General features: G+C 36.1%; 2 protein-coding genes across 4 annotated transcripts; both read right to left on the bottom strand.

Moving 5' to 3' along the window:
- Positions 1–66,231: 66,231 nt before the first annotated feature.
- Positions 66,232–242,458, bottom strand: LOC149566645 (cyclase-like protein 3). Of its 2 annotated transcripts, XM_089819948.1 has the most exons (6): positions 241,950–242,458; positions 178,558–178,602; positions 165,038–165,110; positions 117,139–117,236; positions 66,984–67,054; positions 66,232–66,638 (listed from the first exon to the last, which is right to left on the bottom strand). In XM_089819948.1, exons 1-6 carry the CDS (start codon positions 242,245–242,247, stop codon positions 66,513–66,515), a joined length of 711 nt encoding a protein of 236 aa, XP_089676074.1. In that variant the 5' UTR covers positions 242,248–242,458; the 3' UTR covers positions 66,232–66,512. The 2 variants fall into 2 exon arrangements, with proteins under 2 accessions (XP_089676074.1, XP_089676075.1); XM_089819949.1 differs by lacking the exon at positions 178,558–178,602 and having other exon boundaries at positions 241,950–242,373.
- LOC149566646 (uncharacterized) lies at positions 229,778–232,296 on the bottom strand. Of its 2 annotated transcripts, none has more exons than XM_089819946.1 (2): positions 230,064–232,296; positions 229,778–229,874 (listed from the first exon to the last, which is right to left on the bottom strand). In XM_089819946.1, exon 1 carries the CDS (start codon positions 231,903–231,905, stop codon positions 230,943–230,945), a length of 963 nt encoding a protein of 320 aa, XP_089676072.1. In that variant the 5' UTR covers positions 231,906–232,296; the 3' UTR covers positions 229,778–229,874; positions 230,064–230,942. The 2 variants fall into 2 exon arrangements, with proteins under 2 accessions (XP_089676072.1, XP_089676073.1); XM_089819947.1 differs by having other exon boundaries at positions 229,789–229,871.
- Positions 242,459–288,358: the final 45,900 nt, after the last annotated feature.

Here is a 288,358-nt window from a genome sequence, read left to right as displayed (position 1 = left end):
TTTCTTATCTCGTATATAGAATAGCATGTAAGCTTTCTGGGAAAGCACACTTTCTCACTGACTGAATAGACCTAGAGTACAAAATGTCATAAGAATAACTTCAATCAGTCTAAGAAACTTCAGTATAATTAGTGTTACCATATAAAGAAAAGGTTCTACATAAAATTGTAGTTCTTTTATGTATTTTGTTATACACAAATTATAATGAGCTTTCTCCACAAAATTAAACATGTCTTCACAACTGTAGCAAATGTATACTCGATTATCATCTAAAGCATGCCAGATGCCTGTGGATGAATGAATAAAGCAGAAATAATGACCAGAATGTGTGCTCTAGCCATCATGAGCAAGAACACCATAAAGAGTGTTCTTAAAATTATCCTCCTGTGATTGATCAATAGACAGAGAAACTAGAATATCATTCAAATGTGCAAAATTTATTAAAAAACCAGTAGATATTACAAAAACTATATTATTAGATTCCACTAAAAATGTGATCCACTGGCAAATAATATTGTAAGGGCTACTTACATGTGAACTGCTAACAAATGGTTTGAGATCCAATGTACAACCAAATTCTACTTTTTTGTCAATTTTTCCTCCAGACCCAACTACACTGAAGTGCTTGAGATGAATTGCAAGAACATGTGGTGCTTTATCAATTTTGAGTTGTTCTAGAGCCTTCACTTTTACTTTGCATCATTCACATTGATCTCTTTTCACACCCCCATCTAACTGCTCCACTGTCGTGTAATGGGATAATGCTTTCAACAAGGAATCTGCTTGAATGATATCTAGGCTCAAATCTAAGAAAGGATCAAATTTATTTGAGCAATAAGAACATTGTGTGCACTTCACCTACAAGCCAGGTTGAAGCAATTGTTAATGAATAAAATACTTTTCTACAACTATAACCTAGAGTTGCCAGCATAAAAATAATTTTGAAAGGTTTAAGTGACTCAAAAAAGCAAAAATAATGACCAGAATGTGTGCTCCAGCCATCATGAACAAGAACACCATAAAGAGTGTACTTAAAATTGCCCTCATGTGATTGATCAATAGACAAAGAAACTAGAATATCATTCAAATGTGCAAAATTTATTATAAAACCAGTAGATATTACAAAAAATATATTATTAGATTCCACTAAAAATGTGATCTACTGGAAAATAATATTGTAAGGGCTACTTACATGTGAACTGCTAACAAATGGTTTGAGATCCAACATACAACCAAAGTCTACTTTTTTGTCAATTTTTCCTCCAGATCAAACTACACTTAAGCGCTTGAGATGAATTGCAAGAACATGTGGTGCTTTATCAATTTTGATTTGTTCTAGAGCCTTCACTTTTAATTTGCATCATTGACATTGATATCTTTTCACACCCCCATCTAACTGCTCCACTGCCGTGTAATGGGTTAATGCTTTCAACAAGGAACCTGCTCGAATGATCTCTAGGCTCAAATCTAAGAAAGGAACAAATTTATTTGAGCAATAAGAACATTGTGTGCACTTCACCTACAAGCCAGATTGAAGCAATTGTTAATGAATAAAATACTTTTCTAAGACTATAACCTAGAGTTCCCAGCATAAAAATAATTTTGAAAGGTTTAAGTGACTTAAAAAAGTAGAAATAATGACCAAAATGTGTGCTCTAGAAATCATGAACAAGAACACCATTATCAATCATTTTCTAACATCTTTTTATTTTGTTTATCATGTAGTGCGTCATTCTATTTGTGGATGATTCTGATTGGTGAAAACAAAGTGAATATTTTTACCAGTCACAAAAATTGTTTCCAGTGTTGAACTAGAATATACAACAAACTCTGTGACTTGACTTCTATTAGTATATAAAGCTTTCACAAAGCTTCCTCTTATCATATGTAATATGTTAAGATACAGAGCAATCTAAATTAATCATTTAAGAAACAAAATGGCTAAAGAGATGAAATTCATCTGCTTAAAAAATTTAGCTGGGCATATAACAAATGTAATGTTGTAATACAGAATTGAGCTGGTCTGGCATAATGAAAAAAGAATGGACAAATAATATAAGCCTGTAATTCTAAAAAAAAAGTGTGATTTCTGGGATATTTCAGTAGCCTTTTACTAATTTTAATAAGTACACGCATAAAACTGAAATTATAAAAACAAAAATAATTGTTTAGCAAATGTATAAAAATGTAATTCTACATCATGCATCTCATTCTATAGAAGATCAATATCTCATATTTTGGTGTTGATGGATAGACTTACATCATTCACTCAATCATGCCTGAATTTCATAAATAAATAATCAACAAAGTCTATTTCCCCTCCATGAATTTTTTTGACCTGGAACTTTTGATAAATCCGGGTAATGAAAATCTAGAGAAAATAAATGTTGTTTCACATGTAAAAATGAATTCTTAGTGTTCTTTTAATAAATTAATATCTTCCATGACCTATATTTACATATTTTGATATCTTAAAAATGTGGCTAACTTTTATGACTAAAAAACTATATTCTATTTCTTTTGAACATACCATTTTATATTAAAATAGAAAGCAATAACATGGTATTTAGAATTGGTTGATGGCCTGTACATATCATTAAATTCTAAATTCCTACTACACATTCTCATCTGTATTGCATGATGTCTACCCTATGAAGATATAGCTTATTTGACATTTGATAAAATGATGACGGAAAATGAAATACAATAAGAAAACATTAAGATTTCTTTAAAAATGAGAACATTCAATGAAAACCTATACCTAGTAAATTTAGATCAGTCAAAAGTCAGCTTCAAAAAGCATGATAGTTGGCCCAAATAAAACATATATAATAGATGATGAGCAGGCTTACCCTTCCAAAATTTTCTCCATTTCTTGGATTCACTTCTCAAAGGACAAGAGAGACTCCTGTGCACCAACTAAATTATCAATACTAGACCTTAGAACCTCAAAATCATGCCTAACTTTGCAAAGCTCTTGCTCATTTTCCATTGCACGTTGTCTTTGTCTTGATGTTTCTTGTTCCTTATCTTCAAGCTTCTGCTACATTTCCTTGAGGGCACCATTGGTACCCCTGGCAACCTTCTCCATTTCTTCTACTCGTACCCACATGCTCTCAATCTGCAGTGCCTTTTGCTTCACTTGATCCTGAGTAGCAGAAGCTTTTTGCTTCTCTAAAAGCTGAGATGTTCAGGGAGATAAAGTGGGAAAGATAGAGAGGAACAAATAAAGAGATATGGAGGAATAAGGAGAAGGGGCAATAAAGAGATATATAGATGGTGAATGAGAGAGACAGATATAAGGAGATATAGAAAGAGGGTGATAGGGATAGAGGGATAAATAGGTTATAAAATAAGTAGAGAGAGCTAAAGCAGAGATGGAGATAGGGAGAGGTAGCAAGAGGAAGATAGAAATCATGAGATATGCTCCTAAATTTTCCAATTAGAGTCCTTTCTCATTGGACAAATAAGGAAGATATTTGTAATGGTGCCTAGTAATCATGTATTACATAAATACATGCAAAACATAGAACAATGTATTTTTTCTATTTGGTTTTCTACCTCTTCAGTGTTCCCATTGCACATCAATGTAGTATTGCTAGTTTTTTATTCATGTTATGCATGGCAAAAACATACAATAACGGTCACATCAAAGTTTTCATTGGTAAGGAGAAACCCAAAAAATTACCCACCATATTACATGGGCCTAAGGAAAGCTTTATGCTTGACCAAAGGCAAGCCACCTACAGTTAAAAGTCAAGATGATCAAACTGGAGTGAACAATGACTTTATAGAAAACACTTTGAAAACTTGTTAAGAAAATCTATCAACCTGCAATAAGATTGTATTAAAACTAGAATTATATAGATCCATATTATTAAAACTTAAAATACTTGTCAATATTAAGTTTTTAAAAAAGCACACGTCAAACACCTCTTGGAATGTTCAGGGCCTCCATAACCTTTGCTACAATAAGAAAGAAATCCAAATAATACTAAATCTTTGCTGAAACTCCAATTCACAAGGATGTATAGTTATGTTCTAATAATCAAATACTAATAGTAAAAAATACAAAGCTGAAATGGATATGTTGCTAGTTTTTCTCCATTCATTCAGAAAAGAAGCTTGATACTAAAATGTAAGTGTTTTCTCTTTAAATTATATCATGCTGATCACAAATACTAATCACAGATTAGTCATCCAAAAGGGTGCAATAATAACAGAGGAGCCAAATACTAAAAGATGCAATGAAGAGTTGCAATTCTTCAAATGATATTAAAAAGGCATCAATAAACAGTCTAAGGACATTATTCAGACATAAGATTATTTTATATTCTATACAGACATAAGTGGTAGTAATCCACTAGACATCAAGAAAGCTAGATCCCATGAGTACAATGATTAAGATCAGGAATAGTGACATATATATCACATAAGTAACAAGAGTTACATCAGAAATTGCAACAGTACAGAGCACCCATCATTGGGTCATCACCATTACAAAGATATTATATCAGACAGAGATCAAATAAATATCCAACGTCTTTACAAACCAAACAAAATCAATCATATCACATTTCAATAAGGCAGATATCAGATACAGTGAATAACTTCAGACTAGTATGGTACATATCACTTCTACATTATGATAAATCTGTAACAGTGATTACTTGGTCTTGAAAATTTCTCTACAAAATTCTAATGATAATTATTTCAAATTAGTAATCAACATTAGATCGTCAGGATCTATGACATTAGGTCATTTAGTTGACTATCACTATACTTCCAACTTTAATATATATAATCCTTGTTTAGTCTTTGATATTGATTGGATTGGGAATTTTCACAAAGTCATTTCCATCATTATTGGAATGTTTTTGGTTATCAAAGTTTGATTGAAGATATGAGAACTACTTAAAAAGACATTTGCATATTGTTCGTCTATATTCTTTACCAAAGATCAGTTGCATCTCTCTAGCAGTGAATTAAAGAATATATCAGAAGCATGGGTTATATTACTTGTACATAACATCAAGATACATGCACAATTGCATTGATATATCTACCCCAAAAAAATATTGTTATTAATACCTAACATTTATTTGTGGCAAAATAAAGAATTGAGTATAAGTAATAATAGAAAGAAGTTTATTGTGATTTAAAATATAAGGATTTAGTCATAGACCCTTAGGAGTCATATAAGGAACATGAAACATTAGCTCTAACCTCAAATAAGGGATTATTAACAAGTTGAAAGTTATCCTTATTTCTGAAGTCAAATCTCTCTTCTTCCAAACTTTCCTTGTTTGATTTCTCTAGACAACGTTTCAGGTCATAGGTCTCAACTAGGTTGTCCACTTTATCATTTCTTCCTTTGTCTTTTGGTTCCTTGAAGTTTTTTGTTCCTACACCTTGATTTTCTATTTTTTATGTTTTCATGAACATCTATCAACTTATCATTTTTTCTCTTATATCAATCCAAGGTCCTACGATATATAGCTGTTGATCTATTCTTGCTTACTATCTTGTTACCTCATCCTTAAAGGACTTCAATGCTATATGTTGAGATTTTTGACAAGGTAAATGTGAGTGAAGTTCTTGAAGCAATATTTGAATTACAATACTTAGTCTGAAGAATCTCTCCTATTTAATTTTCTGCAACTTCTCTCTTTCTTGTGAAGCTATCGTCTTGGCATGCCTAGATATCATAGAGCTCTTTCAACATCTTCAGCATGATCCCTTAATATCCCTAGTTCTTCGCTTGCCATATTTTCATCAAAACATTTTCTCGCCTACTTGTTCCTATCCTTCACTATCACATCTCTTTGTCTATCTTCCTCGAGGTGATTAGATTTGAAACACAATGTATTTTTTGATGGATTGACATTAGAAATATTACTCTTCTCATGCACAAACACTAACATGCTAGTCAATGTCATGTACTTTTTAAAAGTTGAAGGATAATTTTGATCAACATCCTTATCTCCAAGCAACTTCACATAATCTGAATGATGACCCCAAGATTCAATCCCTACTATGTCATCCTCAATGTATGACGTTGAGATACAGTAAGGACAACCTCATAATCATCATCAATCCATGTACTCATTTCATTTGTGACAGAAGGAGGACTCAAAAAATTAACTGCTTCTATTCCTTCCAAGTGTCAAAAAATATTTTCTCTCCTTGTATCTTGTTACCACTATTTTTGGTGGTCTATTAAGGTTAGATTCTGAAAATCTTCCTCCCATTCACTTCCTAACTTGGTTTTTTCTCGTTCTTCCTTTTTCAAGTGAGGCTTCAATTTTTCCTCTTTCTCAGTTTAAATGTTGTGGTTGTTGTATGGATACAAGTAGCTTTAGGATTTAAATTCTCCACCTCTAGCTCATGGAAACCCTTTGCTTCTACATATGCACGAATCGGTCTTTTGTACATAGCACTATGCATTGGAGTGGCAGTTAGATTTGTACTTTTTACACCACTTACCAATATTTGGCATGAGTAAATTTGTCTTGTTTGCCCAAAAGTGTTGACTCCTCAATGATAATCTATAGCATAGCTTTAATTTTAATCGAATGAATGGGAACAAGCAGCTGGAACATTTGACAACTACCAACTGCTCTAACTCAAATGCGCCCAACTTCACACACAAGTCAGCTAGTAATGTTCTTATTGCAGTTGCACCATTGAATGTAGCAATCATCATAGACATCTTTAAGATATCATTCATCCTTGACAGCTTCCAAGAAGTTCTCCAAATTGGCACAGAAATTCCTTTTGTCTAGTCCTCTCACAAATCATGGGCTTGCCACCACTTCTTAACAAGTGAAGTGACATTCAGAGGAGCAATCATTTCATCAAAAAGGTCATTTGTAGATACATATGAATTGAACTAACTTGACTTATTATCTGCTATGTCTACATATATTTACCATCAAATAATAGGAATGTCTAAATTCACTTGGAATCTAGGAGAAACTCAATGACCAAAGGTTTTCCATGACAATGAAGCCAATAAAACCACCCATTTATCCTCATCGTTGCCTGCATCAGAATTCACCTCAATAAGGTATACCTTACCCTTACCAAGAGACCTATGTCTGGTTTCCAATTTTCTTTGCAATGAAAACAAAGATTTGTTCTTTTTAACTCATTACTTGATTCTTTTCCTAACTTAGGAGATGTGACTTTAGGTTGATTAGGAGCCTTCACATCTGATTCATCATCTAATTTTTGATTCCTGAAGTTCTTATTGTATTGCTCAGAAGGAGTTGTGACTTCAACATCAAGAGCATGGTAGAAAATCGTATTGCCTTCTCTTCTATAGGCTTGAGTGCCAAGAAAGATTCTTATTTATGAACCCATGACATGGTTGATATTTCTTTGGTTCCATTGAAAATTGGTATATTATTTGTTCAAGGCATCTTTATACTTAATTAGCTGTAAGCTTTGTCTAGCTTGTCAAAGCACGAAGCCTTAGATGCATAGGACAACAGTCTAAACATAGGACAAAATAGAGAAATATTTAGTATCTTATTGAGCTTCACTTTGTTTCGAGAATAGTTTAATATTATCTACTAAACAGGGCCAACCATGTGAAGGTGGAAGCTCATTTGGCCCCACCCCCCTCCCCCTAACATCACTCTACATTCCTCGTCAACATCTAACATTCATTCATTCTTTCAACCATTAATAAAATGTAACATTCAATCAATATCACATGATAACATTCATTAACACATTAGATTCGTTAACATGCAACATTCATCAATATTCTGCATTAACACATAATTCATGAACATTCATTAGCACATAATTAAATTCATTGAGACATAAAATTCAGTCATTATCAATTAAGGCATGTAGATGACAATCATTTCTTTTTTTTCTTTCTATTTCTTTTTTCTATGTAAGCTCTAAGAGGAGCATCAGTGTCATCATCAATTCCCCCCTCATCAGTTGTTCTGTTCTCTATTCTTGATGATCTCAAATTCCTATGCTATTGCAAAGGGGGGTCCTCTGTAATAACAAATAAAAGAGTTAAATTAAAAATAATTTATTATAATTGTTACAAGTATTTAATTATTTTAAATAACATAACTGTGGCGCTCTTTACCTGATCTGACCACATCATTTTGTCTGGAGTCAATGTCAACACGGTCATGTACATCGACCCCTTGATCCTCTACAACTGCTATACAAAATGTTACGTTAATCAAAACACCAATTGCAATTACATATAAAAAATTTAATAGTAAATGTATACCTCCACCACTGGGATGCACATTATGCGAACCTTCGGCATCCATAGATTGTGTAGAAGGATTGTCAGGCTGCATTCCAACATCCTACACATTGTTATCATTTCTTGCTTAAAACATATATACTCACTTTATATTGGAACTTAACATCAAATAGACTAATTGGTAAAGTATTCAATTTGAAATAAATTTCATTTATCTTATTTACCTATGGCTCAGATGCATCATTATTAGAACCTTCCACACTGATTTCAGCTCGTAGCCGTTTAGCCACGGCTCTATAGCCTTGTTGGAAGCCAATTCTCTTATCCTCTTCTGTGAGGCATCTCTTGAACTCTGAGCCCTGAATTTTTGCGTGGTATGGTGAATTTTACTTGCATTGTTTCATCAACCAATGGAGGATAGTTAAAATATCAAAAGGAAATGGTAAATAGTTAGCAGGGTTTCCAACCCTTGTTACACCTTATTTTGGTCATGTTGGAGTTGTTCTAAATTTTCTTTGGTCTTTGGGAGTCCTACAGGATCCAATTTCACTCTTGGTTGGGTGTGTAGAATAAAGGCCAAGTGCTGCAATCTGCCTTGTCACTGGTAACAACAAGTTTTCCTTAGAGCTGATTTGCTTTGGGTTGTGTTGATGTTTGTTTTGGTTTCCATTTATGTTAGAGGGTTGGAGTTGTCCAAAACACTTGGTGTCAAGGTTGGGTGTATGAGGCCTTGAGTGGTACAAGGGAGAAGTAACTAGTATGCAGCCTTATGTGATGAGTTGGGTCCATGAATTAAAGGAGCAAACGTTGTAACAACAGATTAGTTCTTAGGCCTAAGAATGGTTAATGGTTATTAAATTAATATGATGATCATGAATGATCTTGGATCCTCAAAATATATGAGGATAAGAAGCTATAATATAGGATTAAGGCATCTATCAAAGTTGCCAAGTGTTGTAAGAATGTTGTCATAACAACATTTTGCCCTTATTGCAAATATTCCATGCAACATGGATAGCCTTGGATTCATTTTATTGTGGGAGGTTATTTTTGACCAAATAGGCCCTAGAATGGTGGAGAAGACACCTAATGGAGTGATGTCTTGAATCTCCAAGCATTGGTTGCATATTGTAAAAAGTTTGAGTTAATGAAGTGGCTGGAAAACTCTATTTTTGAAGTGATATTTTGGTTTTTGAAGGAATAGTCATACTTGAAGCCTAAAACGTGTTGATACAGTGGTTGAGACGTGTTCTATAGTCATTTTGAAGACTTTTTCACGTTATGTGTTAAGGTTTTGGATGGAATCTTGAATATGATAAACCTAAGAGCCAAGAACCTTCCCAAATTAGTAAAATGGGATGGAATTTGAATGAATTCAATGTGAAGAAGGTCCCCACAATGAAGTTTGAAATTTATGATGTTTTAGTGGATTTGGCACTTAGATCCATCTAAGTGAAAGTGAGAAAGAGAACCAAAATTAAGGTGTGGATCATCCAAGGTGAAGTTTTCAAGGTGTGACTCTTGTAGTAAAGAGTGAATAAGATTTAGTTAATGATCTAATCCTATTAGGAGATCCTATAGAAGCATAGGATACTAGGAGATAAGAGAAATCTCTTGGTGGAAGTGGAAAACTAAGCCTAGGAGTTTTATCTTATACCAGTGCTTCCAAAGGGTGTTATTCTACATCATATATTGGTGTGGAGGAACACTGAGATCCAAGTTGAGGATCAAGAGCATAGAAAAGCTAGTCTATCCTAGCATTTCCCATCACATTATATAAAAAATTTGATACAATTTTTCATTTACTAATACTTACAACTCTTGCTTGAAGTTTCAAAAAACCGCCAGAGCCGAGCTTTTGTGTCCTGTGCTTTTCTAGTCTTGCCTTTGTTGCCTTTGATGTGTCAGGCAATCTATGAAAAGTTTGAAATATGTTAGACAGTATAAATATAGAGGTTAATTAGTACATAATTAGATTCTCAACAGTATCACATACCTTGCTGTACTCTCCACTAGTGTAATATTATTTTTCTTGTCAGCTTTATACTTTCCATCCAAAATCAGAGCTTGCCACTCAGCCTCAGGAACATAGGGTGGATGCTCGTACCTGAGGTTATCCCGTAATTTTTTTTTGTACTGGTCCCTAATATACTTCAAACATAAACCAGCTTTTTCAAGGAGCTTGTTTCTCTTGAATGCACGAGGTCCAAAGAGTTGGGTCATGCTCTCTATAAGATCATCCTTCAACGGTTTGCGTTGGTTATTCCACCTTTTAAGTAAAAAAAACATGTTAGACTCATAAATGAAGTGAAGCTACCTTTAATATAGTTCAAGAAATGGATGAAAAGGAATACTATTATAGCAATGATATGAAACCAAAATAGTGGTTTGGGGTTTTAGTTAGGATATGATGTTCCACTAGGTACGCAGGGTGGGCCCAAATATTCGCAAACACTCATCACCAAGTTTTCTCCAGAAAACATCATTCCCTACAAAAAAATCATGGGATCATTAATCAATGAAGAGTGATCAAAAACTAAATTACTATTATATCACTATAGAATAATAATAACTTTAAAGTACCTAGAACTTTGGCTACTTTTAATGGAATGCTTTCATCGTCACTGACGATCAATATGACATCCTTCACCGTTCCCGTATTAGGAACATAGGAACATCTAGGAAATGATGCTACAACTCCTATTGCAAAAATTTTCATAAGTCTTTGTCAGAAAGTATAAAAGAACAAATGATAATTGATGTTAAAAAATTGTAAAATTTTTTTTTTTTGTTGCTTCATAAGAGAGAAAAAGTGGGATTTGTGTACCAGTAGATGGTGCAATAGTCGATGCCTATAAGCTGCGTGTTATTGACTCAACAATCAAAAATAGATTTGTGGTTGTCCTAGATGGAGGCGACATCATCATAGGATTCAATTGATGTGAAGCTAAAGAATAAAATTGTTAGAGCATGCATAAATATAGAACGCGTGGACTAGCATGGACAAGATTGTTAAAGCATTAAAAAAAAAGATTGTTTGAGCATGTATTGTCAATGATTATGATCATTCCTATATATATTCAGTGGAAAACAGAAGTGGGGAATGGAACATGCGATCTACCTGAACCACCTGCAACACCCTCATCATGGGAATGGGGCTCGAAATTATGTAAAAAACTCTGTAAAGACAACGCATCCATATTTTAATTAATGCCATAAAAGAGCATAACATAAAAACCATTATTGAACTCTTTTTATAATTAAAAATTTCATTAATAGTTACTTTTAAGGTTTCAGAAGTGTGCATCAATTCAGATCCCCTTTCTCTTATTTCCTGAGTAGTAGGCTTTATGGTTGCCAAACGTAAAATTTCTCTGCCAATTTTCTTTAGCAACTTTTTAGTCGAATCGATCAGGTCATTGGTGTTTGCTAAATCAATATAAAAAGGGTCCTCCTCAGGGGGGGGGGGGGGGGTACTAATCAAGGACTGCAGGTTCCTTTCCCTCCCTCCGACCACTGGCCCTCTGTGACAACAATAATATTAGTATTATCAAAATTACTCCAAAACAATGAAGAAAACAACATTAAAAAAATAACATTTTGCTTCTATCTAGTTTGCACAATTACAATGAGTTTTACCTGCTCGTGTGTAGATGAGTCAGGAACATCGCCAGCATCCCCTCCGGGCGGTTGCTCCATATTGTGCCCCTGTGTCAAAGATCAAGTATAAAAATGTTAGCCAAAAATTTATTGACTAAATGGTATGTTGGAGTCATTGATTAGAACTTGGTTTAATAGTATGTACCACCCCCACGATAGTAGCCTCATTTGTATCTATGTGGTTCAAATTGTAATCAATAAGAAGCTCTTCCCCTACACGTATTGATTTTATTGCACAGATGAATACATGATTTCCCTTGCATCAAATATGCAATTGGGTTGCTTTATAGTTGACCCAGGTCGTGTACTATTTATAAAACTCACAATATTCCCTGTTGCTTTTGGCCTTCCATCAATGTATATAGCCACACTTTTAGTTTGATTATTTTCTTGTTGTTGTATATAATTTTCCGAGAGGGCATACCTATGCATACTTTTTTTATATTGAACAATATGCCTCCAACTTTTGTAATCGTAACATGGTCCAACATACTCCATTAATTCAGAAACTTTGTTGTAAGACACCTTTATGCTGTCCATAGAAAATAGGCCCAACCCATGTAGTGATGATAGTGCTATGCGATATATCCTCTTGTTAACACAAAAATCAGTGTTTATTGGAGGAAGTTCCTTGGGTACCCAATGTTTCTGTAGATGTTGGTACCTCAAGGGCACCTCGATGTCACCTTCCATCTCATCATCATAAGAACATGACCCCCCTTGAGCAAGGAAAAATTTCATGCATTTATTGAATTTCCTTGTAGTCCTTTGACCTCTAGTTAATCTCCCTGTTCTAGATAAACTGCATGTCTCACTTTCCTCTTCTATTCCTATATTTCTCTCACTCAAGGAAGACACTTCTAAAAAATACCTATTCGCTGGTACCTGCAAATGGGAGAGATCTTAGAAGACATCAATCTTACTATTGATAAGTGTATTAAATAGACTATCTATAAGGAGTATTGACTTATACCTGTCGATCCATGAGACTGTGCGGGATGCTCCTGAAAGGGGTTCAGTTTCCTGTAAATATAATTCAATTATCGTGAGCATAATCACATCATAATCATAATCAAATCCATCATTAGCATCACATAAAAATTAAAAACATTAAAAGGTACACAATAAAACACTTAAATCAGGCTCACATTATAAGCCTACTAGGGAAGTAGGCCTAGTAAAGGGCTAAAACTGGGTTTTTGTATCAGCTGATGAGTTGAGGGCTTAGTCACCTTGGGGAAATGCTATTTGAAGTTGTTTGATGTGTGTGGAGGTGGACGAAACACCTAGTTAAGGTGAAGTCAAGTTTGGCACCTATTGAGGCATTGTGAGCATTTGATAGTTTGTTGATTAGATTGCTTGGATGAATCCATTGGATGGATTGAGGGACATTCATGGGATTATTCCAAAGATGTAGAACCTAAGGTGGCATAAGGATTTGGTGTGCACTCTGATAGGTTATGGAGTTGGCTTGGATCAAGGAGAGGGATCTTATGAAGATGCTTGGTTGGTGTTGTGAGAACACTATGGAAGTCCCTCTTGTTATGAATGATTGCAAGTCCACCTAGGGTCTCTGCATCACCTACAGAGGCAAAATTATTAACCAAAAAATTGGGTAAGCACTTATATTATGTTTTCCCTATCAATTTTATTCTAGCTACAACTCCCTTTTATAGATATTTAATGAATTCCCTTTTCTAAACTAAACACTTGCAAATGCTTTTGACCTGAAAGAAAATAAGGCTCAATACATTCACGCATCAATATGTGTTTTAAATAGTTTTATTTAATTAATTTAGATTAGCAGTATTCTATTTGTAGTTGAAACTTGTAGCTTTTAAATAGATAATGAATAAACTATGTAACCATATATATAAGAAAAATATATTTCTATCAAGAAATGAATATTAAATAGATTAAGGATTGATGGCATACCTCTAAATTCCATCATCATCATCCTCGTCGTCATCATCATCATCATCACCCTCGTCATCATCATCATCGTCATCATCATCATCATCCTCGCCATCATTGTCGTCGTCGTCGTTGTCATATTCATCATCAACATCATCATCAACATCAACATCATCTTCATCATCATCATCAGTAGCAACATCATCGTCATCATCTTCTTCTTCTTCTTCATGAAAATTTGTGTCAGGAACATCATCCAATAACTGTCAATCGTGATCACCATCTACATCATCTTCTACTTCTTTGGTATCTTCTTCTTCCATCACATTATACTTTATTGGCCTTCCTCTCGGTTCATGTCTAACAAAAAATGACCAACCTAGTTTATGTGGAACCTCTAAGTAAAATACCTGCTCACATTGGCTTGGAAGAACATAAGGCTCATCCCCAACTGGCTCAAATGACCTTGTATTAACCATTGTAAATCCATTATCATGTTCAATAACAGTTCTATCGGGATCATTTGGATTAAGTCATAGCCTGTACCATTTGACAACAAAGAGTACTAATTTGAAGGAACTAAAGTCACACTCAATTATCTCATCCAAAATGCCATAGTATCAATTTTTAGACTCTTGAGGATGTAAGTCATTTCTAGATGAAATATTAGTCACTTGAAAGACTGCAGTTATTCTTGAATCAAAAGTTTTCTTCGTGTCATCCAACACTTTGATGCAAAATTTTTGACCATTACAGAACATAGCCTTGTGGTGTTTAACTTGCAATAATATGTGAAACATGTCAAAATTATTGTATCATGAATTGATAAACATACAGGTGATTAATAAATTTGTACGTACCTGGAAATCTCTTGAACCACGTGCTAAATCTATTTCCCTTTGCATAACATTGGAATCTCCATTATGATGAGCTTCTTTAACCAATAAAGATACACCTTCCCATGTTAATGTGCGACCATAATGTTGACATCGTTCAATCCATACCATCATCCAATCAAAGATTGTTTGCAATATACAAATATAGTGCATCCCACTCTCGAGCACCTGTACAAAAAAAAAATAGACAACTTACGACCAATTTATTTTGAAGATTAAGAAATAATTTATTACAATAACATCTTATAATTTATTACCTCTCACTTTCCTCAATGTACCTTTCCCCATCAAGTACTCCCCTTCTAATTTTTTAAAAGGCTCGAGATCCCAAATGCGATCTACATGGATATTTGATGAAAACTTAGGAAGATATTTAATAATGTACACCATAGTCTGGTATACCATATATCCCTCTACCATAGAACCCTCAGGATGTGCTCTTTTTTGAACCAAATCCTTCAAATATTTCAAATTCCTCTCAACCATCCACATTGACCTAGTGTGTATAGGTCCACACAATTCAATCTCCTCAACTAGGTGTATGAGGTAGTGTTCCTGTGCATTGAAAAAAGTTGGAGGTAGACACTTTTGCATTTCACACAGTAAATGAGGAATTCTTCTCTTCCAATAGTTTATATCTTCTTTATGGATTTCTTTAGATGACAACCACCTACATTAAGAGATTCAAGTCACAAAAAATATATAGATATGAGATTTTACAAAATAATATACAATAGATTACGCAGCAAGTAAAATAAATTGTGAATATAATAAATATATACAACAAATTGAACAGATATTACTGCTTACCTCATATATTTTCCAAGATCGTATATCACTTGTTTGATGTTATTGTTGAAGTGCTCTAGGAGAGATAGAGGAAGCACGTACTGCAGTAATTATAAACCAATCATTTCATTATTTTCTAACATAACATAACAAATAGTACACATAGTTTATGAATATATTTTAAATATAGAAGAGCATAACTTACCTTGACGAAAGTATGCCAATCATGCGTTTTGAGCCCTGGCCCAAATTCACTTTTTTTAAATATGAGATTGTTTATGTTCGCAGCAAATCCTATGGGAAATCAAATTTTTCGTATGACTTCTTTTATGGCATCACTTTTCTACTTCGTTGCATCACTTTGCTACTCCATTAATAACCATGGAAGGGCACTTATATTAATATGGTCTTTGTTGCTATTTGAGTGAATGAAATTCTTCAATGCATGATTGGATTCATGTATGTCATTACAAATGTTGACAATTTTTTCTTTGTCATGCCTTCCATCCAATATTTTCTACAATGTCTCTGTTATATTCTTTCCAATATGCATAGTATCAAACAAATACACAATTTGTAAGTGCTCGTAGTAGGGCAACCTACTAAATTGTCTGGGATAGCTTTTTAGTCCCTTTGGAAGGTTGTCAGTATTGCCTTGACGACCTTCACGATCATCAATTACACAATTAGTAAACAAAAATTACAATAGAAATATATAAATTACAAACATAAACCATTAGGTGGAACGACATTACCTCGACAATTAATTCTATTATATTCCAACTTCCATAGGCGAGGTGTCCTTCAATGTAGTCTCTTCTTTCCCATTGAAAAGATGTTTTTCCATACTTCGATACTTATGATTCCTGTGGAGGAAGTGTCTACACTCATCAAACACCTACTTTCCTAAACTTTTTGAATGATGAGATTTCATCTTTGGACCACAAACTGGACATGCAAATTTTCCCTTTGTTTGAAGACCTACAAGATAATGATATAATTGGATTATTAAATATGTTGAATTTTATAATTAGAATTATTGTGCGCAACTTGAATTCACTATAACATACCACAAAAATGTGTTAGCCCTGGGGCATCATGTATTGACCATGCAAGTATTGCATGGAATTGAAATTGTCTTTGTCCTATTGCTCTAGACACGTCATACATAGTGACACCATTCCATAACTCCACCAACTCGTCGATAAGAGGCTCAATATATACATTCATATCTTTTACTTGATATTTACCTACTTGAATGAACAGTAACATTACATAATTATTGTGACCGTTTTACTGCAAGATTTGTAAGTACATGTAAATTAATAACTATCAAATGATAAGATACCTAGAACAATCATTGCCAACATAATGTTCTCCCTCTTTATTGACATCCACGAAGGAATGTTATTGTTGATAACAAAAACAAGCCACACCGAGTAAACAGATCTCATCTCTCCAAATGGATTGACACCGTCCGCTGCCAATGAAAGCTTGAGATTATGAGGTTCTTCTTTGAAGTGTTGCCACTTTTCCTCTATGTGCTTAAATGTCGAACCATCTGCAGGGATTCGAATAATGTCATCTCAAATTCTATTGCGTGCATAATAATCCATAAATTGAGCCAAGCTACTACACTTGAATAATTTTTGCATCCGTGAAATAATGGGGATGTAACGAAGAACTTTTTGAGGCACCCTTTTTGTTAGTCGATCTGTTTGATATCTACTCATATAACATACATGGCATTGTGTTGCAAATTCATGTTCTTTATAATATATAATATGATCATTGGGACAAGCATGTATTGCTTCATACTCCATTCCAATATCTTTCATAACAACAGTTAATTCTCGATATGAGTGAGGTAGAATATTTGATAATGGTAGCATAAACTCGCCTATTAATCTATGGTAAAAAATATAATTTTTTAATATAAACAATATTAGTGGGACATTATTCACCCTTTGTTAACTATAAAGACATATATGACATACCTTAACATACGTGACATTGTTATGTTGGATAAACCATTCATAACCTTCAAGTTCAACAACAACAATACAACAGAGAGAAGATTTGTTTGGGAGTCTTTGTATAGGGGCTCATATGCCTTATGAAGTAGAGGTACATCGGGGCTATCATCATCATCATGATTAGATACGCTTGGACTAGATGTGTCATGGATCAATGTATTTATACCATCCTCTTCAATTGTGGTTTTTGGTGCATGATCGTCATCTTCCATGGGATCATTATCTTCACCTTGGATATTTGCACCTCCATGTTTCTCCACTTCAAAAACCATATTCTTTGAATTGTTGTGGTTCATATCATGTACTTCCCTCAAAAGATTAACCTATATAAAATTGATTAACATAAATAAACCATGATCATCAACTCATCATCAAGTGATTTCATATGTATATAAATTTTTAAAATGATATAATGAATGACTTACCAGTGGATGATAGTCATGCCCCCCTTCAATGTGACCATTCTCCCTACAATGTCTCTTAACTATTTTGATTAGCAGTCTTCTATGGTTTAAGCCCTTACAAATATTGTAAGGACAATAACATTTTCCATCACCTTTTCTTTTCAAGTTAGACCACAATCTAGCGATTGTCTCCCTGTTTTGTTCTTCACTTATATTATCTGACATGATCATTCTTTGCAGGAAGCAAAAATTGGGCTATGAAAACTTCGGTCTACAATTTTCATAAACTAAGAAAAACTATTGAAAGTACACAAATCTTCTTAGACCTAGCTAAATACTTTAATATTTTAAAAATACTTTCTTTGACTTTATTCCTAAGATTATTTGTAAAACTTTGACCAACCACTTGAAGGTCTTATTTCAAGAGACCTTACAACATTAAGCCACTAAAAGCAATTTCAAAACATATAAGCTAAAAGTCTAGTTAAAATATATATTAGAATAAAAAATATACAATTTTCATACCCGAGCGCACGGCTATAACTCGTGCAACAACCTTCTTGCTTAGCTGTAGAAGCTCTCCAACAATCAAATTATACAAACTACAAGGCCTAACAACAATTTCAAAACATATAAGCTACAAGTCTAGTTAAAATATACATTAGATTAGATTCAAAAATAGCAAGCAATGTTATTCAGAATTAGATTCAACAAACCTTAGCAGTGTAAATAGCCATCTCCTCTAAACTGGACTCCAGACACGAGGGGGCATTCACATACTCTTCCCCTAAAGGTATCCTTAAGAACAAAAGACACTATTCCTGAGTTTGTGAATTGCACCTCGAGATGAATGAAGCTTAAAAGGAATAAAAATTGTTTTCATACATTTAAATCAGGATGTTATATTTATTCATAAGTATATACCTTGCAAGCACTTAAAATTGCTGTTATATGTGTTGCAGGAAAAGAAGAAGTTTCAAGATAAGTTTACATTGATGTTATATGTGTTGCAGGAAAAGAAGAACTTTACATTGCTTTAACTTGCCATTGATGAGTATCATCTAAAATTTTTACACACTTTTATATGTATGTTCAGTGAGCACAGATCAAGAACAATGGTAAATGTTGAAAATAACAAAACAGATATGTCATCAAATGGAATCCATAACAATGACGACGAGACAGTGAGATGGACTGTTATAGAAACTCAGAGATGATAGGACATGACAAGATGTACATTTACCATTGTCTAGAGGAGAATCATCATCAGAGGTTACAAAAGAGCTATCAACAATGATATGAGTAGATTTAATGACATTAAAATAGAATGATTGCAATTAATTTCAGTGAAGAAGAAGATCAAAACTATGATAAATATTAGAGAGCATGACTCATATGATGAGGGGCAGAAAGAGAGATAATTTCACCTTTTTGTTAAAGGTATTTAGAGTGTTTGCAAGGCGATTCACTATCCTTGGATACATTTACAGCTTTTATTTGAAGGATATTCACCATATAATGATCATCAATTTACTGTCTTGTCTAAGGGGTCCAAGCACTAATGTCAAAGACCATTTTCTATTAATAATGGTATGCTTGTTGCACATTGCCTTTGCTTGTAAAAGGGGATCTATGCGATGTTGTGGATATTGTGATTTGGTATATTAATATATTGGGATATTTCTTGGTAATGTGAGATCTTATTGAGATCCACCCTCTTGGCATGTTAGCCAATGCAGTCATGTTATTATATTGTAGCCTTCCAATAGATTATTCCTCAAAGTTTATATATATTCATTATACACAATGACCTTCTATTATCAATATGAAGCGATGCATAGATTCATACGATATTTCTGAAGAGCAATATTCTAATAATTAGCACTGATCAATAACAACTATGTCCCTGTGCGTATTTAGTCAAATGCTTGGGTATTTTTGCTGTAGTAATTCAGGGGTTCTCAAAATAATCTTCAAATTTATCCCACTATGTTTGATAGTCACTATTCCTTCTCCAATCATTGCGTAAAGGTATGTACAGCTACACACGACATGTATATATTTTAATCTCTAAAAACTAGAGTGTTTAAAGTCTTTTTTGTCATACTCTCCAAGTGCAGTTATTTCCAATGATGATATGGGAAATACTTCCTTTGGCTCACCACTTCACATCCATCTGCATATTTGAGCAATCGTTATGGATATCTTATACTTGTTTTGGTCTTGTCAATATTTGTTGTAGGTAGAGATTCATATTTCTGTGTATTTGTGGAAAAGTCCACTTGAATTTTTAGAATTGATTGAATTAAAGTCAAATGACAAACTGAACTCCCATATTCGTTGACTGTAGTGTAAGAGATGTTGAGCATGTAATTTCATGCTGCTAGTTTTTCCATATCAAAATGGAAGTTCACAATCTTCTTCCTTAAGTTTCTCTCTTTCCAATATCTGACTGTGTGTTAATAGTTCCTTTGGTGAATTTGATCTGTATGAAGAATTGCATAATATGTTGCCATACTATGCTGGTACATATGTTTCAATAGACCACCCCTTGAAAAACTTAACATGAATCCTCCATCGTTAATTATGCTTAGTTGTAATATAGGAATTGCATCTCTTCTAGTCCTCATTTTGACATTGATGCTGACACTTGTGATCTGGCTCACACTTTTGACATTAATAGCAATATTTAATCATGAATCTCTAACATTCTCTTAATCAGTATATTGTTTGAACATAAGTAGTGGGTAAGATCTAAAAATTCATCATTGAGTGCATGCATCAAATTGGTTTTTAGGATTTAGAATGGCGAGAAAATGAGGATTTACATAGTCACACATGAAGATTCTCCCCTTGGCATGGAACTCAAAATACAAGAGACAAGAGACAGTAGAAGGGTCCATTATTAAATTTTTCTGCATGAGGCAAGGAATTAAGGTGTGATCTGTTATATTGTCCCCATACTTCCAATGTTCAACATTTATGCAAGTTTATAACTTTAGTAGCCTAAAATTATATTCAACATCTGACAACATTGGAGATACTATTATTTGGAGAAACATTTCAGTCACATTTTATCGAAGGTAGACTCTTGCATGATATATTTTTTAAAATGCATTGATGTGAATGGCCATTTGTGAAGAATCAAACCTTAAATGTTGAACACTATAGTGGTTGGCAATAAATTAGGTCCAACAATTATTAGGGCTATTTGGATGGTTTAGAACTTCATAATCTACATTATTCATCGATTGCATCTGAGTTTCATTTGATTATATTGATTGGTGTTGATGTCTGTATTATGTTCACCCACAAAAGTTTGAATGCAAACCAAAATCCCTCAAGTCTTCATTTCAGCATGCAGAAAGTTCCCAAATGCACCAATGTACCCAGAATTGTGACATTTTTCACCACAGGTCCCACCTATCCTCTTAAACAACTTAGAGCTTCATTGATAGTTTGATTTGACCCTACAACTACTAGATTCAATTTGAAGGCTCCAAGAAAATTGTCCTTTATGTGGTTGGCATGAAGTTGAAGAAAAACTGATGCTCATCCATGCCACATTTATTAGTGCATGACCCAAAGATTTACATATCATCTCTAGGCCACTATTTCAGCTTCTTTTTTCCAGTGATTTCATCATCATTGCACAAAATTGAACACATCATCAAGGGTATGGTGAATGTATAGGAGGCTCTTCTAACAGGCAATAAGTGAATCGCAGATTTTCACATGTAGACGTTGGTGTTTACAACTGTTTGTGCACAAGCACAAAGTGATAGTGATTTTTCATTCATTTTTGTTCATGTTGTTAGCATTGTTGTCCTAATTTAAGTGTGTAACGATGCAATTGCTTTAACAAAATCCCCTGCATATTTTACGCTTAGTTCCAAGGGTTCCTTGGTGGGGCACTGCATAGCCAGTACAACCAAAATACTTTCAAATAGAAACTATTTAGTAACCAGGACAGTAAATTCTTCTAATAGAGAACACTACATAGAACCAGATCTAAGACACTATCATGCATAGAACTGAATGTTATGGTTGTGATCTTCTTTTCAAATCTATGCAACACAGAACATTATACTTATGTGTATAGACGGACTTCCTATATGTGATCCAAAGCTCGTATGTTATCAAGTGTGTCCAATGATGGGGAGAGACCTCCGTGCAAGCAGAAGATTTGCAATGGAACAAAAGAAAAGAAAATTTTCTTATAGTAAGAACAAGTTTGTTGTGCTGCACAGGGTACCAACAAAATAGTGTATAATATCTTTTTCTTTACCTGGTTTATAATGAGGGCTATCAGTGGCAAGTAATCAAAGAGATTTGTAAAATACTTCCATACATTTGCATTTCCATATTATCTCAGACATTCATCGTAAAATCCATACCTGAAATTGCAAGAAAACAAAATAATTCTTGAACACAGTCAAAAAATTAAGATAAATTACAAATAGATTGAAAAATTTTGGTCAGCTCTCTAATCTCCCCATTTAGATACTAATATTTTGCCTCCCATAATTTAGATATAGCCTCAAATGGCAAACAATGTACATGTCTTCTTTAAGCATGATGATACGAAGAAATACTATAGTTAGTGCCCCTCATCAAACAAGCCAAGCAACAATTTTTTTTGGTAATTTGAAGTTCCTAAACTGAATTATGTTCCCCTACGCAATTTGAAATTTATGTAACAAATCCTCTTCTGCCTTTCAATGAAGTCAAGGATGGTGGAGGAGTTAATTTAATATTTACTAAATTGTAGGAGAATTTATCTTGGGAAATATAGGAGTTGTACGTGTGTTACGACAATGATTTTTGAACTCTAACCAGCTGCATTTCATAAATGTTGACTTGGGTGAGAAAATGGTTGTATTTAAATTGAGAAATGATGTTAATTCATTTGAATTTAAGAGATTATTTTTTATTGAGCTCACCATTTGTTACAATTCAGCATGAGAGCCTTTAATAGAAAAGTCAAGTTGATAACATATTTAAAAATAATGCATTTGATGCAATCATGCATTTTTCTGTTGTTGCTTAAGTTGGAGATAGTAGTCTTGACCCATTAAGCTATATTATGATTATGTGAATTTATATTCTATCCGTTTGCAAGTTATGGATTGGAATTATTTGCAAAAAGTTTTTTTAATATCAATTTCTTCTAGAGAGTGAATCAGGAGTGTGCAGTGGTACCAGTGGATTTTGAAGAGAGCGGTGGATGACCCATTTTTTTAAAGCTCTAGTATAGTCATTCATCACAAAGCTTACATGTCATGTGTGGGAGTAAGTCTAGAATGTCACAAATTAGTATATTATTATAGTTCAAATCTTGTTTATTTTAGTTTTAGTTTTATTTTGTAAAAGTCAATCTAGATTTAAATAATTATGCCTTTAGTTTCAAATTAAATGGGGGATTGAATTGAACTAACTATTTCCTCTTATTAACTAGCATACCAAATTACAACATTCATTTATTTATGAATAAAATAGAGATGCTTAGTAAAAGAAATTTTCTCAAAAATAGGTATGGAGGTTTGTGTTTATTGGAGGGTAGCATGACCAAGCTTAAAAATAATAAGAATGGAAATACATGTGATCAGTGGATTTGTACATGTGAACAATGTGGCAAGCTTAGTTTGTAGGGGTAAGCAATATGGATGCCTAATTTTCATGGAAGCACCTTCATGCCCGCCTTCAACTTGGGACCTCATTGCTCCATTTGACAACATAACAACTCAGTGTCCATTTTTGGCTACTCAAAGTCATGTCTATTTATCTCCAATATTTGGTGCATTGAGATTTTGGTGAAACTGTTGTTATTTATTTCCCTTATTTACCAGGTTGAATATGTTGAAACATATGAACTATAGTTGTTTGCATTAATATGGTTATGGTTTAAATGTAAAATGATTGTTTGATTTTCATTGTAGATATTATCATAATATTTGATTAGACACTTTGACTCTATCAAAGGCAATACTTTCCAATAAAGATTCATCTTAGACCACACCCAATATAGATACTTCCTCACTATTGTGATTTAATGATACCTTGAATTGTTCCTTCAATAAATCTAGATTATTACTGTAGATAAACTACAGATGCAATAATATCATGATGACTAAATATACTTTCCATCCACAGATAATATATATATTACCATGATAAGTCATGTCCATATATCATTCTCAAAATCATCACTTTATCCTAGATATTGATTGTATCAAATTAATACCAGCAATAGTTTTTGTCTTGGATTCTTTTGTGCCAGATAACGCCAACGGACCAATGCCCAAGCATCAGTTTTTAGTATTATCTAACAATCTCACAAGGATGGAGAAGTTTATAATAGCTCCTTGATTGACAATGTTAGAAGACAAAAGATCAATTTCCAAGAAAAAGGAAGAAAATTGGTTGGTAATCCAGTTTCTGACTCTTTGACTGCTTAGTTATATCTTTCCCACTTTACCAATTGCAAATAACCTATGGTGAATGTGAATTTGCCATGGGGTAAATGCATGTTAGCCACTTCTGCTGATCATTTAATATTGTTTTTTTGGTGGCCATCACTATTGCATATGGATTCATAATGAGGCACCTTTTGTATTCAAATGGAACTATTTTTTGAAAGCATATCTCAATATGCAATCAACTTTAACTTTTGATTCAATCTTCATATTCATCTTGCCCTTGATATAATCGTATTTGCTAGGTTTGGTTGAAAAAATACGCCTTCTTTATATATATGGATTAAATTAATTAATTTTGTTATGTGATGGTTATAAAGTAGCTTGGGCTCACTAAAGTCTCAGCTCCTTGAGGTTTCGTTAACCGTTATAAATTGCAAGTTTTCTAAGCAGCATCAACAGTAACTGTAACAGAGAACGATTTCTTATCGAAATATACTCTATTTGTTTATTCTCTGTTGTTCGGTTCTTTTATTGCTCGACTGTTTAGAATGTCAGGTACTGTTGAAAATCCCTACATTTTTCTGTTCTTTCTGTCTTATAATTCAATTATTGTGGCTAGTGCGAATGAGAAATTCGTTGAAACCCTCTGTGCAAAAATTCTTCAATTGATTTTTAATGAATAAAGCCTTAATTCAATAAGTGTCTTTTTTTGATGGGGATCATTTTAGACATGGATGAAACAGATTATGGATTCGAGTATTCTGATGAGGATCTTGATGAAGAAGATGTCGCCATTGAAAACCAATACTACAACTCTAAAGGTGCCAAATAAATTGAATCTTTTCTATTTTTGATTTTTTTAAATGACAATGATTTTTTATTTATTTCTAAATAAAAATTGGGTATTTGTAGAAGTAATCACATGCCCTAAAAGTCAGGGCGACGGTTACTACTGTTCGTCAAGCATTATGTTGTTCCTGTAATGCCAAATCATTTGTTATTGATGTTGAATTTTTCAAGTTTTGGGAATGTTTCAATTAATGGCTATTATGTTGATGACAGTGAGTGTCTTGCTTCACTATCTCTAGAAGGCTCCACTTACTTCATTACTGTTGAGAGTGCAATTGGTATGGAGAGACTATAAAGATGCATTGTGATGTGTAGGTTCTTATGAGAGGGGGCTTTAAACTTATTGATACTGTGTATTAGGGTACAATTTGTTGTAACAACTTGTGACTGACTGTTGTAATCCTTTTTGTGACGACTAGAATCCATTGTGTCTGTAAAAAGTATTTTAGATCCCTTCAAAACATATTTATTCTATAATAAAACTATATAATATTTGAGTAAACTCGTTGATCCACGTTTCACTAGAAGTGGTTCAGAAGAACCTCTCATGAAAATGAATGCTATACTTAGCATTCATTACACTACCTTTTCCATGCATTTAAGAAGCAGAAAATATATTAATTAGAAAAAAGCTCTAATTAAAATTTGGGGGGATCAATAGATTTATAAAATTAATATTTTAAACTACTAAATTAATATGCTACCAAAATATGTTTACGTAATTTTTGTTGTACTCAAATCATTTGCTTACATTTTTCTAAATAGTAAGCTGCATTGCAGTGTTTGTAAGCATAGCTTATTAACAAGATCTCTGTGTTTCCATTATGCTTGGTTATTGGACATTTTTTCATATAAAAAAATACTATATTTTAGCAAGCCAAAAATTTTTCTTATCAAGATCTTTTCTTTCATAAAGTATTAGTGATAGCCAAAATATAGTGTCAGCTATCCAAAGAGAAGTTGAAACAAAAAGATCTTTGCATGTCGCCAAATACCCAGTCGGACTTCACATGCTTGTGAAAGATTTTGAAAGGGTGTGCCTTGATCAGCTTGTGGAAGATTTTGAGAGGTTGTGCCAGATGAATGAAGGCAACAAAGAGAAGGTTTAGATCATCGACATTTTTGGAATGGGTGGGGTTGGCAAAACAACTCTAGCCAAGGAGTTGTTTAACCAAAAATGCTCCCAATATGAGCGAGCATGTTTTCTGTTTGATGTGAGGGAAGCCTATGGAAATATAAGGTTTTCTTCTTTACAAATGAAATTCATCAAATATCTATTCCAGATAGATCCATTCCATTTTCAATCTACAGAGGAAGGAAAAACTCATATAGTGAATTGCCTAGACAGGAGCAATAGTCTAAGTTTCCTAATTGTTCTAGATGATATTGATCACCTGCAGCAGTTAGATGCTCTACTTATAACAAAATTTTTAAAGAAGTTGGTTTATAGCCTTGTAATAGTTACAACTCGTGATGTGGGGGTGCTTATAAATGCAGAAATTAGTGTTGCTTATAATCTAAAAGGGGTGGATATAGACAATGCCAGAGAGCTGTTCTGTTTGCATTCCTTTGGACAATCCCTTCCAGCTGAGGGTAATGAGAATCTGGTTAACTCCTTCTTGAATGTATGCAGAGGATTACCTCTGTCACTTCAATTTCTTGGAAGTCATGTTCGTGGTAGAGATTAGAATTATTGGAGGTTAGAATTGAATAAAATTACCAAGACATTGCCTTGAGACATACGCCAAAGCCTTAAAATAAGCTTTGATGCATTGGACTATGAGGAACAACAAATTTTCATGGATTTTGCATGTTTTTTTGTTGACAAATCCAAGCACACTGCCATGGAAGTATGGGAGGCATCAGCATGGAGCTCTCGGCATGCAATGGAAACACTTAAAAAAAAGTGTCTTGTTCAATAAATGAAAGGGCATTCATGAGAAACATTTATAGTTATAATGAGAATGCATGACCATTTGTGGGACATGGGAAGATAAATTGCAAATAGCTTGAGCCCACCGCATTTTTGGCGGCCAGGAGATAATTTACATCTGGTATGGTTGTGTCTCCTCCCATTTTCTACTTCATATATATAATAATAATAATGATTGGAGAAAAAAGGATTCTAAGAGTAATGGGTTTGTTTGTTTTGCACCTTGCCATCATCCTCCTCTGAATGTTGCCCTTGGCCCTTTCGTCGCAGAGATCCCCATAGAATATAGTAGGTCAAGCAAGCAGTTAGCAGATGCGGGTCTCTGCCCCTCTCAATGCGTCGAGTTAGTCGATGCAGGTCTCTGCCCCTCTCAATGCCTCGAGTTAGCGCCAGATGCGAGTCTCTGCCCCTCTCAATGCTGCTGAAGTCTCTCGCCTTTCCTTTTCGAAGAACCCTGTGTCGATTTCTTTCAAATGAGCAACATTTTTTGGTTTTTTTTTCTCTTATATCCCGGTGGCATCGCAATTGCGATGTTTTCCATCACAATTGCGACGACATCGAGCTAAAATTGAAAAAAAAAGTCAAAAACACATTACATTTTCTTGCCGTCGCAAATTGACCCCTAATGTATTAGTGTTTGCATGTAAAATATGCAAATGCTCCTAGAGAATGCGTTTTTGAACTAAAGGCATGAAAATTCCTTTAAACTTAAAATATGCAATGAACCTTCTAGAGTGAGCAATGGATATTTAAGTTTTTAAAATGAGCAATCACACTTCTAGAGTGCATTTTACACTAAATGGCCTATCAATTTCATATTTTCAAAATATGCAATACTCCCCCAAGAGTGAATTTTGCAACTTGAGGGCATATGACATATTTTTAAAATCTATAATGACACTCTAAGAGTGTGTATTACATGGGAAAGTCATACAACATATTTTAAAAATGTGTAATAGCACTCCAAGGGTGAGTTTTTGACCAAATGCATATGTTAAAACATGCAAACACTTCTCAAGAGTGCGTTTGGCATGAAAAAGGAAAAAGATGCATATTTTAAATTATGAAATCTCTCCTAGAGAATGTGTTTTGCATATATTTCATGAATTTGCAAAAGGTGAACCCAAATTTGAAGATTCAAGGGAAGAACACTTCATGTTTTCTTCCTCCAAGAACACGATTTTCATAAAAAAATGCTTAGATCTACCCATATAATGGCTTGAAATCCATCACAAGGGGGGGATTTTTGAGTTTTAATACATACACATGCATTTGGGTTGCATATCCAAGACAAAAAAGACTCAATTTTTTGCATTTTTGAGCCACATTTGGTGGAAAATGCCCAAATTTGGGGCAATTTTGATCACATTTTGGCTCAAATAGAAGTCATTTTGAGGTTTTTATCCATATACTTTCTATTGAAGAATATTTTTTTTCCTTAGATGTTAAAAATGCTTCATTTCATGTCTTCTATGAATCACATTTTTGCTAAAAACACCCAAAAATTTGGGTTTTGATCCACTTTTTTATATTTTGGAGTCCTATTTTTGCATTTGGGTTCATGTATATGCATTTGGGGAAGACATATTTGCATTCCAAAATAAAAAAATCAGTCAAAAACATGCATTTTTTGGCCACATTTGTACAACAAAAAACCCAGATTTTTGCATGAAAATGGCACAATTTTGTTAAAAATACCCAAAAATGACATTTCTAGCCCATATGTTTGGATCAGTCAAGGTAGTTTTTTAGTTTTAATGCATGATATTTCCTTTGAAGACCACATTTTTGGAATTATCATGTCAAATTCAACCATTGAATGCTCATTGATCATTCATTATTTGCAAGTGTGGAGGAAGTCAAATAGTTGTTTGTAAATATGGATTTGAGGGGGAATTGGTCTTCAAATCTATAAAACTTGCTATTTTGGCTCTTTGATCTCCAAGTAAGTGGACATTGTCAATCTTGCTTAATAATCCATGCTTATCTTTCTATTTTGATGCATATTTTATCTTGATGTTGCACACTTGTTCATATATATGTCATGAAAAGTGCATTTTGCCATTAAATATGATGAAAACTTGCATTTTCACACTCTTGGATTTTCCCCAAACTTTGAATATGAATTTTCACATGAAAATTTTTTTCTTATTAACATGTTTGAGTCTAAAACCAAAGGTATGTGTTTGCTTTGTTCTTGTTTTCATTGTTTGTTTGCTTGTTTTCTTGTTTTTCTTTTTTTGGAAGAAGTTGCAAGTTCTTTTCCAAGAACTCAAGCACGTTTCACTTCACTCCACCTTCGATTATTTCATGAAAGTTCATCAATTCATTCCACATATATCATTACATTCCATAGAACATTGCATCTCATTCCTCACATGCAATTACATGTAATCTCATCTTCCATTTGCATTTACATGTAATTCCATCATTCATATACATTTACGTATAAACATATTTTCCAAACCCACTTACATGTAATCTCATCCTTTGAACCTAATTATATGATTTCATCAAGTAATTATTGTATGTAAATCACTTAACATGTGATTGCATCTAAAGAACATGATTTTGGTAAATGGTCACACTTTTAAACACCAAAGTCATCATTTGCACACATGCATATGCATCCCAACTTGCATTTTTGGCTGTACCCACAAAATCCCATCATTTCCCACATGCAATCCATCTTTCCAAATCTGAAATTGGCCCTTTCCATCCAAATACATATGTTTTTTGGTTCATTTCTAGCTATCATATGTGTTTCATGAGTATCTAATCAATACTTTGAATATACTGTTCCTTAGAGATCCATTTTGTGAATATTCTCATGGAGTCAAAATCCATATCTTCCAATGATGGATTCAATCCCATTGAAACTTTCATGTTGCAAAAAATCAAGATTTTCTAGAATTTCTATAAAAAATGAGGAAATCTTGTCGAGAAGATATGCTTTGATCCTTAGGAAGTAGTAATTCATTTGAAGTCCACTTTTTCAATGTTTGTTTGAGAACCCGAGTTTTTGTAGGAATGTGCCAAGCACTTTTCTTAGAAAAAAAGAGAGTTTTAGATGTTGGTGGAAATTTATTTCAAGTTTATGTCCGAACACCGTCAAGAAGGTGTTCAAAGTGTCAAAGACTCCAAAATGTGCCAATCTACAAAGGAGAATTCACGATAACTGTCGAACGAGGAAAATCTTGATCACATCAAGTTTTCAAAATAAAAAGTAGAAAATCATCAAAGAGAATTTGGTGGTGCAAAATACAAGAACTCTCTATCCCACAATCATCATGGAGTGCAAGGTTTTTGCTGATAGGGTTGATTCATTCAGAATCAACAGTTTCAACATTCTCTTCAAGTGTTTTCCAACATTGTAGATGTAGAAGATGGATTGCATGTAATCCCATCTAATGTAACTCAAATGCATGTAATCACATGTAATTCGATTGCATGTCCTCATGACATGTAATCCAATAATTTCTCTCACCTAGTTTTATCAGGTCAAAGTTGGTTGAGTTGCTCCCACTTTTTCCTCCATCTTTTTCTCAACTCCTTTTCCTATATAAAGGAGTGCCCCCTCATTGTAAAAATCATCTTTTTTTGTATGCAAGAAAACTCTACCAAACTTGTGCAAGCATATCTTTGATTGTGTAGTACCAATTTGGGAGAAAAGTGAATAAAAGAAGCAATTAGATTTGAAGCTTTGACTGGAAGCAATTGTGATAGAGAAAATTAGAAGATTTGACTATAATTTGTGTCTATTGTCTTTGATTCATGTTATCATTATGTGTTTATAATAGAGCATAGTGAGATAAGAAGCAATCAGAACTAGAGCTTTGACTAGGAGTGAATGTGGTGATACATAGACTAGAAGCTTTGACTGTATCTTGAATTGTTATCTCAAATTCATGAAAAATAGTTAGAATTTCCATACTTTTGGAAGTCTTTGTGCACCAATGTTAGAGGTTTTTCTTATAGAATAAAATAGAAATCAACTCCTTTTGGAACTCTTTATGCCTCAATGGTAGTGATTTTTCTTATAAATTAAACAACTAGGACTTAGACCAAAGTGATATACTTTCAATCGGCCTTTGAGTTGGTGTTGGTTTATTGGTATCAATGTTTCTAGCTACTAGATAAAAGTGTAGTTAGAGATTTCATCTTGCCCATTACTTGCTCTATAGGTAAGTGGATTCTTTTTTGAAAGATAAGAGGAAAGAATATTGGTAACACCCCTTACAAAATATCTCAACTTCTTTCTTACCTGAGTTGATCCAAGGAATAGTTAGAAGGGGGAGCCTTCCCTTTAATGTTGGAGAGACTTTGTCTCAGACATGGTTGGTCTACCTATTTTGTGATTGGATTTACCCAAAACTGCGAGTTGCAAAATATCCAACCAACAAGTATCACTTACAAATTTGTGATATGTAATTAGATTGCAAGTGCATTAGAACATGTAGATTGAATAAGTCAAAGTTAGTTAGGGAATAGGTAAAAGTTTGTTGGATTTCTCCCACCTTTCTCTCTTAGACCTTAATCTATAAACAAAGGAGTCCCATTGTATATTATCATCTTTTATTTTTGGAAAGAAGGACATGTTTGTATTTCTTGTAACTTGAAGACTTTGTATTTTGTTGCAATTTTATCAATTGAATAAAAGAAGTGAGATTTTCCAAACATTGTGTTGCAAATATTAAATTCAATTTTAGCTTATCTTGTGGGAATCAATTGAATGTTTAATTTGGTTTCTTGAAGATTATGTACTTCAAGAGGAAAAAATATCTATGATTTAAATAGTGGTTGTAAATACTAAAAGCTAAATACTTTGGGCTTCAATCTTGAGTATTTTATCTAAGTTTAAAGATAACTAGTAAGAGACTTTGTGCCTTAATTATAGGAGACTTTAGGTTCTTGTTATTGTTTCATAAAATGTAATAATAAATTTTTTGTCTTAGGACTTGTTCTTATGTCAACCACTAAACCATTGGTATTATTGTTAGTGTAGTTTTTTTATTTCCTAGTGGGTTATTTATTTTTCCCTATATTGCTAGGTTTTTCCTACACTTTTAATAATCTTGCTTAGGTTAATAAAGCATGTCTTATTTAGAAAGTGGTTGCGAGGTGTCACCTTCCTACATTTGAGCATCCATTAGCTATCTTAGGAAGATAATTTACTATCTTTAGTCCGATAGATGGTTGCTCCTCATTGGTCAGTGTTGCCACCTCCTCCCTCTTCCTAGTCTATGTAAGCATGCTACCTGGCTTGTATTTGGGATTGATTTCTTTTGCATCCTCTTAATGCTATTTTTATTCTAGCATTTACATTACTCTCATGGAGACTAACTCTATGTTGCTATTTTGATTTTGTGTCATTTGCATTCATAGTTTAGATATCTATTCTTTGCACTAGTTTTCTGGGTTATCAATCTTTTTAGATTCTAACATGGTATTAGAGCTAGGTTTCAATCCTGGGACTTGTGAATTCCCAAATGAATTTCATTCAACTTGTTCTTGCCATTGTTGTAGCTAATTATTGGGAAGTACATCAGATGGATGTGAAGAGTGCTTTTCTCAACGGTGACCTTCATGAGGAGATATACATGGAGCAACCACAGGGTTTCCTTTAGGATTCTTAGCTTGTGTGCTTTCTTTGAAAGTCTCTCTGTGGCCTCAAACAAGCTCCTCAGGCCTAGCATGCCAAGATGGACTCCTTTCTTCTATCAGGTTGGTTCATTCGATGCCATTATGATCCTAATGTCTACATTCTACAACATAGCAATTCACTCCTATTTTTGGTTTTGTATGTTGATGACTTGCTGATCACAAGAAGTTCTTCACCCACCATTAAGGCTGTCAAAGTTGCCCTTCAGGATAGTTTCTTGATGACTGAATTGGGCTTGTTACATTACTTTCTTGGGATTGAGATCTTTTAGTCTCCTTCCAGAATCACCATCACATAGTCCAAGTATGCTCTATATTTACTCTCAAGGTCTCATATGGCTGATTGTAAGCCTGCTCCAACTCCCTTCCCTTCTAGAGTCAAACTTGAGGCTCTGTGTTCTTCTCCACTTGTTGATGGCACCTTGTATCGCCAACTTGTTCAGAGTCTCATTTATTTGAATCATACAAGACCTGACATCTCATATGTTGTAGGCATGGTCTCTTGATTCATGTAGGAGCCTCATGAGCTGCACTAGAAAGTAGCCAAGCGAATCCTTCACTACATTTAGTGTTCTCATAGTTATGGGATTCACTATGTAAAAAGTATTGAGCTTGATTTGGTGGGCTACATAGATTCAGATTGGGCAGCTGATTCTTAGGATCATAAGTCTACTTTAGGTTACAACTGCTCACTTGGTTCTAGTCTTGTTTGTTGGTCGAGCAAGAAATAGTCTACTATTGCTCTATCTTCTATTGAGCCTGAGTATCAAGGGGCTGTGAATACCACCACTAAGGTCATTTGGCTTCAACATCTTCTAACTGAGTTTGGTATCTAGATCAAATAGCCATCAGTCATATTTTGTGACAAGCAGAGTGCCATTCAGATCTCACAGAATCTGGTCCATCATTAATGGACCAAACACATCAAGATCTACATGAACTACATTTGGGAACTCATCCATGGTCATGTCATCGAACTTTTCTATTATCTAACTTTTGAGCAGTTTACTGATATCTTCACCAAACCCTTCACTGAGAGTAGGTTTCTTCATTTATGAGCTTTGTTGGGGGTGCAGGATGCTTCATCTTTTGGGAGGGCCTCTTCCTCTCACTCAGAGTCTTGATTATTTTTTGGGGTCTCTTTTCTCTCTTTTGTGGGAATTTTATGTACATGGGTACCTCATCAGGCCTAACTTTCCAGGAACCATTTCTCCATCCACCTAAGCTTCGCTTATGGGGGGGTGTTAGTGTAGTTTTTTTATTTCCTAGTGGGTTATTTATTTTTCCCTATATTGCTAGGTTTTTCCTACACTTTTAATAATCTTTCTTAGGTTAATAAAGCATTTCTTATTTAGAAAGTGGTTGCAAGGTGTCACCTTCCTACATGTGAGCATCCATTAGCTATCTTAGGAAGATACTTTGCTATCTTTAGTCTGATAGATGGTTGCTCCTCATTAGTCGGTGTTGCTACCTCTTCCTTCTTCCTAGTCTATATAAGCATGCTATCTAGCTTGTATTTGGGATCAATTTCTTTTGCATCCTCTTAATGCTATTTTTCTTCTAGCATTTGCATTACTCTCTTGGAGACTAACTCTATGTTGCTATTTTGATTTTGTATCATTTGCATTCATACTTTAGATATCTATTCTTTGCACTAGTTTTTCGGGTTATCAATCGTTTCATATTCTAACAATTATAATAGAAATAGGCACATTCTATTGAACTTTAAGTTGTAGTTGTTTGTAAATCATTCTTGAAAAAAGAGGACTTGATTTGGAGAATCACCCCTTTTGTAATTTCAATTAAGTTCCTATTGAATCCATAGATAGTAAGAAGGGAGCATCTCCTATTGTTGAGAGGCAAGAGTAATCTCACAAGACATTTTCTAAAGTCCCAATTTTGTAAGTTATGGTCTGAATGACTTCAAAAATTTACTCAAAAAAATGAAATTTATGAATGATATCTTTTTAATAATCAATGTATATGGACTGATATCCATAGCTATAAAAATAAGTGTTTAGGACCAGCTATCTAATGAATTATACATTCTTGAGGGTGAAATTTTTTTTTGCAAGAGACTTAAATCCTATGTTAAACAATTGAAAATAATGGGATACCAAAAGGAATTTTGACCAAAACAGTTCTAGCTGTACATGCGCGGTAGTTTTGTGCACCCATGTGGCATGTACCGTTTCAGCCAAAAGTGTTATGGTTGAAACCCTGTAGTTTTATAAAACAACCAAAACACCCTTTGTGGCTATCATTTTGACTGTCACGGCTCTTGAGTTCTTGGAGAGCGGTCTAGGTGTTTCGGCCGTAATAGGTTAGTGGGATTTTTTTTTCCATTTAAATTTTTTTTAAATGCGTTTTTTGATTAGTAAATATTAATGGTACTTAAATTAATTTTTTATACCTATTTTATGAGTGAAATATTTAGAATTTTTAATTTTTTAATATATTTAAATTGTTTTAATTAATTAATTTGTTAGAAATTAAATTAATTAAATTGTTTTAGAATGGTACTTAAATTAATTTGTTAGTAAATTATTTAAAACATAAGCAATAATTTAGTCAAACACTAGGTAAAAATGTAGAAATACATTAGTTAAAAGTGTAGAAAAACATCAGGTAAAAATATAGAAAAACATTAGGTAAAAATGTAAAAAAATTAGTTTAAAAATGTAGAAAAACATTAGGTAAAAATGTAGAAAAACATTAGTTAAAAATGTAGAAAAACTTTAGGGCACATTGTCCAGTTTCTAAAATAACCTGATGGATCTAGGTGAAACAATAATCTCTTATGGTGAAATTAATTTTGACATTAAATACACCTTCTAACATAACCCTATATCGACTACAATCATAATCTATAACACATTCTAACCATAACATAGGCACTTTACTAACCAAATGAACCACACTTAGATATTCACGATGTTCATTTTAACAACTAGTTTGATCTTATAGCACGTAAGATTAATATAATTAATCAGGCACCATATTAGTAGAACAATAAATATTTTGAGGTAAAACCCACTCAATTAAAAAGCATCTATTTTTATTTACAATTTAATTCATAGTAAAAATATCCCAAAAACTTTTACTAATATGATTTAGAGAACAAGAAAGACAAGTGTGGAAGGAATACAATGATGCCTTTGAATAAAGTCATTTACCTATATACTTATGCTTACATAATAAAGCATATAACAAGATAGATACATGCGCGCACGCGCACACACACACACACATGCCCCAAACATAATAGGTCGATAAAGATAAAACTATGGAGAATCAACCAACTTCAAGAACACAAATCAATGAAGAATACAAAATAAGGTAAGATATGTGCCCAATAGACAATGTAATAATCTATAAGGTGAGATCGTAATGAAATATTCTAAAGGGGATATTAAAACAATGATCTTTGAAATGTTACCTAACTATAAGGATGTTGAAACAAGAGTGATAAGTGTATGGAGTAACATCGCTCAAGAAAATCACTCAAAAGAACTCTAAGGATTCCTTTCTAATAAACCACTTACACAATTCATAATAGAGTGCTTGAGGATTCAATAGTGTAGTCTACATGACATATCACTTACAAAGTGTTTAAGGACTTAATATTCTAATCTACTCATGCAATTCAGTCGTAGATCTAATTATAAATTTAAATAGAGTTCGAGCTACTTACACAAATTTTTTATGGTGTTCTTGTGTGCTCATTTGGATTTGCTAATTTTTAAACCCATTGTCCCATTATGTTTGCACTAATTAAGAATTTTTAAAACTTATTGCTATGAGCCACTTATTAAGTAATAATGATTCTTACATTACCAAATGACACATAAGGACCTCTTATGATACATTTGTAGGTATTTTTATCCATATATATGTTAAGGGGACCTAGGGAGTCCTACTAGGTCATTATGTCTGTTATAGGTTCTAATAGGTATTGATATGTTTACTAGCACACAATAGGTATTGTTAGGTAATAATGAGTCTTACATTACCAAAAAATACATTAAGATCACTTATGATACATTTTTAGGTATGTTATCCATACATGCACATGTCTTAAGGGGACACAGGAGTCCTAATAGGTCATAATATTTTTTATAGGTTCTAATAAGTCTTAATATGTATGATTAGGATATAATAGGTCTTATTAGGTAATAATGATTCTTACATTACCGAATGACACATAAGGACCTATTATGATACATTTGTATGTATTTTTAGACATATATATGTTAAGGGGGCCTAGGGAGTCCTACTAGGTCATTATGTCTGTTATAGGTTCTAATAGGTATTGATATGTTTACTAGCACATAATAGGTATTCTTAGGTAATTTTTATCTTCCAAAAATGCACCCTGTTAAGCTTGCAGAAAACTTAACCTTTTGGAGAAACATGGAAACATTCCAAGGTTGTGGGTAAACCGTAGTTGGAATGAATCTCCGGATTCTAGGCCGGCTTCCTATCTAGTAAATTGATTTATACTGCCTAAAATTGATTCTTTTATGAAGGAAAAGGGAAGAAGGATAAAAATAAATAAAATTCTAAAACCTAAGGGTGATGCACCACAATATAAATATGGGAAATGATACTGTTAAGGCACAGTATAACTTTACTAAAGACCAATTTGACATAGGCACAAAATTGATACCAGGATACCCAAATACAGCATGAGAAGGATTGACCTCAAACCAATTACTAACAGGAATAAGAACATTCACAATTAGCAACCAATATGAAATTTTAAATCACAACTCACAAACTATATGGGTAGAAAATACTCTTTTGTAGATGTTAAAAATGTGACATTGACTTGAAGGATTCAGGAGTGAATCACAAAAAGAACTAACATAAAAAAATAGAAAGAACTCACATGCAACAAAAGAACCCAATAATGGCTTCCAAACTATCCTTTATTCCAGCTTCAAAGGTAACAACATAATAACACTTCCCAGAAGTGAGTTACAAACAATCTGCAAGTGACCACCATGAAGGACTTCTAGAAATCACTCCAAAATCTGTCTCTGCATCAAACTAGAACTCCCCAAAAAATGAGCCTTCAACTCATACTTATGCCCACTTCACCCAACTGCATTTAGAAAGTAATAAATGCTGGGTCGGATTCAACCCTTGAAGCTAACTTGAGTCTTTGAAAATACCTCAAAAAGGTGTACAAAAAAGCCCAAAAGGTATGGCTTGGCAATATCATCAACTACTCCTAATAAATGCAGACATTAGCCCCAAACAGACTCCAAAAGTCTCCAAAAAGCAATAACTTCTCCTGCCTCCAAGTCCCATCAACACTTAATCATAATGATTTGCAAAATATCTATCTTTTAACCCTTTTAAAAAGAAAATAAATACTTTCCTCCTTGCATAATGTTATCTATTAAACGGTTTATATTTTATTTTATTTTTCTTTTAAAATAAAATATAAAGCATCCAATATAATATTATTTATTTATTATTTATTCATTTCTATTTATTTTCACAAATGTTAATTATTTTATAAAATATTAAGTGATAAAAAATAATCACTTAATGTTTTATTAGAATAATTAATATTTGTCAAAATAAGATAAAAATAAATAAATAAGTTATATTATAATAAAATATTACTGAAAGGAAACATATTTATCTTAACCTTTTTAAAAGAATTAAAAAAGAAATGTCACTTTGCAATGATTAAAGGGAAGAGTTGAACATGGGAGATAAAAGACTGTCTTTAAAAAGTTACAAACCCAAAAAACAGGTGCTAAGCTTGCAAGGAAAAGGGAGACTTAAAGAAAATAAGGTAAAATGCCTTTCCTTTAAAAACTCAGACCTCAGAATTTCCTTCAAAATGCCAAAGGGCAGCCAAAATATTGAAGAAGCCCTAAACTCTTCACATAATCATATTTTGGAGCCTTCGAGTGTAGAAGAGGAGTGAGAGTTTGAGGAAATCTGCATGGTCGACACTCTGCATCTGGTCTCACCCCTGTTCCATGAATGTGAGTCTTCAAGTCCGCCATGGGAAGAATGATAGAGGTATGCTTGCTGCTGCTACGTACCATTTTTCCCCCTGAATGAGCTTGTAAGTTGCATTTTTTGAAAAAACCTGAATGGGGTTTGTTGCTTGCTATCATGATTATGAAAGGTAGTTCAATGCCTCTTCAGTTGTTTGAAATATCTTGTTGGCCGCCATTGTTGAGAGATCTTGCTGCATATATTGTAATCACTACTGAATCTACAAGGGCTGCCGCATCCATTGTTACCAACGAAGGCCATTTGCCCTGATAGCACCATTATCTGCTGGTCTGTTCTAGTATTCTAATGTTGAAAAAATTTCTCATTGATTGATGTCAAGTTTCTTAGGATACATGTTGCATTAAAGGATGTTGTTAAGTGTCTTATGCATCTATTGGTTATAAAAGAAGTCACCCTTGCTATTGAGGATCTTCTTACTGAAAACGAGTTTGGACCTACTATCCACCTTTTTCTCCAAACCTTTAAATCACAACAGCCCATTCCTTTTCCTTACCTCTGTCATATCCCGCTTCATGCATTGCATTAGGATGAGCACTTGTGTATCTCTATACTTCGACTGGAACTTCAATCTTGACAGTGGAATTCATACATTTATTTATAACTTCTAAAGTCTCAAGAATTGGTCTACATATGTGAGAAAATGCATAGGACAAACTGGTGCTTTCATTTCATCCTATCTATCGCATTGGTGCTATTCTGAGAGGACACTTCCTAGCTTTGTTCAATGATGTTGATTCCTTTTGGCATTCTCATGCATTTAATAACAGCAATCTGGAGTCTAAAGGATACCATGAATATATGCTAGATCTGCTGCATAAAATACATTTCAGTTACGTTTATTTTCTTTGGATTTTTGAAAATGGGTTCACTGTCACTGCATACATACAGGTTAAATCTGCTGTAATGTAATTATAAACCTATGTGATTTACAAATAGATTTTACTTCATTCCCTTGAACCCCTGCTATAATTTCCAATCGATTGCTAATCCTGCTTTCTTGTTTGGGCTAAAACTCTTCGTTGTTTTTGCATGATGAAATAACAACTGTATAAATTGTACACCATGAGGTTCGAGCACGAGCTCGTGACACTCAGAAATATGTTTCTGTGACATGCATCCATTCTTGATCACTATGAAAGGTTTCATACATGAGAAATAATATGTCCCTTTAACATATTTTTTATTTTTTTACATTAAAGCACATTAGAATTTATTCTACTATTTTTACACGTATTCAGGATAGGAATTATATAGCATGTGCAGGTACCAAGTTGGTGATAACTAGTCATTGCTTAGATCGTTTAAGATCTAACACCATTTTTATTTTTTTTATGCAGGAGGACAAACATCACGAGCCATCAGATCGAGAGCTGGACTAGGAGTGGCAACAATGGATGCATAACCAGTCAAAGGCTGAAAGGCAATGACTGGTTACCCCTAACTTTACTTCCTTGTGTTGTATTTTTCTTATTTTCAATATGTGTAGAAGTAGTAGTCAGACTCACGGCTTGTGTGAGATTTTCATATTCATTTCACTTTATGCAAATATCAGTTGTATTTCAAGGAATGAAAATACAAGGACATTTATACTCTTTTGGTAAACAATGAATAACATCTATGCACTGTTGATTACTTTCCCTTAATTCAAAATTTTTTACAAGTTGTGCAAAATTTAGTAACAATAATAATGAGTCTTACATTACCAAACAACACGTTAAGATCACTTATGATACATTTTTAGGTGTGTTACCCATACATGTGTGTCTTAAGGGGACATAGGAGTCCTAATAGGTCATAATATTTTTTATAGGTTCTAATAAGTCTTAATATGTATTATTAGGATATAATAGGTTTTATTAGGTAATAATGATTCTTACATTACCAAATGACACATAAGGACCTCTTACAATACATTTGTAGGTATTTTTATCCATATATATGTTAAGGGGACCTAGGGAGCCCTACTAGGTCATTATGTTTGTTATAGGTTCTAATAGGTATTTATATGTTTACTAGCACATAATAGGTATTGTTAGGTAAAAATGAGTTTTACATTACCAAAAAACACATTAAGATCACTTATGATATATTTTTAGGTACGTTATCCATACATGCACATGTCTTAAGGGGACATAGGAGTCCTAATAGGTCATAGTATTTTTTATTGGTTCTAATAAGTCTTAATATGTATTATTAGGATATAATAGGTCTTATTAGGTAATAATGATTCTTACATTACCAAATGACACATAAGGACCTCTTATGATACATTTGTAGGTATTTTTACCCATATATATGTTAAGGGGACCTAGGAAGTCCTACTAGGTCATTATGTCTGTTATAGGTTCTAATAGGTATTGATTTGTTTACTAGCACATAATAGGTATTCTTAGGTAATAATAAGTCTTACATTACCAAAAAACACATTAAGATCACTTATGATACATTTTTAGGTACGTTATCCATACATGTGTGTCTTAAGGGGACATAGGAGTCCTAATAGGTCATAATATTTTTTATAGGTTCTAATAAGTCTTAATATGTATTATTAGGATATAACAGGTATTATTAAGTAATAATGATTCTTATATTACCAAATGACACATAAGGATCTCTTATGATACATTTGTAGGTATTTTTACCCATATATATGTTAAGGGGACCTAGGAAGTCCTACTAGGTCATTATGTCTGTTATAGGTTCTAATAGGTATTGATATATTTACTAGCACATAATAGGTATTTTTAGGTAATAATGAGTCTTACATTACCAAAAAATACATTAAGATCACTTATGATACATTTTTAGGCATGTTATCCATACATGTGTATCTTAAGGGGACATAGGAGTCCTAATAGGTCATAATATTTTTTATAGGTTCTAATAAGTCTTAATATATATTATTAGGATATAATAGGTCTTATTAGGTAATAATGATTCTTACATTACCAAATGACACATAAGGACCTCTTATGATAAATTTGTAGGTATTTTTACCCATATATATGTTAAGAGGTCATTATGTCTGTTATAGGTTCTAATAGGTATTGATATGTTTACTAGCACATAATAGGTATTGTTAGGTAATAATGCATCTTACATTACCAAACAACACATTAAGATCACTTATGATACATTTTTAGGTACGTTATCCATACATGTGTGTCTTAAGGGGACATAGGAGTCTTAATAGGTCATCATATTTTTTATAGGTTCTAATAAGTCTTAATATGTATTATTAGGATATAATAGGTCTTATTAGGTAATAATGATTCTTACATTACCATATGACACATAAGGACCTCTTATGATACATTTGTAGGTATTTTTACCTATATTAATTAGATTGAACTATAAATTAAATTGCACTAAATTCACAAATATGAAAATCAATATATCTATTAATTTATTATTTTAGTTTAGTAATTTTTCTATCCCTATGTCCTAGAACTCTCATCTATACTCCCCATAATCATCAAAATATTTACATCAAAATCTAGAATTTAGTCAAGAATTTTATTTTTTTTATTGCATATACATGTGTACACTTAGTTATAATTTAATCAAGAATTTTTTTTTTTATCGCATATATGTATGTACATGTACGAATATTTATTTTTCACGTTTGCATGAGCATGTTACAATACATTAGATATGGTCTCTAAGATAATTTGTTTAAAAATAAATACATGTTACATGATTGAATAACACCATACATTTAATGTTGTGTATTTATATGTACATGTGTTTCAAATTAAATTTAACTTTTAATTATTTTAATTTATAGAATTGTATATTTATATTTGTGTATATATGCATGTGCAGATCTCTAGATATTCATCAATCTTGTAGCTTCACATTCATATCCTCATATTTATATACATATATACATTATGGCATCTGATTTTGGGGATCGTGGTCCTGCATCCTCAGGGGATGCTAGTGTCCACAAAGGGGGTCAGAGTGCTGAGTCTGGTATAGTACGAAAATTGACCTCCTCCACTCAGGATAGAGAATAGTTATTTAGAGATACAGTTGTGAGATTATCTCATGCTATAGAGGTTTTGGACACCTCACTTTCATCTTCTACCACCTTCCCTAATAGGGAGAAGATCATAGCAATACAAGAGGAGTTGTTTCGTATGATTCAAACCATTGAATCATACAACCCTTTTGATGATATGAGCATTGAGACATTTTATTCTTCTCTATCTCACAGTGTCACTGGCATTGTGAAGTACACATATATTGACACTAAGGTTTCCACCACCATGGTGAAAACCATGTTTCCATTTTATAGAGATCATCATAGAGTTAGAGGCTACTCTGTGACAAAGTGTACTAATCAGCACATCACACCATTCATGTATCCTCATTGGTTGGCCACTCATCATAGATGGCCATAGAAGGATGAGTTCCCTCTCTATTTCTACAAACAATTGTTTGCAGAATTTCATTTACACTATGATGTTGACTACATAGATTATCCAGGGCATGTTGGGTAGGGTTTGGGGAGACTTTCAAACATATTTAGACCCATAGACACTCCTGTGCCTATTAAAAAATGGGCAATGGTGGGTCCAAACCTTTTAGTTATGACGAGAGGTCCACAAATGGTTGCTGCAGGATAGAGTGTTCCTGAGTGTCATCAGGACACAGATTTATTTGAGCATCACCACCGTCACCACACAGTTGCACGAGATTTCTTCTAATCAATGTGATAGATATATGCTATTCTCTCGAGGTACTGTTCCCATAGCTACATCATCTAGCATACTTGTTGATGATGATTATGGAGTAGTGGACATACCTTCTCCACTAGAGGTTTTTGTAGTCTCAGAGGTGGATGCATTGTGGCGTTTGGGATCTGTTTAGCATATGATCTTTTAGATGCATATCGAGCAATATCTATAGTCATAGGATTCCACTTCATGACACCCCCTCTTAGATTAGCCATATTTTGTCACGTATAGCAGGATCAGAGCCTGGTTCATAGAGGCAGGAGGACATTCCTGCACCTTCTACTACTCCTGCTGCTACACAGGCCCAAGCTACAACACTAGCCCCAGCTACTGAGGAATTTGTAGCACCCCCCCTACTTAGGATGTCACTACTAGATATCTTGGTCTATTTACCTCCATGCTTTTAGATCAGGGTTGCACTATTGACTTGGACGCTGATAGTGTTTTTTCATTGCATGATTCAGATATCGGTTAGATCGGCAGAGCATTACACATTGCTACGGTAAATATCTCTATATGTTTAAATTTATATATATGTGTGTGTTTGTGTATGTGTTATAGGGTCTGAGTGATAGTATGTTACATTTTGCTGATTTGCAGACACCGACAGATCCTACACGTCCTGAGTCTCAGGTATGTTACAATTTAAATAAATAAATAAATAAATATATATATATATATATATATATATATATATATATATATATATATATATATATATATATATATATATATATATATATATATATATATATATATATATATATATATATATATATATATTTGATTTATATACATGTATCTTGATATAAGTTGTCTTTACATAATTAAATGGTCCACTATCATTTGACACAGGGTTCAGATGTAGTCGATAGACCCTTTTGGGGATAGCCAAGATTAGTAGGGGGATGTAGCTGATTATCATCATGGCCTTTTATTTTATTATACACATGTTTATATGGCCACTTTGATGTTTTATATGTTATTTCCATATACATGTTTATATGGACACTTTGACGTTTTATATGTTATTTTCAGATACATGTTTATATGGACACTTTGATGTTTTATATGTTATTTCTAGATACATGTTTATATGGATCTATTTTGATGTTTTATATATGTTATTTCCAGACATTTGATACATGATATTTTTATACATTTGATATGGGTACATTATTCTCCAAATATATGTACATGTATGTTATTGATCTTTTAATGTACACATGTATCTTATTGATCTTTTAATGTCTTAATATTTTATGTTTATGTATGTGTTATTCATGTTTATGTATATGTTATTCATCTTAATGCCTTATATTCATATTTTCAATATTCAAGTTTACATACATGTATATGTTATTCATCTTAATGTCTTAATTTAAGTGTAATTAACTATATATAATGACATGTCTTAAGGGGAGATCCTAAATTATACGTAAGAATTTAGGTTAATGTATATTTTATTTCATAGATGTATGTAAATATGTTCTTGTTAAATGTAGACATGTATGTTTTCAATAATCATGTTTAAATTTATATGTTATTGTTTTTAATGCCTTAAAATCTAAGTATATAATTGACTATATTTAATGACACGTCTTAAGGGGAGATCCTAAAATTAATATGTTATAAGAATGTCTAAATTAATGCATAAGTAAGAATATAACATATTACATGTACATAAGAACATATAAAGACTATCACCTAAAGAATGCATGTTACAACATTTAATTAATAAAATTTAATACATGTATATGTTTTCAATATTCATGTTTATGTATACGTTACTATTTTTTATGCCTTAATCTAAGTATAATTAACTATACTTAATGACATGGCTTAATTAACTATTATTAACTATATTTAATGTCTTAATTAACTATATTTAATCTAACTATAATTAACTATATTTAATGACATGTCTTAATTACTATAATTAACAACATTTAATTAATAAAATATAACACCTAATATGTAACATAGAATATAACATATACATGTAAGAACATATAAAGAGTATGACCTAAAGAATGCAAGTTACAACATTTAATTAATAAAAGTTAATCCATACAAGAACATAACGATTATATACAAACATAAAGAATGCATCATATAAGAACATATAAAGATTATATGTACATAAATACATAACAACATTAACAATCATATGTAAGAAAACATAAACAATGAACATATAAATACATAAAAATACTAAAGGGTTTGTCTTAAGGAGAGGTTAGGTAAAAGGTGGTACTAAGGGGATGTTATAATAGGTGGTCTTAAGGGGAGGTCCTAAGAGATTTTCTTAAGGGGAGGTCCTAAGAGGTGGTCTTAAATGAGATATCCATGTCATATTTAAATAAAAATAACAAAACATGTCTAATTTCACATATCCTTGAGATAAATGATCCAATGTATACAAATTTATAAAACAAATATCTTGTCAACATTAAATATGAAAGTATAAGAGCTATATAGACATAGCTGAACTAGAGCTCCACAATAAGTACATAGGTAAACTAGAGCTCCACAAACAATGTATTGTTAGGATCCTCTTTAGTTTTTATTATCTCTAGAAGTTTTTCATGTTCTTCAATAGGTAGTTTTCACTTTTGATTTTCATGATGTCCTCTTCTTTGTATTGTTTCAAATTGTAATTTGGTTGCTATAACATGGTTATTGTAATGCAAAACTTTTCCTCCAGGCTTTTATTCAATAAATTCAATACCACTATCAGTTACCCTTGTTTGTTGATAATATGTTCCTTCAATAACAACCGATCCAATTGGATATGACTGTTGATCAACATCTATAGTTCCTTCTAGCAACTTGTGTTTTGCTTTTGTGCATCTTAAAAGATAATAGTCCACATTTTTCGCATTATCTGGTAAGGATTGAACTACAAAAATATCTCCTGCATGTATATAAAAATATAGAGATAAATATAAATTAATTTTGAAATGAATATACATGTATATATGCAAACAAACTTTCCATAACTAAATAAAAAATGTGCTCATAATCAGCTGAATATACAGGATCATGAATCTCAATGTCAATGTCAACATCTTCAAAAGGAGGCTTTCTAACTATTTCCTTCAAATCTCAATGTGAAACATATCCATTCATAATATTTTCACATGCACTCACTGCATTGTCCTTAATGCAATCATCACAATCATCACAAAAACATGTTTTCTCTCTTACTTTAATTATTGGAGGTTTATGGTTTCATGTAGTCATCACTTGATGTAAACTTCTAATACCAGGAATCATTTGACAATTGTAAGGATTAGATCGATCTATATCTGTTACAAATACAAAAAATAATTGTCATATTTCAAAATAAATATTTAATTAAAAACTCAACTTGATTTGAAAAATACATTAAAAATAAATATAACTTAGTTCACCTTTCACATCCCAAAAGTAACGCTTATTGTATTTAGTATCTCGAGTAGCAAAATGAACTTTGCACCATTCAATAATTTGATTTGCACTCTCTATCCTATTCCCTGTATGTACATACGATATGCATATATATAATTTAAAATATATGGTACTAGTATTAAACATGCACATTAAAAATGCATATATTTACCTACAAGTTCATGTTGTCAAAGTGCATGTTTTATACATGCTCTTGCTCCATAATGCTCCCCTTTTCTGTGTCCACTTTCAAAGAAATTCCATAAAAACCTAACATTGGTTCTAGCATGTTGCATTGCTAACCAATTAAATGCTTTTGCATATTTGAATTGTCCTATGAACACGAAACATGATAAGTATCTACAATTATCCGTGTACATGTATCAAATCAAAATAAACATGTCAAAATAAATATAAGTTAAAATAAAGTTAAATAAATGTGTAAGTTCGTGTATACTAACCTGGACATCCATTAGACCAAATCTAGTGCTCTAAAACATTTATTCCACCATTTCTGAGATTTTTAGAGAACATTGCAAAGCAATGAGCCACATAACTCCTATCATGAACTCTATCATCACTAATATAGAAATGAACCTCTTTGATGATGATGCATTCATTTTCATCCAACCTTTCTATCTGATCCACCTCAAATTGTGCATGTCTATAGGTCACTTGCACAAATATTGCAACTTGTTTAGAATGATAATATTGCCCTTGAAGCTTTGTTTGAGGTGCAAATGTATAATTCTTAAAAAAATCTACAGCTGAAAGTATACAACCAGGTGGAAAACAATTTTTGGAATCACGAAACTATTTAGCTTGCCATCGTGCACCATGACAATGTTGGATATGTGGATATATCAATGTATGAAACTTGGTCATGAACTCATCATAATGCAATTCACTCTCCTTCAATACAATTTTTCTGGATTCATCTCCTCTCTTATTTTGGTATGTCTCATATTCATATCTCATCCATGAAACTGGTGTGGATTCATTAATATTCTCAACTTACATAATTTCAAAAAATTTGCGTAAATCTCCACAATCTTCATACTGATTTTTGATGCATTGCACTTTGAATTCATCTGAATCTTCTAAGTTATCACATAATATGGACCTCACAAGTTGTGTTGTACTACTAGGGATGACCAAATTAGGATCAAGTACTACCATAACTTTTTTATATGATTACAAGTGTAGACCAAATTCAACATGATTTCGACAACAAAAAGTTTCATGCATCTTATTTATGTGTACAAAGGAAGGATGCAAACTCTCAAACATCCTCTTACATATTTTGACATTTGAAAATTCTTGTTTGAATGTTTGAAATAATTCACTTTCAGTTATATCTATGAAATGTTTTGGATGTTCAATTTTGGCCCCTGTCTCTTGATCTTTAATTTGTATAGTATCATGCTTGTTGGAAGAAACATGAGAATGTGTGGTCCAAAATTCAATAACTTGTCTTTTTACATCTTTAGAAATTCTATCTTTTTGATGAACTTTACAAATATTCACCCAGTTATTCTCAATGTTATCATCTAGCATATTTCTCCTCTTGATGTATCTCTGGACAGTTCTTCTAGATATATGTAGTACATCAAAAATTGCATGTACCTATTTTCTATGTGTCAATTTTCTACTAGATATAGTAGTCATCAATTCTCTACGTGCATTACTCAAATCACCTCCTTGAGTTGTATTGTCGATTTTGTTATAAGCATTTTGCAAGTTTTCAACTATTATTTTATTAATATTATGCGCATGGCTTTTCTTGTTATCAACACCCAACAACTCCAAAATAGGTCTCATATCTTTTCTCCTAAATAACTTGACAAATAATCGTGTCTATCCAAATATACTTTTATCCTTGAAATATTCATTCCACATGTTCTAACAATGCTTTTTGATAATGTTATTATTTATCATATCTTTAGATGGAATTTGGTTAAAAAGTAGTTCCTCATCCAAATCCATAAAAAAATTTATACCTTCTAATTCGTCTCTATCAGTAGAATTGCCAATTTCTTCCTCTTCATTACTTTCATTTTCTTCATAAATCTCATCCTATTCAAGAATTTTAGTAGGTTGGTTTTGATTATGATTTGTATGACCTTTCATTTTGTCATCTCTTATTCTATCATATTTCCTTGATCTTTTCCTTTTACTGCCCATTGAGTACTTTAATCTATAGAAACAAAAATAAATAAATTTAGATTTTACTAAATATCAGCTAATGCTTCAATATAGAATACATAAAAATAAAAATAAGTAGACAGGAAAAAACACCTTCAAAATATTCGATCCTTTGCAATCCTGATTAAATCGACAGAATAATTGTTGAAAATTGCTTCAAAATTAGTTATCCAAAAATCCTCTTCCAATTTTTTCTGTTTTGTATATTTATTTTTAAAAAAAGAAAAATAAACTTTATTTTATATTAGACAATGACATTAACTGCTTGTAGTTTAATCGACCGACAGGTGTTTCAGCTGGAACTAGTCTAGCCGAAACAGTTCCGGCTGTAACTGCCTATGTGGCAGCCACACAAGCAAAAAAAGAACTTCTATAAACATCTCACTTTGAAGGCCAATTTGGCCTACTAAATTGAAGTTTTTTTAAAAACTGAAAATATACTTTTGTAGGTCTTAGAGTCACGATTATGATCATATAATTTTTTTATTATTTTGATTATGGATAATATGTTATAATTTAAAAATATTACAAGTAGGTATTTTAAGATTCAGGAAGATGTCTATTCAAAAATAAGAAAAAATAGTAAATCATGTTCAAAAATTATTATTTTTTAATGTTGCACTAGAGGAGAGAGTCTTCTTCAAGAATATGTAATTTTAAAAAAAAAAATGTAGATTTGATGGAAAAAGTTTGACAAGAGAAAAAAATAGTCAATTTCTGATAACTTTGACTTCGACTAGTTATAACTTGAAAAATATTAGTCGAATTTCAATTTTTCTTTTTTGGTGCACTAGGTATATATGTCAACTCTAATATATTCCAAAATCAGACCAAAATATGAATATTTGCATATATTTGTTTGATGGGAAAAAAACTCTATATTTTTAGCATTTAAAAAAAAATTCAAAATAGACTTTAAAAATTCAAAAATAAATAAAATTTTGACTCAATTTTTAAAAAAAAATTACAGACATAAACTTCATCCAATTTTACACATTTCATTAGTTTACATCAACTTCAAAGTCTAAACACAAATGCCACTTTTATGTCATTAAAGTTAAAGAGTTTAAATTCTGATATCACTTTTCCTTTATAAAAGGTGACATAGGTTTGTGCTTTTATGAACATGGAGAAACAAGAAGAAATAATTTTCATGCATAGAAAAAAGGATAGACAATATTTTTATGGTTGGAGATGGAAAACTAATTAGTAGCAAATGAGGCATTTACGATCTCTCTTGTTCATGAGTTTGGATCACTATAGAGTGTAATTACAAATAAGGCCTATAAAGACATCACAAAGATGTCCTTCTAAGTTTGAGAATATGTGGTTAATGGATGTAAGCCTAAAGCATTTGATAAGGATGGGGGAATGAGGTTAGGGTTAGCAATAACTCACAACTATACCAATTGAACAAGAAACATTGTTATGTCAAGAGCTAATTAATGAGATTAAAAAAACATTTCAAAATTAAATATGATAATACTTTTTGATTTGATTGTTTTAACTTTTTTTCATCAGTTCCACACTATAATCCATCATTAGGATGCATATGCGTGCCCAAAGAAGAAGAATATGAATTACTTACCTATATTTGCAAAGTCACAATATGGAGGAGGAAGAGGCTAGGGAAGCTGTACTAGGATTAAGGAGGAAGAGAAAAATTACATTTATAATGAATAAAATTATTAAAAACTACCACATACCAAAAGGGAAACAAGACCAACGAACTAAAAATAAGATAAGAACAAATAATAAGTGGAAAAATAATATACACGCAAACAAACAAATATATGACTTTGAATAACGAAGAATGTATATATAAATATATGTGACTATACATACATATATATATATATATATATATATATAGGTAATAATTATTATCTAAATATAAATTATATATTTAATATTCAAATGTACATATAAAAATATGAATATGTCATTTTATATACAACTAATATGGACACATACACTCACAACTATGTGTTGTTATGTGGAGCCTAATCAGACACAGAGGTTAAATTTTTCCTACTTCATTCGGGGTAGCTTTCCCCTTGATTTTTCTATGGGGTTTAGGGGCAATGCCCCCCAAGATGGGGTTAAGGGGCAACACCCCTTGTGGGGATTTGGGGTAGAGCCCTAGGCACAATGCCTATCGAGATACAGGGTGGGGGTAAGGGGCAATGCCCACATCATTTTTAGGAGCAACACCTCCAAAAGGTAAAATGATTTTATTATTAATAAAGGGCATCAAGAGTTGTTTTCCATTTGATGACTTATTCTAGCCCTAATTTGTAAGCGGGAAGAAAAAAAACTTGTATGAAATGGCTTATGGTTAGATATTTCATAATGTACAATATGATTGTAGCTTCTTGTGGTGGTATTGAGTTGTTAGGGATTGCGGATTGTAATCAAGTTGTAATCACTAAATAATAAGAATATCAAACTCATTATTTGGTGGACATAGCCCAAGAATTGGGTGAATCATGTTAAATCTTTGTGTCTTGTATTCTCTTTTGTGTGCATTATGCTTTTATGATATTGGTTATATTTTGCATGTAATTATTATTTGTATCTCATTAATCCTAACACTATGTATATAAAAAAATATAAATATACAAATAAGAATATATAAATAAGTGTTTGTAAATTTCAAAAAAATAGATATACCAATATTTATATAAATATAAAATCAAATATGGAAAAGAATAAATCTACAAGAATAAATATATACATATGCATATATATGCGCACACATATATGTATACATACATACATACATATGCATGTGTGTATATGTGTGTGCGCGTGCACAAACACACACATACATATGTATGTATGTATGTGTGTGTATATATTTATATGTATATGTATATGTACGTATATATACATATACATATAAATAAAAATACACACACATATATACATAGATACATATATACACACTTACACACACACTGATGTAAATATATAATTCAATATAAATAAATATAAATATATAAAAGTTGAATATAAATGAAAATACAATAACATACATATACAACTATATATAAGATAAGGTGCATAAATTAATATAAATTTCATATGAAAAACAAATAAAAAGACATAATAAAATAGTTAAATAAGTTAAATAATTATGAAATTGTGCATGAGGTGCAAATAAGTGAAAGGAATGAAAAGAAAAGCCACACAATAATTAAATAAGTAGGGCACAATTCATATGAACATGAAACTATACTCTAATAAATATTGATGTGAACATAAAGGATCATGCACACAAATGAAATAATAAATTAAACAAACAAGAAAAGTGAAGTGAAAATCACACTAAAAAGGAGGGAGAGGAGAGAGAAGGTACACTAGTTGGTCAAAGAACTCAGAGGAGAAAAGAGAAACCAAGAAATCAAAAGGAGACAAGAAAGGGGTAAGGTGAGAGAGGGAAGAGGGGGCACACAAATAGATGATAAAAAATGAGGAAATGCAAAGAGGGAAGAAGTGTTGGGAAGATAGTCAAAAGGACACAAGACTAGGGAGAAGAGGATAAGAAGATAAAGCATGAGAGACTAGAAGTAGGGAAGAGAGAGATCACAGAGGAGGGTGATTGATAGAATTTGAAGAGGAAAGGTAAGGGTGTCAATAGAGGCTCTAACTCCAGCCCACATCATGATTAAAATGTGGGATGGTTGTAGATTTAAATGGCCTTAATATTTCTCTTGTAATAGTTGTCTTTCTTGAAAATGATATGGGTTCTCTCCAAAAATTTGTGATGTTTGGTGGATGATTCATGCATAGCTAGTGGATCTGTGAAAAATGGTCGTGTCTAATATTAGTGTTGTGCTCTTTAATTTAGTGATAAATGAGTGCTTCATTTCACCTATGTATGGTGCTCAATAGGAGTGCACAACCTTATATACACTTGTGTCTAGAAAAACATTCTTGTGGTCTATGAAATAGGGCATTTGATATTTTCAAATAAAGAAGGGTCTGAAGACACACCAAAGGCATTTCTTATATTAGAAGGATCTTGGAGATTTTGAAGGATAGTCATCAACAAAAGGAAGGGAAACTATTGGAAGAACAAAGATTTTAGAGGGGTTTTCTAGCAAAAGGATGAGAAGCATGAGTTGCATATTTAAATATATGATTTATATTTATGTACTTATTTTTATGTATATATATATATATATATATATATATATATATATATATATATATATATATATATATATATATAGACAATTGCATATATATTTATATTTACATTTTTTCTTATTCAAAGATGTATATATACTTGTGTACATGTATATACACGTAAATAATTATATTTATGGTTGAGGTCACTCGTATATTTGCTTGCTTGAATATATATTATTTTTGAACATTTTTTGGTCCTTTCTTGCTTTTACTCCCTTGATCTTGTGTCCCTTTTGGCATGTGGTTGTTTGTTATATTTTATTCACCTTCCCAAGCCTCTTCCTCCTTCATATTGCACCTTTTGCAAACCCGAGCTTCTAATTCACAATCTTATTTCTTTGGCACTCATATGTGTCCTAATGATGGATCACAAAGTGTGATGCAAAATATGATAAAATAACTTAACATGATCAAGTCTAGAAGTATTGTCATATTTCACTATGGATTGTGGAAATCTAATATCTTTAATATTCTAGAATTTATTTGAGGAGGAGAGAATTAAGGATCTATTTGTAATAAATGGAGCTAATTCAAAATGGTATTAATATTGAAGAATTTAAATTGGAAAAAAAGGCTAAAGTAGTCACTAGAAAGTTATTTCCAAAGAAGAATGCTTCTGGAAACAAAAATATAGAGAGGTGTGGCTGAAAGAGGGGGACATTAATATGATTTTCATCATAAAAAAATTTGTTGCAAACTAAAGGAGAAATAAGAAATTACAGAGATCGAGAAAGAAGGAAAATTGATGACCTAGTCTCTAGAAGGAACATACAAAGAGGTAATGAATTTTTTGAAATAATATTGAATTATTAAAACCTTAGAAAATAGAGACCAGAGGGGGAGAATTTTAAACATCATTCCTTTGATAATCATTTCAAAATAAAATAGTAAATTATTTAAAGAAGTCAAAATATCCACATCGCAACTGAATCTTGACAAGATCCTAGGGTTGGATGGATTCTTTCAAGTTTCTTTCATAATCTGTGGAATATTGTGCATGCAAACCTTTTCTAAAATGTCAAAGAACCAAGGAAAAAATTACAATATTGGGAATATGTAATCATGCCTTTCTATCTTTAATAACCAACAAGAAAGACACATAAGAAACGAATTAGATTAGAGCATTCAACTTCTACAACATATTTTATATGATAGTGACTAAGATAATAGCAAATAGGTTGAAAGATGCCCTAGAAAATATAATCATTATAGCAAGAAGTGTTTTTTTCCTTAGGTAAATCAATTATAGAATGCACCATTATTTCCCATGAAGCATACATTTATCATGCAAATCCAAAAGAGTGAGCGTTCATTATAAAATTAGAGATGGATTTCCATTTCTTGGGGATAAATTGAGAAAGTTTATAGTTGATAAAAAATGGATATGTTAGGTAAAGAGCTATATTAACACCCTCTAAATTTTGGTCCTAGTAAATGGTGCCCTAAAATATTTCTTCTCCTTTGCTTGTGGATTGTGGCAAGGAGATCTACTTTTCCCCTTCTTGTTCAAAGATATTAGACGCATTTGACTAGAGAATTTACAATCTTGGGTAAGAAGGAAAAAGGTTGGGTGAAAATTTCTCACTAGAAATTGAGGTTGTGACTCACCAACAATTTGTTGATGACACCATTCTATTTGGGAAGCATATCAAAAGGAAGTGAGGGTGATTTGATCCCTTTTGAACTCTTGTTCTAGTTCATCTAGCCAGAAGATTGGTTAGAGTGATTTTGTGGTATTCTTCCTCAACATAGATCCAAGCTTAAAAAAAGAATGATTTCAGACATGTATATTGCCAATTTTTTTTGGAAGTTTCCTTGGAATGCCCCTATTTGTAGGGGTTGGTAAAAAATGCTATTGTGAAACCATAATTAACACTACAAGAACACAATGAAAACATGGAAAGGGAAGTTACTCTACTTCACGTGCAAAATTTTGATGTTGAAGTTTGTTATATATACTCCTTATCTACTCCATGTCTTGTATGCAAATACCTAAAGTTGTGGAGGATATTTTTATTAATATTAAGAGAATTTTATTTTTTGGTGGGGTTGTTTACCAACAAAATCCCCCCTCATCTCTTTGGATAAGATGCATTCTCTTAGGATTCTAGTGGAATGAAGATACAACAATTGACTATCATGAACCTAGCTATGAAACCAAAGCTAGTCTAGAATCTCTAAAAATAGGGCAATCAAAAGTGGTTTAAATTACTTTAAAAAGCCATATTTGGACTCAAACCTCCCAAGAATATCCTTATGATTAAAAATCAATTGTGAGGATCAACAATGTGGAGTTCCATAATAGAATATCGAGACATCCTTACCAAACATGTTATTTGAGAAATTAGAGATGGGAGGATTGTCTCTTTTTGAACATATTCATGGTGGAGACATGATAAAGCTACAAATAATCAAAGCTTGGATAGTCATAGAGTTGAAACTAGACAAGTATAGGGAAGTAAAGTTAGAGATCATGAGGGCATGATAGAAATTGATGGTAAACTCTAATAGAAATGGTAATAATTATAAATCATCTACGCTCCAAAAAACTAAAGGGAAAAACTACACAAGAACTTGCACAATAATTATCTCATTCTTTCAACTAAGGAGGACATTATTAGATGACACAACTCAAAATCAGAAACTAGAGAGTGTAGCTTGGACACAAGATTAAGAAAGAAACAATGGAAAAAAAGAAGAAGATGATCCATCTTGTATGGAAGAAGAATTGTCTTCCTAAGACCATAAAGTTTACTTCAAGAGCCACACAAAAGAAGATTCTTACAATAGATAGATTACTTAAATTGGGACACAAGGCCCTCGTAGATGTGTGTTATGCAAGGCAAGTGAATGTAGATTGTCTAATTTTGACATGTCCTTGGAGTACTGTTGGAAGCACTTCATGTCAAAAATGAATTTTCAAAGCTTGATTTATTAGGACATTAAAGACTAGTTTGTAGCTTGGTTAGTAGTCTAAAAGAAATCTCCATTTTGAAGCCTATGAATAATTCTCGCAAGAACTATCATTTGGGAATTATAGAAAGAACAAAATCATGAGATTTTTTAGGATGGGGAAATGAAAAAGGAAACACTAGCTGAAATGATGAAGGGATTGATTATAGAATTGGTTCACAACATGTATAGGAATTGAAATCTTGACAAGAACTAGGATGTTGAGTGAATAAATCCTTTCTAGGCCTAAAGGCTCCTCTCGTTAATGGATTGAGAAAGGTTGATTTGTCCTCCTAACCTTGGGATAAAGTAAAGTGGAAGGTACCTAAAAGAGGGTGGGTGAAGATAAATTTCAATGGGGCTTCAATGGACAATCTTGGCCCAAGTCGTGTGGGGTGCATGGAGAGAAATCACATGGAAAATTCTTAGTGAAAAGTCAATATTCTTAGGAGTAACAATGAATAATAGAGCTGATTTTAGAGTTGCCTTAATGGGGATAAAAAATGCTCTCAATATGAAGGAGAAACTTTTTCATCTTGAAAGTGACCATCTCATAACAATCAATGTTATCAAATAGAACTTTATCCCTAGCTAGGAACTTGGTCGATGACTAAAACTAATTCAAGATCTTATAAGAAAATTCACAAATTTCAAAATACCACATATATTCTGAAGGCGACATGCTTACATATGGGCTAGCCAAAAAGACAGTTGAAGAAGTATCGAGTGCCTAGTAAGACAACTTATCATCAAATTGGATATATCCTTCAACATTAGATGGTGGAGGATAATGGAAGCAAGTCGATAGATCTTTAAATATTGCTAATTAAATAAAACTCCCTCTTTCATTGGAGGAGTGTGAATAATTTGGCAAGTCAAGTAATGTTGATATTAGAGAGAAAGGGAAGTGTTGGCCAATTCTTTGGTCAACACATTGTCATAATTAATTGGTCTCATTGAAGTGTGCAGACTTGCAAAAAAATTTAAAATGCATTAACCATGTCATTTCCTACATATTCAAGGGAATTTGATGTGGCAGAGTTGGTTAAAAAATGATATGAAAGGATTAAAGCCTCGTGAGGAAAGTGTGTGAAGGGCATTGTGAATTTGGATGTCGCTATTAAACCCCATTTGTAGTTGGTAATGACTCAAAAATTTTGAGAAGGAAGCACTATTAGCTAGAAAATAAGATGGACATGTAACTGAGACCGTTCACCAAGAAATGGCACACACCCTTCCTAGGTGAGGTGTCAAAGCAAAGGTTGAAGATGACATCTAACTCATGCCAAAGCTTGGTTATCCACATTGTTGAGGTGATCTTGGGGGATAAATTTCTAGTGGCAACTCATTGATACATGTTCAAAATGCATGTATTTGTTACAATTTTGGAAATCTTGTTAGAAATGGAGGAGTTGAATGAATGAATGAAAGAAAGATTCTAATAACATATATGAGGCCAAAACAACCTATGAGACCACCCTAAAATAATAGACACCTAGAATAGGATGCCAAAGCTTTAGGCCACTTAAAAACTCCATCTTTAAGTCTACTCTTCTATAATGAATTTTGATCACTAAGTTTGTTGTCATGTCTAATTGTGTTTCTTCAAATAAAGCACCTAAATTGTTTTTGAAGGAAATGCCAAAGCTTTCGTGCTAAAAACTCATTTAAAAAGTATTTTCCTAGCGAGCTTGAGGACGTGTTAGTAGACAAGTGAAGAAATGTTCTACTTCCCAAGGACTATTATGTGTTGAGGAGAGAGGGTCATGATATTGAGAATTATCACTGATTACATATAAGGATCCATCCAATTTTTTATTTGACAATTGATGAATGGGAGGGATAGATTCAAAAAGTTACATGTTTAAAATGTTATGTTAAAAAAAAGAAGAAGACAATCTTTGGGTAGACATCAAAGAAGAGGACATTGAGTATGGCAAGGCAATTCTAGAAGAGGTCAAGGTAGCAACCTATGCTAACTACAATTCTAGGTGCCCTATGAAAATTAGGGAGAATGCACACAAATGTGGCCAGGATGATATGTGACTATCTTGGTTTGATAATGTGATGTTCATGTTAATGTTTAGAAGTACATGCAATTTTTTTTCCAGGTCAACGCAGGTCTAGGTCTCCATTTTGTAATAAGTAGACATTTTGGAAGTCATATCTTAGCTAGCAAGGGTGGTTGAAAGTTGGATTTTTTGAATGTAGACATGGGTTAGTCTATGAAACAAGTTGGTATAGTAGTTTCGTGGAATGACTAAATTTTCTTTGTAAACAAACATTAATTATTATTTTTTGCTATCAATACTGGGTGCAACTCCTAGCTACTATTTGCCAATAAAAATTTATTAATTCAAAGTCTTCAAGCTAAGAAAATCAAAGCTCCAATATCCTTTTTTTTTCTATTGATGAAACACTTTTGACTGGAGCTCCTAAGCTATGGGACCACAATAAGGGGACACCATCCTTGAAGTTAGTGTCTACAACATTACTACCCCTCATGTATGTCTCATGTATTGGAATCACACACTCCTCGTGCCCTATTCAACTACCAATTAGTAGTGATGTTCCCTCCTTATATCTCCCTACACAATGACCATTCTTGTCAATGTTGTTAGGAATAAGGTGTCTCAACCTTGTATAATTCCTATTCTTATAATTATTTGTTTTGTAAAATGTATTTTTTGCAAATAATATGTAATGTGAGTGTACATGTCTAGTTGGCATGTTGATCACTTACATGTGTCGACATCTTGAAGTGTGTGAAGGAGATCATGGCTGAAATGGTTATGAAAGATTCTTATGACGCGTAAGAGCTATTTAAGGAATATGCTATGACAGGTGTAAGAGCATCTTATGACATGAGGTCTATTTGGGCACCCAAGAATGAGTGGTTGGTGTGTGTAAGAGAATATGCCAAAAATAGGTTGGTATGACGGATTCCCTTACACTTCTCTTGTGACTGCTATTTTTGGCGGATTCTATGACAAGCTGTCATTGCCTATTCAAGGGATGGACGCCCTTTTCTTGGTATGGGATGTACACGTGGCATTGTGCATGTTTCTTGGTGGTTGAGCCATGAAAAATGCCCAACTCTTTTGTGGGCATTTTGTTGGGTCTTAAGATGTTCATAAAAGGAGTATTGCATGTTGTAATGCAATAGTGCAAGTGTAGTGTGAGAGTGAGAGATGAGAAGTTATTTGCATAGGGTTATACTGCCAGATTTTCTCTAGAATGGAGCAAGATGTAAATCTTCATGTGAAGGCTGAAAATGTATTGTAACTTGTTGCTGAATAATACATTAGCTTGAAGGTTTGAAGGGTGGGGTTTTTTACCTGGAAAGGTTTTCCCCACGTATATATGTGTTCTCTATTATGTCTCATTCTTCTAGTTCTATGATTATAGAGTAATAATCTGTATGTCGTAATGCTTCTGAATTTTGTTTAGATCGGTAAATTGCAATCACTTTCCTTTAAGGTTTTAATTGTGGGAAATCAACTATGTCTGTTTCTGCTTTTATGGCATAGTAGTATGCACTTGTATTTGTTGATTAGAAGTTGTACAAGAAACTTTTGTATACAGGATGTGCATACTGATCTCAGATGAATTTATGGGATGCTCTCATTTCCCTTCATTTGGTATCAGAGCCCATTTTTGTGAATTGCATGTTGTTTGCATGGGAGGATTCACAGAGTTTTTGGTTCTGGGTATTTCTTCTATTAAGATTTCTTAGCTTCCAGAGCTTGAAGAAGTTTGTTTTGAAGAAATTAACTGATAATTAATCCTTTGATGAGTGGAAGTCTTGCAGTTGATTTAGTTTTTTAGGAGACAACAGACATTTCTTGAAGGATGGTGAAGATAGAGAAAATAGAGTTGGTCATGTTGAAATGACATTGATCTGGAGCTCTTGGTTGACAGCAAAATAACTCTTGATGCATGGGTATTTGAAGGTGTCTCTTTTGTTACCTGGAATGCATTGAGACTATGGAGTTGATCATTGGATGATCTGGAAGCTTCTAGATAGTCTCTCTCTCTTAGATGCATGTACTAGTAGTGGTTGTGGGATTGGTCTACAAGTGAGCCTGAAGTTCCAGTACTATGTTTTCCTCTTGGATGTTTATACATGCATGGCTTGGATTCTTGTTCGTTGGATTCAAGGGGTTTATAGATTTTCCTAAAAAATCTATGGTGATGTTCATCTATGATAATCCATTATTCTGGGTTCAGTTGGACTTTGAATCTTCCAGATGAGAAGTGGGTGTGGATGTGCATGGGTGTTCTTAAACACAATGTTTTTGCAAGTTTTGCATGTTGAAATAAAAAGCTTGTGGTTTTTTGTGGATCTACTGAAGAGCTATTTTATGGACTCTTGTTCCTTTAGAGTGGTACTAGATGAGATGGTTGTAGTTCTACATGCATGCATTCTTTGTGCATGGTGAGAGGAGGTGTTTTTTCTTTCTCTGCATGGAGATGTTGGTATGTGATCAGTCACTCAGCATTTTTGTGGTGATGTTTTGTTGGATTCCTAGACTATGGTGCTTGATGTGGACATAATTGGCAAATCAGATTTGTGCTTGATCTGGTGTTTGAGTCATGTTGTCTACATGATTATTCTCTTTGATCTCATTTGTATATGTCACTAATGTGATAGTGGGTTTGCATGTTACAATGATTGGATCTACAAGTTATGCAGTCAGGTGGGTAGGCCACCCATTTAATTGCAGTGGGATAACTTGGATGTGGACTGTCTATATCCACCAAATTTGATTCAGCGTTGGTGCAGACTTGTTAGCTAGCCTTGTTTGTGGGCACTTGTGCATTTGTGTGGTTGCTTTGAGATGAGAGGATGGATGATATTTGAGTACTTGGATAGTCAGTTATGGAGTCCTAAAGCATGGTGAATTTCCTTAGTGTGGAGATCTTGGTTTCACCCAATGATGTGTGGACCTGGATGATTTTCAGTTTTGGAGGATGGTGTGTCATATGCTTGGAGAGCTTGGTATCACGCTTCAGTGGGAGCTTTAGCAGTGGCTTTATTTTTTCCATCATATGGTGGTGGATGATCTTCTTTAGTGTTGCAGATGTTGGAGGATGCCTTAGATCCTGTTGTTGCAGAAGGGTCTTTCATATTTGTTGGTTCACTAGTTGGAGATGGTATCTTCATGCAATTGGAGATGTTGACATCTTTAGGATTCAAGGGGTCCTTGGTATAGATGTTGTTTATGCTTTTATTTGGTATGTTATTCGTGGTATGAGGATGGTTTCATTATTATGTCATGGTATACTCTTGATACACGTTTAGAGTTGTGACATGATACAGTTATTTGATATGATCACATGAAGCATGTTATCTCTTTGGAGGAGATGGTTTTAGATCATGATGTCATGATTATGTTCTTGATTCCATGGTTGGAGTTTTGACATTGATCTTGTTTTAGTTTCTTGGTATTAAGTACTTTGATCATTTGCTTGATACTTCATGATAGTGCTATGTTGCAGTGGAGTTTTGCATGGAGTGATTGATTACAGGTGCTTGTGGATACTTGGAGACTTAGGTGAGGCTAGAGTTCTCTTGAGATGAGAGACATGTTGTTGAGATGTATACTCTTGATGAGATTTCAGAAGAAAGTTTGAGGAGCCTACACCTTTGTTGGACGCGAGTTCAATAGAGACCTATGAGGAGTTTGTTCTTAGATAAGTCACAGGGTGACTTGCATATCTTGGAGGAGCATTCTCATTCCCCACTCTTGGTCTACTTGGCAGTTTATCACTTGAGAGGTATTGCCCAATGTTACTTTCAGGTGCTTTATCTTTTCTTTCATATTTGTGGATCTTGAGCTGCAGTTAGATGGTTCTGGAGGATTCATTGCGAGAGATGGATAACATGATTATCTCCTTGAGGTGTACTTTCATTTATGATGACAATAGGAGATGGTAGTGGGCTGATTTCCTGAAATGGGAAATGGAGTTTGTTTGATCTTCTTTGAGAGGCTTACATCCATGTAGATTTATGATATCAGGTTATGTTTGATCTATTGAGGTTGAACAATTTTGGATGTAGTTGTGGCTTTTCTGTTGGGGCTATGAAGGAGATCATACATGGCACAGTTGACATTTAGAAGTGTTTGTAGAAGGACATGCTACATGCTTATGGTTTGCAGTTTCTCTCTTTGGCTTTGGTTATCTTCTTGGATGTTTAGGTTCACATAACATTGTTTTTGAGATTTGTTGGAGCTATGTGGTCACTCTTTTGTGGTCAAATTGTTATCACTTGTACTTCATTGTTTTTGGGTGATGACAAGTTGGTTCCTTTATCTTTTGTCTTTGTTGGATGTGGAGAACATAGGAGATTTGTGGAGATTGGATGAGAGAGATGTTTCTTGCAGTGTTTTTGCTACAGGATTTGCATATCTTTGTGGATGGTCCTTAGTACTACATGGTTTCACTTTCTTTGTGTTGTTATCAGTGGACTCAGTATGCCATTGATTTTTTCAGATTCGACATTATCCATGCAGTGGGAGTTCTTGTATGTGTTTGGTCTTCATTGACTGGTTTGCACATAGAGCTTGAGGTTGCAGTTTATGGGTTGGTTATGTTGCTGGCATGAGTTTTCTGGTGTTTGATACCTTTGAGGTATGGGTGATTGGATGAGTTAGCATTTACTATGGATGCTATTTTCAATCTCGTGGGTTTATCAGTTGGATTGGACAAATCAATTTGGTTGTTGTTTTGGCTGATGTTTTATCTTGTTTTCTAGAGGATAACTTCACAGTTTTGTTGGGCTAAGAAGTTGATATTTTTGATGCTTCTGTGTAGCTCATGAGCACAGTAGAGTGGTGGCAGTGTGTGTAGCCTTTGTTATCGCATGGATCTTATGCTTGTGTTATTTGGACAGGTGTCTAGTTGGAGCACGAGAGCATATGTTATGATTTATGTTGTTTCATGGATGGCTGTGATGATATAGTTTCATCGGTTCTCATGCTTGTAAGGAAGCCATTTGGCTTAAGAGATTGTCTTCTGATGTTGGTGTTGATGCAGAACAGATTACTATTTGGTGTGACAGTCAGAGTGCTATTTGCCTTGCGAAGAATCCAACTTTCCATGCTAGAACGAAGCACATTGAGGTGCAGTTTCACTTTGTGAGAGATATGGTGGAAGATGGAAAGGTAAATTTGGAGAAGGTAGATACTGTGAAGAATGTTACAGATGCATTAACGAAACCAGTGGGCAGTGAGAAGTTCAGATGGTATTCAGAGTCTATGGGCCTTTCGACCTATAGCGATTAGTTCCTGTTATGTTCCTGTTGCTCTTACAAGGTGTTCGACAAGTGGGAGAATGTTAGGAATAAGGTGTCTCGACCTTGTATAATTCCTATTCTTATTATTATTTGTTTTGTAAAATGTACTTTTTGCAAATAATATGTAATGTGAGTGTACATGTCTAGTTGGCATGTTGATCACTTACATGTGTCGGCATCTTGAAGTGTGTGAAGGAGATCATGGCTGAAATGGTTATGAAAGATTCCTATGACGCGTAAGAGCTATTTAAGGAATATGCTATGACAGGTGTAAGAGCATCTTATGACATGAGGCCTATTTGGGCGCCCAAGAATGAGTGGTTGGTGTGTGTAAGAAAATATTCCAAAAATAGGTTGGTATGACAGATTCCCTTACACTTCTCTTGTGACTGCTATTTTTGGCAGATTCTATAACAAGTTTTCATTGCCTATTCAAGGGATGGACGCCCTTTTCTTGGTATGGGATGTACATGTGGCATTGTGCATGTTTTTTGGTGGTTGAGCCATGAAAAATGCCCCACTCTTTTGTGGGCATTTTGTTGGGTCTTAAGATGTTCATAAAAGGAGTATTGCATGTTGTAATGCAATAGTGCAAGTGTAGTGTGAGAGTGAGAGATGAGAAGTTATTTGCACAGGGTTATGCTGTCAGATTTTCTCTAGAATAGAGCAAGATGTAAATCTTCATGTGAAGGCTGAAAATGTATTGTAACTTGTTGCTGAATAATACATTAGCTTGAAGGTTTGGAGGGTGGAATTTTTTACCTGGAAAGGTTTTCCCTGCGTATATTTGTGTTCTCTATTATGTCTCATTCTTCTAGTTCTATGATTATAGAGTAATAATCTGTATGTCGTAATGCTTCTGAATTTTGTTTAGATCGGTAAATTGCAATCACTTTCCTTTAAGGTTTTAATTGTGGGAAATCAACTATGTTTGTTTCCGTTTTTATGGCATAGTAGTATGCACTTGTATTTGCTGATTAGAAGTTGTACAAGAAACTTTTGTATATAGGATGTGCATACTGATCTCAGATGAATTTCTGGGATGCTCTCATTTCCCTTCAAATGTCCCTCATTTTCTCTCCGCTTGTTGACCACACTCTTATGCCTCTCTTGGTGGTTTTTGTCACCTTATGTCTCCTTTGGTGTTGAAAAGCTATGGTAGACTCCTAATAGCAGTGGCAAGCGACCTTATGTCTCTCTATTGTTGCAAACTGCATCAAAACCTCTAGTATGCAAGTCAAAGAATTGTCTTTATTAGCATTTGACAAAAGATTTTTCCAACACAGCCACCATTTAAATAATGACCACATTAGCAATCATATCATGTGCTATGTGAAACATCTGATTGCTTTTGAACCTACATGACCGAAAATGTATTTGGTAAGATTTGAACCTAAGACTATCTACCAACGAGACCCATGACCTTACTGTCACATTGCAAGGTAATCTTCAAAACTCATATTTGTAATACCTATATCGAATATTTTATTAATTTCTTGAAAACTTTTGTATTTCCTTTCTACATAAGAACATTACATAAACAAATATATTGAATATCATATAATATTAATATTTAATACTAAAATATTATAATACATCAATTTTTATTAATCTACCACTAATAAAAAAATTACATAAACAACAATATAACAATATTCAATCAAACCCTTATATATTCAATATTCAAATAATATAAACTATTATGCATAATAAATAGCACTAACTCACAAATATACCACCAAAGTGTTGCAAAAGTAAGTAACAAAAATAAGATAATGGTTATGACTAACATCAGCAATCAAATCCATACAACAAAACTCATGTTGGTACAGATTGATGTTATAAATATTTATCAATGACTAGTGTAGTTATATTGTAGTGGTGACACTATAGAAGACAAAGTAACAAACTAATGTGTTTTTTTTGGGGTACATGACATGACTGATCACCTAAAAAGAAGATATTTATGTTCTCCACTCTTTGCTTGAATCTAAAAAGGTTATCATTCTTCAAGTAAACACATTCCAAAGTTCTTTTTCAACAAACTATTATATTAAATAGAAATTTTGTTTTTACAAACTGATTGTTTTTATCTCGATAAATATATTTCTTTATAAACTTCATTTTGTTTCTACTCTAAAACTTATACTTTGTAATATTATATGACTTCATTTACATTTGGTTCGATAATTCATTATGTAATAATAATATTCAAAATTACTCTTCTACAATATTTTAAAATATGAATACTAAAACTAACTTAGATTATTATTATTATTATTTTATTTTCTTAACTTCAATTTTGAATTGTCCAACAAAATTAAAATACATAATTATTATTACAATTGGAACATCTATACTAGTAACCTTAGTTTGATAATTCATTATGTAATAATAATATTCAAAATTACTCGTCTACAATATTTTAAACTATGAATACTAAAACTAACTTAGATGATTATTATTATTTTATTTTCTTAACTTTCAATTTTGAATTTTGAATTGTTGAACAAAATAAAAGTACATAATTATTATTAAAATTGGAACATCTATACCAGTAACCTTAGAATATATTTAGGCTTTTTTTCACAAAACCAATTTTTTGAATTCCATAAAAATAAAATATATTTTCTAAAACGGATACAATTAAAAATGACCTTTTAGCTTCTGCCACACTTGCCACAAAATATGGATATTCTACTAATAAGATTTCCAAATTACACATTAGGAATACAAGAAAACCACTCTAGAAGCCTGGATTCGGCATCTACTTATTGGTAATGGTAAAATCATATTTATGGATACAGATAGACTGATAATAGCATAACAAACTTCATCTTATTAGGATACACCGGGCAGGTGACCCCTCAGCTCCCAGTAATCTGAGAGGAAGACAATGCAGGGAATATATGCCCAATTCAACATCATCTAGTTTCAGGCCTTCCACCAAAATAATATCCTGTAAGCAAACACAACATACTAATTTATATTGTGCTTGTTAGAAATGAAGCTGGGATGTTAAGCTACAAAGCAGATGTTTAAACAAGTCCAGCTTATACAAATACCCTCTGCATATAAAGGACAATTCATCTGAATTTAGTAGGAATTAATTTCTAGGATTTAGCATCCAGGTAAGGTCATTTGATTGTATGTAATTTATTTTAGTCAAAAATTTGAAATGTTCATCTTTTGTAATTTTGAGCAGAGGGAGAATTTTTTTGGGTTGAAGCATAAAATAGATTTCTGAATCTCCAACTTTAACCCTAAACTAAATTCTTCATGCAAAGGCAATAGAAATTATTACCTTGTTTTTAAGGAATACCAGATGGGCAGAAGTAGAGTGAACATAGGCCGCAGCAGAGAGATAGTCGATTCCTGCAGCCAACAGAAAGATGTGAGAAAAGGATGAAATCTCTCCCACTGTCGTATGCATTGATACAAGGGAAAAAGAACATAAAATGTAAGATAATTCACACTTCTTTATTCCATCCAATGGTGAAAGGCCGAGACTTAGTTAATAGTGCAGAAAAGTATTCTCCTGTTTGTACAGCTCAGTTGTTCACCCATAACTTTTGCTCTTACATAATGCTTTCACTGTTAACATCAATGATATTTGAACAAGTTTCTGTACTGCTTATTTTCCATCCAGAATCTCTAAATAGTTTCAAGTTTTCTATGTTTTAAGAATGTTATGAAATCATTCTCCGATGTCCTTGTAGAAACAACATTTAGTTTGATTCCCAGATTAGATTCAGGTTCAAGAATGCCAGTAAACGAAACATTTTTGGGGGACTAGACACATTTTGTGCGGGTTTCTACAAAGATACATAACAAGCGGAAATATCGACAAACTTTAGCTCAAAAGAGAAACAAAAACTAACTTCAGATAAACACACTACATAATACAATATATTAGTAGTGCGAGTTACTATATAAATCCTACAAGATTGTATATACCTCATTATCAAAAGCTGTAACCCCATTTTGTGCAAACCACCAAGAGCTCCATTTCATGTTCCTCTCAGGTGCAGTACAAATAAGGTGGACAATAAAACATAAAGCATGTGTTGTTTTGATTAATGTGAAGCCGGTAATTATTGCTTTGCTACAGAGATATGCAACAGGCAATACTCCAAGATTTGCCGTAAAAAAGACAAGACAAAAATTTGAAGACCCCAACAGCTTTGCAAATCCCCAAATCTAACTACATTCCAGCTAGCTCTTTTCTTCATAATGCTTCAGCTATGGGTCATATGACCATACTCAATTCATGAGTTAGCTTTTAGGAGAAAGGAGAATTCATTGCCAATAGGAAAAAAGCACAACGATCAACAAGGACAACAAACATACGTCAAGAGGCTTCGCTGAAATTTGGAAAGAATATTCTGTGCAGCATTAACATCACCAAAAACAAAGGTCCGGAGGCACATATAAAGAATCCTGCTATGGAGCTATTAACATACCATATGTATCATCCTTACGATGTCCTAATGGATTTCTGCAATACTCCTAAAACAAAAAATGGTAAAAGGGATTGTGTTAATTCCAAAATAACTCTGATAACATAATGGTCTGGATCCTACGGATCTAGCAATGCATTAATATCCTTTGTATGGATTTAACCTATTTAAATACCTTATGATACTTACCTAATCGGTGTCCCTTTTAGAGCATTTGTTATTGTTCTAATTATCATATTTAGTGTTGGTAAATTTACTAACTAAATCTGTTTAAAGATGAGATGCCGATCTGGGCTTATTTATCATTTGGTTTATGGGGCCGACCTAGGAAGAGTTATGTCCTTTCTTAGGACATGACTCTTGGGTGCCCTATATATATGAGATAGGGATGTGGATAAAGGACACACAATAGAAAGAAGTCCGCTCCTTTAGTATCCTCTGCCTCATTCGAATTCATAGCAGGATATATATTTATATAATTGCAGAATTGGTATCTTGGTAAGAAGGACAAATATATCATCCTTAACTGATCAAGTTCAACTCCAGCACTAGAAAGGTTTTATATCAGTCTGTTTAAGAAGAATTTGCAGAAACTTTACATGGTATTAGAGCACTAGTTCCTTCGTGGGAAGCTTAACCGCTTGAAGGTAGATCCTTTCAAATTCATGGGCAGGAACGAACAGGGTGCTCATAGTGGAGTGATTTGAGAGACCATGTTAATGGGGCCTCACGAAGAGCATTAAGGAAGACAAAAATTTGAGTATTGCCGCACTATCTTCAAACTATTAAAAGAATTTGCTAGTATTGTTAGTTACAACGGAATTGTTGCAGGAAATTATTGACAACAATAATCACAGGACTTTATTCGTATACAACATTTGTGCTCGAAATTTAGGCCCGGTTGATTTCTTGGCATAGTATTTCAGAGCAATTGTTTCACAAAACTCGTTATATTCTGAGCATTTGAAGAATCATGGTTTCCAGATTTTTCCAGCAGATTTTTGCTGTGCTTACCAACCATTGCAGGCATTGTCGGAGCATTGTCAGGTGTTTTGCACAAATACTTATCACAGGGTGCTTCGAGAATTGACTGAATAAAGTGGTGGATTATATTTGGCAATATATAGATTCATGATTAGAGAATGGTGATATCAATAACAGCACTGTTCAATACTAGTCGATGTGATTCAGAGTTTTCACAGGGACTTCTATGGTGTTAGATATTTATGTCTGTTGAGTGAGGGCAAAATTATGATTGTTGAGTAAGGACAAAACAGGAAGTATAAAGAGATAAGTTTTTTTTTTCTATCCTTCATGCTATTATTTTTATCATTTACTGAATCATGTATGATTCAAACATTGATATCTCTATTGGACTTTTATTTATCTCTGTAAAAAGCTTTCAGGGTGGTACTAAGAATATAGTATTATAGAGTACCAACATATACCTGAGGGAATCTCTATTGGACTCTTATTAATCTGCCAAATGTCAAAGGGGATCATTTCCAAGAGCATTCAAATATTATCAGGTGCATTCTAAACATAGCAGAATTTTTTTTTGTTTAAGGTTGAATCTCAATAGGGATATTACATCATATTCATTTCTGAGTATGAGTTAAAGAATTAAAAACTTGTTGTATAAACCATTCATTCTGAGATTAATCTGGACTAAGTGACATAAACCAAAAATCCTCTTGGTGTGATAATGACGCATAACCCCTTGAGAAGTTATCCGTAAACTTTGTCTAGAAAACGGGAGGGGACCTTACAGTGTTCATATTGAGAGGGAGTCCTACCAAAAGTTGTTAAACCTAAATTTCAAAGGGAGCAGATAGAAAACTTGTGAACTCTTCACTAAGGAAGTAGATTACATTAAGTGTCATGGACCCCTATTCCTTCAATTTGGTTTGACTTATTACAGTCATAGATAAATTGAGAACTTGCATACGTGAATTGAATCCACCTTAGATTTATATATGGGCCTACTTTCACCTAGTTTTGCGTTATAACTCCTCCTTTGGGGATTCATATGTATAAGCATTTCTTTTATATATATATATATATATATATATATATATATATATATATATATTGGACTATGTATTTAGCCAAGACTATATTTAACCTAGGCTACATTATTGGTTGCATTTGTTATGATCATTGGCTATGTTATAGCAAAGAATAACCTATTTTATATATTTGAGTCTATAATTGAGATATTTGGATATTTTGCATGATCATTTCTTTGATATGTTAATATAGCATAGACTATAGTGTTTGTATGCATATGTGGCTAGATTCATCTATGTAATTATACTTTTATGATTTGTGGATAGTGGCAATCCACGGTTTGAGTCTTCTCAACTCGAGGATTGAGTACTTGGTGGACTTAATGTCCAGATACTAGTACTTGAAGCACTTGGTGAATATCATGTATTTGACATCCGGATACCAGTATAGGTGACATCATAGACTTCATGTCAATTGAGTCCTTGTGACTCATGGATCTTGGATCCACAGGTTGAGTACATGGTGACATCATGGACTTGATGTCGGGAAGCCATTACTTGTAGCATTTAGTGAATATCATGGACTTGATATTCAGCCAATGTTTTTGGTATCATGGATTTGATATCGGCTGAGTAAGTTAGACTCAAGAGACTAATACTAAAGAGCATATGATGATAACTTTGAGATCTATATGAGTTTTACATCATGAGATGATGTTTGGAAATTGTTCCAAGGCTTGAAGGAAAATCTGTTGTTTCTTCTAAGTGGATATTTAAAATCAAGCATGCTTCTGTCGGTAGCACTGAAAATTATAAAGCTAGATTCATTGCCAGAGGATTCTCGCAGAAGGAGGGAATTGATTATGAAGAAACCTTTGCTCCAGTTGTCAGACACACCTCTATAAGAGTAGTCCTAGCTATTATAGCATCGAAGGGATGGAAAGTACATTAGATGGATGTAAAAAAAAACATTTCTGAATGGAGAGATTACAGAAGAGGTATATTTACAACAACCTGAAGGATTTGAAACTCACAACCCTAAAGTCTTTGTTTATAGGCTCAAGAAAGCTCTCTATGGGCTTAAATAGGCTACAAGGGCATGGTATGAAAGAATTGATAAGTATCTCTCCATTTTTGGAATGTGGAACTGCAGACCTATGTCTTCTCCAATGGAGACTAATCTACACAAACTTAAGGAAGCAATTCTAGAATCATCCTCCATAGATTCTACTCTTTACAGACATATGATTGGGTCCCTTATGTACTTGATAAATACAAGAACTCTATGCTATTAACACCTTAAGTCAGTTTATGTGTGAGCCAAAGGAGATTCACCTAGTTGTAGTCAAACACAATGTGAGATACTTACAGGGCACCCTTAACCTTGGGCTCAAATATGAGAAAGTTTACTTGGATTTACATGGATTCACAGACTCAGATTGAGGTGCAAGTGTTATTGATAGGAAAAGCACTTTAGGATAATTTAGGCTCAGTGATGATATCTTGGATATGCATAAAGCAAGCATCAGTAGCACAGAGTTCCACAAAAGCTGGATACATTGCCGCAACAATGGCCTCTCAGGAAGTAATTTGGCTCAGAAAGTTACTTGTGAGACTATTTGGTCAACCCATGAATCCTACTATTATTCATTGTGATAATCAGAGTTCCATCAAACTTTCTGTATACCAAGTTTTTCATGACAGGTCCAAGCATATTGAAACTCCTTACCATTATGTAAGAGATATGGTAGACAGGAATACTATAAAATTAGAATACATTTGTACTACAGATTAGACTACAAATATTCTTACCAAACCTCTCTCTCGAGTGAAGATAGATCACTTAAGAAAAGACTTGGTATGGTTGAAATTTTGTATTCTTTAAATTATTAATTAAATAATTTAATTGTCAAGCTATTAACTGTTATGGGCTCCACCATTTGTATTCATTATATAAGAGGTGACAATCTCTGAGATAATGAACACTTGTATGAAAGACATTATGAGAGATGACGATAATATGCTAAACAGTAGAGATCTATTGTCAGATCTAGATGAGTTGAAGATCACATTGTGATGTAGACATTATGAGTCACAATTTGGATAAAGGAAGAATTTTATTATTCTTCAGAGTTTATCCTGTGTTCTGGTAGATCTTAACTTAGGATCATGTTGTGATATAGGAATGCCAGTACCTCTGAGTCACAACTTGGATAAATGAGGAATTTAATTATTCTTTGGACTTTATCTTGTATATTGCATTTCATGCAATTTTGTTATCACAAGTATAAGTCATATCATAGGTATGGTAATGTGACATTGTATCATGTGTTCAATGATATCACATGCTTAGAGGATTCGGATAGATATGGAGTATCAATCTATGCTTATTCATCATAATTGATGTTGCCAGATATGATTATCTCTCACTATGATTATCAAGTTAAGAGGGAGTGGTAATTCTAAAATAACTCTAATAACATAATAGTCTAGACTGCTGATCCTATGGATCTAGCAATGCATTATTATCCTTGTATGGATTTAACCTATTTAAATACATGATTGTTGTTGGTAAAATGTATAGTGTAGCTGACGGGTAGAGTAGTATCTGAACGGGCGCATGACGCCTAAGTCACCCCTTCGGAAAGGAAATTGTGTATCAGCCGATAGTTTCCAGCCACCCTACGGGGTGTTGCGATTGATTGGTTTACTGACACAGACCCGCAAAAGTTAAACAGTTGGGATAATATTAAGAAGGAATTTATTGCGGAATTTCAAATATTGTGAGATGATAATGAGATTGTAGCAGAGATATTCAATACCAAGTAGAAGAAGAATGAAATAGTACGGTCTTTGCCAGGAGGTTGAAGGACTTAATCAGTAAAATGGAGAATAAGCCAGCAGATGGGCTCTAGAAAAGATGGTTCATTGAAGGCCTTCACTCGAAGCTACGAAAAAAGATGAAGATCGTGCCATCATCGACATATACTGAAGCATACAATCGGGCATTGAACCTCGAAAGTGAACAGAAGACAAAGAAGAAGACCAGCTCATCCGATTCAGATGACAATGAGCCTTTAGGAGAAGATAGCAGCGACGATGAAGGCAGCAGCAAGAAAGTTTGTTCTCTTTAGAAGGACATGCTTCAGATGATGAAAGAGTTCAAAAACATGAACAAGGAGACTAAGGGCAATGACCTATGGTGTACGGAGTGCAAGAAAGAAGGCCATACGAAGGGATCTTGCCCAAAAGATCAATTTTGTGAGATTTGCCAGATTATGGGACACTCGGTAAAGGAATGCCCTTTCAATTTGAAAACAAGAACACCGCAGCAAGTGTTCCTGACACAGGAGGCATCCCCGTCAGGAGGGAAGGGGAACACCAGTACGGAAGGTGCCACATTGAGAGGATATAGAAACAATCAACGCAGTCAAAACAACAACAATAATGGTGGGAGGAGTCGAATTCAGTATGATGTGAATGGTCGGTCGATAGTTCAATGCCGCACATGCAATCTGTGGGGTCACTTTGCCCGAGAGTGCACAACGGTGAACACACCGAAGTTGCTATGTCGATGGTGTGGACCTGGCGATCATGACGATGCTAAGTGCCCGAAGTCTGGAGTAAACTTGATTACTGTCGAGATGGATGAGGAAGAAGTTCTGGCAATCATTCGGAAACAGGCGAAGCTCTACCCCGACCTGGCAGAAGAAAAGAAGAGACTGGAGGAAGCACGGGCAGAGATCCAGAGAGCAACGCAGGTAGAAACGACACACCTGAAGGACACGCAGAGTACCTCCGTACGGAACTGTGCAGAACAGAACATTGTACGACAAATATTGCAAGCCGAGATACCCGTAAGGATAAATGATCTGTTGCTCACTATGCCTCAACTCCGATCGGCACTCACAAACATCGTTCCTGCTGCTAAACTACTAGGAAAACATGGAAGGGAGCAGGAAAGTGGAGCAAGTACAGCGGACAAAAAGGAGAAGGAAAGTGGCACAAGTGCAGAAGATCCGATGCTGTTAGCTCTTTCATCCGGACGCTATCCGACAGTTGTTAAAATGGGCATTCTCGGGACTGTGCTAATGGACACGATAGTGGATGGAGGGTCTAGTGTCAATGTGCTGCTAGAGGATACCTAGAAAAAGTTGGGACAACTGACATTGTGGCCACCCACCTTCCAGTTGTTAACAGCCGATCAACATGGAATCAAGCCATTGGGAGTACTCACAGCGCAACCAGTGATGATTGGAACACAACCGTTCCTGTTGGACTTTGGCATGATCCCACTGAAGCGGAGAGGATATGATGCCATTCTAGGCCGGGGGTGGTTGATACAAGCCAAGGAAAAACACGATTGGAAGAAAAATACTTTATCACTTGAAAGCAAAGGCCGAAAGTATGTCATCGATCTACACACTTAGATGGTTGGAGAAGAAGCTCTATCGTCGGATTCCAAAAGAGAAGACAATGAGAGGAGGCAGAGTATGGATTAGGAGGGAGTCCTACGGTTGGAAGGAGAATCAACAGACGACGATCTGGATTCAGTGAATGGTCTTTACCACTGGTAGATAGAGGACTACAAACTCTGTTCGAGCTGTAATATGTTAAGAGTTGACGAAGGTAAGAAAGAAGGAAATGAATGTCCAAAGGAACACAGAGAAGCCGAAGAAGGAAATGAATGTTCGAAGGAACTTGGAGAAGCCTAAGGAGGAAATGAATGTTCGAAGCAACACAGAGAAGCCGAAGAAGGGAATGCGGGTATGACTGAAGCTGAAGGGAAGAACACACAGTATGAACCCGAAAGGAGCAAAGATTCCACTGTACGACCGCGCAGGAAGAAAATATTACGTCAAACCACAGATATAGCAGAAAGGTGCCAGCAGCAAGGAAGACACATCATACGGTCCGCATAGGAAACAAAGCGGAAGGGTTTAATAAAAGTTGCAGCAGTACGGAGTGGATGTGTTATTGATAGCCAAAAGGGGCAGCTGACGGAGTCCACGGTACCCAGCTTCGGAAAAAAAAAAGGGTGATATGGAAAACCGGATGGAGAGATCGTGTACCTTAAATAAACTTGATGAGCAACAGTTGCAGGAGTGGGCTATAGAGGTGACACAGAACAGGTGTAGAGCATGGCACGATAAGCACTTGAAACGAAATAGGTTTCAGATGGGGAAATGGGTGTTAAAGTATGATGGCTAGAATGAGATCAAGCCAGGAAAGTTCAAAGTTAAGTGGGTCGGACCATATCAAATTCGGGAAGTGGTTGTTAACGGAGCAGTAAAACAATGGATGCTAGACGAAAGGGAAGTGTTCGATGTAGTGAACAGGTCAAAGTTGAATGTCTGCCATGAAAGAAGTAACGCACCTCCGTGGATGAACAACTGAGAGAAGAAGACGGTAAGTGCTTTATATATGTAAATATTGTACATAGCTGAAAAAAAAAAAAAAAAAAAGTTGGAAAAAAGAAAAAAATTTGCAAAAAAAATGAAATTTTTTTTTAAAAAAAAAGAGAAGAAAAGAAAGTGGACCGTACGGATTTTGACCTTGCCAAGAGCGTATGGCTTTTTCTATACGGATTTTCCAGGCAAGTGTATAGATTTTTTGTGTCGTACGGATTTCGCCAGGTTTTGCATCTTGTTACAGATTTTTTGGAGGTTTTGAGCAGTGTACGGAAAAGCATTAAGTCTGATATGTACCATACGGATTTTAAAATGATGATGCAGTGTATGGTTTTTTAGTAAAGGTTGCCGTACAGATTTTCCAGTCTGGCAAGAGCATACAGAATTTTATATTAAGTCTGGAATTGGCATAAAATTGTACGGTTTCCTTCACACATGAGTGTACAGTTTTTTAGCTATTTTAACCATGCACCGTACAGACTATTGAAATCATTGTACGGTATTTCAGTACGGATTTTCAACAAAAGTTATGGTACGGATTTCTAGTATAGTGACCGTACGGATTTGGAGGGGTTGATCAGTACGGATTTCTACATGTGCTGTACGGATTTTTGAGGAGAGCCACTGGCATTGTACGGATTTTGGCCGTACGCCGTATGGAATTTGGAGGAAGTTGGAAGTAAAGGCAGCGTACAGAATTTGCAGTTTGGAATGTAATGTACGGATTTTTAAACGACTGGCCAGCACATGAGTTTTAGCAAGCAGAGTACGGCTTCCTTCATGTAGTTATAGTACGGATTTTCACAAAGTTGAGGATGAGGAAGGATATTGCTACAGTACGGATTTCAATGGATAAGCTCCTTGTGTGCTTCAATATGAATTTGCAAATTTAAAGCTTCCAGTTGCATACAGTTTTTGCATAATGTGGTGAATTGATTCTATAGGTTTTGGTGTACGACTGCTACCTGTTATTGCATTCAGACTTTGGAGGACATTACAAGATATTGCATAAGGAGTCGATACGGTGGCAGGATGTATGGTGTAGTTGTACATTGGTAGCACAAAAGAGTGACAGGAGGTTTTCTAAAAAAAAAAAAAAAAAAAAAGTCGACAAATCGAGCGTGCTTAGAATGAGTAACGGAGGATACCAAAGGGAAGGGGAAGCATTAGCGATTGCCAGAAAGAGTGTGTTTCATGCTGGGGGCATTGCCCCCTCGACCCCCAATCGTTGTGGATATCAGTCATGGGAAGTGTGACCAGTTGATGAGACCTAGAGCTACTGCTGTAGGCATGAGTGTTTGTGTGTTAGAGGAGGCACTTGGAGTAGGTGTTGGGCATGAGGCTGTCTTGGTGGATGCGTAGAGAGCTCGGGAGGAGCTGATCATCCAGTTGAAGGCAGTATAGCGACACTTGGCTCAGTGTAACCAAGAGTTGGAAACAGAGAAAGTAGCACGGGTGGCTATCAAGGTCAGCTAAGGAGATGCTATTGTGTTAGCAGAGGCTACAGATGCAACGTGGGTTAGAGACCAGTTTGGTGTAGGCATAGGATGAATGTGAAAGTGATGTGACAGAAACAGATCTATCTTGTTGTAGTTAGTCAATTAATGTATATTGTTGTTAATTTGTCTCAGATATTTTGTAATTGTCGTCCGGAGAAGACCTTTCTTTTGGGGGGGGGGGGTGATGTTGGTAAAATGTATAGTGTAGCCGACGGGTAGAGTAGTATTTGAACTAGTGCATGACGCCTGAGTCACCCCTTCGGAAAGGTATATGTACTCGTTCGAGATGGACTTTGGAATGGGGAGTTATAATCGATAGATCATTGTAGTCATTGTAATCGGATTGTAATCTGCAAGTGCATACATGAATAAAGTACCTGTTCTGAATTGAATCGTGTTATACATGTGTTAACTTCTTACCCTATGCGGTAAACAATGATACTTACCTAATCGGTGTCCCTTAAGAGCATTTTTCATTGTTCTAATTATCATATTTAGTGTTAGTAAATTTACTAAATAAATTTGTTTAAAGATGAGACACTGATCTGGGCTTATTTATCATTTGGTTTATGGGGCTGACCTAGGAAGAGTTATGTCCTTTCTTATGACATGACTCTTGGGTGCCCTGTATATATGAGATAGGTATGTGGATAAAGGACACACAATAGAAAGAAGTCTGCTCCTTTAGCATCCTTTGCCTCATTCGAATTCATAGCAGGATATATATTTATATAATTGGAAAATTGGTATCTTGTAAGGACTAATATATTATCCTTAATTGATCAAGTTAAACTCCAGCACTAGAAAGGTTTTATATTAGTTTGTTTAAGAAGAATTTGTAGAAACTTTACAGGTTGTACCACTAGTTTCACTGTTACCGCAAGGATCTTTCTTTTAAGAGAGTGTGGGCATGTCCGAAATGGTAAATTGTAATATTACAATTTGACCAAAATGAAGTCAGAGCAATTGACTGTTGTTTACTGTATGGGGTAAATAGACTAATGCATATAGACAATTAAACAAGAACATGTAAATGCAGTACTCCTTTTATTATTCGCATATATGCCAAGAGATTACATAATGCTTACAATGATGATTACAACGATAATCTGAAGTTGTACATATACCATTTCGAAGAACCTTCCCGAAGGGGTCTGTTGGCTACATAACAATTACCGAAGGTGTCCGTCAGCTACATAGCAATTACTGACGACATCAACCCGTCGGCTACACAATATTTACCGGTGACAACAACCTATCCGCTACACAATATTTATTGATGACATCATCCCCCCAAAAGAAAAAGTTGTCTCCAGACGACAATTACAAAATATCCGAGACAGAGCAACAAAACAGGATACATTAACTCACTAACTACAACAAAATAGATATGTTTCTGTCACACCACTTTCACATTCGTCCTGTGCCTACATCAAATTGGTCTCCAAAAGATGTTGCATCTGTAGCCTCTGCTAACACAATACTGTCTCCTTAGTCAAGTTGACCTTGAAGCCACCCATGTTGCTTTCTCTTCCAACCCCTGGGTACACTTAGCCAAGTGTCACTGTACTAACTTCAACTGGATGATCAGCTCCTCTCGAGCTCTCTATGCATCCACCAAGATAGCTTCACGTCCAACACCTACTCCAAGTGCCTCAAAGTGTGTCACCCCTCTTGAAAGGCTTGCTTTGTTGATCTTTCCACTTCTGACATACTATGCCTGCAGCAACTCCAAGTCTCATCAACTAGTCACGCTTCCCACGACTGATAACTAAACCGACTGGGGGTCTAGGGGGCATCACCCCTAGTGTTGTCGACGGACAGCACTCCCGCAAGGTCCTAGGGCAGCGCTCTCGCCACCAAAACCAAATTAGCACTCTCAAAGCCACACAAAACTACATGGAACACACCATTTTTGTGATTTTCTTCTGATTCCACACTTTCTGGCAACTGCTTGCGTTTTCTACCTGTTTATGTTTTTCCCTTCCTTTCTGCATCATACATTATTCATTCTGAACATTTTTTATTTGTGATCGTTTTTTTTTCCTGTAGATTCTTCCTCTAAGTTTTTCTTCCACTGCCTCTTTCTTGCAGACTCCATTTATAAGAGTGATACGGATGTCACAGAAACCCTTGTTTGACCAAACGAAAGCTATTTGCAAAACCCTTGGCCAAAATCAGCCTCTGCTTGTGCAAGCCTGTACGATGACAATGAAGATGTGGTACGGCCAAATACTTAGCAATAGCAACTTCTCCCGTTCTTCTACACCGTACTACTATAATCCTTCGCATTAGACTTCCCTTATGTACAGCTTCTTTTGTTTTGTTCACTGTATGGCCCTACTATGACTCTACCGCTGTACGACCCACCCCTTCAATATCCCTGCTAATGGCGTTCGATTATGATGGAGACACAACCAAAGACCAGAATGAACACACAGGAAAAGGGAAATATTATTATCAATGAAAAATGCCCTATGGGCTTACAACAGTATGATTCTGGAGAAAGAAATCCTCCACACAGTACCTTCTCTCTAACTCCACTAAGAGTTGCCTTTATAATGCCAGAAATGTTCTTAAATAAGCCCCAATTGGTTTAGGGTTAGGAATACATTCTAGAATATGCCAGTTGGCATCCACCATCAAAATAGAAGGTTCCAAAAATCACGTTAGAAGTCAATGGAAAATTAGAAGAATCTAGAAACAGTAGTCCAACTTTCGAGAGGCATAACTTTTGAACCGTAACTCCGATTGACGAGCCGTTTACATTTCCGAAAAGCTTTTGGAGCGCTCTATAGCCTTATGGACCAGCTTCGCTCATCCCCCATTTTTCGGCTCTGTACGAGGCCGTTTAGTGCCCCATATCTGACTTTGAAGCCCTCTTAAGAGGTCTTCAAAAAAATTAAAATTGCAATAACTTTCTAACCGTAAAGCCTTTTGACCTAATTCTTTTTCTGGAGTGTTTTAAATTACAAGTACAATCATCCCTCCAAATTACACCCTCTAACTCATCATAATTTTGGCTAAATTAAAAATAACTCATTCTCTACATTTACACGTATCCCAAGGTGCTTAAAAACTAATAAAATTCTAACCCAGAAAACTAGTAGTGGAATTGTGAGAGTTGGAACCTTTATTTGACTCAAATGGGTATACACAAATGAAAACACATTAAACAAAAACTATCTCTAAGCATATTTTTGGGTGATACAGGATTGCCCTTACACCACTAGATGCTCCTGTATCAGATTATATTCCTTGCTACCATATACTGGACAGAATTTGATATCTTCTACCCCAGGATGCCGCTTGCACAGTCTTTGTCTGGCTTCTTATCTTGACCTCGTACGTCGTACAACTTCGTTACCTTGACCCTGTATGGATATCACTACTTAGTTCCTCCTTCTCACCATATGCTGCCAGTTATAATTGTTCTGTCTAGTCGTACGGTGGTTTCATGTCCTCACCTGCTCCTAATTTTTGTATGGTGCCAACAAGAGATGGTTGTACGGTCTTATTGAAAATGTGTGCCTGCCTGAGAATGACATACGGTGAGGTAGTCTTCCAAGTGATTTCACTTTGCCGTACGGAAGGCACTTAACAGTATTCGTCTTTTACTTTATTTTATTTATTTCTTGTCGTACGATGGGCAATAGTTGGCTATCGTATGGTGGCCATACGGTGACTTTGCGAGTTGCCGTACGGTGACTTTAATAACACTTTTTTTTAATAATTTTTTTCTTTCTTTTTTTTTTTGTTTTTTCCTTCTTTTTTTTTCTTTTTTTTTTTTTTTACTGCTCCTCGATATTCGTCGATGACGGAATAGTTTGCGCATGATATATTTTTAACTTGGAATCGTTCACCATTTCCGAAATTTCCTGTCCGTCTAGTGTCCATAATTTTATTGCTCTGTTATCATCTACTTTTTGGATCTGGTATGGCCCGACCCATTTGACTTTAAACTTGCCTGGTCTGATCTCGTTGTGCTCATTATACTTCAACACTAGTTGTCCCAATTGAAATCTGTTCAACTTCGAGTGTTTATCGTGCCATGCCTTATGCCTAATCTGTGTAACCTTCATGGCCCATTGTGCCTGCAATCGTCGCTCATCAAGTTTATTTAAGTTACACGATCTCTCTCTCAGGTTTTCCATATTGCCCAGTTTGTTCTCGAAACTCAGTACCATGAATTCCGTTGGCTGCCACTCCTTACCGTCAATAGCTGTATTCTTGATTTTAGAACCTTCACTTCGTACTACCGAAGCTTTTATTAAACCCTTCCTCTTTGTTTCTTGTGCAAACTGTATGATGTGGTTTCCTTGCTGCTAGCAACTTTCTACTATATCCGAGGTTCAACGTAACATTTTCTTTCTGTGTAGTTCGTTTATTGTGTGCCATACGATGAAATCTTTCCTTTTTCTGGGTTTGTACTGTATGTTCTTTCTTTCAGCTTTTGTTGTAACCACCTTTCCTTCCGCTTCTCTGTATTTCTTCGGACATTCATTTCCCTCTTCTTTCTCACCTTCGTCAACCCTTAACGTATTATAGCTTGAAAAGAGCTCGTAATCCTCCATCTGCCAGTGGAAAAGGCCGTTCACCGAGTCCCAATCATCGTCCATCGATCCACCTTCCAACCGTAGGACTCCTTCCTTATTAGGTCCCAATCGCTGCTTTCCTTCATCCTCTTCTTCCGAATCAGATGATATGACTTCTTTGCCCACCATTTGTGTGTAAATCAATAATGAATTTTCATCACTTTCTCTCTATTGATAGTGTATTCTTCTTCCAGTCATGCTTAACCTTTGCTTGTACTAGCCATCCTCAGCCCAAAATGGCGTCATATCCTCTCCTCTTCAGCGGGATGATGATGAAATCGAGTAGGACTAGTTGTGTTCCAATAGTTACTGGTTGTGCCATCAGGACGTTGAGAGGTTTAATGCCGTGTTGGTCCGCCGTTAGTAATTGGAACGTAGGTGGCCACAACGTTGGTTGTCCCAACTTCTTCTAGGTATCTTATGGTAGGATGTTTACCCCTGATCCTCCGTCCACAATTGTGTCTGAAAGGACCGTTCCTAATATGCCCATCTCTATGGCTGCCAGATGTCGTTCGGATGTGAGGGCTAGCAACATTGGGTTCGTTGTACTTGCTTTGCTTTCCTTTTCCCTTCCATGTTCTCCCAGTAATTTAGCAGTTGGAGCGATGTTTGTGAATGTCGATCGAAGTTGAGGCATTATGAGGATCAGATCATTTAATTTGACTGGTATTTCAGTTTGTAATATTTGTCGTATGATGTTTTGTTCTGCGCAGTTCCTCGTTGAGATACCGGTAGTGTCCTTCAATTGTGATTTCTCTGCCTACGTTGCTTTCTCAATTTTTGCCTACACTTCTTCCAATCTCTTCTTTTCTTCTGTCAGGTCAGGGTACAATTTTGCTTGTTTACAAGTGGTTGCTAAGACTTCTTCGTCCGCACCAATGCTGATCAAATTCACTTTTGATTTTGGGATCTTGGCATCTTCATGATCTCCAGGACTGCACCATCAACATAACAACTTTGGTTTATTTGCTGATGTACAGTTTCGTGCAAAGTGGCCCCACAAACTGCATGCTCGGCATTGAACCATTGAGCGGCCGTTTGCATCGTATTGAATTTGGCTGCAGCCCCCATTATTATTGTTGGTATTGTTTTGCCCTCTTCTATTATTTTTGTACCCACCTGAAGTGGCATCATCATTGCTGGTGTTTCTGCTTCCTCCTGACGCGGAAACCTCTTGTGTCAGAAGCACTTGTTGATGTCCTCTTGTTTTCATATTTCAGGGGCATTCTTTTATGGAATATCCCATAATTTGACAGATCTCACAGAATTGGTTCTTCGGACAGGATCCCTTCGTGTGACCTTCTCTCTAGCATTCTGTGCACCATAACTCGTTTCCCTTCGTCTTTTTTTGCATATTCTTAAATTCCTTCATCATTTTGATCATATCCTTCTAGAGAGCTTGGACCTTCTTGCTACCCTTTTCGTCATCACTACTATCTTCTTCCAAAGACACGTCATCTGAGTCAGATGAGCTACTTTTCTTCTTCTTTTTAATTTTTTGCTCACTTTCTAAGTTCATCGCTCAATCGTATGCTTCGGTGTATGATGATGGTAGCACAATCTTCATTTTCTTCCTTAACTTTGAGCGTAGTCCTTCAATGAACCATCTCTTTTGCAGCCCATCGGCCAACTTACTTTCCATTTTATTTATTAATTCTTTTAGTTTCCTGGCATATACATAGACTGTTTCATTTTTCCCTTGCTTTATGTTGTATATTTTTGCTAACTATCTCATTGCCATCGTGCTGTAATTGAAATTCGGTGATAAACTCTTTTTAACTCCCGTCCAATTAGTTAATTTTTGGGGATTCGCATCAGCAAACCAATCAATTGCTACACCTCTTAGGGTTGCCGAAAATTGTTGGACCCATTCATCTGTGTTAGTTATGCCATTCGCCGTCCAAATTGTTTCACATATCTTACAGTGTCGGATTGGATCAGTCGTTCCATCACCATCAAACTTTGGCAATTTTTCCTTTGGTCTAGCCATTATTATTCAAGTTGGAGGTACTTGTGTACCCGCGCTATTCTGCACACCCGTGCTGTTTCAGACAGTCATCTTATTTCCAACAGCTGCGTTACTTGGTGAAAAAGGGTTTTCTTGAAGCGAAGTTGTTCCTTCTGGAAGTGTATTGCGAACGAAGAGTTCACTCCACGCTTGTGCTCCCTCGGCATTTCGAGCCGTGAGTAGATTCCCTTCCATCTGGATTCTCTTCCCTTGGCGTATACAAGTTCAAAAATTCCTCCCTTGTTTCTTCCACCAAATTCAACCACTGTCGAGTCTCTTCCAAAAATTCCTCGGTGCTTCGGTGTCCGTCGGCAATCTGCTGAAACCTTCGTCTACGTTTGGCTTGTTGTGCCAAAATTAAAATTTCTTGTGCGGTGCGTATTTCATCTTTTTCCTTCAGCTTATTCTTATTTTTGTTAAGCTGATTTGGCATTAGTCTTCATTCCTCTGCCTTCATTCTAAGTCCATTGGGCAATAGTGCCAAATGTTTACCGTATGGGGTAAATAGACTAATGCATATAGACAATTAAACAAGAACATGTAAATGCAGTACTCCTTTTATTATTCGCATTATGCCAAGAGATTACATAATGCTTACAATGATGATTATAACGATAATCCTAAGTTGTACATATACCATTCCGAAGAACCTTCCCAAAGGGGTCCATCGGCTACATAACAATTACCAAAGGAGTCCGTCAGCTACATAACAATTACCAACGACATCAACCCATTGGCTACACAATATTTACCGACGACGACAAACTGTCGGCTACACAATATTTACCGATGACAACTGTGTAAATTGAAATTATTAAATACTATGTCATACAGCTAAACAAAACCATTTTGTACTTACCTAAGAAAATGACATTCAACATCATAACAATATCAAAATATGAAATTTTTTACTATAATATATTAGGATTTCAAAGACAAGACATAAAAATTTATTCAGAATCCAGATGCCTTAGAATTATTACAGAGGATCCCAAGAATAAGGCCAGATTTGGGACCAACATTTCCAAAATGTTGTTTGGGACTTTTGTGCAAATGCTTGGTTTCTTGTGTATTTATGCAAATGAATTTTTGAATTTTTCTTCTTCAACCATTAGATGTCTGATATATCAGAATGACAAAAGAGGACCACTGTTGCAGTATACCAAGCAGGGCAAAAGTTTTTATAAAAATCAGGAAACCAGACGCATTTGGTAAAAGATGAACCTGTTGACAAGCAAAATCAAGATGTAATTAGATAGGGCCTCATGGTGGTCGCTTGATGCTAAAGTCTGGGAACTGGCTCATATGAGAACAAGGTCTAAGCTCCACATGGTGTGTTGTGATCCAGAGACAAAAGACAGCAGGCAGCTTCCAAACAAGGTTCAAGCTATGCTACTGCCATAGTATCATCTGTGCACCACATGAACGCATATGGTCAAATTTTCAGGCAAAAAGGATGACATACAATTTTATTATAAGATGTATAGAATTCACAGAATGTAGGATTTTTAAGAATATCAAAGAATTTAGCTGGAGATGACAGCCAAGTCACAAAGGCACATCTTTGTCTTGTCTAGGCATGCAATGGCATAGTAAGAATTACATAAAATAGCACCCTACAGAGGCTAAGAAATTAAAATTCATGCAAAAATTTGAAAAATGAAGCAATTAATCAAGTGAATAACTGATCCCTGCATGCTCAATATGTGTGTGACTAACGTCCCACTTTAATGGTGAAATTTGATTGAAACTTCAATGGGCCTGTGAATTAATTGAAGAGTGAGTAACATCTTCATATGGAATGCCAATACTAGTAACAACTAAACTGAACTTCTAAGAAAATATGTTTGTGATTTCCAAGGGCTTAAGATAATTTTACAGTTCATTATGTCAACTTGATCATCTGTTAACAAATGGAAACAATTTGAAAGGATTTCCCAACAATCTACATAATGTCTTCCAAAAGTATGTTGAGTCCTGATTTCAAAGGACAGTGATAGTGAGCTCAAAATGTTATCAAAAATTGTTGCAGAAGATCTATGCCAAAATTATACTGACTTGAAGATCATAGTGCTGACTTTTTACAATAATATAAACTAAGGGTGCATGCTCATGTATCTTGGTTCTTAGATAGGAATTCTTTATCCTTTATTTTTTTACTGCATTGACTTTAGTATTTGGGTATTCCTTAATTCAAAATATGTTGTAATTTTGAGTTTATTGTTTTTAACAATTGTCCTCTTAGGTGAAGAATATTTTGGCCAGAACTGATAGATGGGATGGTGGCATATTTATATGTAAGTCTCGAAAAGTATGGTAGTGATATTGAATGACGTTTCAAACCAAAATGAGAACAATGAGATGCATTTGTCTATTGGGATGAGTTCAGGAGGTTTACTACTTCAACCAATTCTAGAAGATACGTGAATTTTTAATTATTTTGATAAAATGATACACCTAATTTTAGGTGCAAGATACTTCAACCGATTGATAGGGAGGCTCTCACGACCAAGTCTTCTTGACTCTACTCTAGGTCAGCACTTAGAGTTAATAGGATTCTTTTACTCCAACCCTTTATGGAAATCTAATCTATCTTTCCCCTTTCCACACCAGGGCCTCTCTATCAATTAAAATTCAATCTACTACCTTGAACTCACACCAGAAAGTTCACTCACCAGCCACCATGGTCACTCACCATCACTTTGCAGGAATGTTTGGCTTATAGTCTAACTAATCCAATCACATTTAGTTCCATTTTGCAAGTACTTAGCAAGTTTCTCTTACCATTCTCCAAATTTACTAGTTTTAGGTCTTTAGCCCTACTAAGCCTCACTTAGGTCTTTTAATTAGGTTTTTGCCCAATAACTCAAAGACTTTCCAAATGAGCCTACAAACAAATCACTATTTCGGATAACCTTTTCACAGACCTTGAAGATTTTTAGGGTTTTAGGTCCCTACACTGTTCGTACAACACCTTTCCCAATTTGGGTCTAATTACAAAGGATATAATTATTCTTCAATCTTTTGGTGGAAAACCCTACCAAATGAAGTCAACTAACTTGGATATCACTCATAGAGCTTCCTTACGCTCTATATAACATTTCCATGCTCAAGAATTGCTCTGCCAATCCACTCCTGCATTCTTCATACAATTGTTCAATCTTGCTCCTAGTTGGGTTGCATCAGGACTTGCCTAGGGAAAGATGCCAAAAATAGCAAACTTCATTTTTTGAATCTCTCCAAAAGGGAGAAAGAATCTTATTGAGTCTACTAGCTATCCTCAAAAGGCCATGAAATTTCTAGGCAAGGATACAAGCAATGCTCATTTTATTGCACGCAACTTTGTACAAGCCAAAAAATTGGCAGGAAGGAAAATTTTTAAAAACCCAACTATATTGTACAAGAACTCACACCAAAACACGGGAAGCAAGAAAACCAATTATACTAACCATTTACAATGAAAAGATTGAAGTTTCAATCCTTGAAATACGAATTGCACCACTTGCAAAGGTAATTGTGATAGATTTTATTAGAAACGAGCTATGTTTGTTGTCACTTCTTAAAACTTCAACTAACCTCCTTATAAGCATTTTTAAGGGCTTAAATATGTCTTCCTCACATGTTCCCATAGTTGGTTTCACTGCCTAATTGATTTTCTTCGATTTGCAACTTTTGGGAAAATGTTGTCATGAAAACGTTTTGACCAAATTGTCAACTTTGCATTTCCTCTAAACACCATAACTCCCATATGTGTAGAATGATGTCAAATCATGTCCTAGACATGTCTAACTTATCTCCTTCGCATTTTATGCATTTTGGAGCCATTGTGCTCATTATATCCTCAACTTTGCATTTCCTTTAAACACCATGACTCCCATATGTGTGTCAAATCATGTCCTAGACATGTCTAACTTATCTCCTTCTCATTTTATGCATTTTGGAGCCATTTTGCTCATTATGCTCTATTTGGCCAACTTGGTAACTTTTTGCCACCTATTGACAACATTTTTCCCAAACTAACATTGACTCACACATTGATTACCACGTATCAAAACCCACCTAGTAGACCCTCCTATGGTCTTTATTCCAATTATGACCTAACTAAGGTCATTACAAACCAAAAATTCAAGGCTTATTGTTCAAACCCTAGGTGCTCCTACTCTAAAAAGAAAGTTAGGTCACATCAAGTGATAGTAAGGTAACATCAATCCCAAAGTTTTGAAGTCATTCTCAACAACCCAAGTAGCCTCTTCTTCTAGTAGATGCTTCCATTTGATCACATGTTCCATGTAGATACCATGCCTAGTCTTTTTCTTTACCCTTAAATCCAAGACCTTTAATGCTTGGGGTTTGCTTTTGGGAGGCAAAGGCAAGTCAGTAATGACTTATGCAACCTCAGTAACTTGTTTATTCTCTTTTCTAACAGGACCCTTATACTTGACCAAATCTTGCACATTGAAAACAGGGGAAAGTGCCAATTCTTCTGGTAAGTCTATCTTATAGGCATTCATACCATACTTGGTCAGTATCTTGCAAGGGCCTATCCTTCTCATTTGCAACTTGCTTGGTACACCTTTTTGAAGCCTAGCCTTGTTCAAGTGAACCATGATTAAGTCTCCAACATTGAACTGAACTTCTTTTCTCCTCTCATCAACTTTTTCTTTGATCCTTTGATTGGTTTCTACCAATGTTCTTTCACCTACTCATGCACCTCCTTCATAGATTAAGAAAACTCTTTTGCATGCCCACTTCTAACCTCCATGTTTCCCAGATCTCTGAGTCACATACACCTCTAGGATGCATTCCATATACAACTTAAAATGGGCTCTTCCCTATGGTTCTGTTTACACTGTCATTGTAGGAAAATTCCGCTTGAGGTAGCACTTGATCCCAAACCTATCCATATTCCTTGGTTAAACACCTTAGTAGGTTGTCCAATGTCCTATTAACTACCTCGGTTTGCCCATTAGTTTGGGGATGATAAGAAGACCCAAAAGAGAGGTTTGTACCCAATCTTTTCCAAAAGGTTTTCCAAAAGTGTCCCATGAATTTAGCATCTCCGTCAAATACTATACTGATAGGTAGACCATGAATTCTGATCAACTCTTTGAAAAACAAAAGTATTATATGACTGGCATCATGTGTTACGTTACAAGGAATGAAGTGACTAATCTTGCTAAACCTGCCAACAACTACATAGATACTATCAAAACCAATTTTAGTCTTTGGTAACCCAACAATGAAGTCCCTGCTTATACATTCGCATGGCCTATTGGGAATTGGAAATGGTTGGTAGACACTTGCATTCGATGGAGTTCCTTTAACCTTTTGAAAAATAATGCATTGCTCCACATACCTCCTAATATCCTTGTGCATTTTAGGCCAATAGTAGAACCTTTGAACTAGTTCTAGGGTCTTATTCAAACCAAACTTTCTACTTAGGCTTCTATTATGCTTTTGCTGAATCAAATTTTCTCTCATTGACCTTTTTGGCACACACAATTGCCCACCTCTATACAAAAGCCCATCTTGCAAGGTAAAGTCTGCATATTGACTATGGAAATGGTTAGTGAACTCATTACATACCTTATAGGCATCTGCAAAATCTCCATCTTCTTTGTAAAGATCTTTGAAACTCTAAACTCCTATGCTCTTTCATTGCACTTCTTGAATTGTGAGAAGTCTCTTGCTCAAAGCATCAACAACCTTGTTGCATTGAGCATTCTTGTGCTTTATTGCGGAGGTGTATGCCTGATAAAACTCTGTCCATTTGAAGTGCATGTGGCTTAGTTTGTCTTGTGAGTTAATGAAACTTAATGCTTGATTGTCTGTGTACACAACACACTCCTTTGGTAGTAAATAATGCCTCAATTTCCTAAGTGCTTGAACTAGTGCATAGAGTTCCAAATCATAAGGAGTTCCCCTTTTCAGCCTCATTTAACTTTTCACTATAGAAGCACACTGGTCTATTATCCTGACTCAGGACGACAACTGCTATATTACTTGCATCACACTCTAAAGAGAAAAGTATTTCAAAACTCGACAACACCAATATAAGTTGGGTGGCGACTTTCTTCTTTAACAATTCAAACCCTCTACTTGCTTCCTTTGTCCACCTAAACTTGGTTTTTACACCACCCTTAATTGTATCAAGTATTGGAGCACAGATTTCACCAAGGTTTCTAATAATTTTTTTGTAAAATTGAGCGAGTCCATGGAAGCTTCTTACCCCGGTACCTGTTTTGGGAGGAGGCCAGTTGAGTATGGCTTCAACTTTGTTAGGATCCATCTTCAAGTCACCTTGTGAAATCACAAAACCAAGCTAAACCAGTTCTTGCTTCGTGGATTCTCACTTTTCTAGGTTAATAGTCAACTTCTCATCATGTAACCTCTTTAACACAATCCCCAAATGTTCAATGTGTTCATCCTTTCTCTTACTGAATATGAGTATTTCATCAAGGTAAACAACTACAAACCTTCCTATGAAATCCTTTAACACCTCATTCATTAGCCTCACAAAAGTGCTAGGGGCATTGGTAAGCCCAAATTGCTAACAAGTCATTCATAAAGGTCTTATGTGGTTGTTAGTACCTACATGGACCCAGTATTTAAAATTTAAAATTTATGGTTTTGAACCCCTTTGAACTAAAGTTCAAAGTAGTTCGAGATGGTTCGAAGTGGTTCAGATTTGTATAAGAAGGTTCAATTCCAAAGTTGGAAGTTTGGAGTTCCAGCTTGTCAGGGTTTGGAATGCAGATTTAGAAGATTAGTGGCCCAAGTTCAGAACCGAGTTCAGATTCGACTTCAAGATTCAGTTTTTTATTTATTCAAACTCATAGTTCAAATGTGATTTCAGAAGATTTAGAATTCAATTTGGGTTGCAAATTCAGTTTCTAGGATCATTCAGAGGGTAAAAATTCCATATTTTATAATATGTCCTCGGAAGGCACACAAATCATTCCCCAAGCATAGTTGAATGAAGGACCATATGTGTTTGTACAAATCATGTGGATCATGAGACATCATGTTTCTTTGGCACAACAAATATTATATATTCAAGTTGTCAGCATATTAAGTAATTTGAGCTTTCCAGTTTCAAAGCCTTGGGTTTCTAATACATTCATCTTGTTGACACCAAGGTTCTCCATCAAAGTCCATTCTTCTTCTTGTGAAAGTTGTTGAGTACTAAAGAGTTGGCAGTCCTCATCTAATTGTGATCAAATGGAAATCATAGAGGACTAGTTTTTGAATGGTTTAGATAATGAGATATTAGAATTATATGGAAGAGATTATAGAGTGACTGTGCAAATGAAAAGAATCAGAATATATAACAATCACGAAATTTTTGGAATGATAAAATTGGTCTCGGTGCAAGGATCGTAACTCCCAACTTCGCCATTAGATCTTTGCGAAATTGAAATATGTTGGACATAACCTAGCTATCTAAACTCTCACCAGACCAATCTTGAAAATTCAGTCTGGTTTGCAAGATATAGGTAACTATGTACAGGTCTATCAAAATTATCCAGAACAGTCACAAAATGCAGAGCACAGTAAAACAGTCATGTTTCGGGGGTCATATTTCACAATTCAACTGTTGGATCGAGCTCAATTTCGGATATATTGTACATAACCTAATTTTCTAAATTCTCACCAAAGCGATCTTCATAATGTTCCCGGGTTCGTGAGATACATGTGACTGTTCACACCACTATCGGATCAGCACTCTGTCACTAGAAAATGCCACTTGTCCAAATCTGCTTATAAACATTATAAAATGATATTTAAAAACTATTAGTTATTATGTTTATAAACTATTTATGTTATAATAAAGAAATGAATAAAGGGAAACTGATGGGGGAATAATGAGAAACTTCTCGGAAATATGAAATAACTTGAGCCAGTTCACATAGTTGTACAAGTGACATTCTTAAGTAATGGTGACTAACCTTTGTTGTCGGTAAATGTATAATGTAGCCGACGGGTAGAGTAGTATCCAAATGGGCGTATGATGCTTGAGTCACCCCTTCGGAAAGGTATATGTACACGTCCAAGATGGACTTTGGAATCATCAGTTACAATCATTGATCATTGTAGTCATTTGTAATCGGATTGTAATCTGCAAGTGCATACATGAATAAAGTACCTGTTCTGAATTGAATCGTGTTATACATGTGTTGAACTTCTTACCCTATGTGGTAAACATTTGGCGCCATTGCCAGACAAACCTGGAACGAAGGAATGATATGAAGATTGATGCCGAATTTGCCAAACAAGGATCAAAACAAGATAAAAGATAAAAATGAACTAAGTACAGCAAAATAAATTTTAATTTTAACACAACAAGCAGAACGCAAATAGATACTTCAACAAATTGCCGAGGGGCACAAAAAGGGTGAAGAGGCACAGACGGAGGGAGTGCACTCACGTAGTAGGCTGAGGAGTGCCGAGGAATTGCTGGAAGAAACTCAACAACGCTTGAATTTGGTGGAGGAAACAAGGGAAGAATTCCTTAACTTGTATACATCGAGGGGAGAGTGTCCGAATGGAAGGGAAGCAACTCGCACGGCTCGGAGTGCCGAGGGAGCACGAGTGTGGAGCAATCTCTTCGTTCCTGATACACTGGACGAACGAATACAAGCGGAGAATAGAACATCACTTGAAGACTTTTCACCAGACAATGCGGTTGTTGGGAACAAGACTGTTGTCCAGAACAGTGCGGAAGTCCAGAACAGCGCAGGAGCACAGAATAGCACGGAAGCATAGAACAGCGCGGGAGCATAGAACAGCGCGAGAGTCTAGAACAGTGCGGGAGCACAGAATAGCGCGGAAGTCCAGAACAGCACGGGAGCACAAAACAGCGCGGGATCTCAGAACAACGTGGGTACACAAGTACCTTAGAATCCAACACAAGTAACGATGGCTGGCCCTAAAGAAAAGTTACCCAAGTTTCATGGTGATGGTTCAGCAGACCCTATCAGACATTGTAAAATGTGTGAAACCATATGGATGGCAAATGGCGTGACAGATGAGGATGATTGGGTAAGACAATTTCCAGCAACCCTACGGGGTGTGGCGATAGACTGGTTTTCTGACACTAGTCCTCAGAAACTTAATACATGGGAGAATGTTAAAAAAGAATTTATAGCAGAATTCAGATTACTCCGAGATGATAATGAAATAGTGGTAGAAATCTACATCACCAAACAAGGAAAGAATGAGACAGTTCAAACCTATGCCAGGCAACTGAAAGAATTGATCGGAAAGATGGAGAGTCAACTAGCAGATGGGTTGAAAAAACGATGGTTCGTGGAGGGGCTACGGTCGGCTCTTAAAAAGAAAATAAAGATTGTACCACCGTCATCGTACACCAATGCATATACTCGTGCCATGGATTTAGAAAGCGAACAGAAGACGAGTAAGAAGAAGAAACATAAGTCCTCTAATTCAGATGATTCATCCTCGGAGAGTAGTAGTGATGAAGAATCAAACAAGAAGGTGAAAGCGCTACAGAAAGACATGTTGCGGATGATGAAAGAATTCAAAAATTTGAAAAAGAATCCAGATATAGTAAAAGGAGTACTGTGGTGTATAGATTGCAAGGAGGACGACCATACGAAGGGTTCATGCCCGAAGAAGCAGTTTTGTGACATCTGCCAGGTGGCGGGGCATTCCCTAAAAGAGTGCCCGTTTAACTTGAAAACAAAAGGACACCAGCAGGTGTTACTAATGCAGGAAGCGTCGAACAATAGCAACAATGCGGGCAATGATGCAACTTCAAGTGGATATCGAAACAATAATAGAGGCGGGAGGGGTGGAAACAATAACAATAACAATGGAGGCCAGAGTAGAATACAATATGATGCGAGTGGACGACTGATGATACAGTGTCAGGCATGTAATCTTTGGGGTCACTTCGCGAGGGACTGTACTACGAAGGAGACGCCGCAGCTACTATGCAGATGTTGTGCTCTAGGGGACCATGAAGATTCAAAATGTCCAAAGCAAAGTGTAAATTTATTAAGTATTGAAACAAGTAATGAAAACGTGTTGGCAATCACGTGGGAGCAGGTGAGGAAGGCAAAATATCCGAATGCGGAAGAAGAGAAGGACAGGTTACAAAAAGTCCGAATAGAGATAGAGAAGCAGATGAGAGCGGAGAAGTCACAAGTAAATGACACTGCTGAAACTTCGAAAAGAAACTTGGCGGAACAGGACATGGTGAAACAGATAATGCAAACGGAAGTACCAATTAAATTAAATGATCTTCTTCTCACCATGCCACAGCTGCGTACGACTATTATAAATATGACATCGTCCCCGAGAGTCACGGAGGAAGCAAAGGATAGTACGGAAATAACCACAGCATCAGCAACAAAACCGATGTTATTAGCACTTACGACAGGTAGACACCCAGCAGTGGTGGAGATGGGCATTCTGGGTAGGGTGCTAACAGATACAATAGTAGATGGAGGATCAGGAGTGAATGTGATGTCGGAAGATATCTGGAAAAAACTTAGACAACCAACACTATGGCCACCCACCTTTCAGTTACTTACAACAGATCAACATGGGATAAAACCCTTGGGCACTCTAATGGCACAGCCGGTAACAATTGGGACACAACCATTTTTATTGGATTTTGTAGTTATTCCATTAAAGAGAAGAGGGTACGATGCCATCCTAGGACAGGGGTGGCTGGTGCAAGCTAAGGTAAAGCATGATTGGAAAAGGAACACCCTGTCAATGGAGAAGGGAGGTAGGAGATTTATAATCGATTTGCATACACAGATGGTAGGAGAAGAAGCCGCGTCGTCGGACTCAGAAGGCGGTGGCAAGAGTGATGACAAAGGGAAAAAGAGGATGGAACCAGATGATGAAGCGGTGCTGAGAATAGGAGGGTCAACTGATGATGACCTAGACTCAATAAATGGATTGCTACATTGGCAAATGGAAGATTATGAGGTCTTTCCGAGCTGCAATATTTTGAGTATCGAGGAAGGAAAAGAAGGCCATGAGTTTCCGAAGGAGTACAGTGAACTGAAGGAGGGAGAAGTGCAGGTGGATGAAACACCTGCCCATACGTTCAGTAAAGATAAACCAATAAAGTATGAAGAGCCGACAGTGAAAGCAATGAACTTGGGTGATGAGGAAAATCCGAAGAACATTCTTGTAGGAGATGATTGGAACCCAGTATTGAAGGCGGCAGCTTGGACGTATAAGGACTTAAAAGGAGTGCCACCAGAGCTATGTGTCCACCAGATACCATTAATTGAAGGTGCAGTACCCATGCGGAAGCGGCCGTACCGAAAGAATAAGAACTATGCAGCATGGGCTGTGGAAGTTGCAACAAATAGGTGGAAGGTATGGCGTCAGAAGCGTTTAAAATTGAACAACTTTCAACCCGGTCAGTTAGTACTGAAGTATAATGGACGAAATGAAATAAGGCCTGGAAAATTTAAAGTTAAATGGGTTGGACCGTATAAGATACAAGAAGTTGGGTATAACGGAGCAATTAAATTGTAGATACTGGACGGAAAAGAAATACCAGATGCCGTAAATGGATCAAAGTTGAAAATATATAGAGAAAGAAAGGATCCTCCGTCGACAAACAATAGAACGAGGAAAAGATGCCTGTAAATAATGTATATATGGAGTGTATATTTTGAAATAAAGTCGGGATGTAAAAATGTGATAAAGTCTAATTTTTAATTATAGTTGAGAAGATTGGAAGTAGATAAGGAAATTTTATTTTTTATTGGAGCAAAGATTGCCGTACGGCCTTAGCACAGATGATATAGAGAAATATGAAGAAAATCAAATGATAATAAAGTAAGAAATAATAATAAAGGGAGCAAACAAAGAATTTGAGAAGGAATTATTTGATAACCATACAGCCTTCTTGACCGTACGGATCCAAGGAGTAGGAAAAGTAAGACCGTATAGCCTTCCCTCATGACCGTATGGCCCCCTAGATGACCGTACGGCCTGAAAAAATCGCATAGGCTGGAGATATAAGCCCGTATTGCGATACCGTACGGTGAAGAGTAGTGACCATATGGCCTTGAGGTTTTTTTGTTTTGTTTTATAAATGAAACTGTACTAGACCGTACCGCACCGTATGGAAGATAGATCGTACGACCTCTAGTGAAAAGACCATACCGTACAGTGGAATAGCGAAGGATACAAAGAAAGACCGTACGGTCCTAAGGCAAGTCGAAACACAGAGAATCATTGATGTCCGTACGGCCCAGAACATAAGCAAGGAATAGCATAAGAAGACCGTACGGCCTTTTCGTATAGATTGGGCGACCAGAGGAAAGGGAAGAAGAAGGTCGTACAACGTACGGCAAGGGAGAAGCTGGGACAGCCATACGAAGGGTATCAGGACATGTGGATAGAGGAAGCTTCTACCTATTGGCATAAGATAAATTAGGTTTGTTCTATTCCCTCATATGATAAAATTCAAAGGGATAAATGTAAGAGGTAATAAAGATTGCCGATGGGCATGCAGAGGTTTCTGTTTCAAGATACAGTTATAAAAACTGAATATCATTCATTCATACTTATTTATTGTAAAAGCATCTAGCAAAGGGGGGTTCCACTTTTGTTCTTCTCGAGACTGCAGACTGTGTGCTACAGCGGGAGGGAAAAGAATTGTTCCAAATTATTTTCATTTCTTGTGAGGGAGGGAACAAAGCTTGTTTCTAAACTGTGTGTTAGAGGAAAGGATAAATTTTGATTTGTTTTACATAATGCAAAGGGAAGAGTTTCAATTTTCTTTAGATAGTGACTTTGACTGTAAATGTGTAATAGGATCTTTGTTGTTTTTTACATTTTAGAGAAGGGAGACTGGAAGATAATTGTATCAAAACTTTGATTATGACGCAGTTTTCTTCCATTGATCACAATCTTTGTATTGTTTTCAGTTTTCTCTAAAATACATTTTAATGTCACTATTTTTTGATACGTTATCATTTCAAGATATCTTTAAAAGCTTTGATTTTTCATTTTCTCAAGAGGATGGACGATACATTCTTCGTTTTTGCTTTGTAATGCAGCATCCAGGCAAATAGACTTTGTGTTATTTGTTGTTCTTTTCTTTTCAGTCAGTTAGTTTCCACATCTATTTCGTGTTTACGAGTAGATGTTTGTAAACCTTTTGTGCTTTCTAGTTAAAAGCATCCATATTTAAATTCATTCTAAATCATGTAGGGGGAATTGTACCCGATATCCAACTGTAGTGCTGATTCAATCTTCCTATCTGGGCATTTAGAGTTAATTTGTATTCATTTCTTTGGAGGATAATCTGTTCACTAATAGATTTTTGGCAACTTTGCTGGGGAATTGAAAATGATAGATCAATGCTTTTCTTTCCTTGGTGAAATTTTTTTTCTCTATCAATAGAGATTGGCGACTCTGTGTTTCAAACCTGTTGAATCTTTGATTTTGGAGTGCCAGTGTGTATTATGGTTGTGGTTGCAACTCAGCCATGGGGGGCTCAGATCGGACCATTTGCCTTGGCCCAGTATTCGGCCTTACCTTAAAAATCATGGGAATACCTTCCCAAGTTTCCTGGAGATAAAGCTCAGGATCCGATTGACCACATCAAAGTAGTCACTGTTGCATGTGGGATTCTTGGTGTACAAGAAGAAGATGTGTTCATCAAACTGTTTGTTCAAAGCCTTGTGGGAAAAGCCGTGGAATGGTTTTAGAATCTACAGGATGGATGTATCACAACTTGGGATGATCTTAAGGAGAGATTCCTTGAGAGATTTCAACCCGCAATTGATTCCTATCAATTGTTGGTAAATCTTTTTCAAATTCAGATGAATCTGTAAGGGAGTTTGTTGACAGATTTAACTGGAGTGTTGGTAAAATTCCTCTAGGCCACCAACCTAATGAAAGCAATAAGTTATGCATCTTTACTGCTGCTATGGAGGTTGAAGTCAAGTTTTGGTTAGAACGTCTTGGAGTGCAAAATTTGGTAGACATGCAAAAGGAAGCAATCAAGTTGGATGATGACTTGATTCTTAGTGGTTTGAAATCTACAAAGACTCCACAAATGAAAGAATACCTTTGTGGACAGCAACACTACATTGATGAGAAAACTACAAAGAAGAGGCATGTTCTAGAAGAAACCAAATCCACTCCCAATGTTTCTCTTTTTCAGAATCTAACTGTTTTTAATGATGAAGATAATGCTTTAAAGATGATAGGATTTCACTGCCCACATATTGAAAATGATGAGTGTTGTGTTGCTCGATTAGACAAGCTAATGACTAGCCTAAACGTACCAGTTGCAAGGGAAGGACTTGCTGCATATGATTCAAATAAAGGGTTATCAATGGCTGTCCAATTTCCGGAACACGAAGGCTTTACTTCTGAAGTTGCTAATGCCCTCTTTGTTATTGATTCTGATCAGCGTGATATGGTGTATCAACAAGAACAAAAATCGACAGATAGCGAAGAAGTGTATGACATTCCTCTCTCTGAATCTTTCTCATTTGAATATATACCACAGCCAGAGGGATGCTTGCAATTTGAAGTAGTGATGAAACAAGGAGATCTTTCGAAGAATATGGTGGGTCAAACTATGCAATCTTCGGTTTTGTCAACAAGCACTGATGGTAAAAAGCCTTCACAAGTTAAAACATCCATGAATCTTGATGAAGTGGAATTACAAACTATGCTACAACATTTCATTCCTACCATGTTGCAGCAAACACAAGTGGAATGGGAGGCATGCCATTTTTATGATGAAATTGGTATTCGCAAAGAGAAAGAGTTCCTGCAGCACATGGTCATTGAATCTCTCTTTGCAGCTGTCACAAGATGTCTGCTAATGGTGGTACATCTTTCATATCAGTCACTTTTCCGCATAGGCATATATTTCTCTGAACCAGTCAATGGGTTTCCATGAGCAGATGAATGCATTCCTAGAGGTACGGGCTGCTAGCCTGTCTTTTTGTAAATAAGTTTTTGTGGTGCGTAATTTACCTTTTCTTGTTTTAGCTTGCTGCTGCTTTGTGTTTAGCTTAGGTGTTTTGGTTAGTTGGCTTTGCCCGTTCCCCTCCACCCTCTCTGTAAGAAGCTGCTGGTTTTCTCTTCTTGATGACACTATTTGCCCAATGGATAAGCCACTTGTCTTTTACCAGAGATTGCTGGAGTTCGCTGCTTTTGTATCAAAATCAGTCCCACAGTTAGAGCCCTTGTTAGTACCTACATGGACCCAGTATTTAAAATTTTCAATTTATGGTTTTGAACCCCTTTGAACTAAAGTTCAAAGTAGTTTGAGATGGTTTGAAGTGGTTCAGAGTTTTATAAGAAGGTTCAAGTCCAAAGTTAAAGTTTGGAGTTCCAGCTTGTTAGGTTTTGGAATGCAGATTTAGAAGATCAGTGGCCCAAGTTCAAAACCGAGTTCAGATTCAACTTCAAGATTCAGTTTTTTATTTATTCAAACTCATAGTTCAAATGTGATTTCAAAAGATTTAGAATTCAATTTGGGTTGCAAATTCAGTTTCTAGGATCATTCAGAGGGTAAAAATTCCATATGTTATAATATGTCCTCGGAAGGCACACAAATCATTCCCCAGGCATAGCTGAATGAAGAACCATATGTGTTTGTATAAATCATGTGGATAATGAGACATCATGTTTGTTTGGTACAACAAATATTATATATTCAAGTTGTCAGCATATTAAGTAATTTGAGCTTTCTAGTTTCAAAGCCTTGGGTTCCTAATACATTTGTTTTGTTGACACCAAGGTTCTCCATCAAAGTCCATTCTTCTTCCTCTGAAAGTTGTTGAGTACTAAAGAGTTGGCAGTCCTCATCTAATTGTGATCAAATGGAAATCATAGAGGACTAGTTTTTGAATGGTTTAGATAATGAAATATTAGAATTATATGGAAGAGATTATAGAGTGATTGTGCAAATGAAAAGAATCAGAATATATAACAATCACGAAATTTTTGGAATGATAAAATTGGTCTTGGTGCAAGGACCGTAACTCCCAACTCCACCGTTGGATCTTTGTGAAATTGAAATATGTTGAACACAACCTAGCTATCTACACTCTCACCGGACCGATCTTCAAAATTCAGTCTGGTTTGCAAGATATAGGTAATATATGCAGGTCTATCAAAATTATCCAGAATAGTCACAAAATGCAGAGCATAGTAAAACATTCATGTTTCGGGGGTCATATCTCACAATTCAACCATTGGAACGAGCTCAATTTTGGATTTGTTGTACATAACCTAATTTTCTAAATTCTCACTAGAGCGATCTTCAAAATGTCCCTGGGTTCGTGAGATACATGTGACTGTTCACACCACTATCGGATCAGCACTCTGTCACTAGCAAATGCCACTTGTCCAAATCTGCTTATAAACATTATAAAAAGATATTTATAAACTATTAGTTATTATGTTTATAAACTATTTATGTTATAATAAAGAAATGAATAGGGAAACCGATGGGGGAATAATGAGAAACTTCTTGGAAATATGAAAGAACTTGAGCCAATTCACATAGTTGTACAATTGACATTCTTAAGTAATGGTGATTAATCTTAAGAGACATGTGGATAGAGGAAGCTTCTACCTATTGGCATAAGATAAATTTGGTTTGTTCTATTCCCTCATATGATAAAATTCAAAGGGATAAATGTAAGAGGTAATAAAGATTGTCGATGGACATGCAAAGGTTTCTGTTTCAAGATTCAGTTATAAAAACTAAATATCATTCATTCATACTTATTTATTGCAAAAGCATCTAGCAAAGGGGGGTTCCACTTTTTTTCTTCTCGAGACTGCAAGCTGTGTGCTACAGCAGGAGGGAAAAGAATTGTTCCAAATTATTTTCATTTCTTGTGAGGGAGGGAAAACAAAGCTTGTTTCTAAACTGTGTGTTAGAGGAAAGGATAAATTTTGATTTGTTTTACGTAATGCAAAGGGAAGAGTTTCAATTTTCTTTAGATAGTGACTTTGACTATAAATGTGTAATAGGATCTTTGTTGTCTTTTACATTTTAAAGAAGGGAGACTGGAGGATAATTGTATTTGAACTTTGATTATGAGGCAGTTTCCTTCCACTGATCACGATCTTTGTATTGTTTTCAGTTTTCTCTAAAATACATTTTAATGTCACTGTTTTCTGATTACATTATCATTTCAAGATATCTTTAAAAGCTCTGAATTTTTATTTTCTCAAGAGGATGGAAGATACATTCTTCGTTTTTGCTTTGTAATGCAGCATCCAGGCAAATAGACTTTGTGTCATTTGTTGTTCTTTTCTTTTCAGTCACTTAGTTTCTACATCTATTTCATGTTTATGAATAGATGTTTGTAATCCTTTTGTGCTTTCTAGTTAAAAGCATACATATTTAAATTCATTGTAAATCATGTACGGGGAGCTGTACCCAATAAAATTCAGAGGAAGGTTATCAATCCAATGATAACCTATCCAACCGTTAATGCTGATTCAATCTTCCTATCTGGGCCTTTAGAGTTGATTTGTATTCATTTCTTCAGAGGATAATCTGTTCACTAACAGTGGTCTTGAAGGTTGTTTTTCACTCATCTCCCTCTTTTATCCTTATTTGATGGTATCCACTCAAAGTCTATCTTAGGGCCCGTTTGGCCTCGGGCAAAGGAATGGAGAATAGGCATGTAATATTGGGAATAGGAATGGCTATTCCAATAATAGCTATTTTTTGGAATGGGTATAAGCTCTTTTTAGAGGCAAAATGGGAGTATGTATTCCTATTCCCTATTCCAAGTGACGAACCAAACAGAAAATAAAAATAGTATTCCAATTTTTCTATTCCTATTCCATCAACCAAACGGGCCCTTAGTGAAATATCTAGGCCCTCCTAAATAATCTATCAAATCTCCAATTCTTGGGATAGGGAATCTATGCTTGATTGTAATCCTATTGATTTCCCTTGAATTAGTGCAAAGCCTCCATAATACACCTTTCTTGGGTTAGGGTGCCAATACCACTGGGACTGCACATGGACTTATACTTTTCCTCACTAACCCATTGTCAATAAGTTCTTGTACTTGCTTAGCTACTTGTTCTGTTGAGGGGTCATTTTGTAAGCTACCTTGTTTGGCAATGAGGCTCCTGGAATGAAATCAATTTAGTGAGTCACTGATCTCTGTGGTGGTAGAGTTGTAGGGGTCCCATCACTCACAATATATTTGAATTGATCTAATAACTCTTGTACCTCTCAAGTATCTCTGATTTCTTAGTCTTTCCTCTTCATTAGGCTTTACCAAAATAGACAATCCTTCTCCACCTTCCTTCTTAAGAGTATTCCAAAAATTCTTTCCACCCATTATTAATACATTAGAACCAATAGACCTAGCCTCATCTCCATCCACTAAAGACTAGATCTTGTATGTAACTCCATCCTTCTAAAAGGGATAAGAAATCTTTTCACCATTGTGTATGCCTTTCTATCAAATAGCAAATCGCATGCGTACATAGACAATACATCACATAGAATCTTGTCTGTATAACCACCCATTCTTGTTCATTGACCAACACGTCTCTTATTTAACCATGTGACCCTATAAGGATTGCCATGAGGTGTCCTAGTCAAACCAACTTATTTAGTGCTTCTTCTGAAATAATGTTATTTGTAGAGCCTAAATCAATAATAACTCTACATGCCTTTCCTAGGATTTTGCACTTGACCTTGAACAATGATCTCCTTTGCTTTGGTTCCTTGATTAGGATTCTTCTGATAATCAAATTGTCACCAACTTCTGAGTCCAAACTTACCGCAAGGGATCTAGCACTTGCAGTGTCCTCATGCATATAGTTGACCCTTCTATCACTTTGGGAAGGAGAGACTTTTTCATAGCATCCATAATCAAGATATCCCAATTGGTTGCAATTGTAACACTTCATATTTACAAAGAATGATCCTCTATTAGGCCTATTTGTTCTTCCTTTGTTGCTACTGCTATTAGGACCTCTTCCTCTATTGTATCCAACTCTACCACTTGATTCTCCACTCTATTTAAACTCACCTTGGGGTCTTTGATTAGTAACCCTTCCAACATAGCTTCCTCTATGGCCTCTATTGTCTCTACCTTTGCCTCTACCCCTACTTCCAGATTCATGTTTCTTATTTTTCTTTTCTTCCTCCTTAAGGGTTAGTTGATAGCATTTGTGAATTGTTGTGGGCTTAAGAGACTAATCTCTTCTTGACTATTCCACCTCAACCCATTTAAATACTTGGCAACCTTAAAGCTCTCCTCCTCTTGGACTTTGGATCTCAAACACAAAGTTTGAGGTTCTTCTATGTAGACATTTGCATCTAGGCCTTTCTGTCTTAAATTTTGCCTCTTCCTATGGAGTTGAATCTCATAAACATCAGTGAAATAGGTTTCTCTCATCTTGGTTACCATACCTTTCTATGTGGCTATGGGGTTCTTACCTGCTTTCTCCCTATCTGTTTGCACAAACTTCCACCATGAGAAAACTGCTCCTCTCATTCTTGATTTAGCTACCTTCACTTTTTGGCTTTACTTATACCTTCACATTAAAAATGATTCTCCATATCCTTTATCCATTCCACGACTAACTTTGGCTCCACCTTTCCACTAAAAAGTGGTATACCTTCAAGTGCCTTGCTTCCTAAGGCCTTGACTGCCTTGAGAAATGACTCTTCTTGTAGTACAGGATCTAGTTCAGAGACCTCATCTTCCACTGACACCTCTTTTTGTCTTTCTAGTTCTTTTGCAATGACCTTACTAGTGACACTCTCTGTTTTGTTTGCTACTTCACCCAACTTGGTTTCCAACTCAACAAACTTTTTTTCAACTTCTTATTCTCCTCCTATTGATTTTCCACTTTCTTTGCCAACTTTGCATTGGAAACCATGATTGATTCACCAACTAGCTGGCCCAAATCTTGGGGCTTTGATGCCAATGTGATAGGGAGGCTCTCTCAACTGAGTCTTCTTGACTCTACTCTAGGATAGCTCTTAGACTTACTAGGGTTCTTTCAGTCCAACCCTTTCCCTTAGGGAAACCCAATCTATCTTTCCCCTTTCCATACTAGGGCCTCTCTACCAATTAAAACTCAATCTACTACCTTAAGCTCACACCAACAAGTTCACTCACTAATAACCATGGCCACTCACCATCACTTTGCAAGAGTATTTGGCATCTACTCTAACTAATCCAATCACATTAAGTTCTATTTTGCAAGAACTTAGCAAGTTTCTCTTTCTGATCTCCAAATTTACTAGTTTTAGGTCTCCTAGTCCTACTAACCCTCAATTAGGTCTCCTAATTAGGTTTTTACCCAATAATTCAAAAAATTTCCAAATGAGCTTGCAAACAAATCACTGTTTGATGGGGAGATTCTTCACTTAGAGCCTTCTTGCTCTACCAAGGCTACTTCTTAGTCTTCTTAGGGTCTCTTCTCCAACCTAACCTAGAGGAATCATCCCCAATCCCCTTTCACCAAGAAACTCACCAATCAATTTGGTTTCTACTCCTAACTCCAAAACCCTAACTAAGCATGTTTTGGCTTAACAGGCTAAAACTCCACCGAAATGCCATGAGCAAGGCAAAATCAAGTCTATACCTCCCTTATGAGTTTCTTGGCTTATTCCAAGCGATTCTGCATCATTTTGATAAGTCTTACACACCCAAAATCCAAATTCACCCTGTTTGCCCTTGTAGCCCTAAGAGCCCCTATTAGCTCTCCTAGAAACAAGGAATTTGCAAAAACTTGAAAAACCCCTTAACAAGGCCTATGGATGTCTATTAGACATTATTCCACATTGACCAGGGCTTGAATATTTTCTTGGTTTCAAACTTCCATGGTGTCCATACAACATGTTTTTTGGAAAACCCTATTTTGAGGGTTTCAAGGCAATGATAGCAACTTTGTTTCAAAAACAAAGCAAATCTTCACTCCAATCTTCCTCCTGTGGTTTGTGGACACCTAACACATCCTCCTATCATTGCCCCTTCAATATTGGCATGTGCCAATCCACTGGTCACATTAAAACTCCATTACAAGCATCACTGCGCCTTGCCAAGCTATCACTTGCTTGCCTAGGGCTCACTTGCGAAAATGGCCGACTAACTCCCACAACTCCCAAATTGATATTTAAATAGTTTATAGAGGCTATTAGTTGATTCCCAAAGGCCATAGGTTTCCAATCATGGGAAATCAAGTTTTAGCCATTTTTGTGTTGATTGCTCAAAACTGGACAATAGGAATGCAAAAACTAAATAATTTTGAAAACCTAGCAAAATGACTACCACTAATCAAAAAAACCTTTGCACAGATTCAAAATGTGAATTCAAGAAGCTATTCCATCCGAAAACAGTAAGCACACCAATCCCACTAATCAAGAAATCCTCTGAAGGCAAAAACCTATTTTCTATCAGCAATTCCTTCTTGTTTCATTAACTGTCAATACATATGATTCAACCAGCCCTTAAAAATGAGTTGGAAGGTGTTTACATAGACTCCCCTTACTACCTTGGCCCTTGGTTCAAGTCATAACCACCTATTTTGCCTTTTCCTAGAAAAGTGCGAAAATTGCTATTGCAATTGCAAAAATGTAAATGAGCAATTGTGACAATTTTTGCAATTTTGGATTCTAAGTCTCCAAACTTGTCTAGCTTCATTTCAACATTTCTAAATTGAACTTAAAACACCTAAGGACCTTCATTAAATACTTCTTGCTCTATTTTTAGGCATTTTGCCATGTTTGACCTTACAGAGCAACTTTGAGAAATTTTAGGCTTATCAAGACCTAATTGGTTAAAACTTGACTCAAACTTAACTCTTACCTAACCACACCTCCTAAACCTACGATGGGACTTTCCATTTAGTCCTTATTCACTAAATGGTTGGTTAGACCATTTACAAACCAAAATTTGTGTTAGGGTTTTACCTTACCCCAAGATGCTCCTGCACCATTCTCCCCCTACAAGAAGAAGCCTAAGACACCTGTGGTGAGAGGAACTATTTACCAATGCCATGCTTTTTGAAGTCACTCTCAACCACCCAAGTTGCCTCAGCTTCAGGAGTATCCTTCCATTGCGCCAAATGTTCTTTGTACACCTTATTCCTTGTGCTCTTTTTCATCCTAGAATCTAGTATCTTCTCCACTTGTGGTTGCTTCTTCTCAGGTACCTGCAAGTCTGATATTTCCTTGTTTAGCTTTGCTTGATACTTCTCTTCATCCACATCTGGGCCCTTGTAGGGCATCAAGTCTTTGACATTGAAAATGGGAGAGACAGACATGTCACTTGGTAGATCAACTTGTAAGCATTGGACCCATACTTCTCTAGCACTTTGCATGGCCCAATTCTATTCATCTGCAACTTGCTTGGAACACCTTTTTGCAGTCTATCCTTGTTCAAGTAGACCATGACAAAATCTCCTATTTGAAATTGCAAGTCTCTCCTCCCTTCATCCTTCTTTTCCTTCAACTTTTCATTTGCTTTCATCAAGGTCCTCTTAACCTGGCCATGCATTTCCTTCATAGATTGAACAAGATCATCAACATGTCCACTGATGGTGTCATGTGTTGGTAGTTCCCTCAACTCCATTATGCCCCTTGGATGTGTGCCATATACTACTTGAAAAGGACTTAATCATGTCGTCCTATTCTTGCTATCATTATAGGCAAATTCTGCCTGAGGTATGACTTGCTCCCAACTCTACCCATACTCCTTGGTGAGACACCTTAAGAGGTTTCCTAGGACCCTATTGATGACCTTTGTTTGCCCATCAGTTGGGGATGATTGGCTGAACCATGAGCTAAGTTTGTACCCAATCTTTTCCATATGGTCTTCCAGAAATGCCTCATAAACTTGAAATCTCTATCAACCAGAATGCTCATTGGTAGCCCATGCATTTTGACCACCTTCTTCAAGAATAGGTTAGCTATATGGCTAGCATCATGTGTTGTCTTGCATGGAATGAAATGGCTCATCTTGCTGAATTTGTCTACCACCACAAACACACTAACCCTGTTTTAGTCCTGGTAAGCCCACTATGAAATCCATGCAGATGCATTCCCAAGGCCTATTAGGAATGGGTAGAGGTTGGTAGAGTCCTACATTGGATGCAATGCCCTTTGCCTTCTAACATATGCCACATTGCTCCACATATCTCCTCACATCCCTTTGCAACTTAGGCCAATAGTAAAACCTTTTCACTAGGTTTAGGGTCTTGTTAAGGCCAAAATGCCCACTCATGCTTCCATTGTGCTTTTCTTGTATGAGATTCTCCCTCATAGATCCCCTTGGGATGCACAATTGTTGACACTTAACAATAACCCATTATGTATATTCAGAAAATTGACTATGGAAATGATTCTCAAAATCAGTACATACCTTGTATGCCTCTGAAAAATCAGTATCCTCACCATACATGTCTTTGAATCCTTCTAGTCCTATGCTCTCAAACTTGACCTCTCGAACTGTCAACAACCTCTTGCTCGAAGCATTTGCCACCTTGTTATCAGTGCCCTTGTGTTTGATAGTAGAAGTTTAGGACTGCAAGAACTCCATCCATTTGATGTGCCTCAAGCTAAGCTTCTCCAGTGAATTGATAAAACTTAGTGCTTGGTTGTCAGTAAAGACAACAAACTCCTTTGGCAATAAATAATGCCTCCACTTCTTAAGGGCTTGGACAAGTACATAGAGCTCCAAATCATATTTTGAATACCTTGCCTTGGCTTCATTGAGTCTCTCACTGAAAAATGCCACAGGTCTGCCCTCTTGGCTTAATAATGCCCCAACTACTATGTTACTAGCATCACACTCTTACCATAAATGGCTTCTCAAAACTCGGCAAGACCAATGCTAGTTGGGCTGCTACCTCCTTCTTCAACCTTTCAAAGCTCTCCTCTGCAACTCTGGTCCATGTGAACTTGGTCTTCATGCCTCCTTTGATCGTGTCATTCATTGGTGCACAAATCTCACTAAACTTCCTCACAAACTTCCTATAAAATTGTGCTAGGCCATGAAAATTTCTGACCTTAGTAACAGATCTAGGAGTAGGCCAACTCAAGATTGCCTCTACCTTACTTTTGTCCATTTTCAGACTTCCTTAGGATACTACAAAACCCAAATACACTAGCTCTTCTTTTATGAACTAACTCTTTTCAAGGTTCACTGTCAACTTCTCCTCTTGAAGCTTCCTCAACACCATTTCTATGTGTTTCATGTGTTCCTCCTTTGTCTTGCTGAAGATGAGGATGTCATCTAGATACACCACAACAAACACTCCTATGTAAACCTCCAAGACTTCATTCATAACCCTCATGAAGGTACTTGGTGCATTGGTAAGGCCAAATGGCATTACCAACCACTCATAGAGACCCTTGGTAGTTTTAAATGCAGATTTCCACTCATCACCCTCCTTCATTCTAATTTGATAATAGTCACTCTTAAGATCAATTTTAGAGAAGCATCTAGCTCCACCAAGACAGTCCATTTGACCTTCTATCCTAGGAATAGGAAATCTATATCTAACTGTGATTCTATTGATTGCCCTAGAGTCAGTACACATTCTCCACTTACCTCCCTTTTTAGGTGCTGGACAACTGGTACTGCACATGGACTGATGCTCTTCCTAATCAGCCCCTGATCAAGCAGCTCTTGGACTTGTCTGGCTATTTCCTTGTTCTGCTTTGGTGTCATCTTGTATGCAGCCTTGTTTGGCAATGATGCACCTTGTATGAAGTCAATTTGGTGACTTATGACTCTCTTTGGGGGTAATGTTGGTGGGGTGTGCAATATCCCCCTCTAATATGGCGACTTATCACACAATAGTTGATATATGTAGTTGAATCAATTAAAGAATAAAATTGTTATTAGATATCTTAGTTATCTATAATAAATTATTTAATAAATAAATATAGATACTTCATAATTACTAAGTATATATTGATTGAATATCAATATAGATTAATTAGAATTTGGTAGACTAAATAAAATAAAAAGAAGTATAATATTAATATACTATTTACTAACTATCTCCTAAATAAACATAAAACAAACATATAAATATAATATAAACTAATAAAACTAATATAATTCTCATAGTCTCGCCAATGGACAAGCCTCGACATATATTATAAATATAAGAAAAGTCGCAAGTGGATGCGGGACCAAAACGAAGGGACAGGTCGGATGGGGTAGAAACTACAGAGCAGATCAAGCACATGGTCTCCAAAGGATTGAACCCTAACAAGGAGCCACGTAGGAGGAAGTCGCCACATCGACTAGGAAAGGAGGTACATGGTGATGTACTAATCACAGAACCAAGCATTATGGATAACAATGGGTCAGATTGAAGAACATGGAGGACTACATGACTATTACAATCCAAGTCATGACTGCGCATTTCTTGAGGACCGTTGAAGGAAAGAAAATACCACCGGGACCAGTCAAACCGTCACCATCCATTGCATTAGTACAGGTACGCATTTTAGAGCGGAGCAAGTTGTATGGTCCATGGCATAGGTAAGTACATGGTTATGTAAGCATGTCACTTGAGCCATGAAACCGCATCGCCTAAGGCTAAGGTAAGTTGGTGAGTATGTATAATGGAAAGGTAGGTGTGCACAAGGTTAGAGTAGGAATATTCAATTATGTGAAGTAATGTTTATTAATTATACCTAGGAATATGTAGATGTGAGATTATATTTAGTTATGTTGTAATAGTATTAATACTAATACATAGTAATAATATTATTACTAATATAATTTATATAATTTAATAGTGAGGATCCTTAAGATCATTAGAAATGTTCAGTAATTGTTATATTATAAAAACAAGTTAGATCATATAAATAATATAATTAGATTATCAAATCAAGAATTGTAAGTAATATTATTTGCCATGGCCCATACATTTGAAATTAAAATTTATATTAGACATTCCCCAAAATGATAGTTATTATAAATATTTATTAAATTCAGTTATAAATAATTTTATGCACATTAGTGGTAATCAATCCTTTGCATGGAAAATAAACATTGAAATCAAGTAATAATACATTAATCTATTAGGAGAATTATAAGACTCGAAGCATGGGGGTAGTAACGTATTAACACCTTGAACCGACCACCATGGCCGAGAATTCTCCGTGTTGCCAGAATATTCTAATGTTGTCAAACATATGCATATGTCGTTGGCCTTGGATAGAGGATGCCCGTCCAAGAAGAATCTTAAGGGATGCACTCCCGAGATGATGACGAAGTAGCTATGAGCTATGAAGCCTGATTTGGAGATGTCCTTAAGATTGGGATTAATTTAAAGTGTAGAATAACATAGTTTTATTATTATGATTCTAACATTTATTTTTGCAGGTATTACTTGTCCCTAACTAACCCTATTAGTGGGGACATACATGTTGCTCCATCACAAATAATGTCCTTGAACTGATCTAGTAGTTCTTGCACTTCTGTAGGTATAGGTGTGTGTGTTGATGGCGTCTCTTTTTTTGGCTTCACTATGATGGCATATCCTACTCCTCCTTCTTTTAGGTCCTTAAGGAACTCTTTTCCACTCATCTACAATGTCTTAGCAGTAGCCTTCTCTACCTTGTCTTCTTCCACTAATGACTGTATTCTATAGGTGACCACATCCTTCTTGAAAGAGTACTTGTTTTCCTTCCCATGATGCATTGCCTCTCTATCATACTGCCAAGGTCTTCCTAACAGAAAATGACAAGCATCCATAGGAAGTACATCACATAGAATCTTATCTTGGTACTTACCAATAGTGATGTTTGCCCATACTTGTTCACTCATTAATATATTCTGCCCCATGTTCAACCAAGTCGCCCTATAAGGACACACATGTGGAATTTTTGTTAGATCAAGCTTTTGTACTGCCTCTTTTGATAACACAATCAGTAGACCCTAAGTCTATGATCACTTTTCATACTTTGCCAAGTATCTTGCATGTAGTTCTAAAAAGTGCTCTCCTCTATTTAGGTTCTTCCTTCACTGGCTCTTTATCTAAGACTCTCCTCAACATTAGGTTCTCTCACTTCTCTATTTCAAGGTCCACTGCCCTTGTTTTCTGACTGTCTTCCTCTTGGACATAAGTTATCTTCTTCTCTCCATAAGATGATGATGCCTTATCTGGACATCTATAGGGAGGATGCCCTAACTTACCACAGTGGTAACATTTCATGTTACTGAAGCGTTAGCCTCTACTATTATTTCCATATCTTCCTCTGCCACCATTATTGGGTTCTCTGCCTCTGCTAGAGCCTCCCCTTTGATTGGTCTCACTAGCCTGTTCATTCTATTTGGAATCTCCATAGCTCCTCTGCTCATTGGTTCTACCACTAGAACCTCCTCTTGAGTTACCCCTGAAATCTCTTCCTCTACCCCTGCCTTTAGAGCTTGAGTTACCCTTCTTCCTCAACTTGTCTTCCACCTGTCTAGCCATTTGGAAGCAACTTTGCAATGTAGTGAGACTAAACAAACTTAGTTCATCTTGGATAGACCACTTAAGGCCATTTAAGTACCTTGCCACTTTGATGGTTTCTGTCTCTTGCACCCTTGACCGTAGAGCAAGCTTTTGGAACTCTTTAGTGTAGGTAGCCACATCACGATCCTTTTGTTTGAGATTTTTCCTCTACTTGTGAAGTTGGATCTTATAATCCTCTGGTAGATAGGTCTCCTTTATCTTTGCTACCATAGCCTTACAGTTGGCTATTTGTCTCTTCCCTTCATTTGCTCTTCCCTCTTGCATAAACTTCCACCAGGTTAGAGCATGTCCTTTCAATCTTGACTTTGCAAACCTTACTTTCTGAGCCTCTATTGTCCCTTCACATTCAAAATAGTTTTCAATGCTTTTAATCCACTCTAGGACCACTTCTACATCCATTTCCCATGGAATAGTGAAACATTCTCAAGACTCTTTCCTCCAAATGCTTTGAGGACTTTGAGGAATGGTTCTTGCTCACCAAGTGGAGGATCAGGTTCAGGAATCTCATCTTCCAAGTCCACCTTCTCCGTGCCTTTACTAGTGTCTTCATCTTCCATTTCTTTCAATTTGTCTTTCATCTCTTCTATAGCCTCATCAAGAAGCCTAGTTTTCCCCTCCATGATCTTCTTCTGCTTATCTACGTCCTTAGCCAATTCTGTATTGGTAACCATTTTTGAAGATCCACTTGATTCAGTAGAATACAACATACCACCACAAGCCTTAATCTTATGGCTCTGATACCAATTTGATGGGGAGATTCTTCAATTAGAGCCTTATTGCTCTACCAAGGCTACTTCTTAGCCTTCTTAGAGTCTCTTCTCCAACCACAACCTAGAGGACTCTTCCCTAATCCCCTTTCACCAACAAACTCACCAATCAATTTAGTTTCTACTCCTTCTAACTCCAAAACGCTAACTAAGCATGTTTTGGCTTAACGGGCCAAAACTCCACCCAAATGCCATGAGCAAAGAAAAATCAAGTCTATACCTCCCTTATGAGGTTCTAGGCTTATTCCAAGCCATTTTTCATCCTTTTGATAAATCGTACACACCATAATTCCAAATTCACCCTATTGTCCCTTGTAGACCTAAGAGCCCCTATTAGCCCTCTTAGAAACAAGGAATCTGCAATAACTTGAAAAACCCCTTAACAAGGCCTATGGATATCTATTAGACATTATTCCACATTGACTAGGGCTTGAAGATTTTCTTGGTTTCAAACTTCCATAGTGTTCGTATAGCATGTTTTCTGAAAAACCCCTATTTTGAGGGTTTCAAGGCAATAACAGCAACTCTGTTTCAAAAACAAAGCAAATCTTTACTCCAATCTTCCTCTTGTGTTTTGTGGACACCTAACACACCCTTCTATCATTGCCCCTTCAAGATTGGCACATGCCAATTCACTGATCACATTAAAACTCCATTACAAGCATCATTGCACCTTGCCAAGCTACCACTTGCTTGCCTAGGGCTTGCTTGCAAAAATGGCCAAATGACTTCCACAAATCCCAAAATTGATATTTACATAGTTTACAGAGGCTACTACTTGATTCCCGAAGGCCATAGATTTTCACCCATGGGAAATCAAGTTTTAGCCATTTTTGTGCTGATTGCTCAAAACTGGACAGCAGGAATGCAAAAACTAAATAATTTTGAAAACCTAGCAAAAGGACTACTACTAATCAAAACAACCTTGCACAGATTGAAAATGTGAATTCAAGAAGTTATTCCATCCAAAATAGTAAGCACACCAATCCCACTATTCAAGAAATCCTCCAAAAACCCGTTTTCTGTCAACAATTCCTTCTTGTTTCATTAACTGTCCGTACATATGATTCAACCAACCCTTAAAAATGAATTGGAAGGAATTTATATAGACTCCCCTCACTACCTTTTTTACCTTTTCCTAGAAGAGTGCAAAAATTGCTATTCCAACTCTTCAAAAATTGCAAATTTGTCAGTGAGCAATTTTGACATCTTTTGCAATTTTGCATTCTAAGTCTCTAAACTTGTCTAGTTTGGTTTCAACACTTGTAAATTAAACTAAAATGACCTAAGGACCTTCATTAAACACTTCTTGCTCTATTTTAGGCATTTTGCCATATTTGACCTTATAGAGCTTTGAGCAATTTTCGGATTATCAAAGACCTAATTGGTTCAAACTTGACTCAAACTTAACTCTTACTTGACCACACCTCCTAAACCTACCTTGGGACTTTCCATTTAGTCCTTATTCACTAAATGGTTGGTTAGACCATTTACAAATAAAATTTTTTGTTAGGGTTTTACCTTACCCCAAGGTACTCCTGCACCACCGTTTTAGATACCCTTTTCAAAGACCTTGAAGATTTTTAGGGTTTTAGGTCCTCACCCTGTCTGTACATCACCTTTCCCAATTTGGATCAAATTACAAAGGATATAATCAATCTTCAATCGTTTGGTGGAAAATCCTACCAAATGAATTCAATTGACTTTGAATCACTCATAGAGCTTTCCTTAGGCTCCATGCAACACTCCCATGCTCAAGAATTGCATCTGCCAATCCACTCCTGCATTCTTCATACAACAATTCAATCTTAATCCTAGCCGAATTGCATTAGAACTTGCCTTGGGCAAGATGCCAAAAATAGCAAACTTCATTTTCTAAATCTCTCCAAAAGGGAAAAGGAAGCTTATTGAGTCTACTAGCTATCCTTAAAAGGTCATGAAATTCCTACAATGAGGATTCAAGCTATGCTCATTTTATTGCACTACAAGCTAGAAAACTGGCATGAAGGAAAAGAATTTTAAACAACCTAGCTATACTGTACAAGGACTCACTCTAAAATATAGGAAGGAAAAAAAACAATTTATACTAACTATTTGCAATGAAAATATTGAAGTTCCAATCCATGAAATATGAATTGCGCCACTTGCAAAGGTAACTGTGACAGATATTATCATAAATGAGCTCTGTTTGCTATTACTTCAAAATTTAGCCAACCTCCTTACAAGCATTTTTGAGGGCTTAAATATGTCTTCCTCGTATGTTCCCACAAATGGTTTCACCACCTAACTGATTTTCTACGATTTGCAAATTTTGGGCAAAAGTTGTCATGCAAAATTGCAAAAGTTCTCATGACAACTTTTTAACATTGTCAACTTTACATTTCCTTTAAACACCACAACTCCCATAGGTGCAAAATGATGTCAAATCCTGTCCTAGACATGTCTAAACTCTCCTCATTTTATGCATTTTGGAGCCATTTTTCTCATTATGCTCTGTTTGGCCAATTTGGCAACTTTATGCCACCTACGACAACTTTTTGCCCAAACTAACATTGACTCATACATTGATTACCAAACTTACCAAAACCCACCTACTAGGCCCTCCTATGGTCTTTATTCCAGTCTCTGGCTAAGGTCATTACAAGCCAAAATTTCAAGGGTTATTGTTCAAACCCTAGGTGCTCCTGCACCACCAATAAAGACAATAGGAAATCCTAATTGATTTTGGTAGAATAAATACCCTTCTTGATTGTGAACCTTATCCTAGAGATGTGCCACATTAATGTTACAATGAGGACAATTGACCAATTGACAACAAATTGTAATGCTAAAATCTAGATGTAAAATTCTGAGTTTGCACTAAATGCAAATCTTATATTAACGATAGGAAATGAAGAGACCTGATTTGAGACTCAGGATGGTGAGGCTTTGTGGTGATGAATGTCATGGAGGCATGTTTGTAGATCAGTTTGGTTATAGTCTCTAGTTATTCAGGGCTTATAAGCTGTGTTATAGCTGAAATTCAACAAAATTTGCGAGGATGCTAACTTGTGGTCATATATTTTATAGGTGTGTAAGTATTAGGACTCAGGAGTTCACTTTGCAGAAACTAAGCCAAGAGATGATATCCTTGAATAAACATAGAGGTGATGAGAAATTAGGAGACATTTCTTCTTCTACTAAAGCTGTTGCAAGTAAAGGAGAACAAGTAAAGTTTCCTGAAGGGCACTTCTTATCATTTATAGTCTCAGATACCGATGCGTGGCCCTAGGGCTTGGCTTCCGCATCTGATACGGACAGATGTGGGAAGCCTCCGAGTGCCCTGCGGGTGCTGCCCGGAAGCCACCAGCAGGCATCCAGATGCCTGCGGGTGCTGTCAGATTCCACCCGCATCTGGATGCCTGCGGGTGGCTTCCGGGCAGCACCCGCAGGGAATTCGGGAGCATAAAATCATAAACATTCGTTCAGAGTTTTGAAGCACAAATTTTAACGGTTTTCGACTATTTCATTGTATAAAACGTTGTTCAACTTCATCGCAAAATCATTTTAATGGGTTTCGCTGCTAAAATATGTGGGAGTTGATCGTTCAAGGAGGCACGAAAGAAGCTGAGCCAGGTTGCACAACTTTTCTTTTCCTTCGCGCCGCGTGACTTCATAATTTAGGCACACGACTCCATTTCTTTTGCCTTTTTGCAATCTTCTTTTCTGCATGCAACTCTACATTTGAATTACTAGGTTCTGTTTTAGGTTTTCTTACGTATCATTCCCATTTCATATCCGTATTATTATTATGTTTTTGGTTTACTTATGTTTAATATTAAGTAAGTATTATTAAAAAATTAAATATATATATATATTTTATGTTCGATTTTACTTCACATTTCTTTCCTTGTATCATTTTCATGTATTTATTATTATTTTTCTGGTTTATTTTTTATTTTCAGAATATTTATACTGTCAAAAATCTTATATTAATAATATTTAACAATATTACTAAAAAATAAATGATATATTTAGATATAGTTTACATTTAATAAATAATTCAATCTTTTTATAATTATTTCAAATCTATTTAGCAAAGTAAAATTACTTTCCCTTGAGCTAAATCAGTTGCATTTCTTTGCATATGTTAATATATATATATATATATATATATATATATATATATATATATACTCTCGCATCCGCATCCTAAAAAAAAAAAATCCCCGCATCCCGTATCCGCTTCGGAATCCGCATCCGAATCGGTAACTTAGTTTATAGTTGTAAGTTAATTGCATGAGCGTGATAATAGTAGTGATGGAAGAAAGTCCGTTAAAATATATTTTAACTTTAGGTACATAAATTGCAGTGCAATATAAATTAATTACCTTAAATTTAATTAAAATGCTTTTAGAAAGAATTGTACAATTTCTGTTTGCATCAATATTAAGGATCACACTTGATGATCCTTTATTAAGACAAAGAAGAAAAAATGAGTGGATGGCAAATTTAGCTCCATAAGAAAGGCCCATGCAAACAAAATTTACACAATGTTTTCAAAACATATTCCAAACATTATCATGGACTCTGAAAATTTCATGTTTATCAACTTTCAATTTGTCAAGAAAATTCAAAATTGTGATAGTCAGGTTCAGTGTCATGATACATAATGATGTTTTGAAAGAAACCCATGCTTCTTGTTTCATTTATTGGTTGATTCCAGTGATATTTTCATCCTATTGAATGATGCTCTTGAACGCAAGCATTTCTTTACTGTGTAAGCTTCTATATGATTTAATGTCACATACAACCACACAGAGAAGAACATGTTAAGTATGTTTTCCATTCTAAGGTTCACTATGATAGACTATTCTCAAATTTCTAAGGAGGTACCATAGGTGGTGCATGGAAGTGAAATATTGAAATGCCAAAACATTTCAAAAGTGTCTACAATCAGTTTGGCAATATAGCCAACAACTTTAGTATTTGGGAAAAAAGACTACAAAATAATAGTGTTCTTTCTATGCTATAAGAGAATTTGTCAAACTACAACGCAAAAGACATGTTTACGAAGGCAACAAGAATTTCTTTTAAGGTACTGTGCTTGCAGTTTCAATAACAGAAGAAAAAAAAAAAGTTAACATTTTTGAAAAATTTTCAATATTTAATATATATTAGAAAAAAAATCAAAATACACTATAAATTATTTTGAGCTTACCAACAAGTTTAATGCTTGTGTTGTCTACAAGCCATTGGGCACCATCTTCCATGAAGCCAACAAAGCTCGAATCAAACTCTCGTTTCCACATGAGACGTCTATGATAAAAAATAATTACCCCAAAAAATGTAAGAAACAGTGTAATAGTTTCATGTGAGAAACAGCACTTTAAAACATAAATAATTAACAGCTAAAAGACAAGAATATGTCTTATCAGTATATACTTCAGATTTTCATTCATTCAATTCACAAACATAACCCATTAAAGAGGATACAGGAAATATATATTGAAAAACAAGAAAAGATCAATACATTGTTTATAATTTTGTTGCATAGATTGTTGATGATTCAACTTTAACTCCTGAGATTGCTAAGCAATCAGTTGGAGAAATTATATTTTGTTTTGAGCCCTTAATGAGACTGCTTGGACAGTGGTAAGTAAAGAAACAACATAATTATTTCTTGTCAACCAAAATCAAGCTCCAAACTTTGTTTAATGGGATGAAAAGAAGTGTCAGTATTTCTGGTAGTGACAAGGAAAAGTTTATTAAAAAAATGCTATTTTGAGCTTATACAAAGGAAATGAAATATTAGAAGGCGGGATATAGAGATGGAAGCCTCAAATCCATACATCCGTGAAGCCACAGGGTCATCACAGAGTTTTAGATAGTTCTAAATCTTGATTTGTAATAACACTCTGGGTGAAGGCACACTCTTCATTGAAGGAAATTGCAAAGCTGGATATATTCTGCCCATTGTTCCCAAATGTTATTGTGATGCTGCAATTGAACTGGAATATGACACTCACCACCATTTCATGCAGACCCTTTATGAAATTGATAGTGACTGATTTACCCCTGCAGCATCTCTAATGCTCTTTTCGCTGTTAAGATTATGTCTGAACTCTGCTAACATAAACAAGAGAGAGTTATGAAACTGTGAGAAGGTGAGAGTAGGTATAGTGGGAACAGAGTTTAGAGGGAAGCTATTGTAATCCTATTTGTTATAGTCTTTGCCTGGTTATTCTTCCTTTTTTATTGAACACTTCTCCATAATATGGATGAAGGAAAATTAAAATTTGACCTGAACTTGTCTTCGTAAACCCACTGGTGATGTTTGTGATATCTGGAAAATAAAGCTAGTGAACTTTGTGATTTTAATTTTGGTAAGACTGATCTGACAATATTGGGAGTTGGGAACATCCCAATACTGGTCCTGCATATTTAGATCCATCCTTTCTTCCACATTTTGAATATTTCTCCTTGATAAGTAAGGTGACAGATTTCTTGATTCCTGACCTTGGAAAAGCATATGGAAGAGCACCAAAAGGATACAGTAGATTCTTATAAACAATCTTCCTATTGGGTCCCATCTTATATTTTCATTTGACTTTAATCTGCATTGGAATACTCTCTTTCATTTGTACTATTTCTTTGATGTGGAATCTAGATTATATAATCCCACTAATGTTCGCTCCATGCAAAATATTTTTAGGTCTGGGGTTCCTTAACCTTGGCCATCTTTGGCAAAAAAGAATAATTTAATCTCCAGCTTGCTAACCAAAGGTTAAAATTGCAAAGCCAAGTGAAATCAGTTTTTACTCGATTATTCATTTTTGTAGTTAAGTCTGTAGTACTGAAATTACAGTATTGAAAGCAGGCTTGACTCTACTTTGACTGGAGGGACTGAATTACTAACAATTGTGAATACATTATGACAGTAAGGCACATTCACTGATCCTTTCCTTGCGTCTCCTAGGAATCTTATAAGATACTGAACAAGGTGCTAAGAATATATCTGACATAAGAAAGGAAAAGAGAAAGGATGTAATGACCCCAACAGGTTATAACTTCTTCAAACACCAAAAATCTTTATACTTCAGTTGTTTGACATTTCGTCAAACACTTTGCAAGCAAGCTCTGATACCATTGTAATAACCCTCCTCAAATCTGCTCTCAAAGATGCTGATTGAAGGCTCAAAGAATTTTGTCAAACAATTCACATGCAAGAGACATATGACTGATATAGTATTTCAGCTTGCTTTAAATGACTTTTTTCCAATTTGCATCAATGAGAATCTAGTGATAGAAGATTACAATGAACTACACAATGACCTAACATGAGTGTGCTCCTAATTTTGACAATATTCAGTGCATATATTATGATCTAAGCATGAGAAAAGAACTCCTACAGCCAACTGGCATTTTTGCAAACAGTTGGTATGCAAACTATCTAGTTGATAAATAATGAGATTGAATTGCTTAAATGACACCAGCAACTATTATCTTTTTAATTGCAATCAAATTTCTAATACAATGCTCATGAAATATGGCCAAGACTTTGGCATTTACATGGATTACCAAAATGACAATGCTGGTATAATGCACACTAACAGCTGAAACTTATAATACCCTAAAAAAAACAATACTAACAAGGGAACCTGGTTGTAGATGGTTGTAATAATTTTCTTTCAATGCTGCCCCTTTTGCATTATTTTTTCGAACTACTTTTTCGGCTTGCTTTTTCGGTTCCGCTTTTTCCGCTTGCTTTTTCGATTCCGCTTTTTCCGCCTGCTTTTTTAGTTCCGCTTTTTTCACTTGCTTTTTCGATTCCGCTTTTTCCGCCTGCTTTTTCGGTTCCGCTTTTTCGAACTGCTTTTTCGTTTCTGCTTTTTCGGATTGCTACCCTGTTGAATCTCAAGACCATATCTTTCAATGGCGTCAAGATTTTTAGCTTGAAGGGATATCGTCCTTCAAACTATTGAGACATAACCTCCAGAAAATTCTCCAATTTCTTTGATATTTCCAACCATGCTTAAAAGAAGCTCTTCCATTTCTTTTATAGTGTTCTCACAAGAGCTCCATCCTTTGTTTTCTCAATGTGGGATAAAACATAACTCCCTTTATGTAACTTATGTCTCCAATGTGTTATAAAATAAAAGGGACTCTTTTAATTTAAATATTTCCCACAAACTATAGTCTATGTATTAATAAAGTTAAATATTTAAATTTAACTTTATAAAATAGCTTTATCAATGCAAAACAAATCTTATCAATGATAAACAAGTCTTCTTGCCGATTTTAAACAATTACCATCGACATACCGCTGCCACTGGATGTCCACCCATGCCCAAGATGACTTACTATAAATAGTAAGTATGCCCAAAGTTGCCTCAAAACCCCTCAGAAAGACCTGCAACTGAAACTATCTAGGCCAAATGGCCTCTAAGCCCTTTTGATGTCCTGGTTAGCCTACGAGACTGTGGGGAAATAGGCTAACGACAATATCATGCTATGAATGCTAAAAAGGGGACATTACAGTCCGCCCTTCCCAAAATTGCTTGTCCCCAAGCAATGGTCGAACAACAACCCAATCAATCCACCTAGATCCCAAATGTAGTCATGAACTATAGTGCTGTCAATCAACATAGGCTCTTGCAACAACCTGTGAAAATTAACCAAGAGGAATCCATAAATGAATCGTGAATCACGGTGCAACTGAACTCCAAATCCACTACTACCACAGTCAGGAACCAATGAGGCACAAACTCTCAAAATATTAGACCCCAAGTAGAGTAGATCACCCAAACTGTCAACATAATAAACACCATCCACACAACCCATTGTGTTATGTGGAATGCACACTCCAACTCTGCTACAATAGTGACCACTCCCACATGAAACTGCACTAAATACAGAGAATTCACACACTGTACATCTGCTGCAGTTAACACAACTCTGCAGATTACCGGCCACTGTCTCATAACCATAACACCCATGCACTGTTGATGGTCAATAGTCATTACACGGTAGATAGCAAAAATGAGAGCCCAGTCCAAACCTGTTTGCCATCAACTCCTCAACACATGGATCAAAAGCAAACCGATGAACATATCCTTTAGTATAATGCCGGTAAAAAGAACCAATCTCAGTCAAAGACTCATCCTGCAGACGTGATATGACCAACTATGACTGATCATCAGCTAAGTCAGAGGATGATATAGCCAAGAGTGCAGAATCAACAACATCACTAGTCTCTGTGCCCTCCAAGTCAAACATATCACAATGCTCAGCTGCAGCGCCCAACTCAGTTGAACCTGCCTCCAGTGGAAATGGACCAAATATGCCAATAGTAGTGTCGTGGACAAATATATCCTCATCTCCACTACCTCTATCAACCTCGACCATGGACATCCGCGGATCACCAGACACCACGGTCTGTGATTGTACAGAATCTGGTAAAGACTGAAGTCGCTCTAACTCCATGGTCACCTTAGCCAAATGAAACTGTGACTCCTCGAAAGCCAACTGTGTACTCTCAAGAATCTCAGAAGTCACCTCGAGTTGCTAAGTAAGCTCACTCACCTCATCTTCCTTGGCCAATAATGCATCATATGCTGTACTCCCCCACTCCATAAGATAATCTCTGTCGGCTACCAACTGCATATAATTTTGTCTCAGAATCCGGATAGCCTCCCATAAAGAGTGGATCTCTGTCAAGGAAAGATAATTGCCTCCCTGCTCATCACTAGTAGGAGAACCCCATCCATAAACTGCTAACAACTGATGAGCAGCATCGAAATGCTCGCAAGGGATAGAAATGTCTCGCTCGCCAACTCCCAGCTGACTAGACACATGATTGTGCCGACTAGTCGAGCTCCTATACTCTATCCCTGGTACACTGTCCAAAGGAGTAACCTCGGAATAGCTATCATCTGTAATACTTGGATCCTGGGACTCTTCTGTAAACTCTGTCATATCTGAGAGATCATCAACCCATTCCAACAAGAATGGTCGACTGGATATATAAACAATGCCCAACACAGGCGTGTAAAAACTAATATTCCAGCATCAAACAAGTTGTTGGCATGGATGAGAACTACACCTAGCAAACTACTAATCAAGTCCATGATGGTGCAATAGATACTACTACCAAGGAATGATAGATATCTCTCGTCAAAACGATCCCAAGTACTAAGATAAGGATCCCAACATCTAATACATGAACGGAAACCAGCTGGCAATTCAAGTAAACTTCTCACCTGAGTAATGTGAACAATACCAACTGACTTCACGCACCTGTCTACAATCTTTGAATCCGGAGTGTGACTGCTAGACATACTCATATCATCATCATGTGACCTGACTGTAAAAGAAAACTGAGTCCCTGCTATACGCGCTAACTTTCGAACTGAACTCACCTCAAGACAAAGCTCGTCCACGTGTCTCTCAGAATCCCGGAGAGCCAACCGAGTACACACCAAGGAATTTCAAGTATCCTCTAGCTCATGAAAAAGCCGGTCAACCTCCTTCTCCTCCTTCACTGCATCTTCCTTGATCTGTTGTAAGTCGTCACAAGAAGAACTTGTTGTGACTCCTTTCTGTCTCTCCTGCAGTTGAATCATCCAAATGTGATTCTCAATCAATCCATGTATCCTGTCATGATGAGATAAAGCCATGACAATATCCTTGTCCCTTGTCTTCAGCTGGCTTGCCAAACCAAGTGAAGAGCTAGTAGCCTCTATCTCATGTGAAGAAGCATCCAACTGTGCTTGATACTCATTTTCTGCAAAGTCCTGAATGCTCACTTTCTGATCAACTGTACTATCCTCAAACATGACAATATCCTCAACTACTGTAACTTCATCCAGCCCAACTATATTGGAATCACTATCTGTGTCAATCATGCAATCTAGTGTGCCTATGATATCACCTTCTGATGCAACTGGCGCAACCTGCACAACATCTGAAACCCCTTCTTCCTGTGAAGATGATGCAGATAGACCATTACCTGAAGATGTGCTGAAGTCTCCCTGTATCGAATCTGCATGTCTGTTAAACTCCTCAATACAAGTTTTCGCCTGTCATAGGGAAAGTATGATCCTTAGGCCTATCAAAGCGTTCAATCAGTCTCTCCGTAAACTCCACATATAAGGTAATGTGTGCATGACCCATAGTGACCATACCATGATGCCACCACTTGTGTGCTAACCCATCCAGGTGAATTGCTGCATACTTAATAGCTTCTTCCTCAGGCATAAGGTTCAATTGTAAGTATGTGTCAAGCTTTTGAACCCAAGCTCTTGCTGTAGACTTCCCTGAGCCATCATAATATGGTAACTGAAGTTTCCCTACTTTCTTCCGTAGCTCATAGCTCTGGTACTTGTCATGTCCACGTGGCATATGCTTCATCCGCACATCTATATACTCTCTAAAGGTAATTGCAGCAGTAAAATTTGGACCTCCGGCTTCCCAATCTCTCCTCAGCTGGTCCTGTATATCAGTGATCTGGGGCTCTGGTACAGGCTGCTCTGGAGCTCTAGGAGGAAATGTGGGAATCATGGGCCTCGAACTCACTGTCCTAGCTTGCTGGGGTGCATGACCGAAATTGTTCCCAACTTGTTCACCTCCATTATGTGTCCCATCCTGATTATTCCCATTCTGATTGTTACCATTCTGATTATTACCATTCTAATTATTTCCTCCACCTACGTTAGCATTCAACCCCATTTGACAAGCCATCATCTGCATCATAAGCTCCAATCTCTGACTCTGTTCCTGTGCTCTTTGCTCTGCTGATCGCTGTCCCTGTGCTAAGGTGTCTAATAATTGTAAGAATCTTTCCTTTCCCTGATCTGGACTGGCATTCATTTTGTCAAACATTTTTCTCTCTATCTGGCTAATCCAAATTTTCAATAAGACCTCCACAAGATGGCAGGAAACCGCTCTAATACCACTATAATGACCCCAATAGGTTATAACTTCTTTAAACACCAAAAATCTTTATACTTTAGTTGTTTGACATTTCTTCAAACACTTTGCAAGCAAGCTCTGATACCATTGTAATAACCCTCCTCAAATCTACTCTCAAAGATGCTGATTGAAGGCTCAAAGAATTTTGTCAAACAATTCACATGCAAGAGACATATGACTGATATAGTATTTCAGCTTGCTTTAAATGACTTTTTTCCAATTTGCATCAATGAGAATCTAGTGATAGAAGATTGCAATGAACTACACAATGACCTAACATGAGTGTGCTCCTAATTTTGACAATATTCAGTGCATATATTATGATCTAAGCAGGAGAAAAGAACACCTACAACCAACTGGCATTTTTGCAAACAGTTGGTATGCAAACTATCTAGTTGATAAATAATGAGATTGAATTGCTTAAATGACACCAACAACTATTATCTTTTTAATTGCAATCAAATTTCTAATACAATGCTCATGAAATATGGCCAAGACTTTGGCATTTACATGGATTACCAAAATGACAATGCTGGTATAATGCACACTTACAGCTGAAACTTATAATACCCTAAAAAAAACAATACTAACAAAGGAACCTGGTTGTAGATGGCTGTAATAATTTTCCTTCGATGCTGCCCCTTCTGCTTTACTTTTTCGAACTGCTTTTTCGGCCTTCTTTTTCAGTTCCACTTTTTCCGCTTTCTTTTTCGATTCCGCTTTTTCCGCCTACTTTTTCAGTTTCGCTTTTTCCGCTTGCTTTTTCGATTCCGCTTTTTCCGCCTGCTTTTTCGGTTTCGCTTTTTCGGACTGCTTTTTCGAATTGCTACCCTGTTGAATCTCAAGACCATATCTTTCAATGGCGTCAAGATTTTCAGCTTGAAGGGATTTTGTCCTTCAAACTATTGAGACATAACCTCCAGAAAATTCTCCAATTTCTTTGATATTTCCAACTATGCTTAAAAGAAGCTCTTCCATTTCTTTTATAGTGTTCTCACAAGAGCTTCATCTTTCGTTTTCTCAATGTGGGATAAAACATAACTCCCTTTCTGTAACTTATGTCTCCAATGTGTTATAAAATAAAAGGGACTCTGTTAATTTAAATATTTCCCACAAACTATAGTCTATGTATTAATAAAGTTAAATATTTAAATTTAACTTTATAAAATAGCTTTATCAATGCAAAACAAATCTTATCAATGATAAACAAGTCTTCTTGCCGATTTTAAACAATTACCATCAACATACCGCTGCCACTGGATGTCCACCCATGCCCAAGATGACTTACTATAAATAGTAAGTATGCCCAAAGTTGCCTCAAAACCCCTCAGAAAGACCTGCAACTGAAACTATCTAGGCCAAATGGCCTCTAAGCCCTTTTGATGTCCTGGTTAGCCTACGAGACCGTGGGAAAATAGGCTAACGACAACATCATGCTATGAATGCTAAAAAGGGGACATTACAAAGGAAGTCCTGATTGCATGGGATACTTTTACACTCACACAGGATCAAGTGTGTGTAGGGATCTTCTTATGATCCCTACCAAAAGAGCCCAAGAGAAAATCTTGGCAGAAAAATGGTTTGTAAGAGGAGAATGTTACGTTCCATGGTAGGTTTTAGCATATTGAAAAATTCAAAATGTCTAACTCATTAAGAATCTTTACATAATTGGTATTGCCAACACTAATTTTCTTTAAGGGATATACCTATTTAGATGGATTTGTGCTTCCTGGAAAGTGATTAATGACTGTCTTCATTGGAACTACAAGGGGCACAATGATTATAAGGATCTAACCGTGAAGACTATATGGATATATTACTCCCAACAAGGTTAGTGTTATAAATTTTAGTGATATACATTAAAAAATTTAGGAATTTGAAGCATGGCTGTTAATTCATGAGCTATTTGACAATATAGGTGCATCCGAATAATTCATTTCCCTAAAAGTGGAATCTGAACGACCTGATTTCCAGTCCTTTCTCCGAATTTCATGACACATCCTTCAAGGATGCTGATATAACTACACAAGTCAATCTTTACTTTTGTAAAAGCCAAGAGAAAGAGTTCCTTTCTCCCTACAAACCATGTGATCTAGACTCCTAATCTCCTAAAAGGGGGCTCTACACTGTGTGGTGACAGTTTAATTCACACCAACAAATGAATAGATGTGTGGTAGAACCACTCTCCAACTTAGAGGGAAGATGCCTATAAAATAAAAACTAAATTAAACTAAACATCTTCAAGCAATTTTCAGTCTTTATACTGAATATTGAGGTGGTTCTTGCTCCTGCTAAAGACAATGTAATGCATATCTTTTTGGTTTTCCTAGGGTAAAAGTCTAGGACACTCTTTCCAAACTAGGCAAAAGATTTATGCTTTTTGACCTAAAAAAAATCCTATGATACACACTTACATCCTTTAGTTAAAAACAAAGTTTAAATAGGGCAATTAAACACAAGGTTTTGAATGAAGAATAACAAGAGATAAACCATACACAATGACACAATGATTTATTGACTAGGGAACCCTTGATTAGAGGGGAAAACCTGGTGATGATGGTACCCACAAGATAGTGTACTAATATAAAAGTTCCTTGTGAAAGGATGTGAGCCTATTAGGAGCCAAATACAATGCAATCAGTACAATAGTCCCTATTGAAGGACCGATCCCTGTTAGGAGACCTTGAACCTTTGTAAGAAGGTTCAAACCATGTTAAAGGTTGATAGGAAGACAACTGAACTCGCTGTCCAAATTGCTTCAGTCAACAATGAAGAGTAAATCTTTAGGATAACAAATCCAATATTTTGAACTAACCAATTCTACAACTCACTTGCAAATATAGTTCCTTTGAAGCTCAATACCATCAACCAACTCTATCTCTACTCTGTTTTGATCAAACTCACATCCATTGATCACATCCACACAATTATATATAATATGACATGATAATACATCCAAGGAAAACATCTTTGCTTTACACTACATCCAAATAACTTATTAGGTCATCTTGCTAAAGCTTCCCCAATGTACAATTGATCTCATAGGATCACGCTAAGGCATACACACCTCCTTAAGAATCATTACATATATTAAAATAAGGTTCCCACACGTTACAATACAATTAACACATTATCCAATAAGGATCAACACGTTTCATCAACATAATTAACTGCTAATAAAACATATCACACGTCTTATTTTTGTGACCACTATAGAATAATCTCTGAAACTTGCTAATATGAACATAGCATTACAAGCATGCTTTCAACTACGATCCAAGCTCACTCACTTTAGTTCTACCTCGTTGATAAGATACAAACAATTTACCAACAACTATCTCTATCAATATCTCCCGCACACTAGTCTGCTACCAGTCTTCACCAAATAAACTGCAACTCATCAAATACTCAACAAAAACATAGGAAAACATAGATGTAGCATCTATACTCATCCATGAACACAATCCTAAGCTCGCATAGCTTAACCTGGTCTGTGCCAACTTCGTTGACTCATTAAACCTCTACGATGTATAAAATCCATGTCTATCATGAATTCACAAACATATATGTTGCCATCAATGACAAACATGTCATCAATACAACACATAAACAACATATCCAAGTGCCAACAAGGCCTGTATTCCTAACAATCTCCCCCTTTGGCATTGATGACAACATATGATCAAAAAACATCAAACCAAAGACATTTTCTAAATTTCCTCAATATATACAACTTTCCTAACAATCTCTCATCTGAACATATATATAGCCTTTAGGTGCTCTGATATTAGTGTTTCTCTCTCCCTTTGACATCAATGGATTCTTCTTAAGGTTTTTCATTGTACATCTCCCACTTTGACATCAATGGAAAAAGTGCCAATACGCCAAATATCAATTTGAAGTGCTCCTTCTTTGATGAAAATCCTCATCAAAAGCACTTGCATTGGATCAAGCCAATCTAGAATTAAGAAAATAGTACTAAGAGCCAACAAACACTGTTTTGCCAAAAAACAATCATAAGAGTTCTTCAACCAACTTTGCTCACTGAGACCACTCCCCTATAGGAGTAGTACGAAACATCACGTCTAAATTTATGAATAGTGCTCAGATTGTACTCTAGACTGATGCAATGCTACATCAATTACTATGTACCAGGTGGGGACATTACCCCAAGCATACCTCTGAGATACTCAAAGCTGTCCTTAGCCAATGGTTTAGTAAGAATATCTACTATCTATTCTTTTGTACTTAAATACTCCAATCTAATCTCCTTTTCTGCAACTTTCTCTCTCAGATAGTGATACTCTATAGCGATGTGTTTAGCCTTTGATATAAAACTAGATTTTTTTTGACATACGCATAGTACTTGTGTTATTAGAATGCATAATTATAGGTTTTGAAAATTCAATACTAATATCTTTCAACATTTGCTTCATCTACGTGATTTTATTACAATTGTTTGCTGCTACAACATGTTTTGCTTTTGTTGTGGATAGTGAGATACAATTTTGTTTCTTACTTAGCCAAGAAACCAATCTTCCCCAAAGAAAGAATGCAACACCACTTGTGCTCTTCCTATCATCAAGATTACCTGCCTAATCAACATCAGTATATGCACATAATGTAAAATCATTAGATTTGTCAAACCATAAGCCAAATTCTGATGTTCCCTTCAAATGTCTAAATATCCTTTTTATTGTTGCTAAATGTTTCTCTTTAGGATTTGCTTGAAATCTTACAACTATTCCAACTGCATTTGCTATATTTGGCCTTTTATGTGTCAAGTATTACAATGCTCTGATCATAGATTTGTACCTAGTTTGCATAGCACTGGGTCACTCATCCTTGTTTGAAAATTTGCATCCAAACACCATTGGTGTACCAACAGGTTTACAATTTCCGAAACCAAAGCTTGATAATGCAACTTTAAGATACTTAGCCCAAGATATAAAAATGTCACCTTTACTCTGTGTTATTTGCAATCACAAAAAGTATTTCATTTCTCCAATCATAGACATCTCAAATTCATTCTTCATTCCATCAAAAAAAATCTCACTAGCTTCATCATTGCCTCCAAAAATAATGTCATCGACAAATACAACAATGATCAACAAACCATTTGAATTTGTCCTTCAGTACATGTTATGATCTGCATTACCTTTCTTGAAATTCAAACTCATTAAGTGTCTATCTAACCTTGCATACCATGCTCTGGGTACTTACTTTAGCTCATACAATGCTTTCTTTAGTCTACATACCATGTCTTTGTCTTCAATTAGTGGAAAACCATTAGGTTGTTTTATATATACTTCTTCCTCAAGTTCACCATTCAAGAAAGTTGACTTCACTTCCATATGATCTTTAAGCCAAAAACATTCTAATTGTCTCTAATCTTACAACAGGGGTAAAAATTTCTTCAAAATTTTTACCTTCTTGTTGTGAATATCTTTTGCATAATAACCTTGCTTTGTTCCTTACAACTTCACCTTGTTCATTCATCTTGTTCTTGAATACCCATTCCATACCAATGATCAAGTTCTTTCATTGCATTTATCCAAAATTCATCTTTGCATGCTTCATCAGTAGTCATAGGTTCAAATTGTGAAATCAAAAAAATCTCCTCTCACCTTATTTCTTGTCATGACTCCTTTGCTTGCACCACCAATGATCTAATCTTTAGGATGATTTCTTGCAACATAGTTTGATGTCCTTTTCTCTTCTCTAGGTTCATTTTCAATCTATACATCATTATCTAATTCAAAGAATTGTTCTTGTTTTGCATTCTAATTATTGGTCTCTGACTTGTACTAGCCTAATTATCATCTGAATCATAATCAAGTATCCTTTCTTGCACCTAAATCTTTCATCAACCCTTACATTTGCACTTTCAACAATTTTCCTTTAATCTCTGATTATAACATCTATATGCTTTTCTTTTAGTAGAATACCCAAGAAAGACACCTTCATCACTTCTAGGATCAAACTTCCCTATATCATCTTTTCTCTTTATGTAACATTTGCTTCCAAAGATTCTAAAGTATTTCCCAGTGGATGTTTGACCAAAAAATAACTCATAAGAAGTCTTACCTATTCCTTGTCTAATCTGAACTCTGTTCATGGTGTATGTTGTCGTGCTAACTACCTCTTTCCAATAAATATGTGCTACATTACCTTCTAGCATCATCACTCTAGCTACTTCACTCACTATTCTATTCCTTCTTTTTGTTATTCCATTCTGTTGTGGAGTCTTAGGAGCTTAAACGTGTCTATGAATTACATTGTCTTAACAAATTTTGTTAAACTGATTTGATGTAAACTCTCCTCCTCTTGTAGTGCCTGCCCCTAGTTCACATTTTTTTGTTTTAATTGCCAAACTCTTTTAGGCCAGTTTTATACTTGATGTTTAATAGCATTACTTTTAGATTATCAGATGTTGTTTTACACTCAATTTATTATATGATGAGATTACTTGGTACTCTATATTTCATGCATGTATGATGATTATTCAATATTTTCAATTATCGATGATGAGTAGTTAGATGGTTTATTATCACATGTGCTTTCTTATGGATACTTACCCCATACTGCATGTGTATGGTGTGCGTGTTTGTTTTCTTTATGTATGGTGTTTCTGATGTGGTTAAGGAAGGGAGTCGTAGTCACCTGCTAGTCGGGATCTACACGATGCACCACTTCCTGCTATTGTCTGTTTAGCTTAGAATATTGTGTCTGTACATGCGTAGATTTTATGCAGGTTGCAGGTACCGGATATCGACTTCCCTGAATTGCCAGGATGAGCGTACCCTATCGCATTATCTCAATGGTAAGAGAGGGGAGATAAACTCTTAAGTCCAATTCCTAAACCCTTTAGCCAATTGTCCTAATTGATAATTATGACAAGTATCTGAGTTAAGTACCCTCCGAATGCATCAAATGATGTTATTTCGTGATTATAACCCTTTTGTTTGATTTAGTATGTGTTCTTCTATGATGGGTTTTCATATGTTGTCTTTATGAGTCTTTGGCGTATTTTTCTATTAATTAAGTTTAATTAAAAGGATTAATTAATGATTTAATTTAATGAAAAATTATTATGACATTTTCATATTTAATTATATTTAATTAATTGAGAAATTAATTAAATAAAAGAATTAAATTAGGAGATAAAAGTTCAAAGATAAATTTAGAACATGATAATATTTATTTAATTTAATAATAATATATTTAAAGTTCATTTTTAATAAATGCTAAATATTATTGTTATTTAAATTAATTAAATATGTTATCAATTAAGTTTCTAAAATAAATTAAAAGTTGAAAGATATTAAATTATTAAGGATTCTAGATCGCATGATCTAAGTATGAGTTTAAATATGAGAAATTAATTAAAAGATAAAAATAATAGAAAATAATAATGTTATTTTAATTTCATAAAGTGCACATAAGATTAAAGTAATAAATTAATTTAAAATAGAAGTCAAGTGGAATATTAAATAAAGTTATTTAATAATTCAACTTAATGTGCATGAAAAGATGAATGCAAAAAAAAATAAAAGATAATAAAAATTAATTGGGAGTTAACTCAGTTGTGCAAAGAGTCTTCTCGGGTGAACGCACAATTAGTGCCCCGATTTGAGGAGAAAACTTCTTATCACAACTTTGGGGGTTCATTTTTGGGGAGACACAAATTTGGACGGAAATTTTTGGGAGACAAATTTTGGAAGCGAATTTCAGAAGGCTAATACCAAGAAAGATTTTCAGAAGAAGGTTATTGAAGAGGAGCGAATTCTCTTACAGTTCCTGGGGATTGCATAATAGCATCAGGATCAGGTAGGGTCTTGTGTTTTTGATCATCGATTAAATATGCAATTATCCTTTCCTGTCTTCTTCGTGTCTGGGGTTTGTAAATCCGAATTCTCTGTGTTGAAAGTTTTAACTTTTCAATATTGTGAATTATTAATTGCTTATCAATAATTTTTGTATCCATGGAGAATAGAAGAGTTATTAGAACCCTTGTTTTCTAGATTTAAGAAATTAAGATTTAATTTGTTAAGGGTTGGAATTTAAAAAATGAAAGTTCTAGATTTTTTTAAAAAAAAATTATATGATTATAATTTCTTTTACCAGAATACAATACTGTGGGAATCAAAATTAAAAGAAATATATATATATATATTTCCTTTAGAAGAAATTGTTTTAACAAAATTAAAAAAAACTAATTTAAAATAAAAACATAATTTTTTTATATTAAAAAGAAGATGAAATTTTTTTTAAAAAAATTTATATAATAATATATATTGGAGTGGGGCGGGGCCACCACTTCCCACGCCCCACAACCACGCTGTCGTGGTAGGTGGTATTGCTGTCTGCGGCAGCAGTAACACCTGCGGCCGTAGGGTAAGGCAGGCCGGCGGGCCTTTAAACACACCTTTCTTTTAAAAAAAAGTAAATTGCAATTTACTTTATGTTATTTGATTTTTTTTTTTTTTAAAACGATTTTAAAATTGTTTTAATTAATATGATTATTATTTAAATTAAATTATATTAAATTTTAAATTATATTATTATTTATTAATAATTTTATAAATAAATAAATTATTAATAAATGTAATATGGTTCTTTTCTGTATTATTAATTTATTTTATTAAAAGTTTGATTTAATTAAGATTAATTAAATCGAGAATTTGTTTAAAACAAGCTTAAAATTATAATACTGATTTTAATGAAAGCATAGATTAATATAATTAAAGATCAACAAGTATTATTAATAATTTAATTATTACCTTTAGATTGTTTTAGGACATTGACTTGAAATCAATTAGGGATAATTATGCAATTCATTTGGAGATAGGAACGGGATAATTTGTAAAGGTGAACTATAGGTTCTACCTGTTTAAAACATGCGTTAATCTGTAAACTGAATCCTCTACTTTTAACTCAATAATATACTTTCAAATCCAATCTGTGAGACTTTGATGTTTTCTATGTGTTCTCTGTGTTTTGGGGTTGTTCTAGTGTTGACCAGTTTAGGTTGTTACCAGAGGTTTGGGATTGTGAATGTGATGTTATGATGTTTTGGTCTCGATCTTTCTTAACCCAACTATGGTAATGTGATGGAGTGCTCTATAATGGATGTTTTTACTGTTTGTTATTGTTTTCTAGTTTCCTTGTGTGAAGTTGATGGTGTATGTATTTGAAGTTACCTGACTTGACCATTTTGGAGTCTTCGATCAGTTTTGTGTTCTATTATTGGGATTCTTTCTGGTTACTCGTTGGAGAACCATTGGATATTGTGATTTATCATTGATGTCTTCATGTGCTGATAGAGATTTGTTGTGATCATTATGATTATTATTTGATGCTATTTAGTTGCTCATGGAGAACTGATGTGATGATTGTAGATTATATTTATGATGTTTTTAGTTGCTTGTATAGGACTGAGGCGATTTTATTATGATTCTTTGATTTGTGATTTCATGAGCCTAGGGTAGGTTATCTATGTGTAGTGTCGAGAAGTGGCTTGGAATGGGGATCGGGGCCCTAAGAGGCTGCCTGGAGTAACCCATTGTAAGTTGTTTTAACAAGTGAAAACATCTCACCTAAATACTGACTTAAATGAACCTAATAAGATAACTGTATGTTCTCTCCCATACCTTGAGTGCTAGTACAGGCTAGGATGGGGTAGAGAGAACGCTTGGTTACGACTTTGCATTCCGTAGTATGCCTCGTCAGTATGAGAGGATATTAGTGGCCGCAGGATCACAAGGGACTCGAGATTCCTAAGAGATTGCTCGGGTAACTTCCGACATGATTTTTGTGATGACACTTTCTCGCTTGCATAGTAGGTTTCCTACGTGTCTTTATGGTGCCTTTGGGTCTAGATGTCTATCTATGTTGGAACCTTTGCGTTAGTGTACTTTTAGGATTTGCCAAACTTAGAGAGTACTTGTGTTTTGTGTTTTGATACCTTGTTTGGGACTTGAGACTATCTCCTCAGCGCGGTGGGAGTGGACCATTTAGGTTCCACGCGGTCGGGTGGTAGTGTTTTTTACTCTTACCATTGAGATCCGTCCGTGGTCACTTTGGCTGGAGCCTTCTTGGTTGGCATTTACCTTCATTTTGTTCATGGATGTTTTATCATTATAGATGTATTGATGTATCATGTATGGTGGATGATTTCATTTATTTTACTGTACTTTGTATCATGGATTTGAGGATGATGTACTTTATCTTTACATATGTATATTCTTTTAAGCCTTTCATACCCTGTGACATGTACAGTGGATGATTGAGCATTCCAAATTAATTTTGCCAAGAGGCATTCGGAACAAATGTATATTATGGACATTGGACTTTCTGATTATTCTTTCATATGTATGTGGTAGTTGTTAGACTTAGAATTAATTAAATTTAAATGTGACTCAACGTCTTGGGATCCTTAAGGTGTAACTTGTGATGTATGTTTGTTGATGATTACATGTTATTACTTCCGCTACTATGTGTTTGATGTGTATGTTATACTTTCTTACTTAAAAAAAAAAAAATGTTTAGTAACTTAGTGAAACTTTAGGTTAATTCTTTTGGATCCCTTGGCGGGGCGTTATATATGGTATCAGAGTCCGAGTTTCTACATTGGGAGCTCTGGGTATATTGGAACGCCACTAGTGTTAACTAGTTGAACTAGAACGAAAACTTTAAACTATTATGTGTATCTCTTTCAAACTGAACCTTGAAACTAGTTGAACTAAAACATGATGTAAACTATTAGTTGCATATTTTTCATACTTCAACACTTAGACTTCAAAACTGAAATTATATTTAAACCAAAATTATAGGCAAACTGAAAACTGAAACTAGCTTGTTTGTAAAACATGTATCTGTTGTCTATGTTTTAAATTAGTGTGCTTTTGATTATCCTTGGGAGTATTATGTTGATTTTGTTTAGTGAGTTTAGGTGATCGATTTCAATATTTGTTAGGAAGGACGCATGTTGGATCAATATGGTTTTCGATTTATTATTAAACCAGAATTATATTGCTCTAAGTGATTTAAAGTAATATGTGTATGTTTATGATACCATCTTGTATCTGGATATTATTGTAGGATGATATCTGGGGCGAGATCTTCTGTTATAAGCCATAGCCCAGACCATGGTGAAGGCCATGGACGAGACAGAGCTATCAGTTTCCATGAGTCTATCCATGAAGAACCTATCCAAGATGGGAATAGGGAAGAGCATGTCAGTGAGCATCAGGAAGAGTACTATAGAGAGCAACAAGTTGTCTCTGAGGAGGATGATTTGAGGCAAATGTTGCAGACCATCATTGATCGCCTACCTCCTGTTCATGAGCATGATAGAGCACCTCGGGCAGGACTTGAGCATAGACCTAAGAGCATGAACTCTCGTCAAGCTCGTAATGCATGGCATAATAAGCGCCACCAGCGTTACCAGCCATATCTGGGTAATCAAGGTGTAGGTGGCAATAGGAAACCTCCTTCTGGGGGTAATCAACGGCAGGAAGAAACTTATCCTCCGGCACAGTGTGGTGGCAATGGTTCCAATGCTAGGAACTATCACAAGGTTCATCGCAACAAGCCCAACCAGTATGATCGACCGTCTCAGAGTGTTCAGCCTTATCCTAGTGGGGGTAGTTTCTTGAAGTCTAGTGCACCTAAAGTTCAGAGGAGCTTCGAGGGAGAGTGTTTCATATGTGGACAACGTGGACACAAGGTGTCTCATTGTCCTCAAAGGAAACCTCAACCCTTGGATCAGAGACCCGCAGCTTCAGAACCTACGGTTGGCGATATGGGTAGATCCCAAAGAGTGTTCTCAGTGGAGACATATCCTCCTGCAGGGGAAAGGTTCCCATGGGACCCACACAGTGAGACCCTTAGTTTTATCGTTCATGTACGCTTCCAGGAGTAAGCTTAAGTCTAGGGGGGTTGGATGTAGTGCCTGCCCCTAGTTCACATTTTTTTGTTTTAATTGCCAAACTCTTTTAGGCCAGTTTTATACTTGATGTTTAGTAGCATTACTTTCAGATTATCAGATGTTGTTTTACACTCAATTTATTATATGATGAGATTACTTGGTACTCTATATTTCATGCATGTATGATGATTATTCAATGTTTTCAATTATCGATGATGAGTAGTTAGATGGTTTATTATCACATGTGCTTTCTTATGGATACTTACCTCATACTGCATGTGTATGGTGTGCGTGTTTGTTTTTTTTATGTATGGTGTTTCTGATGTGGTTAAGGAAGGGAGTCGTAGTCACCTGCTAGTCGGGATCTACACGATGCACCACTTCCTGCCATTGTCTGTTTAGCTTAGAACATTGTGTCTGTACATGCGTGGATTTTATGCAGGTTGCAGGTACCGGGTATCGACTTTCCTGAATTGCCAGGATGAGCGTACCCTATCGCATTATCTCAATGGTAAGAGAGGGGAGATAAACTCTTAAGTCCAATTCCTAAACCCTTTAGCCAATTGTCCTAATTGATAATTAGGACAAGTATCTGAGTTAAGTACCATCTGAATGCATCAAATGATGTTATTTCGTGATTATAACCCTTTTGTTTGATTTAGTATGTGTTCTTCTATGATGGGTTTTCATATGTTGTCTTTATGAGTCTTTGGCGTATTTTTCTATTAATTAAGTTTAATTAAAAGGATTAATTAATGATTTAATTTGCCAATAGTGGCATGTTGTGATGGTTAAGTTGTTATGTTGTTATCCTTGCCATCAAGGTTCAAATCTCATGGGGATGAGGTCCCCCGTTTGTGGCCTCACTGGTTCATAGCTCCAGGTCAAAGCGTTTACCCCTTCGTACCAAAAAAAAAATTAATGATTTAATTTAATGAAAAATTATTATGACATTTTCATATTTAATTATATTTAATTAATTGAGAAATTAATTAAATAAAAGAATTAAATTAGGAGATAAAAGTTCAAAGATAAATTTAGAACATGATAATATTTATTTAATTTAATAATAATATATTTAGAGTTCATTTTTAATAAATGCTAAATATTATTGTTATTTAAATTAATTAAATATGTTATCAATTAAGTTTCTAAAATAAATTAAAAGTTGAAAGATATTAAATTATTAAGGATTCTAGATCGCATGATCTAAGCATGAGTTTAAATATGAGAAATTAATTAAAAGATAAAAATAATAGAAAATAATAATGTTATTTTAATTTCATAAAGTGCACATGAGATTAAAGTAATAAATTAATTTAAAATAGAAGTCAAGTGGAATATTAAATAAAGTTATTTAATAATTCAACTTAATGTGCATGAAAAGATGAATGCAAAATAAAATAAAAGATAATAAAGGTTAATTGGGAGTTAACTCAGTTGTGCAAAGAGTCTTCTCGGATGAACGCACAATTAGTGCCCCGATTTGAGGAGAAAACTTCTTATCACAACTTTGGAGGTTCATTTTTGGGGAGACACGAATTTGGACGGAAATTTTTGGGAGACAAATTTTGGAAGCGAATTTCAAAAGGCTAATACCAAGAAAGATTTTCAGAAGAAGGTTATTGAAGAGGAGCGAATTCTCTTACAGTTCCTGAAGATTGCATAATAGCATCAGGATCAGGTAGGGTCTTGTGTTTTTGATCATCTATTAAATATGCAATTATCCTTTCCTGTCTTCTTCGTGTCTGGGGTTTGTAAATCTGAATTCTCTGTGTTGAAAGTTTTAACTTTTCAATATTGTGAATTATTAATTGCTTATCAATAATTTCTATATCCATGGAGAATAGAAGAGTTATTAGAACCCTTGTTTTCTAGATTTAAGAAATTAAGATTTAATTTGGTAAGGGTTGGAATTTAAAAAATGAAAGTTCTAGATTTAAAAAAAATAAAATTATATGGTTGTTATAATTTCTTTTACCTGAATACAATACTGTGGGAATCAAAATTAAAAGAAATATATATATATTTCCTTTAGAAGAAATTGTTTTAACAAAATTAAACAAAACTAATTTAAAATAAAAACATAATTTTTTTATATTAAAAAGAAGATGAAAATTTTTTTTTAAAAATTTATATAATAATATATATTGGAGTGGGGCGGGGCCACCACAACCACGCTGTCGCGGCAGGTGGTACTGTTGTCTGTGGCAACAGTAACACCTGCGGCCATAGGGTAAGGCAGGCCGGCGGGCCTTTAAACACGCCTTTCTTTTAAAAAAAAGTAAATTGCGATTTACTTTATGTTATTTGATTTTTTTTTTTTTTAAAACGATTTAAAAATTGTTTTAATTAATATGATTATTATTTAAATTAAACTATATTAAATTTTAAATTATATTATTATTTATTAATAATTTTAAATTATATTATTATTTATTAATAATTTTATAAATAAATAAATTATTAATAAATGTAATATGGTTCTTTTCTGTATTATTAATTTATTTTATTAAAAGTTTGATTTAATTAAGATTAATTAAATCGAGAATTTGTTTAAAACAAACTTAAAATTATAATACTGATTTTAATGAAAGCATAGATTAATATAATTAAAGATCAACAAGTATTATTAATAATTTAATTATTACCCTTAGATTGTTTTAGGACATTGACTTGAAATCAATTAGGGATAATTATGCGATTCATTTGGAGATAGGAACGGGATAATTTGTAAAGGTGAACTATAGGTTCTACCTGTTTAAAACATACGTTAATCTGTAAACTGAATCCTCTACTTTTAACTCAATAATATACTTTCAAATCCAATCTGTGAGACTTTGATGTTTTCTATGTGTTCTCTGTGTTTTGGGGTTGTTCTAGTGTTGACCAGTTTGGGTTGTTACCAGAGGCTTGGGATTGTGAATGTGATGTTATGATGTTTTGGTCTCAATTTTTCTTAACCCAACCATGGTAATGTGATGGAGTGCTCTATGATGGATGCTTTTACTGTTTGTTATTGCTTTCTAGTTTCCTTGTGTGAAGCTGATGGTGTATGTATTTGAAGTTACCTGACTTGACCATTTTGGAGTCTTCAATCAGTTTTGTGTTCTATTATTGGGATTCTTTCTGGTTACTCGTTGGAGAACCATTGGATATTGTGATTTATCATTGATGACTTCATGTGCTGATAGAGATTTGTTGTGATCATTATAATTATTATTTGATGCTATTTAGTTGCTCATGGAGAACTGATGTGATGATTGTGGATTATATTTATGATGTTTTCAGTTGCTTGTATAGGACTGAGGCGATTTTATTATGATTCTTTGATTTGTGATTTCATGAGCCTAGGGTAGGTTATCTATGTGTAGTGTCGGGAAGTGGCTTGCAATGGGGATCGGGGCCCTAAGAGGCTGCCTGGAGTAACCCATTGTAAGTTGTTTTAACAAGTGAAAACATCTCACCTAAATACTGACTTAAATGAACCTAATAAGATAATTGTATGTTCTCTCCCATACCTTGAGTGCTAGTACAGGCTAGGATGGGGTAGAGAGAACGCTTGGTTACGACTTTGCATTCCATAGTATGCCTCGTCAGTACGAGAGGATATTAGTGGCCGCAGGATCACAAGGGACCCGGGATTCTTAAGGGATTGCTAGGGTAACTTCCGACGTGATTTTTGCGATGACACTTTCCCGCTTGCATAGTAGGTTTCCTACGTGTCTTTGTGGTGCCTCTGGGTCTAGATGTCTATCTATGTTGGAACCTTTGCGTTAGTGTACTTTTAGGATTTCCCAGACTTAGAGAGTACTTGTGTTTTGTGTTTTGATACCTTGTTTGGGACTTGAGACTATCTCCTCAGCACGGTGGGAGTGGACCATTTAGGTTCCACGCGATCGGGTGGTAGTGCTTTTTACTCTTACCATTGAGATCCGTCCGTGGTCACCGTGGCTGGAGCCTTCTTGGTTGGCATTTACCTTCATTCTGTTCATGGATGTTTTATCATTATGGATGTATTGATGTATCATGTATGGTGGATGATTTCATTTATTTTACTGTACTTTGTATCATGGATTTGAGGATGATGTATCTTTATCTTTACATATGTATATTCTTTTAAACCTTTCATACTCTGTGACATGTACAATGGATGATTGAGCATTCCGAATTAATTTTGCCAAAAGGCATTCGGAACAAATGTATATTATGGACATTGGACTTTCTGATTATTCTTTCATATGTATGTGGTAGTTGTTAGACTTAGAATTAATTAAATTTAAATGTGACTCAACGTCTTGGTATCCTTAAGGTGTAACTTGTGATGTATGTTTGTTGATGATTACATGTTATTACTTCCGCTACTATGTATTTGATGTGTATGTTATACTTTCTTACTTAAAAAAAAAAAATGTTTAGTAACTTAGTGAAACTTTAAGTTAATTCTTTTGGATCCCTTGGCGGGGCGTTACACCTCTATCATATCTCAAACATTTAATTCTCATACCATATTCATTTTCACCTTTAGCTTTGAATATCTTAAATTTGTCAGAATTTTTTTATTTCTTTCTTAAAAATGCAACCGACATGATTCTTGCATAAAGATCAATGAAAAGAATGAAGTATCTTTCACCATAGAATGTTCTAGTCTTTGTAGAACCACACAAGTTTGCATGAAGAATTTCCAACTTCTTTGAAGTATTGAATGTCTTGCTAAGAAATTAACTCTTCTTTTGTTTAGCAATCACACATTCCTTGCACATCATGTTAAAGGGTTCAACAATCTTTGGTAGATCTCTTACAGCATTAGTATTACTTACCTTTACAATATTATCAAAGTTTATAAGAAAAAATCTTCTATGCCACAACCAATTGTCATCTAGTTTAACAACAAGCAACTTACCTCAGTTGGATTCAACTGAAAAACATTACCTCTATTTCTTGTACCTGTACCAATCAGTTTCTCACACTTGTCCTTGAGCGCACATGTCTCCTTAGTGAATTAGAGATCTTAGCCCTTATGAACAAATTGTCCAACACTCAACAAGTTATGTTTGAATCCATCTACAAAGTCTATATCCTTAGTGTTAGTTTTACCATCAAGTGTAATAGATCCCTTTCCCTTAATAGGACATGAAGCATTATTTCCAGCTCTGACTACACCACCATCATAACTGTTAAGCTCAACGAATTTATCTCTTTCACTTGTCATGTGATGTGACCATCCACTATCTATTATCCAATCAGATTTCTTTTTTCTCAACATGTGGTACAAGTGTTTTTTCTTCTCTAACAAGACTTTCTTCCTTAATAGCAACAAATCCCATCTCATCTTCATCATCACTGTCTAAGTAATTTATTTCTTTAAATTCAATTTCGTCACCACTTGCATATAGACAAGCATTTGGAATCTTTGACTTGTAAGGCTTCCTAGGCTTAATTTTTGGTTCTCTCTTTGGACATCTGAAAGAAAAATGAGCAAACTCTTTGCAATGCCAACAAACAAAAGCTTTCTTACCTGTAGGTTCTCTCTTTCCAATCAGTGAAACAAGCTCATCAATTTTCGTTTCTTCTTCTTGAAGTTCTGCCCAATCTCTACCATAGTCTCCACTAGTGCTTGCACTTATTGTCAATACCCTTTTATCATTATGCACACTAGCTTTGAAAGCAGATTCAACTCTAGGGAAATCATCTCTTAATCTACTAGATTCAAATGTTTGCAATTTTCCAATCAAAGTCTCTTTGATAAAGTCAGGCATATGTGGAATAACTTCTTATATTGCAATCACCTGCAATAACCCCGACTTGGTTATACTTTAAACAACAACAATTTCCTTCCCTAATCAGTAATTTGGTGTTTTGTCGAACACTTGGCTAACAACCTTAATCTTCAGAGCATATGAATTATAGAAAGATAGATGCATACACTAGATATAATGGAGAAATCTGAAACAAATACTGATGATTCTGAAGTCTTAAGCTCTCAATAATCACAAGCAACTTGAGTATCTTTATTATGCAACAATAAACATCATCACAATTTAATACTTCAAAATTATATTTACTTGGCCAAAACAAATAGAAAGGAACCTGTTATTTGCTGGAGATATCTGATATGCAACAATTTGTTATGAGTAATAATTCCCAGCTTTCCTTTCAGCAGACACTTAAACATTGATAATGAGAGTTGCCTCCAAAATGTTGAAGCTGCCAAGAAACCTCACGCGGCCTAAAATGAAGTAACACCAGCAAATGATATTCACGCCTAGGCATTGGTTATTTACAATTATATGAAACACCTATAATGGGATCTGTTTGCAGCAGCAGAAATGCCTGCAAATGACATCCACAGACACAGCCTGATAGGGTTCTTAAACCCTCACAATGCAGTGTCCAATAACTGAGATAATTTGCTCAACTTGCAATAGATATGGCAAACTTAGATTGCCATCCACAGCAAGAAAACTGCCCAGCAGATTTACACCTAAATTGTCGATACAAAGGCGTCCCGTAATGACATAGATGATGCATGCCAATTTGCAGAATTGGCTAGGTTTCTTAACAGGCAACAATGATGCCAAACAACAGATACAGAAGCATACAATAGCAAAGATAACAATCACCATATACAGCACCAAACTTCGGATTAAATAACTCCGATTTGCAGACTAAACCCTTGGCCAGCAGTAGATATAACTGGGCACATGAATCAATACTACCAATCATTAAATTCTTAAACAAGCAAATCACTTCTCAGCTCCAGGAAATACAGTAGAGAAATCAATAAACTCAGATCAAATCCATTATACTTCAGCAGTGGATTGAATTCACAAGATTCAAAAACCCTCACAAGAGATAATAAAAAGCAAATAATCAATTGGATGTTTTCCTCATGAAATGGGCTCATATTTATAATCTACAAATGGCACAAGCTTCCCAAATGAGCTCCACTTAAGAAGCTTCCTCCACACAACATTAAATATAATGAAGTGTCATTATAATATAATTTATTAATTGCTTTTGGCTTCAAAATGACCTTTTCCACCATAACATAATATTTTGACGCACAAGACCACGTTTCTTGAGTCCACGATTTAAAACTTTTCAACTCGGTTCCAATGAGCTATGACATTGAGGTGACCAATATACAACACCAACTAAAATAGCAACCTCAGCATATTTAGATGAATAATAATAATTCACCTGTCTTGTGAAAACAACTAAAGAAGCATCAAAATCAAAATCTGATAACACCAGAGTGATCCTAATGAAAAAAGACGATGAATGAACCTGATAGGGTGACTTCCTATATATAGACACTCTCTCCAAGATTCTTGGAGCCCAAGCCAAAAGCCCGAATAAAAATTGAGAGCGCCACTCATCTCCTGTAACTCAACTAAGCTCATCAGAACCAATAGTTTGACTTACTATTTATAGTAAGTCCCTCAAACGCAACCAAAACACACCATAGGCTACTTGAAAGCCTATAATCCCACAACTGAGAACCTCAATCTCACTGTCAACTCATAAAGGTCACGATGGTGAACTCACCAAGCCAACTGCAAGAACCATTTAAAAATGGTGGCATTACATCACCTTAGTATCATAACCAAGAGTTAAAGACCACATAATTTTGTAGCGTAGCTCATCTTCTGATATTGTTCCTCTAGAGCCTTTTATAGTTGTAACAATCTCAGTGATCCTCTGAACACATGACCTAACAGATTCATCTTGCATTCTGACACTTTCAAGTTTAGATTTCCAATTCTATAACCTAGACTTCTTTGTGTATGCATCACCTTCATAAAGTCTTTGTAATCTATCCCAAATTTGTTGAGCGAGATCAAGACCCTTTACCTCAACAAATTATGTTTCTGGAATTGCAGAGATCAATGCTTCTCTTGCATATATGTTACATCCCAATTTTTGACCTAGCTTGAAATATAGCCATTGAGGTTCACATGAAGTCAGTTGGCAGTTTAATTTGTTATAATCTAACAAAATGGTAAGATAGTTAGTCGTTATGATTTTAAGTGAAGATGTACAGTTCTGCAGATTTTAAGATCAGAACCTAGGTATGCTTAGGATGATCCTTGTTATAGTTCAAATGAACAGATCCTTCAATCAGATATATATATGAGACAACTGCTGGTATAGCATTCAATTTATAAACTTGAGTGATTTAATACACTACTGTAAACTCGTGGGAATACGACTGCTTGGAGATCAGACTATCTGTTTGTTGTGTGTCTCTAAACTGCAATCATAACCCGCCCATATACTCTCTTTAGAGGGTATGTCCCTTAAGGGACATAACCCTTGGCAAACACTAATGATTAGTCATCCCTAAACCGGCGACTATAAGGCAAACATTAGTTAAGTTAAACTAAGATTAGTTATAGCCAAACTAAATTATTTCCTTTCAGATCGCCAGCACCTATAGGGCACATATAAATCATTTTAAATGCCATTCACTGAGAATATATTATGAGAAGAGTTAGGTACAATCTGCACCGATAGACCTATGGATTAACCAAGTTAGATTCTTAACACTCCCTCTTAACCTGATAATCCTACAAAGAGATATCATATCTAGCAACATCAATACAAATGTTAAGCAAGAATTAATACTCTATATCTGTCTATCATATCATAGAACATATGATACAAAGTCATATTACTAAACCTGTGATATGACAAATCACTGTTACTAGTGATAAGACACATGTTGTGACTCATAGAAACTAGTATTTCTAAATCAAAACTAGATCCTGAATTTAAGATCTACTAGAATACAAGATAAACCTGAAGAATTTCTAGAATTCTTTCTTTATCCAATTTGTGACCCATGAACATAACAATGTCAATGTCACAAGACGATCTAAAATTCATCTGGATCTTACAGTAAAAACTATTGTTAGGACATTATCTAAGAGATTGTCACCTCTCATAATGCCTGTTGCACAAGTATTCATCATTTCAGAGATCGTCACCTCTAAATAATGATTACACATGATGGAGCCCATAACAGTCAATAGCCTGACAAAATAATATTTTATTTTATTAATAATCAAAAAGTACAAATGAATTACAACTCAACCATACCAAGTCTCTTTCTGAAATGTTCTATCTTTACTCTAGATAGAGGTTTGGTGAGTATGTCTGCCATTTGATCTGCAGTGCAAATGTATTCCAATTTAACAAAATTCCTGTCTACCATATCTCTTACATAATGGTAAGGAATTTCAATATGCTTGGCTCTATCATGAAAAACTAGATTCACTGAGAGCTTAATGGAACTCTGATTATCACAATGAATAACTGTAGGATTCATGGCTTGCCCAAATAATCCCACAAGTAATTTCCTTAGCCATACTGCTTCTCGAGAGGCCATTGCTGCTGCAATGTATTCGGCTTCTATGGAGCTCTGAGCTACTGAAGACTACTTTCTTCATATCCATGAAATCATAGTTGATCCTAAACTGAAACAACATCCTATCGCACTTCCAATCCTAAGAAGTAATGGAGAAGACCCAAGTCTTTCATCTCGAATTCTCTGGTAAGATCTTTCATGCACTGATCTATAAGATGATCATCACCTGTGATTAATAAATCAACATACAATATCAATATTACCATACCATCTTTATCTCTTTTATAATATAAGTTCAGATAGGCTTCATTCTTAGAGAATCCTAAGCCGATCAGATATTTATCAATCCTTTCATACCAGACCCTGGGAGCCTATTTAAGCCCATAAAGAGCTTTCTTGAGTCTACAGACAAAGGCATTAGAATCATGGGTTTCAAATCCTTCTGGTTGCTCTATATAGACTTCTTCTGAAACCTTTCCATTGAGAGATGTTGTCTTTACATCCATTTGATGTACCTTCCATCCCTTAGATGCGGCAATTGCTAAGACAGCTCTAACAATAGTATATCTGGCAACAGGAGCAAAGGTTTCTTCATAATCAAATCCTTCTTTATGAGAAAAACCTCTAGCTACAAATTTGGCCTTATATTTCTCAATACTTCCATTAGCAGCATGCTTTATTTTGAATATCCATTTTGAAGAAACAACGGATTTTCCTTTTGGCCTTGAAACTATTTCCCAAACATCATTTTTCATAATAGATTGATATTCTTCTGTCATAGCTTCTTTCTAGGTTGGATGTTTAATAGCATCAGAAGGATTGGTTGGCTCTGTTTTGGATAAATCAATCATATTTGATGTATAACCAGAGAATCTTTTAGGTCTTTTACTTTCTCTGACTAGAAATCTAGAGTTTCTTTGTATCTCGTTATGTGTCTGGAGGATCCACTATCTATTACCCATGCTTTATTTGAGATTTCATTTGATAGAGAGGAATACAGGACACAGTTCTCAGGGTCATAAGTTTCTTCTTCTCTAGTAACATTTGTACAATTTGTCTGTTGTTTGGAATTTTCTGGACAATTTGATCTATAGTGTCCAAATTTTTCACATTTGAAACATTTTATTTTAGAAAGGCCTTTCTTGGGCTTTCCATTCTTCTGATTTCCTTTATTCTTCTTGAAATGCTTTTTCTTGCCTTTATAAGAGTTGGCATTAAGAACGTGAAGTTCTTCATCTTCCACTTTAGGTTTTTCTCCTTTCTTTAGTTTTCTTGACTCTTCCTGAAGACAATCATTCTTACGTTTGTTAAAATCTGGAAGCTGATCTCTAACGCTTATTCCTTGTGCAAATGTTTCCCATGATTCTGGCAATCCATCTAAGGCCATGAGCATTAGCTCGGTGTCATTAATGATAGTTCCTATGCTGGATAGTTCATCTCTAATGCCAACTCTTAGGAAATAAGAGTTTATTGATTCTCCTTTCTTTATCTGGATGTGATTTAGTTGTCTCTTTAGTGCAAGGACCCTCGTTGCATTATTTACTTCAAATGCATTTCGTAATGCATTCATCATATCATAGGCAGTTTGGTGTTTTGTAAGCATAGGTACGATGTCATTCTTAACTCCATCCAAGATGATTTGAATGGCTTTCCTGTTTCCATTTGTCCATATGGATTTGTGAGGTTCAACAGGTGGCTGTTTGGATGCTCCATCAACAAACTGTCTAACATTATTTTCTTCAAGGATCATCAAGATTCTGAATTTTTATGCTTCAAAGTGTTCCTTCCCATCGAATATGTCCTCAAGCCTGATTGTATATGCCATTAGAAATCGAAGACAACTACTAAATATAAACAGGTCTAATTACTAAAAATCTGCAGAGCCCTAGATTTGATAACAGGGCTCTGATACCATGTACAGTTCTGCAAATTTTAAGATCAAAACCTAGGTATGCTTAGGATGATCCTTGTTATAGTTCGAATGAACAGATCCTTCAGTCGGATATATATATGAGACAACTGTTGGTACAGAATTCAATTTATAAACTTGAGTGATTTAATACACTGCTGTAAACTCATGGGAATACGACTACTTGGAGATCAGACTATCTGTTTGTTGTGTGTCTCCAAATTGCAATCATAACAAGCCTATATACTCTCTTTAGAGGGTATGTCCCTTAAGGGACATAACCCTTGGCAAGCACTAATGATTAGTCATCCCTAAACCAGCAACTATAAGGCAAACATTAGTTAAGTTAAACTAAGATTAGTTATAGCCAAACTAAATTATTTCCTTTCAGATCACCGGCACCTATAGGGCACATATAAATCATTTTAAATGCCATTCACTGAGAATATATTATGAGAAGAGTTAGGTACAATCTGCACTGATAGACCAGTGGATTATCTAGGTTAGATTCTTAACAGAAGATGACATGTTAGTTGATCGTTAATCGCGAATTCATGGAATTAAGATGAAAGGTTAACTGTTATGATTATTTATGATTAAATAATTTATAATTTAATTAAGTAGAAATTCCTTGCAGGGAGCATGTTGAAGGGGTAGAAGCATTGTCAAAAAAGAATTAGGCAGGGCCTCACCTATTTACCATATTGGGGTAAAGAAATTAATGCATACAGGCAATAGATAAGAACAACAGAACTCCTTGTATTATTCGCATATGTCAAAGACATTACATTATGCTCATGATGATGATTACAATGATCCTGAAGGGTGTATAAATACTTTCCAAAGAACCTTCCCGAAGGGGTCTGTCAGCTACATAACAAGAACCTTCCCGAAGGGACCTATCAGCTACATCACAATAACCTTTCCGAACAGACCCGTCGGCTACTCAATATTTACCAACGACATCATCCCCCCCAAAAGAAAATGTCGTCTTCGAACGACAATTACAAAATATCCGAAATAGATTAACAAAACAGGATACATTAACTGACTAACTATAACAAGATAGATATGTTTCCGTCACACCACTTTCACATTCGTTTCGTGCCTGCATCAAACTGGTCTCCAAAATACTTTGCATCTGTAGCCTCTGCTAACACAATACTGTTTCCTTAGCTAACCTTGATAGTCACCCATGCTACTTTCTCTGCTTCCAACTCCTGGGTACCCTAAGCCAAGTGTCGCTAAACTACCTTCAACTGGATGATCAGCTCCTCCCAAGCTCTTTATGCATCCACCAAGTAGCCTCACGTCCAACACCTAGTCCAAGCGTATCACCTCTCTCGAAGGGCTTGCTCTATGGTCTCTCCACCTCTGGCACACTACGCCTATAGCAACTTTAGGTCTCATCAACTAGTCACACTTCCCATGACTGATAATCACAAAACTGCATGGAACACACTATTTTTGTGATTTTCTTCCAATCACACACTCTTTCAGCCAACCACTTGCATTTCCTACCTGTTCATGTCTTTCCCCTCCCTTCGGCATCATACATTATTTATTCTGAACATTTTTTATTTGTCGTCTTTTTTTCTTTTTTTGCTCCTCTTCTAACTGCTTGCTGTAAAGTATTTGTGTTTGCATTGGTTATGCTTTCCTGACCTTATTGTACGGAATTTCCAGTGTTTGCCAATCCCTTCCACTGTATATTGTATGGCCTGTTTTTTCCCCTTCCTCTAACTCTCTTTCAAATATAATGTACGGTACTCGTGGCTTTTTATCACTACACGGTTTAACCTTTGCATTTTCTCAACTGGGCCGTACACACACCGTACGGTGGTTTTATTTTTGCTTGGATCGCATGTATGACACTCCTTATTTTACGCTACAATCCTTCTATCTCTGAATTCCGTACGAGCCTAGCTTCCTACCTCTGAATCCTGTACGGTGCCCAGCTTCCTGTCTATGAATCCCGTATGATGCCCAACTTCTTGTGTACGGTGCCCAAACTTCAATATTCTCTTTCTTTTCTTCCATATGGTAGCTTTAATATACCTGCAATGATTCCTTGAGGCCGTACTGTCATTAGCTTGCCTTATAATTGATTTCTGCTTGCTCTTGAATAGCCGTACGATTTCCAGATTCTTATTCCTTTTTCATTCCCATTCGACAAATGGTCGTACGATCTTTTAATCCCCATTCCACCAATGGTCATACAGTCTTTTAATTCCCCCTTTAGCAATGGCCATACGGTCTTCCAATAATGATTTTTTTTTTAAATATTGTTTGCATATTATGTCCCTTAAGGCCGTACAGCAGGTTGTGCTTCCCATTACTTTTAATATCTAAAATTCCAATCATATTAACAAATTTGCTTCCTGTTCCTTCATGTTTTATTACTTTAAAACTATGTCCAACTTCTATATTTTATTTACATATACATTATTTACAGTTGGTTTCCTTCCTCAGTTGTTTGTTAGCAGGACCATTTCTTTCATGGTATATTTTTAACTTCGATCCATTTACTGCATCTGGTATTTCTTTTCTGTCCAGTGTCCATAACTTAATTGCTTCATTATAGCCAACTTCCCGTATCTTGTACGGTCCAACCCATTTAACTTTGAACTTTCCAAGCCTGATTTCATTCCATCCATGGCCCGGTTGAAACTTATTTAATTTTATGTGCCTATCATGCCATGCCTTCCTCCTGTTTTGTGTAACTTCGATGGCCCACTATGCCTACAATCGCCGCTCATCAAGTTTATTTAAATTACACGATCTCTCCCTCAAGCTTTCCATATCTCCAAGCTTGTTCTCAAAACTCAATACCATGAATTCCATTGGCTGCCAGTCCTTGCCGTCAATAGTTGTATTCTTGATTTTAGAACCTTCACTCTGTACTGCTGAAGTTTTTATTAAGCCCTTCCTCTTTGTTTCTTGTGCAGACCGTACAATGTGTTTTCCCTGCTATTGGCACCTTTCTAGTAAATTCGTCGTTCATTGTAACCTTCTCTTTCCGTGCGGTCCATTCACTGTGTTCTGTACGGTGGAATCTTTCCTTCTTCTGGGTTTGTACTGTATGTTCTTCCCTTCAGCTTCAGCCGTAACCGCCTTTCCTTCTTCTGCTTCTAAACATTCATTTTTCTCTTCTTTCTCACCTTCATTGACCGTTAACATATTACAGCTTGGAAAGAACTCATAATCCTCCATCTGCCAGTGGAAAAGGCCGTTCACCAAATCCAAATCGTCGTCTGTTAATCCTCCTTCCAACTGCAGGACTCCCTCCTGATCTAGTTCCATACGCTGCCTCCCTTCATCCTCTTCTTCAAAATCTGATGACAAAGCTTCTTCCCCCACCATTTGCGTGTGCAGATCAATAATGAATTTCCTCCCTTTGCTTTCCAGTGATAATGTATTTTTTTTCCAGTCATGCTTGGGCTTCACTTGCACAAGCCATCCATGGCCCAGAATAGCGTCGTATCCTCTCCTCTTCAGTAGGATGACGACGAAGTCGATCAGGAACGACTGTGTTCCAATCGTCACTGGTTGTGCCATCAGGATACCGAGAGGTTTAATGCCGTGTTGGTCTGCTATTAGCAACTGGAATGTAGATGGCCACAATGTCGGCTGCCCTAACCTCTTCCAAGTGTCCTCTGGTAACACATTGACACCGGACCCTCCGTCCACAATCATGTATGTTAGAACAGTCCCTAGAATTCCCATTTCAACGATTGTCGAATGCTGTCCGGATCAGAGGGCTAGCAGCATTGGATCCTCTTCACTTGTGCCACTTTCTTTTTCTCTTGTTCTGTTGGCAATCTAACAAACAGGGCGATGTTTGTGAGTGCCGATCGGAGTTGAGGCATCGTGAGCAGCAGATCATTGATTTTGACTAGTACCTCGATTTGTAATATTTTCCTTACAATTTTCTGTTCCGCGCCATTCCTTGTGGAGGTATCAGTAGTGTCCTTCAGGTGTGCTTTCTCCACCTGCGTTGCTTTTTGAATTTCGGCCCTCGCTTCCTCCAGTCTCTTCTTTTCTTTCGTCGGGTCTGAGTACAGTTTTGCTTGCTTTCATGTGATTGCCAGAACCTCCTCTTCATCCGTCCTGATCGTGATCAAATTTACTCCCAATTTCGGGCTTTTGGTATCTTCATGATCACCCGGTCTGCACCATCTACATAATAATTTTGGTGTGTTTTCCATTGTACAGTCTTGGGCAAAGTGGCCTCACAAATTACATGCTTGGTATTGTATTATCGGCCGTCCGTTTGTATCGTACTGAATTCCACTATGGCTCCCATTATTATTATTGGCATTGTTGTTTTGCCCTCGTCTATTATTTTTGTACCCTCCCGAGGTGGCATCCTCCATATTGGTGTTGCTGCTCCCTTCGAACGCGGAAGCCTCCTATGTCAGGAACACTTGTTGAGGTCCTCTTGTTTTCATATTGAAGGGGCATTCTTTTGTGGAATGTCCCATGATCTGGCAGATCTCGCAGAATTGGTCCTTCGAACAAGATCCCTTCGTATGGCCTTCTTTCTTGCACTCTGTGCACCATAGCTCATTTTCCTTGGTCTCTTTCTGCATGTTCTTAAATTCTTTCATCATCCGGATCATGTCCTTCTGGAGGGCTCGGACCTTCCTGCTGCCCTTTTCGTCATCATTGCTCTCCTCTTCTGAAGATGCGTCGTCATCTAAATTGGACGAGCTACTCTTCTTCTTTTTTGTCTTCTGCTTGCTTTTTAAGTTCATTGCTCGATTATATGCTTCAGTGTATGACAATGGCGGCACAATCTTCATCTTTTTCCTCAACTTCGGGTGTAGGCCTTCAATGAACCATCTTTTTTGTAGCCCATCCGTCGACTTATTTTCCATTTTATTGATCAAGTCTTTCAATTTCCTAGCGTAGACTCGGGCTGTTTCATTCTTTCCCTATTTCGTGTTGTACATCTCAAACGATCTCATTGTCGTCATGCAACAGTTGAAATTCCGTAATAAACTTGTTTTTAATGTTGTCCCAATTGTTTAACTTTTGAGGATCTATATCGGCAAACCAATCAATTGCGACACCCCGTAGGGTGGCCAAAAACTGCCGGACCCATTCGTTTGTATCTATTATGCCATTCGCCCTCCAAATCGTTTCGCATGTTTTACAATGTGGGATTGGATCGGTTGCTCCATCACCATCAAATTTTGGCAATTTTTCTTTTGGTCCTACCATTATTACTGGATGTTGTGTAGGGGCGTTGTTTGGTACTGCAACACCAACGTTCTGTACTTTGGCACCAACAGTTTGTATTCTAACACCAACGCTTTGTATTCCACTACCAACGCTTTGTATTCCAATGCCAACGCTCTGCACTTCGGCACCAACGCTTTGTATCCCGATAGTTGTGCTTTTTAGTGAAGAAGGCTTTCCGTTAAGTGAATTTGTCCATTCTGGAAGTGTATTGCGAATGAAGAGTTCACTCCACGCTCGTGCTCCCTCAGCACTCTGAGTTGTGCGAATTAATTCCCTTCCGTCTGGATTCTCTTCCCTGGGCAAATATAGGTTCAAAAACTCCTCCCTTTCTTCTTCCACCAACTCCACCCGTTGTCGAGTCTCCACCAATAATTCCTTAGAGCTTCTGTGTCCATTGGCAATCTTCTGGAATCTCCTTCTACGTTCGGCCTGTTGTGCCAAAATTAAATTTTCTTGCACAATACGTATTCCATCTTTTCCCTTTACCTTATTTCTATCTTTGTTAAGCTAATTTGGCATTAATCTTCATTCCTCCCTCCTTCCAGGTTCATGGGGCAATGACTCCAAATACTTACTGTACTAGGGTAAAGAAATTAATGCATCCAGGCAATAGATAAGAATAACAAAAGTCCTTGTATTATTCTCATATGTCAAAGACATTACATTATGCTCATGATAATGATTACAATGATCCCGAAGGGTGTATAAATACTTTTCGAAGAACCTTCCCAAAGGGGTCTGTTGGCTACATAACAAGAACCTTTCCAAAGGGACTCGTCAGCTACTCAATATTTACTGACATCACCATCACTAGGCAGACGGGTAAAGGACCTAGCGATTTGAAATAGAATATATCTGCGGAACTTGTATGAGTTATTTAATAATTTAATTAAATTAATTGAGTTTAAATATAAAACGTATCTTAAAGGATTTTAAATTATTTTTTGTCGTATTATTTTTAATAATTGTTATATAATTGTTTATATACGTGCATTTAAATATAAAAATGTTTTGGCATTTTTATATTTTAATTAAGTGATGTTCATAAGTACTTATAAGATTTTAATAATATTTGAATTATAATAATATTTGAATTATTTTAGAATTACAACCTTCCAACCCTATTCTTGTCAATTTAATATCATTTGCTTTTTGATAGCATTTGGCATAATTAATCGATTTTAACATTTGGCAATTTGAGTTTTTAATCTTTCCAACTTCTCTTCATCTTTAATTTGAATTTTAGAGGTATTCAAATGGCTTCTTTGTAACTGATGGTAGCCATAAGGTCGGGCTCTAGTTTATATTATGAACCATTAACGTATATCGGCATCCATCTTTGTTTTTCAACAATCTTTCATGCACTCTTGACTGGATTTTCGAATTCCTTGATCAGTATTTTTGAGCCGTCTGAACCCTATACTGATTTTTATTTTTGCATCGACTCAAACCAAATACCATTCACCGTGGGACTTTGAGCATTAACGGCAGGATTAGCCAAGCAAAGGGGCTTCTCAAACTACGGTGACAGAGAGTTACGTAAGATAATCTAACTTGTGTAATTTGTTTATGCCTTCCATTGGTATTATGACTGCAGAACGTAATCTTGAGTTGGTTGAACAATATGGGGTAGTTAGACCCGATTTGCATATAAGTTTACTGTACTTCATTACAAGTTTGTTGTTTTCTTTGTGGTATACGACATGATGAATGCATGAACCTGTCATACTCTTTTAAAGTTTGTCATGTTCATTGAAAAGTTTGCCGATTGCCTTTTTACAATAACATTGCAATACTCAAATTTGACGTCTTCTATCATATATGTAATTTCTCTGAATTTCTTTCTAAGAAAGTTATCATTTTCCCTTTTCCAAGTTTGATGATTTCATTGAGATAATATGATATTGTTTATACAGTCAGCCGTATTCCTTGTGATAATATGATATTGTTTTATACATTAAGGCTTGTCATATATAACCGAATATGTGAAATGATAAAATAGAAATTCTTTAAATTCATATGCAGCTCAAGGCATAGATGTTATCATTCCAAATGGAATCATTTTTATCCTGAATACATATTTAACTGAGAATGAGATATTGAAACCAAAACATTAAGGAATTCATCAGGCGAAGATGCTAGTATGTGGTAAAGAAGGTGTAAAGTATCATTGTAATCTTTAATCTGATAACACCTAGGAATCACCAGCTTGGAGGCCTGAATAAGGTGAGGAGGTGAAGAGAACCGGCAAAATGAGGATGACATTAGTGTTCATAAAAATAATATATAAAACATTTCTATAGCTCATTCATGTTTCACTCATGAAGAATGTTGTCAATTTTGCGATCTTAGAAGAACATAATTATGAAATGTTGGATGTAAGTAATCTTCTTGAATAATTGACAGAGTTGTTTGCTATGAGAAATCCAAATGTATGAGACTCACCCAGCTGTATAGCCAAGAAAACGGGTGATGAGGTGACAAAATGGAAATCTGTAATAATTGAATCCGTATCAGTTATGACATTTCAATATTTATCTTTTAATACGAATTAATTAATAGCTCATGCATATCCCTATTAATGTGATCTTCCACTGCCAAGTCGTATGGTGAGTTAATTACCAGGAAACCCAGTAGATGGCAAGATGATCCCTGCCAATTCCGGGTAGGGAGGGCCTTTCTCGTTAGAGATCGTGTGGGGATAAGTTGTGGTCCAAGGTTAGGTGGTTGAGCCCCTGACAATGTTTCATCTCTTCCCAAGATGTTAGTTGTGAGTCAAACAAAGATAAGCTATGCAATCAATTGTTTAACGGAGACAGGTAATATCACTTTTATTTATGAGGTAAGATTAAATTGAATTATTTTATTGTTGTTGTTATTTACACCTAGATATAAGAGATAGAATCATGGATTGCTTTACATTTATATGAACATCGAATATAAGCATATTTCTAATCTTGAGATACTGTTACAATTAAGTAATCGAAGAGAAAAAAAATCTGAAGCCCTAATTGATTGAGAGATGACTGGAACCCTAAATGATTCGGTGGTATCAGAAGCCCTAACTGAATTCATGGTATTGGAAGCCTTAATTGAATCCGTGGTAATGGAAGCCCTATTTGAATCAGTGGTATTGGAAGCCCTTTTTAAATCAGTGGTATTGGAAACCCTATTTGAATCAGAGGTATCCTAATTGAATCTGTGTTATTGGAAGCCCTAATTGAATCCGTGGTAGCGGAAGCCCTAAGTGAAATAGCAGTCCCAGAAGCCCTAAATGAACCGATGGTAAATGATGCCATAATTGATACAGTGGTAAGTGATACCTTAATTTAAATATAGTGGTATTTAATTGAAATTATCATTTGATTTTGAGATAGCGTTTTTTTAGATCTTAGTCATCATGTGAAATTATTATAGCGTATTTGTGGACTAACTTGGATGGTTGCAGAAGCATCACTAATTTGATTTCGGTCTCAGTTTTTCGAGGTATGTGGTTTTCAACTTCTGTAATAATTTCAATTGATGGTATTTCAAGTTTTTAGTTAAGAAATTTTGTCTAACTGATTTTACAGTAAATCTTATTCACATGAACCTAAATGATATAACTATCTTCCTATGAAACAAAGTAATAACTATATTCTTTTAGATGTTAATTTAGACCTGGGGAAAACCGGATGTTACAATATATATTGTACATAAAGATCTTCTTTTTTTCATTAGTACATGAGGGTAGACCATTTTCCTTCTTCACAAGAATTTTAGTCTTTTAATCAACCAGTATTCAATCCCCATATAGATCAAATGAGTTCTCATCTTATCCTTCCAGTTGTCATAGTTGTCTCCAGTTGTCATAGTTGTCTCCAAGTTTCAAGCTCCAAGTTTCAAGCTCCCCATTCTAAATGCCATTGATCTCCTTAAGCTACTAAGCTTCCTTATCAACGAGGACCTAATACTCTGATACCAATTGTTAGAAAGTAAAGTCCAAACACACAACTGAGAAGTGGGGGGTGGGGGAATTAATTACATCCAACTTCAATAACAAAAATAATGTAGAATAACAAGAGATACATCATACACAATGATTTGTTGACTAGGGAAACTGATGCAGGAGCATCCTGGATGTAAGAGCAATCTTGCATCACCCAAAAAGTCTCCTTTTTGTTTATTGAATAGGAGTTGACTCAATGCAGAGTTGTTGTCTATAAAGACTTGCTACTTAGTAAGTCGGTCATACGAGCTCAGAATGTCCTAATTTCAGAGGTGGATGTTCATCTTGGATATCAGCCTACTAGATGAGGCTCAGTGCCATATCATGAGTATTCGTGGATTTATTGTAGATTTTTGGTGTCCAATTTTAGTATAAAAGCTTCAAGCTTAGTGTTGAAGATGTTAGAGGCCCCAGATGGGCTTTGAAATGGGGTCGACTAGAGCTTGCGCAACTCATAACTTGTAGATTGGAAGGTGAGGATTCTGAAAAGTAGTTACAATAGCCAATTGGAGCAACAGTTCAAAAGTTATGGCCTTCTGAAGTTGGGCCTACCAAAATTTCCAAAATAAGTGTCAAAGGTGTCTCGAGCCAACTCTATATATAATTTTAAGGTTGGTCGGTCTCAAGGGTTTACGTTTGATGTCTAGAAACTTCTTGGGTGGTGTAAAAATGTCTATATAAGGAATGCTCATACATTGTCTAGGATAGCTCTGGGTGATAGTTTGTAGCTCTGTGTTGCAAATTACTATAAGGCAGCCATGTGGGTTTGTATATTGTATTTCAATATTTTGCAATTCTGCATTTGCGGCGATAATAAGAAGCCCATATTTTGTTCTACCCAATTGTTGTTATCTCTTTGTTCCAATATTGTGTTTTTGGTATTAAGGGGAGCACCCTTCATCAGGTGGTATTAAAGCAGGAGTTCCTGAGTGTGTAAACAGATTGCCAACCATAAGGAAGTTGCACCAGGATCGTGGTTTGGGCCAAGCGTGTAGACAGATTGCCAATTGTGAGGCAATTTGCACTAGGGTTTCAGTAGAATTGCGAAAATGCCTCCACAAAAAGAGTGTTATGGAAGAGTCGTAGGTTTTACATCGGAGGGTTTTAGAGCTCTCGAGAGACAAATGCAGGCATTGGAAGAACAAATGAGCAGAGGGATAAATCTTGTCGTAAGAGATGAAAGTGAGGATGAAGGAAAGGAAGAAGAAAATGTTGAAGTAGAGGTAGTTCTAAACTTAGAAGAACAACTTTTTAAGGCCATCTCCACGATTGGAAAAAAACCTAAGATTGAGGTTCCTACATTTTTGGGAAATCTTGATTGATTGAATCAATGAATTTAAGGAATACTTTGAGTATGAAGACATTGAGGATCCTGATAGAGTCAAGTTTGAGAAGGCAAAATTGAATGGACATGCAAAGATTTGGTGGCAGGAGATTCAGTTGGAGTGAAATAGAAGAGGGAAGGACCAATCACCAGATGGGATCAGATGATAGCTAAATTAAAGCGACAGTTCATTCTTGTGGATTATGAGCTTGATCTACTAAAAAAAAATGCAAGGGTTCAAGCAAGTAGGAAGATTTGTTCAGGAGTATACCGAGGAGTTCTACTATGTTCTCATCAAAACCGGCCATGCAGAGCTGATAAGGAGAAAGTCACCCATTATCTTAATGGGTTGAGGCCAAGCATTCAGGAGGATTTGAGTCTGGTTCGAATGAACAGTATTGAAGAGGCATACCAATTCACCCTAAAAGTGAGGAAAAGTTGAACAAAAAGTTTGATAACAAGAATGGTGGAAGAGGTCGCAATGGAAGATCTAGTGAATGGTCTTATGGAGGCCAAAATGATGATCAAAAGAAAAAGGATGAGGTGAGCAGTAGCAGTCGGAACCAAAGGGGAGACAATTCCAATTGTTTCCATGATCTGAACAATAGAGATCAAAGAGAAAGAGGAAGAGAGCAAGGATTCGGAAGAGGAGGTTTCCATAGAAAATGTTTTCACTGCAAAGAAGAAGGGCATAGAGCATTTGAGTGTTCCCAACGCCAAGGAAGGACAAATCAGAGAACAGAAGGTCAGGCCAGAGTTGCGCATGTTGATGAAGATGCCAAATCATTACATTTTGAAGATGTTGAAAGAGAAGTCCTAGTTAATCGAAGAGTCTTGCTGAGTGGGGAGAATGAACCTGATCAAAGGAGGAATTTGTTTCACACAAGGTGCAAATGTGAAGATAAGTTTTGTGATGTGATCATTGATGGTGGAAGCACTGACAATCTAGTGTTTGAAAAGATGGTTACAAAGTTAAATCTCAAGAGGTAGAACACCTGCATCCATACCGTATTGCTTGGGTGTAGGATGACCACAAGGTCATGATCAATGAGTAGTGCCTAGTGAAGTTCAAGATTGGAAGTTACCAGGATGAGGTGCTTTGCGATATCATACCTATGGACATATGTCATATGTTGTTGGGTAGGCTGTGGCAGTTTGACAAGCATGTTCTACATGATGGGCAAGCAAATACCTACACTCTAACAAAGGATGGAGTGAAACATAAGTTGAAGTAATTGAAGGAGAAAGAAGAAAAGGTATGTAGTGCTACCAAAATATGTTTTGTTGATGGAAATGAGTTTCTCAAAGGTATGAAGCGTGAGCATATGTGTTTTATTGTAATCTCAAAATATGGTAAAGACAAAGTAGAGGAGGTACCTATAGAAATTGTAGATTTGTTGAGAGAGTTTCTTGATATTGTGTCAGATAATGTACCTGATGGATTACCCCTAGTGAGGAAGATTAGTCACCAGATGGATTTGATCCCAAGAGCCAGTTTGCCGAACAAGGCAGCACACAAAATGACAACAGCAAAAGTGAGGAGTCGAATAGACAAGTGCATGAGTTAATGCAGAATGGGTTGATTCAGGAGAATTTGAGTCAATGTGTTGTACCAACAGTATTAGCACCAAAGAAGAATGGAGAATGAAGGATGTGCACAAATTTGCGGGTAATCAAGTACAAATTTCCATTGCCAGGGATGGATGACATTATGGACTGTTTGAGTGGAGTAGTATATTTTACAAAGATAGATCTGAAGAGTGGGTACTATCAAATTTGCATCAGAGAAGGAGACGAGTGGAAGACTGTCTTCAAGATAAGGGAAGGATTGTACGAGTGGTAAGTCATGCCTTTTGGGCTAATCAATGCATCGAGCACTTTCATGAGGCTCATGAATGAGTTACTAAAGGAGTTTTTGGGTAAGTTTGTCATTGTTTACTTAAATGATATATTGATCTTTATTAAGACATTGGAGAAGCATTTGATGCACATTCGTAAGGTGTTTGGTAAGTTGAGGGAAGAAAAGTTGCTAATAAACCTAATGAAGTGTAGTTTGTGAAGGAGTTGGTGTACTTGGGATTTGTAGTATCAGCAAAAGGTCTGAAAATGGACCCTGAGAAAATGAAGGCTATCATTGAATGGCCTACTCTAAGGAGTGCAATTAAAGTAAGATCTTTTCATAGATTGCCTAGTTTTTACAAGAAGTTATTAAGAGGTTTTAATAGTACTTGTGGCCCTTTGACTAAAACAATGAGAGGAGATAAAAAAGAATTTAAATGGACTGTAGGAGCAGATAAGAGTTTTAATCTGTTGAATCAAAAAGTTACAAAGCAGCCTGTTTTAGCACTTCCAGATTTTAATAAGGTGTTTGAAGTAAACTGTGATGCTAGTGGTACTACAATAGGAGTTGTTTTGAGGCAAGAAGGTAGACCCATTGCTTATTTCAGTGAGAAGTTGAATAATGCCACAAAAAAGTATTTTGTTTATGATCAAGAATTTTATGCTATAGTTCAAGCATTGAAGAAGTGGAGACACTATCTTCCTCCTAAGGAGTTTGTTTTGTATATTGATCATCAAGCTTTGCAATATTTGAATAGTCAAGGCAAATTGAACCAAAGGCATTTGAAATGGGTTGAATTTTTGCAGAGTTATACATTTGTTTTGAAATACGGGAGTGGGAAGTCTAACAGAGTTGCAGATGCTCTTAGTCGACGACAACTTTTGCTGTCAGAAATGTAGATTGAGGTGGTTGGGTTCAAGTAACTCTAGAATTTGTATCCAGATGATCCTAATCTTGGCGAAGCTTGGAAGACTTGTATAGAACCTATTACACTTGACAGGACAAAGTGGTTGGACTTCAAAATCCAAGATGGTACATTGTTTGAAGAAAGTCAGTTATGCATTCCCTGAAGTTCTATGAGAGAAAATCTCATCAAGGAGAAGCATAGAAGAGGGTTGGCTGGACACTTTAGTAGAGATAAGACCATTGCTTTCGTTGATGAGAATTAAAACTGGCAACAGTTGCAGCAAGATGTGAAGAAGTTTGTGCAGAGTTGCAAAGTATGTTAGATGGTAAAAGGAGTGAAGTAGAATACTGGGTTGTATCAGCCATTTCTTGTACCAGAGAAGATGTTGAAGGATGTAAGCATGGATTTCGTTCTTGGTTTACTAAAGACACAGTGAGGGCATGATTCCATATTTGTGGTGGTTGACAAATTTTCAAAAATAGCACATTTCATTCCCTGCAGAAGACTGTGATGTTGTTCATGTGGCAGAGTTGTTTTTCAGAGAAGTGGTGAGACTACATGGTCTACCAAAGAGTATAGTTTCAGATTATGATGCCAAGTTTGTTGGTATTTGTGGCATACATTGTGGAAGAAATTGAGGACAAATTTGGAGTTCAGTTCATCACATCATCCACAGACTAATGAACAAACCGAAGTTGCGAATTGGAGTTTGGAGAATTTGTTGAGATGTTTAGTTGGAGATAAGCCAAAAGGTGGAGATCTGATTTTACCATAGGCATAATTTGCATACAATAATTATATCAATAGGAGTATTAGTAAGTCATCATTCTAGATTGTATATGGCAACAGTCGCAAAAATGCAGTTGGGTAAAGGAGAAATAAGTAGTGCTAAAATGGAAGATTTTGCTGAACATTTGAATAACATCCATGAGGAGGTGAGGAAGCACATTATTAAGATGAATATATAGTACAAAGTTAAGGCAGATGTGAAAAGGAGGTATAAGGAATTTCAGATTGGAGAGGAAGTCATGGTTCATTTAAGATGGGCATTTTCCAGTGGGTACATATAATAAGCTGAAAATAAAGAAGTTTGGACCGTGCAAGATAGTGAAAAGGCATGATTTTGGAAATGCCTATGAAGTGGAGTTGCCCGCTGAACTGAATATTTCATTGGTATTTAACATTTCAGATTTGACAGAGTATTATGAAGGAGGTGATGGAGATGAAGTTGCAGAAGCGCAGTTGACTATTCCAGCAGCTAGTTCGGCTACAAAAGAGATTGAGGAGATACCGGACAGCCATGTTGGAAAAAGTACAATGAACAAAACTTATGAAGAGTACGTGGTCAAATGGAAAGGGAGACCAGTAGAGGATTCATCATGGCTAGCAAGGGAGGAGGTTGACCATCTTGGTTTTCCTCTAAACACCTGAGACGTGACGGGGCACCTCTCTAATTACCTCGGGTGTCTGATGTAGGAGCATCCTAGGCGTAAGAGTAATCTTGCATCACCCAAAAATATTTGTTTTTTGTTTCTTGAATAAGAGTTGTCTCAATGCAAAGTTATTGTCTATGAAGGCTTGCTACTTAGTAAATTGGCCATACGAGCTCGAAATGTCCTAATTCCAAAGGTGGATGTTTATCTTGGATATATCAGCCTACTAGTTGAGGCTCAGTGCCATATCATGAGTATTCGTAGATTTATTGTGGATTTATGGTGTGCAATTTTGGTATAAATACTTTAGGGTCACATTGAAGACCTTAGAGGAGCTAGATGGGCTCCGAAATGGGGTTAACTGGAGCTTGCACAATATAAGCTTTGTAGATCAGAAACTAAGGGTTCCAAAAAGTGGTTATAATAGCCAATTGGAGCAACAGTTCAAAAGTTATGGCCTTCCGAAGTTGGGCCGACCAAAATTTCCAAAATAAGTGTCAAATGTGTCTCGGGCCAACTCTATATATAATTTTAGCGTTTGTCAGTCTCAATGGTTTAGGTTTGATGGCTAGAAACTTCCCAGGTAGTGTAAAAATGCCTATATAAGGAATGCCCGTACATTGTCTAGAACAACTCTGGGTGATAGTTCGCAGCTCTGTGTTGCAAATTACTATAAGACACCCATGTGGGTTTGCATATTGTATTTCAAAATTTTGTAATTCCGCATTTGTAATGATAATAAGAAGCCCAAATTTTGTTCTGCCAATTGTTATTTCTTTGTTTATGTTATGTGTTTTTGGTATTAAGGGGAGCACCCTTCATAGAAAACCCTTGATCAAAGGGAAAACTCCAGTGGGGATGTTACCCACAAGATAGTGTACCAATATAAAAGTTCCTTGTGAAAGGATGTGGCCCTATAAAGAGCCAAATACAATGCAATCTGTACAATAGTCCCTGTTAAAGGACAAATCCCTATTAGGAGATGTTCAACCCTTGTTAGAAGGTTCAAACCCTGTTAAAGGCTGATAGGAAGACAACTAAACTCACTGTCTAAATTGCTTCAATAAACAATGAAGAGTATATCTTCACGATAACAAATCCAATATTTTGAACTGACCAATACTACAACTCAATCGCCAATACAATTCCTTTAAAGCTCAATACCTTCAACCAACTCTATCCCTGCTCTGCTCTGATCAAACTTCCATCCACTGATCACATCAACACAATTACATGTGATATAGTATGATAATACATCCAAGGAAAACATCTTTCCTTTATACTCCATCCAAATAACTAATTATGTCAGCCTATTAAAGCTTCTCTAATGTACAATTGGTTTCATAGGACTACACTAAGGCATACACACCTCCTTAAGCATCATTACAAATATTACAATAAGGTTCCCACATGTTACAGTAAAATTAACACATTATCCAATAAGGATCAACACGTTTCATCAACATAATTAACTGCCAATAGAACATATCACACATTTTACTTCTACGACCTCTCCAAGATAATCTCCAAGACTTGCTAACACAAACATAGCACTACGAACATGTCTTCAACCATGATCCAAGCTCGCTCACCTTAGTTCCACCTCGCTGATAAGATACAACCAATTAACTAGCAACTATCTTTGTCAATATTTCTTGTACACTAATTTGCTACCAGTCTTCAACAAAAAAAACGATAACTCATCCAACACTCAACAGAAATGTAAAAGAACATAGATGTACATCTATACTCATCAATGAACACAATCCTAAGTTTGCATAGCTTAACCTGTTCTGTGCCAACTCCGCTAACTCATTAAACCTTTGCAATGTACAAAATCCCTATTTGTCATGAACTCAAAAACAAAAATGTTGCCATCAATGACAAACATGTCATCAATACAACACATAACTAGCATATCTATGTGCTAACCAGACTTGTATTCTTAACAGTATTTCATGCTAAAATATTTTAAGACTTCAGACACCGAGTTTTTGGCAAAAACTCACCCAAATTTTGCCAAAAACTCGGCAACAAAAGATATAATGCATGGGATGAAATAAACTCATTATACTTTTGTTTGGCTTGATTTCTTTTGCTCCTAGTTGAATACAATCCCTCCCAACCTTTGATGAGGTCATTTGAAGCAGTTTTGATCCAAGGAATGAAGATTTGTAGTTCATATAGTTTTTAAGTGCAATTGGAGCTTGTTTGAGGCCATCCACACAATGAAGAGGGATAAATTAGCTCAAAAATGCCTAAATGACCTTGTCTTTGTGCAATATAATCTATAGTTGTGCACAAGGAAGGTAGAGGAAATATTTGGTGGTCCAATTGATTTGTGAATGATATAAGCTCTTACAATGATTAGACAACACAAAGGTGGCTTCTAGTGTTTACCAAGGATGACATCTATAATTTGGAGAGGCAGGCTATGGAGGAGAGAGGTGGATCTGGATTCAAAATTGGATGACATTGAGGAGGATGAGGAGGTTAAGGATGCTAAGGACTTGTCAACACCAGCAGCATTTGCATCTACGATCCACAACGTATCCTGTCAAGCAAGGAGGCGTAGCCACAACGGAGTCCTAGGAGTAGACCCTCTAGTTCTACCTCTTGCCTAGCTTTTATGAGAGCTGGGCAGAGGAAGATGTGAAATTTTTCGATGTTGTATTTACTTTTAGTTTTACAAAAACAATTTGCTATTTACTTTTGCTACAGACTATCAGGCTACCAGCCATCAACATTCTACATGAGGATGTTATTTTCTACCCAAATTGCATTTTAATTAATAAAAAATATCTAGACTCGTTTTGTTAATTTTATGAACTCGTTTATTTAGTCATTGGATGCACATCCTCACTGAATTTTATGAGAAAAAATACTTTTCTGATTATATTTAAGCAGGTTTTTTAGTTGCCAAGTTTTTTTGGGGGGGGGCGCTTTAATTTGTATTATCACATCAGACTTCATGGAATGAAAATTTTTGGAAGGTAATTAATTCATAAAGCTATAGTATTCAACTTTAATTTCTCATGATTGGTTCCAAAACATTTTTGACATATTTATAAATATCTAACATGCACATTTTAGGGGTATATGAATGAGATTGAATCAAATACATCTGTATACAGCTATGCTGAATACTTGTAATAATGATGAACATTTTTTAAAATCGTAAAAGAAGTTGTTACCTATCAGTGTTTAATGTCCTAAAAAGCACACGCTGGATGCCTCTTGGAATATTAAGATCCTCCATCACCTTTGCTGAAATGAAATTGAGAGAAAACAACCATATAATTCAAGGGTTGCTGAATAAACTTGCATGAGTTAATAATGTTCAAACCATACTCTTCAAATAATTGTCAATACTTTTTAAACTTTTAAAGCAAGAATAGATATTAGGAACAACCAAAAGCGTAAAAGAAAACAAAAAGAATATAGATAATTCAAAAATACTTTTTAAGTTTATATATCAAAATATTTGTAATTCTCCATCATCTCATGAACAAAGTGATATAACATATCACCAAGCTTGGCATGAGCATTAAATATGCGATTCCTAGCCAAACAGATTGCACTCTAACCATTGCACCGATTATGTACCACCCCACAATCAAAAACTGTCATGTCCTTTTTCCAACATCAAGGCCAATGAACATTTCATTAATAACCTATTTGACTCTCATAGGTTATTAATTGAAGCTAAAGGAATTAACTCTTATTTAATAAAGGGCATGATGATTTAATTTAATCTTCACAATGGGACAACCTTGATTTACTTTTCCTCTCTCTTAAGGCCAACCTTGACTTCAAATTTGGGAGGAGAAAATCATGAAAGACCTCTATAAAGGGAATTCGTGGAGGAGCATTAGAGCATTGATGTTTTGGCATTTATTTACACTTCCATATTTGGAGTTGAAGATTTGATTGCAATGTGATGGGTTCCTACCACCCTAGTCGGCTCTACTTCCAATTTCAAGAAGTCTCTTGGTAGAGATGAAACTGCATGCAGCTGAGTGCTAATTGGCCAACCCAAGGAATATCGATTACTGAAGAAAGGTCTCTGATTGCCAAAGGATACAATAATCCAAGGGATGACCGGATCAATTTATGGCACGAGCAGAGTCAGATCGGGAGCTAAATAAACACCTTGCTGGTGCAATTCTCTAGCGACTAATTGATATCGCAGATAACATACAGGTCGTATTTAAGTTTGCATACTGGTTCATCTGATTGTGTAAATCGACATGCAAGGCCATTGGCTGAACCATCAACCTTCATACATTTTGTGCTGAGATACAGTTGAACATTCAGGTCCAAGTTGAACAGCAACCAAGGATTGATTATGGAGGGTAATATCGAGATGCCATTGCTTCCTTAGGGTGTATTTAACCAGATGTGGGCAGTGATTACCAGTGATAGTGGTGAAAATATCTAATAGGAATAGTGATATTGATTACCAGTGCTAATGGTGGAAATAACTAACGGCGAAAAAAACTAGCATCAATCTCAGCAGTGAGACAACTATCTTCAACGGTGTGTCTGCATCTTTTGAGATCTACTACTCAATTGTGAAGACGATATTCTTTCAGATATGATTTGAGTATTACAAAGAAAATCAAGACCTTTACTCTGCAACTTCAAGTATGGAGCAATAATTTGTAGAAATAGGTGCAAATATCTTCAAACTACTTTGTATTCAATTTTCAGATTGCAATAAAATTTAGTTTGTACACAAATACTGTTCTGAAGCTAGTATATTTGCTTGTTTCTTTTACCAGCCTTGGGATATTTCAGCAATATCAGAACTTTGACCCTGCCAGCCTGCTGGGATGAGGTTTGATGAGTGACAAAGGATCAAGCTACATCATCTCCTAGAGAAGAAGACAACAATCTCAGTCACCTAACCCCAGTTCTGAAGGTACAATAGGAGATGCTCAGCCAGACCTGAGCATTTCAGCAAGAGGGAAGAAAAAGAATAGTTGAAGCAATTTTCCAATTTACAAAACCAAGGAATAATGGGGTTAATAATGGAGATAACAACATGCATGGAGATAATCCAGTCAATAAGAGGACTCACAACCAATTCACCCCTGCCTCTAGTTCAAGGCCTATGATGCACTACAGTAACGATTTAAGGAGAATGATCAGCAAGCTCAACCTACACTCTTTACTGTCTTGGAAAAGACAATAATGTGTGTGAGGGTACAGAAGGTGGAAACATACTTTCAGCTTAACCACATGCTCAAAGATAAAGCAATCAAGTTCAGAACACCTTGATGGTGTTGCTTATGACTAGTGGTATAAGGGATTGCTGATTCACAAGATGAAACTCCAAGGATGGGACTGTGCGACAAGATGGGCTCTCACAGTTGTGGTGTAGGTGAGGCCTTTTGCCGACCTAAGGAGTATTTGATGGGGCTATGTCGTGTGTTGGGCACACATAGTTGTGGCGTAGGATCCTATCCTGGGACAGGTCCAAGGTGTAATCTTGGGGTTGTGTTGTGATGAATCCACACACAATTGTACTGTAGGTTAGAAGTGGAGCCAATTTGAGGTGTAACCATAGAGGATAAGTGTGGGAGTGCATCGACTAAGGCGATCAACCTCCCTCAAGAGGGACAAAGCAAAGTAGTCCTTCCCTCTAATCTTGGGGTAAGGTAGAGGTGACACATCGCTTTCAGAGTGAAGAAGAATAGCTTTGCTTTATCATATAGTGGTGAGGTTTGGTGGCAGATGCAAGACTTATGTTCCCTATCTCAGTGAAGTAGAGTAGTTGAGCCAATGTCGATGATGACTCTAGGCACACAATTGTGGTGTAGGTGAGGCATGGAGCTGATCTAAGGTGGAACCATGCAGGGTAAGTGTCAGAGTGCATCAAGGGCAACTAAGGTGATTGAACTCCTTCAAGAACAACGAAGCAAAGTAGTCCTTCCCTCTAGTCTCGGAGTGAGGTAGAGGTGACGCATAGTTTTAGGAGTGAAGAAAAGTACATCCACCTTATCATATAGTGGTGAGATTTGGTGGCGAATGTAAGACTTATGTTCCCTATCTCACCAAAGTAGAGTAGTTGAGCCAATGTCCCTAATGACTCTAGGCAAGTTGTCTAAAATCTAAAAGTTGGGGAAGCAAAGTACCTAGTCCTAGGGTAGGAGACAAATGGTTTGTCTGAGTAGGAGTATTGGGGCTTATGGTGAGTGTGGAGGAGTGGTGCCAAGCCAAATATCTATGCCAAGGTCATCGGGAGACCGGGAGATGGGGAGACTTAGAGGTCTCCAGTACTAGTACTAGTACCAGTACAACAAATTTTCAAAACTAGAAGACCGGGGTACTTCGAGACGACAATTTTTTTAAATAGTTTAAAGAGTCTAATACTAAATACAAAATTTGAAAATAATAATATTGTAAAACCAAAAGACTACAGTAAATAATAATAGTAATGTCACATTAGTATAGAGTCAAATATTTCAAAACTCAAACAATCACAATAATGTATCTCATTGATCTTAATTTTTGCAATAAAAACATTAAAATGAGGACTAAAACATAATTATTTAATGTTATATTTTACATTTATATTTTATCTAGGAGACTTAGGGGAGACTTCACTATTTGGATTAGGAGACTGGGAGACTTCAAGAAACTTTCTCATGAAGTCTCCAACCTTTTTTGAGGTCTTCAAAGACACGAAAAGTCTCTGAGACGCGTCTCAATCTCCGAGGCGCAACTTTTAGGGGGGAGACAAGTCTCCCCATAACCATGATCTATGCATTGTGGATTTGAGTGACATGACTCGAATAGGCAAGTTGTGAAGGATGACTTGTGGTGCATGACTGAAATGGTGTGAGGTGATTCACAGGCACATGCTATGATGGCATAGCCAAGTTGGAAATGGAGTACAACACCCAAGGGATTGGTGGATCATGGAACTAGGGTATGGTACTCAAGTAGGCATGCATTGCAAAGGGAATCCAAGGAGCGAGATTGTTTGTGTGCATGGAGGTTGGCTTGAATGCAATGGATGCATGAGTAATAAGGGTCAACAATAGAAGCATGTGGTCAGAGACATGGTGCCAAGGCAACTGGAGCTTAGTGTTTGGATTGAGTGTTGATTAAGGTGGTTAGCAAATCTCATGGGAAATAGAACAAATTGGGTGCACTTCAAGGTTCATGGTGAGTTGGGGAAGACCAACATGGGAAGTCAATTCGTAGAGAGATGTTGGGTGTGCTCAGGTAGCATGTAAGGTTAGACTAAAGGACTCAGGGTGATTTGAGGTGCTTGGGTAGTGTGGAGTATGCTAAGGAAGTATCCATAGGGAGCAAGGGAGGACTCAGTGGTCTAAGTCACTTAGGGGGAATGAAGTGTTTCATGAGTGAGTCTTAGTGAGCCTCATAGTTGAGCAAAGGGAGTTGTGGCGATTCTAGGCATTCAAGGAGTGATGTAGTGATGATTAAGGGGTGATCAAGAGACTCGAGGAGTTGGGATCACATATGGCCAGTGTTAGGAGTCTTATGGGGGGTGCGGAGGCGAAGACGTAAGGGGATAAGTTAGGGGTTCAACACAAATTGAACAGGGGTAGAGCTTCAAGCTTGAGGATGTGTGCAAGGTGCAACAAAGGAAGTAGAACCTAGGAGGTTTGACATACACTTCTATTCCGCAAGGGTGTGTGTTAATGCAGTCAGATGTGTCAACACTTGATGAAGATTAGGGTTAAGGCATAGTTTGGGTAAATGAAAATGACTCATCCTCAATGGAAGTTGCTAGTAGGGGTCTCCAGTGTCGCGTGAGGTTGGAGATTCTAAGAGACAAGGCTCATCCTAGGTGTGAGCTAAATCAAACCCTGTGACAAGTGGTATCACAAAGTTGTCACCTTAGGACATGATCAAATCACTTCATAGACTGATTTCACAAATAGACTTATTGAGAGGTTTGATGGAAAGGACCCTGATAGCTACATTGCGAATTCCAAAGATTCTCAATGTTGATGACATACATATCACAGAGGAGGTTAATCGCCATATTCATGGATGGATTGATGGATCCTTTGAGGGGATGGGTCAAAGCCCTTGGTCCAAATACTCTCTTGGAGGCAATCAAGAAAGCTCGTAACGTAGCTTTGTCTACACCTAAAAGTCAAGTCTCATCTAAGGCACCCATTTTGTAGAAAAATAAAGACGACAAACCCTTTGGGAAGGAGTGGCCCCAAAGAAACTAGATGGACAATATGAAAAGGAAAGACTTGAGAAGGAAGAAGCAATACTTTGGTGGCATGGAGCCATGAGATCCTAGACATGGATGCCTTGGCAAGGGGAAGATTCACTACCATTAAGGCGGAATCAAATAGTGAGGAGAATCATATCAAGAACGAATCTAAAGAATCTGATAAGAAGCCACCTCATAGAGAAGATTGCAACAATGGAGAAGGGAGGAAAAATTGTTGCCTTATCTAGTACACCAAAATATGATGTCTTTCAAGTGTGAGGTGTATTATACGGGTAGTGGGTCATTTTCTTGCTCGACAATGAAACTACTCACATTTTTAGCATTGCTTCCTTGGTTGCTAGGAGAGGGTTGTAGACAATTAAGCACAGGGGATTTCACATGAAGGTGGAAAGTAGACAACGTTTGTCTTGCACATTTGATCTCCAAAATAAGTATCACCTTTGGGAGTGACAAACTCACAAATTATTTCTTTGTTGTAGGCTTAGATGACACAAATGTCATTTTGGGCATTCAATGGATGGAGACTCTTAACAAATACTATCTAGGTTTGTTAGTAAACAGATTGTCCTTTTCCTAAAAATGGTCTTAGCCTCGACTCTTTGCCCAAAGCTAAAGGAACAAACCTAATACTAGTAAATTGGGTTAGTGCACATTGGTGTCACTTCCCCCTGAATTTTAAGGGTACAGCTCCCCTCTACAAAGATTTGCAATGAATGGGTCCTAAACTAACTCCATGGTATGCTCTTAACCCAAGAGAACCAGAGGCTGAATTGAGTAACCCATAGCTATAAGGTTGCTCAGGCAAAGATTAAGACTACTTCTATACCTACTACCTACTCCTATATGCATCTAAACTAACTAAATGCAGACACAGTGAGAACTGAAATGCTTCCCAACATAAATGGATCAAAGTCCATGTGAAAACCACTATCGGTGACCTCCCAGCCAGTTCACATTCCAATCCCCTAACACACTACTAGACCTGACTTGCATAGAATAGAGGAAATAAACATATACTACTAATGATAGTCATATGTCATACAACCACCGTAAAGAAAGCAATAAATCACAATTTAGCCACAATTCTACAACTTTCACCAGCAACAAAGATCACTCCTAAGTTCTACACAAACTAAACTAACATGAAGGACCAGCAACATATCACTGTGAACGCAAAGTCTCATTCAGTGGTTCTAGCTACCAAGGTTTGCTCACAAGAACAGTATATTTCCAACTTAAATTTGTCATTGAAGTTCAACTAGACAATGGATTTGGCATCTTCAACACTAGCGTAGAGGAAAACACCATTTTCTAGTATGCTTTGTTTTCCTTTGTTTCGGAGCGAAGCAATTTATGTGAAGCTCCAAAATGCTCTTTATTTCCTTCTTTTCGGAGAAGTGCCTTTAATAATCAAGTTTTGAGGAGAAGCAAAAAGCCCAAATTCCTGAAGGAATATTTACTGCACAATTCAACCAAGTCAATAGGTTTACCTTAGAAACACTAAGCATTTCATAGGGTTCGAGCACTTAGTTGAATTTTATTTGAATTTCCTTTAAGCTTAGTTAGGGCTACTTCCTCACCATTGATTTCTACGCAATCAATGACTAGGCTTGAATCCATCTATCTTTCTTTACTTACCAGTGCCTTGTGGGACCGAAGGCACGTGGCATACAAGTGGTAGACTGAACTTTGAAGACTTTAATCTCGATCGTTAATCAAGCCATGATCAATGCTTATGGAGCCTTTTACCAACTGGGCCTACCAAAAATTTGTCTCCACGAGATCAATAGCTCCCATAGCCCTATGGTAAATAATTGTCAATCACTTTGGGGTCCGAGGGCACGAGGGCTATTCGATGCATTCAGGTTTTTATCTAGCTTTCAAATGCTCACTAAGTAAAATGTGGATATCATTTGCACCGTCCATCTTGATTGTATTGACGATCACCATGTCTCGAATAGGTGGGTTTGTTGAGATTTTTTCTTAATAGGATCGATGGCTCCCATTGTCCTGGAGCCACTAACTAATTATCATCATTCGTGTGCAAAACTATGGGGAGCATTGATCTTAATTGGAACTTAACTGACAACTTATACTCATAGATTTCCAATCTGAGTCGTCGATCAATGATCAAGATCTTTACATAAACTGGCCCGAGTGCATATGGGAATCAATTATGGTCCTCATGCCACGAGGAATTTACTGAATCGTTGATTGACTTTTTCTTCCCTTTACATAGTAGTAGGTATCGATGACTGATATGAAAATATCAGAATCAACTCAACTACATTTCACACCATAATTAAGCATTCTCACTGCTTCTTCTCTTGTTCGATTCCCATGGGCATGATCTTTTGTTACCTCAGTCACAAGATGCATTTACTCACTTCAAAACCTACTACTGATCTTCTGCTAGAAACATGGTTTGAGTGCTAGCTAATATTTCAATAAAACTTTGACTTTCTTCTCATTTAGCAGGAAGCTCAATACTTGCCCACCCACCCTATGTCACCTAGAAGACAGATATACATTTGTTTTCCCACATAGGTAAGCATATAGGAATAGACGAGAAGAGGAAAGCTTCCTTCAAGGCACTTCTAGATCATAGACAGATATTTGTAATGATTAGACATTAAGCTAGAAGCTTGAAGAAGGGAGACCAAAATTATGCCAATAGGGTTTCAAGAGATTGGAGTTTACATTCAAGGTGGATGGAAGAAGGTAATCTTTAGAGGAATGTCTAACAAAGGGTCTAGAGTAGTTTCAGCTAAATACATGGAGGTGGTATTTAGACTTGAGGATGAAGTAATTTTAGTCTCTTCCAAGCCATTGGACAACTAAATTAAATACTATCATGATGATGAGGTATAAACAATTTTGGATAGGCATAGTGGGGTCTTCAATGATATTTCCCCTAGTGTGCCAATGATAGAGGGTTCAAGCGCACATTAGAATTAGGAGCCAAACCCAGGCATTCCAAGAAATTCAAGGATGAAATTGACAAGGCAATTCAGGAGCTTTTGGACATGGGACACATCAAGCTCCTAAATTGCCTTGTCCTGACGGAGAACGATGGGACTTTCAAAATGTACACTGACTATTAGGCCCTAAGCAAGAAGACAATCAAGTAACCAATTTCGTGGATTGATAAGTTGTTCAATAAGCTTCATGGAGCAGTCTACTTCTCAAAGATAGATATCAATTTGAGATATCACCATATTTGGGTGGAAGAACAAAATATTCATAAGACAACTTCCAAGTGCTGCTATGGCCACTGCATGTTCTTGGTCATGCCCTTTGGATTGAGTCATTCATCTATCACATTCCAATCGTGCATTAACCACATCTTCAATAGGTAGTTGCAGAAGTTCTTGTTGGTGTTTTTCTATGACATTCTCATGCACAGTAATACATGGGAGAACCACCTAAGGCATTTGGATGAGCTTTTAATGATAATGGAGGCACATTCATTGTATGTGAAGCAAAGTAACGTGAATCGGAATCGTATCGGAATCGGCACGGCCGAATCGAATCATGAATCGGGGGTGAATCGCTGGTGAATCGGCGATGAATCGGCAAATTTGAAAAAACCTTTTAAATGTAAAGATTTTAACAATTTAAGACTTATTTCATGCACCCTTTATTGAATATAACTTAAAAATACTATAACATCATCAAATAGAATCTAACATACATAAACATGAAACATAAAATCCATCACGTACGTAACTATGTTATCATTATGTACTAAAATGTAAATTGTATGCTAGCTGAAGTAAATAAAAATCAAATGATCATAATGATTCAAATCATAGAATCAGTAAGATGAAATCATGAAGATCTATAAGACATCAAATCATAAATGTATGTATAAATCTAAGATGAAGATCCATGAAAGTTTGAAACATATGTCTATCAGTGATTCAGTATCACTATCAATATCTATACAGTGTAAACAAAATATAAAAACAAGGCTCTAGCTCAAGCCTCATCATCCTCATCATCATCCTCTAGCTCTGCTGCAGCCTCAACCTCAGCCTCTGAGTATCCAATTTGGCTATGAGAAAGGCGTGTAAGGTAGGTCCTAGAGGACCGCCGAGCCATGTCCCCTGCATGGGCAATGGGCTCATGAATAACGTCGCTAGGGCCTACGTCTATGCATGCGCGTGTGCGTCTACCAATGCCTGAGCGTGCTCTAGCTGCCTCCTCTGCCCTGGCCACAGCCTCAACCTCTACATCCACCTGGTCAACCCACGCACGGTCTTCCTCAGTGAAGACTGGGTCCACGGTCTCTGTGATCCACTCTGATTCAGGATCAATCTCCTCCAGAATGATCGGAGAGGAGTCAGCGCCCAAAATCTGTCTGATCCTAAGACAAAGGTTGTAATGAACAAAGACAAGATCATTCAACCTCTGCACTGTCAACCTGTTTCTCCTCTTCAAGTGGATGTGCTCGAACATGGACCAACTGCGCTCACATCCAGAAGCGCTGCTCGGCTGACTTAGAATGCAGATGGCAATTTTTTGAAGGTTTGGAGTTTTGCCGGTTGGAAACCTATGGCTTTTCTTTTCTCTTCTTCTCTCTCACTTTTCCTCTCTTGTACTCATGCTTAACAAATAGAAGGCCCTTTAGGGTTATAACAAAGAGAATAGGTCAAAAACAAAGTGAAAAAAACAAGTGATTTTTAAAAAATTTCAACTTCCCTTTTTACATGCCGCGAACGATTCATGGCCGATTTTAAAGGCGATTTTTGGCGATTTTTACATGAATCGCCCGAATCGGCGATTCAGGCGATTCATGGCCCAGAAATCGGCGATACCGATTCGCGATGCAAAAAAAATCGCCCAGCATGAATCTGGTCGCGGAATCGCTGATTCAGGCGATTTTTGGGCGATTCTCGTTACTATGATGTGAAGGCATCCAAGTGCAAATTTGGCATAATAGAGAATTTATACGTGGGGCATATCATCAACATAGGAGTACAAGTGCACCAAGAGAAGATTTAGGCAACCTCGACTAGCCACCTCCAAGGTTACTTACGGAATTGAAAGGGTTCTTTGGTCTATGCAACTACTATTGGAGATTTGTGAAGGATTCTCGTAGCTTGAAGCCCCTTTGACCAACCTCATTGGTTCTTTGACCTATGCAACAGGACTTCGACAAGTTGAAAGAGACCATGAGCACTTGTCCAATTTGCAATGCATGGAGAGAGGGCATTGGAGCAGTCTTAATGTAGAACCATCACCCCATTGCATATGAGATTAGATTGTTGAGAGGTTGTACAAATATCTACAAGAAGGAGACACTTGTGATCATGCACATATTGGCCAAATTCAAGTAGTACTTGGTTGGCGAATAAATGAGGACATGAATGAGAAGTGGTAGAATTAGGTGAGTAACATACCTGTGACTTTGACATTGAGTATGTATGGGGAAGAAGAATGTGGTGGTTGATGTTTTGTTTAGGAAACTAGCCTTATGTTCCTTGCCAGGAATCCCAATGGATTGGAAGGCTCACTTGTTGTTTGATTATTCCAAGAACAATTCTTCCTATGAGATGGTGGATAACTAGATTCACAATGAAAGATATAGGGGGTAGATGATGTAATACAAGGACAAGATCTTTGTTTCAAGTCAAAGCTAAAGGAGAAGATTATGAGGAAAGATCATGAGTCGCCATTAGTTGGACACCTTGGGTACTTAGACATACAAATAGCTCCAAGAGAGGTTCTTGTGGAAGAACCCCAAAGATGATGTTTTGTGTTTTGTCTGAGAGTACACCACTTGCCAACAAAACAAATTGGAGCATACATTTTTGAGGAGATTGCTACGTACCTATTCCAAAGCAAAAGTGGGAGAGTATCTCAATGGATTTGATCATAGGACTCCCTTAGATACAGGGAAGGGATTGCTCTTTGTGGTGGTTGACCAATTGACCAAGTATGAACACTTCACCATTTTGAGGAATATAAGGCAATACAAGTTGTGAAGTTATTCTTTGAGAGGTTCTAGATTGCATGGGTTTTTGAAGAATATTGTCAACGATAGAGATGGTAGAATAGTTAGTGGCTTTTGGATAGAGCTCTTTAGGCTAACAAGCATCAAGCTAACTACAAGTACCAGTTACCATCTGCAACCGAGTGAAGGGCTATCTATACAGTTACGTGGCACTACAAAAAAAGACTTGTATAATTGTATACAATGGCTTCACCTAGTTGACCATTGTTAGGGTACCACGCATATTAGGATTTCACCCTACAAGGCCTTATAAAGGATATGTATTTTGTCGATTTTATGATCATGCTTAATAATTGGGCTATTACTTGGTCAAGCCTATAGCTTGGTGGAGATTGAGGCTCCACACCCCTTGTGGGATTGAGAAGCAACACTCCTTGTAGGGGTTTAGGGGTAGTCCAAATATAGAGCTCTAGAAAATAAGTAAAGTATGCCTAACTTGGAAATATTTTGGCATCCCAAGTACATTTCCAAAATTTGGAAACAAAATGGGATGGGGTAGGGACATTTCCTAGCCATCCCTGAATGATCCCCTAGAGGATGAGTAGTCATTTTGGGCAAGAGAAATGTCCCTAGGGAGAAAACGATAAGAGTAAACAAAAACCATTACTAAGAAAAGGCATTTTCTAATGAAAAAGAAAAGTAGCATATAATACAAAGGTGAATTTGTCTATAGTGTATAGACAGATTTTGAAGAGTTTCTTGGTTGGAAATCATTTACCTGCTAAAAGCAATGGCTGGGGCAATGACTTGGTAGGACTGACTGCCATCCATCCACAAGATTCATGTCACGCTTTTGGAAATGCAATTGCCAAAGTGGTTGAAAATGTGATTCCCACATGTGCACATGGATGCATGTGGAAGCTTGAGTAGAAAAAGAATTCCTTGCCACCTGATGTTAAAAAAAGATGAAGCACATAATTCATTATATGAATCCATATTTCAAGAACTTAAGTCATCACTCAAGTATCTATCAGGTATGAGTACATAAATTTTAAGTTTTCAAAGGGGGGGAAGAAAAGGCCAGTAATTGAAGGCCACTAAGAAGCTGTATGAACACTTCAATAAATTCAAATTGAGAAGTTCAAGACATGCTACTTAAATCAAATTCCATGCCACTCATTTCCCATGCCATCTTGCCCATTCACCTCCTTTTGTATTTTCTGCAAATGTTGCACCATCCCCGAGACAATTTGTTAGCAGCTGTATTGCCTTCTGGGTGCCTAGATATGCATCAGCAGAGTCAAACAGGACATCTAAGATATTAATCCCTTGGATATGAGAAGAATTGGAGAATTGGACATTTCTTCAAAGCTGATGTTTAGCTAATTCCATAGCCAATCAGCCTGAGCTCACACAATTGACAACCACACAAGACATCCACTTAGTTGGCCGATATAATAGAATAAGCTGAATATCAATTTTGTTGATCAGCCTCAGAACCTCCAGAATCATTTCTTGAATTCAGCATCATGAGACATGCAATATGTTCTATAAAGCATGCTTTCTATGGATATCCACTACAAATACCTAAACTCTTTTTTCATGCAAGAAAAATGAATAGTAGATACAAGTTGCCAAAGCTAGTTAGAATAAGATGTGGTGAAGAAAGAAATCAATTTAGTTTTGCCTGTAGTGATGCATCTACAAATTTGGCAATAGATTATGTTATCCCAAGAGAGTATGGAAATAAGTCCCTGCTATTAATGCACCAAAGTTGATCTCGGTGCATTAAGATAACCAAATAAATTTATGGTTATATTGGCCTAACAGTTGGATATTGTTACATATGTAATAAGCAATTAAACAAATCAGTCTATATAGTAAAACTAGGCTCTTGCTGCAATAATGAAATGCATTATATTGACTTAAGCTCTTGAACTCTGTTGATATGAATCTTCTATCATTTTGATCTTGCTCTACCATTTATTCAAATCCAATATATTATCTTCACGTCAGCATACTGTACTGCACAAGATATGACAAAGGGATTTGCTAGCAAAGTATTTGATGGATGATCAAATGATCAGCCAGCTAATTTTGATACACATGTAAGGACAGTTCCAAGGAGTTTCAAGGCCTCATGTATTTGTGTGGATGCAATGCACACAGGTTAGAGAGAGCTTAAATTTCTTAGTTGCAATTTATTGAATCATAACCTGCTTTTGTAACTCATAGCCTGTAGAAACAAAGTTATTTTGACAAACCAAAGTATGCAAATCTCATCATAAGGTGAATCACTGAAAGCAAGGGAAAGGGATGTTAGTTTATAGTTGCCAAGCAAGGGAAAAGGAGTGTTACTTCATAGTCATCAATTCCTATGTCAAAATCCTATTTGCACCTTGTTGCACCATTTGAGAATTGCTTGAAACTGTTTTTATAACTGTCTTCTATAAAATAAATAAGAATGATGAAAAAGTATGCTACAATACGAAGTTAAGGTGAAAAATACATGAAGGCAACCTAATTACCAGTGATGTTTGTGTCTCTAGGAACATCCACAACTAATGCAGGACCTGTATCGATCAAAGAAATAATTAATATCTATCAGTAAATTGTCTTTAAAGATAAAGATGAGAACAAAAGAACCCAAAAATGGTAGACTATCTTTATCCTGTTAAAAAGACATGATAATATTATTTATTGCATTCATGGTTGAACTAAGATGAGTAAAATCAAGATAGTTCATCTTCAAAAAACAAAGAACGTTAAAAACTAAAGGTAAGGGAAAGAAGCATGGATAACTTAGTGCCATGAAAATTTTAACATGAGAAAAGAATTTACTAGAATTTAAATATGTTGAATATTCTTAATGTGACCATTTTCCAACAAAGATTCATCAAGGAGATAAGATAGGGAGATGAACAACTTTCCATTCGGGGGAGAGTTAGAACCTCTCAGTGATTCTGTATAACTATAAATGATGGTAAAGCTCTCATATAAGCACACTTTTTTCCGTTGACTGAGTGCTTGTCTCATAGATTGTAAAGCTTGATTTTTATTGTTTTTTCCATATGTTTGCCTTTTAAACAAAGTACATGTCTAAACTTAAGATTTCTTAGAATAACTTGTTACCAACTACTTAAGATAAATGTATTTATAAGATTAAGGATTGATGATAGGCACGTTTCTATGAATGCCCCATCCTGTAAGCCTGTAAGAAGGTGCAAGACAGATAACCCAATTTCGATATATATAGCTGAAGGCCCATACTTTTTGCTTATACTCTTAAGATAAGTAATGCAAGACAAATAAATGAGTAACATTAAGGTACACAAGTAACTTCATAGCAAAGAAAAGATTAATCCGGAAGGATTGACTTCAATAAATTGTGGTTTCCTTGAGCAGCATCTACTTTTTAGCATTACCCAAAGTTACATCTAACTTATTTAAACTCATTTAATGAAAGATCTGTTAAGCATGGTTGAATTTCAGTTTCTGTAATAATGATAATATCAAAACAATGTCCAGTGTATAGTTCTATGTTTGGACAGTTCAACAGGACAGGACATTGAAACCTGGTTTAAATAGACAAGCAAAGACTGTTCACAAGAAGTTCAGTATTGTAATGTGCTTTCAACTTAATACGGTGAGATATATCTAACTAAATTCAACATGAACTTAATACACTTCCTCTTTCCTAAAGAATTTTTACAATAACTATATAGAAAAACCAAAAAACATTACAGATGTCTGAGGCCATTGCTACAAATAAGCCCGCCTAGTAATAAACACCAAGTATGAATACATTTGTAAATCAATACTCAAAGTAGCTATCGCATTTAAATTCTGAAGAAACTCGACCATTTTTAATATTCAAACAATGACATGACATAATCTGACCTGACACAAGCAAGCAGGTGAAGTAGACAAGCAGCCAGCTCAATCAACCAAGTAGCTCAACCAAACAAACAACCAACTCAACCAGACAACCAAGTAGCTCAAGCAAATAACCAAGTAGCTCAACCAGACAACCAAGTAGCCAATAATGATCTGATGAATAATCAGCAACTTGATAAGCACTTCATTCCACTTCTCAATTACTTTAAGTAGTTTTTCTAAACTTATACAACCTTACATCTGACATCAATGACAAAATATTCAATAGATGCAATACGTGATCAAGTCTAACATGCAGTAAACTTATGTGCAAACCATTAGTATTCCACATGAACTCTAAGTAATCCAATTCAACTTGGCATGAAATACAGTGTAAATAAACATGCCACCAATCCTCTAATGATAACATTAAGATAAGGTGTCACTAAGAATGACATGATGGTCATTAATGCTAGCATAGGTAGCTATTAAATTCATAAAAAAATGGTAACTATTTGATTATTTGTCCATGTATGACAAGTTTATTGAATGTGTATTTGAGTGGTTCCTAGTTAGTAAAGAAAGCAAAGGGCATACATAATTGATAGTGCATATTTTTGAAGTGCATAGACCTATTGTGACCTTTTCACGCATCACCCTGTTGCAAATGGGGACCCCCTACTTTTTAGTCCACTTGGTCTGTTTGGCTTTGGTCCTTGGTGGTTTTAGAGTTAGTCTCCTATAGTTCCCCATGTTTCAAATGAGAAATGATGAAATTTGGCTAAGTTTAGTACGGAGAGTTGTTTCTTGCCTGTTAGGGTTTTAATTTTTAAGGGTTTTCTGATTAAGGATTGTGAATTTGGATGAAGTGTTGAGTTAAAAATCCTTCGAAGAATGAAGCAATGCAACTTTGAGTCATTTGGAGAGGTTACTATTTTCTAAGGAATTTCTATTTTTATTAGTTTTACAAGGTCTCTGATTGGCTTCATTTTAAGTTTTGAGGTGGTTCCTATTGTTAGGGTATCCTATTTTTTAGGAATGTCTATACTTAGTAAGTCCCAATTCACCCTAATTTCACATTTGAACAAACTTAATATTTATAGCTCTATCCTAAAAAATAATAAGCTTTGGCTGAAGAGGAGAAAAAAAGAAAGCCAAATCTATATTCAAAAGTGTGATTAGACTAAGAAGCCCTAACTCTTAAAAAGTAGTATGAAAAACATCTTAGATAAAGCAGTGTAAAAGCGCATTTCCTAAAAAAGCAGTTTGAAAAAGTATCCCTAGAAAAAGCAACCTAAAAAGACATCTCAAGGAAAGTAGTCTAAGAAAACATTGAGAAAACACTGGAAAAAGTACCTAAGGAAGTGAAAGGCACAAATAGCATCCAAAAGAGAAAAGCTCAAAAAGTTAGTAAGTCTAGAAATATCACTGAAAAAGCATAGAAAGGGCATGAAAAGAACCAAGTACAAAAACTTCTTAATTATGATTATTCAAAATAAAAATGAGAGATTGGCCAAGTATGGGTCTAAAAGGAGAAGGAAATGCAAAAAATGAGTAAGTGGAAGGAAAATCCTTGCCCAAGCTCCAAATGCGCCTAAGAAAGCAAATTTCACTAAGTCAATAAATTACCTTGAAATGAAGAAATTCCTCTACCCGTGACAAAATGTGCCCAAGAAGGAAAACTTTACTAAGTCAAGGAATTTTCTTGAAATGGAGAAATTCCTCCACAAATGCCAAAATTCACCCCCAAGTTTGGGAAGGATAAACATGGAAAAATGTTATGTATTTAAAAAATCCACCAAATAGTGCTAAATGTGATTTGAGTACAAATCCAAGGTAGAACACAGAAAATGTTGAAAAATGACTAAGTTTAAAGCAAAGGGAGATGGCAAAACAAGAAAATGGTTAAGTGTATGGAAAATCCTCCACATGTGCTCAGATGGGCCCATTAGCGCACTTTCACTAGAGTCATGGCTTCCACCTCCAAACTCAAAATTCTTCACATAGATCAAAGTGTGGCTTGGGCACAAATCCATGGAGGTCAAGGAATTATAGCAAAACATGAAAATCCTCTTGCATCATCAATACACACCCTATAGTGCTAATTCAAGATAGGCAAGGAAAAAACGTCTCAAGTCATAAATCTGTCACATGAGCTCATATGCACCTTGAGTGCAAATCATACACAGTCAAGGAACTTGCTTGAAGTAAAAAATAAATCTTTCACAAGTGCTCATATGTGCCCACAAGTGCAAATCAATAGGTTTGAAAGAATATTTTCAAATTTCAAAATCCACCAAGGGATCTCAAATGGGCCAATAGTTCATATTGCAAAAAGTCATGGAAAGTTGGTTAAGTTAAAACCCTTCCATAGACCACTTTGCACCCAAGACATGACATTGTGTGAAGATGTTAAAATTCTTCTAGACAGAGAAATTCCACCACCTTGTATAATTCATGCCGAGGAAGAAGAATACATGACAAGGAATTTTTTAAGTATTCAAAATTCTTCTAGGCATCTCAATTACACCCAAAGTGATATTGATTTTATAAAAGTTGAAAGAGATGGAAATTTATTTAAGTTGGAAATACATGACCATGTTCAATTAACATCATGGAAGGAATTATGAGAAGTTGATGAGAAATGGAAAACCTTTTCATATTTCATTTTATTTTAACTCCTTGCACATTCTTATGTTTATTACTTTGTTATGCAGGGAAGGATGACAAAATTATCGAGGGCGCTAAGCATGTCAAGATAAAGTTGGATCAAAGAGGACTTGATAGGATTTCTACCAAAGTTGAAAATTGTGTCAAGATGGAGGGAGATTAGTGACACAAACCTGGGTACTTTGAATCTCGAGGAATTCAAGAGCAAAATGTATGGCTCTGCATATTGTGCTTTATTATCTCTAGCAAAGCAATTCATCAAAAGTGGGATTGTGGTTGCACCATGTTTTCCTTCGGCCATCCAATGCTCAAATTTGATCATTTAGTGTGCAAGATGTTATGATTCAAAGTGAAGAACAATTGTGACTCTCATGGACAAGACACCGATAAATCTCACTCCAAATGCAATTGTTAAGGCATTGGAATTCTCATTTATAAGCATATGGTTTACAAATCAAAAGGAATAGATCAAGTCCATATTTATGTAAGAACTATGCCTAATCTTGGAAAAATCCAAGATGTGGATCAGGCTTGAGATGATACTCATATCCATAGTTGGAAAAATTGGTGAGCTTTAAAAACTTGTCAAGATTTTCCCAAAAAACTTGCGACTCAGCCCTTGGAAAAATTGTTGATTTTTTGCCAACTCATTGAGTAACTGCCAAGTTTTTGGCAAAAGCTCGACATTTTTTTTTAAAACTCTCCTAGATTTGGATACCCGCATTTAAAGGCAAAAAACGGCCTTTTATTTGCCCAGTTCAATTTTGTTGCTTTGTGGACTTGGAGTAGTAGAGAAAAAAAGACTTCCAAGCCCTTGTTAGGTGATTGAAAGCTATTGAAGGCGGATTTGAGTGGAAGAGGTAGTAAATTTGGGAAGAGGAAGATGTGATTGTAATGATGTATTTACTTGTAGTTTGATAGAAACTATTTACTATTTTGCTTCCCGCCATCAACATTTCGCATGAGAAAGCGATTTTGTACCTACTATGCATTTATATATATCAAAACTCTACTTGTTTCATTTGTGTTCTTTTTAATTAACTCATTACATGCATCTTCTCATTGAATTTTGCAAAGAAAATGTATTTTTAATTAAATTTAAGCTATTTTTTAAGTTCCTAATTTTTTTTTCAAAAATTGGCCTAATTTTTCCACATTTTTTGGGGGGGCTTGTCAAGTTGTTGTCAAGTGAGAGCTTTCCAACTATGCTCATATCTATCGAGATCAAACCATTTCACAATTGGGAAAGCCAGTAGTGATTCCCAAGCAAACCTCAATAGATAATGGATTTGTAATAAAAAATGAATCATATGACTTCCATCGATGGTTTTGTGTCATATTTCTAGGGAAGGAATTATTTGAGAAATCAAATGAGGACTTAGCTCAAAAAAGAAAAGCAATCAAGAATATTCAGGAAAGAATCTTTAACATAATTAAAGCTTTGTCTTTAGAAACGATAACAAGATAAGAGATGATAGTTGAATATCTGGAAGGCATGGTGAAAGGATTCTTTTCCACAAAGCCTTTTTCAGCTAGGGATCAAGATATTATTTCATCATTCTCAAGTATCATGGTTAAAGTATAGGAAGTGGCGCTAGAATGGAAAAGATCACCAAGTGTGAATAGGAAATAGCAATCATAGAGTTTAGGCCAGAGAATACGCCAAGTGTTTCCATAGATGAAACCAAGATAGTCTTATCCCAGTGCATTGCATTCAATGAGAGGTATTCTCGATTGACTATTTTTGGGGATGATAGGCCATTTAATGCATAGTGGTCATTCATTTCTGATGGGGACACAACCCAAAAATAGAATGGACACAACAAAAAAGGGGAAATTATATTAACTGAGAAAATAAGCTAGTACAAACAGTACAGAGAAAATAAACTTCAAAACATGCCCTAAGGGCTTACAATAGCATAAATTTGGAGATAATTTCTCCTTTCAGTACCTCCTCTCAAACTCCACTCCGAACTGCCTTTTACAATGCCAGGAATCTCCTTAAATAGACCCCGGAGGGTTAAGGACTAGGAATACGTTCTAGAAGGTGCTAGTAGGCATCCAACGACCAAATAGAAGGCTCCAGAAGCTGCGTTAGAAGTCGGCGCAAATCTAGAAGAATCCAGAAACGGTAACCAAACTTTCGGGAGGCATAATTTTTGAACCGTAGCTCCGATTGACGAACTGTTTACATTTTCGGAAAGCTCTCGAAGCGCTCTATAGCTCTATGGACGAGCTTCGCTCGTCCCCCATTTTTCGGCCCTTTTCGAGGTCATTTAATGCCCCTAACCTGACTTTGAAGCATTCTTAGGAGGTCTCCAAAACCCGAAAAACTGCAATAACTTTCAAACCGTGGGGCCTTTTGACCTGATTCTTTTTCTGGAATGCTCTAAATCACAATTACATTCATCTGGCCAATTCACACCTTCTAGTTTACCAAAATGATGGCCCAATTACATGCTCCTATTTTTTTCGGGATTTTCTAGCACACTGATAGTGGAACTATGAGAGTTGGAACCTTTAATTGACCCAAATGGGTATCCAAAAATGAAAACACATGAAACAGAAACTAAGTCTAAGTATATTTTTTTGGTTGACACGGGATTGCCCTTATACCTCTGGATGCTCCTGCATCAGACACCCAGAGTAGATTGAAAAGTGACCCTGTCACTTTATGAATGGTAGAGGGAATCCCAAATGGGAAACCTCAGCTGCTGAAATCCAAGTTGAGTCCTCGATCGGTCGTCCTTTCGATTTGACCAAATACTCTTCATACTACATGTTTCTGGTACTCCTACCCACATGATGATCTAGAATGTCTTCTATCTCCTCCTTCTTAGAAGCAGGAATTGGACATGCTCTAACACCAGCTCCTCATCTGCACCATCATCATGATACTCTATTAAATCTGCAATGTTGAAAATGGGAGAAATGTGAATACCGTCTGGCAGCTCCACTTCATATGCATTTCCTGAGTCATGTTTATTCAAAATTTTGCAGGGGCCAAATTTCTTCATTTTCAGCTTGTTGTAAGTACCGGCTGGAAATCTCTCTTTTCGTAAGTGCACCATGACTAGATCCCCTACTTGGAATTTCTTATGTATTCTCCTTTGATCAGCCCTAGATTTATACTCTTGATTCATCTTGGTAATGTGTGCCTAAACCTCCTCATATAGATGCTTGATATGTTCAGCAAATTCTTCTGCTTCAGCACTTGTCCTCTCCCCTTGCTCTATCTTCCTCAATTCTGGTGCAGTCCTTAGGCTATTTCCATATACAATTTGGAATGGTGATTTTCCAGTACTCCTATTTATAGAGTTATTGTAAGCAAACTCTGCTTGTGGTAGAATCAAATCCCATCCATTGGGCTTATCTCCAACTAAACATCTCAGCAAATTGCCCAGACTTCTGTTTACCACTTCTGTTTGGCCATCAGTTTGTGGGTGATGCGTGGAACTGAATTTCAAGGCGGTTCTTAACTTTTTCCACAATGTCCTCCAGAAATACCCCACAAATTTAGTATCTCTATCAGAAACTATGCTCCTTGGAAGACCATGTAGTCTTACCACTTCTTTGAAAAACAAGTCTGCAATATGGATAGCATCATGAGTTTTTTGGCATGGAATGAAATGTGCCATTTTGGAGAACCTATCAACCACCACGAATACTGAGTCATTACCCCTTTGTGTCCTTGGCAATCCAAGAACAAAATCCATACTTATGTCCTCCCATGGCCTTGATGGAACAGGCAATGGCTGATATAGGCCAGTATTGTGACTAAACCCCTTGGCAACTTGACAAACCTAGCAACTCTGTACAAACTTCTTCACATCCTGTGAAATTTGAGGCCAAAAATAATGTTCTCTAAGAATGGCAATGGTCTTATCTCGACCAAAATGTTCTGCCATCCCTCCACTGTGTTTCTCCTTAATCAGATTTTCTCTCATGGAACTCCTTGGAATGCACAATTGACTACCCTTGAACAACATGCCATCCTGAATCAAATAGTCTAACCACTTGGTTCTATCTACAGCAACAGGCTCTTTACAAGCTTTCCATGCTTCAGCAAAATCAGGATCCTCGGGGTACAAATTCTTGAGTTCATCAAACCCAACTACTTCAACCTGCATTACTGTAAGCAACAACTGTCTCCTACTTAGTGCATCTACAACCCTGTTAGATTTTCCACTTCTATGCTTCAACACAAATGTATAACTCTGCAAGAACTCTACCCACTTCATATGCCTCTGATTCAATTTACCTTGGCTATTTAGGTACTGTAATACCTGATGATCAGTATACAAAACAAATTCCTTTGGCAATAAATAATGCATCCATTTCTTTAAGGCCTGAACTATTGCATAGAACTCTTGATCATAAACAGAATACTTCCTTTTTGCATCATTCAATTTTTCACTAAAATATGCAATAGGCTTACCTTCTTGGCTTAATACAGCCCCAATAGCACTGCCACTGGCATCACAATCCACCTGGAAAACCTTTCTAAAATCTGGAAGTGCCAACACAGGTTGTTCTGTTACCTTCTTCTTCAGCAATTCAAAACTTCTCGCAGCTGCTGCAATCCATTTGAACTCTTTTCTATCCCCTCTTATTGTATCAATTAGGGGTGCACATATGCCACTGAAATTCTTAATAAACTTCCTGTAAAAACTAACAAGACCATGAAATGATCTTACCTCAGTAGCAGACCTTGGAGTAGGCCATTCCAAGATGGCTTTTACCTTCTCTGGATCCATTTTGAGACCTTCGGGTGATATAACAAACCCCAAATAGACTAACTCCCTTTTTGCAAAGTTACACTTCTTCAGATTAATTAACAGTTTCTCTTCCCTTAGCCTTTCAAGGACACTACGAATATGCAGTAAATGTTCTTCCAAAGTCTTGCTGAAAATTAAAATATCATCCAAATAAACAATAACAAATTTTCCCAAGAACTTCTTAAGTACCTCATTCATGAGCCGCATGAAGGTGCTTGGGGCGTTCGTCAATCCAAAGGGCATGACTAACCACTCATAAAGACCCTCCTTGGTCTTGAAGGTTGTTTTCCACTCATCTCTTTCTCGAATCCGTATCTGGTGATAACCACTCTTCAGATCTATCTTTGTGAAGTACTGAGCTCCACTCAAGTAGTCCATAAGATCATCCATCCTTGGCAAAGGAAACCGGTACTTGATGGTTATCCTATTTATAGCTCGAGAATCTGTACACATCCTCCACTCTCCATCCTTCTTTGGTGCGAGTACTGCAGGTACTGCACATGGACTCAGGCTCTCTCGAATCAAGCCCTTCCTCAACAGCTCCTGAACCTGTCTATTTAGCTCCTCTGTTTCAGTAGGAGTCATCCTGTGAGCAGCCTTGTTAGGCAAACTAGCTCCTGGAATCAGATCTATCTGATGACTGATTTGCCTTACTTGTGGCAATCCATCTGGAACATTATCAGAGATAATATCTCCAAACTCCCCTAGTAAATCTGAAACTTCAAGTGGTATTTCACTACTACCTTCTTTATCTTTCCTAGGAATCAAAGCATAGCACATATGTTGATGTTTCATGCCATCTAAAAACTTCCTTTCATCAACAAGACAAATCCTAGCACTGCTACATACCTTTTCACCTTCCTTTTTCATGGGCTTCAATTTGTGGCGAACTCCATCCTTTGTCAGAGAGTATGTGTTTGCATGTCCATCATGTACTGAATGTCTATCAAACTGCCATGGTCTACCCAACAATAGATGGCAAACATCCATCGAAATAACATCACAGAGAACTTCATCATGGTAACTCCCAATTTTGAATTTCACTAAACATTGTTCACTTACTAGGACCTTATGATCATCTTTTACCCAAGCAATCTGATAGGGCTGGGGATGTTTCTCCCTCTTGAGCTTCAGCTTAGAGACCATCTCTTCTGATACCAGGTTATCCGTGCTACCACCATCAATGATCACGTCACAACATTTATCCTCACACTTGCATCTGGTACGGAACAAACTCCTCCGTTGTCCTGGTTCAATCTCACCACTTAGTAGGACTCTTTCATTTACCAAGGTCTCTCCTCTTTCTACATCCTCTGAATGTGATGACTGTGCATCTTCATCCACATGAGCAACCCTAGCTTGGCCCTCAGCTCTCCTATCTGTCCTTCCTTGTCGTTGAGGGCATTCAAAGGCACGATGACCTTCTTCATTGCAATGGAAACAAGTACCATGGAAGCCTCTTCTTCCTCTCTGATTTCCAAAGTCTTGATCATGGGAGCGGTTGAAACCCTCATTCCTCTGGTTCCTGCTAGTACCCACATCTTCATTTTTCTTTTGGGTTTCATTGCGGCCTCCAGATGATCTACCGCTTCCCCTTCCTCCTTGACCGCGCCCTCTTTGTCTTCCTTGAAACCTTTTATTCAGCTTCTCTTCAACTCGTAGGGCAAACTGGTATGCCTCTTCAACGCTGGTCATTCTTACCAGACTTAATTCCTCCTGGATGCTAGGTCACAACCCACTGATATAACGAGCAACCTTCTCCTTATTTGCTTCTGCATGCCCTGCTCTAATCAAGAGTCAGTAAAACTCCTCTGTATATTCTTGGACTGATCTTCCTGCTTGCTTTAACCCATGCATCTTCTTAAACAAATCAAGCTCGTAGTCCACAGGAATAAACTGCTTCTTCAATTTGTCCACCATGCGATCCCATCTTGTGATCTTCTCCTTTCCTCTTCTGTTTCTTTCCAATTGAACCTCTTGCCACCAGATTTTGGCATGGCCTTTCAGTTTGGCCTTTGCAAACTTAACCCTATCTGGGTCCCTGATATCCTCATATTCAAAGTATTCTTCCAGTTCATTGATCCAATCGATCAACTCATCTGGTTTCAGATTTCCTTAAAATACACCCACTTCAATTGTAGGTCTTTTCCCAAACTTAGTAATGGCCCTAAAAAGCCTTTCCTTTGCATGATTCAGAACTTCCCCGTCAAATTCCCCTTCTGGTCCAATTTCGTCTTCTTCATTGTCATCTTCACTTTCATCACCTACGGCCACAATTGTTCCTCTACAAAGCTCCTCCTGCAATGCTTGTACCTGCCTTTGGAGGGCTCTAACCTCCTCAGGATTAATAGCTCTGGCCCTTCTGCCATGCTCTCTTCGTGGAGGCATCTTCTTAACTCAAACCCACAACCACACAGTCCTGGTGCAAACTGCCTCACAATCGGCGCTCTGTCTACGCACTCAGGAAAACTAGGCTCTGATACCACTTGATGGGGACACAACCCAAGAACAGAATGGACACAACAGAAAAGGGGAAATTATATTAACTGAGAAAATAAACTAGTACAAACAGTACAGAAAAAATAAACTTCAAAACATGCCCTAAGGGCTTACAATAGCATAAATCTGGAGATAATTTCTCCTTTCAGTACCTCCTCTCAAACTCCACTCCGAACTGCCTTTACAATGCCAAGAATCTCCTTAAATAGACCCCAGAGGGTTAAGAACTAGGAATACATTCTAGAAGGTGCTAGTAGGCATCCACCGACCAAATAGAAGGCTCCAGAAGCTGCGTTAGAAGTCGGCGCAAATCTAGAAGAATCCAAAAACGGTAACCGGACTTCTGGGAGGCATAATTTTTGAACCGTAGCTCCGATTGACGAACTGTTTACATTTCTAGAAAGCTCTCGAAGCGCTCTATAGCCCTCTGGACACGCTTCGCTCGTCCCCCATTTTTCGGCCCTTTTCGAGGTCATTTAATGCCCCTAACCTGACTTTGAAGCATTCTTAGGAGGTCTCCAAAACTCGAAAAACTGCAATAACTTTCAAACCGTGGGGCCTTTTGACCTGATTCTTTTTCTGGAATGCTCTAAATCACAATTACATTCATTTGGCCAATTCACACCTTCTAGTTTAACAAAATGATGGCCCAATTACATGCTCCTATTTTTTCGGGATTTTCTAGCACACTGATAGTGGAACTGTGAGAGTTGGAACCTTTAATTGACCCAAATGGGTATCCAAAAATGAAAACACATGAAACAGAAACTAAGTCTAAGTATATTTTTTTGGGTGACACAGGATTGCCCTTATACCTCTGGATGCTCCTGCATCAATTTCACCCCACTATCCTGCAAAGTGGACTTATAAAGTGGGTATTTATTACCCCACCCTACTAGGAGTGTGCATTTCAATTGGTTTAAGTCGACCTCCTCATTTATTATAGATTCTCTCTTCTTGTCCTAATCCTAATTAGGGTTAATCTAGCAAAACATGGGTGGTTTATTTTGTTTCAATCCTGGCCACCCATTGTAATCTAAGACTTATATAAAGTGCTAACTCTCATTCATAAAGGAGCAAATTTTGAGAATATTTCTTAGAGCTTCTAAGATAATAAAGTTTTCATTGTTGGTTTTAAAGTGATTACTTGAAGTGTTTTAATGCTTGCATGGTTTCATTGTTCTCTCATTTAGAGTAGATTTGTTTCTCAAGTACTTAGATGAATGTGATTGATAATATTGTTATGGTGAAATGATTTTTCTCATACCTTTTGTTCTTAGATGATTCCTAAGAGCAATGTAAGGTTGGTTATGAGCCCTTATGTGGATGTTTTACTTCTATCTATAATGCATGTTGTTCACTATGATGGTGTTCATTGAATATGAAAATTCTTTACACAATAGTTGAAGATTGCACCAGTTGTGTACTTGTTGAATTTGGGGAAGCAAAGTTTGGTAGATTTCATCATAGGACTATTTATCTTTCAAATTCTTAGAATTAGAGTAAAACTCTTGATCCCTTATATCATTTACTTTCTACGTATTTTGTGAAAACCTAAAGAAAGAACTTTCATTTCCATATTTGAAATGATAACATTAGTTCCCTTGTGATACCAAAATATCACATTATCCATTAAGCTTATCCACAAAAGGAAGGAACCTTGGAAATTACCTGTGTGATCTTAATTGCAATCTTAGCATACCCAAAGTTTCGATCAAGAGAGGCTAAGATACCATGATATTTATTTTGTGTTGGTGTGGTCATTAAACACCCATCAACAAAACCATATCCATTGTCTCTCCTTCAATGGTAGTGTAACTCTTCTTTGCGATAGATAGTTTTTTACTAGCAAAGGTAATGGGGTGATCTTTGTTCCCATTAGGTTGGGCAAGCACCGCTTTTGTGTCAAAACTAGATGTGCCCACATCGACATGAAAGGTTAAGGCCGAATATGAGAATCGGTGCTTCTACAATCTTTTGTTTGTGTCAAATTACTTTTGAGAATCTTTGTTCCAGTCAATTTTCCTACTAGTTTTCTTCTTCAATAGTTCTTCTAGTATTGTAGTGATATCGTTGTAACCCCTTATAAATTTCCTAAGATATCCTAGGAATGTCTTAACTTTTAAAACATTCTTGGGTGATGGCAAGTTCAATTACTAGAGTAACATTCATAGGATTCACCGTCGATCCTTCTTTGCATATGATATGGCCTAATAGAGTCCCAAAGGGTACTACAAACATACATTTCTTAAATTCAAGGATATTTGCATGCTTCTACAACTATTTAGTAATGTGTGGAGCACTTGTGAGAGCACTTTGCATGATCAAGAGAGAGCCAAAAGACCAAGGAGTTGTCAAGAAGTGATTCAAAATGACCAAAAAGATCAAACAGAGTTCCAAGAGAGGAAAAACATGAGGCCAAAATGAAGGTTTAAGCAAGCTAGGAAGAATCCTAATATCAGTAACCTGTTGTAGGATATATTACACTGCCACAAATAGTAGGTGTAATGTCCTAATGGAAACCTTTGATTTGCAAACTTGCAAGACGAGAGTGCACCACACAAATGTCTCTAGAGAGCACATGTGTCCCGAACCATTTAGGCAAAATGGTTGAGGATTCTAACAAAAGGAGATGACTATGCAAGAAAGATGAGATGGAAGCTTAGGATTTATTTATTTTTTGGCTGAAAAAGCAAGCATATTATGCAACAAAAAATTGCATGGACTCCAATTTACAAAATAACCTATTACCCCCACTTAAAGGAGGGGTCAAAGGGGATACAGATTTGAGTGAAAGCTCCTCGTCCTTATACTTATTGTGAGCTTTAAACAGCATATGCTTCAAAAGAAGCAAGGGCCCTATTGGAGCAAGCCAAAAATGATCCAAAAGAAATCCCCAACTAGATACTAGGGGCTGATATCCAATTTCTTGAATAGTGCGCACAATGCTCCCATGGGAAAAATATAGACAATTATGAATCGCCAAGGGGACTACCCCATGGAGAACACCCAAGGGATGTCTAGCTTTACTTGAAAGATGTCCAACTCAAGAATGATGACAAAGGTTGTAGAAACTACCTTAGGCCCCATGAGGATCGTCAAGGTGGTAAACCCCAAAGGGAGAAATGATAGCCCATTGTATGTCCAGATGGTGGCCTTGCACTCATCCTATCTTGTGCAACACAACCCATTTACGAAGAGGACCTCCTCCATAATAACACCAACTCTACATTTGAGGTTAAGCATCACACCTCTTACAACAATTCCATTGATTTGTGTAAGAATGTATAGGGGAGAAGGATCTTCGTCATAATGAGAATCTAGAGGTGTGAATGATATATCCATTTTTCAGGTACTCCGATTCACAGTTTAAGCAGGAATGATAGTAACCATGTTCACATATGGACCATCACTCGATGTAGAGGGAGACGATGATGAACTAGAAATAACATTTGATTTTGGTTTACATCAAGTTCACCAAAATGTAGAGAGAGGAATTCGCCACCCATGAGATTGATGAAAAGTCAAGGACCAATTATGAAAAGTCAAGGACCGAATCGGCCCAATACCACCTAAAATAGGTGTAACGTCTCAATGACCACCTTTATTTGCAAATTTGCAAGACAAGTGTATGTCACACACACATCCTTGTGGCACACATGTGTCTTGAATCAAATTAGTTACAAGGTCAAGGATTCTAACAAAAGGAGATGAAAAGGCAAACGAGATGACATAGAGACTTGGTGGATATTTGATTTTGGCTAAAGAAAAGGCATTACGCAACAAAGAATCACAAAGGGTGCAATTTATGACATTACAATAAGATTTTCCCTAAATTTGTGGTTATGTCAAGGGATGTTTCTACTTCCGATAGATATATTTCTTTTATTAGAATTTTTATAAATGTCCCATCTAGTGAGGGTATTTTTGTGTTTTGTACCAACTTGCAATACTATAGGTGATTGTGTGTCATACAATTTCAAGTTTGGCATCTTCATTTGTAAATATTGTGTAATGTATCCTATTTAATCTCCTACTCTGAAATGCTTGAGTAACCTGACATGTTACATTCCTTGCGATATATAGTATACATGGTGAGATATCGTATTAGTGTCCTCATTGCTTTTGTGTTGTTGCAAATGTTATGATATGGATTTAATTTCTCTTCTGATGACCTTTTTATGATAAATATTCTTCTTGAGCCAAGGATTCTACAAGAGTATATCTTTGCTTCATCTTGCGTCAAAGCATTCAAGGAAGAATCCCTATTTGTTCTTCTATTAGTGTCATTGATTTCTAGTTCCCCTTCTAAATTGAGTTCTTCCTAAATTTCTATTGTAGGAAGTTATAACATTCAAGTTCTTATCTTCATCGGTATATCCTTTTACATTTACCTCCTCTACATAATATTCCTCTTGATTCTTCCCTAACTATTATCCTATCATCTAAAAATGAGATTTCTTCTTTCATGGCATCTATCACACCATGTGAATTTACAAACCATCTTAGTCCTAACAGAGCATCAAAGGAATCAAATGTCTCCTTGATTATTACTACTTCAAAATCCACAAATTTCTTCATTCCATTCACACTAACCCATGCCTCCAAGTACCTCAAGTTTTCATTCCATTCCCATCCGTTAGATAGATGTTATAAGGAGATGGTTAACTGCCAATCTCCTTCAGTATTACCATATTCTTTTGAGTGTTAAGTTTAAATATGATACTAGATCAAGCATTACTCTGGATATTATTTTGTGGCGAACCTTAAGATCCATCAATATTGACTTGGTTTTTCAGTGTTTGCTACTTTTTCCTAGTGTACTAATGTGTTGTAGGTTTTTCTCATTCCACTACTTACTAATTTGCTTCAATTTTGTTAATAAATCATGTTGCTCTACTGTTTGGGCTAGTTGTTTTAGTATTCTTACCTCTTTCTTTAAAAGATAGCCATTCTAATATTTTTTCTTTTCCTTGTTCATATTCAACTACATTCCTTGTTTCTCATAGTTTTTGGTCATGTTGCTTCTTGTTAGGGTGGAATTTCTCTACCCCTTTTGAGCTCTCCTCTTCTAAGGTTGTTGCTTTATGTTTTGCAATATTGCTTTATTATATAGATCCTCAACTCTCCTTGATATGTGGCACCTTGTTTCTTCTTTTGGTACGTTATGTATCTTTTGAAAGAATCTTCCTCCTCTATTTAGGTTTTGTAATTCACCGCTCTTCGATTGCAGTGTCACTTTCTTATAGTATTGTTGTGCTTTATCACAATTAAAGACATTGTAATCTTCCCTACCGCAAAATCTGCATTGTTTATTTTTCTTCTCCTATCACTCAATTGTGAAATGTCTCAGATTACCAAAATTAAACCAGATAACATCTATTCTTCTTCTTCCTCAACCTTAATCTCTTCAAAATAGCCTCTAGCATTGTATGCCTTCAATTCCCAAGCGGCTTTTATAAAGTTTGCACTCCTTTAATTTTTCCATTACAGCTATCATGAGCCCAAACTAATGTATGAACAATATAAATGCATATACTCTGTTTAGATATTGCTTTAATAATAAATACATAAATTACTTATTTTGATTATATCATACTAATCAATGTAATCTTAATCAATATGGTTAATTGATCATTAATATTAAAATAGATTTATAATATTCGTATAAATATGAATGTATATCAATATAATATTAATATTAATCTAGATATAATATTGAAAACGGTAAGCTATAAATATTGATATTAGTCACTAATATCAGCCCATGACACAATATTAATCTATAACACCCAATATAAGTAAATCAAGCTACAATGAATGAATTATACCAACAGTGACTCAATAACAATAACTTGTAGACGCCACCCTTTATTCTCGCAGGCCCGCTAAGATGGTCGACGAGCAAGATCGTCCACACAAGATAGGCAACGATTGACAAGATGAAGTCGCAACCCACACAGAAGACACAACCCATGCATCGGCGTATATAAGACATAAATAGAATAGAAGGAAAAGGGATGAATGGGAGGGTGTAATAAAAATAAAAAAAGGATTGAATGAAATGATACCTAATCCAAAAAAATTTGCTGATGGTGATAAGGAAATAACAATAAATACATACAGATATAATTGGTAGACTAATTCTATCGGAAAGCATCATAGTTCCAAGAATCGCCTTGAAATCACCTGAATCACCGGTTTGGCGATTCGATTCAAGTTGTGTGATTTTTTATGAGTCATGAATCAGTTGAGCAGTTTTTTTCCCATGAATCACCGATTCATGGAAAAAATCACCTGAATCGGCTCCATGAATCAGTAGAATTTAAAATTTAAAAAATTTTAAAAAACAAAACAAAACAAAACTAAGAACCATAGTCACACCTCTCACACATTTGACTAAAATAGAAAATCATTCATCTCCAGTAAGGAATAGAACTATCAGTTTTCCACCCACCAAGGAAGGGATTCAAAATCTCCCCTCAATGTCAAGATTTGACAACTCAGAAAGAGAAACATCCAAAGAATACGTACTCTCATATATGTGCAACAAATACAATTGGGATAATTTTATCAATGGTGTCATATAGAAGAACAGTGAGGCAACATAGTTCCGAATTCATATGGACCACTAGAACATTGGATATTCAATCAAACAACACTCCCATTCTTAGCAAATATAATACATCTAATAAATCCAATTACAGAAATCAGGCCTAGGACTGATATATTAGTAATATAAGTTATATTCAATAAAGGGTGCATAAAATAAGTTTTAAATTGTTAAAATCTCTAAACTTAAAGGGTTTTTTTTAAATTGCCGATTCTTGGCCGATTTGATTCTGATTCATGGCCGATTCACAATTGGATTCGGCCTTGCTGATTCCGATTCTCATCACTTTGGAAAGCATACATCTAAACAGCATATGCTATTCATATTTAGTCAGTGGTTGGAGACTAAGGAGATCAGACACAATACGGTCTATACTTAGACAATTTATTAAAAACGATAAAGGAAAAGAGTATGCAAGGTAGCTTCCTTGCTGAAAAATATATTTATATGTGGAATATGTACATCTAAGAATATAGGATGCCATTTTCTAAGCTATGCTTAGAATTGTGTTGATTTGGAATATAAAATTTATCATTTTATAATTGTAGATGAACTTAGGTGTTTTATTGGTAATACAATTTATCTATTAGAAATTCTAAGCATGTAATCTTTGTTTTTGTTAATGCCCTAGGTAGGGAATTTGTGAAGGGAAAGGAGTAATCCAGTCACATTCTAGTGTAAATCCCAAAACGGGTGAGAACCATGAGGGAACCTCTTCTAGATTGTTTCCATACTCGAGCATAGTAATTCTACCATCTGCAATGGGAGTTTTGCGGCTTTATCAAGAATTAAATAATAATATTATGTAATATATTAGTTATGCTCTATGTGTATATATTTATATATTAATTAGTAAGATATGACTTAATAATATCAAATTTAGCCAATTCCTTAGTCCCTCGCTAATATCACTAAGTGGGTAGGGAGTTTGTGATGGGAGGGGAGTAATTCGATCATATTGAGATGGAGATTCCAAAACATGAGGGAGCCTCTTATAGACTTTTTTAATACCTGAGCACAATAGTTATACCATCCGCCATAGGCATTAGTCAAAACTGGGGATATGACCTTATCATAGGACCAAATAATAGTATTACGTGTGTTGTTCCTTGATTCTTCATACTAAACTATGATAATAATGGAATATGAATATTTGATCAATTGATAAGTATACATCTAATTTACATGTTCAAAAAAAATTAATTACTTCATTAATCCCAATCTTGAATTGAGTCCAATTCGAGTTCATTGCTAGGAAGATTCTAGAAAGGGGTCATTACAACAACACCCTATACCCATGATCTCATGCATATAGGTGCCATTTTGCTAGCCCCTTGAAGTATGTTGTGTTTCTATCATAGATTTTGCCTTCTTTCACTTGAAATAGTTGGGATGGGTGGTCTTCTATTTTGTGGTCATCCCACTCTCTACAAGTTCCACAATGTAGTGAGATTACTAGTTTTTTAACTATTATGAGATCTACTCTTAGTGCATTGGCCCTCTTCTCCACAATTTCCTTTGGGCATTCATTCCAATTGTGTCCCACAATAGATACACCATACATTCAATCTTTGTGGTCCCATTTCTTGCTTCATGAGTTCTAATTCCCATCATTATACCTTCTTATTCTCATTCTCCTCCATCTTCCACCATGATCGCTTTTCAATGCGGCATGCTAATGTGACTGGTTCTAAGTAGGCATTAAATTGTCTTTTGTCCAAGGCCATGTTTATCTCCAATGTTACCATAGAGATAAACCATTTCATCTTTTGTTTTGTCTTTTACAAGTTCATCTAGCCCTCAGGTTACCTCTCTAAACCACCTATCAAAATTTGTAATGGATTTATCTTCTCGTTGAATTAATTCTGGTAATCTGCTTACTCCTTCAATGGGAGGTTCCAAATAGTCAAAATTTTCTAGGAATTCCTACTTTGCCTCATTCTACTATGTCATTTGATGAGCATGCTTTGTGGTACCATTTTTGGGGTTAGCATCTTATGAAACCAATGAAATCAAAGATTCCTACTTTGACACACTGATTCCAAAAGGAAAACATGGTCTACAATCATTTGTCTTTTTCAACTATGGGCATTTTCCTCATGTTGCTCATTCCATCTTCTTCTTAAATACCACTTCCTTGGCTTCCTAAATTAATAATGTAGGTATCGCTTCCTTGATTTCCCCACTCAATAGTTTGGGTCTCATTTCCTTGATTATCCCAATCAACTTCATAGATTGTCAACGATTCTCATTTGTTGTGCTTTCTTCCCATTTTTCCTTGCTTCTTATTAAATTTGGTGTAAAAGGTTTTAGGGGTGACTCCTAGTCCAAGGATAAGGTTTGTTCATCATATTGCTTCAATTCCAAAAGGTAAATTTTCACTAACAATTGATACTGGTTCATAATTAACTAGCATTTTCTGAGATAGAGATAATTCTCTGCCACACCTTCATTTTGTTCCTTCGTTGCAATTTTTCATTTTTCCTTCCTTCTTTAGCTGCACTCACATCAATACACTTGGTAGAATCCTCCTTGGCATGCTTGTCTCTCATTTTCAAAATTTCTTCTGTCATTTTCATGGCTTGTTTTCTCTCTCTCTTCTCCATCTCATTTGTTCATTTGTGGTATCTTTCATCACTATCCGAGTTTTGTTTTCTTTTTTTCTCCAATTTCCTTATCCATTGTAGTCTTAATTAATTATTTCGTGTCTTGTGGTTTTGTTGTCTCTGTTGCCCACGGTGTTTTGCTTTGAACTTCCACTAGTCTTCATAGAGTCTAGAGTTGTTAAAAAAATTGATCAATTGCATCTTTTCTAGGATACCTTTAGATACCTCCTCCCTTACCATTTGTCATCCACTAATTGCCTACCCCTCTCTCACAAAGGTGGCCCTTGGGGTTTTCTAATATCAATTTTCTGCAACTTTCCTTCTTTCTTACACTTTATTATTTCTTTACTATTCTCTGCAAGGTCCCAACAACAAAGTCAATGTTAGTAAGAGAAATGGGGTTTTAAGATTAAAGCCATATAGCCTAGGATCTCTATTAATACTCCAAATGATAAAGTATGAGAAGTGAGCATTTTAGTAACTAAATTAAGTGATCAGACTGCCCAAATTGCTCTAACCATAGGAAGAAGCATTCATTCATCCATAACACATATAAAAACCCTTATAACTCAAATTATATTATAGTATCATACAAAAAGCAAGTTTTAGTCTCTACTCTGATTTTGTCTCTTCTCTTGTATATCTTCTATACTCTTATTGCATATGACTTACAATCATTGCATATATGTTTCCCATGAAGGGTACATATATGTTACCCATGAAGGGACATGATTCCTAGGTCATATAGTGACTCCTTACCCTGAAGATCCTTTGCAATAGCCTGCAATAGGATTCAACTTTTGGTTCTGGGCTCCTTGACCTGCTAACAGCAAGTATGTGTAGCAGTAGCCCTTATGATTTGGATCTTTGGTATTGGATGTGATTCCTTGCCCTAAAGATCCTTTGCAATAGCCTGCCATAGGATTTAGCTTTTGGTCTTGGGCTCCTTGACCTGCTAACAACAAGTATGTGTAGTAGTAGCCCTTATGATTTAGATCTTTGGCATTGGATGTGGTTTCTCAAGATCCAACTCAAAAGGATATTAATTTATTGGTTCAAGCAAGGGTAGCAAAGAAAGAACAATTGTATTATTACCAAACATGCATAATATGATATAAGGACCTGGTGCAGGACACCTACATAGATACAAAGATGTGTAAGGGGTTAATAGGTAGGTATCAAAGGAATAAGGAATTGGATCCAAAAGGATCATCAACAAATGTGATAATGACCCATTTTGTAAGGCTAATGGGCTCTAGGTGTTCATATAAACTTGGAGTCCAATTAGACCATGGGGTCCATGTGAAGTCATTATAGGGTCAATAAGGGTGTTTGATGACATTTTAAGCATATGTTGAGTTATTGATGGTTTAAAAGAGTCTAGGAGTCAATTTGAAGAGTTTATAGCAAAAATTGTAAAACTTGCTAACAAAAAATGAAAAGTTGTCAGCAACATTTCAAAAGTTGCTCGGGTAGTTGCAAAATGGGAACCGACGGTCACAACCATTTGAAATTCAGTAGTGGACATTGGAGGGAGGCTATTAAGTCATTTTAGATTGAATAAGAAGGGGGTTGGATGTTTTTGTATAAAGTTTGGTGGAGATTTGAATAAGAAACTTTCTTTTTTTGGTTATTTTCACTGATTTTACTGATTGTATGACTGGGTACGAATTGCATAGTAGGATCAATTGACATGAATGTTTAGATGATTAACTTACCTTTGGTGTGCAATTAATTTAAAGTGATTTGATTTGGTGGATGTTATACATAATTTTTTGAAAAGTGGTTTGAAATCCTTGCTCCATAAGGGTTTTGACAAAATGTGTCTCTAACTTGCAAATTCGCTAGTGGATTTCAATGGCCTTGGGGGAAATGCAAGTCAGGGACTTGTATTCTATGATTCCAAAAGGACAAGAGGAGTAGAGTAAGGAATTTTACACCAAGCCCTAGGTCAAAAAAGCCCGTATGTTTGGCCTAAAAGTTGAGTATTTGGATCCGCAGTCAAGATAGGGAGTGTCTAGACCCAATCAAATGATGGAATTGGTAAAAATAAGATAAGTGGTATGAAGTACATCTGAGCCATTGATTTAATTCTATCTACCCATCCTTAAGCATTTTCTTTGTATGCCAACCTAATTAGGCCTATTAGGTATGTGAACTCAGTGTTTGTTGAAGAGTACAGGAGTGGAGTTGGGTCTTGGTTCTCTGGAGTTGGATGTAAGTCTGAAAAGGGTATCTAAATCCCTAATTGGTTTGGCATATGTTTTGAGACTTTCAAAGGTTATTCCCTGAAAACAGGTCTCAAAGGGCTAGTAGGCTAGTAGATCAAATTGTGCTTTGTCACCCTGAGGAAGTTGTGGGTTGTTGAAACCTATTTGGAAGGTTGTGTTATGATGTTCTAAGATGGAAGAGGCCTTTTTACTCCCTAGGAAACTAATTCTCAAGATTGTGTCCAATTTGGGCTCGTGAGTTAAGGTGTTGGGGTTGAGGTACCCTTATTGTTTGAAGATAGGATCATAAAGAATCTTGCCTTGATCCCATTTTTATAGAGTGAGTTGATTAAACTCATAAAAGGAAAGATTCCCATCAAGTGTGGTGCCTTTGTGTGTGTGAGCCCCTTAAAGTTGAAAAATTGATTCATGCTTGGGTGAACCCAATATTTGGGTCTATTGTTAAAGGCCAAAATAGTTGGGTTGAGTCCAATTGTTTACACTACACTACTCTGTATCAAAGTGGTATTAGAGCACACTGCGATCAAGAGGAGAATTGTTGAAGACAGTACATGTCAATGGAGGCAAGTGAGGAAGAGGCTAGAACAATACCTCCAAAGAATGCAAAACTTGCAAAGAGACTCCAAGAGGTGGAGGAGAAGAATAAGACCTTGGAGGAGGAGATCAAGAAGTTGGAAGGTAAGGGTAAAGATATAGAGGAGATCTCTGAAGATGAAAGAAGGGAACAAAATGGGATCTTGAGTAGTAGCAGATGCAGCTTGCTACATATCAGAGACATTTCATTAATGCTCTTAACAAAGTTGGCAAGAAGGATGCCATAGCAAATATCCCTAGTTTCACTGGAAACATGAACCCTGAAGAAGTTATGAAATGGCTTGATGCCTTAGAAAACCATTGTGACTGTGAAAAGATCCCTAAGAACCATAAGGTCAGGGGAGCCAAATAAAAGATGAAAGGGTCTGCCCTCATTTGCTAGAATTTTCTACAAAATGAAAGGATGGATGATAGAAAGAACCTCATTTCTACATGGAGGAGGATGATGACAGAAGTAAAGAAGCAGTTTGTTCCAGATTACTATGAGATAGTTATGCATAGAAGACTCCAAAATCTCAGGCAAAAGGATTTAGATGTGAGGACCAACACTAAAGAGTTCTGCAAATTAATCCTCAGAGCCGAGCAATGAAAAACTAAGAAGCAGAAAGTGGCCAGATAAATAAATGGCCTAAAGTATAGTATTTAGGATGAGGCAACCCTCTTCTCACCTAATACAGTACATAAATGTTTTCAAAAGGCATTGAAGATAGATGAAAGAAAAGGAGAAAAGGAGAAGAACGGGACAAGGGCAGGGAGGAGAACTTCAGAGGCAGAGGTAACTTTGGAAGGGGACAAAACTCAAAACCCCTTGGAGAAAGCAATCACCAAAAGCAAGAAAGTGAATCTAATCAAAGAGGTAGCTTTAGGGGAAGAAGACCTAACAATAGAGGGTGATTTGGAGGAAGGGGATCAAGTGTCTTCACAAGAAGATGCTTTACTTGTAACCAAGTTAACCACCCATCATATAGATGTCCTGAATCCATCTGACTCAAGAGGAAGATAGCCAAAGTGTTGCACCACAATCAAGGCCTACATATCTAGAACAAGGAGAGTGCTTGATACTAAGGACTCTTCTAAAGGTGTCAACTACCCATGAACCACCACAATAGAAGTCACTATTCAGGACCACCCGCGAATGGGAAGCTATGCAAACTTATAATTGATTTTGGATCCTTTGATAATTTGGCATCAGTTGAAATGGTAGATAAGCTTAAGTTCCCCCTTCTCTGACAAGGTCTTAGGGTTAAACAATGGACAACAAGCCCTGATCAATGAACAAGTATGGGTAGAGTTTAACATAGGGAGTACAAGGATAAAATATTATTTGATGTAGTAGAGATGGATGCTTGTCATATTCTATTAGGCAAACCTAGGCAATATGAAGTAGATGCCCATCATGCAAAAAGAAGAATGTGTATGAAATCATTAAGGATGGTGTGAATTGTACTATGAACCTGCTCCTTGATGATGGCAAAGAAAAACACATAGTAACTGGTGTCATGTTGGTAGATGAAAAAGAATTCACAGAGACCTTAAAGGAGAAGGATACCCCAGTTTTGCTCTAGTAATGAAGCCAAAGGAACTGTCAAAAGAGAGGAAGGTAGGACCCAAAGAAGTTCAGAATTTGTTGGATAGGTATAAAGGGATAGTGTAGGAGGTATACCAAAGACATTGCCACCCTACAGGGATAGTAGCCATTGTATAGACCTTATACCATGAGCCACAGCACCTAGCAAAACAGCCTCTAAGATTACCCCAGAGAAGAATGAGGAGATTGCAAGACAAATACAAGACTTGTTGGAAAAAGGGTTCATTAGGAAGAGTTTGAGTCCCTGTGTTGTCCCTATAGTTTTAGCTCCAAAGAAGGAAGGAACATGGAGATTATGCATAGATTCTAGAACCATTAATAAGATAACAATTAGGTACATGTTCCCCATGCCCAGGATAAGGATTTGCTGGATTGTCTAAGAGGTGCTAGGTACTATTCCATGGTGGACCTAAAGAGTGGCTACCATCAGATCAGGATAAGGGAAAGAGATGAATAGAAAACAACTTTTAAAACAAATGAAGGCCTCTAGGAGTGGTTGGTAATGCCATTTGGCCTCTCAAATGCCCCTAGTACTTTTATGAGGCTCATGAATGAGGTCCTCAAACCATTCATCAATCATTTGGTGATGGTGTATCTAGATGACATTTTGGTGTTTAGTAAGAACAAAGATGAGCATTTAAGGCATTTGGATCTGGTATTGAAGAGGTTGCATGAGGAACAGTTGAAGATCAATTTGGAAAAGTGTGTTTTCTTGCAAAAAGAATTGATATTGCTTGGTTTTGTGATCTCCAAGGGCAGCCTCAAGTCCCTCCAAGGTAGAAGCAATCTTCAACTAGCCTACACCAAGGATTGTAAGGTAAAAAGTTTTCATGGCCTTGCAAGTTTTTATAGGAAATTTGTTAAGGATTCTAGTGGGGTATGTGCACCAATGATTGACACCATAAAAGGAGTTAAAAAATATAAGTTTTCTTGGACTAGTGAGCTTGACAAGTCTTTTGTATACCTGAAAAGGAGGGTAGCAAACCAACCAATCCTAACTTTGCCTGATTTTCATAGAATTTTTACCACTGACTGTGATGCCATCAAAAAGGCCATTGGGGTAATGTTTAGACAAGAAGGTAAGCCAATTGTCTTCTTTAGTGAGAAGCTTAATGAAGCAAAATAGAAGTATTCATCCTACGACCTAGAACTATATTCTATGGTGTAATCCCTAAAGAAATGGAGACATTATTTATTTCCAAAGGAGTTTATAGTGTATACTCACAATCATGCACTGTTTTTTTAATAGGTAGGAAAAACTATGCCATAGGCACATAAGTGGATGGAATACTTACAAGCTTTTACCTTCACCATCGAACATAAAAAGGGTGTAGCCAATCAGGTAGCAGATGCACTTAGCGGAAGGAATTTAATGGTGAAAGAGACTCAGTTGTAAAGTGTGGGGATTGGTTCACCCAAGGACATGTACCAAGAGGATGAGGACTGTAAGGAGGCATATGAGACATGTACTAGATGGAGGACAGGTATCACACTAGTTTTCCTGATTATATTCTGCAAAAAAGGTTTACTTTTCAATTGTAGTCAATCTTGCATTCCTAAATGCTCTATGAGAGAAAATATTATGAAGGAGAAACATTGTGAAACCCTATCAGGTCACTTTGTGATTGATAAGACCCTAGAGTTGGTTAGGAGATTCTACTTTTGGCCTAAGATGCAAATAGACATTAGGAAGTTTGTAGAAACTTGTGTGATCTACCAAAAGGCCAAAGGGACTAGTTCAAATGCAGGATTGTACACTCCTCTACCCATTCCTAGTAAACCATGGGAATCAGTCAGTATGGATTTTGTTTTGGGGCTCCCAAAGACCAAATTGGGTCATGGTAGCATTTATGTGGTGGTAGACAGATTTTCCAAGATGGTTCACTTCTTACCTTGTAAAACAACACATGATGCATCCAATATAGCAGGTCTCTTTTTCAAAGAAATAGTAAGACTTCATGGATCGCCTTTGTCCGTAATATCAAATAGAGATTCTAAGTTCATTGGCTACTTTTGGAGAACTCTATGGAAAAAGTTGGGCACAAATTTGTCCTCTTCTTCAGCATACCACCTACAATCAAATAGGCAAACACAAAGGTCATCAATAAATCATTAGGGAACTTGTTAAGATGTATGATAAAAGAACATGGAGCAGTGTGGGATACCATCTTACCACAGGCAAAATTCTCCTATAAATTTGGTTAATAGGAGTACTGGTAGAAGCCTATTCCAAATTGTGTATGGCACCTGTCCAAGAGGCATTCTAGAGTTGAGAGATATGAGAAATATAGAAAAGAGGAGTGCGCAGGTAGAGGACATTGCAAAAGCAATGAAAGATATTCATCAGCAGGTCAAGGAGCACTTGGCACAAACAATGGATAAGTATAAATAAGTAGCAGACAAAAAGAGAAGAGAACTTTGGTTCAAGGAAGGAGACATGATGGTGGCCTATCTCAAGAAGGAAAGACTTCCAAGAGAGAAGTGTACAAAACTCATGATGAAGAAAATAGTTCCCTATAAAATCCTTAAGAAATGTGGCACCAATGCCTATAAGATTGATCTTCCTCCTAACTTTGGATTTCATCTATTTTTATTGTTTCTAAACTCTATACATATAAGGGTTTTGTGAATGATGCTTGTGATACAAGTGATCAAGTGGAGAGCATGGATGAGTGGATAGAAGAGTTACCCAAACAAGTACACCCTGAAATTGAATGTATCCTTGATAGCAAGATAGCCAAGAAAACAAGGAGGAATTGGTCAAGTGGAAGAACAGACTCCAAGAAGATGCCACATGGATGATTGTTGAAGCCATTGAGAAGACTGGTGTGAAGGTTGCAGACTACACAACTCAAGGGACTAGAATTCATTTTGGCCCTCAGAGTATGGTGCAGGGCACCTACAAAGAAACAAATATGTGTAAGGGTTTAATAGGTAGGTATCAAAGGAAAAAGAAATTCAATCCAAAAGGATCATCAACAAATGTAATAATGACCCATTTTGCAAGGCTAATGGGCTCTAGGTGTTCATATAAACTTGGAGTCCAATTAGACCATGGGGTCCATGTGAAGTCATCATAGGGTCAATAAAGGTGTTTGATGAAATTTTAGGTATAGGTTGAGTTATTAAAGGATTAGAAGAACCTAGGAGTCAACTTGAAGAGTTTAGAGCAAAAATTGTAAAAGTTGCTAACAAAAAATGAAAATTTGTCAACAACATTTCAAAAGATACTATATAACTTTTTCGAAGTTGCTCAGGTAGTTGCAAAATGGGAACCAACGGTCACAACCATTTGAAATTCAATTGTGGACATTGGAGGTAGGATACTAAGCCATGTTGGATTGAATAAGAAGAGGATTGGATGTTTTTGTACAAAGTTTCGTGGAGATTTGAATAAGAAACTTTGTTTTTATGGTTACTTTCATTGTTTTTACGGATTGTACGACCTGGTATGGATTGTATAGTAGGATCAATTGGAATTATTGTTTAGAGGATTGAGTTACCTTTTGAATGCAATTGGTTTGAAGTGATTTGAAAGAGTTTGGTGGAAGTTATACACAATTTTGTGAAAATTGTTCTGAAACCCTCACTCCATAAGAATCTAGATACTCTAACTTGCAAATTCAGCAATCGGTTTCGACGGCCTTAAGGAAAATGCAAATTAGGGATTTGTACTCTATGATTCCAAAAGGAAAAGATTGGAGGAGTCGAGTAATTGTGAAAACTGGTATGAAACCCTCACTCCATAAGAGTTTTGACAAAAAGTATCTCTAACTTCCAAATTCACCAGTGGATTTCAATGGCCTTGGGGAAAATGCAAGTTAGGTATTTGTACTCAGTAATTCTAAAAAGACAGGACTGGAGGAGTGGAGTAAGGAATTCTACCACCAAGCCCTAGGTCAAACAAGCCCATGTGTTTGGTCTAAAAGTTGAGTATTAGGATGCAGAGTCAAGATAGGGAGTGTCTAGATCCGATCAAATGATGGAATCATTTAAGATAAGTGGTATGAAGTCCCTCTGAGTCGTTGATTTGATTCTATGAACCAATCGTTAAGCATTTTCTTTGTAAGCTAGCCTAATTAGGCCTATTAGGTCTGTGAACTCTGTGTTTGTTGAAGGATGCAAGAGTGGAGTTGGGTCTTGGTTCTCTGGAGTTGGATGCAAGTCCCAAAAGGTTATGTAAATCTCTAAAAACAGCCTATTGGATCTTAAAAGGCTATTCCCAAAAAAAAAGTCTCAAAGGGCAAGTAGGCTAGTAGGTCAAATTGTGCTTTGTGACCCTAAAGAAGTTGTGAGTTGTTGAAACCTGTTTGGAAGGTTGTGATATGATGTTCTAAAATGGAAGAAGCCTTTTCGCTCCCTACAAAACTAATTCTCAAGACTGTGTCCAATTTGGGTATGTGAGTTAAGGTGTTGGGGTTGAGTCACCCTTAGTGTCTCACAATAGGATCGGAGATAACCTTGCCATGACCCATCATTATAAAGTGAGTTATTAATCTCATAAAACGAAAGATTCTCATCAAGTGTAGTGCTTTTGTGTGTGAGAGCACCTTGAAGTTGAAGAAATGATACATGCTTGGGTGAACCCAATATTTGGGTCTATTGTTGAAGGCCAAAATAGTTGGGTTGAGTCGACGTGTTTCTACTACACCACTCTACATTACAACCACAACACAAAGGGTTTAAATTTCACTGTGGAACTTTAAAGAAATCCTAAAGAAGATGGGGCAAACTTTTTTGCCCACCTTAAATTCACAAATTATGCAGTGTGCACCATGCTGATCTTTCTTATCTCTATTAGCATTGTAAAAATATATGCTAAACTTGATAGTGGACTTACTAGCTGTTTTATGAAAGCTTCTCTGTCCAATCCATTTTCTTGTTCCCTTGATGTAACATAATACCAAATGGAACATGATTTGAAATATTAAGGCATACAAGTTATTAGAAGCTAAGATATGTTGGAAAATGGACTATGTTCATAGAACTACCAAATGCTTTCTTGTGGGAAAATTGTCATCCCATGCATCCGAGTATGCATTAGATTTACATAAAACCAACAAGTATACAACTAATCACCTCTATCAGTGCATCTACCTGAGGATGGAACATTGTAGACTAATAAAACTAACTATGGATGCACAGTGACGCTTTTATTGCAAATAATCATGGTGAGGATAAGATAAGTATCATTCTATCACTGTCACCAATAAACTGGATAAGGTATTCATGCTTATTGACTCAAGGATTAAGGAATCAAGAATGGTGAATACAAACCAAGTTGCTTGTTGGTGGGCCTCATAGTGCAACAGGATATGCATACTTGATATGGAACTCAATGTCAAAGAAAGTGTTGTCGGAGTGCGCACAATCGTGTTTACTCCAAAGCTTCTATTTGGCTTATAATAGAGTTTGACAAATAGGTCATTGCTGAGATGAACCTATAAGTATACAAAGAAGCCCAAGCTTGTAGACATGTTAATAAAAAAATTAGCAATTGACAACTTGTTTGCCTTCAATTAGATAAATCTAGGTCAACACTGCATCTTCATCAATTGAGCAAAGGAAATCTATGTCTAAAAAGTCGTCACACCTTGCATTGAGCAATGTGACAAGTGCCTAGACAAGAGGGCAGCTAAGACATTTTATGGCCTTGTTGTCGTTTCCCTTCATGTGTATGGTGACTCAATGGAGTTGTTGCAACTATGTCAGCCACTTCATATAATGCACATCTCCAACTTATTCTAGGCATACAAGAACTAAAGCAACTCTTGATCAAAGTGAATGGTGATCTCCTCTACCATGTAATGTCATCTTTTTTTGAAAACTTGCACAATGACATACAATTCCAATTTACAGATTGAGTAGCACCATAACAAGTTATTGAATGTGTCCAAGTGATATGCAATTGGATGTCTATATAGGGTGAGTATTGCACCAAATGCATAGTCTGATACATAGGCCAGCATAATGTCTAAAATACCCATAAAGAGCACAACACAAAGGTGCTAATCGAGCTCTCAAAGGCATGTTGTTAAGCAGATGTCCAGTAGAAAACAACCTTGCCATTTGCAATTTGATTCAATGACTATGATAAAGTGTGAAAATCCAAGGATGAACCAAGTGTCTTAAGTCCAAGAAATGCTTGATCTCCATTGGGTTGGTTAGAGATGCCCATTATTGTATTACTTTAATATTATGAGGATCTACTAAAATGAAAAGTTAGTCAATTACAGGAAAGTAGTGCACATGTAGTTAAGTCCATAAGGTCATCAATATAAAGTAGACAATATTGATTCTTCATCATCATTTTCATTTTTGACTACATGACAACCTGTAAGATCCCTTGCAATTTTGAATTTAATTTTCTGATTTCTTGACCTAAGAATTTTGTCAAACACTTTGCGCGCAAGGGTATATTGCTGATCTAAATTTTATTTCTTTCTAAATGCCATACTTTAATAGATGCACTTGCAAGAAACTCTAAAATATCTAACAATGAATATGCAATTTTTTTTGTATATTTTTAAAATGTATTAGTAAGGATTAATGATGAGAAAATATACATCTACAACAATAAAACATTAGGGAAAACGCATGCTATGAGTTTCAATGTGATGTAGGAGCATCTTGGATTGACGTGTTATCCTACTCATTTGTGTTCATTCTGCCAATTGTTGCCTAGTTGCAACAATTGTCGAGTACCAATAATTTTGTAGTTTAAGCCGAGTTGAAGTTATCTCACATCATGTTAACACTCGGGCTAGTGTGTTATCCCATCTCACTTTGCAGTATGTGCCGAGTTCCACAATGTGTGGCGAGTGATCCTTCGCGTGCTGAGTGACCCTTCATGTGCGGAGTTTTCCTGTTGATGCGGAGTGTCAGCATTTTGGACGAGTTTTCTGCGTTTTTAATGCAAGCTTACTTGCGGCATTAATGCCGATCGCAATGTTTATGATAAGATCTTGTCTTGGGATGTGTGCAAACCATCTTGGGTTGGCCTTTCTATTTTGTAATGTTCTAGAATGTTCTATAAGTTGTTTTGACAAGTATAAATAGGTCTTGTGGAGTCTTTTAGCCATTCATTCATGGAGTGATTCATTCATTTCGGAGGAGTGAGTCTAGAGAGTAGCTGAAGAGTGAGTTTTTCCTGAGTCTGTGGACAGAGCACCGAATGTGAGGCTATTTACAATAGGATTGTGGTGGAGTTGCGAGTTTGTGAGAAGAGCTAAGACTGCAGATTGAGAACCAGAGAATAGCTTAGTGGACTTGAGGGTACAAGTGTGGATTCTTCTTGGTGTTCTTATCGAGTTGTGGATCTGGACTAGCTAGGGTTTGGATTGGATCTTGAGGGATCTTGCAGAACTGTTATTGTAATTGCTGTTATATTTGGTCGTAACCCAGAAGGCCTTACAGCCGGGCATATTGCATGTAAATAGTTATTTTATAATTAAAGAGTTGTGTTTTGGTATCAGATCTTGCATTTGTTGTTATCTTGTGTTGTGTTTCCGCTGTGTGGTTATTGCTAGGTTAGGACTTCTCCTTTGGGGATTCTCATGCCTTGCACTACATCACAATGATATCTAATCCCTTTAAATGACAGCTTACTGATATAAATCAAATTACAATACTTCCACAAATAATTACTAAATCCCTACAAATGTCCTAAAAGATTCAGATCTAGACTCAATGCAATGCAAAATATAAATGGATGGGAACTTGGAAACTAACAAAAATATTTGGATTTTACTGTAGCGATGATACTGTAGCAACAACATTGTAGTGACAGCACTATAGCAGTGATATTGTAGCGACAACACTGTTCACCTTCAGCTACGGGAAAGTCAATCCAACTCTTCCAAACTCATTATCCAAATCACTGATTAAAATCTCTTTGAGAAGTGGTAGATATCTTTGCTTCTCGTGAGAACTTTTGCAAGATGAGAGAACTTAAGCGAGAAATTCAAGCTGAGAAGACCTTAAGTTCTCCCCAATAGGTTGGCCACTTCTCTACGATAAATTGTGAACTTCTTATAATAACTTGACTACTCTCGAGTGACACTAGTAAAGCTGGGACGCCCAACAACTTGCCCATTCATTGTTTATTTTTGCAATTTTGAGTGTTTAGGAAAGAGAAGGGTTTTGGTGGAGAGAAATAGTCTTTGGAAGCCATGTAGATCGATTACAAGTGAATTTGAAGTGGATTGGAAGCAGATTCAAAGAGATTTTTTAACCAAATTGGGATTCACAAGTAAGTTTTCTAAAGTTGTTCTCTTTTTAGTGGGAAAGGGAAGAGGAAGAGGAAGATGAAGATTAGTTTCATATTGTGCTTGACAATTGCATTTGCTTATCTTTTTACAAAGACAATTTTCTATTTCTAGTTTTCTTTTGAGTTTAGAATCTCTGAATGTGGCTGCCAACCATCAGCATTCCACGAGAATGCAATTTTGTTACAAATTTCATTTATATATATCTAGATCAGCTTGTTTGGTTTGTGTAGTCATTTACTAACTCATTAGATGCATATCCATATTGAATTTTGCAAAAATAAGCAGTTTTAATTAAATTAAATTTTTTAAATTTTGGATACTTTCCCAACAAGTTGCCAATTTATCTACGATATTTGCCAAGAACCTTTGTTTTTTGCCTAACCGATGAGTGGTAGAGAACTAGATTTTGAACTATGATCCAAATATCCCAGCCATATTGCATTATGTCTAAAAATTAATACCAGACTTATTTCTTCAATCCTACTCCACAAATCTGGCCCTAGGCCACAAATTTGGCATGATGAAAAGACTGATTTGTCTTCTCCAATAGTTGCAACCCTTCAAAGGATCTTTCACCACCTCAATTATGCAAATCAAAGGAAGTGTTTGTTGCCAATGACCAATGTAGCAATCTGCAGAAACCCTTGGCTCCACAAGATATTAGGCAAAGTAGATGGCAACACATTCAATATCCAACAGTGAGGCTTCCCTCCCTATTTATTATTTTCCTCTAAGAGATGGACCTCCTTCTAGAAGAAATAAAAATAATATTTAATTTCGATTTCTAGAAGATTCACCTTTTCTCACAATAATATTTAATTGCACTTTGAAGTTGTTTTAAAACATAATTAAAGTGTAAATAATATCATACGCTATAGGAAGTTCATGGCTACAGGAAGACTGTGACAACAATAAGAAACTAACCACACAACCCTCTCCTCAACACCTTGGCCTACGAGGGTCCGATTATAGGCCAAACTCCTTGGTGCTAGTGAGAAGGGGACATTACACAGTGTATGCATAGCGGCCATGAACTATCTTTCTTTGACCAAAGGATTATCAAATTATGCCATAGAGAAGAGCTTGGTTAATTCCTTCCATGATTAAATCAAATGTACCACCTAGTGATGTGTTCAAAATTAAAATTATCGTACTCATACAATACTTGGAAATTAAATGAAACTGAAATACTTGTTAAAAAATTCAGAAAAGAACAATTCCAAATGTTATTCCATGCCAAATAGAATGCATACAAAGAAAAAAAGTCCAAGCTTCAATTAGAAAACACAAATCAGAATTCAATGTAATCAATTACACTCAAAATCTCATCAAGTCAATTTTCAGTCTTAGACTACAAATTTTAATAGACTCGTTACTTGTAAGCTACAAAACAAAACTGGAAAATAAACTTGAAGATGTTTGGTTTGTATGAGAGAATCTCCTCAGCACCTTATATAAACTATGCGATTGAAGATTTAAAATATGTTTCAATCTTAAAAAATATATATGTTTGAATGAAGAATTAAATACATCATAGTAAAAAGGTATTAATCCAATAGTGGAGGATAGGAAGGAAGCTAATTTATTATTCATAGTAGGAAAGATAAGTTAATGGAAAAATCTACATCCAAGAGCTCCAAAGTCCAAATATTGTCCACATATTCTGCAAGAATTAAGGTGGATTTACTCAAAGTGAGATACAATAAGATAAATTTATTAATGTCCAACAAGAGACCACAAGGATCTATGGGACTGAAAGTGTACAAGAAGCACAACTGCCACTAGTGGGAGCACCAACTGGTCTTTGCAAAAAGAACAAAATAGGAAAGCAAAAGAACAAAACCAAGAAAGCCTAAGTACTCATAGGTAAGAAGTAGTCTAGAACCAAAGGGTGCATTCTGGGAAGAGGGTCCAACCGAGACCATCTTGAGGAATCGTTGGATGTGGGGCAATGTTGTTGCCAAGTGTACCCTCTACGAGGTCTCACAAACCTAGTGTGACCTGATGCATGGTGGAGGGATAGCTTTGTCCCCCAGGCGGGAGACCCATGGGCAAAGAAAGAGATCATGAGCTTGTTTGAAGTCTAAGTCAAGGGTATCTGACTCTATAGAGTGTGGTCACGGAGCCGCAAAGCCTCTTGGAGATAAAGAGCAAGACATCACTGATCTGTGTATTTGAAGAAAGAAGAAAGATATTTGCACTCTGAATAGGCAATGAAACCTCCCCTTGATCTCATAGAAGATGGGGCAGCAAAAAATTAAGTGTCTCGGACTCTGTCTCCCCAAGTAGGCAAAGGCAACAAATCTTGCCCTCTCTATCAATCTAATGGTCAATCTAAATACATGACTAATTAGAACCCACTCTGAAAGAGCCCAAAGAGATGTGGAGGGCATGAGTCCAACGGTGAGTGGGGCACCAAGGGAGCACGATAAGCCCATATTGAATATACATGTCGTGCTCAGCATAAAAAGCCATCCTGGGCATAGCCCACCTAGAGGATTACTCCAAATCGTGATAAGGTATTGCCTGCATATGTCTGTCCTAACATGCTCATTCAACTCATGCTAAAAAGGAAGGAGGTGAGTTGGGGCATCAAGAGAGAAGTGAAAGGGGGGGAAGGTGATAAATTGCAATCCCAAATGGAAAAAGAAGCGTCGAGGCCAGAGTGAACCAACAAAGAGCCCGCTAGATTAGACCCCGTGATTGCCTCCCAAGAGCAATAGGCCAAGTATGAGTATCTGTGTTGATCCTTAGAAGAATCGTGAAGCCTTAAAGCTTGTGAAGAAACCAAACCAAATCGAAGATGGTCCCAAGTCTGAAGGGATGAGCGTCAAACTTTGCCAAGATGTAATGAGTGGACCAATGGCATCTGATAATGTGCCAAAGGAGAAGGGTCTGAACCAGCTTGATAGAAACCTAGTCTTACTCCAGAAGAGAGGGCCCCCACATAATGGATTTGTAAAGGACTGTCAGTCTAACCAAAGAGTCCAAAAGGGATAACTTGGTCAATGTATCCTGGAAGTGGTGTTTGAAGCACTGACGCTCGAGCATAGCCAAGAAACCTAGTCCCTTATTCGTACAAGGTTGCATAGTAGGTCTCAGGATAAAGCGGGATTTGGAGAACTTAATCCCCAAATAAGTATAGGAGGGAGTGATCTCAACCTCCTCACCTTGAAAGTAGAAGTGCAAGAAACTAAAGACCATCACCTACGTCTTCCCCAAGTTCACAACTTACTATTGCGAAACACAAAAAGAAGCCAACCCATCAAGCATTCGTTGAAGCCCCTCAGGGAAAGAAGCCAAAAGAACCACATTGTTGGCAAAGAGAAAAACGGAGATCAACACCTGGTGTAAGCAGCAGTCATTGCCAGAAGCGAGAAGTCATGGAGGAAGGTCTCGAGCTCATCAATGTAAACACAAAAGAGAGTAGTGGAGAGAGGGAAGCCTTGTTTCACCCCGATGGTGCTCTAGATATAATTCTAACTTTGAATACCCTTGAGTAGTCCCGAACCTTCCTAAAACCCTCTCATATAATCTCATGATAGTTGCCAACAGAGTCTCTAAAATCCCAATATCCCTAAGCCTCTAGAAGAGGGTTGTTCGAGGAACATAGTCAAAGGCCTTGCAAAAGTCTACAAAGTAGCAATAGACTTTTGTCGAATGGTGTCGAGCCTCCTCAATAATTGCACTCAAAGTCAGAATATGATCCATGGTTTGACAATCGGTCCAATAACCAACTTGCCCCTAGCTCGATGGTGCATGTGGTCAGGCTCCCTAAATAAGATGGTGTTCAACACTGTAGCGAAAAGTTTGGCAAAGGTATGCCCAATCATGATGGTCCTCTAGTTGTCTAGGTTTGAGACCAACCCAGTCTTATGGATCGGATAGATAATGTGTAGCAAGCAAGAGTCAAGACAACTAGTACAAACCATTTTGTTGAAGAGCACAGAGAGAGAGGAATCCAAAAACAAAATACCAAGCTTTAAGAGCTCCGCTTGGAACCCTTCCTCATCCACAGTCGTGTTGTTATTCATGTATCTAATTGTCTCACTAATGTTGGAGAATGTGAAGAGGTGGCAACAAGGAAAGGGAGTGAGATGGAGAGGGGGTTGACCGAGAATCTCATAGAGAATGGAGGTGTGAGTGACAAGGGAGTTGTGGTCCAGGGCTGAGGGGGGAGGAGGGTAGTGGGGAACATGGTGTGCAAGGAGAGCTTTGGGGATTATACAAGAGAGGCACGAAGTGATCTATAATGCATCAAGAAGAATAACTATTTATTGTGACAAAGAAAACAGTGGTACTTGAATCTCAGTTGGACGAATGAAGGGGAAAGGCTAGAGAAGGTAGAGCAAACCAAGCAATGGAAGGACTTGCATTCCTTGTCGAACCACTGGTTCATGGGGCAAATATTCCTACGCAGGGCGCTATGAGAGAGGGAAGAGGTGCGGTGGGGTATCGAAAGAAGGGCGAACTCCCATAGTGCAACAACAAGTGAGTAAAACATGGAGGAAGCATCCCCCGAATCAGTGAAGGACTCATGGGGGAAGAGTTGTTTGAGGCAGCAGAGGAAGAGGACATGATCACTCTCTTAAAAGCAAAAAAGTAGTGGGCATGGAGGGAGTGGCGCTCAGAGAGGGCAAGGGGGTGAAGGATTGAGAAGGGGGGGAAGCATAGAGGGTAAGGCTACGAAGGGCATGGTTGGACAGGGGAAGGCGAGAGACAATGAAGCAGCTGGAGGGGATAAAAGAGGCACATGAGAGGGCATAGTCCACCACACTTGCACCACCACAGTAAAGCTCATTCAAGATCACCAAGTCAGAAGACTCGCATAATTGTAGTAGATGGTGGCTATATGGTCAGAGGCCCCAGACTGTCCTTTAAGAAACATTGCAAACCCATGGTGCCAACATCCGATTCAGTCGAACAAACTAAATCGGACCCCCTGTCATGGAGGGGGGTCTAAAAGTCTATGGTTCGTGCATTAAAGTCCCCTAAAATAACGATGTCAACCATGGCAAAGAATCCGGTAATGCACTCATGTAGGCCCTCAAAAGTGTCCACACTCTTTACACATTGCATTGCATAGTATGAAGAAGTCAATGGAAAGCAACACTGCAGTGTAGATGTTTGTACCATGTGACATTGTTCGGCTAATGTGGACCCACATGAATCTGGTAGAGTTGTCGGAATGGACCACACAAGTCATGTTGAAGAGGTGGTCTTTGATCAGACAAGCAACCCCACTAGACTCCCCGACCCCACCAGAACACTTGACCTCATTTCTTAATGCAGATAACCACTAATAGCCAAAAATCCCAAGAAGAGGGCAGATGGGGCTCTCATGTGTCTTTGTAACAAGGAGAATGTCGGTTGAACCAAGGGCATCCTGAAGAAGACCTGACAAACACCATAAAGAGCCATTGTCGTTCCAGCAGTTGACATGCTAGTTAAAGAGAGCACGTTAAAGAAAAGTAACCTTTACATGCTCCAAATCACGGGCCATAACTCCATACCTTTTACAAGATGCCATATAAACATTCAATAAATACCCTTATCTCCACTATGGTCAACAATTATGGCGATTTTGTAACCGTTCTCACATATCCTAATGCTATTCACAACATGCATACCAGCCATTAGTTAAAAACATTGTTTCCATGAGTTTATCAATTCTCTTCAACTACAAATAATAAATCCACATGGTCTACATGAATTAAAGCCATGGTCTAAAGGAATTGAACTATTTCCACTGTTGCTTGGTTCTAGTGTTCAAATATGGAGGCTACATTTGTATGCAGCCCTAAATAGGTCTGGATACCATTAGTTGAATATATATAGCCGTTTGCTACTTCTTGCCAGTTTATTCTGCAAGATAGACAGATTAGATGGTGATTCTCCATGCATGTACCTGTTTAAAGTTCTTTAGAAAAGACCTAACCACAATGAAATTCAAGACAGTTTAATACATCTCAGATGATTCCAACAATATGCAACAGGATCCTAATATGGTACAATAAGGACTCCAAGCTATTTTTTAACTTGCTGTAGTAAATTTTGACCTGACAATATATAGCAACTCGTGATGAAATCATTTGACCTACATTTAATACAATAGCTCCAGATATAAGTAGTCAGCCGTGAAGCATATTCATCATTAGTTACATGATTTACTCCATCACATTAATTACTCCGCTGTTGCAAACATAGGGATGCTTTGCTGTAATTGGAGGAAAGACAGAAAATATAAGGATAGTATCAGCGATTCAGCAGCATGCAGAGTGACATGAGTAGCATGGAAATATGAAGATCCAACCTGTAAAAATGTAGCATAGCATTCTATATCATTCATACAAACTAGTTCAAGTTGACTAGTACTGACTTGCAACATGCTGTCAGGACTCCCCAATAGATTTTGAGGATTTTGTGCTCTTATTAGCATGTAATTAGCAATGGATATCAGCTTTGCCGAAAGGCAACACTATCATTCCAGAAGATATCTATATCGTTCTTCCATTGCTTGACAAATTTTATTTAAGTTTTTCTATTAGTATTTCATTGCTTAAGTTGTTATTATTTTACTTTTCATCAGATATATACTATGTGATTGCCATTAATTCTTATTTGTCTATTTCATCCTCATTTGTTGATCGACAACTGCTGAGTTTCTGTTGAATCTAAAACCTACTCAGAGTTTAAAATCTGGTATGAACAGATCTAGATTCCTTGGTGTTTTTAGAGGACTAGTAGCCAAAGAAATGGACAAAACTGCAGTGGAGTCTGATGGCAAAAATAGCTACAGCTTTTGACAAAAATTTAAACAAAACAATAAATGGATTCTTCTACAACTAGGAAATAACTTTCTAATTCTCTTGATTGGAAGCACAAGAGAAGAACATACTAATGCTTTTGGACTTTAAAATGCAATTTCTCATTATGAGGTGTATCCAACATTATATACAGTTGGACGGAAGGTGAGCTTTAACCTCAAAATTTCAGCTCAAGCTTGGGAATCCAACCCCAAAGTGACATTCCCTAGCTTATTTAAAGAAAAAGATGAATATCAGGTCATGTGGCCAACAATGTCAGACTTGCTTCTATAACTAAACAAACAACTTTATTGAAAATGGTGAACAAAAAAGGGTTCAACACATCTTCAACAGTTGTCCAAAGGAGATGCCTCTTTTGCTACAGGAATGGAATCAAAAATTCATTTCCATTTGTTGTTTTCAACTACATCTTTTTCTTAAAAAGGCCTCAATTTTTCTCTTAACTGGAAGTGGTGTTGTAGTTTCCAGTCAATATCAAAATTGTTGTGGACAAGATTGATAGAGAAATAAGATTCCCAGCCTAACTAGTTGCTAATGAGCACAACTGTGGTAATTTTTTAAGAAAATTGATGGACTGGATTAGAAGTAATTTGCCCAACATTTTTGGTATTTTTTTTACTTCTTTTGTAGATTGGCACAGATGGTTTGTTTACCGCATAGGTTAATTAAGAAATGCACACAGATAATGAACACGAACAGCAGAACTCTTTAGATTATATTCGCATATGCCAAACATTACATTATGCTTCATAAGATGAATGATGAATCATTAATGATTTACAATGATCCCAGGCGGGATATAAATACTATTCGCCGAACCTTCCCGAAGGAGTCCGTCGGCCACAAACATTATGTCCGCTACAAACTATTTGCCCGTCGGCTACAAAATACAAAAACCCCGACGAAAATCATCCTGTCGGCTACAGAAACACCGATGACAATCATCCTGTCAGCTACAGAAACACCGACGACAATCAGTCGGCTGACACCATCCCCCCAAAAAGAAAAGTCGTCTCCTGACGACTAACAAAATTAGGAGACAACTTACAGACAACAAGAGAAATACTAGAGAAAAGGAGGAGGCGTCCCAGAAGAGTGTTGCTGGTGACGCAACTCATACACTTGCTCTGTCTTGATGCGCAGATCTGTTTGAATCTGTGAATTAACCTCTACGGCCTCCTTCAGTAGAAGCACAGCATCCATAGCCTACCTCCTAGCTAATTGCATCTCGTGCTCAGCCGCATCCTTATCGCGGACAGCCACTTCCGTACCTTGCCTAGCCACGTCCCTCTCCTACACCACTGCTGCCATATCTGCCAATAGTGCCGCCCGCTCTGCTGCCCATGCTGCCTGCTGGTCGACCAAGTCGGCGGCTAGCTTCTCTCTAGCCTCTCTCTCAACTGCCAACGATCTCTCTACTGCAACCCTGTCCGCCTCCGCACGCTGACGAGCATAGTAAATGTCCTTGTACAATTCCACAATCTCATGTGCCAGCTTCATCAGAGGGGTGTCACTGGGTCCCAACTCCGGCTCAATAGCCCAATCTACCAACATCTGAGCTATCTCCACCGCCGGCCAACCCCTATCTACAAAACAAGTCTAAAATCGTCGAGGACAAATCCCATGGATATATGCTCGGATCAAATGCCACTCCCTCTACTGAGTCAAAGCCCAAATTGCCACATTGTGTCCCTTCTTCAATGCAGATTTCATAGTCTTGAGGTAGTCCCTGCACCTGTCCTCATCCGACCCGTAATCCTCCTTGGCAAAGTCCTCCAATGACCATTCCGCATCACTATTCTCCTTCTCATCAGCAGGAGCCATGCCCACATCCAATGCCACCTCCTCTGCTGTCGGCACAACCACGGCATGTGGCACTCCCTCCTCCTGAGACTGAGGCTCATGTGGCATTCCCTCCGATACTGTCGGTGATGTTCCTGAACGCCTGGGAGATTGGATGGACGGACCCCACTTGGCAGGAGTGAGACTGAACTACTGCCTCAAAAACATACTAGCTCTATCCATCACCTCTGGTTGCTCTAACTGCGCGGACTCCATGCTCTCCTCCTGCTGTACTAGCTGGGCTGACTCGATTGGCTCGGCCTCTCCTAATAAGAATGACGAAACAGTGACAACTGCATCGCAATCAATCACATCCAAACGAACCTGAGGGTCGAGCTCCAGCACTGGCAACTATGCTCTCTGTGAGACTGCGACCATAACGACATCTACTTATGAAACTGGCTCTACTGGTACAATTGGAATCATCTCCGCTACAGCCGTCGGCAATATATCGACGACTGTCTGCGGGACATCTGTCACTATCTGTGGGAGAACCTCCATTGCTGTCCGTAGGGCCATCTATATCACTGCCTGTGGGACAACCTCTGCCACTGTCGGAGGGGTCATTACAACTGGGGCATGGCGCTGGCCAAACGAGGGAATGACTATTGTGCAGTTAGTCAAGTGTGCCGAAGTTGACAGCTGAGGAGGGGTAAAGAATGTTGCCTCACCGCCAACTTCAGCCGAAGTGCTCTCCTCCTCTTCCATGGACTCAACCTCGTCATTCTCCGAAGTGTCCTCCCATCCACTGTCTGAATCTCCGAAAGTGTCTAGTCCTCGGAGTACTCTCTTCTGGCCCGCTGCTGTTCCACCTGTATCCAAATGGCGCCAATAGAATATGGGAGGCTCCCCGTTTGCCAACTTGCCCCTCAGAGGAGCCTCAAAATCATCCAATGGTATCTGGCTAGCTGCAGCCTCTAGGAACAGCCCAATGGCAAGGTGCGACATAAAAAATGTTCGATGCTGAAGCGTCATGAATTCCTCCATCCTGTCGGCAAGGACTGAGGCCCAATCATATACCATACCCTACATGATGCCATTCATGAATACCACCTGCAGCAACGCTATATCTGAAGCTCAAGTGGCACTTATCAACTTGCTCTTGATGATGTCCATGATGCACTGCCAGTGACCCTCTCGAATAAAGTCCTTGCGAAGCCCTCTGCACTTTGACCCCTGAATCGCTACGTCCCTCTCCATGGGTGTAAGATCTCGGCATACAAGATCTATCCAATGCTCCTTCTATTCCTATGAGAGTTTGTGGTTCTTGATCTCCACTTTCTTACCATCAGGGCCAGGGATGCCAAAAACCCTAGTGAAATCCCTAGGTTTAAAAGATACCGTCATCTGCTGCTTCTTGTACATGAATGTACTTGTTTTGCTCCGCGGGCTATATGTCTTTATCATGGTGCGCAATACTGATTCAAACAACCGGATGGAGAAGATGGGAAGCTAGATGGCCCAATGTACCTGTGCCCGTACTAGAATCTACTTAATCTGGTCTGCCTCCGAGGTCTCTTGCCACCACCTCCGACATTCGCTCCCATTAAGACCCTCGAACTGGACGGTGAGATAAGTGAGTTCCTCCCTGGTCTTCTGCTTCTTGCTACTGGAACCCGAGGGACCTGCAACACGGATCCCAGAAGCCAAAACCCTTGAATTCTTTTCCATATTTGCCGCCAGCTGACTTTTCCACGGCTTCCATTTGCCTGCTGATTCCATGCAATAATTTTTAAAATGGCTTATTTGTTCTTATAAAAGTTTCCTCCATTTGTTACAAGCACACTCTCCGCGGGAAAATACTGTCTGCTACAATGCTCACAATCAGCGAGAGATGAAAACAGCCTCCACGGATGAGCATAGGCCAAATAAAGGATGATTACTCTTAGTGCCAAACAATCATGAATTGAAACCTGCACAAAATTTCAACCATTCCTTCTCAATTTCCACTTGTTGGTGGGATGAAAACCCGTACTGCTATAGATCAATTCTTCCCACAGCAATGACCTGCAACAGCAACCCCAGGATCTGGTTGGAGGAAGGAAAAGTTCCACTAGAGACCACTTCGCAGCGATTTAAAAAGCTCCGCCAGACGCAACCACAACTTCACCGCCGGAGCTCTGAGACATTGACCTTTGTTTGGGTGAACTTCTTAAAAGGGGCAGAGTGTGTTCTCTGTTTTTATGTTGGTTGGAAGCTTCAGCGGCACTGTTGCATTTAATACACAAAAGAATGTCCGCGTGACTAAGAGGACTCTGCGGACAAGCCGTGGAATCGAAACACCAGCCCGTGGAAAAAGAAGGAATTAAAATGTTTTAATGCAGAACTCCACGGCCGAGAAAGGAACTCTGCGGCTTCAATCCTCAAGGGCAAGAAAGAAACTCCACGGCTTGAATCCCCGCAGACAAGAAAGTAACTCCGCGGCTAAAGAGAAGCCTGCGGATGCTTCTGCGGACAAACAGGGCCAGTGGAGGTTGACCGCGGGGCAAACGCCTGTGGAGATGTGCCTGCAGGCTATCTCCCACAGAGAGTTACCCGCAGACATGTACCCGTGGGGCCTATCCCACGGAACTTTTCTCTCTCTGTTTTTTTTTTCTTTTTTCTTTTTTTCAAATTTTTTTTTTTCCCTTTTTTTTTCAAATTTTTTTTTTTCAATAATACAGAGGTACCTCAATCATCGTGGTCATTTAATGACGACGACAGAGGACTCATGTGAGCACTGGGCGACGATGACACCCTTCTAGCGCGGTATATTTTTAATTTGGATCTGTTAACCGCTTTGGATCTGTTAACCGCTTGAGGCACCTCCTGTTCGTCCAACATCGATAGTTTGATTGCTCCATTGTCGCCAACCTCCCGGATCTGGTATGGTCCAACCCACCGAACCCTGAACTTCCCTGGTTTTATTTGATTGTGACCATCATACTTCAACACTAACTATCCCAGCTGGAACCTGCTACGTTTTAGATGCTTATCATGTCAGACCTTGCGTCTGGTCTGTGCCACTTCTATCGCCCACTGTGCCAACAATCGCTTCTCCTGAGCTTATTCAAATTGTTTAACCGCTCTTGTAAGCTTCTGTCGTCATCCAGCTTGTTTTCCAACGCTACTCGTAGACTCAGGATCATGAATTTCGCTGGGACTACCGCTTCCTGTCCAAACATTAACTGGAATGGTGTGTGCCCTGTCATCACCTTGTATGACATGTGGTAAACCCACAGAGCGGCGGGTAAGTTTTCCTCCCAGTCAGCACCTTCAACCACGCAGGATTTGTAGATGATGGATACTAAGATTTTATTGGTAGCCTTGGCCTGTCCATTTGCTCTTGGATAGTATGGATTTGACAGTGAATGATAAATCTTGAACTGGGTGGTGAGCAAGCGGATGACATGATTAACAAAATGTCCTCCCCTATCACTTGTTAATTGCAACGGAATTCCAAACCTGGTAATGATCTGTTCATAAATAAACTTCACAGTGCTGACAGCCGAGTTATTTGGCAACGCACGTGCCTCCGCCCATTTGGTCAAGTACTCCGTTGCAACAATGATGTACCGACACCGTCGAGTCTTGCTCACCCTCAGGGGTTCAATGAAATCTAATCCCCATCGCCCAAAAAGTTCCTGCGGGAGGGGTTAAGTGGCATGAAATCTCTCTTCAACGGCTTCCCAGCCCGTTGGCAAGTGTCACATCCGATGACCCATTCCTGCGCGTCGTACACCGTCAGCCACCAGAGACCTGCGAGAAATATCTTCCATGCAGTGGTGTCGGGTCCCATGTGTCCTCCCACGGGACCCTCATGTGCTTCTTTTAACACCTGTGGTACCTCTTCTTCTAACACACACCGCCGAAGAATATGATCTGGCCTCATTTTATACAATAATCCGTTGATCAATTGAAAGGTACGGCTCCGGATTATCAACTTGCGCCTTTCACTTGGTAGCATCCGAGTGGGAAACTGTCCTGTTGACAGGTACTCGTCGATACTCCTGTACCATTCTGGCAGTACCCCAATCTGAAACAGTTGCACGTCAGGGAAGTCATTCACACCCTCCGCTGGTTCCCTTATTTTGATCCGTGACAAGTGGTCGGCGCTAACATGTTTCTTTCCTAGTCGGACAATGATCTTGAAAGTAAATTCCTGCAACAGGAGTAGCCATCTGCTGATCCTCCCTTGGATGACAGGTTTATTAATCATTACAACAGGGCCTAGTGATCAACATAGAACACAAACGGCGTAGCGAGCAAATAATGATGGAATTTTTGCACAACATAAACCATTCCCAATGCTTCTCTTTCAGTCGTGCTGTAGTTATGCTTGGCCTTTGATAACAGCCGGCTGGCAAAGTATATCGGGTGATCCAATCCATGGTTACCTGTCTGTGCCAGGGTCGCGCCGATCGCATAGTTGGAGGCATCCACATGAACATGAAACTCTTTATTCTAGTCCGAATATGCCAAGATGGGTGTCGTAGCTAGTCGTACCTTTAGCCCTTCAAATGCTTTGTCCTGCTCTTTATCCCATCTAAATGATTCTTCCTTGCAAGTTTACCTATCTAATGGGTGGGACACCTTGGCAAATTTTTTAATAAATCTCCTGTAATAACCTATATGCCCGAGAAAAGACTTTACCTCCGTCACATTAGTAGATGGTTGCATTTCAAGAATGACTCATCTTGTTGGGGTCCGTCTTTAACCCTTCCTTACAGACAATGTGTCTGAGCAGTCTTCTGTGCGGAACCATGAATCTGCACTTCTTGGGATTCAACGCTAGCCGTGCTCTGCGACATCTCTCCATGCATTCACCAAGTGTTGCCAGGTGTCTGTCCTCCATGCTAAATATTGACCAATCGTCTAGGAAGGCTTTGAAGTTTCCCACGAACATCCTATCGAAGATATGCAGTATAATCCGCTCGAATGTGGCCGGCGCGTTACACAACCCAAATGGCATCCGGTTGTACGCGTAGACCCCATCTTCGACGACAAACGTTGTCTTCAACTTATCCTCCTCCGCTATAGAGATCTGATTGTATTCGGAGAACCCATCCATAAAGGAGTAAATTTCATGTCCCGCGACCGCCTCCAGAATGCTGTCTGTGAATGGAATCGGAAAAGGATCCTTGATCGTGACTGCATTCAGGCATCTGAAATCAAGGCATATCCAAATTTGAGTAGTATCCTTCTTCAATGAGATGACTATCGGCAACACCCATTCGTTGGTCTGCACCTTGAAGATGATGCCAGCTTCCAGCATCCGGTTGATTTTCTCCATAACCCATGCCGCATAGTTCTTGTTCATCCTATAGGGTCGCTTCTGTACAGGTACGGCTCCTTCCATCAGCGGGATGCAGTGCACACATAATTCTGGCGGTACTCCCTTGAGGTCCTTGTATGTCCGTGCAAACACATCCTTGTATTCCAGAAATATCTTGAATGTCACGGCCTTGAGTACTAGATCCCAATTATCTCCGACTAGTATGTTCTTCGGCTCTGCCTCGTCCCCCATATTCATTGTTTGCAGCGTAGCTTCATTATACTTGATTGTCTCCCCTTCACTGAATGCATGGGTGGGTGTAACATCCAACGGTGCCTCCCTCTCCTTTACTTTAGTAAACTCCTTCGGATATTCGTTCTCAATTGACAGAACATTGCAGTTATGAAATAATTCATAGTCCTCCATTTGCCAGTGGTATAGACTGTTGACAAAATCCAAGTCGTCATCCATTGATCCCCCATCTAATCGCAGGACTCCCTCCTGATCTGGTTCCATCCATTGTCTGCCTTCATCCTCCTCTTCCTCAGAATTTGATGACAGGGCCTCTTCCCCTACCATTTGGGTATGCTGATCAATGAAAAATCGACGGCCTTTACTTTCCAGTGATAAGGTGTTCTTCTTCAAGTCGTGTCGGGCTCTTGCTTCGATAAGCCACCCGCGGCCCAGGATGGCGTCGTATCCTTTTCTCTTCAATGGAATCACCACGAAATCCATCAGGAACAGCCAAAGCAACAAGAATCGGAATCGGCAAGGCCGAATCGAATCGTGAATCGGCAATGAATCGGCAATGAATCGGCGATGAATCGGCAAATTTGAAAAAACCCTTTAAATTTAAAGATTTTAACAATTTAAAACTTATTTCATGCACCCTTTATTGAATATAACTTAAACACACTATAACATCATCAAATAGAAGTTAAAACTTAACATACATAAACATGGAACATAAAATCCATCACATATGTAACTATGTTATCTAAAATGTAAATTGTAGGCTAGCTGAAGTAAATAGAAATCAAATGATCACAATGATTTAAATCATAGAATGTATGTAAGATGATCCATAAGACATCAAATCATAAATGTATGTAAGAATCTAAGATGAAGATCCATGAAAGTTTGAAACATATGTCTATCAATGATTCAGTATCAATATCTGTAAACAAAATATAAAAACAAGGCTCCAGCTCAAGCCTCAGACTCATAGTCATCATCATCATCCTCAACATCATCCTGAAGCTCGGCTGCAGCCTCAGCCTCAGCCTCTGAGTATCTAGTCTGCCTAGTAGCAAGGCGTCTAATGTAGGTCTTAGAGGACTGCCGAGCCATATCTCCCGCATATAAGATGGGCTCATGAACGTCGCTAGGGCCTGTGCCTATGCGTGCACGTGTGCGTCTACCAATGCCTGAAGAACGTGCTCTAGCTGCCTCAGCCTCTATATCCACCTGGTCAACCCACACACGGTCTTCCTCAGTGAAGACTGGATCCACAACCTCTGTGAGCCACTCTGATTCTGGATCAATCTCCTCTAGAATAATCGGAGAGGAGTCAGTGCCCAAAATCTGTCTGATCCTAAGACGGAGGTTGTAATGAACAAAGACAATATTATTCAACTTCTGCACTGTCAACCTGTTTCTCCTCTTCGAATGGATGTGCTCGAACATGGACCAACTGCGCTCACATCCAGAAGCGCTGCTTGGCTGACTCAGAATACGAATGGCAATTTTTTGAAGTTTTGGGGTTGTGGCCCCAAACATTTGCCACCATCTATCTGTAATAAGGGAAAAATTGAAAATAGAAACAATTAGTCTCATTTACAAATTACAAGTTAACTCTAAAATTACATAATCAACTTTAAGATTAGAATCTAGATTCATGAACATTGAATATATTATTTAATTTTTACCTGGCTGTAGTGTTGTCTGAGCATTTATGGCCATCCTGCTAGAGAAAAGTGGCCCCTCTTTATTGTTGAACTGGTCTAGCTCAACAATCGCAGCAGCGCTATCTTCATCGCTACTCAACCTCTGAATCACTGTGTATAAGCCAGTGAGAACCTCCGCATCCGCCTTGAACTCAGGACGGAAACGATATGCCGGATTCAGAAAGTAAGCTGCTGCATGGATGGGTCGATGGAGCTGATTCTGCCATCTCCTATCGATGATGTCCCAAATAGGGCCATACCTCTCCTGCACTCCTGCATATTGGGCTCTGATGGCCTCCTTGGCCCTATCCATGCCCTCATAAATGTAGCCCATAAAGGGCTTCTCCCCATCAGCAGTTCGTAGCAAAGCTACAAGGGGTTCAGTGACCTACATATAAAGTAAAACAAAAAACTTGAGTCAAAACTTAAATATAAAATAATATAACTTAAAGTAAAAGTAAAATACTAAATGTTAAATTGCAATAAATTTACCTGCAGGATTTCTCTAGCGGGTTTCCAAAAACCATCCTCATCAAATATGCAATCCGCCACATCTATCCCTACAGTGGTCGTAGCATAGGAAGAGGAAATCCACTCCCGCCCAACAAACATGCTCCTCAATTCATCCCTTGATGTCAACAAGGACTGCAAGGTGATGAAATTCGAGGCAAACCTCGTGATACCTGGGCGAGCTAACTCTTTGCCTTCTGTGTACTTCCTCATTGTGCTAAGGACAAATGAATGATTATAAATGAATTTGCATATGTTTTTTGCCCTTTCCACACATGACTTGACAAACTCAAGTTTGCCAATTTCCTCCAACATGAGGTCAATGCAATGTGCCGCACAAGGGGACCAAAATATGGTGGGGTACCTCTCCATCAAAAGTTTACCTACAACAATTTTAAGTCAATTAGAAATTCAAATTTCAAAATTCAAATAAATTTATTTTCAAAACTTGAAAAGTTAAAAGTTTACCTGCAGCAACATAACTTGCTGCATTATCCGTCACCACCTGGATCACATTTTGTTCTCCCACCTCTGCTATGACTTCCTCAATAGCCTCACATAAGTATGTGGCATTTTTTACATGTGCGGAAGCATCAATGGATTTGATGAACATGGTATATCCTACAAGTAACAAAACAACGAATTAGAATATTAAAATTAAATGGATCATCAACAAATTAGCATTCAACAAATCAAAATTTACAATTATGTATGTAGGAAAGTAGAATGATCAATTACCTCCACAGGATACAAGAAAATTGAGGAGTGTCCTATTCCTCCTATCTGTCCAACCATCAGTCATGATGGTGCAACCCTTTGCAATCCACTCCTTTCGGTTCTCCTCAAGCTCAGCCCTCATGTCCTCTACCATCTCATCCAAGAGGTATCCGCTCAACTCAGCCTCAGTTGGGGCTTTAAACCCCGGACCACAAATAGCAACCGCGTCTATCATGTTCTGCCAATAAGGAGCCCTGTCACAAATAAAAATTTAGATGTCAAAGACTCAAATTATAAAACAAGTAAATATAATTAAAGTTTTACTTTTACTTTTAATTTTAACTTTAAAGAAAACAACGAAAAAAGAATCAATTACCTAGCTGCATAAATGGAATGTTGCAAAAGTACCAAAATTTGCATATCTCCTTTCTGGCAGCATCATGAATTTCCTTGTTCAAACCCATGCCCTCAAGTGTGGGTTGGGAACCAGGAGTAGTGCGGGGCACAAAGTAACTATCCATTCTGTTTTTCCGCACTCTAGGCTGCAATAGGTTGGTGTGGGACTCTGTCTCAGTATGTGACCGACTAGCACTAGCACAAGCAGAAGAACTAGGATAAAAAGGAGGCCTAGAAGAACCCTCTCCAACACAACCTACAGATGCAGAAGCTGATGCAGATGCAGATGTGGATGCGGCTGCAGATGCGGATGCGGGAACATGGGAGCCAATACCCCTTAACCCTTCAAGTTGCATTTTCCTATTGGCTTTGTCTTTTTCAATTTTTTCTAATGCCATTAAGCAAGTGCGTTTTGCCTCAGGAGTTTGGTGAGTGCAAATTGTAACATCGTGTCCAGGTATAGCAACAATGTGGTATTTCAATCTATAAATACCCCCAGAAGTTATTTTTTCTTTACAAAAAATACATTTTGTTTGATATTTGGTTCTTCCAGGAAACTCTTCGTTATATTTCCAACATTCATCTTTTCTACCCATTGCGAATTTGCAAAAAATGAAAGCAAAGGCTGCTGCAATAAAAATTTATATGTAAAATATCAAAGTTTGAAGCTAATAAAAGCTACAAAACAACAAACCCTAGTTTGCAACTTAGTAAACATAAAGAACATTCAAGATCTAAACTAAAAATCTTGAAAACTATAAAAATTTAACAAAAAATGCATAATACACTAACATGCAAAAAAAAAAAGAGCACTTACCTCTTGCAAATGAGTTGAGGAGTGTTGAGATTGGCTCCCTAATGCTCCCAATGCAATTGATGGCCTCCCCAAATGGATTGCTGATCTTTTTTGTGCTCTTTCTTCTTGCCGGTTAGAAACCTATGGCTTTTCTTTTCTCTTCTTCTCTCTCACTTTTCCTCTCTTCTACTCATGTTAAATAAATAGAAGGCCCTTTAGAGTTATAACAAAGAGAAATGGTCAAAAACAAAGTAAAAAAACCAAGCAATTTTTTAAAATTTTACAACTCTATACTTTATTGGCCGCAGGCGATTCCTGCCGATTTTTCCAGGCGATTCATGCGATTTTTTGCCTGAATCACCTGAATCACTTGAAGAAATCGGCAATGGCGATTTCCGACTCCAAAAAAATTGCCATTGCTGAATCTAATTGCCGATTCAGGCGATTTTATGGCGATTCTCGTTACTCTGGGAACAGCTGAGTGCCAATGGTTACCGGCTGTGCCATGAGAATACTCGACGGTTTAATGCCATGTTGATCGGCTGTCAGCAGCTGAAATCTTGGAGGCCACAATGTCGACTATCCAAGTTTCCTCCAGGTTTCTTCCGGCAATACATTTACGTCGGACCCTCTGTCAACTATTGTGTCCGTGAGAACATGTCCAAGGATCCCCATCTCAACGACTGCGAGGTGCCGTCTGAATGTCAGCGCCAGCAACATCTGATCTTCTCCGCCTACAGCAATCTCCTTTTCCTTCCCTCGACTTGGTTCTCCCGGTGACTTTTCCTTCACTTGACTTGATTCTTTCGGTGACTTGGGAACTGGCGTAATATTTGATAGAGCAGATCGGAGTTGAGGCATGGTGAGAAGTAAATCATTTATCCTTACTGGTACCTCCATCTACAAAATTTTCCGTACTATGTTTTGTTCCGCAGAATTCCTCGCTGAAGTGCCGGCGGTATCCTGAGGTGTTGCCGGTTGGGATACTTTTTCCACCTCCGCCCGTGCTTTCACGAATTTTCTCTTTTCTTCGACAGGGTCCGGGTATTCTTTTGCTTGTTTCCGCGTAATTGCCAGAACTTCTTCCTCATCCGTCCTGACAGTGATCAAGTTCACTCCAGATTTTGGACACTTTGAGTTGTCGTGATTGTCGGGTCCGCACCATCGGCACAATAGTTGAGGTGTATTCGCCATTGGACACTCTCGTGCAAAATGCCCCCACAAGTTACATGCGCGGCACTGAACAATCGGCCGTCCATTTGCATCATACTGGATCCGGCTTCTGCTCGTATTGTTATTGTTATTGTTGTTGTTCTGTCCACGCCGATTATTCCTGTATCCTTCGGATGTAGCACCAGTGGTATTCATGTTTCCGCTACTACCCGACGGGGAAGCCTCCTGCGTAAGAAGCACCTGCAGAGATTCTTTTGTCTTCATGTTAAAGGGGCACTCCTTTGTCGAATGGCCCATGATTTGACAAATATCGTAGAATTGATTCTTTGGACAGGATCCTTTAGTATGACCGTCGGTCTTACACTCTGTGCACCACAGCTCACTGCTTTTTGGTTCCTTCTGCATGTTTTTAAACTCCATTCGGATCATGTCCTTTTGCAGGGCGCGGACCTTCTTGCTACTACCTCCATCGTCGTTGCTATCTTCGCCGGAAGGCTCGTCGTCATCAGAATCAGAGGAACTAGTCTTCTTCTTCTTCTTTGTCTTGTGCTCACTTTCGAGATTCAATGCTCTGTTATAGGCTTCCGTGTATGACGACGGCAGCACAATTTTCATTTTCTTCCGCAGGTTAGGGCGTAGGCCTTCCACGAACCACCTTTTCTGAAGTCCGTCCGTCGGCATATTTTCCATTTTGTTTATCAAATCTTTCAATTTCCTAGCATAAATGTGGACAGTTTTGTTCTTCCCCTACTTGATATTGAAGATTTTTGCGACAATTTCATTATCGTCACACAACAGTTGAAATTCGGCCAGAAACTCCTTTTTGATGTTATTCCAACTGTCTAGCTTTTGTGGATCTGTACTAGTAAACCAATCAATTGCCACACCTCGTAGGGTTGCCGAAAATTGTCTCATCTAGTTGTCTTCATCAGTTATGCCATTTGCACTCCAGATCGTTTCACATGTTTTGTAGTGTCGGATGGGATCGGTTGTACCATCTACATCAAACTTCGGCAGTTTCTCTTTTGGTCCTGCCATCATGATTGGTTTCTGTAAACAGGCGTTGCTCAGTCCTCCCACACCGGCGGTTTGCACTCCCACACCGGCGGACTAGTCTCCGACACCGGCAGTCTGCACTCCCACACCGGCAGATTGGTCCCTTGCGGACTGCACTCCCACACCGGCGGATTAGTCTCCCACACCGACGGACTATTCTCCCACACCGGCGGACTGTTTTCCCACACCGACAGACTCAACAATTGCGAACCTTGGTGAAGAAGGGTGTTCTAAAGTTGTCCCCTGCAGAAGTATATCCTAGACAAAGAGTTCACTCCACGCTCTTGCTCCGTCGGCACTCCGAGCTGTGCGAGTCGATGCTCTTGCGTCTGGATTCTCTTCCCTCGGCGAACACAAATTCAAAAACTCCTCCCGTGCTTCTTCCACCAATTCCACCCGTTGTCGAGTCTCCTCCAACAATGCCTCCGCACTCCTGTTTCCATCTGTAATCTTTTGGAATCTCCTTCGGCGGTCTACCTACTGTGCCAGAATTAAATGTTCTTGTGCAGTACGGATTCCATCTTTTCCCTTGGCCTTATTTCGATCCTTGTTAAGCTGATTTGGCATTAATCTTCATTCCTCCCACCTTCCACGTTCATAAGGCAACGGCGCCAAATGTTTACCGCATAGGTTAATTAAGAAATGCACATAGATAATGAACACGAACAGCAGAACTCTTTAGATTATATTCGCATATGCCAGACATTACATTATGCTTCATAAGATGAATGATGAATCATTAATGATTTACAATGATCCCAGGCGGGATATAAATACTATCCGCTGAACCTTCCCGAAGGAGTCCGTCGGTCACAAACATTATGTCGGCTACAAACTATTTGCCCGTCGGCTACAAAATACAAAAACCCTGACGACAATCATCCCATCGGCTATAGAAACATCGACGACAATCATCCCGTCAGCTACAGAAACACCGACAACAATCAGTCGGCTGACATGGTTATTTTCCATTCAAAATACAGTCCTCAAACCAAATCTATCACTATAAGATAGGACATTTATATTTATAGTCTCACAATATTGAATTCTCCTCTACTATCTCCAAAATAATTTGGTGCGATACATCCATGATTTCTAAGCTTTCTGCCGGTGATATAGAACATGGAGTACACCTAGGAGATATGGCATGCACAAAATTTGCATTTAGATAAATACATTGATATAGTTGAAATTGATGTCAATTATCCTTTAACAATTAAATCCTAGATTTAATCTAGAAGAGCTCGGAGTATTCATCATTGTGTATGGAAAATTAACCAATCAGCAACAATATTATCTTTTCCGTGAATATGTTCAATAGTGTATTCGAAGCAGTAGTAGTAGTCTTGCCGACTTACCTGTTTTCATTTGCCATTTTTTTCCCATGCGCTTTTTCTTTGAAAGTTAAGAATCTTGTGCAATCAGTCTTGATCAATGCTTTAATCGCATTAGTTTTAGAGCAAATCTTTTGAGAATTTTTTAGCACCATAGATTTCTTTATTGGATGAGCTCCATTTTTTGGACATCATCACCAAAGGGTCAAAGACTCTAATAGCATATTCTACAACAACAAATTATTTATTATCTTTTACAAAGAACAAAATACCATCCCAAGAATAATCAGATGGATCAATATATAAAATGAATTCTGAAACAGTTTGTGCATGAAGAATTGGCAGTTTACTTTTCTCTGATTCTGTTGATGGAGTTCATGAAATCTTCAATCCAGACAAACTTGTTCTTGTTTAATAACTTCTGGAAAAGCTCATGATCATGTATAAAATGAAATCTGAAATGGTAGGTACATAAAGAATTCGCAGTTTACTTTTCTTTGATTCTGTCAACAGCATTCATGTAATCTTCAATCCAGACAATTTTTTCCTTCTTTAATAACTGCTGGAGAAGCTCATGATCATATATAAAATGAATTCTTTTATGATAGGTACATGAAGAATTCTTTTATGATAAGTACATGAAGAATTGGCAGTTTACTTTTCTTTGATTCTGTTGACCATGTAATCTTCAATTCAGACAAATTTGTTTTCTTTAGTAACTGCTGGAGAAGCTCATGATCATATCCTGATCCAGGGTAGAAACTACTGACATAGTTTAAAATATCCAAAAAAGGCTTGAAGCTTCTTCTTATTCAACAAACAATTAAAAATTAAGACCTTGTCCTTTGTGTGAGTTTGAACCTCAAAGATACCATTATTGACAACCATTTCCAAAAACTTCCAACTATTACTATACCATTTGATTTTATTAATAGATAATATAATACTAGAGTCGTTTGCTTTAGAATAGAATGGAATATTTAAGATGACTATAAAGGTCATCTAACATTGTGATGTTCCGAAATTTTAATGTAATAATTTAATTTAATTAAATAATTAATTGGTCTCAAATTTTAAATAATAAAATAAAAGGACCTTTGATTAATTACTTTAGTTAATAAATATGGAGGCCCAAATTAATAAAAATTGAATTTGGGGATCTAGTTGATTTATGTATATCTCACACCCATCTTTATTTTTGGGTTGTAGGTGATTGTTGTCATGTTGGCACTTGTTGTTCACCTCCAGAGTTTTCCTCCAACAAGGCATTTATGACCGACGTGTGGATGTTTTAGGTATGCGAGTTGAATTATTTTTATTGTTCTGCAAATTCTAGTGGACGTTTTACTTGTTGCACTATTTTGAAAGCAAAAGACCTTCCCTATTTGGCTATTGTAGTTTCGGTAGGATTTTGGCCAACCCTATTCCACTTGTCTGACTTTGCTTAGATCTGGAAAATCCAAACACCATCTTTATCTATCAAGATACCATTGTGTTTTTGCAACATATTTGTATATACCTCTGTGTTTGGCATTCACCTTTGAGTTGGGCACTTCTACCAATTTTATATATATATATATATTTGTGTGTTTGGTCTTAACCAAATTTCCATTTGATCATCCATAGCAAAAACCCAACATATCTTTGTACACCATTGTCCCATATCACGTACAACATCCAAATATATCTCGCTGAGGTTTTGTCTGCCAAGGTTCGTTCTGTCGTCGAGGTTTAGTCCATCTGAGTTTTGTCCATTGAGGATCTGTCCCCCAAGGTTTTGATCGTCTCAGTGGTGTCCACTGAGGTTCTATTCACCAGGGTTCTGGCCACCGAGGCTCTAGCTATCGAGCTCTTATCTTCCAAATATGTTGCTAGCAACTATGAAGCTAAAGATTGTACACCAAAGACAACAAGGAAGTTGTCAAGATTGGTTAGGGTTTTGGAGGAACGACATTGGAGTCCGTTGATACTATACAGGGTTTATCTAAAGGTCAATCGCTAGTCTGGAACATTACAGTAGTATCAAAGTTGGTTATAATACTAGCCTATTGGGATGATTGAGAGATTTTGGGATATGGATCACACTATGGCACCCAACAGCAATGGAGAATGGTGGTTGAAGGCAATGTGAAAGATTGGCAAAGAACTCAGTGAAGGTGTTGATCTTCCATTAGATATATTGGATGTATGTTTATGTAAGGTGGACCAATTACCTTCAAGATTTATACAAAGGATCCTTTCTACGATTAAGAATGCCTTAAGTTAACCTAGGCTATTGAGACACTGTGACAAGGAAATGAAATAGGCAACTGTAGCATGGCTCAATGAGATCTTAAGAATCTTGACTCCTAGAGCACCGTATGATGATAACACCATGATAGAGATATTGCATTTGATCGTTGGCAGTTTTCAAAGCCTTGATAACATCAATGGTGATCCTTTTGGCAAGAGATCTATAGTATTCGAGAATTGTGCAAATGTCAAAATAAGTTACCTCCTCTTAGATCTCAAGTTTCAAGACTTGATCCATGATATGTTTCATCACTTCTTGGTCATAATCAAGGAGTGTCATGATACTAAGGCTTTAATTGCTATGGAGAACCTTATAATTTCATGCATTGAAGAGATGGATGAAATATCCCAACCTATCATATCCATGTTGTGGGTTGTTTATAATCTAGAATTTGTCCCTTCTATGGCAACATGTAGATTGGTCAATAACATATTCAAGCATTGTGAAGAAAAACTGATATTTTGTTTGCACAAGTGGAAGAAAGTGCATGACGGCAATAAGGGTGATGCATTACGTGAGGAGGATGAAGGCATGATGAGAGTGTTGCTCTAGGGGGATTTGCTAAATCTTGCTACCACACCTACTTGGGGAAAACACCTAAAAATTAAGAGGTTGCTTTCATGGATCTTGCCAAGACATCATGGATAGATCAAGGTGACATAAGCTCTGCCACTATTCCGTTTCATGAGCCAAGCCTTCCACTCGTTGAGTATGGTGTCCTTCCTTATTTGCAGCAAGCTTTATCTGTCATCGAACCTATGTCCATCATGGAGGTTGTGTTTGTGGTTGTGGTAGTGCTTGTGGCTAAAGTTCCTATCAACATTAGCATCTCTGTTTGTGGCCATACTCGAAAAGATTGTTGAACATGATGACATGAAGGGTTTTATTGACTGGCATCATTGGGGTCCTAGTGAAGGTCGGGACAATGCTGATATCAAAGTGCGTGCAACAGAAGTTGGATGACTATGTGTTGCAACGGATGTTTGATGTCAACTCACATGTTTCGCCTATGCATTTGATTTGGGATCCAAAAGTAATGTTGTTGATTAGATAGTAGATTGCTTGAGGACAAGCAATCTTTGGGCAACAAGGATTTGTGATGCTCCCAAATTTTAATGTAATAATTAAATTAAATTAATTAGTTTAATTGGTCCAAGAATTTAAATTATATAATAAAAGGACTTTTAATTAATTACTATAAATAATAAATATGGGGTTCCAAATTAATAAAATTTGAATTTGGGGTCCCAATTGATTTACGTATATCTCAAACCCATCTTTATCTTTGGGTTGTAGGTGTTTTTTGTTGTGTCGGCACTTGTTGTACAACTTTGAAGTTTTCCTCCGAGGGGTATTTATGACTGGTGATAGGATGTTTTAGGTATGTGACTTGAATTATTTTTATTGTCTTGCGAATTTCAGTGGGAGTTCTGTTTCTTGAAGCATTTCGGAAGTGAAAGACCATCCTTATTTGGCTATTGCAAATTTGGTAGGATTTTGGCCTACCCTACTTTGCTTGTTTCCCTTTGCTTGGATTTGGCAAATCAAAGCACTATCATTATCTGTGAAGATACCTCCGTTTTTCGGCAACATATTGCATATATCTTTGTGTTTGGTGTTCACCTCTATGTTTGGCATTTCTAGCGATTATATATATATGTGTGTGTGTGTGTGTGTGTGTATAGTAATAACCAAGTTTCCATTTGATCGTCCACTGTGAAACCCCAAAATTGTCATCTCTATAAGCCATTGTCCCATATCACTATACGACATCCAAATGCAACCCGTCAAGGTTTTATCCGTCAGGGTTATGTTGTTGGGGTTTTGCCCATCGGGGTTTTGCCCATCAGAATTCTACCGTCGAGGTTCTACCTATCAGGGTTCATTCTGTCACTAGGGTTTTGTTTGTTGAGGTTCTATCACCCAAGGATCTGTCCGCCAATTACATTAGTAACACCTATGAAGCTAGAGACCGTACGCCAAAGACACCAGGGAAGTTCAAGATTGATTAGGGTTTTAGAGGAATGACATTGGAGTCTGTCTAGAGGTCTAGGATACTATACAAGGTTTATTTGAAAGTCATTTTCCAATTCAAAACATTACAAGTATTTGACTACAAATAAGAATGTCACTGGTAAAAATAATAAAGAACCTAAGTTCCGTTGAAGATTCTATCTATGTTCTTGTGTTAATAGGTCAATACATTCATCAAACCTAGAGGAATAGCAATCTAGTCATAATGTTTGAAAGGACAATTGAATGCATTTCTGTATTGATCATGTTCTTTTACTCTAATTCGTATAAACCTAATTCACAAACAATTGGGAAAAATGCCAAGAATTAGCAACTTTTTGTAATAAATATGATTTCTCATTAACGATATAAGAAAACGGTTCAGTAATTGGATTCAAAGGTTTGTAATTTATCACCATTCTTTTCTTCCCTCTCTTTTGTTTAGAATGTTTGTCTACCATGAAAAAAAATGGAGATTGCGATGGCTTGATAATTTTCCTTCTTCAAGCTCTCTAATTTCTTTCTCCATGTCTAGGTCCTCGTCCATAGAGGCAGGAATTTTCTTCCCACTTTGACTTGTTTACCCTTTTGCAAGAGTATTTCCAAGAATTTGTAAAGATCTTTTGCACATACTACTTTTCCTTGTTGTTGCTAACCTCAACAAAATGGTCTTTGTTATTGGGTTAAATAAACCTAGTATAATAAATTTTCCCATATGCATATATTCATTTAGGGGCCTTTATCCTTTCTCCATTTAAGGTAAATAATACATGCTTGCCTGTACAAACATAGAGTCTAGGTATCAATATCATTGCCACCTATTAAAACATTTAAAAATCTATAGTCATCTATTCAATTTGAAGAAATCAAGTTTAATTATTTTTCCTTCTATTTTTATTGCTTCTCAGTGCTTGTAAATATCACAAGTAAAAATACCACCTTGTATATCTTTGCTTTTGTAGTTACATTCACTATATTCATTTGAACAAGCCTACAGTTCTAGAATATTCCAACATCAGATTATTATCATTCAAAGACACCTAGAGGCCTAGAAGGTTAAGGAATCCCGTTCTTTTTGTTTGGAAAGATCTAGATATGGGATCAATGGAGAGCATCCATTGCATTGATTTAAAATTCTTAGTTTCTTACTAGGTTGGCACTTACCACTAGAGTTAGGTGCATCAATAAAGCCCATTTTACATATGAGCTTAGTGAAATGTCAAAGATCAAATGGGTAAGAGGAGTGACCCTATACAACAACCCCAACATGTTGAATAGGATATAAATCGTAATATGATTTTCAAGATTATTACATCCATTTTGATAGAAGTAGATTCCCATAAGATGAAGGAATCATGCTACCTTAAGGAAAAAATGTGGAAAAACATCAATTTTTAGATATAATTTCCAATTACACAGATTTCCATACATCTCCTCATTCAACCCAAGATTGACTGGATTATCGAAAAACAAGCAAGCAACTCAAAAAAACATGACATAGTTCCTACATACATTTAAAATGAAAGTACTGACATGTTTTTCACGTCTGTTACTACTTCAAATCCTAGGAAAGAAGAACCATGCAAAGTGTACATCAAATGCATATTTAATGGGGTCATTCAAAATGATTTTCCAGAAAATTGGACGGCTAGTGTTGTCATTCCTCTCCTCAAAATTGAAGATGCCAATTTTGCATCAAATTATTGTAGTATAATGATTAACATGCTGTTTGAAAACCTTTCTGGGACTATAGCAGAACACAAATTAGCAATTGGGCAAGAAAAGGAAGGAAAGAGAGTGAAAGGACAAATAGGTTTAAAACCAAAACACTCAACAATTAATCATTACATTACTGTTAGCCACTTGACCGAAAAAGTATCTAATAAACAAGGAGAAGACGTTTTTTTTTTATTATTTTCAATTTAAGAAAGCTTTCAACAATATGCATTAATGCAAAATTCGGAGGAAAATCGAAGAGTTGGGAATTCTAGAGAGGTACAAGGAAATGGTTCATAGGCTCTAAGATCAAGACCAAGACAAAGTCAGAACGAGAAAAGGATTATCAAAATGCTTCAAGAGTGATAAGAGTGTCAAGCAAATATGTTCATTATCACCCACTTTGTTTGATGAGAGGTGTATGCCTAGCCAGTTATATAATAAATCTGCTCTTATATGCAGATGACCTGATCTTAATGGCAAAAACAGCACATGGCATTCGAGAGCACTTGAGAACTCTGGAATTGTTATATTAAAGGGTAGGGATATAAGTAAACACCAAAAAAATCAAGGTTATGACCTTCACTTTGCAGTGAAAAAAGAAGCAAGTTTACTTCATAATTGAAGTCATTGCAAGAGATGGATGAATAAAAGTAACTTGGTCCAGATCTTAACAACTAACTCAATTAGGAGGCCTTTAAGACAAAAAGATTACAAGGAAGTTAGAAAGATATATATACTTGCAACAAAATAGATCCACAAGCACACATCTACGAGTTTGGAAAACCATGCAGAACCTATTTTGGCTGCTTCTCACACTAGTGGTTCTTCATTAGTGTGAAGTCTGGAGCAACAGCACAGCTAAACAAAATGGAGACCAATAGAGAGGTTGTAAAAGTGTTTAATCACAAGAAATTTCAAAACTAAAGCTTCAGTTCCATTAAGATCGTATTATCCAATGCAAATGGCTTCCTATAAGAGGCATTAACTTTAATCCAGTTGCTAAGTAACTGAAAAATGATAAACAACATATAGTCTCAATGTTAGCCCAAAACAATAGTGGAGGAAAACATAAGCAAAAGAAAGAGTACAAAGGTGAAACAAGTACCTACTGGATGGGTGAATGGAACAATGGCATGCAAGACCCCAAACAGCAATAAACAAATCAAAAGATATGTAGCAGAAAGCATCAATGCAATCATGTGCACAAAACAATTGAAGAGAATGAGAAAACACCATGTTACAAAATTCATTCCCACATGTGACCACAAGCAAAAAAATATACGAGAGTGGAAAAACATAAAATAAAAAAATTCTAATAACCCACCTAAGGACTATCCCGCATCATCTTAGATGAGAGACTAGAAAAGGACAACATCCAAAAACGATTGAACAAATACAATATGTTATTTTCACACTGTGGATTCGTAGCAACAGAATGGTGCTAAGTGTTCCATTCCTGCAATGAGTGTTAAGTGTTCTATTCGTTTTCATGTAATATGGTTTCTTGTGAACCACTACCCATGAAATATGGGTCAATGAGTTTGACTCAAAAACTACACAGTTGAGTACTGATAGTAATACCACAATTTGACTTGCTATGGAAAAATATCTCCTACTTAACAGAATGGTACTATGTCATACAGTGCCTACCTTAAACAGATATCCAGATCAATTACACCATCTTGAGAGCTGACTCCTTGACCACCTTATTTGAAGAGGAGCTTTTAGATCAAAATTTACAGAAGAATATCCAAGCTTCCAAAAGAAATAGCGGAGAATTAGGAATAGCTGGGGCAGCACCCAGAAGGGTGTGCACGTGCAAAGTGATGCTGCTTTTAAATTTGTCTTTCATTCACTGTCTGGTCTTGTGAACATAATGAAATTTTCCATTCATTCAATCAAATTGAATAGATGCCAATAAGGGAATCGAATTACATAGGCCGTGTATTCTTCCAATGCCAACTTTTAATTTTGCAATAACTAGAAATAATCAAGCATGGCATATAATTTTAACCTGATTGAAACACTTTTTTTTAAAAGAAAGTATTAGATGAGTTCTACTTTACAGCAAAAACCAGCAAGTTTAAGTCAGTACATGGTCATGCAGAGGAGCATATAATAGATAAAAGAACTCTTCACTTGTCTTTAGGACTGTGGGCTAGTGTTGAAATGGCACAGTTATCCCAACTTGACTCTTTATAATATGACAAAGCAGCCAGCTCCCAGTTTTTTAATGTTACTGCAGAGAGAATTCACAAAACCCATTTGCCAAGGGTGGCTAGTTCAGAAAGTAGCAATATCCATTAGCAGTAAATTTACCGTTGAGAAGATAGAGATCGAGGGTATCGACATCCAAGCCAGCTTCATAATACTCCTGATAGAAATGAGCAGGGGAGTCAACATGAGTGCCGGTGTGAACTATCAACTTCATCTCTGAGAAATTGTAATCGGACCCATTCTTCATACTCGCAATGAGTTTCAGGGGATTTCCTAACCCCTCCGCAGACTCGGACACTGGCATATCATCCCTGAATGCATGACTTATATCCACAATTTGTCTTCCATAAGCACACAACTGAGCGTTGGCGACCACTATTAACACCAAAGCAATCAACATGACTTAAGGATTACAGTGTACAGTTATTAGCGCAGAGAAATAGCAACCTAGAGTAAAAATATACGTATGTCGAATGCGTATATCGCCTGTTATTTGGCGGAGACGGTGGTTCTTATGACCAGAGTTATGACCAGAGTTGAGGTGGGCAACTAATTTTGTTCACCATCGTTGTATTGCTATCTTCAAATTAAGAGTAAATAAAAATAAAAATAATTAGTAGTCCCTCATCAAAGAATACTTATGCATTCATGTCACTCCAAATATGACATTAACACTAACCAATCAATCAAATTCAAGACTATTTTTGGTAGGGGGAGAAAATTAATTTTCTTCAAAAAAAAATACAAATATTTTTTAACAACTTCATCTTACATTAATGAATGTATTAATTATAACTTTATCTTTTCCACATTTGTGACAAGTTGATAAAATTTTATTTTTTCAATTATTTTATCTTCCACCTCACACAACATGTCTAATCAATATTAATTACACAATTTATTAAATATTTTTAATTTTTAATTTTAAATATATTTATTATTAATTTTACATTAATATTTATTTTTGACTATTTGATATAACTTGTTCATAAAGGGTAAAAGCACAGATTTGTGTCACCGTTTATGATACCAAAACTTGTTTTGGTCAAATTTAATTTCTCTATCAAAACTCAATTTTTTTCAAAAACTAAAAATACATTTTTATAGATCTCAGATTCAATATCATCATTATATAAATTTTTGAGGGTTTTGATTAGTTATAATATGTTATGATTTCAAAATATTATAAGTTGATATTTTAACATTTTAGAAGATATTCCCTCAAAAAAGGAAAAAAATAGTAAATCATATCAAAAAAAATAAAAAAATAAATTTATCTTTAGAGGAGAGAATTCTCTTCACAAATATGTAATTTTTTTCCAAGAAGGTATAGATTTGATAGGGAAGTTTTGACGGGAGGAAAAAACTATTGGATTCTGATAAGGTCGAACTTGAGTATTTATAACAAAGAAAATATAAATAAAAAATAATTATTTCTTTTTTTGTGCATTAACTATACATGTCATCTATAAGATATTTTCAAATAAGAACAAAAAAAATATGATTTACATATACTTGTTTGACGAGAACTATATCATATATTTTTAATAGTTTAAAAAATGACTTCAAAATAAAATAAAATGAATAAATTCTTACTCAAAAAAATTATAAAAATTACAAGCATAAAATACACCCAACTCTACACATTTCATCAGTTTACACCATCTTCATATTTTAAACACAAATGCTATTTTTTTTGTCATTAATGTTGAATTGTCACATTCTGATATCATGTTTCTTTATAAAAAGTGAGATAGGTTTGTACTTTTACCTTAAAACGTCATGTAATGCATAAGTTCAAATTATACTTCTATATATATATATATATATATATATATATATATATATATATATATATATATATATATATATATATATATATATAACTAATAAATATGTCTCTTTAATATAATTTCAATATGTTATATCTTTGTATTTGAATTTCTAATTTTTTAAAAACCTTGTTTTTTAATAAAAGTAGTTAAATTATTACTATTATTTTACTTTTATAAAAATAAATTGAACAATATTATTTTTTAATTATATTTTATAATAGTGTTTGTAATATGTATAATTGATAAGTGTTACAATTTTTAAATTATATTATTTATTATTATTAATATTTTTTATTTAAACAATTTATCATTTAGTTTAAATACATTTAAAACTTAAATATATATTTTAATATTAAATTAATAATTATATTTTATATCAAAAAATATACTAAAGAAATAATCACAAAATAGAAATAATTCGATTCTGAAAGATATATAAATTATTATTAGATTTTTATAAACTATGTATTAAAATTAAATAGTTATATTTAGTTTTTTATTTATTAAATCATATTTATTCATCAACATCAAATTTATATGTATTACATCTATTTATTATTTACAAATGTACATATTAAATTATATAGATATTATTTCATAATTAAAAATTAATTTTATGAAAAATTTGGAAATACAAAACATTAAATAGTAAACTTTCTCTAATTGTGTAAAATTAAACAATTAGTTTTACTTATAAAATATTTTTATATTTTAATACATTTCATTTTTCTTATAGAAATGTGAGTTTTAATATAAAAATTAAATTCTTAGTTTCATTAATTAAAATATAATATATTTTAAATCTTTATTATAACCATGATTTTATTTTGATTATTTATTTTATTAAAAAAATAATTATATTTAATTCTCTCTCTCTCGCACACACAACTTATGCTGGTATCACTCTATCTTACTATTTTATCTCTTCCTCTTCCTCCTCTATATTATCTATCTTTTTTTCCTCTACATATATGTTTATGTTGTTATTGTTGTATACTGCTATTTATCTCTATCTATATCTCTATCCTAGTTTTTGTTCAGTGCTAATGATTAAAAATAGTGTGAGTTCCATTTGATAATCGAGATGAAAATAATACATAGTTGGGGGAGTTATTCCAACTACTTATGGTTGTCTAGTAGCATGCATGGTATGCTTAAACATATAATGTGATACTCCAAAAGCTTCATCACTTCTTCAAGTTCTATAATTCAAATATTGGTATGGATATTTTTTCTCATTGCACATAATTTAAGTTGTTAATGTAGAAGGTGCAAATTTGTCTAAATCATATGTATTGATCGTAGTATGATATTAAGTACTTAGTGCCATATTGGGGACTTTGACCTCTTATTCTTGGGCTTAAATGCCCAAAGATATAATAATATAACATGAGAACTTAACAACAAAATATGAGCCATCCTATTAGATCACAGGGGCATTTCTAGGATGAGAATTTAACAACAAAATATGAGCAATCCTATCAAATCACAAGTACATTTCTAGGCAAAAATTAATGCATTCATAATGTTAATTTAGATTCTCACTCATCTACACCTCTACAACCATTATGCATTAGGCAGGAACTATGATGCATTGTGTCTCTTGTTATATCATGCTATCTTCAAATTTCAAGAGTAGATTATCTAAACTTTTTAATATTGTTATTTTTAAATTTTTTTAATTTTTCACTCAAACCTAATTGAACAAATCAAACTTTGTTGATAGTTTTTATAATTTTAAGTTTGAGAAAAATTATTGATATCAGTTTGTATTGAAGAATTGTGATGAAAAAATTTAAGATATTTGTTTATTTTATCTACATGAACTTGTGACACATGGTGTTCTATAAAATTCAAGATAACTGATTAATTGCATAAAAGCCCTACATGATGTTGCATTTTTCAACTCCTTCCCATTTGTTGGCATTTTCCCTTGTTAACAATGGCACACGTCGAAAACAAATTTATCTCATGGTAAGCTTTAATTCTTATTTCTCTCCCTTATTCTACAGATTTTGTTATATTTATTGATTATTATTTTTAAAGCAAGAGATCCATCGGCATTGTCAACTTCATGACTAAATGTGTGCAACATCTTGAGGTGAGGAATGCCTGCATGATAGAATGTTCGCAACTTCTTGAGGTGATGGTTGCATTTTGGTTATTGTGCTAAGTCACACAACGCACAATGTTCTTTGTTCATGCTTCAATTGATCACATTTATATTTGTAGATTTGCAATCTATAATCGAAAGAAATTGATCAAAATGAAATATAATGAATAATCCAAGAGAGCTTGAAATTAAAACAAAGTTAACATAAACTCTTAAAGCTTAAGAGATCTTTCCAAAGATCAACACAAATGGAGACAAAGAGATTTTGAAAGGGGAAAGCAAAGAAAACCTCTTGTGTAATATTATGAATGAGGGCAAAGCCTTTTGGGGGTGTGGAGAATTAGCTCATTACAGTAACATCAAAGTCATGTGTAGAAGAGTAGTAGAATGAGAGAAAGGCGTCTCTTTTATAGAGACGAGAAAGGAGTTGCATGTGTAACTCTCATTTCTAATAATGTGTGCAAAGTGTCAAGATCCTCTTAAGAAAGACAAATTAATTTCTTTATAAAAAGAATTACAAAAAGTGAGTTGTCCTCACACATGGACAAGAGGACAAGTAAATAGCATGTCCTCAAAAGTAAATGGCTTGGTTAACATTCTTTTCAAATTCAATTCCTTGGACGCCCAAGTGAGCTTAGTAGACACTGTCATATGTTCAAAGTAAACCTGTGAATGCTCGGTAGACGAGAAAAACTATCTTCACTGACCAAGTGAGCTTAGTAAGTAGTGACTGACAACTGATATGACATTTGTATAACATCAAAGACAACACACAATTAATCAATTGTATCCAACAATCTCCCTCTTTGGCATTGATGGCAACACAACATATCATAGCATAATGAAATTTTGAAAACAAGATTCCTTTTGACAAAAAATTTCTCCCTCTTTGATTTTACACAAGAGCTTCTTCTTTATGCTGTATTCTCCCTTTACATAACTTCTTTTCAAACTTCTCCCTTTACAAAATTTTAGAAAGATATAGATATGACAGTATACTTCTCCCTCTTTGACAATATATGCCAAAGACAACACATGCCAAATTTGTATCAATGTACCTTGAGTATCAATTCATATGCAATATTCTATTGATTATGCTACATCAACTGATTGATCTTTAACTTGGTTCTTGTTGATGCATCACTAAACTTTATTTAGTGAGCTTCAAATATGGGAATGACCCCTAGCTTACCTCTTAGATACAAGAATGCATCCTTAGGTAATGGCTTTGTAAGTATGTCTGCAATTTGTTCTTTTGTATGGACATATTCCAATCTAATTTCTTTGTCCTACACCAATTCTCTAACAAAGTGGTATTTTATAGCAATGTGCTTTGTTTTGGATTACATTACTAGGTTCTTTGATATGTTAATTGTGTTGGTGTTATCACAATACATGACTACTGGCTCTTTGATTTCAACCTTCATTCCTTCCAGCAATTGTTTGAACCAAACAATGTTAGAATAATTTACTGCTTGCTGCTACATACTTTGCTTCTGTTATGGATTGGGATGTGTAGTTTTACTTCTTGCTTGTCCAAGATACCAACCTTTTTCAAAGAAAAAAAGCTCCACCACTTGTACTTTTTCTATCATCAAGATTTCCTGCCCAATCAGAATCAGTGAATACCTTTAGGTCTAGGTTTCCTCCAAGTTTGTACCATAAGCCATAGTCCTCAATACCTTTTAGCCATCTCAAGATTCTTTTGATTTCCATCATATGATTTTCTCTAGGTTTACCTAAGAATCTTGCCACTATCCCAACTACTAAGGCAATAGCAGGCCTTATGTGAACTACATACTGTAGTTTTCCAATTATTGATCTATATAGGGTCTAATCTACTTCTTTGGAATCATCATCTTTGGTAAGCTTGAGTCCAATACACATGGGGGTACCAACTGGTTTTGAATCTTCCATACCAAACTTCTTGAGTATCTCTTTTACATAATTGGATTGGGTGATATAGATACCATTTTTGTTATGTTGTATTTACAATCCAACAAAAAAATTTATTTCACCAAACATGGACATCTCAAACTCTTTGTTCATTTGTTCTAAAAATGCTTTACATAGATCATCATTTCTTGTAAACAGAGTGTCATCCACAAATATCTCTACCAACACAATTTTGTTATTTGGTCCTTCCTTAATGTCCAGACTATTGTTATCATTTGTTATCTGAAAACCAATCTGTATCAAGCAGTTATGTAATCTTTTATACTAGGCTCTAGGAGCTTGTTTGAGACCATATAGTGCTTTGTGTAATTTACAGACCATGTCCCTTTTGTCAGGATCAACAAAACTTTCTGGTTGTTCAATGTAGACTTCTTCATCAAGAATTCTATTCAGGAATGCAGATTTAACATCCATTTGATATACTTTGAATCCTCTATGAGCTGCATATGCAAGTAGGGTCCTAACACCTTCTAATCTTGCAACAGGAGCAAAAGTTTCACCATAATCAATTCCTTCTTCTTGAGAATACCTTTTACATACTAATCTAGCTTTGTTTCTTGATACTTGTCCATCTTCATTCAGCTTATTTTTGAATATCCATTTTGTTCCAATCACATTTTTATCTTTAGGCCTAAGAACAAGAGTCCAAGTTTTGTTCTTTTCTATCTGTTCTATTTCTTCATTCATTGCCTCAACTTTCATTTTCTATAGCATCCTTAACACTTCTAGGTTCAAAATCAGCAAGTAAACATGTACCTTTCAATTTGCTTTTTTTTATAGTACCTTCTAATTTATCTCCAATAATCTGATTAGGTACATGATGCCTTCTAACATATTTGGCCAATACAAGTTCTTTGCCTTTTAAATGAATTGCACTATCTTCATTTTGAATTTTAACTTCAAGCTCAGGTCATTCAAAATCAATAGACATTGGCTTGGTAGCTTTAGAATCTAACTCAGGTCCCTGTGACTCAGTTTGTACTTCTTGCAACACTCGGGAGGTGAAGTCTTCTTATTATTAGATGTGCCTGACAATGTATCAGGTTCAAAGTAGACAAATCTTTTGTAATCTTCTTATTCCCTTTTGCTTTATTCTTCAGTCTTTTCTGCAAACTCGTCAATTTTCACTTGTGCACTTTCTATGTTTTTATGAGTAAATAAATTCAAACATTTGTATGCCTTACTTCTGCAAGAATATCCTAAGAATATACCTTCATCACCTTTTACATCAAACTTTCCTTTTCTAGACTCTTTCAAGATATAACATTTACTACCAAATACTTTCAGGTAACTTGCATTGGGTTTGTAGCCATACCATAATTCATAGAGAGTTTTATGTGAGTCCTTCTTCAATTGTATTCAGTTCAAAGTATGAAATATAGTGCTGATGGCTTCCTTCTAATATTTGATAGCAACATTATTTTCAATCATTAGAGTCCTCGCACAATCCATAATGGATATGTTTTTTCTTTCAACTATTCCATTTTGCTTAGGAGTACCAGGGGTTGATACTTGCCTTTTGATTCCTCTTTCAATGCAGAAATTATTGAATTCATTGGAGATGAATTCACCACCTCTGTCTGATCTTAAGCATTTCAATCTTTTTCCAATTTTTTTTTCTACTTTTGCTAGATACCATTTGAATTTCTCAAATGCTTCCGACTTTTCTCTAAGATACATAACAATCATCATTCTAGAATAGTCATCAACAAAAAGAATAAAGAATTTTTCTCCACTATAACTTTCTATTCCAATGGGTCCACACAAATTAGTATGCACAATTTCCAAGACATCTTTAGATTGATATTTTTTGCTCTTAAAACTAGTCTTTCCCATTTTGCCAATTTGACAATTTTTGCATAATCCAATATCTGGTTTCTTCAAACTAGGGATACCTCTTACTTCTTACTTTTCTAAATTTGCTTATCTTGACCATATTATCAAAGTTTACATGACATAGTCTTCTGTGCCATAACCAACTTTCTTCTATTTGAGCAATAAAACATGAGCAATCACCAAGATCAAGATAAAATAGGTTACCTCTTGTTTGTTTGCCTTTTCCAATCAGATTTCCTTTGTCATCTAGCAGTCTTGCCTTGCTATGCATGAATTCTACCTTGAATCCAATGTTGATTAGTTGTGCCACACTTAGAAGATTATGTTTCAGTCCTTCAACCCAATAGGTATTGTCACAAACAAGTTCATTGGTTAATGAGATTTGGCCTTTCCCTTTTATGCAACAAGTTCCATTGTTTCCAAACTTTACACTACCTCCATCATAGTGTTCAAAGTGTTCAAATTTTTTTTTCTCTCCAGTCATATGATGTGAACATCCACTGTCTATGATCCATGCGTCATTTTTACTAACATGAGAGATAAGTGCCATCTTATCTTCTTCTTCATCAGATTCATCTTTTACAACAATGTACACTATTTCATCCTCACTGTTATCAGAATCTTTAGCCATAAAACAAGTCTTCTTAGTTTTTTCTTTGAAGGATTTGTGACTTTTGGATTCCTTCTTGCCTTTGTACTTGTGGCTCTTCTTCTCATCCTTTCTTTCTTTGTTTGGGCACCTGGCAGCAATATGACCAATCTTTCACATGAAAAGCAGATTAAAGGAACTTTACCTTTGTACTTTCCTCTACCTCTAGAATATTTCTTTGCAAGTAGAGCTTCAATAACTTCAAGATCACTGTCAGAACTTTCCTCTGTCTCCTCTTCACTTTCTGACTGGATGTCTTTTATATTCTTGCCTTTCTCTTTGAGTGAAAGTTTAGCTTCAAATGCAGACTCAACTTTTTTGGAAGTTGGAACATAACTGTCAAAGTTGTCTAGCTCAAAAGCTATCGATCTTCCTACTAAGGCATCCAAACTTAACTTGTGATTTGGATCACACCTTTTTTCTTGAATAACTAATACTCTAATTGCATAGATAGGAAGCAATGTTCAGAGAACTTTACTTACAATATTTTCTTCCTTGATTTCTCCTCCAGAAGCTCTAATTGCACTAACACTAGCTTTGATTTTTTCCACATATTTGGAAATATTTTCATCTTCTCTCATTCTCATTTGATCAAATTGTCCTCTAATGTTTTCTGCTTTGGCTCTCCTTACATTGTCATCACCACCATAGATGTCCTTTAGCTCGTTCCACATATCAAAAGCAATTTTGTAGTCTTTGATCTCATCAAATTCATCATAGCTGAGAGCAGATGCAATATCAATCATCATGATGTTATGGTTCTTTTTCTCAGCAAGATCTCCAATAGATAATGTACCAGTAGGAGTTTTGTATTCTTCATCAAGGTATTTGTAGCATGAATCACTAATGATGGCCAGATGAAGTCTCATGAGTCCCAACCATGCTGAAAAGTTGTCTATGTTTAGCTTTGGAATTTCTCTCTTGTAAGACATCCTGATCTTTAGCTTAGGCCCTTGAAACCTTTCCTGTAAGCACCAAAGGGGGTGGGGGTTGGCGTGAATCAATTACTACTAGAATAAATCCTAGATCCCTTAGATGTCAACAATAAAATTTAGACTGAGAAAACTAATTGTTGTTGTTACTCGATAAACACACAGAAAATGCTATAACTCAGTAAATGCAAAGTGTGATTTACTTTTAGTAGATCTTAAAACATTGACTGTAATTAACTTGTAAGCATAAGAGAAATAACATGAACACATGAGACACTAGGATTTAACGTGGAAACCCAATTTGGAAAAAACCACCAATGTAACTAGTTACTATTTTTCACTCTTCTGAAGTGAGCCTTGTTAGGAGCCAACCCTGTTAAAGGTTACAAAACACACTGTTATGTGTGACCCTATTAGGGGATTTAATCATGCTACTAGGAGTGGCCTTAAAAGAGGTCTTAAAAATAATTCAATGGAATTTCCACCTTGTTAGAGGATTTACAACTGGTTGTTAAACCAACTCTGTTAAAAGATTTTAGATCACTGCTACAATGCTTAGAGAGTAATAATGAAATGACCTGATTGTGATACAACTGAATTGCTAAATCTAGATCTCTTTTCTACTTAAACTTGATCCTTCCTAATCGAATATTACTTTTCTACTCCACAAGGATACATGCTTATCTTTCAAGTTTGCTTCTCTTTTCTTTTCAATTCAATCAATACACTTGCACACACACTAGAAATCTCAACTTGACCTTTTATTTATACCTTCCAAATTGTCAAGCCAGCTCAAATTCAAATTAGAATAACCAATATTCATTACCATAGTTAGCTAGAATCAATACATAAATTAATTAAGCTTCATATGCCAAAACAAGAAAAAGTTTTCATAAGCCGACCTTGCTTGGTAGAAACAAACTTTGAAATGATTCTCTGTGTTAACCAACAGAAGCTCAGTTAACACTGTGAACTTGTAGAAATCCTTTGGCAACCGAGTGAACTCGATGAAAACTAACTTTGTCCAACTTTCCCTTTTTTAACTGAGTGAGCTCGGTTAACACTTTTTTCTGCCTCAATTCCTTGGACACCCAAGTAAGCTCGATAGACACTGTCATCTATTCAGACGAAACATGTGAATGCTTGGTAGACAAGGAAAACTATCTTCACTAACCAAGTGAGCTTGATAAACATTGACTGACAACTGATATGACATTTGTGTAACATCAAAGACAACACACAATTAATAAATTGTATCCAACATTCCTAGGTCATTCATTTAAAATTGTTGATTAATTTGAAACTTAATATCATTTTTAAAGTATTAGAACTTGAAGTAAGAATCAAATCATCAACATATAGAATAATTATAATAATATCATCTTGAATATGTTTAATATATAAGTTAGGATCATTTTTATTCCTTGAGAAATAAAGAAAGCATTAATTTTAGAATACCACTCTCTAGGAGATTGTTTTAAAATATAAATAGATTTATTTAGTTTACATACTAAATATTCACTACCTTCTTTGATAAAACCAAGTGGTTGGGCCATATAAATTTCTTCATGTAAATCACCATTTAAAAAAGAACCTTTTTAATATCCATTTGATGAATAGACCAATTCATTTTAGAAGCTAAAGCAAGGACAATCTTTATAGTAGGTGTAGTAGCAACTGGTGGAAAAGTCTTGTTGTAATCCAAACCTTCAATTTGAGAAAATCCTCTAGCTAGTAGTCTATCTTTAAACTTACTAATTTCATTGTTGGCATTGAGTTTTATATAACCACTTGCATGAAACTATATTCTTACCATGAGGCAAAGACACTAAATCCCAAGTTTGATTATAAATTAAAGTGTTCTATTCCTTTTGCATAGTCTTTTGCCAACGAGGTTGAATTTTAGCTTGTTCAAAAGTTTGGGGATCATTAGAATTCATAAGAGGATACATCAAACCATAATTGCAATAATTAGTTTTCCAAGATTTAATTCCACCAAATATAGTAAGATAATCATCACTTTCATTAGTTAAACCTTAAGCCCATCTAGGTTTTCTCTTAGTGGTAATAGAGTTATCACTAGAAGAAGAGTCATGGTCTATAAATGCATCATTAGTATCAACATTATCATTATTACTAGCATTAAAAGAAATAGGAGGAATAAAAGAACATACTTGAGGAGTAGGGTTTAGAGAAGGAGGTTGGTCCTCCACTACCACAATTTTACTTCCACAACATTCATCATTTTGAACCTTGGAACAATCATGTACTTCATTTTCTGCAATACAAATCTCTAGCAATTTGCACTTTGTTAGTAAGAGGATTATAAACTCTATAACCTTGAGTGGTTTTATCATACCCAACAAAAATAAATGGAGAAGATTTGGCATCTAATTTGTGCCTTTTTTTTTTGGGTGTGTAAACATAATCAATAGATCCAAAGATCCTTAAGTATTGTAAATTAGGCTTTCTACTTGACCAAGCTTCTTTGAGAGTTATATCTCTCAAAGCTTTAGTAGGAATTGTATTAAGAATATAAGTGCACAAGCCATAGCTTCATCCTAAAACTTGTAATCCATATTTTTAGCATGTAATATACATCTAGCCATTTCAACAATAGTTCTATGCTTCCTTTCTGCCACACCATTTTGCTGTGGTGTATAAGGAATAGTAAACTGATGTTTAATACCAAAAGATCTTAAGTAGGAATCAAAAGCATTGTTAAAATATTTAGTACCATTATTAGTTCAAAGAATCTTAATCTTAAAATCATATTGTCTTTCCTTAAACATATGAAATTCAGCAAATGTATCAAGTACTTGATCTTTAGTATGTAAGAAATAGATCCAAATTCTTCTATTAAAATCATCAAAAAGAGTAAGATCATACTTTAAACAATGAATGGAGATGTTCTCCATTGGTCCTAAAAGATCACTATGAATAATTTGTAACTTATGAGATGCCCTCCATGATGAACCATGGGGAAAGGGCTCCCAATGCATTTTTCCACTCATGCATCCTATGCATACAATCTTAGATGGAATATTATGAGGCAATCCTTCAACCATATTAGATTTTTGCATCAATGATATATAATTAGAATTCAAATGACCAAGCCTTTCATGCCACACATTAAAAGAGTACCTTGAAGAGGCAAACTTTTAAAATTTGAACAAGTTATCATGATCCAACTTAGCATTAGCAATAACTTGATTCATATTACGATCAATAATAGAGTATTTCCTTATGAATTTAAACCTTATGATCTTGACATAACTTAGCAACTAAAAGCAGATTGGATTTAAATTAGGAACATAAAGAACAACATGTAACTTTCTATTTGTAATACTAACATTATCAAATCCTTCAACTTTGCAACTATGATTATCAGCTAATTGAATCGGAACATTTGAAGGATTAGGTTGCAAAGAATCAAACACTTCTCTATGAGATGTAACATATTGAGAAGCACCACTATCAACAATCCATTCTAAATGTTTAGAAACATCATAACTAATAGTAAAAGCATGACGAGATTGATTATCATGAAATTTTTTATTGTTTTGATTATTATTGATGGGTTGCTTTATCATTTTGCTTTTGAAAACAATTATTAGTTACATGACCATCTTTCCCAGAATAAGTACAATGGGGTTTTCTATTAGGACGATTATGTTGATTAGGATGGTTATTATTATGATTTGTATTGGGATTATTATTGTTAAAAAAATAACTAGAATTAAATCTAATATTAGAATAATTATTATTATGATTATTATTAAAGTTATGATTGTTGTGATTATTATTGAAATTTTGATTATTATGATTATTGGGAGAATTATTATGATGAGATGTTTTAAAATTTTGATTTTGATTCTTAGATACAAAAGCATGTGCATAAGATCTAAGAGTACCAAATTGCAACAACTTAGCCACCTTTTGACGTGACAAATTTTTGAAAAATATCAAGTAAGTTTTTGATTAAGTAAAACAGGTTTTATAGGGATCCTGAAACCCAAAATTTTTTACAACATATCTAAAATAGAAATATTAAGAAAATTCTAGCTACAATGCATCTACTTGTCAAAAGCCAAACCCAAACAACAAGCGCGTGGCCAGGATACAAAAAACCAACTACACTAGAAAAAGGAAAACCAACAAAACTAGTATAGACAAGACAAAAAGGAAGCACTAACTATTAGTTCTCCCTATCTAGAACCTGCAAGGTCTCTGTAGCTTCATTGGTCTTCAAATTGTCTACATCCTCCTGGTCCTGGTTCTGAGCATCTATTGGATCCCTAGTTTCTTCCAAATCATCCTCAGCCTACCTAATGTCCAAATTGGCCTTGTCCATCTTTTCCCCGCCAAATCCAACACTCTTCAATGATTCACCTAGACTATTAATATTCTCATTCAGGGCGTTCAATGTGGAAATCACCTGACTAGCCAGGTTCTAATGGGAGAACTCCATCCTTTGGACCCTTTGTTCAACCTTGGTGATTTTGTCCTCCTGGTCAGCATTGAGTCCCTAGACTTTGTAGTGCCATTGGCTTCAATCCTAGCTTATCTTCTCTTCATTGTGCCCCTGGTTACTGCTAATACTCTAGCTTCTTTCTGGCTTCTTTTCCCCTTAAGGTCTTCAATTTCATGGAATGACCATTTGATAGACCGAAAATTGTCTATCATGTTCTTCTTTGCATTGTTCAAAAGATTAAGCCTAGTTTCCCTCACATTATCAGATATAACAACTAGTGCAGGGTCAATGAGTTCATCAAAGTGGGCTTTGCCATCGTTATCTTCCATTAGTTGGAGACTCGTCGGCTCCCTGACTATCCCCAATTTCATAGTATTTGTGTTAAAATTCCTCTAAAACCTCCTCCTATTCTTAGTTATCACCTCCCCACTCTCTTTCCTCAAAATATCTATCTTCTCCTCAGATGAAAAAATAGAGGGGTTAGGGTGAGGAGTCTCAGGAATCTACTCATTGGTTTCCTTCCACAAAGCCTCATTTGCTTTTCTTTTCTTGGTATTCCCCGACATGTCAGCTAAATCTTCCTCCTCCTTTTCACTTTCCCTCCCCTTGTCCTCCTCCTTCTCATCATCCTCCCCCTTCTTTTCTTCCTTCGATTGTGTATCATCTTCTTCATCATTATCCTCCTCCTCTTCCTAAGGCTTAGACTTAGGGGGAGTAGGGGTAAGCCTCTACGACTCTTTCTATAGGGAATGTGGACAGAAGGAGTAACTTTCCTTTCTTCCTTAGGGGTTTTACCTTTAGAGGAAGCATTGTCTTCCTCTTTCGAATTTATGCAATGTACATCCTCATAATCTGAACTCCCTATTTCCTCAAAAGCACACCTAGTATCGCCAAGGGATTTTCCCCTAGTTTGACTCTTCAAATACTCATAGACCAGGAGGCGAAATCCCTTGTGAAGGGTGTGGTTCATAGTAGGTTTCCTCTTAAAACCCTCAATACCCTTACATGGAGGTGAAAAGATAAAAAGGAAAAGATATTTTGATTCCATGCCTAAAGTGGTTAAGCTAAACAAAATGATGTGTTCTAATCCTTTCAAATCTGGGATCTAGAGAGATATATTCAATGATAATCCTTAAGACATACCTCCAAAGCTTTTTAATTGACTCCATCTCATAATACATCTCCACATTGATGAGTTTGTTCCTCTCAACTTCATCCTTCGCAAAGACTTTGACAGTGTTAGTTGACAATTTCTTGTCTCTGAAGAAGTTACTCCCTTCTAGAGGGATCTCAATAACCTGGGTAATCAACTCTGCATTGACATGGTGGGTGACCCCATCTATTTTGACTCTCCCATTTTTCTAGGAATCCACCATAATCTTGTTGATCCCCACATCATATCTATGGAGCTTCTCTAGGAATCTTGTGATACTACCCTTTTCCAACTTATGCCAAACCTTCGATTTCTTCTTCCAATTCTCTGCCTCCCCCGACGACTCCCTCTTACTTCTCTCCCCAACCATGGTTTTCTCAGGTTCAGTAAGCCCCCAACTGCTCACAGTTCTCTTACAAACTTTAGCCTCTTTCAAAATGTGAAACTCAAAAATGTTTTTGGAATTATCAATTTTAATGGTTGTATACAAGAGAACCCATAAAGAATTCCAAACATACACACTATCATGGTTTGATAAGAGCTTCGCATGATTTTCATTAACTGCCAGTCCGACGTGCAATCTGGCATATCTTTGAATTTTTGGTGACCGCTTCATTTGCAAACCAATCGGTAGCTGAATTTGCCTCCCTATACATGGGGCTGATATGGGTCATGTTGAATTTACCCAGGTCAAACTTTAACTTCTTAATCACATTCACAATGGTCCAAGAAGGCACAGAGTGACCATTTAGACAGTTTATGATATTTAAAGAATCCCCCTCCAGCCAGAGGTTCTCAATCCCAGAAGCCAGGGCCAGTTTAACAATGTGACTAGCTGCATTGGCTTCTGTGAAATGATTCATCTGATGTCCAAGTGGGTAGGCAAAAGCTGCAACACCTCCTCCATAATTGCTTCTGATGATGCCTCCACTGCTAGTAGGGCCAGGGTTTCCTTTGGTAGCCCTATCAAAATTGGCTTTGTACCAATTTTCAGGGGGGAAAAACCACCTAGCCTCCTGTCTTTTCCTATCCCTATCCTTTTTCCTTTCTCTGTTGTTCCTACCTTCTTCAATATTTCCTTCCTTTGTGATGGAAATTTTCTCCTTCATTAATCCTTCAATTTTCTTAGCAATAACAAACTCAAGGGATTCCCTATCTCTAAAAATTTGGTTATTTCGCTCTTTCCAAATTCCCCAGCAGAAGTGCGAAAGGGACCAAGAGAAAATTAACTAGGTTATCATACCAAAGTGTGAGCTTTTCCATTGGTTGAAGAATTCTTGGATGTTAGCCGGGGGACACCAACTGACCCCAAAGTCCCTGGTCAGAAGGCTCCAAACTTTGGAGGAATAGGGGCAATGAATAAATAAGTGATTGACCATCTTTACATCGTGCTTACATAAACTGCACCTATTGGGGATATTCTGACCTCTCTTATTGGGGATAATCTGACCTCTCTTAGCTAAGTTATCCAAAGTAAGGATTTTGTCTTGGATCAGAATCGAGAAGAAGATGTTAATTTTAGGGGTAAGGCCAGAATTCCAAGCCTTAGCCTAGATGGATTTCTCCATTCTATCCCACAATGAAAAATATCCAGAGGCGACAGAGTAATGCCCATTCGAGTTGTCTCCCCAAATGACTTCATCCCTCTTATTATTAATGAATATAGCATTTAGGCTAATCAACAAAGACTTAAGATCTGAGGATATCATAGTCAGGTCTTGCCATCTATTACCAGTTCTAGAATCACTAACTTTCAGACCATATCTTCCTATGCATGACTTTGCAAATCTTCCATAATTAGGGTGGTCAATAAGAGGTCCCTGGCTCGTCTAGTTGTCTAGCCAAAATAATATATTTTCACCTTTGCCGACATTCCATTTAGCCTTGGACTTAGCCATGAATTTTTCCTTTAGGATCCCATTTTATATGTAAGATCCTTGAGGAATCTCGGTCTCATGAAGCAAAAGGTTGAGAGACTACCTTCACAGGTATTTCTAAATCATGATTTCCCTCCATTCTTTGGTGCTCTAAAAAATGCACCAGATTTGTTTGGCTAAAAGGGCGTTATAAGGTGTCTAATTTTTCTAATACCAAGGCCCCCATAGTATTTGTGAAGACAAACCTGGTCCCAAGCAACAAGATGATACCTCTTGTGCTCTTCAACCCATGTCCATAGAAAGTCCCTCTGAATCTTCTCCATTCTGTCAGCTTGCTTAGCTAGGGTCCCAAAGAGACTTAAGGCATAAGTGGTGAGATTTTGGAATATAGATTTCACCAAAGTACATTTTCCTACCTAGCTAAGGGTAGCACCTTTCCAACTAGCTAATTTCTTGTTGAATTTATCAATAATGTTGTTCCAAAAAGATTTCAGGGGTTTGGACCCCAAAGGAAAACCATGATAACTTGTTGGAAGGGTCCCAATACCACTTCCCAAGATACGAGAAATTTTCCTCTATCTCTCTAGTAGATTATTGATGAAATAGACTGGGCTCTTATCCTAATTGATAGCTTGGCTAAAACCCCTAGTGTAAGTATTTAGCAAGCCCTTAAACACCCTAGCCTCCTGGACTGAAGCATTTTCCCCTAGAAGAGTATCATCCAAAAATTGCTAGTGGGTGAAGGAAAAATGACCAGATGATGGCTTGAGACCTTTCAAACTTTGATCCTATCTTTTTCTCATAATTAGCCTTCCCAAGCATTCCGCCAAAATGATGAAGAGAATAGGGGATAGGGGATCACCCTGTCTTAGCCATCTTGATGGGAAAAATAAATTTGAGGGGGAACCATTAACTAGAATAGACAAAGAAGGGGAAGAGACAAGCTGAAGGATAAGTTTACATGCCTGGGAATCAAAACCAAAAGCTCAGAGGACAGCCTCCAAGAAATTCCAATCCACCTTGTCATAAGCTTTAGACATATCAAGCTTGAGCAGAAAACCTTCCTTCTTACTAGCTTCAAGAGGGTGAATCACCTCATGAACTATGATAATAGAGTCTAGAATCTATCTCCCTAGGACAAAACCAGTTTGTTGTAGGGAGATAATGAGGTGAAGAACATTGAGGAGCCTTGTGGTTAGGACTTTGGATATGATTTTGTAGAAAGAGTTGCAAAGACTGATGGGCTTGAACTTATCCATCGAATCTGCCCCCAAGATTTTTAGTATGAGAACCAAAAAAGTGGCATTGAGTTCCTTCAAAAGGTTTCTGGCCTCGAAGAATTCTTACATAGCCTTCACAACATCCCCTTTGACCACCTCCCAATAGACCTAGAAAAAGAAGGTCAGGAAACCATCTGGGTGAGGGGCCTTATCACCCTGAAGGGAATTGAAAATTTCCTCTAGGGATGGGATAGCTTTCAACATAGAGTTGTGGTGGGCTTGTAGTAGATAAGGAGTAACAGAAAGAATTTCCTCTTGGTTAGGCACAAAGAGAGAGGGATCCTTGGTGAGAAGAGAAGAGAAAAATTGCACTGCTTCATCTGCTATCTCATCCTCCTTAGAAAAAAAAGTCTATCCTTTCTTGATGCTAGAAATCTTGTTATTGGCCTGGTGTTTTAAAGTAGATAAGTAGAAGAACCTGGTGTTCTAGTCCCCTTATTTAAGCCAATTGACCCTTGACCTCTATTTCCAAAAATGTTCTTCCCTGGAGATGATGTTGTGGAGGTCAAAGAGAATAGACCTTTCCTCTAGCCAATTTTGATCATTATATCCATCTTGTTGAATCTCTTCCTAGACTATATGGAGCTGATTGGTCTTCTCATCCTTTCCCTAGAAAATGTGGCCAAAATCTGATTTGTTCCAGACTTTAATATTTCTTTTCACATTCTTCAATTTTTGGACAAACTTGAACATTGCAGTACCTTCCACCTCAATGTTCCACCATGAAGAAATCTTGGTTTCCAAGGCCAAGTGGGAAATCCACATTTTCTCAAACCGGAAAGGGAAACTCCTTTTGATCAATAAAGGGCAAACAAAGAGCGATATGAGGGAGTGGTCTAATCCTACTCTAGGGAGAAGGGAGAGTCTATAGGAGTGGGATTGCAACCAATAAGGGGAAATAAGGGCTATGTCAAGATGAAATTTAATGCATTCCCCCCCAACTCTCTAGTTAGACCAAGTGAATTTGCCCCCTAGGAGATCAACATCCATAAAAGCCACGTTGTTAATGAACTTCAAAAGGTCTAACTTACTTTCCTAGTCTAGGGCTAGCCCTCTACATTTATCATCATCAAAGAGGGGGGAATTGAAATCCCCCATAATAATCCCTTTGTTTATGTTGTTAATGCTAATAACCTCTAGAATCTTAGTCCATAAGACCTTTCTCTCCCTTTTAGAATTGGGAGCATAAAGATTTAAGATGAACCAAGAATCATCACTATGAGTATGGGACACCTTGCATAGGAGGGTATTGCCTACATTATAGATAATAGATATCTGATAAGCCTTGTTATTATAGAGAATCAACACCCCTCCAGTAACTCCCTCCGAGTTTGTGGACTCACTACTCATACTTTTGTTGAAAGAGAGTTTGCTTACCACATCTTTTCTCATTTTGGTTTCTTGAATCAATAAAAAATCTAGTCTTTGATCTCTGGTCATATTCCTAACTATCTCCTATTTGTGAGCCCCATTTACGCCCCTTATATTCCAAGATATGATCTTCATTTCTTACTTCTAGAGTATTCCTTGATGGTTCTCTAGCTTCCATCTGCCAAGTTTTTTCTGGTCTCTTATTGCAATAACTAATTCAAATTTTTCCTTTCTGGAGTCTTAGGTTTAGCCCCAACATTAACCTTAACCCTACTTCCAGTTGTCACTGGTGACAAAGGAGGTTGATCATGCTTCTTCTTCTTTCTTTTAACCAAACTCCAGCCATTTATATTTTCTTGGGAGCAGCTATCAATCCAATCTTCCCATTGTGATATCTGATCTGGAGAAGAACTGTTAATAAGCTCTAAGATCTTAGTCCCCAAACCTTTGGAAGCTGGCAAAATTGTTAGAGGAGCAACAAGACATCCCACCTGACCAGACGCATCACTAATAAATCCATCATTTAGATTGTTATCCTCTGCCCTCGGGAGATCAACAACACCATTATTTGGGGGTTCTGGGTCAGAGACCCTTGTAATCTCCAACCGAGGGGTCTCTTGCCTTCCTACATTCTACTCATTCTCAATTATCACAATGTCTTTTACCTCATCTATGGCACCAATATTTGGTCTGTCCACTGTAGGCTCCTTTGGCACTAAATCACTACTATGGACTCCATCCTGCTTATCCGAGATAGAGTGGATGGGACCTTTTCCACTATCATCGCCTTGAACTTCATCCTGCCCAGTAGCATTCTTCTTAACCTCCTTGCCTTCCTGGTTCTTAGGTTGCTTAGCAGATTTGCATTTCTAGATCAATTTCTTCTTTCCCTTGAAAGAAGTGCTAGTGGGCTTAGATTTCTTCTTTTCCTTATCAGAGGTAATAGGAGCTTTACTTTTATGCTTCATAGCCCTTCAACACTGATTTACCTTGTGACCGGCCTTCAGACAAAGGAAACAAGTAAAAGACACAGTTTCATAGATCAATTTTTGAACATGCACTCTAAGTTTGGAGTGAAACATCACAGTTTCAGGCATGTTTGTGCCTTCCCTAACCCCTATGCAGATGCAAGCATAGTTGAGACATCTTTTAGAGGCTATGATCTTATCTATAGACAAAAGTTCTCCAAAAGACCTAGCTAGCCCCACAAAAACATCTTCATTCTAGAATTCTAGAGGTAGTTCAGGTCATCTAACCCATACAGGGGCTTGAACAAAAAAAGAGTCATTCAGATTCAACTTGGAAGACCACCTCTGGAGGACTAGAGTAGAATTACCAATAGCCCACTGATCTTCATAGAGAATGTTAGAGAGATCTTCCATGCAAGTGAATTCAAAAGACAGAAAACCCTTAGCCATGGCTGTGACCAAAACTTGGCCTTTAAGAGCCCATTTCTTCTTAATAAAAGACCTCACATCGTCTATATTACGTCTAGGCCCTAGAAATTTACCAATCAAGGTAGAAGCCATTGATCAAATGTTGTGATAGATGATTTCATCTAGGACGACAATGGAACAAGTACCTTTCTTTGACTCGGAAAGAATCTTAATAGGCAGGAAAGAGGACTTACCTAAGGGCTTGATCCCAAAAAGAGATGACCATTTGGCTAACTGACCCACTTTGGGAACTGAAGGAATCTTGATCACTTCCTTGGGGGGAGCATCTGGGTCCCCATCTGCATTCTCTGAATGATCCCCTGTACAAGACCCTTGACCATCCCCCTTATGCGACCCGTGCTCCAGACTAAGGTTCCAATTCTGACAGTCCAAAGGAATCTCGCCTTTCTTTGAATTCAAATTTTGAATCCCTTCCCTGCCTCCACTCACGCTCACCATCCTTCATTTAAAAAAATATCAAGTAAGTTAATTGAGTAGACAAAGTAGGAATAGCAAGTTGAGAATGAACATTAGTGATAAATTGTTGAAACTTCCTAAGAAGACATTTCTTTAAAATAATGGTAATTAATATGATATCAATTAGGGTAACACCTAATCCAATCAATTGACTTTCAAGAGAATCAATTTTAAGTAAAAATTCATCCATAGATTTAAAATTAGTATACCTTAAATCTTCCAAATTGTCTTTCAATTGGATCTTGTGTGACTCAATAAGTTTGTCATACGTTTGCTTCAAAATATCTCATGCTTCATGGGCAGTAGTACAATGAGAAATAAGAACATATAAATGTAGGTTAAGAAAGATACCAATAAGACCAAGGTCTTCCTTATTTTTGACATTACATGCATCTTTTTCATCTTACGTTATCGAGGCAACATGCACTAAAGAAGGGTCAGTAGCAGCATCTAAAATATGTTGAAATTGAAAGATAAACAACAGATGAGTTTTCCAAGCATGACAATTTGAATTACTTAATTTAATTTTGGGAATTAAAATATACATGTTTACAAGATTAATGTAAAACAAAATATCCTCCTTGATTAAATGAATTTGAAAAATAAGACAATTTGACGAAAAAAATAAAGCGCCTCTTTTTTATAAGAATCTTAAAACCCAATTTTCAAATAAATTAAACCTTGAAAAAAAAATGACTAACCAGCCCTATTATTATTTTAAATTTAAAAATATGTTTTAATTTAAAGTTCACTAATTAAAAAATTATAATCAAAACTTTTTAAAAATATATATTTATATTAATATTATATATTTGCAAAGTTTATTATTAAGGAAACTTCTTTCCTAAAACTACGTGCCTTTCTTTAATTTCAAAACAAACTTAAGTTTGATTTAAAGTTTAGTAAAAAATAATTTATGAATATAGGTAAATTAAATTAGAGTGAATTTAAAAAGAGGGAAAATATTAAAACTTCTTTCCTTAAAATCATGTGATAAAATAAATTGAAATATGTTTGAAAAGTATGAATAATAAAGAATAAATATTAAGATAAGATAAGATAAGAAAAATTTGTTAATGTCCAACAAGAGACCAACAAGGGTCTATGGGACTGAAAACTTATAGAACAAGAAGCAAATAACCAGCAAACTACCAAACAATGGTTGAGAAAGCTAACAAAGGAGAAAAGAAAACCAGATACAAGACACAAACTAAGGGTTCTTCCTGGGCTGGAAGAAGTCCAACACCGAAGGATACGAACCCAAGTGAGGGAGAGCATGTAATCATCTTTGAGATCTGATGGTGGGTTGACACTGATGAAGATAAGTCTTGCAGAGTCGCACAAATCTGAGTGAATAGTGGTGGAGGTATTCAAGGGTCGCTTCACACCCCACCTAGAGGTCAGGAGCAAGAAGAAGTCTGTAATTAGCTGCTATGTGACTTTCTTTAGGGGGAATAGAAGGTGTAGGGTGTGGTCATGAAGCTACATCACCTCCCAGAGATAAAGTGCCAAAAAACTCTTATCTGTGTAGCTAAAGAAGGAGGTCAATGAGATGAACTCTCTGAATAAACAATACAATCTCCCTCTAATCTAGTAATAAATAGGGTAATGGAAAATGAAGTGTAACTCAATCTCAGTCTCAGCCAATGTGCATAGCCTGCAAATGCAGTCCTCTTTATCAATGTGGTGGTCTATCTAGGCTCGTAGATGGTGAGAACCAACCATGAGAGATCCTAACGTGAACCAAAGAGCATGGCACCAACTCTGAGATAAATATTTGGGTCGAGCAATAATCCCATCCTACATGTCTAGAAAGTGCTCAACATAGAAAGCCTTCCTCAAAATTAAACCCCCAGGTGGGTTAGTCCAAGTCATAACGAGGTACTATCTGTAGATGTCAAGTTTGACTTGCTTGTTCAACTCCTATTTGGAAGGGAGAAGATGAGCAAGAGCATCTAACAAGAATTGAAAGTGGGGTAGGTGATCAATGTCTATCTTCATGGATCTCAGAAGGGATGTGACCCGGGCATACCAATAGTGGGCTCTCAAAGAGGTGTCAAATTTGGTAAGCGCAACTGAGGAGTAGTATGCAAGGTAAGAGTATTTTTCCTGACCATCAATTGAGTTTGCAAAGCAATGAAGACGGTGGAGAAACCATATTAGGTCAAAAATAGCCCCCAATTGAAAAGGATGAGCTTTAAACTCAACTAGAATGATATTGTGGGAGATAGAGCAATGACATCTGATCAATGGAGGCCCAATCCGAATCAAGCAACGATGGTCCCCAAATGACCAAACCAAATAGAACAATAGGTCTAACTAAAGAGTCTAAGAGGGACAACTTAGACGAGGTGTCCTAGAAATGATGTCCGAAGCATTGTCAATCATGGCAAGGGAACCCATCCCTTTGTTGATTCTGGGCTGAATGGCGGGTCTCAAACTAAAACAAGGACTGGAGAACTTGACCTCGAGGTAAGTAGAAATGTAAGTGTGAGGTCTTCAAGAAATTGAAGACCATGACCTAAGTCTTTCCCAAATTAAGCACAAGTTGTCTCAAGTCACAAAAGGAGGCTAAGTTGGCAAGAGTTCTTTGGAGGCTCTCAGGTGAGGAGGCGAGAAGAATCACATCATCCAGAAAAAGAAGGATGGAGATTAAAACCTGATGTAAGTAACAACCATCACCTAGAAGGGACGATTCTATGATAAATCCCTCGAGCTCGTCAATGTAGATGCCAAAAAGAGTGGGGGAGATGGGGCACCCCTACTTCACCCTAATAGTGCTCCGAATAGGATCAGAGAGCCTCGCTGGATCCTGAATCTACCCTCGACCTACTCATAGAGTCTTATAATGGTCATCAAAAGAATCTATAATATCCCAATGTCTCTAAGCCTTTGAAAAAGGGAGGACAAAAGACTTAAATTTTTAAAGAATGAATACATATGAAAAGGCAAAAAAATTTAAAATAAAAATGAAACGTATTTTAATGATTTGTAATACATTATAGTGATGAAAAATTCTAACAAATAACAAGGAGTAAAAAAACTATAACAAAGTTTCTTCTACCCAATTATATAAATACCAATCATACAACCAAATTAAGCCAAAAAAAAAAAAAGCCAACTTGCTTAAATTAAATCATGTACTCTTGCAAATCGTGAAATGTGCTAAAAAAAATGGCACAAGTGACTGAGAGCATGCTAAAAGAGGGAGGGGAAGACATTACAGGTTAAACCAATTAATTATCCTACAAAGAAACCAAAATTGACTAAATAAGAAAGAATAAAATGATAAAAAATGACCAAGCCAAGAAAGGAATAAGCAACAAGCATGATCTATACTATAACAACAACAACTTGTAATAAAATTGTTTTCTTAAAAATAAGAATGGTTACCATGCAAATAGATTAGAGCTATTATTTTTTACTATCAAAGAAATCTACACTATTTACAATAATAAAATAGATTTTCTTTTAGAGCTCTGCAACAATATATTAATATTCTCAATAAGTTGAAATAAAACATGCAAATAAAAATGTTAGAGCAATGTAAATAGAATAAGTTGTATCTTTGTTTTGGGGAAAGCCTTCAAAAATAAGAGGGAAAAAATAACATATAAAAAATAACTCTCTAACAACAACACTTCCAAAGAGGGTTAGTAAAAAAAAATGAAATTATAGATTGAATATTGCAACAAAATAATGCTAAGTTTCTCTTGTTTTGGCACAAGCCTTCCAAAACAAGAAGGAAAAAAATGATTTTTTTTTGCAAGAAAATAATCCAAAAAAATGAAAAAATTGCACACACAAGGTGTTATAATGAGCTTTAACAAAAAGAGAAACTCTCCTCTCAAGAGTGTCTCGAAAGTGGTAACCTTTACAGAAACTCAAAACAAGGATTATGAAGCTCTCATACCATGAAAGAAATCGATCAAAATGAAATATAATGAATTAATCCAAGAGAGTTTAAAATGAAAAAAAAGTTAACATAGAGCAACACAAATTAAGATAGAGATTTTGAAAGGGGAAAGCAAAGAAAACCCCTTGTGTAATACAGAGAGAGAGAGAGAGAGAGAGAGAGAGAGAGAGAGAGAGAGAGAGAGAGAGAGAGAGAGAGAGAGAGAGATCATTACAATAACATCAAAGTGATGTGTAGAAGAGTAGTAGAATGAGAGAGAGGCATCTCTTTCATAGAGATGAGAAGGGAATTGTATGTAGTTACATGTGTAACTCTCATTTCCATGAATGACACCATTCATATTAAGCGTGTGCAAAGTGTCAAGATCCTCTTACGGAGGATAAGTTATAATTTCCTTATAAAAGGAATTACAAAAAATGAGTTGTCCTCACACATGGGAAAGAGGACAAGTAAATAACATGTCCTCACATGTGTACTAAAGGATAAAATACATGAAGGATACCTTGGTTTATCCCAAATTAAATAAACATAAACAAAGAAAGATTACTAATTCTAACACTAATGTTAGGGTTTTGTAATTTTTTTCTTATGCTCATTCTTCCCCCAATGTATTATGTTATTTGTTAGGGTTCTATAATATTTTTCTTGTAAAACCTATCTAGTTTAATAATGACAAGTTGTTGCATATTCTATGAGACCAAATGCAATAATTACCCACAATAGAGTCTTCTCAGGTCAATCATTATCACTAGGACAAACTTGTGCCCACCCAACAATGTCATGCTTAACAACAATGGAAAATGGGGAAATCCTTCCCTAAGGAACTTTGACCTCTAATAGCCCATTTTGCATAACATTACAAAATTTACAACTATTGTCCATGGTGTGTACAGATGGTTAATGGTTTGAAGTTCATGCTAAAATTTCATGTTGTGCCCTTTTCATTATCTATGTGTTTAAAGGTTTGGGATTTATTTTCTTCTTATGTTTGAGTATTTCAGTTTGTAAGGTGCCTTGTCAAATGAAGGGAAAAATTCATTTCACCATTAATGACACATATACTTCAACTTGGTTTTGATAACAAGTGTGAAAGGTGTAGGGTACGTCCAAGAAATTTCTATCAAGGGGATTGCAACTTCTTGGTAGGATGTGTCAGGGAAATTAAAATGATCTTACTAGACCTTTGTTTAATGGAGTGCCCTCAACATTCAAATGGATAAATGCATATTCATTAGAAGGATAAACCTTAATAAATTAGGGAAAGACAAGATAGTAAAAGAATATGACTAGCATGAAAATTTAAGTGAAGTAATGGGATATAAATGATAGTAACAATAAGAGAGAAGAAATAGAGGTGCAACACACTATGAACATCAATCCTAGAAGGATGAAAAAATCTATGATCCAACCTTTTAAATTTACCAATCTTAATCTAAGAGACAAAACCTTGGAGCAAGAACTACTTAAAAAAAGTGATACTTATGTAAAATATAAATTCATGACAATCTTGTTGAATGCATATGGTATAGAGAAATGGTTGACTTATGATTGGGATATTAGATTAGACACAAAGGTGATAATTTTACCTAAAGTCTCTCTTCTTCTTTTTTTGTCTTGTTTGGCAAGAGAAAGAGATGAAATGTTTTCAAGGGTCCATGGTTAATGAACAAAGAAGAACCATATATGAACCCATGTGCATGTTTGAATCATCTCTTCAATCTATTGAATGCATGTTATTTTTATGTTTTTGTTTTGTAGCATGTGTTTTGGATCAATATAGTTTAGTCTGATATCTATTACACAGTATCTTACAAATATTGTTGATATATAGTTTTAACTTTTTATCTTTGACATATATGATTTGGAAAACAAATGAAATGTTGATTAGAAATTCTTGAATGCTTGATCTACAAATAACATATGAAATTGAGAGCATTGCCACAAATATACCCCCATGGAAGTCATTGTTCTAGTGGAAGGACTTTTAATAAAGTGGTATAAGTAGTGGGTACCTAAGAGAAAAGGATTTGGTTCTTGTATAACTAATTGTTAGGATTTGAGGATATTGTTGCCACTTATATGTATTGCAAAAATATTGTATTAATGGAAGGTTTTTCCATTGACGACAACATATGTTATTTAGTTCATTGACATACTCAGATTATGTATAGTGCAAATTATTTATCAGTTTAACAAGGACAATGGTTGAAAGAGTTAGATATGTGGGCTTACATATGTGTAGTAGAAGGATGTAGACATCATGTGTATGTTCACTATTCTTTATTTAATATTTTGGTTGAGTTACAAATCAATTAGTGAAGATTGGTAGAAAATTAGTGTGCAACAAATTATGACATAGAAAATTAAAGGCATTTTTGCTATATCTTATTGATGAACATGAATTAATGCTAGCGAGCATGAAAGATGGTAGAAGACTTGTTTGTATGTATATGTTTGAGATAGATGCATTTGGATTATTTTGGAAAGATCACTAGTGTGTAATGTGTAATTTATTTTTACTAGTAGTTGACTGTGTTATTGTAGCGTATGATTTATCATTAAAAAATATAATATTCTCATTATAACATGTGGGAAACTTAACACAATGGTTGTATTAATGCTTATGAAGGTGTGTATACCTTCGCATAGTCCTATGTAATTAATTGTATATTGAAGACTATCTAACAAGATGGCCTAATTTTAATATTCTTTATAAGTATGGTTCTTCATTAAAATAACTCATTTTCTACATTTGCACATATCTCAAGGTGCACCAAAATACTAACCCAAAAAGGTAACAATGGAAATATAAGTGTTAAAATCTCTATTTTTCCCAAATGGGTATCCATAAATGCAAATACATCAAATAGGAACTATCTCTAACCATATTTTTGGGTAATACAGGATTGCCCTTACACTGTTGGATGTTCCTACATCAAAATAAGTTATTTTGTAACTTTATGTTTCAAAAAAATAAAATGGTTATCTTCTTCTATAGTCCACTTGAACTCTATCCTATCCCTTCTCATTGTTTCAGTCAAAGGTCCATGGACACTGCTAAAACTCCTGATAAACTATATGTAAAATCTAGCCAAACCATGAAAATATCTTACCTCAACAACACTTCTTGGAGTAGGCCATTTGAGGATAACCTCTACTTTCATTAGGTCCACTTTTAGACCTTATGTTGAAACTACAAATCCCAGATATACTAACTCCTTCACATAATTTCACTTCAAATTAATCACCAATTTCTCTTCCCTTAACTTCTCAAACACCCTACAAATATGCATTATGTTGTCTTACATTTTGTCACCATAAAATGTACATAACAATACAAAAAAATTCAACTTAGTTTTTCTTCTCTCGTAGATTAGTTTGTTATTTAATTAGCTAACATTGGTCAATCAATCGACTCCAATTCACGTAATGAACTCTTTTACTAAAGGCTTTCATTAAGTCTTTTTAATTTTTTTAATTTTTTAAGCCTATGCTTGATTTAGGAAGCCTTCAATGTCCCTTTTCTCATTTCTTGAGTGTGTGTTTGTTTTCTTTTGGTCTTTTGATTTTTTTCAAACCCTTTCTTTCAGGTTTTCCTTCAATTTGGTATATCTTAGGGCTTAATCAGGTTTGACAGTCAAAAGATATGACCATTTTAGTGCCCAAAAGGTGAACTCTCTAGATGGAATTGCATAATTTAAAATATCATGTTATATTTTAATGTTGACATCCACTTTTTAAAAAATATAATATAAATTGACTTTATGTTATGTTTTAAAGTTACTTTATCACTTAATTATCATTTAAGTAACTATAGAGTACTTTATGTTATATTTTCATGTTCAGTTGTTTTTTAAAATTTTCATTGAAGTGACTTTATTAAACTATATAGTTTGCTTTATTTTTGAGTTACTTTATGTTTTATTTCAAAACATCTAAGTTAAATATTTATTTTTTATTAATATTTGCCCATGATACATTTAATATATTGTGTAAATATTATTTTGACCCAATTAAGTAATGTTTCCTCAAAAATTAATTAAAAATGTTCTTAATTGATCATTTAAGTTGTATAAATGCATCTTCCAACCCAATTACATGTTTACATGTAAAGAGCTTCCTAGAGTGTGATTTTCTTTTTAATTACTAAAAAAGAAAAAAGCTAAGTCTTTAAAACATGTGTTTAGCCTCCAAGAGTGTGATTTGCATCAAAAGGCTTTTAAACATGTAAATGTGTTATTTTTAAAACATGTAAAGGGTTTTGGAGAGTGCAATTTTGTACTTATTACATTGCTTTAATTATTTCTGAAACATGTAAAGGGGTCCCAAGAGTGTGATTTCCTCCTACTTATACACATGCATTTTTAAAACATGTAATGAGTCATAGAGAGTGTGATTTGCCTCTTGACTCCAAATGCATGCATTTTAAAACATGCAAAAGAACTCTAAGAGTGGGCTTTGCATAGAAGACCAAAGGAATTTCATTTTAAAACATGCAAAAGTCTTCCTAGAGTATGTTTGGGTATTTTAATCCATGCTTTTGCATCTTGAGACCATGATTTCAACTTCTAGAGCAAAAACGTCCTTGTTTGTGACCTCCAAGGTCACGTTTTTTATGGTAATCCCCAGATTTGTTCATTCCAAGTCATGAAATCTATCTTGCAAGGGGAGTTTTTGCATTTCCTTGGATATTCATGCGTTTGGCATCCATATTTTTGTATCTCTTTGACAAAAATGATCTATTTCTTGGCCTTTAAAGATCACATTTTGGCAAAAAAAGCCTATATTTTGAGATTTCCATCTTACATCTTTGCATCCATGGGAACTGTTTTGGGGTTTTGATGCATATTATTGCTATTCGAAATCATGTTTTTGCATTCGTTTTCAAAAAGGGTTTCATGTTATTGCATCTAGAGACCACATTTTTGCTAAAAAAGGTCCAAAAATAAGGTATTTACTAAAAACATTTTGCACATTGGAGTTTTGAGATCACATTTTTGGGCATTTTCATAAACAAATCCATCATTTGCAAACATTGAAAAGGTCAAAGAATTTGTTTAAAGATTCGAATTTGGAGGAGAAACTTTCTAAAAACCTATTAATCTTCCACTTTTGGCTCTTTGATCACCAAGTAAGTTGAAGTTTTCCATTCTTTGTTGTTTCATTACATATTTTAGTTCATCCTTGTACATTTGTCCAAAGATATGCCATATATTTTTTAAATCTTCTTAAAATAAGATGATAACTTTCATTTTCCAGTGCTTGGAATTTCCCCAAATTCCAATTTTGAATTTGCATTGGAATGCAACTTGGTATTTGTCATGTTTGAGTAAAAAACCAAAGGTGTGTTTTTTAAGAAGAAACAAAAGAGTTTGGGAAAATTCCAAGCACTTGAAGTTGATTCACTTGGTAGGATGAAACAAAAGATCTGACTTACAACTAAATTGCTGATTAAGATCCTTGAAGTACTGATCACCTCTATGTGATAGATGTAACTTGACTGCTCCTGATTTGACCTTGCAATACACTTTACTCTGCTACTAATTCACATTCACATGCTTTTCAATACATTTACATTCTCATACATCAAAAAATTACTCTTGGGTATGATACAATACATTACATATATACCAACCCAATTCACATAATTACAAGGTTAGCCAATACACAAGTTAACAACAATATTTTTGAGTCGGCCCAAATGTAGAAACTCGAGTTTTGAAAACTGACTTGGTGAATTTATGATACACAACGTCCATTATCATTACTCGACATCATTATGCACTCAGTAGAAGTAGAGGCTCAATCCATACTAATCACTCCAATGTAGTTTTGAACTTGGTATACACTGGTGACTCGGTAGATATAGTTGTCACTAAGTAGAAACTGAATTCCATGTTTACCATGCCTACACTCGGTAAACACTAATCATCCTATCACTTGGTTAACACTGACTTCATTTCACAAGAACTAATGACTCGGTAGCCACTATGAAGCTTGGTAACCACTGAACTACTCGGTAAGAACTACTGGACTTCACACTACCTGAATTCACTTGGTAATCATTGGAATGCTTGGTATGAATTGTGAAACTTGGTAATCACTGAATTACATGGCAAACACTAGAGACTAATCAAAGAGATTGGTAACCATATAGAATGTAAATAAGTGTTGTCACTAATAACAAACATAACTTAATGCCAAAAATCTCCCCCTTTGGCATTAGTGAAAAAAACACTTATTAGCCAAAACTTATGTACAACATAGTGTGATACTGGCTTGGTATGGCATGTTGATTTTTTTTTGAGATTTTTCAAAATTAATCTTTTTAATTTTGCTATATATACATTTTGCATATATCCCCCCCATACAATATACATAACATGTCAAGCATAATAACATACTGAGTGTATATACAAATATCTCTCCTCCTTAAATATATACATGTCTCTCCCCCCCTTGTTGACAATAATGCCAAAGATTTATACACAACAAACTTATATAGAGACACAAAAATTTGAGAGAAACTCATAATGTACCTTAAGAATAAGAGTTAAGGTTCTGTCCTAGTTTTCTTGCAAAATTTTGGAGGTTTGAAGTGCAACTTGAACTTCTGTAGAGAGCTCAATCATATGATCTGTAATTGAAAAGTTATTGTCATGGATCAATGTTTTAGAATAAGCAATATGCTTCTACATTGTATCCATGATAGGAAGGATCATGTTCTGGATGTCTATGAGTGTAGACCTGATCCTTGCTTCCTCTCTCAATAACTCTACCTACATATCTAATAGGAATATGATCCTCATGTGGTGTGTAGAGCTTGAACTAGGGTCAAGTTGTAACTTCTGTGCACTAGCCTTTAGATCCTCATCAATCTTATTCAATTTGCTCTTTATTTCCTTTGCATGCTCGGTAACATCACATAACTTAGCAAAAAGAGATGTTACATTTGTGTAAGAGGTTTCAAGATTTGACAAAATTAAAGAGAGCTCTACCTACTGGATAGCTATCTATTGAGCAATGTGCTCAAGCACTTTATTATCAAACTTCTTCTCTGCTTTCTCCATCAGCATTTCCTGGCCACTAGAATTCTCATTGAATTTGCTAACTACCTCTTCTAATTGCAAAAAAATGTGTTGAGAAGAATCAACATCAACACCTATAGCCTCTATCAAAATATTTTTAGCACTCTCTATAATTCTAAATTCTCTATCTCTCTCTTCTCTTAGTTTCTTCTGTTTGGTTTTCTTTTCAAGGAGCTGACTAACTAATCTCATTTGATCTACAGTAGCATTTTCAAAATCCAACTTGGGAATCTCAATATCCTTATTCATATCTATATCTTCCTCTATTTTATTTCCACTAATAAGAATTTTTAGTTGTTTCTTTGGTTCAACTTTTGACATTAATGCTTTAGATTTTGAAATAGAAACAATAGTGGAAATAGTAGAGCTAGAAATGAAAACTTGTAGAGTGCCTATTGATGGAATACTTACTGGAGTAGTAAAAGAATCCAAAACTGATGTACTTGCCAAACTTCCCATAATTGAAGTATTTATAGGTGGAATAATGACAGAAGTATGCACAATTGAAGAACTTACTGGAGCATGCAAAACTGAAGTAGTCAATTCTGAAGAATCCAAAACTGTAGAACTAGAAAATGTAGTTACTACTGATGAACCTGACTCAGGAACTGAAGAAGAGGAAGGTTTTAGCTTGGTAGATGAAGTGGTAGACACTTCCATTAGTGATACATTGAGCTAAGAGAGAGTGACGAGTGATTGGACATTTGATGTATCTATTGTGGTCACAATCAAAATTGATGAAGATGTCTCCATGCTTGATGATATCACAATTTTTTTTGGAGAGTGAGGAAGGGAGGCTATGATAGCTACAGCTATCCTAACTAGATCACTTTCTTCTTCTTCTTTCCTAGTTTCCTCTTCAGCTTCTTCCTCCTTTTCTTCTTCATCATCCTTCATCAATTCCTGATATTCTTTAGCATCAATAGTGACAAAAGGAGTATTGTCTTCTTCATTTTCTTCATCCTTGTCACTGTCATCATTATCATCTTTGATCTCAATCGGATTTTCACTTGGTTTGTGAAAATGATAAATATTCTTCCACATAGATGTAGCATTCTTGACTACACACTCTATGTCTTTTACGAAAATGAAACAAGTATGAAATCTGATAGTCATCTTGTCTTTATTTTTCTTCATGGCTTCTTTTACCTGAGCATTGGTAATGCTCGATAATAATTGTCTCAGAGTTTGTTCATATATGTCTTTTTTTGTTTTCATGGCTAATTCCCATCTTGGCTTTAATCTTTCTACTAGCTCATTAGAAATTTGAGGTGTAATTTGATCAGGGGAATACTTCCATTTTCCCATCTTTGTTAGTACCAACTCCTCAATCTACATCTTATCGACCTCTGTTCTGGTCTCATACTTTAATACTTTAAAATTGGTTATACCAACACCTTCTTCCAATTGCTTTAGTCTTTCCTGAAAGGTGAGAGGGGGCTTACTAAACACAACTTCACTGCCACCTTTCTTCTTGGATCTTCTTGTGAATATAGCAGTGGAGGGCTTGGGTGGCTTAGTGATAATCACCTTGCCTTTCTTCCTTGTAGGTTCTTCTTCCTTTTTAGATTCTTCTTCATTCTTAGATTCCTCCACATCTTCACCTTTTCCCTCGGTGATCATAAGAGGGGCACTTGTTGTTTTCAATTATTTATTTTGCCTCATCAATATTAACCTCATAAGGAAGAGGTTTTACCTACGTTATTCTAGGCCTTACTGCCTGGATGTATATTCTATCACTATCAACCATAAAACAAACATCATCTTTACAGACTTCAACCAACTTCTTTGGTATTCTAAACTTGTTATTCATCTTTTCTTTGAATGATTAAAAATAATTATCCATGATACTATCAAAAATTTCACCCATCTCAGCAATAAATTCGTTTATCTGATATAAGACTGGTGTGTCTTTTCTCCATACAATTGTGCCTTTAGAGGGGAAAAACTTTTGAACATAGAAGAAAAAACATGTCAACACTGAACCAAACCTGCATGGGTTATTCTTTGAAGTCCTAATGCTTTCCATATTCTTGTTTAGTTGTTTCAACATTAAACCTACTAGGTCATATGCCAAATTCTTCTTAACAACCTTATAAGCTAGGTTAAGTACTTCATACGACACACTATTAAGTCAACTTGAGCTGTAAATCTTATGAGCTATCATGTGAATGCCAAATTTGAGTTCTATGTTAGATACATTACTAATTTTCATTCCTTTGTCATCTCACTCGGCTAGGGTTTTCTTTTGAAGCTCATCCTGACCTAGGGTTTTTGTGACTTTGGCTTTGGTAAGCATAGGGAGACCAGTAATGCAATGAATCATTTTCTTTGTAATCAAAACTAGTTGTTCTAACCACAATTGACCATTATGAACTCGGCTTAAGATATACCTAATCCATTTGATTTGAAAGTTTTGTGGTAGGTGAGGAATATGGGTTAAGCCTTTTTCTTTCAATTTTTTATGCTTAGGTTTAAGAATTCCATCCACACAGAGTTCACTTAGGACACTATCTATTTCTAGGTTTCCTATCTCTTGAACTGTACATTTGAAATGAGTTTGAATGTCATTGAGAAGAAGTACCTTTGGTGTTATCTACAATTGAGCTCCATTCGGGTCGAGGGTTTCTGCGATCGTTGACACCAATTTGAAATTTGGAGCTTTCCACTCAACACCTTGCACCAACATTTCAAATCCTTTCTTCACCTTACTGTTGCTACTGTTGGATGCCATGATCACTCAGTAAACCGAGAAACTTCAAAAAACTTATGTTGGGAATTCTACTCAAGATCGTTGGAATGCTCTACAAATCACTCTATTCACAATATACTAAATTCATAGTGGAAATAAAGTCAAATTCCTGCCTTTTGATAAAAACTTCCCATTAATGCTCGATATGAACTATGAAACTTGGTAACCACTAAATTACATGGCAAACACTAGAGACTGATTGAAGAGCTCAGTAGCCATAGAAAATTTGAATAAGTGTTGTCACTAAAAACAAACATGACTTAATGCCAACAACATAGTGTTAAATGTGACCTGGTTAAAGGATTTCAATCACCCTGTTAGGATTGAGCCTTATTAGAGGACTTTAGACCATTCACTTGGAATGTCATCCAGTTAAAGGATTTACAAATGACTATTAGGTCAACCTTAATGTAAAGGATTTACCCTAGACTGATTACAATTATTAGAGAGTAACAGTAAGGCTTAATCTGATAGCAACTTACAACTTCATTTGTAAATTTACAGATCTTTTTTTTAGTTGTCCATTCTACTTGGATTTTACACATTTCAGCTTTGATATCTTGTTCACTCTTCAACCATCTATACCCTTAAGCCTTCTTGCTTAACATGCCAATGCAGACTCTTACTTAGGTCACTGAATGAAGCAACACCCTAGACTCTTTATCTTTCTTAGGTTCTCGCACATGACAACCCTTGCTTCTAACCAACCATCCCTATAAATAGAGAATTAAGATATTTTGTTGTTCATTTTCCATCGTCCAATTTAGGGTTAGGACAGATTAGGCAGGATTCAATGAATCTACCCCTTATTTCATTTCACCCCTTTCTATAAACTTCTCCTTTAATCCTCTTTGAATTTGCCTCAAAATGATTTACCATGGATTATGTGCCACCAGCTCATCAATCTTATCTTCCACATGGTTCACACAATCCAAGAAAATAAACTTGTTGGCTTAGATCTATCATATTCACAACCTTTTTAATAATCATGGCACTCGGCATTAACTTGCTTTTGATGCTCAACACAGATTGTGTTGCTCAAAATCTTCTATAAAATCACTTAGCAGGAACTAAAGTTTACTGGTGCTCGACATCAACTAGACTTTACTCGGCATCAACTATTTTACTTGGCATATACTAAAATAAACTTTTACTCAGCTCCAAATAATATTTTTCTCAACTTGTACTAACTTTTCTTGGAACCTACTATCCAATCAGTCAAGCTTTGTAGATAAACTTTGTTATACTTGTTCTTCTGAACTTGCTTAGTGTAACCAACCTTTGCAACCTTAAGTAGATTATCAATGCATTATGTTACCACCGTCTTAACTAATTCTTGTACTCTTTTTCATATCATAACTCAACCTTTCCTCTAGGTGTTATTGTTATATCTTTTGATCAAATACTCTTCATAAATCAAATAAGTGATAGTATTTAAATCATGTAAATAGTTGTCTTACCAGCAAATAGTAGGTTTGACTTTAGTGACAAAAAAATGATTGAAAAATGCTCCTCCACTAGTGCTCTTTCTGTCATCAATGTTTCCAGCCCAATCAACATGAGTATAGGCTCTCAATTCAAATTTCTCATTTTTCTTATAGAATAGACCATATTCCTTTGTTCCTTTCAGATATCTCATTATTCTCTTTACAACCATCAAATGATTCTCCCTGGGATTAGCAAAGAATCTTGCAACTATCCTTATAGATAAAGAAATATTAGGTCTGGTATGTACTACATAATGTAATTTTCCAATCATAGACCTGTATAATGTTTGATTCACCTCAACAGAATCATCATTCTTTGACAATTTGTGTCCTGTCACCATAGGTGTACTTACTAGTTTGGAATCCTCCAATCTAAAAGTTTTTAGTATCTCCTTGACATACTTTGAGTAAGTGATTTATATACCATATTTCATCTGGTGTACTTGCAAACCCACAAAGAACTTGATCTCTCCAAACATAAACATTTCAAATTCTTGCTTTATTTCATTTGCAAAAGCCTTGCATAAAGCATCTTGACCTCCAAATATGATAACATCAACCAAAATTTCACATAACAAAATACCTTTTCCTTTCTTTATCTTCATGTATAGATTGTTGATATTATTAGTCCTCTCAAATCCAATCTTCACAAGATAGTTATGAAGTCTCTCATACCATGCTCTTGGTGCTTGTTTCAAACCATATAAAGCTTTGGAGCTATTCTATGTAAACTTCTTCCTCTAATATTCCATTTAGGAAATACAAATTTAACATCCATTTGAAAACTTTGAAACCTTTGTATGCAAAATAAGCAAGTAGGGTTCTTACTCCTTCCAATCTAGCAATAGGAGCAAATTTTTCTCCATAGTCAATCCCTTCTTCTTGTGCATATCCTTTATAGACTAATCTTTCCTTGTTCCTTATCACTTTACCATTTTCATCTAGTTTGTTTCTGTATACCCACTTGGTACCAATCACATTTTTGTCTTTTGGTCTAGGAACTAGAGTCCATGTTTTGTTTTTCTCAATTTGTTCAATCTCTTCTTCCATGACTTTACTCCATTCCACATCTTCTAAGGCATCTTTCACTATTTTGGGTTCCTTCAAGCTCAACAAACATGTATCATTTATCAACTTGTTCCTTGTCATTGGTTTGGCATATTTATATCCAATGATTTGTGCAACAAGATGATGTATCTTAACATATTTATACAATCTTGGTTCAGCTCTAGTTTCTACATTTTGTCTTTCAACTTTTGAGTCACTATGTACATCCCTATCAAGTATTTTAGCATCTCTTTCATGTACACTAATCTTAGAATTAGAATGTGCCTCAACTTCATTCTATAACTCAACATCTGAATGTAGCTCAGTTCTTGAATGCAACTCGACATTCATAGTATGTGACTTGACGATCACTGAAACTTGTTGTTGGTTTGTAGCTTGATTAGCAACATCTTCTTTAGTAGGCATACCTTCATAAAAATATACAAATGATTTGTATTCTTTTGGTTCCTTCATAGGTTTAGCCTCATGTACTTTTGTATATTCATCAAATTTCACATTTGCACTTTCCACAACTTTGTTAGTGTTAGTATTTAAACACTTATAAGCTTTACTTCTTGTAGAATAACCTAGGAATATACCTTCTTCACTTTTTACATCTAGTTTACCATTCTTAAAATCTTTGAGAATATAACATTTACTTCCAAATACCTATAAATATTTGACATTGGGTGAGTATCCATACCATAGTTCAAAAGGTGTTGAATAAGTACCTTTCTTGACTTGTACATGGTTCAAGGTATAGACAATTGTACTTATAGCTTCTCTCTAGTATTTCAAAGCAACATTTTTCTCCATCACGAGTGTCCTAGCATAATCCAATACAGACATGTTCCTCCTTTCAACAATTCCATTTTGTGAAGGGGTTCTAGGAGCAAATGTTTGTCTTTTGATTCCTCTATCATTACATAACATCTCAAACTCATTTGATGTAAATTCTCCTCCTTTGTCAGATCTCAAACATTTTAAACTTTTACCTATTTATTTTTCAACTCTTGCTAAGTACCACTTAAACATTTTGAAATCATCATATTTCTATTTTAGAAACATAACTATCATTATTCTAGAATAATCATCAACAAACAACATATTATACTTATATCTATTGTAGCTTTGCACTTCAATTGGTCCACACAAGTCAGTATGAATAATCTCTAGTATTCCTTTAGAGGTATGAGTTTTACTCTTAAAATTTGACTTTGTCATTTTGCCTAACTAACATTATTTGTACATTATATTGTCAAGCTTCTTCAACTTAGGCAAACCTCTAACTCTTCTCATGTTACTAATACTAACCAAGTTATTAAAATTAACATGACATAACCTCTTGTGCCATAGTCACACATCATCAAATTCTACAACAAAATAGGTAGCATCCTCTATATCAAGATAGAATATATTACTCCTAGTTTGATCACCTTTTCCAATCGATTTTCCATCAATGTCATATATCTTAGTAATCTTGTTTTCAAACTCAACCTTGCATCCTAAGTTATTTAGTTGTGACACACTCAACAGATTATAGTCAAGTTCTTCAACATAATAAGCCTTGTCACATAAAATCTTTTCTATGAGTTTGATGGAACTTTTTCCTTTTATCAAACATGGTGCATCATAAACAAATCTTACACTATTTCCATCATAACAATTTAAGGTAATGAACTTATTTTTTTCTCTAGTCATGTGATGTGAATACCCACTGTCAATTATCCATCTGCCATTCTTGTTCACTCAAGACACAAGTGTAGTTGCCTCATCTTCATTAGATTCATCCTTCATTGCAACATACACCACTTCATCATCATGTTCATTAGATTAATCTCTTATTTCCTCTTCAACAATGTAGCAAGACTTCTTGCCTTTATTTATGTAATCCTTGTTATCTTCACCTCTTCTACTTTTGTACTTGTTAGCACCTCTGTAGTTCTTCTTAGTAGCAATATGACCAACCTTATTGCAATTGAAACAAATGATAGGTAATTTACCTTTTAAATTTTCCTTTACCTCTATGAAATCTTCTTTCCAGTAGTGCTTCAAGTTGATCTACATCCTCTTCATCGGTATCACTATCACTGGACACATATTTTATATTTTTCTTCTTCTTCTTCTCATTGAGTTCCTTTAATGATAGCTTAGCTTTGAAAGTAGATTCAATATTTTCAAGTCTGTAATTATTAAAATTAGATAGCTCAAAGGCAGTGAGTCTACCTACCAGACCTTCAAGAGTTAGATCATTCCCTGGTATACATCTTAGTTCTTGTATTGCAAAAACTCTAATAGTATACATAGGGAGTAGTTTTCTTAAAAGATTTATTAGTACAATATCATCATCTATTGTACCAGTAGCTCCCCTTATTGCATTAACAACATCTTTTATCATAGAGTAGTATTGAGCAATATTCTCACCTTCTTGCATTCTCATATCATCAAACTTACCTCTGAGACTTTCAGCTTTGGCTCTCAAAATATTCTTATCTCCTCAATAGATAGTGTGTAGAGCATCCCACATTTTCTTTGCATTGCTAAGACCTTTGATATCATCAAATTCAACATAGCTTAGGGCAGAGGAAATCTCCAACATTGCCTGGTTGTATTCTTTCTTCTTTTTTAGATCTTCGACAGTTAGGGCTCCAACAGGATCAACATGCTCAGTAGTAATGGTAGATTGTGCATGATCTCCAAGTCCTCCACAATGTAGCTTCATCAGACTTTTCCATGCAAGAAAGTTATCTCTATTAAGCTTGGGTACTTCTCTTTTTGACATCTTGATCTTTGTGCTTCTAGTACCTTCAAACTAGTCCTCTTAAGCAGATGACTCTCATACCAATTGTTGAAATTCTTTAGAATAGTTGAGGGGGGTTGGGGGGTGGTGGGGGTGTGGGGTGAATTAGTTATCTAAGGTCAAAATGTACAAATAAAACTTTTCACAGCTTAGTGAACCCATAAAACATTTATCATGATGCATGCATCCATAAGATTATGTAATGACTTAAAACTTGTAGGTTGCTGTCAAATCAATTTGTAGAAATGTAAACATGAAACATAGAAAATTCAATCAACACATTTAACACAATGATTTTCATGGCAACCCAATTTGGGAAAAACCACTAGTAACATGCTATTCTTTTTCACTCTTCTAAAGTGATGCCCTTTGAAAGGCCAACCTTGTTAAAGGTTACAATGCACAATGTTGAATGTGACCTAGTTAAAGGATTTCAATCACCCTATTAGGAGTCAGCCTTGTTAGAGGACTTTAGACCATTCACTTGGAATGTCACCCAGTTAAAGGATTTACAAATGACTTTTAGGTCAACCTTATTCCAAAGGATTTACCCTAGACTAATTATAATTATTAGAGAGTAGTAGTAAGGCCTAATTTGATAACAACTTACAACTTCATTTGCAGATTTATAGATCTCTATTTCAATCCTCCATTCTACTTGGCTTTCACACATTTCAACTCTGATAGCTTGTTCACCCTTCAGACATCCATACCCTTAAGCCTTCTTGCTTAACATGCCAATTTAGACTCTTTACTTAGGTCACTAAATGAAGCAATACCCTAGACTCTTTTTCTAGCTTAGGTTATCACACATGACAACCCTTGCCTCTAACCAGCCATCCCTATAAATAGAGAACTAAGATATTTTGTTGTTCATTCTCCATCGTCCAATTTAGGGTTAGGAAAAATTAGGTAGGATACAATGAATCTAGCCCTTATTTCATTTCGTCCCTTTCTAGAAATTTCTCCTTCAATTCTCTTTGAATTCACCTCAAAATGGTTTACCATAGATTCTGTACCACCAACTCATCAATCTTATCTTCCACACGGTTCAAACAATCCAAGAAAACAAACTTGTTAGCTTATATCTATCAAATTCACAATCTTTCTAATAATGTTGGACTTGACATTAACTTGCTTATGATGCTCGACACATACTGTGTTGCTCAACATCCTCTGTAAAATCACTCGGCACGAACTAAAGTTTATTGGTGCTTAGCATCAACTAAACTTCACTTAGCATTAATTTTTTTACTTAGCATACACTAAAATAAAATTTTACTTGGCTCCAACTAATTTTTTTCTTGGCTTGCATTGACTTTACTTGGCACCTACTATCCACTCGGTCAAGCTTTGCAAACAAACTTTGTTATACTTATTTTTTTGAACTTGCTTAGTGTAACCAACCTTTGCAACCTTAACTATTTATCAATGCATTATGTTACCACTATTTTAACTTATTCTTGTACTTCTTTTCATATCATAACTCAACCTTTCCTCTAGGTGTTATTGTTACATCTTTTGATCAAATCCTCTTCATCAATGAAATTAGTGATAGTACTTAAATCATGTAAGTAGTTGTCTTACCAGCAAATAGTAAGTTTAACATCAGTGACAAAATAATGATTGGAACACATTTATCATACTTGTATCAATCTATTTTCAACAATTTCCTTCTTTCAATAGAAAGGTCACTCTTTAAATACCAACTATATCATTTGCACTTATTCACATACATCTAGCTTATATTCTTGAAGCATTTACATAAATCTCATCCTTATCCACATTCTTACCATCTTCCTAATTCTCACTTTTTCCCTCTACATGTCCTTTCCATATCTTCTAATGATGTATTCAACCTTTGGAATTTTCATGTTGCAGCACAAGACATGCCCACATCTACAAAGTCCAAAGGAAAGATGAAGTACCCATATGACAAGGAATTAGCTCATGGAGCCACATCACATGTCTTGTCTCCTTTGGATCAAATATCTAACATAAATATTGGACATGTTGACATGAATGATTTCTTATGAAGAGTTAAAACTCCTTCAAATAGAGAGATGAGATATATCAAGAGAAGTAGCATTCATTTGATTTCTAGTTTTCCTATGGCTACCCTAGAACCATAATTCGTCTTAGGATGTACTTTGTATTTCAATCCTAAGACCAAAATAATTAAGGATGTAGATGGTAACATCATCATTAGCTTGGATTCAAAGGTTATTGAATAGATCTTCCAAATTTATCATAGTGTAGAATGTGTAGATTTGTCAAAAGAAACATATTTGGAGCTATGGGATGAGAAGAAGGTGGATTATAAGAAGTATATAAATGCATATTGGTTAGAATTCTAAAGAAATAAATTTTCAAGATGGCCCAAGACCATTCACATATCTAACTTCAAGCCAAAGGGAAAATATTTGATAACTCTTTGTAGTAGAATATGTGGTCTCAAAGAGTCTAGTGAATTTCAACAATGGATTTACAATTTCATGTTTCAAATCTTTTGGTAATGATGAACCCATCTTTTGGGGAGAGCTTATCAGTACAACACTATGAGAGCATTTGGTCAATGCGAGGATATCAAAACCATTTTACATGAATTCTTACTTGGTTTATATTGTTGCATCTATGAGATCATTCTAAGGACTTTTAACTAAAGGGGAGCGGCTTCAAGTTTTAATTTGGAGCTATTACGATCAAATAACATTATCACATATAAGTATCACTATAGGAGAGTCCAAGATGCATTTTTTAGACATTTTAGGTGTTCATTTGATAAACAACTCATAATCAAGAGAGTATCAGATGAAGATTGGAATAGGGTAAATAAGTTTGATGCTATCTTTTTGTAGTTTTCAACTTTCACTTATTTGAGAGTTGGCTATTTCAAAGGAGAACCATATACTCTACCAAGATATGTTACTGATAAGATCATTCTGATGGAGTTAACCAGACAAATGATGGAGGTGTGGCGTGCCAAAATACTTAACACAGGCCAGGATTTGGTATTATTATAGCCAAACCCTTGCTAATTGGTCGATATATGATTAATTTTGTCTAGAAGGCAAAAAAATATGGAGGCAAAACTTCAACTAATCACATTGAAGAAGTTTAAAGCTAGGTTTGATTTTGATTATTGAGGAATGCACTCAAAAATCAAAAGAACATTCACTTATGTTCATCGCATTGAGGACATATAGATTGATTTGTGAACGAAGATGGATTCTTGTAGGCTCACAATGCAACAAACCATTGATCTTAACATGATTGAAATCCCAACCAATTTTTATGTTAAAAGACAATGACATTATTCTCGATCCATAATATCATCGAGATGGGTTTAAATAACAATGTAATTTTCCCATGCAATGGCAACATAAAGAATATATTTCTATCTTTGATAGATCTCAGTCCATCTTGGCTAATACTAACAAATGGATGAAAATCAATTACCTCAAGAGAGTATGTCCTAATCTTAGAGTAGATTGTGATCATTTTGGATCAATTGGAAAGACAACTTGAGTGAAAATTTCAAGCAAAGATGGCGTGTCTCCTTTAGTTTTGGTTAAATCCCTCAAGTTCAAGCTTAAAGGAAGAAAGGGATCTAAATCCATTTGAGAACCTTCTCAAGCTTTGATACAGGCTCAAGAATTAGAGACATAATCTAAGGAGGAGTATAAAGAAGAGTCTGGTGAGGAAGATGGAGAGGAAGAAGGAGAGAATATGATCATTTCTCCTCCACGAATGACAAACACTCAAGGTCCATCCATTCAAGAAACACCCTTTTTGGATGATATAGAAAATGATGTAGATTCATTATCTATGGTTGTTACATTTACCATCCCTGCTTCAAAGGTGAACATGTTGGTATTCCCTATCTCTTCAACAACCCCTCCTATCCTCACAGTTGAGTAGCATGAGAATTTGGGAAATGTGTTTGAAGATTTCCCAACACTAATGGAAGGTCAGGTTTCCCAGCTTGATACTTTAATGGGTGACTTTGATTTCTTCATAATAGAATCTTCTCATTAGGCACCCATGAATTCAACCATGAAAATTGAAGCATGCACGATCACAATAGAAATACAATCAAGATCAAGATCTATATTTTTCATATTTCTATATATGAGGGTTTCAGTCTACCTACATGATTGGGTAAGATCACTATGAAAAGAATAAAGATTTTCGTACCTCTAGATAATATTAATATCAAGAAAAATAAGTCTAAATATTTTAAAGACAAGATTGTTTCAAGGATTGTGGTGGATTCTAAAATGACAAGTATGTGGAGATTGTTGAACCTTTGGTAGAAAAACTTGTTGAAGAACTTAACTGATCATATTACAAGTTTACCAAAATATAACTTGGTAAATAATCAAAGTTGAGTTGTCTATAGGATGCTCAAGATCCACTTACCAATGTGTCAAAAAGAAATCATGAGCTTTGGGAGAAAAAGAATCAGCTTAAGTAGAAGTAGCTCATCTCAATGAGTTCATTTGCTAGTAGTCTTCATAGTATATGGTCACCACATCTTAGACACCTTGGGAAAGGAAAATAATTAAAGTAAAAAATACTTGGTTTGGAGAGGTTATTTTTGAAAGAAATCGGGCCATCAAAGATGCGGTCAAAGTTCTTGAATGTATTTAAGGTGTTGAAGAAATGTTACATGACCTAATTGCTTCCTTGAATCAAGAAGTTGATACCTTGAAAGAAATCCTAATTTATTGGAATCAAATGGCTAATTTTAATTTAGATGGTCTGATTACATGTGAATTTGTTTCATCTTCATAATGGTTCTACATATGTCAAGGACTCATGGGTCACAAAGAGGAGACATTGGAGAAACTTTTGATAAAGTTACAAGTAACCTTAGAAGGCTATCAATCATTTGAAATAGGGATCATGTGTAATATGGAGAAAATGGGATGTAATGTCCTTATAGAACATAACAACCTAGTCATGGAGGAGGAGATGACTTCAGAATATACAGTCAGAGTAAATGTTGATCTTGATTTTGAAGAATTTGGTTTGCACACAATGGATAGGTTTGCTACATAAAAATAAATAGCAAAGCACCCATAGGATTCTCTTTCACCAAATTGCAAGGTTGTGAAACCAACATATGTCGATGCAAACAAAACTAAAGCCATATCAAAGACAATAGAAATCTTAGATCTTCCTACAATACATGATTGCATCATCAAGTAGAAGGCCCTTTAGAACAATCCCTAGGATTGTTTCATCTTTCTTCTATCCTTTTCTTTGTTTAGTTTTCATGTCTGTAGATTGGAGAGAATGAATTGCATGAAATTATGTAATTACATGTAACTCAATTGCATATCCTTATGACATGTAATCCAACAATTTCTCTCGCTTAGTTAGATTGGGTCAAAGTTGGTTGAGTTGCTCTCACTTTTTCCTCCACTTTTTTCTCAACTCCTTTGCAAGAAATAATTATAAAAGTCATCTTTCATTGTATGCAAGAAATTTCTGAAGAAATTGTACAAGCACAACTTTGATTGTGTAGTACTATTTGGATGAAAAGTGAATACAAAGAAACAATTGGAGCTAAACTTTGATTAAGTGCAATTGTGATTAGTGCAAATTGGAAGCTTTGACTGTATTTTGTGTTTGTTTTCTTTGATTCATGCTATTGTTGTCGGTTTGAATAATTGATCACAAAGAGTTAAGAAATAGTTAGATTCAAAGCTTTGACTAGAAGCAACTATGGTAATACATAGACTAGGAACTTTAATTGTAGCTTGTATTACCTTCTTAATTCACAAAAATAGTTAGAATTCTTTACTTTTGGATGCATTTGAGCCCTAGTAGTAAAGGTCATTCTTATAGAATAGATTAAGACTAGACTTAGAGTCAAACCAATATGCTTTCAACTAGCCTTTGAATTAGTGTTGGCTTATCAGTATCACTATTTCTAGCTTTAGATAGAAGTGTAGTTAGAGATTTCATCTTACCCATACTCACTCTACAAGTAAACGGTTTCTTTCCTAAAAGTTAAGAGGGAA

This window comes from Cupressus sempervirens, chromosome 3 (assembly GCF_028749045.1).
Source record: "Cupressus sempervirens isolate cs-2001-9-10 chromosome 3, ASM2874904v1, whole genome shotgun sequence".
In the NCBI taxonomy this organism is placed as follows: Eukaryota; Viridiplantae; Streptophyta; class Pinopsida; order Cupressales; family Cupressaceae; genus Cupressus; species Cupressus sempervirens.
The sequence above is the reverse complement of the archived record's forward strand: the minus strand, read 5'-3'. Positions and strand labels throughout refer to the sequence as shown.

Coding starts and splice junctions, on each gene's coding strand:
- LOC149566646 (XM_089819946.1), bottom strand. CDS start 231,905: ATGGAAAATATGCCGACGGACGGACTTCAGAAAAGGTGGTTCGTGGAA.
- LOC149566645 (XM_089819948.1), bottom strand. CDS start 242,247: ATGTTGATTGCTTTGGTGTTAATAGTGGTCGCCAACGCTCAGTTGTGT. Junction 165,111..178,557: donor TAGAGACACAAACATCACTG/GTAATTAGGTTG, acceptor ATTTCATTTCAG/CAAAGGTGATGGAGGATCTT. Junction 66,639..66,983: donor TGGTATTCCTTAAAAACAAG/GTAATAATTTCT, acceptor GTTTGCTTACAG/GATATTATTTTGGTGGAAGG.